We start from the raw sequence: 288358 nt of genomic DNA, 5'->3' as shown, positions 1-288358 counted from the left end.
CCAATCCCCTTCCCTCTACCCACCTCCCTCCTCCCTCCCCTCCCTTTCCCCCTTCCCCCTATTCTTAGGTTGTAACTGGGTTATAGCTTTCATGTGAAAACCCTAAATTAGTTTCATAGTAGGGCTGAGTACATTGGATACTTTTTCTTCCATTCCTGAGATACTTTACTAAGAAGAATATGTTCCAGCTCCATCCATGTAAACATGAAAGAAGTAAAGTCTCCATCTTTCTTTAAGGCTGCATAATATTCCATGGTGTACATATACCACAATTTATTAATCCATTCATGGATCCATGGGTACTTGGGCTTTTCCCATGACTTAGCAATTAAGTATTGGGCTGCAATAAACATTCTGGTACAAATATCTTTATTATGATGTGATTTTTGGTCTTCTGGGTATATGCCCAGTAGAGGGATTACAGGATTGAATGGCAGATCTATTTTGGTTGGTAGAATTATATCTGATTTTAGAGAAGTGGTCATTGAATGAAGTGCTGAGACTTTTTCTAAGTCACTGAAGTTCCTACAACTTGGAAGAAGCAGGTCTCACTGGCTTTACAGATAAACATATTTTTGGGTTAATTCTGATACCTACAGAGTGTCTACACTATTTTTGCAACCAATTATGGAATATACGTGACAAGAAAAACTGTGGTCCTTTGTGAAACCTCTCGGTGTAATGCGTAAATACGTACATGTGGTCATGTGTATTAATCATTTACATGAGTATATCAGGCTCAGGGAAAGCGACATCATTTGTTATTGAAAGAAAAACAAAAACCTTTAAATTAAGCCAAACTGGCTGATATTATTTGCGACTTGGGAGATTTCACTAATTCTTTCTTTGTTGTTTTCTTTTTAGCCTGGAATTGTCAGTTTTCATATGGGTTACCTCTCTGTGTGTTGCTGCTTCAATAAACATGAAAAAATTAATAGTTTTCAACTATTTTATAAGTGAACTACATTGGAAAAATGAGTCACATACCTAACGTGTAGAGAGAGTTTTCTGATTTAAACATTTGTGCTTATTGTCAGTGCCAATTTTAAAGCCCCCTCCATCTAATGTTGGTTGCCGTAGTAAAGTTGGTTTTTCACACGTGTGTGTGTAAAATATATATACTGCCCTCTTGTGTTACAGTTCGTAAATTCAACGGCCCTTGAGAAAAATTGGAATAAACCAGATTTCTAGCCCTCGAGTTTGGCTAAGTAGGGAAGGCTCTTAGCCTCAGATAAATGCCTTCTTTTCTTTTTCAAAGGAGAAAGATTATATGTACTGTATGCAGGAAATTCACCTGTGGAATCCTTCAAGATTCAAGGAAGCGTTTGAATGAGCATCCTCTTCATACAGAAGAATCATTGCTCAAGTCTGACAAAGCAAACATGTTTGTACTTTGCTGTCACTGCATCAGAATATTATTTGGTTATGCCAGCAATTTTGGAATTATTATTTAAAAGTTTTTAATGTCATGAACGACTAGTTCATTTAGATTGAAAAAGCGGCCGTTTAAATGCTTTTAGGCTACAAGAGATAGATGTATGTGGCCTTGCAAGGGGAAAGGTTTCTCTCTGCCCAACTGTCTGTACCCACTATGGTCAAGGCGTGGATGTGAACCGTCTGAGAGTCCACTTATCAGGAGTGGGGCAGCCCTGCACCAGGCTGGTCTCCACACATTTCTGCTTGGCTGCTCTCTAACGGGATCCTGTCAACCTACGTAGAATTCTAGCACATTTCAGTCACATCTGCAATTGTATTTTCTAATTTCAACTCGATGGAAAGGATGGAATTTCCCGGGATATTATAAATATAAAAACACTTAGAAACATAACTGCAACGTCACACTTTTAAACATGTACCATGTAATCTAATAGCCATAGCAATTTGATACCTGTTATAATTAATTAAAATCACCAGAAAAACTCTTCCTGAACAGGGGAGAATTTTGCCTCATTTGTTTTCTCCTTGAGTTTTAATTTCCCTTCCACTATCCTCAACAATTGTATGTTAAAGTAATACTAAGTGATATTTGAAAATCTTTTATCGATAATGTATTTACTTACCTAAAACAAAACTGCATATTATTTTAAATATTTGCTTTATACTGGCCAGGCGTTGTGGCGGGCGCCTGTAGTCCCAGCTACTTGGGAGGCCGAGGCAAGAGAATTGCTTAAGCCCAAGAGTTTGAGGTTGCTGTGAGCTGTGACACCACGGCACTCTACCCAGGGCAACATAGTGAGACTCTGTCTCAAAAATAAATAAATAAATAAATAAATAAATATTTGCTTCAAAAAGTTTTCTTGTAATCCTGAGACTCTAAGAGCTTAAAACTTTCCTGTAGCTTTTGTTATCTTTAGTTTATTATTATTACATAGTTAATCAAAACAACATAAAGATACATCATTTAAAACATAATTGCATAGAATTAAAACCTCAACATTGACAGTTATTAAATAAAATTTATTGAAATGAATGTTTGCATGAGATTATTTCCTTTTCCTCCTGCTTGAATTTATTTGTATATTCTCCTATAAGGGAGGCCCTATTGGCACTGGGGGCTGGATAATCTCTTGCAGGGACGGGAGAACGTTCACCAGCATTCCCGGCCTCTGCCCACTAGATGTCAGTAGCGTATCCCTGGTGGTGACAGCCAGACCTGCATACTTTGCCAAATCTTTCCTGGGGACCCATCTATTCCTCTGTGAGAACTATGACTTGCTATTGCTTCAACTCTGTGAACAAAATAACTTGGAAACACCAAAACTGGGGAAGACCCATCACTCTAGTCACTTCATTTCCCCAAATTCTCAGGATTAAAGCTGTAGTCATTATAATAAGACTTACATATTTTACATGTTTTTTTCCTATGGAAACGTTCTTTTAATCGTATAACCACGTGGTTGAGAACACTGTAAATACATACTGTTGAATTACAATAGACCTGTACTACATCTTTTGACATAAGATCAAAAAACGGATACTAATTATTTCTGATAAAAATTTGCACTATGTATGTTTTTGTCAAAACCTTGGATCTATGCATAAGGCTTTCTTGGTATGTAGGAAATGTCAAATCAGTCCTCTTTTCTTTGCTTTCTTTCTTTTTTTTTTTTTTTTGAGACAGAGTCTCACTATGTTGCCCTGGGTAGAGTGCCATGGTATCACAGCTCACAACAACCTCAAACTCTTGGGCTTAAGTGATTCTCCTGCTTCAGCCTCCCAAGTAGCTGAGACTACAGGTGCCCGCCACAACACCTGGCTATTTTTTTGGTTGGTGTTATCATTGTTGTTTAGCAGGCACCAGCCGGGCTCGAACCTACCAACTTCATTGTATGCAGCTGGTGCCCCACTCACTGAGCTATGAGCTATGAGCCAGTCATCTTTTCAACTAGCACACTAGTCCTTTTTCAACGCACTCAACCATGTCAAACTTTCTTTTTTGTCAAAACACCCAGGCTAAAATAGTTCAACTCAAATAAATGAGTTAGTATGTATTTCAAAGGACATCATAAAATCATAGGAAAAAACAAATCACCATAGACATTTTGATCAATTACCAAAAGCAGTCAAGGGCTAACATAATGAATCTATCCATTTTCATTATAACTTATATAAACAGGAATAAATCCATATGTTGTTACTCATTATTTAATTTGCAGTAATGCAATGTGATCTGTTGAATAAAATCACAAGTCCTTATTAAGCCAGGAATATGATAAATGGCATAATATTCATTTGGTAAATATGTGTGCTAGTGTTAGGCTTTTGGGGATAATTAATTAAGAACCATCTGTAAAAATTTAGACATAACGCCATTAATTCTGTTAGACATCAAGATTTCATTTTTCCTGTTTACTAAATGAAAAAGAAAGAATACAAAACTAAACGTTAATCAGCCCTATGGCCGGTATGTAATTTTATTGCTATTCATGGAAGATAGAATATTAAATATTTTATAACTTGACATGAGGTGCGATTGAGTACAATTTAAGTAAATATTTGATTTGGTAAAATTGGTTTCCATTGTTTTGGAATAACACATCAGATCCAAAAGAAATACCATAGACTATTTGTATATTACAGATTTTGATCAACAGTCTTGAAGATTCAGTAGACTCAAAACCTTTCGGCAGCACTTAATAAAATCAGGATTATTAACCTGTACTGATTCTGGTTTGTTCTTTTTTTAATTATATGTCTAAGGGTGTTTTTCTTTCCTAAAGTGATACCATCGGACTCTACGTTATGACTCTCCAAAAAAAATTATTTATATTTCCATGTGTGGGAAAAATGAGTTTTCTCATTCAACATTTCTTTGCTTTTTTAAAAATTAAATCATAGCTGTGTACATTAATGCAATCAGGGGCACCCTACACTCATTTTATATACAATTTGAAATGTTTTCATCAAACTGGTTAACATCGCCTTCACGGCCTTTTCTTAGGATCCCTGCCCATATTCTACAGCTGACCTGGATTCCAAGACTCTCAGCCAGGGCACCAATCCTGGCTTCCGACTGAACCCTCTCTTAAAACGGGACAGAGCCTGCGAGCAGAGCCCCGATGTTCATTTTATTTGATTTCCAAATCAGTTAACTCAGTCACATCCACTGGGCAGTTTCCAAACCGTGTTGAATTTTCCTCTGGTCCTGCCTCCTGTATTTAATCTGTGTTTACACATTAGCTCATTGATTTGATGTCATTGTCACGAGCTTTGACAAGGAGATGGGATCCTGTCCGTGTGCCTGACCTACCACAGCATCACACGGCTTTACTTTTTGACACTCAAAATTTGGATCTTATTTGACCCAAAGCCTGTTGATTTCATTCATAAGTTAAATGCCTCTTAAACGGACTTACTGTGGAGAGTGTGAATTTTTATAATCTCACTCACCAACTAAGTCTTCCCAACTTTCTGGATATTCTAATACCTAGAGTAGATTGACAGCATTTAATCATTATTGCAATTGTTTTTTCCTTTGATTAGAGATAGGGCATCAATAAAACTAAGGAGGTACCTGTAAAATGCTTTTTAGTAAGGGTTTACAAATTTGAGCCTGTGAGCCAAATCTGGGCTCCCTCCTGTTTTTGTAAATGAAGGTTTATTGGGACGTTGCCGCACACATTTTATTCTAGGGGTCTATGTCTGTGGCTACTTTTCAGTTACAATGGCTTGAGTTGGGTAGATGTGACAGGAAGTGTGTAGGCTACAAAGCTGAAAGTATTTCCCTTTTTTGTCTTTTTTTGCTGTTTTTGGCCGAGGCTGGGTTTGAACCCGCCACTCCCGGCATATGGGGCTGGCACCCTATTCCTTTGAGCCACAGGTGCCGTCCCCCATTTTTGTCTTTTTACAGAAGATGTTTGCTGAGCACTGTCTTTTTTTCACATATTATATGTAACTCCAATTGCTGGTGTTGGGTTACTTTATACCAACATGGATTAATTATTTGAGGGAGATTTCAGATGCTACAATTATGGCTTCAGAGGGTGCATCTGAGTCTGACATAATTCCCATGCTTTATTCTAACCATACACATTCCCTTGTGTCTGGCATCTGTGAACAAGTCTTTTATTTTGCAGCTGATCAAAGCTTTGCTTTGATCAAGGAGATTTTCCACCCAAGTCTTCCTTGACTGGCAATGAATAGTGTTATTGACTTGTATCCTATTTGTATTTCCTTCTATTATTCATGAATGGAAAGAAATATTATTCATTCTAATCAATCTAACGCTCGCTCTTTTATGGATCTGTACAATTTTCAGGTATGGTTGACGTTCCCAGATTTAGCATATAAAGATACAGAAGGACAGGGCTGAATTTCAGAAAAACAGCAGAGAATTTTTAAGCAGAATTACGTCCCATGGGGAGAAAAATCAGATTTAGCAACATACTTTCTGTTTCATCTGCTGAGTCTATTTAAGATTTAAATTCGTAGTATGTACATTTTTCTAGGATAGCAGAGCTTTAGGAACGTTCACCGAAGAGGACAAGCAAACTTGAAATAAAGAATTGAAAGCTCCACTTTGCCGTGTGTATGCCACTGGGTTTACTGATGGACGCCAACCTTCAAAGCAACAAAGTTTGTGCAGATAGGAGTTGGTCCTTTATTGGGTAAGAAATAGGCTATGACCTAGATGGATTAAATATTACTCAAACTTAGGTAAAAGAAGGAAAGAACCCACGCTTAGAAGGCAGGAGATTAACAAAACTTGGCCTCCACTCGTTGCCTGCTTTGGGCCTAGTTCTATGGCTTTACTTCTGGGTTCTCTACACTGTCTGATTGGCCGGCGTCTCTACCTCGTACCAGCACTGGGCTGTTTTGGTTACTGCAGCCTCGTAGGACAATCTGAAGTCAGCTAAGGTTGACTTCACATTGGTTCTTCTTGCTTAAGATTACTTTGGCTGTTTTTTGGTTCCAAATGAAGCTTAAGATTATTTTTTCTAGATCTGTTAAATATGAGGTTGATATTTTGATGAGGATGCCATTGAATTGGAAATAATTTCTTTTCAACGCAGGTGTCACTCTGTCACCCAGGCTAGATACAGGCGCACAATCGTTGCACACTGCGGCTTTGAACTCCTGGGCTCAAGCCATCCTCCTGTTGCTATCTCCCCAAAAGCTGGGACTGCAAGTGCCCCACCCTTGGCTAATATTTTTAAAAGATTTTTTCTTTCTTTTTTTTTTTTTTGCAGTTTCTGGCTGGAGCTGGGTTTGAACCCGCTACCTCCGGCATATGGGGCTGGCACCCTATTCCTTTGAGCCATAGGCGCCGCCCAAAAGACTTTTATAGAGACAGAGACTCGTTATGTTGCTCAGGCTGATCTCAAGCACCTGGCTTCAAGTGTCCCTCCCACGTCAGCCTCCCACAGTTTTGGGGATAACAGGTGTGAGTGACCTCACCCCCCCTAGCATTTAACACCCAAGGCATTTCACCTGCAACCCTTTCATTTGGAGTAGCATTAGCACACAACCCAGGGACCCTCTGCGTAAGCATGTCCAGGCATCTTTAAAAATACTTTGGAAGTTTTTAGGTCGTCTGCTAAGGGGTTAGGTTGTCTGGGCTCCCCAAATCTGCCAGCAGTGAGGACTTGGTGGAACAGTAACCTGAAATCATCGATAGGGTCCTGTGTGAAAAATTGGATTCCTAGATGCACGTTGTCCCCTTTGTAACCCTGCTCAGGATGAATAGTTACCTTCAGAATGCTAATACATATTTAAACAAATGGGATATTTAAAGGCCTGTAAGGAGATTAACTGAGTGAATATTCTGACATAATGTCTACGGTTTCTCAGTATGGAGTAGAGCAGGTGACCAGACTCTGCACATGGACAGTCCGGTTTCAATGGACTCCTTCACCCAAGGCCAGGTCAGTCCTGCCAGGTCCTGGTACCTCCACTACCCTGTCTGTAATATGGAAAGAACAGTGGTACCTGCTTCACAGGTTTGCTGCGAGGATTTAACGAGCTCGTTTATAAAGCGCCTGGATCAGGTCTGTGTGTGGCACTGGTGCTCGGTAAATTTTTATTCAATAACTAAAAAGAAAAAATTTTTAAAAATGCTTCTGTTAACTACATTTTGACTATAATTTCATGGTAATTTGTATTCTTGTTCATCCATTTCTGAATTTTAAAAATGAAGGGAAGAAAAGAGCAATGATGTTACAGATGAATCAGGTTAAATTCCTTCCCCAGGCCCTGACTTCTTAGATGCGGGAGGAGGCAGAAGAAAGGACGTGTAAGTTAGCTTATTCAAACCGTGACTTATAAATAAGCAACTCTGGGCTCCCATTGATTTCCTGTCCCCTGATATGTCCCCTTGTGATGTACCAAATTGCCGTGTCAGGTATAAGTATGCCTGACTCTGTGCATGTTTGCCAGTGTCTGTTTTTTTGGAGAGGCACCTACAGCTTTCATGAGATTCTCGTGCGTTCTACAGACTCAACAGTTGACGACCCCCATCTTAGAGAAACAACACCCCGTTCTCTACTCCAAGGCCAGCTCCTTCATTCTCTCATTTAGAGCCTTTCTCCTATGTACCCAAATGCCTTCAGCCTAAGCTAGGCCCAATTCCAAGTCCCCTTCGTCTGTGAAATATCTTCCTTTCAGCAACCACCTTACCTTTCAACGTCCTGCCTCTACCTCCTCAAACTCTAAGTACTTTTCTGCAAATTATGGTAGGACCACTGTAAGGTGACCACCCCAGGGACTGTAACAAACTGGTCAACAGGCAGAGGTGGTCACCATAAGGAACCAGGCCAACTGTCCTGATACGTACCTGTGGTGCATGTCCGGTTTATGAAAATTAGGTCAATGGTCAAGGTGAGGAGGTGGTCAATGCAGGGAGCTGGTCAGTGGCTTCTGCTCCTTCCACTTCAACCACGTTCCTCATGATGCAAGTATGCAATCCAGCGGGCATGGTCTAATTTCAGTATGACTCTGGGACTGTGTGCACGTGTGTGTGTATTCATGACCTGAGGTTGTCGTTAGCAATTTATGGTAGAAGCGTCCTCTTGTCTGACTCTCTGGGTTTTGTTAATAATTGAGAACTACAACTCCTGTTGGAAGCTCACTCCTCCTTTGCTCTCAGTGACGCCACCCCTGGCTTTTGCCACCCCATCTCTGCTTCGTCTTTCTCAACCTGTCCTGCAGGTTTCTCCCATTTGCTCTGCAATGTGCTTAGTGAACGTTACCAGGGCAAAGCATGGCTGAGGACTGGTTTGGCACAGCTGCGTTCCAAGCTGAGCTTTGCCTCCGACTGGCTGTCTTCCTCTGAGAACCTTCCTGGGCCTCCTTGAGTTCAGTCTCCTCACCAATATCCAGGGGGGCTTAAGTGAAGCAATAATCCATTGAGGGCCCAGCACGGAGGGGTGCTAAAGAACTTAGCCGATCGTTCTCCCTGCAGCAAATATTGTTTCTCTTACTCTCTTACTTACTGACCATCAGATGTGGCTCTTCCTACATCTCTGTTTGGGGTTTCTTCACGACAGCAGGCTCATTCATTGTCCATCTGCTCACCAGGCACCCACATCTGGATGTTCCGTGGGGACCTTAACGTTGGCAGGTGCAGGGAGCCCCGGCCTGCCCTCTGAGCCTCTTTCTCTTCCACTCTCAGCCTCCGCAGCTGCCGGCTTTTCCGAACCAGCCTCTTCACAGGCATTCTCTCAGTCATCGACTTCTTGGCTAAACCCTTCTCACATTTCAGTGGCAGAAGACACCTTTGATTTGGCCTTTCACTGTCGTATCATGGACATGGCTGCAGGGCAGACCTCCACTGCTTCTGTGTCAGACTGAAAATGGATCTATTTGCTCTCCCAGGCTCAAGTGGCATCCTGTTTTTAGAGGATGATACCCCTGCTGCAGAAACACTCTCCCTCGGAAGAACCTTTGACGCCTCTGCCACATAGGAATCCCTTCCATTATTTTCCTTCATGACAGTGTGGTCCCTGGACTGTTGATGTTTGGGGCAGAGATCTTGCTGTGGGCCCTATCCTGTGCACTGTAACACATTTAGCACCGTCTCTGGTCTCCACCCACCAGATGCTAGTACAATCCCCATGCCCCAGTTATTACCACAAAAAATATCTCTAGAGCTTGTCAGATATCCCCGGGGAAGGGGGCAAAGTTGCTGACTGAGAGCCACTGTGCTGCAAAGGAAGGGCTTATATTGTGTCTTGCAATGAAATATCCTTGAAGATTTTTCCCCAGCCATCTTTAACGTTATCTTCTGAACCCGTCACTCACTCAGACTTTGAAGTCTTGTGCTACAAAATATTTACTTTTCATAAGCACTGCATGCCTTTCATGAACCCCACACCGAAGTACAGCATTTTTCTGCTTTCTGTCCCTATTTTTTTTTTTTTTTACTGGATTACCTCTTTGTCCTTATCCTTCCAGACTAATTGCAAATACTTTCTCCTCCTCCACTATGTTATGTATAATTTATCTTTCTTTCTTATGGGCCCTTCACTATTTACCATCTATTATAGTACTTCTCATTGCAATTTCTTCTTTTTATTAATTTTTTTACCCTGCCCTCTACTACCATAGAGCTAGCTTCCTGTTGAGTTCAGAAAATAGATTTTATATTATCCTTAGCTTATAACAGAGAGTAGTTATATGTGTTAACTCTCCTACTGATTTAAAGACTATTTAATGAATCAATAAGGAATTGAATGAATAGATGAGGCAACAACCTTCTCTCCCAGGGACGGACATCGATGCCTGTTCTATGTGAAGAGTAAGCTGTTGGCTTCATGTCAAGGGAGAATCCTGCCCTAAAAAGATCCGAACTGCTGTTTGTAGGTGCTGAGGGACAGGTGCACCTGTAGGACAGGTGCTGTGTCCTGCCTGTGTTACCTGAAATCTCACCTGTCCCTGGGACTTGCTAAACCAACACTTTGACTTTCAATTTGATGCTAGAGAAAACTTTAAAGAGTACGCATATTTTATTTTTCATTCGTTCATGGTCCCATTGCTGTCCCAGTCATAAAAATAATCTTACATTCAGTAAATCTCACTCTGAAATATTTTGCATGGGGCTCCACTTAGCATCTTGATATGAAGTTTATATCTAAGTCTATGTATTTTGGCAAACATAATTACATTTGTAAGAATAAAGGCAATAAGAGCGTCTTTGCCCAAGCCTTGGTCACCCGTTTTTAACTGACATTCCTTGAAAGCAAACTTGGACTGTTTAAAGACTGATCAGAGACATTGATGGTCTTCAGGTGACTTGGGAGAGGACCAGGTGGTCATCAGTCAGCTTGCAAGAAATGTTTCTTTTTCAGAAGTAGAAAGAAACACCATAGTTTGTGTATTCACCCTTCCAGTTTAGAAAACTATAGGCTTGTGTCTTGTAATATTATCTACAGAGTCAAAGGAAATGATGAGGGATATTTACGATTCCAGTGATACAGAGAAGTACCTCAGACCTGGAGGGTGGGGCTGGTTTCCTGGAGGCTTTGCTCTATTTATATTGGAATAATTTCATGCACACAACAACAAATCACCCAGGATGCTCCAGAGCATGATTTTAGGGAACTTACGCCAAAAGCTCTCACGAGGATTTGCACACATTTTTAATAATATTCAGCTAAACACATCATCAGATGTTTCTCATCTATTTTCAAAAGCCCCATATGGTTAGAGATGCCTGCCAGATTTCTCTGTTTTGATAAACAGAATGACATTTATTTAGACAGTCCTGAAAAATATCTTCTTTCTCTACTTTGTACACGGGAGGGTTAGTGCTGTCCCTGTTTTAGGCGATGACACCTTGCCTGTCCCCATCCCTCCGACGACTCCTGTTTTCTCCCTCTGACGTGCTCCCGGAAGCCCTCACATCTGCCAGACTTTTCAAGGATTCAAGAGCATCATCCAAGGGAAGAGAGAGCAGGTGTTCTGTGTTCTGAGTGGACTGGTGGGTATTGATTTTTTTTTAAAGTGATTTGTTACTTGTTGTTTGTGAAAGTTGGTATGGTCTAAATGGGTTGTTTGTTTTATTATATGACATTCCACATCTTTACCATGAGTTCCAATTAGTAGGAATTCAACCGGAATGTCTGAGACAGATTGAATACTACAATTACTAACCTCTTTAGACCTGATTACATGACGCTGAAATATCTTCTACTCTAGCGTAATGGATCATTGATTGGATCTATTTAGCTAGCAAGGAAATTTAATTGGACTAAAAATCCCAGTCCTTGAGACATGGACTGTTGATGCTTTGTTTGTTTTTTAACCTGTCAGCTGTCCTCATCTTTGAGGCTTGCTCTGACAGCTCTGAAGTTTGGGGGTATATACAACAATAGATACAGAGTAAGGAAATCATGAGGTTGCACGATCTATTTCCATCCCGAAAACCACGGCTTTGAAGATCTTCCCCTTGTCTTCTCTGTCCCTGCTCATTTGACAGTCCCCAGGAGCTGTGGGCAGAGTGACAGGGCATTGGCACTGACAGCTCTGCGTCTTCTCCGAGCCCCCATTAGGAATTCGTGTGGCACAGATGAAGTATACATCAACAACGGTTATCATTTCCAATGATGCCCATTCGTCAGGGCTTTTGATTTCAAATGAAGCCCTGAATAATTGGGGTAACGATGGGCTGTTGCTTACTCTTAAAAAGTCTCTACATCCGTGTGCCCTCTCTTTAAGAAACATAGAGAAGAAATATTCTGACATCAGGATAGCTGGGATTTGGAATACAGGCATTCATCATACAGGCCAAGGAAAATGCAGAGAACGAGCTGTGATTCAGACTCAAGTGTGCATGGATACCTCCTGGATACAGGGGTGTGCCAGGAGCGTTGGGGCTGAGGGGCCGCCTGAGAAGAATTTACTCTGAAGTCAGAACATAACCTTGGCATGGTGGTTTCGATTCAGTTCAAAAGCCCGGGTTGAGAGGGAGCTGAATTCTAGGCCTGCAGTGTTCAAGTTTACTGTGCGTGCAATAATTCCTGTTAAGAATAAATGGGACAAACATCTGTACATTTTAGGAAGAGAGAGAACTCAGAATGGAAGCTGAATCAGCTGCTCACGGAGTGTGCATTAACAGGTGAGCTCAGCAGGCCTGTGTTGTCCAAACCCTGCACTTTGCAATGAAAGGTCCAGTTCTTTGGCAGGTTCCCAGGAGATAACCTCTAAGCTATTGGACTGTCCCACCTAATAAGATGTCTTTGTTTTCCTGGAGCCTTGGACCATGCCAGCTAGTTCATGCTAACAAGGTGATTTATGAGGGGGCCTCAGGCTGCCTGTATCAGTCTTGACCACCTGAGATATTGGAGACTCAGTTGCCCGTGCAGACACTGTGCCGTGCTAACAGGGCTGAACCCCACATACCTTGGTGTGAGGCATGGGGGCGCTCCCTAAGTGGCAGCGCTCTGTGTATGTGGCTACACATCATTGCTGGGAGAATTAACCATCGTTTGGTCCTCAGCTGCTGAAAAATTATCACGTCACTGGGGAGAAATGAATTAATGGAGCTTAAATCGAAAGGAAGAATTTTGGTTATCTACCTTTTGTAGAACTCAAAAAAAAAATTATTGAGTAATATCGTAAGAAGGGTTGACCAAATAGGTAGAAAATAGAGTCTTTATTATGAAAACACGAGTCTCTATGTGTTTTCCCCGTCTATGTGGGGGGAAATAGCAATGTAAAATAAAAGAAAGAAAAAAGAAAGAATTCATACAATTACCACATAAGAACACTTACGTGTTTTATAATAAAACATCTGACTACATTGCTGAACTTAAAATACAGTATCTAAATATGGTGCACAGAAAAACGTCTTGAAATGCTAATGAAAATTACTAACCATGTACAATTTTCTGCTTATAGTCATTTCGACTTATCTTCATAGTAATTTTTGTTTGTTTTGTAATGTAAAAATTAGATGCATTATTCATCTTGTCAAAAATATTCATGAGCAGAACAGCATTCCAAAGCAAGAAAAACCGCAAATGAGAAATAAATAAAAGCATGTGAATGTTTTATTACCTTTCAAAGTGCCTTTCTTGAAAGACCATCACTTCATGGCCAATAACTCTGCCTGGTCCTGAAATCACCATGAGTTGGATGTCTCTGCGATCCTCAGCGAGCTGGCCTCAGGGCAGCCAGAAGGAAGACCTTTGGACAACCTACCCCAAGGATTTCTGTTGCCAACCTGAGTGGGGGTGCATCAGCAAGAAACCAACTGACTTTCAGTTTTGAAGAAAGAAATGATCAATCTCCCAACGGGGACCTTTCAATCATTGTTGCTTTGGGAAGCAACTGCAGGTCATACAATTGTATGTAAGGAAATAAATCTAGAGTGTAGTTTGAATGAGAGCTGGGCATTTAGCAAGTGTCAGTGGCCATCCCTGTAACTTGTAAAGGCAGGGCAGCCCAGGAGTATTTTGTATTTTGATGAAATCTGTTTGAGTAACACACACAAGGCAGAAGTGGGCCGATGAATGGGTGGCTCTATTTTCTGCAAATATATCAATAGTTTTGTGACAGCCTCCGAGGTATACCTCCTCAGGGTCCGCCAGCTTATTGGAGCCTTTGAACCATCAGAGTACATCCACTCAGCCACTATTACCCCTGACCATAGTTAGTCTTAAAGGATGAAGATGAGTCTAACTCTTTCTTCTGAATTAAAAATAATAAGCATGTTAAATAAATTAATGTGATTCTTTTGCATGTGATCTTCTCCCATAATAGCCCTTCACAGAAGAAGAACTCGGGAAGAACGATAATTCAGTCTCTTTGCAGCTAAAAGGATTTTAGTGGTATTTCTCGACATTTTGTTGGCTTACACGTGAAGCATGCCATGAAATGCCATGCACACAGGGATATTTGTTTGTCATAGCATCTTCGACAAGTCAAATTCCCCCACTAGATTATAAATAAAAACAGCTGTGCAATCTCAGACAAGTTACGTAAACCAAAGATGGGTCAAATTTAAAATTGAAACAGTTATTGTGGGGTTTAAGCTCCTCTTGCTTTTCAATATCATTACAGACAACTTCATCATACATTTTAGAATAACTGTGGTTTTTCAGAAATGAAGTCAGGGGCTTCCCACTTCAATCTGGAAAATTGTTTTGTTGTGGCACCACTGCTACTATTGTTATTGAAGGAGCTCAGGAAATTTCTCCCCAAAATAAGACTCCATGATATAAAGAACATTTTCAATTAAAGGCACTCAGAGATCAACAGGCTTTGCAAGGGGCTTCCCCTCTTTCTTTATATAAAACCAGACCCATCAAAAAGAACAATCAACTTCCCTTGACCTCCTGGTTATTTCAACATATGGCAGGAATGAAGATCAAGAGGATAACCAGACCTGGCCCAAATCATTTAAAATATAAACCTGTCTCTCAGGTTAATTTAATTTCTAGAGAGGCTCATGTACCTTCAATCTGTCGCCCCCATCCATTTATTCTCCCCAGTATCTGCTCATCCTCCCTAGTAACCCTTTGTTGCCCCTGAACAGAATTTCCTATATTCCTCATGTCTCCCTCTCTCTAAAATGAGGTTTTCTAAATTTCCGGGCCCCACTGGGAAATTGGGTAATCCCTCTGTGATTCTCCCCGTGCCCACGGTAAATAAATCTCTTATTAATCTACCTTATTGTGAGCTGATCTTTCGGCAAACCTTTTGGGGTAAAGGGGAAGTTTTCCCTCACCCCCACATTTCTTTCTCATTTTGCTTCCCTGGACCTCTGGGATAAAGAGGTAGCAAGTTTTCTCTTTATCCCAGAGAAGGAAAAAAAAGATGATCCAGTCGGAGCTAGCTGAATGTCCCTGCTCATTTAGCTCCATAATTATCCGTTCGTCCCTGGACTCCCTTCTCCACATGTCAAGGGTGCCCTCCTCCCAGGTTGGGGGCCCCTCCCCAGGATCCTGTCCTAGTCTCTTACCTCCATTTATCCTCTATTCAGGGGTCCTCAAACTATGGCCTGCGGGCCACACGAGGTGGTGTGATTGTTCCTGTTTTGTTTTTTTACTTCAAAATAAGATATGTGCAGTGTGCATAGGAATTTGTTCATAGTTTTGTTTTTTTTTAAACTATAGTCTGGCCCTCCAGCAGTCTGAAGGACAGTGGCCTTTTAAACTGGACCCCTGTTTAAAAAGTTTGAGGACCCCTGCGTCTGGCTCATCTAAGAGCAATTGTTCTGACCCGAGAAGATGGTGAGGAAACCTTTTTTAATAGAAGCCTCCTACAACAAGGGGAGAGAGCATAAAGTCAACTCCACGAATAAATAGCACGGTGGGCCGGGCTGTGCAGCCAGAGAGCCCAGGGAAGGGGCCCCCCGAAGCTATTGGGTTGAGCAGCCAGGGTGGGGGTGTTCTTGCTAAACAAGACACCTATTAAGAGCAGGTCAAGTACACAGACACCAGGTGGGGTGGTGAGGAACTCCACCAGATTTCCGAGTGGCTGATTCTCTAGGATGATTTAGCAGGATTCTTTGCTGAACTGGGCTCGGGATAGGGCCAAGCTGGGGAGCCTAGAGCTGAGTGGATGAGGGACTCTGCTCCTCACCTTCACCTCATAGCAACTTGTAAAAATGCTCACTTGCCTTCATTCTAGAAAAAGAAATAAAAATAAAAAGCCTTTCTATAACCTCCCATCTCTCTCTACCTATTTCCTCACCCTTTCTTTTCATCATGTTTATTGTACATAGGAAAATAGAAATAACATAAAATTCACCACTTGAACCATTTTAAAATGGCATCGAACCGTTATGAAGTATACAATTCAGCTGCAGTTAGCATTTTCACAGTGTCGTGCAACCATCACCACCACCATGATCCAGAATATTCCCAATACTCAGAAAACAAAACAAAAAACAAATGAACAAAAATGTCTGTGACCATTAGTTGTCCACCCCCAGTCAAGCCCTGACAACCACTGCCCTTCTTTCTGTGTTTAGCGACTTGCCAATTTTAGATATTTCATGTAAATTCATAGCCTTATATCTTGCAAAGATTGTAAAATTCAAACATGGTGGCCACATCAGTAATCCTTGCAGGTTGGGAGGATCACTTGAGCCCAGGAGTTTGAGACCAGCCAGGACAACATAGCAAGACTCCCATCTCTAAAAAAATAATAAATTTACCATCTGGGTGGCGTGCACCTGTGGTCCCAGCTACTCAGAAGGCTTAGGCAGGGGAATGGCTTGAGCCCAGGAGTTCCCAGGTTCCGTTTAGGAATGATTGCACCATTGCACTTCAGCCTGGGTGACAGGTCCCACACAGCTCCCAGAAGACAGTCTGATGTGCCCATCAGGGGGACCCTCTTCAAGTCTTCCCCTCTCACCATCTCTAAAACATCTGAAAAGGATCGGGAGTGTTTATTTGGGGCTTTGGCTAAGATCTGTGTTTCTTTTTCTCAGCCAGGAATAAAAGACACCAATACCCCTGGGGTTCTCTCATCACTCAGAATGCCATGTCCAGGGGTGGGAGATGGAGATGTATTGTGTCCTAAGCACAGACGTGTTCCCAGAGTCCACACTCGCAGGTTTATCTGCTGCACCCTGCAAAAGACCATATTGGGTTCATTCGCATTTTAGGTTTTTATTATGAATCTTGGTTTTGAGTGTTAAGGCAAAGTACATTTTGTCTCATGAGTTTATTCTTTCTTTCTTATTATTAAATCACAGCTGTGTACATTAATGCGATCATGAGGCACTATACACTGGTTTTATAGACCATTTGACACATTTTCATCACACTGGTTAACATAGCCTTCCTGGCATTTTCTTAGTTATTGTGTTAAGACATTCACATTCTACATTTACTAAGTTTCACATGTACCCTTGTAAGATGCACCACAGGTGTAATCCTACCAATCACCCTCCCTCTGCCCATCCTCCCCCCTCCCTCCCCTCCCTCTCCCCCTTCCCCCTATTCTTAGGTTATAACTGGGTTATAGCTTTCATATGAAAGCCATAAATTAGTTTCATAGTAGGGCTGAGTACATTGGGTACTTTTTCTTCCATTCTTGAGATACTTTACTAAGAAGAATATGTTCCAGCTCCATCCATGTAAACATGAAAGAGGTGAAGTCTCCATCTTTCTTTAAGGCTGCATAATATTCCATGGTGTACATATACCACAATTTATTAATCCATTTGTGGATCGATGGGCACTTGGGCTTTTTCCATGACTTAGCAATTATGAATTGGGCTGCAATAAACATTCTGGTACAAGTATCTTTGTTATGATGTGATTTTTGGTCTTCTGCATATATACCTAGTAGAGGAATTATAGGATTGAATGGCAGAACTATTTTTAGATCTCTAAGTGTTCTCCAAACATCTTTCCAAAAGGAATGTATTAATTTGCATTCCCACCAGCAGTGTAGAAGTGTTCCCTTTTCTCCACATCTATGCCAACATCTCTGGTCTTTGGATTTTGTGATATGGGCTAATCTTACTGGAGTTAGATGATATCTCAAAGTAGTTTTGATTTGCATTTCTCTGATGATTAAAGATGATGAGCATTTTTTCATATGTCTGTAGGTCGTGTGCCTGTCTTCTTCAGAGAAGTTTCTCTTCAAGTCCCTTGCCAGCCTGCAATGGGATCACTTGCTTATATGTTTGAGTTCTCTGTCGATTCTGGTTGTTAAACCTTTGTCGGAGATATAATCTGCAAATATCTTCTCCCATTCTGAGGGTTGTTTGCTTGCTTTACTTACAGTGTTCTTGGCTGTGCAGAAGCTTTTTAGTTTGTTCAGGTCCCAGTAGTGTATTTTTGAAGCTACTTCAATTGCCCGGGGGGGGGGGGGTCCTCATCATAAAATACTCACCCAGACTGATTTCTTCAAGGGTTTTCCCTGCACTATCTTCTAGTATTTTTAGTTTCGGGTCTTAATTTTAAATCTTTAATCCAGTGAGAGTCTATCTTAGTAAATGGTGAAAGGTGTGGGTCAAGTTTCAGACTTCTACAGGTTGCCAGCCAGTTCACCCAGCACCATTTGTTAAATAGGGAATCTTTTCCCTACTGAATGTTTTTAATTGGCTTGTCAAAGATCAAATAACGGTAAGTAACTGGGTTCATCTCTTGGTTCTCTATTCTGTTCCAGACATCTACTTCTCTGTTTTCGTGCCAGTACCATGCTGTTTTGATCACTATCGATTTATAGTATACTCTGAGGTCTGGTAGCATGATTCCTCCTGCTTGGTTTTTATTTCTGAGAAAATTCGAGGTTTTTTCTGATTCCATATAAAATGAAGTATTATTTTTTCAAAATCTTTAAAGTATGACTGTGGAGCTTTAATAGGGATTGCATTAAAATTGTATATTGCTTTGGGTAGTATGGACATTTTAACAATGTTGATTCTTCCCAGCCATGAGCATGGTATGTTTTTCATTTGTTAACATTTTCAGCTATTTCTTTTTTTAGAGTTTCATAGTTCTCTTTATAGAGATCTTTCATGTCCTTTGTTAGATAACTCCCAAATATTTCATCTTCTTTGACACTACTGTGAATGGAATAGAGTCCTTAACTGTTTTTTCATCTTGACTATTATTGGTATATATAAAGGCTACCGATTTATGAAGGTTGATTTTGTAACCGCAGATGCTGCTGTATTCCTTGATCACTTCTAAGAGTTTTGTAGTAGAATCCCTGGTGTTTTTCATATACACAGTCTTATTATCTGCGAAGAGCGAAAGTTTGATCTCTTCTGACCCTATATGGATACCCCTGATTGCCATTTCTTCCCTAATTGCAATGGCTAAAACATCCCTTACAACCTTAAAGAACAGTGGAGACAATGGGCAGGCTTGTCTGGTTCCTGATGTGAGTGGAAAAGATTTCAATTTAACTCCATTCAATACGATATTGGCTGTGGGTTTGCCAGAGATGCCCTCTATCAGTTTAAGAAATGTCCCTTCTAGACCAATTTTCTTAAGTGTTCTGATCATGAAGGGATGCTGGATATTATCAAAAGCTTTTTCTGCATCAATTGAGAGAATCATATGGTCTTTGTTTTTTAATTTGCTTATGTGCTGAATTATATTTATAGATTTATGTATATTGAACTAGCCTTGAGACCCTGGGATAAACCCAACTTGGTCATGATGTATAATTTGTTTGATGTGTTGCTGGATTCTGTTTCTTAGGATCTTGGAAAGATTTTTGCCTCTATATTCATTAGTGATATTGGTCTATAATTTTCTTTTCTTGTTGGGTCTTTTCCTGGTTTGGGGATCAGGGTGATGTTTGCTTCATAGAACGTGTTGGGCAGTCTTCCTTCTTTTTCTACATTTTGGAACGGGTTGAGTAATATAGGTACTAGTTCCTCCTTAAAGGTTTGGTAGAATTCTGATATGAAGCCATCTGGTCATGGGCTTTTCTTTTTAGGGAGATTGTGTATGGTTGATATTGTTTCAGATCTTGATATTGGCCTGTTTAAAATTTCCACTTGATTCTGGCTAAGTCTTGGAGGGTGATGTGCTTCCAAGTATTGGTCAATTTCCTTCAGATTTTCATATTTCTGAGAATAAAGTTTCTTGTAATATTCACTAAGGATTTTTTTAATGTCTGAGGAGTCTGTTGTTATTTCGTCTTTGTCGTTTCTGATTGATGATATTAGAGATTTTACTCTTTTTTTCCTGGTTAGTTTAGCCAAATGTTTATCTATTTTATTGACCTTTTTAAAAAACCAACTTTTTGATCTATTGATCTGTTGTATAATTCTTTTGTTTTCAATTTCATTTAATTCTGCTCTAATTTTGGTTATTTCTTTTCTTCTACTGGGTTTGGGGTTGGAATGTTCTTCCTTTTCCAGTTGCTTGAGATGTCCCATTAAGTTGTTAACTTCCTCTCTTTCTGTTCTCTTGAGGAAGGCTTGCAGTGCTATAAATTTCCCTCTTAGGACTGTCTTTGCGGTATCCCAGAGGTTCTGATCATTCGTGTCTTCATTGTCATTTTGTTCCAAAATTTTGGCAATTTCCTCCTTAATCTCATCTCTGACCCAGCTATCATTCAGCATAAGGTTATTTAGCTTCCATGTTTTTGTATGAGTATGCACATTCATGTTGTTACTGAGTTCAATTTTTATTCCATGGTGGTCCGAGAGGATGCCAGGAATAATTTCTATTCCTTTAAATTTACTGAGGTTAGATTTGTGACCTAAGATGTGATTGATTTTGGAGTATGTTCCGTGGGCTGATGAGAAATATGTGTATTCAGTTTTGTTGGGATGAAGTGTTCTGTAGATGTCTGCTAAATCCAAATGTTGGATAGTTAGGTTTAAATCTAAAATTTTCTCACTGAGCCACAGGCACCACCCATATACCAAGGGTGGCGGGTTCAAACCCAGCCCCTGCTGAACTACAACCAAAAAGTAGCCAGGCATTGTGGCGGACGCCTGTAGTCCCAGGTGCTTGGGAGGCTGAGGCAGGAGAATTATGAAAGCCCAAGAGCTGGAGGTTGCTGTGAGTCCTGTGACATCATGGCACTCTACCGGGGGTGGTAAAGTGAGACTCTGTCTCTACAAAAAAAAAAAAAAAATTTTTTTTTTGCTCAGCTTCTTTTTTTTTTTTTTTGTGGTTTTTGGCCGGGACTGGGTTTGAACCCGCCACCTCTGGCATATGGGACCAGCGCCCTACTCCTTGAGCCACAGGTGCCACCCTTTGCTCAACTTCTTATTGGAGGATCTATCCAACACTGCCAAAGGAGTGTTGAAATCTCCGATTATTATGGAGCTAGTGGAAATCAAGTTGCTCATGTCTGTTAGAGTTTCTCTTATAAATTGAGGCGCATTCTGGTTGGGTGCATAAATATTAATAATGGAAATCTTATCATATTGAGTATTACCCTTAACAAATATGAAGTTATCATTCTTATCCTTCCTTACTTTTGTTGGTTTGAAGCCTATCGTGTCTGCAAATAGAATTGCAACACCTACTTTTTTTCTGATTACCATTTGCCTGAAATATGGATGACCATCCTTTCACCCTGAGTCTATATTTATCTTTTAGGGTAAGATGTGATTCTTGTATGTAGCAAATATCTGGCCTGAGTTTTGGTATCCAGTCAGCTAACCTGTGCCTCTTTAGGGGACAGTTTAAGCTGTTCACATTAATGGAGAATATTGATAGGTCTGGTAAAATTTTGGGTATCAAGTTTTTCAAAAGTCCCGTGGACATTTTTAATCCTTTCGCCCCTGTGGAAGTTGGAGTTTAATCAAAAGTTTCTGAGTGAGTTTACTTTTGTGGTAGAGAATGGGGCTGGTCAATATGGAGGATAGGTCTGAGAATAAGTTGAAGAGCTGGTTTGGTTACGGCAAATTTCTTCAACATATGAATGTCATTAAAGTATTTAATTTCTCCATCATAAATGAAACTCCGTTTAACTGGATACAGGATCTGGGGTTGAAAGTTATTTTGCTTTAGGAGATTAAAAGTCGATGACTACCCTCTTTTGGCTTGAATAGTTTCAGCAGAGAGATCAGCAGTCATTCTAATATTCTTCCCTTTATAGGTAATGGATTTCTTCCGTTTGGCTGCTTTCAGAGTTTTCTCCTTCATATTAACTTTAGTGAAGTTAATTATGATATGCCTGGGGCATGTCTTATTCAGATTGAGTTGTGCTGGGGTTCTGAAACTGTCTGCTGTCTGAATTTCAGAATCTCTTGGCATGTCTGGAAAATTCTCTTTCACAAATTCATGGAGAAGGGCCTCTGTGCCTTGAGAAGCCACTTCATCACTTTCAGGGATTCCAATGAGTCAGATATTAGCCTTCTTTGAATTATCCCAGAGCTCTCTGAGAGAATGATCTGTTTTTGCTCTCCATTTCTCTTCCTGTTTCAGAGTTTGGGAGCTTCAAAAGCTTTGTCTTCAATGTCAGAAATCCTTTCTTCTGCTTGCTCCACTCTGTTACTGAGAGATTCTACTGTATTTTTCAGATCTTTGCGGGCTGCAAATTCTTGCTTCAGTGCGTCAAAATCTTTGGTGGTTTTTGTCTTTAAATTCATTAAATTCTTGAGACAACTTTTGAATTTCTCCTCGAATTTCTAATTCCAACTTTTGAATTGCTCCTCAAATTTCTAATTCCAAATGTTTCTCCATTCTATTAATCTTGTTTGCAACGCAAATTCTGAATTTGATTTCTGACATCTCAGCCAGCTGTTTATGAATGGGATCTTCAGTTACATCTGCCATATCTTTCCTTGGGGGGGGGTTGATCTATTCTGGTTATTCATGTTGCCAGAGATTTTCTGCTGATTCCACCCCTGATTATTTTACACCGTTTGACTTTTCCCCTGGAACTTTGTCAAGAACCCATACAGTGCTACGGCCTGAGAAACTTGGGACCTGTTTGGTGTGGTGGGGCTAAGTGGCTCTGTCTTGTTTTCAGCTGGTCTCTCTCCAATCCTAGTGAAACAGTTACTCTGGGTTGAAGTCTCAGCTGTGGAGAAATACCAGCAATTAAGTCACCCTGCCCCCCATAGGCAACAATTGGAAAGGGAAAATCAAACCTTCCTACAACCACACACCCAGGGCACCATTTGAATAGTCCTCGGGTGATTGGCTCAGTTCAAAAGCTCCAAATCAATTGTCTCAGTCAGCACCTGTCTCAGGTGGGAGAGTTTAAAAGGTCTCTGGCAACTAGATCGCAGGGGTCTGGTGACAACTCAAATATGACTTGTTACAGTGCTCCGTGAAGTCAGGAGGACCCACCCAGCAAATAGATTTGTCTGGGAATGTTGATGCCTCCTTCCCCACCTTGCACCTCTGTCTTACCCAGTCACTGATAGCTCCGCAGGGCTGTGACACAGTTGCCTCCAGTGAGCAGATACTCCAGGGGTTTGCACCTGTCCTAATCACAAGGAAATGTATATCTGGTCAGCCAGGCCGCTGCTCTCTGCCTCTATCCAGCAGGGGGAGGTGAGGCCTGACAGCCTTGGGTGCTTAATGGAGGCTGGGGGGATGTTCACTCAGTTCCAGCTTGCCCCTGATTGATATTACTGACAGAACAGAATAACTTTGCAGGAATTTCTTTCTGTCCCTGCTAAATTCCCTGCAGAAGAGAAGCTGTTTTGACTTGCGCCTCAGGCCCTGTCTTTTCTCCTGCAGGTTTGTATTTGCAGCATGGTTAGGTGTCAGTTCTAGCCTCCTGCCTTCCTTGGTCTATAGGCTGACGATCCCCTGAGGGCCAGGTGAGTCGTAGGCTCAGTAAAGCAGTCCTCTGGGTCAGCCCTGCCCTGAGAATTTTCTGGCTCTGCGCATGTGTTTTCTAGTCCCCACTCTCTACCCAGGCCAGTACCACCTCAGGCAAACCCTTTACTCACGGGGCCTGCATTTCAGTCCCAGATCTGTTCCACGGTGATTGTCACCTGAGAAGATCCCCAAACTCTTCTGATTCTCCAGGGAGACAGGGGGGTGTGGCTTCGTAATATTGGGTGGTGAGCCCTATTATTGCCAAAAACAGCTGTTGCTCTGCGCCTCTGGATACCACTGCTCCAGCGTGGTTCCCTCTCAGCCAACCGTCCTCTCATCACTCCTGTGCCACAGAATCAGCACTGACCAGCTGCAGTCCAGGCCCTGCCCTTACCCCTCAAGAAATCACCCAAGAATCTGGACTCCTGGGGGACAGGCCTCCAGACCTCAGAGTGAGAGTGGAGGGGAGTGCTGGGAGCTCAGAATTGCAGGTAGAGAATATACACAGTTTTATATAGTTTCATGCCTGGCAGGAGAATGCCATGGCACCCTAGTATGGGAGGTAGGTCCAGCTTTTAGAGGGTCTCTCCCGTGGAGTGTAGTGGGAGGACCTTGGAACTCTGGTCATTTGTTTGTGTGGCACTCCGAGATGTTCTCATGGGGGAGGGGACTCCCATCCGCTTGGTGATAGATTTTGTACCTTTTGTTTGTATTCTTGGGGTTGCATGCAGCTCACCTCAGTGGGGTTGATGTGTGTTCTTCAACCCTCTCTCTTGGTGCAGCTCTAATCCACTAGGTTATTTGCTAAATTTCTGTCCTTTAACTCCCCTTCTGGACGGGAGCCTCTGTGGAAAGCTGGCTTCAGTCAGCCATCTTGTCTCCGCCCCCTGAGTTCATATTTTCTATGTACATAAATGTTTTTTGAAGGTTCATGTCTAAGCACATTTAAATTAGCCTAGACTCTGTTTTTATTAGGAATCATGAGTTCTCATAAGGTTTGGAAAAAATGACTCTATAAGACATAGGTCTTCAGATGATTTAGAGTTATTTAAACATGTATCTTTAAAAAATGTAATTTGACATGCATTCTGTCTTTATAGAGAAAGGGTTTATTGGGCTACTACCTGTTTACATAAATGAGACAATGTCTAAAATTAATTTCAAAAGAAAAACCCTAACATGTGGGTGATATGGACATAGGAACAGGGGTAGTGGGCTTGTTTTTTGGAGTTGTTATTTATTCTTTCTAAAATGGAAAAAGTTGTCACTGTGGGGCTGAAGTCTTGCACAGAAAATAACTCAGGTGCATCCAGGAACATCTTCTTTCTTGCTAGAAATTGACATTTACAGATTTCCAGAAGGTCGTCTTTTCCCTCTGGGGAGAAGACAAGGCAACATCAATTTTCCTACTTAATTAAATCAATTCCAAAGAAGCAAGTGATCCAGGGCAGGTACTGCTGCCTAAAACGTATTACCCAGTTTGGGAAAGTTACTGCAGTAAACAAGAGAACATTATTTTTTAATGTCAATGAAGTAATAACATTGCAATTTTCTTCCATCCCGTGAAGTCATTATTTAATAACAATCTGAGTTTTGGTTTTCCAGCACCAACAAAGGACTCTTATACTGATGTCAATAGAAGCATTTCTTACATTTAATATAGTGGCTGCTGAAGTTGAAACTTTATTAGCAGTATTTTTGAAAACACTCTTTCTATGTGAAAAAAAATTCATATTAAAAAGTCTGGAGGCTTTATGGAGTAAATACTTTGATTGTTCATGGACCTTGGAGCATTGCTGCAGTTTATAAAGCTCATTTTGTCATCAATGAATGCTTTCCCCTCTTTTATTTAAATGGTGTTTTAGGCCACTGATTAATTCAGATTTGCTTTGTGCTATCCATGCATCTGTGGAAAAATCAGATTAAGTAGTGTTTGGCAATCCCTTCTAGACATGCAAGTTTTTAGGCATTTCCTTAGTCCCTCATAGACCAAAGGGATCAGAATTTGTTTGTTCCTTTGGGACATGTGTGTGGCTGTGCATGTGACCACATCATTCATTTGTGATGACGTTTGTAACATGTTTGCCAGAGGTGCTCATGACAGAATCAGAGTCCAGGGATTCATTTTGGAGCTGGTATCGTGGGCATCTGCTACCCGGCGTGTACCAAAATTTCAGACTCCCAGAAGGAAATCAGGTATTCAGAATAAACTGCATCATTTGTGCAGACAGCTTGGGCCAAGAGATAGAGGCATTGTTATCAAGGAACAGTGGTAACCTTTGTGAACTCGAGTCCTTGATACTAGTCAAGAGCCAACCTGTATATGAGAGCCATCTCAGGCCTGAGGCGTTAACTCCCTTCTGCGTCCCAGAACGCCTCCTGTGTCTCTCTCTGCTCATAGACAACGGCGTGCCATCTGCCTGTCTGTTGTTCGTGGAACTTCAGGCTCCATCTGCAGACCCACAGAAACCACTTGTGTTCCCTGAGAGCACTGAATTCCTTCAAACCTACCCACTTTCTCTTTCTCCTCCTTTTGCCCGTGATGCTGTGTGTGTGATGAATTATGCCTCGGTCAGCCAGTCCAGCCCACTACGCCATCCATCATGGTAAGGCAGGCAGACACGGGCTGACTGAATTAATAAGAGACCAATGTCGGTGACAGCAGTCACATCTACATTGAACTAGATTTTAATTCCAGTAAAACTGAGTTTGTGGGATCAGGTTTGCATTTTGTTTTGCAAACTTGTGGGTGGATTTTACAATCACTCCATTTCATAGACCATCCCAATAACATTTCTTTCTGAAACTTGTTCTAAACTGCATTGCATTTTCTTCTAATCATTCTATTAAAAAGATAAATTGATAACATAATTATGTATAAATCAATTAATGTTAATGAATATTAATTTTATAGTTTCATTCTGGCTAAATAAGGACATTTATACTTTCCGAACTGTTGCAATCCTTAGTTTTTTTCCTCCTTATAATACGAAATTTAAACTTAAAATTTTTGTCATAGTACCTCCACTCTTTATAGAATATTAGCCATATATCATCAGTGGTAAATGTAGAAGCATAACAGAGTAACAGGTGCTGGTGATGACATAAAGAAATTAAACTCTACTGTTGGTAGGAATGGAAAATGGTACAGTCACTTGGAAAACACTTGGCAATTCCTCCAAAAGTTAAATGTAGAGCTACCATGGGACTTGATCATTCAGTTGTATATTCCAGACAACTGAAAAACGTATTTTCACAAAAAAACTTGTATATGAATGTTTGTGTCATAGTCAAAAAGTGGAAACAAACTAGGTGGCCATCAACTGATAAGTGGATGAACAAACTATGATCTGATCATATGGTGGAATATTATGTAGCCATAAAAAGGAAAGACTGATTCATTTTGTAACATGAATGAACCTTGAAAATATTATGCTAAGTGAAAGGAGCCATTTATATAACATGTGCAGAGTAGGCAAGTCCATTGCAACAGATGGTAGATTTGTGATTGTTAAGGAGCTGGTGCAGCAGAAAATAGGGGTGACTGCTAATTGGTATGGGATTTCTTTTTAAAGTGATGAAAATATTCTGGAATTAGATAATAGTAATAGTTAAAGAATCTGGTGGATATACTAAAATTGCTGAATTAAAATGGCAATTTTTAAGGTTTGTGGATTGTATCTCAATAAAAAAAGAGAAAATTTCAAACCATAAATTTTCCCATTGAAGATAAGAAAAAATGTTTTAAGCTTCTTTGTGAAAGACTTTGTAGCAGCCCGTATAGCCTATGGCTAGGAGGAGTGAGAGTTATAAGAAATACCTGTACAGCTCAATAATGGAACACCTTGGTGGAAAGGGCACGGAGAGGGATTCAGCTCTCCTAACAAGCATGAGAGCTCGTGAGATGAGAGCAGTGGTGAATTGGCAGTCTCTACACCTGTGGTGTTGAGAGGCACAAATCAGCCTTATATTAGGCTGGAGGAGAAGGCAGTCAGGAGCATGTACATTCTATCATGGACCCGCTTACTCTGACTCTGTCTCCTGGCTGCAGAACGCCAGCACAGTGTCTCTCTACTGAAGATTACCAAGCTCTGCTAAAGACTAAGATCTATCTATTCTAAGAAGACTGCTTTACTCTCTCAAAGACTCTCTCTCTCTCTCTCTCTCCCATCAGCTAACACAAAGCCCTCAGGCACCTAAGAGAAATTGTTCCTGAGCAAGATAGCTTAGTGGTCTGTGTCCAGAACCTGGTTAAGCTGGCCCGAGAACTGGCCAGTCCCAGGCCCTGACAAGTGGTGACAATGGTGGGCTGTGACAAGACTTAAAATAATTTACCATAGAGGATCTAATGGAAATGTTAAAGAGAAATGAGAAAGGGGAGCTAGTGTGAACCCCATGTAACTCAACCGTCACGTGTGTGTGTGAAGAGGCATTGGAGAGAACGATTAACATTTGCACTCTCTGCGCGCTCCGTCACAGCTGATAGTGCAGGATGACACTTAGCTAGTGATTGTGACAAGGCACATGGCCTTGTTTGTGTTAAGTCTTCCCCTGTTCCTGGTGTTTTGAAATATTGCAGATTTTTGCACAGATGCATGAATAGCACAAAGCAAAGGCATGCGGAGGGCATTTGGAGATTCCCACTTTCTCCTGTCAGTCCATCCCTCGTGAAAGGAACACACATGGTTGATGATGGGATAAAGCTCATGGCCTTCTCTCTGCCCCTCTGCCATTGAAATGTTGGTGTGTTTCTCACTCCGTAGCTCCTTAGCTTTAGAAGCTTGTGTTGGATTAAAAACAACTTGTGAAGAAGAGGAATTGCTTTGACCAATGTCCTGCTCAAAAGCACTTTTCCAGTCCCTGTTTCTTCAAGTCCCACGATGACGCTAGACCACAAGTCTGGTTTCTTAGGGTTTGATGCTATTTCACATGATGTCATCTTGCTCTCATATTTTTTCAATATTTGTGCTAGTTTTATTGTATTCTTTCACTTTATTTACAATTTGCGTTTACAACATTTTACTTTTGTGCTGTGCCATTTGATAACGCAAAGTTGCAGTGAATTACTTTACCAACCACAGGGGAGAAGCTGAAATACCTTTAATCCATAAACAGGGCATAGGTAGAGTAAATTAACTGTCCAAAACTAATGGCAGTTTTTAAAGAACCCTTTTAGTTCGGGTTTATGTTTTTATTAACATATTATTGGTCATGCTCATTATGGAAAACCAGGAAAACAATATTGGCTTGCTTAAGGAGCCTTACTGAACACCTGCCATCCGTCAGAGTCCAGGAATAGGAGATGACTAAGACATTTGCTGTCCCACTCTCAGAGAGCTTCTCATTACAAGGCCATCACCAGCTCTCAAAGGGCTGGCACCTGGCTACTGGCTGCTTTCCTGTTGCTCAAAGTAGATCAGGGTCTTTCCATCACTTTCCTATTTACACTGCTCAAACATCCAACAGCTTCACTTGAGCCATGAGCAGGTGCCCACAGTAAAAAAAAAGCCCTTGTACCATCCACGTTTATTAAGTATACTCCCAGAAAAATCCTACGTCTGCAACCCACATATCAAAAAAATAGGAACTGCTTGGGAATTTGGATATACTTCAAAATCCATCTGAATCAAAGCAGGAATCAATATTTTAGGGATGGGATTTGATCACAGTCTGCCTCCCTCTAAACGCTTTTGACAATGTCAAAAACGATTTCCAAATGGGAGACATCTAGCAAAAGAAAAATTGGAGCTGTGAGACCCAGGATGTGCCAGGCGCTGCGGCACACACGCAGAAAGAACACAACTTTGCTTTCAGCTCTATGTGGCTTAAGAAATGACTCACGTGGTTGGGAGGGAGAGCTCAGGAGGCAAGTTCTATTTCTCCACCGTCTGTGATGGAGCGAAGCACAGCCACCAGGCTCATTGGAGTGAGCAGAGGGTCAGCTCGTGTGGGTCACTGATGGTATTTCATTTGATGCTTTCACTAGCCTGCAAATTAGGTCCCATTGTTACCTCTGTGTTACAGATGTGCAAACAGAGAAATGGACTGCTAAGTATCGGGTCCAGGAATAAATAACCAGTGAATGGTAAAGATGACCATAGCTGATACTTAATAACTGTAACTAGTTGCTCTTTGTATGGCAAGTGCCTACTTATTCTTACAAGACTTGTGTTGAAGACCGCCTGATTCTTCATCTTTTCTGTTTATTCTCACATGAAATGATCCTTCTCCACTCTGTAGTGGTTTCCTACCTCTCAAACCACCATTGCAGCTGTTCTTTACTTAACTGTTACCCTTGAGAGTAGAAATTTTATTCTTTCCATAGCTGCGTCCCTGGAAGCTGGCATATTCCCAGCCATGCGGGAGATTTGCGATGCCCAGACGCTCAATGAATGATCGGGCAGGTGAAATCATTGATGTCAAATAAATGGTGATTTTAATTCCCTGTATTTATGCAAATGAGAGGCTTAACTTTATTTGGCTAGTTCAAACGTCTTGAAATTCATTCAAACTTTCCATTTTCTATGAATTAACTGGGCTCCCTTGGTTGTTAGATTTTCACTAGTTAACCAGTTAAATCTGTTTTGCCTTGTATCATATTAAAATATCAGGTGGAAAGAAATTTGACAGGTTAGATACTTCACTTCTCTTGAACTTTCCATTTTCAGGGGTGAGATTGACCCCGACGTTTGCTGATGTGTCTTGATGCTTCCACAATACTTGCGTCGATGCGCATTAAATCAAATATCCTCACCTTGCTTTTCAGTGTGTGCTGTATTCAACAGGTCTCTTGGTTATTATTATCTCCCACCAGGAACAAGACAAAATATGTGGCAGAGAAAGAGGTCTTACAGAAACTCTTATGATGGACCAGTAGTTACACATAAACAAATAAATTACTGGAGCAAACGTTCCCACTTTTAGAAAGAGAAGATTTGTTATGGAGGTTGAGAGTGAAGAAATCAATTCTTGTTGAACTGATAAATGTCCCTTCGAGATAGTTTAGCTTGCCATTAGAGCATAAAGATGCCATTTTTCTTTGTCTGTCACCTACTTACTTCCTGTATGAACTATTCACGCTTTTAAAATCATATCTTTTGGTCACTTGCCAAGTGCTTGGGCTGTTGGGTACATATGGAATAAATTGTCCAATGAAAAATATCTCAAATCCTTTCAGCCATTTGATTAAGTGCACCTGTAAATGTTAAAATACCTATAGAGAAATGTCTAACCAGCACATTGCAGGCAAGACACAAAAGTCTCACATAGGACGGCAGGTACTGGAGATCGGGATGTTGACACAGCTTAGGAGATTTCAATAGTGAAGAGAAAAGAAAATGCTTAAACTGAGGCTTGAAATTCTACTAGGTGGCAGCCACTACTTATACACATCTTTATTTCCCTCCTCATAGTTGGAAAACTGATGGCTGTATATTCCCTTCTTAGAGTGGAAGGGGAAATTCTCTAATAATAGAGGGAAGATAAATGCAGGAAGAAAAGAACCACTCTTTCGAGGCACCTGTTGTCCCAACCATGAGGAAGGGCTTGCAGTTCAGAGTTGCACAAATCTGCTTTCATTGTTTTCCTGTATAGTACTGAGTGAGGCTGCCTGTTTTGTGATAGCTGTGTCCTCAGACCCAGCATAGAGGAAGGATAATAAATATTTATTGAGTGAATGTGTTTTGTGGTGACTTCATACTTTTGAACCTCCACTTATATCATTCTTCCCTTCATCCATCTCCCACGAAAAGCCCTATGGGAATCATCGTCATTTTTCAGGGAGGCAGCTTACTTTCTCTGGGTGCACCTGCTGAGCCTCCACTGGAACCGTGGGAGGAAACATTTCTTCATCTTTTCTGTGTTCTATCACTTGCATATTGGGAATCTTTACTGATACCCTTGTTATATTTCTTTGTTTTGTTTTATAGCGTGAATTTCTTTCGGTGGTATAACACATAACTATGCTCAGTAAACATCAAATAAAGGAATACATGTATGAATAAGTGAAAAACTGAATTTCGGATTTCTTTTACTGTCTTTTGTTATTGAAGTATGGGCTTGGTCGTTGTCTCTTCCAGAAAAGTGTGAGTTCATTGATGATAAGGTTGCCAAAGGCAGCAAAACTGAACGTAGATGTACCACACAATCTAGCTGTCCCAATTGAATTGGAAAATTTATTTCCACACAAATTTGTGTATGCAAATATTTAAGCAGCTTTGTTTACATTGCCAAACTTGAAAGTGACTACAATGTCCTCAACTGGGTGAGTGGATAAACAAATTGAGGCAAAGGCATACAACGGAATATTATGGAGCAATGATAAGGAATAAGCAAGCAAACCAGAATGCAATTACTGAGTCAATGCAACCAGTCTTCAAAGGCTGCACACCTCATAATTCCAGCTATATATATGACATTACAGAAAAGAAAATACAGGGAGGCAGTACAATGATCTTTCTTTACTAGCAGTTGTGGGGAGGGAAGGATGAATTGGTGGAGGACACATCCTCTCTTGTTGTCAGTAACTTCTGATTCTGAAAAGAGAAACTAGGGAATTAAAAGCTTATTTTCACTAAAACCCATAGGCATAGTCTGACCAGACACACTGTCCTTGTGTGCAATTATAATAAAGACACAGGTGGGTTCTTTTTCTGTCAGGGCCACTGGGCACCTCCCACACCTTTTTCCAGCATTTTTCTTTGGTGGAGGTTTGAAGGCTCAGCAAAACCATAGCCTAGCCCAAAACATTTATGGTCAGATATGTTTTACGAGAGGAGCACATTCAGGCTGTGGTGAAGACATCTGCTTTCTATTCGCAATGTATCACATCTGGGTTATACTTTGTGCAAAAGTGTAGAAATGTTATAATTAGCAATGAACTGGAGTTCTTACAGCATTCAAAACTAGTAAGGGACACAATTGAAAACATATGACAGAGTGGCAGTTCACTGAGAAAGCTGGGGCTTTTACTTACTTATTTTCAAGCTATGGCCACAAAAGGGTTTATCTGGCCAAAGCAAAATACTCCATAGCAGGACCCAAATACCTCCTGTAACCCTGTGAGGTTCTTAGGTCTGTGCAGAGGACTTTGTGAGTGTTTTGAGTCAAGTTAACATTCAGGAGAGGTGTCAGGTACGCCCTCTGTGATGATATAGAGCAGAGTATTGGACTGCAAACTTCATAAGCTCACTTTTTTTTCTTTGAGGACATATCTTTGTATTTAACATATTTAAGTACAATTTAGTAACTTCATAAACTTTGAACAGTGTAAGGATCTGATAAAATCCAGTGGTTTGCCTCAGACCTTCCTTGTGGGTGCTCTCTGAGAGTTCTGGGGCTGTGCAAGGCAGAACTCTCGGCTGCAGAAATGCGGGCGGACTTGACAAACCATTTAAAAACAGCCAATGGCCTGGGCTTCAAAGCATCAAATATCACGGTTTGGAGGCCAGCAGGGGCAGCGGGTTGGGTGAGGGTCAGTTAACTGGGGATTCAGAAGGAAGCAAAGATGAAACAAGCCATGTGGCCTCTGCTAGTTCCACTGGCCACTCTCCCAGGGAGTCTCCTGGGAAGGAGACCACCAGCCCAGGTGGATTCTGACAGTATGCTTCTTACATAGACAGCAAGAGCGAAGCCCACATGGCTTCAGCTCACCAAGGCTGCAGTCCCCCCACAATAACAGAGGACCAGAGAGGCGGGACCGCAGGTGCCATGAGCTGGGTGGCCCAGCTGCTGAGGATATACCCACAATCTACAGCCAAGCAGTTTATATATAGACACCCAGAAGCCTGGGCTGGACTCTACTGGGGAGGGCAGTGGAGGGGCCTGAACTGAAGCTAGAGAGAGAGAGAGATGGAGGAGAAACTGGCCAGAGTTTGTCTTCCCAAGCAGGTGCTGAACAAGGTCTGTCTCTTAGCATCTCCTCACCAAGTCACCTCTTCTGACTCCAGAAGAAATTGCAGGATGTCCCAATATGACAGGAGGCAGAGTGTGGTCTGCTTTGCCTGATGGCCCATCTGGTGTTGTCACAGTGCACTGGAGCCTTTTTCCTACAAATAATTGATCTGTGTGGCCCCCTTTGATCTGCAGGAGCTCTTGGGATGGTAGCTCAGGAAGAAACTTCTGAAGCCAGCATTGAATACGAGGTGCGTGAGCTTATTGGAGCTGCATGTTAACAAAATCACAGAGCGAAGTCCTTGTCGGGTCTTTGTGTCTCTCTCAGCTACTCATTCAGGTCTGTCTACAATGCCCTGGACAATAGGATCGAGGAGTCAAAGTTTGTCCTCTGTGCCCTCCACCTCCTGTTCTGTAGTTCTGTGTCCAATGTGGCACAATAGTTCAAGTTCATCTCTGTCTCCAGCCTCTGTTGTCCTGCCCCTATTTCACCATTTGTCCATTAATCACCACTGCCATGATGCATGCTTTGGGCCTCACAGGGATGACCTTCCCATTACTGGTCTGAGTTCTGAGTATTTCCTTCTTTCTCTTGAATGTCAGTCATTGTCACCTCTTCCAAGATGTCCAGACACTATGGAAAAGCCAATAACAAGAGATGTGGTCACCACAGGTCTGCCTGCCAGGGTGCCCTGAGATCCCACTGAAGAGCCCCCCCGCTCTGGTCTGTCTACCTGACATCTCTGTCCTCTATGTTTTTGTGTTGCAAACAAGGAGCGTTTCTTCATTCATAAGCTCACAGGACACTAGCATTTCATGCTACCTTACATGGTGTGAGGCATAGGCATAGCGTGCAAGATTTTTAATACTTTCAGTTCATTCATTTCATCATTAAATAGGCATTTATCAGGTTGCTGTTACATTCCAAGCAGTGAACTGAATGATAAGGACACAGAGATGAATTTATGTGTCTCTTCATATCATTAAAAGCTCATGATAAATTACTTTGCCATCTACGCCGGCCATTACCCTGCATGTCGGATCACAGCTCTTGTCCACACATGGTGATTTATGGCACGTCTCTCTTATGATAATGAAGAAAGCCTATAAAACTAGAGCTGTTCTGTGAGAGCTATTGAGCTGCAAAATTATTTGGTTTTATTACATGGTAGGACAAGAAGTTAATGTCCACTGCCTTGATTGCTTTCTCTAACCTGGGTTTCCCAACAATGGTTAAAAAACAGAAGAGATATAATTGTATAATTCAAGATCTGCCAGGAAAATTACTCTGAGGATGTTTAATTCAGGAAGGTGAAGAAAGAATTAAAAGCCAAGATGGGGATGGTAATTTAAGGCAAAGAGCAAACTCCCAAAGCCGCTGAGAGATTCTGAGAGGGCTGAGCCCACATGGGGAGCAGTGACTGTCAAACCTGGGGTGGCAGCACTAGAAGCTGAAGCCCCAACTGGCATCTCTAGAGGTTCTAGAAACATAAAGGACTCAGCCACCCGGGGACACCTGCCATTGCCTCCCATTGGCTTATCCCAGCTGGACAGCAGCTGGCAGGAGACCCTGCGCACACAGCTGTGGTCTTAGCCCCAGTAATGCTTACAGCAGATACATCACAAAAGTTTTTAGGTACACAAAAGTCAAGAAACATAAAATCCACGTGGATGGAAACAGATGAAGCCCTCTCAGCAAAGATGAGACACCGAGCGAGTTGGAACTTACATAGGTGAATGAGAAAGGATGCTGTCAGCTGTGTTTCTTGGAAGTGAAATAATGGGCCTTCGCACATTCTGTCTCAAAACTTTTGTAGTGACCCACCTACAAGGCAGATGGACACAGAGCTCTGCTTCCATGGAGCTCTCACTGTAGGGAGACATAACAACAATAAATAATTTGTGTTATTGATCTTGCTATTTTGCATTCGTACTATATTTTACATAACAATCCTTTTATTCTACATTTTTTTAATGACTCCCACGGTGGGGAAGAGGATTCACAGGACAGCTTCCAGGTGGAAAGGTGGAGGTCTGGGTGGGCTTGGCTGAGGCTTCGTTTGTGGAAGGATCTGATGGCAGTTGAGTGAAGCAAAATCTTCCCCGGTGTTTTCCAGGCACTTTTTCTAGGATGAGTTTCGGAACTGAATTGTCGGGCCATTCCAGAAGGAGTTCCGGAATTGCTCTGAAGCGTGGATGAGGCACTGGAGTCCGTGAATAGCTTCACAAGGGGAGGACCTCGAAGGTGATTGCAGTGATGATATTCAGCAAAGAGGGATGTAGCACTTTTTCTAGGATTCACAGACTTAATTTTCTGACCTGATATAGGGACAGAAATAAAAATGTACTTGTATATCATACCTTAAGTACTGAGAATTTAGAGAAAATTTTCCATTTCTTATTTAATCACAGCCATGGTGCACATTAATTAATACTCATAGCTGTGTGGGAATTTGTGGAAGAATTTTCCTTCCAGCAAAGAAGGAGATGGTGGTGTTAAGGCAGAGGCAGGGGACCTAGGGCAGGTCTGGTATCACTGTGTCTGTGTGTCCAGGGCAGGGAAAGGCATCTGTTGATTCGCCAGGAAAAGACAGGATTTAGTGTGTCAGAGACACTTGGGGGCTGGAGTGGTCGGAGCAATGGGAGAGAAAAGATGGAAGGAGAGGCAGGAGCCATCAGGATGGGAGATCAGGCCATGGAAAAGGAGGACGGACTTGATCTACTGGACTGGGAGTTCAGAAAATGCAGAGTGTGGGGCCTGCCGTTTCCTGCTTTGTGCTTTATAAGCTGCCTTTGGCCGATATTGGGGAACAGGAGGGCAGGCAATTATGGAACAGAAGCCTGCCTGGGATAGCCGCTAAACCAACAGACAGAACGGAGCAGAGTCACAGAAGGTGTGAGGGGTGATAAATTTTGGAGCAGATGTGCCAGGAATCCACATAAAACAATATTGTTTGGAAAACTAGGCTCTGCCCACACGAGGACAGCTGACTGCCCAACAACTGGTCTGCATGACACTGGGGTTTGGCAAATTTGTTTTATAAAGGACAATACATCTTTAGGCTTTGTGGCTTATATAGTTTCTGTTTCAACTACTTAACTTTGTCCTAGTGAGGTAAAGGCAGTCATAGGTAATATGGAAGTGAAGGGGTGTGTCTGGGTTCTAATAAAACTTTATTTACAAAAACAGATGGCAGGCAAGATCTGGGCCCTGGGCAGTAGTTTGGGGACCTTTGTTTTGGACTCAGGGACCACCTGTAGATCTCCTGATCTGTGATCCTTGCAGGATACTCCGGCCACATGCACTGCCCAGCCCATGTTTTCAGACATTCACGGCCAGTGGTCAATTCTCCCCTAGACGTTTGGCCTGTGTATCCTCACAATCTAGTGTCATCCTTGGGAGCAGTTTGCTGGAATGGTATGAGTATAATATTTTAGTGTTTACTTTTATTTATGTGCAAGATTTTAATGTTAATCTTAACTCCAAGTTTTTATAGATGAAGCAATCAGTAAATTTATTCTGCCTCCCAATTGTTTTCCTCTTCCCCTCAATCTCTGTGGTCATGGACTTCAAAATAGTTGTGCCTGGGCTTGGGTCACAGTTCCACACTTACCCACTGTGTGCATTGGGTGAATAACTTAATTCCCCTTAAGGACGAGAGACTTCATTTCCTCGTCTGTAGGACTCAGATGATGATATTTCCTCTGCAGACTTGTTAATGTTAAATGATAATTCTAAAGTGCCAAAGTTTTAAACAATGCAGCAGGTTATGATTTCTTCCTTAACAAGTATCAAGCCAAATGGAGAAGATTTTATACTAAGATTTATGTAATCCTGGATGAATAGTGTACTCCTATTCCAATATTTTCACAAAATTCCAGCGACCTTTTTATTTAACTGTTTATGAATATTAAACAAATAAACATGTAAAATATAAGTATATATTTACAAGAGGTAGTCAACTATTTGGTTATTCTCAGGAAACACAGTGTATAGAAAGAAAAAAACACATCTAACTGTTAAAGTGTCATACCAATTTATGAGGGTGGAAACGGTAAAGAGCCTTATAACAAAGAAGCTTTTTTTAAAATTTATTTTTTATTAAATCATAGCCACGTATATTAATGCAATCATGGGGTACCATGTGCTGGTTTTATATACAATTTGAAATATTTTCATCAAACTGGTTAACATAGCCTTTCTGGCTTTTTCTTAGTTATTGTGTTTAAACATTTATATTCTACATTTAGTAAGTTTCACATGTACCCTTGTAAGATGCACTGTGGGTGTGATCCCACCGATTACCCTCCGTCCACCCATCCTCCCCCCTCCCCTCCCCTCCCCTCCCTTTCCCCTTTCCCCATATTCTTAGGCTATAATTGGGTTATAGTTTTCGTATGAAAGCTATAAATTACGGGGAACTTCGTGAAACTCAGAATATTTTAAGCCATCTACTGACACTTCATAACAGCTATAAAGGCAGACCTTGCATTTGCAGTGATAAGCACACACATTATAATCATCTCGTAAAAGGTCCCCTGCACTTTATTTCATTCATTCCTAGTGAGTCATGGTGGGGGGGTGTGCTGGTCTTGGAAGCCTGGCTAACAATTGTCTACCAACATTTTCATGTCTCCGGTTTTATGACTTTTTTTGTGGACCCAAATTTTTCCAAATTGACTGAAATTTCATAGTCACTAGACTAGCCATGTAGCGTGAAGAAAAAAAATCAATACAGTCCATGTAACTGTAAAGTCTGAGACGATGGTTCTAGAACTGCTTCTAAAATATCTTTCAGAAATCTTGGCAGAATAGAAATCACTAACAGCTAGACATTTAGAGCAGACGGAGAATAATCTTGTCCAAGACGTCAATGGTGTTGACATCAGCAAACTACGGGTTTCCCACCATTTTTATTAAATATCAGAACTTTTCTCAAATATGCCATTTGAATTTAGGGAAAAATATTCTTTTGGTTGAATCTCAAATCTGAAGGCATTACAATCACCACATGTACTCTCTGTGTGATCTCCCTCACCCCAGTCAGTTAGCACTCTTATTCATCCTCAAATTTATGTGTCCTGGGGGAGTGGAGAGCTGAAAATGAGGTGCTCCCTCCTGATGGGCAGGCACAGTGGGGCCCACAGAAGACCAGATTCTCCACAGTGGACTCTGAAGGTGGGTCATTTAAACCATGGCACTCTCACATTCTCCCCATGACTCAATTTCCTCCCCTGGACACTTGCCTTCTAATTTTTTCTGACAGTGAAATATTATTTTACTGTGGACTACAGACAGCTCCACAAAGTCTAATGCTATTTCATCCTCAAGGTCAACACTTTTCAGTGACCCAAATACTGCCTTTTAGTTCTTTATTATTCCCAAGAATAACATTCGATCACTAAGCCATATTCTTCTCTGACTTTGAATCCAGAAAAAAAAAATACTGCTATCTGACTCATTCTTTCAACAAATAACACATTTAATGTTGTTGCAGAATCTTGGAACCCTACATTGCTTCTTAAACAAACATGTAAGATCTGACACTGTTATTTTGACTTCATTCTATTTTTAAGTTTCAGGAACAAAAAGTTAGATAAATCATAATTGCTGGTGCATGACAGTTTCACCTTCATTCCAGATATAGCTCATTGCACCTATTCAGTGAACTATTACTTAGTTATTATTGAAACTATAACGGATGTCAGCAAATACCTCAGCACTCATGAAACCTAAGTCTTTCACGAAAAACCCATCCTCCTGTTTTCTCTACCATGATTCTGCAATCTATGTCAAATGCTCTACTTTCTTTCCTTTTTAATATAGATTTATTGCATACATTACTTACATTTTTATTTTCATTATTTGTGTAAAGAGGATATCCTACCATATACAGTCTTTTGGCACTGTTTTTCACTTGCTGTTACGTTATTATGATTTTTCTTTCATATGTATTAATTAATTTTGACAGCTACACAATATTTCATCATGCGGGTACACCAGAGCTTACACCCGGGATCTCTCATGGATGGGTGGTCTATTCAGAGTCTAGCTAATGCGAGCTGTTCTGTTATCTGCTTGGCCAAGGCTTTGATGATACATGTACAAAAACCTCGGTTGGGTTGTACAAGAGATGGAAACAAGCTATGTAGGTGGCTGGTGTTTGGGAAGTAACATCTGACTCTTCTCCAGTCATTGCATTAACTGATGCCCCACCAGCAAAGTGTAAACTACTGAGGACCCACCTGCTGTCCAAGGAGTTAGCACTGCAAGATTTCTGAATCTGCAGGGTCAGACTTTTAAATTATAGCTGAGGATGCAAAAAAATGGTGGTGGTGGGTTATTTTAGGTATGTTTTTTTCTGATCACCAATGATTCTGGACAGGTCTTTGTATGCCTTTTATAGATAATATTTCCTCTTCTGTCTGTGCCTGTTCATAACTTTTGCCCATTTTTCTCATTGTCCATTTGTGCTCCTTTTACTGATTTTTGGGAATCAATTCCATATTCCTCATTCTAATCCTTTGTCAGTTGCATTTATTGTGAAGATATTTTCTTCCCCTTTATAACCAGCCTTTTCTTTCTTAAGATGTCTTTGATAAGCAATGCCTTAATTTTAATGTAACCAAATGCATCAAAAAATTTCTCTCTTTTTTTTTGTAGTTAATACATTCTATGCTTTCTTTAAAACGTATTTTTTCTAATGCTAGATTCATCTTTGATCTGGCCCCTGATTTGTTTAATCATCTCAGAAAATGGCTTAAGGATTTCCGTTCTCACTTTCTTGGGCATATTCAGGTTTTTCTGGAGGGTAAACCAATATTGTCACCTTAAGCTTTGTATTTGAAGATGTTTTGCCTACGACTCTGTTTTGCATCAGGCTCTGGTATCAACTTTGTGGCACGGGGGACAGGTTCCAGTGTATCCCCCCCACCCCCCAGAGCAGCTGGCAGGTGTAACCAGGGCCTCAGCATTAGGCCAACCAAATGCATTCTGGGAAGAGGGGTGTGGCCTGATGAAGGGTGTGGGCTTGGACGTCACAATTTCAGATAGCTCTTGTGCTATTAGTAAGCCACTGTACTTTGCTTTCAGGCATCTTGAGCAGAAGTTCTAAATGGAATATGACAATTTAGAAATTGTAAAGAAAAAAAATGAGGCCGCAGACTGCAGAAGGAGGACCTACACATGTGTTCCCAGTCCTGGCCAATAAATTGTCCACTCCAGGGCAGGTGGATAAAAGCTGTCAACTTTCTGTACTCATTTCCCCTGCTGGCAAAATTGTTCATATGTTCTCCGTTTCATGAAATCCTAACACACAAGCCATATACGAGCTGCAGAAAAGTTGTTCTGCATAGAAGCCTCCACAAATATAACTCATAGGCAGTCCATCTTTGTCTGTAATTCTTTTTTTCTGAGACTGAGTCTCACTATGTCACCCTCGGTAGACTTGCTAGAGTGCTGTGGCGTCACAGCTCATAGAAACTTCAAACTCTTAGGCTTAAGCGATTCTCTTGCCTCAGCCTCCCAAGTAGCTGGGACTACAGGTGCCTGCCCCAACACCTAGCTATTGTTTGGTTGTAGTTGTCATTATTGTTTGGCAGGCCCGGGTTGGTGTAGGTGGCTGGCACCTAGCCGCTGAGCTATAGGGGCCAAGCCTGTCATGTAATTCTACAGGAAATAATTTGAGAAGTATTGGAAAGTTCAAAATAATAATAATGATAAAACTTGTTTGAAGACTGTTAACATTGATTTCCCTAATTTAGGTCAGCGGCAGGGACATAGGAAACCCTTCCTATGTTTCAGTCTACACTGGGATTAATCCAGCTGTTGTAAGTGAGGATATGGCATGATCACCCCAGGCAGAGATACACCCTGGAGTGGACAATTCATTCCTAAAGTCAGATTTTCACAGATGCAGGGTTTTGTCCTTCCTTCACATTTTATGTATGTGGCCAGGGTGTGGCGCTGTCTCCTGTTAAAAGCTGCTTGTTCTACTTTTCAGAAGCTTTTCTCCAAATCTGTTGGTATTTACAGGGCTCCATGTGAATTTCCAAGGGCTTGAAAACAGCAGAGAAGAAAGACCTACTTAAGAATTTCAACAGAATACTGTTTCAGTAATTCTCAAGAGCATTTGTACGTTTCCTTTCATGTTTAGAAATGAAAGTCAGAAAAAAATGATTGTTTATTTGAAATTCAATGAAAATAGAGCTTAAAAAGTCTTATTTTAGAAAATTTTAAGTGACAATTTACTGAAAAGTATCTTATGCATTTCACATGAACAGAAGGCCATTCAGAATTCAGAAATATAAAAGTTATATCCTTTAAGATTTTGTTAAATTTATGTTTCTTTTAATTTGCCTAATGTTTTCCCAAATGCTTATTTGGGGGGCAAGCCAGTAATATTTTGGTCATATCAAGAACCAGAAATACACGAGTTACTTTTAATATTTTAAATAGCTTCCCACATTTGACTATTAGCTTTTTTCTAACCATGTATGTTTTTAATATCTACAGCTTACATATAAAATCTGACATAAGAGTCCTGATTCTTTGTGGTTGCTTGTGGTGTTGCCAACATTAGAATTAGGTTAAAATTAGTTAATTGCCTAGTCACTGGGGCAAGTGTTTAGTTTTGCTGGCATCAAACATCCTTTGTCAAAAAACCAGTGCCCTCCCTGGCCCAGCAGCTGTTGTGCTGAGGGAGACTCTGAAATAACAGAGGCCATCACGGACCCTAACAGACACATTCCCAGGGTGGGGTCCTGGGGCAGGAAGAGCAGCCAGGGTGGAACATCACCAGGGCCTTTGCTGCATGAAAATGCCCACTCTGATACACTCGATTCCTTAGGAATTATGTTAATTTTAGTAATGAATGTGGCAGAAATAAACCTTCACTGCTGGCTCACCCTAGAACACTTATGCAGAACAGGCAGCAAATTTAACACTGATTGATGGGGACCCTGGAGGAGGGGAGGCAAAGGGCAGTGGAGATACATTCTTTAGAAGTAGTAGGAGATTGAAATCATAGCATGTGACAATTCTTCATGTATTTTGCAGGAACCATTATAAATATCGTTAACATAGATTTCAGTGTGCAAAAGTAATTTCTGATGCTGTAAAGTCTTAGTAAACATCGAGGTGATTAATAAAAAGGATACCCTTAAACTGTACAGACTGCAACAAAATTTGTATAATCTCTTTGAAGGGGAAAACTGTATGGTATGCTGAAAGTATCCCCAAATATGGGGTCTAACTTGCGAGCTGATGAAAGAAAGGTGAATATTGTAAATGCAGGTGACATTGTTTTGTGAAAACTGGAGTACGTGGGATCTCAGACCCTAGGCAAAAAGCAGTAATTGTCCTGTGTAAAGTCACTGAATGGGCTGTCAGGGGCCAGATGGGGACATTGCCAGGGTGCTACACCACATTCTTGCCTGACGCCACGTTGCCAGAGATACAGATGTGACCTTTATCCATTCTGTTCTTAACTATATCCTGGGCTCCCCCTTTCACGATTTCCTTTTCCTTCTTAGGAGCGTTCTTATTATTACCTGGATCCTGCAATCGAAAGCTGAGCAGAAGGAATTAAGTCCCGAGGAGGAGGAAACCAGGTAAAGAAGAGACTTGGCAGAGTCCTGCTAGCTCATTCTGAGAATTTAGCCTGCCCACGTGGAAATATAGGTTTGGGCCAGCACTAATCAAGGGCGCATTTCCTGAGTTTTCCCACTTTTGAATTTTCCTGAAGTGAATTCCTGCAGCTTCTCAGACAAGATGCAAGCTATTGTATCATGAAAGGAGGCTCCAGACCCACCTGTAGCATTCCACTCACATCCTGGTCCTTGATAACCAATGGTCTGGGAGGGTGTCCTGCTTAGGACTCAAAAGTGCTGTCAAATTTAAATATTTATTCCTCCCTAATTTTAGCTAGAGTTGTCAACTTGCTTTTCCAAGAGGGGCATTTCAGAAAAAGATTACATTTATTCTTCCATGCCTTATCCTTAACCAAATCTGGAAAACCTTTTAAGACAGGTTGCTAGTTTGAAAAAACAATGAGCCAACAGAATCTTGGCTAACTATATTGGGAAAAATAGGTCCCAGTGATGGTTAAGAAACAGATGGGTCTGTGCAATCTGTATGAACACACACATACCTATAATAAAAAGTACTCTAAGTTAAGTCATACATGCTATTTAAATCAAAATTTCTGCTCCATTTTTAGTGGGATATATACTTTAGTGGGAGGGCATTTTCCTCCTGCCTTTGTTAAATGTACAGCTTGTCTATTTTTTTTTTTTTTTTGGCCGGGGCTGGGTTTGAACCCACCACCTCCAGCATATGGGACCGGCGCCCTACTCCTTGAGCCACAGGCGCCACCCACAGCTTGTCTATTTAAGTGAAACCGAAGTCAGCGTAAGGCTCATTTCTTCTCTAAACAAATTCAGTTACTGGTGGGGTTTAAGGAGAATTAGACAAAGACATACTAAGCATTTTCCTGAGAGCTGTACCTGGAGTTTTCTACTCATCTACTTATTTGCCCATCTTTCCTGCAATTTATCCTGAAGATTTTCCTCTGCTGTGGCTGGCTTTCCTGAACTTAAGGTGTGGCCTAACAGTTCCGGCAAAAGTTCCAGGTGTCAACTTGCAAGGTGAGCTTGCAATAAATGGGACACAAGTGGGCTGCATAGAAATTTGGATTATCGACTGTTTATTCTGACTTAACTAGAACTTTTTTTAAGGTTACTCTAAATTGCAGTAAAAATAAATAATATGAGAAAGGCCGGCATCATCATAGAGGATGTCTGTGGCAATTCTAAAGGAAGACAGCAGTGTAACTGCAAATGTTATTTTAACATAAGAAAGTGGACTATATGTTTAAGCCCGAGCTTTGTGTTCAACCAATTGCTTGTTCTCTTTTGTGGTTTATTATAAAATGCATTTATTCATGGAAATGAATATTCTGTGGATTGTGTAAGTGGCACATATATTGCTTTAAAAAGGAAAGTGATCCCTTTGAAGGTTCAAAAGGTGTTTTTGAAAGCTCAGCATGCATCTCCTTATGATTTCTTTTTCTAGAATATAAATTTCACGATGCAACATGCAAAATTATAGATCAAAGTTACCATAAGAAAATGGTGGGCATAGTATCCTCACCTTCACCAAGACCAAGTAATTTCCTTAATTTTAAAACTCAAAATAAACACACGGGAGGGATATCCTACAGCTTTGGAAACATTTTTAGTAATTCATCAATGAAACAGCCTTTAGAAGACAATCCCTGTGCTGAGAAGTCATCTTCCACTCTGACACATGGCATTATACACACTTGAGCTTGGGGACACTGTGGTTAGCCTCTTTACTCTCAGTCAATATTAATTATGTTTAACACACTTAAAAAGATTCCGATTAGCAATTCTGAGCATCTTGGAGCTCAGAAAAAATCATTGAGCTCATGGGAGCTGATTCACGTCTAGAGTTTTAGGTTTCCGGCCCAAAGACAGTCATCTCATGCCTAGAATCTATAGGCAAGGCTGGCTACATAATCTTCAAGGTCTCAGGGCAAAATGAAAATTCAAAAACTACAATGTGTTTTAAGATGGTGATGACAGGCTCGGTGCCTGTGGCTCAAGCAGCTAAGGCGCCAGCCACATACACCTGAGCTGGCAGGTTCGAATCCAGCCTGGGGCCCGCCAAACACCAATGACAGCTGCAACTAAAAAATAGCCTGGCATTGTGGCAGGCACTTGTAGTCCCAGCTACTTGGGAGGCAGAGGCAGGAGAATCGCTTGAGCCCAGGAGTTGGAGGTTGCTGTGACCTGTCTCCTCAATCTAGGGAGACAGCTTGAGGCTGTGTCTCAAAAAAATAAAAGATGGTGAGGACAGAACATTCAACCAAGTGTGGGTGCTTCTGAGAGTGGGACTCTGTACAGTGGTCTGGGTTGCATACCCACGATGCTCGCTCAACCTGTGGAATCTTTTGAACAAGACAGCTTGGTCCTCTAATTTGCTGTGAGGACAATTAATTCTATTGATTTTGCTGATTTAAGCTGTGTGAAGAAATACACACTTAAGACCATGTCATAGACAGGTTAGCTGTGTTGATGGTAGGTGGTTGTCACTGTAATTGTTGATGTGCTAAGATCTTAAAGTTGCAGAGAGATAAATGTGTAGAAGAGAAAGAGGAGAATTTGGAGAAAAGGCTCACATGGGCTCTATGCAAAGAGGAATCTTGGAGTGGGACTGGTGAGCGTGTCTGGACACACGAGCCGTGCTCAGCTGCGTGTTGATGGCCAGGCCACGTTCCAGAAGGAGTCAGTGCAATTCTGTATGAGGATGGGCAATGGCAGCACACAGGGGGATGGATGAGTCAGCACACAGGGGGATGGATGGGTCAGCACACAGGGGGATGGATGGGTCAGCACACAGGGGGATGGATGGGTCAGCACACAGGGGGATGGATGGGTCAGCACACAGGGGGATGGATGGGTCAGCACACAGGGGGATGGATGGGTCGGTTGTTCTCCACTCCCAGAGCAGTGGGCTTGAGTGACAGGTGCAGGGTTAGGCTGTGACAGGTGACAGAGAGGCAATTTCAAAGCTAAAATGGCCAAGTCAAGAGGTTTGGGGCAAATCCTGGGGAATAAAAGAGTTTACAAAGGAATCCTGTTTGGAATAACTCACTCACCCTGGGCGTGCAGTGCTTAGCAGAGAGGCAGACAGACACCCGAGGAAACAAGGTTGTGTGGCTGTAAATGTGGCTAGCGATTGGCTCAGATTCTTTGCCAGGTAATAATAAAAAGCGGAGGAAGGAGGGAGGGAGGGAGGGAGGAGGGCGAGGAGAGGAAGGGATGAAGGAGTGAAGGAAGGAATGGGGAGGGAGTTTGATGAGGGAAGAGGGAGGCAGGGAGAGGGAGGAGGGGAGGGAGGAGGAGGAGGGGAGGAGGGAGAGGGAGAAGGGGGAGAAGAAGGGAGAGGGGGAGGAGGGGGAGAGGGAGGAGGGGAGGAGGAGGGGGAGGGAAAGAGGGAGGCAGGGAGCAGGAGGAGGAGGAGGAGCGAAACGTCCTAGGCGCACCGTCCCGCGAATGCCCACTCCCCTCCCCCTTTCTTCTCCACCTAACGCCTATTTCAGTTTCCACTACTTGGGCAAAGGGACTCTGAAATGTGGGGAAAGCCCGGGCCCGGGGTAGAAAGTGGGGAGGAAGCAGACTACTTAGGGTCGCGGGGTCAGGCCTTCCTGAGGCCCCTGGGGGCCCCGAGCGCGCCTCTCCTCGCCGGTCTCGGCCTGCTTACACCTGACGCCCACCTGCACGGAGGGAGCGGGCGGGGAGCTGTGGACCGCGGGGGCGCACTCCTAGGGGTCCCGCCCGCGGGAGACCCGGGGATCGCTCGGCGTCGCGCTCCCCGGAGCGCCCGGGCGCGCGGCCGCTCAGACCTGCCCACTGGCCCTGCGCCCGGCCCCCCTGTCACTCACGCAGCTCCCAGCCAATGGCGCGGCCTCCTGTCACCCTCACCCCACCCCTCGGGGGAGCGCGGGGAGGGAGGTCGGCCCGGCCCTGCTGGCTGCGGCCGGAGTTGAATGATTGAACTTTCCGGCGGAGTTGCGGCGGCCGCGCGGTCCCCAGCAGTGCGGCCCCGGCGCGGAGCTGGGAGCCTCGGCCAGCGCCCGGCGCCCGCGCCCGCCACCCGGAGCCATGGTGCCCCGGGCGCCCGGCGCGGCCCTGACCCTCTGCTTCTGGCTGGCGGCCTCCGGAGGCTGCTTGGCCGCCGGCCCCGGCGCGGCTGCCGCGCGGCGGCTGGACGAGTCGCTGTCCACAGGGAGCGTCCAGCGCGCCCGCTGCGCCTCCAGGTGCCTGAGCCTGCAGATCACGCGCATCTCCGCCTTCTTCCAGCACTTCCAGGTACGCGGGGCGCCCGCGCGCCCGGTCCTCCCCCGGCCGCGGTGGCCGAACTTCTCGCCCGGCTCCGCGAGCTGCCCGCGGCTTTCTCTCGGCGTGGATTTTACAGCCGGGCGCTCCGACCCGCCTTCGCAGCCTCCCCCGGCTGGCGAACGACCAGGAGCCCGCAGCCTCTGCTCCCAGCTCCCTCCTTCCCTGAGGAAAGTCAAAGGCAAAGAGTCTGGGGAGGAAGAGCAGTTTTGTGGGAGACGAGGGTAGGGCAGTGGATTCGTGCGTTTCCCAGGACTGGAGCGCGCCAGACCGCCCGGGCGAGTCCCGCAAACTCTCGGGCGCTCCGGGACCCTCGCAGGCGCCGGCGCTGGGAGCCAGTCTGGGAGGCGGGCCAAGCTGCGCCCGGAGACCCGCGCGACGTGCCGGATTCCCGCAGGTGCCGGCGGATCGGCACTTTGTCTCGTCTGAGCTGTGGCTTGTTCACTCGGCTGGCCCGGAGCGCCACCTTCGCGCCCCCAGCCAGGCACTGGGCCGAGTCGTGTGTTCCAGCATTTGTGTGAGCGTGTGTTGGGGGGGGTGTGTGCTTGTGTGTGCGCGCCTCCACTCGGAGTCCCAAAGATCCAAGACTATTGCTGAGGCTAAGGAAAGAAAGGCAGGGGATGCAGGATTTAGCGGAGACGAGTCCCAGGTCTTCCCCAACCCAGCGGGTTCTCGCAGCTAGAGGGCAGAGGAGGGTGCGCGCAGGCAGGAGGCTCCGGGAGCCGCACGCCCGGCGCCTGGGCATTGCCGGGACCCTGCACGGTGGCGCGGGCCCCGCGGGACTTGCGCTGAGACCCTGGTGCCGGGGGGCGCGGGTCCAGCCGCTGCCTTCCGCAGCCTAGCGGAGAGCGCGAGCTCCGAGACCATCCTTCACGCGCCCATCTCTGTCCTCTGCCAGCCACCCGCCCTCTCCTTCTCGCCTCTATCCTTAGGTGCCCACCTGTTCCAAGCTCCCAGATTCTCGCCTCAGGGAAAACTGCGGAGGTGGAGAGGAGGCGCCGGGCTCCAGGGCCCCCAGGTCGGGCGGGGGCTGGAAGCCGAGCACTCTGCTCCGGAACGAACCGCGCGCCCCTCCCGCCGGGCGGGTACACCGGCCTCCAAGGGGTCCAGGGCATTGAGCTGTCCGCGCGGGCCATGTGAGTGCCGGTGGAGTTAGGGCGGATTCCCTGCAGCCCTAGGGATGTTCTTCGTGCTAGTAGCAGGAAAAGAGCTCAAGACTGGGACCTGCAGAGACGGAGCCGGCGGGTGCAGCTGGTGGGTGCGGACTTAGTAGTTCCGTTTGTTCTAAGGCAGAGAAGCGGCGTCTAGCAGGGGCAGGAGACCTGCGGCCTCAAGGCGCGGTGTGGCCTCCCTGGCCCCCAAGGGCAGCCCCACTCCGAATCCAATTTCTCTATTAAAAGAATTTGTTCTGTAGAAATGGAGTGCGGTCAAGAGTGTGCACTCAGAAAGTCACACGTGGCCCCAAGGCTACAGATTCCCTGTGGGTTTCCAAGAAAGGGAGTCTCTGGGGTGCTCTCCTGGGTCTTCAGGGAAGGAAAAACCAGTGCTCACCTCCTGCAGGGAAATACTGGGAAATTGTAGATAGAGACAGGAGTGGGCCAGTTCCCAGGCACCTGGTTTCGTAACACCCTCCCCGCCCCCAGCCCCCAGCCACTTTCCTGAGAAGACATTTTATGCACGGGAAACAAAACGAAACAGCACAGGCCATTCCCCAGGAAGAAGAGTATCATCTTTCCCTTTTCCCCCCTTTTCATTGAATTGTCAGTTGTTGTAATTTATTTGTTTTACAGTTTCAGTGGCTAAAGAAGCAGTTTGGATCGAGCCAACCTCCATGAAAGGCTTTCTGTGGTCTCTTTGGCGTGAATTCTCTTCTGAAGCAAACTGCCCACAGAGTGAACATTGCCAGACAATCCTGATTACATTTTAATTAGCTGGGGGTGAAATCAGCTGCAAATTACTCAGTTAGGACTTGGTAACTGCTGTGTTTGTCATCAATTGCAGAGCCATTCTGCCAGGATTCCCCTAACCTGATCATGCCCAGCCTAGTTATCTAAATCGCAGGGATGAAGATTTGAAAAGACAGAAACATACTCTGTTTATAAAACTCCAAGCATCCCTGTCCCCCACCTCCTGCTTTAAAAAAAAAAAAAAAAGAAATAATTAGGAGGATGGTGGAGGAATCGGTTTGCAGCCAGCTTGTGACACTATGTGTGGTATTTGTTTATTTATATGTGGAGGCTGGTCTATAGGAAATTGTAGGAAGAGCCCCTCTGTCAGGGTCACCCTACACGGGAGGCCTGCAGGTGAGGGCAGGCAGAAGGCTGCTTCTGGGTTGGGGCCTGTTCACTTGCACAGCCTAAGGCCTCTTTTTAAGGCTGGTCTCACCTGCAGCCTAGGTGCCAGGAAGGTGTGTCACAGTGCCATGTCGGCTGCTCCACCTGGGCTCAGAAGAACCTCACCTGTGCACTCAGGGTGTAAGCAGAGACTCAGAGTCCTCACTGCAGGCACCTGCTGGAGGGGCCCTGGGGAGCAGGCTGGCATGTCATGGTCTGCAGCCAGAGTCCCCCAGTCTCTTACACTGCCCCGCCCGGCAGCCCCTAGGCAGAAAGGCTGCAGGGCGATGCAGGTTCCTGGTGGCTCCAGGTCTGTGGGCTGCTTCTGCTCCACCTGCACATGGTGGCTGCCAGCCATGGCCCCAAACACCAGGGACTCAATACTGACTCCAAGGGTTGGGAAAGGGGCTGTGGGATACCTGAGTTGCCAGACAGTGCCCCTGACCTGGAGGAGCTTAGAATGTCAGACTGAATGGAAGTGAGTCCTGGACCCATCCAGTCACTATTGAGTGCCGCCCTTCGGTCATGGGAAGAGATGGTGCACGCCTGCACCTCCCCCGATATTGGTATGTGATGCTTTGTGCAGGGTGTTTGCACATAGTCATTTCAAGTTCATGGGTGTAATATACGTTTGTGTGTGGCTAAAATCCTGCCAAATGAGGTGGTTGGGAAGGATATCCTTTTTTTTTTTTTTCTATTAGCCAGCAGAATGAAGTGTTCTGAGTCATGAGAATGCACCTGGGAGGTGGGTGTGGAGCCAGGGTCTGTGGCTTGTGGGTGCAGAGCTTGGGCAGATCCCACCACCCTCCTGAGCGTCAGCCCCTCATGTGCTGAGCAGCAGATAAGTGCCCACCCTGCAAGGAGGGGTGGGGGAACAGGATAACACAGGTGGCGGTAATAAAGGTGGTCACACTGGCCAGGGGATTGGTAAGTGCCGGCTGGCCGGTCTTCTAGGGGTTTCACAAGTACTGGTCTCACTCAAGCCCCGAAATACCACAAGTGGCAGGAGCTAAAATAATTTTCTAATAACACATGATAGAAAAAGGTGCCAGGAAGGTCAGTTATCCGCACAGCTCCCCAGCACTGGGTTTGGCTTCCCAGTCATGGGGGGCTGCCCGATTCTGGATTCTATTCTTAGGATTTTACTGGTCAGTTGGTTAATTTACTTCGGGACTAACTACCTAATTTTCAGGCCTGGTGTGAAATAATAATGTGAAGCCTCTTATTCAAATAGTGCACAAAAGAGTGTTTGTTAAAGGAACTAAAATGTGCAACTTTTTCCTCTCTGCCATGGCTTCTTTTGACTTCTCATGGTGTTTTAAATCTGCTTTTCTTTCTTGTTCTCAAAGGAAAATGTAAATGTGAGATCATTAGAAGGCTGCTTACTCTTCATTTCTCTGTTGTTCAGGGCCAGTTTTATGTGCAAATATGAGAGCATTTGTCCCTGGAAGGAGCCTCAAGATGGCCAGAAGGGACCAGCAAACCAGACTTGGGAATGTTGGGAGGAGCAAGAGGAGGAGGAGGATCCCCCAGGCTTTGGAGCGTGTCTCCTGGGCTCTCCACAAGGGGATCTGGAAGGTGCCTGGAGCCTTGTCCCCACCAGCAGGACCAGGGAGGAGGAGGGCTGGGGTTTTGGCTGTGAATGTCCCCACAAATGTAAGGCATGAAGTCACTCTCCAGTTAAAGGAGATTCACCTAAAAAGAGACAAGGCTCATCTGCTGCTCTTGGTGACAAGGCCCCAGGTGCCTGTAAGGTCCCTTTGCTCAGTGCCCACTAGGCACACCTCAAAGCCTGGGTTGCCCCTTGCAGGGCCTGGTGCTGGGTGCAGGCAGGGTCCGGCGGGGCAGGTACACGGTGCAGAGTCCTGGCATGGTGGTGTCCTGTAGCACCAGGGTGTGTTTGGTGAGTGGCCAGTGAGAGTCAAAGACTGGGCAGGGCGGAGGCTGTGGCCCTGGAACACCCACCTTCTAGAAGGTTGCCATACACGTAGAATCCCATCAATTGCAGATGGGACCAGAGAGCCACAGGAAGGCCAGAGTCCAGCAGCGGGCAGAGGACGGGACTTGGTCATGACATGTCTCAGTAAGTGTGAGCAGCCCTGGGACCTGATCGTTCTCTGCCTGTGTGTCCTCAACGTGGGCTCAAGAGAATAACGTTTGAGAAAAAATAGTCGAGTGCAAGAGAGGAGGGCAGGCGTGTGTGTGTGTGTGTGTGTGTGTGTCTGTTTCTTTGCCAGATTTTGGGGAGCTGGGAAGAAAGTGGATGGACTCCTGTTGGAAGATAAATAGCAGGCATTGGCAGTCTTTGCCCTAGGGTTCTAGAACTTTATTAGTGTTAAGAGATGCCTCCTTAATGGGACATAATTCACCCCGTAAAGTACCACTGATAGGCTCTCTTAGGTAGCTGATTAGAAAGGAGGCTTTTCCATAGCAGTAATTGGAAGCTGTTTGTTTTGGCAAAAAGGAGAAAGAAGCTGGCAATTAGCTCACTCTAACTTGGAGGACTGGCCTCTCTCCCCCAAGGAAAAATAAACAAACAATTAGCACATCAAAAACCAAGTTGTTACAAATCAACCCCAGGCTCACAGATCTCAGAGGAGTGGTTTTGAGTGACTTTACCCAGCCCTGGTGATAAATCAGTTTAACCTGTACTGAGTTTTTAAGTTATTTGCCTGGATGGCCCAGCACATAGTCACCAGGAAAGAAAGGCTGTGATCCAATTTGGTTTTCCCATTTCCTGATGTGTGTCACTGCATTTGACTTAAAGGAAACATTACACTCTTCATTGCAAAGTTTAGGTTTTCTTTTCTTTTTTTTTTTTTAAATAGAGTTTCTCCTCAAACATGATTTGAAAGCCTATCTTACTGTGATTATAATAGAACAATTTAAAATTACAGAACTTTTTATTAACTTTTATTTATTTATTAACTTTTCATTTCTTCATGTACCATATAAAATACATATGTGTCTATATCTGCATATATAGGGTATTATATTTGCATGTGTGTGTGTTTGTATGCTTAAATTTAGAAGGTAATATCGTTGGTGCACACTTAAAACTTTTTTTAACAGATAAAAATGTCCCCACTTTTAAAAACTTAATCATAAATTCGGTGGTTACGATAGTTATCTGACATGAATTCACGTATTTCATTCTGTAGTCTACCTTATGTTTTAGTGAATGTATATACAATGTTAGGATTAAGGCAGAAAAACTTATGCAAGTGTTAGTGGGTGCTACTTGTATTAAGTCAGAGACCAAGAAGTATCTAGGCATAACTTGCTACTGCTTTTCAGAAATTTGACTGTCACACAATTTTGAGGGTGGGGGCTTGGAACAGCAATCGGTAAGGCGCAGGCATATTGTCAAAAGGCATTTTATTTATGAAATAGGACCAGAAAACACCAAGAGTGCCCCATTGCAAAGGCTGTGTAAGTGAGCGGATCACAGCTTTGGCCTCAGCTCACAGAACGTTAGGGGTCTGAAGTTGGCCACCTTCCAGCATTTCTGTGTAACTTACTCTGGGCTTTGTATTTTAAAAGCATGTTGTCTGTCAACATATGGCATGTATTAAGTATGACCTAGTTTCTCCTCTACACTAATCAAAGATAGCCATAACTCTTTCAAGCCTCCGATCTGCAGGAGGTCCGCCCACATGACCAGAGTTGATTGATCAAACTAATACTTGTGACGTTTTAGTTACCTTTGTACCATCATGTTAGGACAACCTATCATTTCTTCTGGCTTTTCTGAAATATTTGAAAATAGATCGAAGACACCAGTGCCTTCTCTAAGAGGTGCAGTCGGTGACCTCCTGCCTCTCACCCGCCCTCCCCCTGCGGCTACCGTATCAGCTGCTAATAGCTTACAGCTGCTCCCTTTCAGGGGCTGACCTCAGGGCCCATGGACACCGTCCTGCCAACAAGGTGATGCATCCTGCTGCCTTGATGTGGGTAAGCCCTGGCGACTGGTGCTCTACTAAGGGGATATAGGAGCTCAGCCCCCTGCTGGAATCAACTCTGCATTGCGTGTTCAAGCCCACCCAGGTCTTCAGCTGAGATCTCATCCCTTCTCGGGACCCCCACTTGCCCTCTCCTGCATGGCCCACTTTCCTTCTGCTGAGAGCTCCCTCCCACCCCCAACATATCACAAGTCCACGACACCCCATTCCGATCTCTGCTTGTAGTAAACCCAATCTAAGACGTCTGCCTTCAGAGACACGTGATCCCATTCAACACACTCGTATTTCCAGAACAGGCAACTTAGAGAAACAAATTGTTTAGGCACATAGTCGATAGAAGACGCGGGAATAGAACTCAGCCTCAAACTTCTACTGTCCTTCAAAAACAGATCCTGGGAGTGTATGCAGACTGTGAAAACCCACTTTAAATTAAGAAACACTTAGATTCAGAACATTTTCTGTTATTTTTGAATTTGGTTTCTATCTATCTCCTGATGATTTCAGCGAAAGATTTCAAGTCTTGGACCCAGTATATAAGTACATCATTATCCAGAGTTCAGTGAAATGTGAAACTCTTTACTCTCTAGGTAAGCCTGAAATAGTTGTGTGGTGCACAATTGATGAGGAGAAAAGAAATCCTTTAGCCACTGCCCTCCCCAGCAGGCCTTGGAAGAAGGCAGAGGTGACCAAATAGTTCAGGTCCACTGACATTACAGTTACTCAGAAGGAAACCCAGGAGCTCTTTCCCTGGGAGCTCTACAACCTGAAATTCCTTCTACACTCCTAAAGTTTCACACATTGTTTCTAAGGGGTGAGGAGAGACATTTTCCCTGATGGTAGAGAGAGGGGGATGAAGGGAGTGATCCCAGACGGCCAATAAATAAAGATCACCCAGAAACAATTAAGAAAGCTGTGTTTGTGGCTCATTTTATTTTATTTTTTATTTTTTGAGACGGAATCTCACTCTATCACCCTGCATAGAGTGCCATGGTGTCATAGCTCACAGTAGCCTCAAACTCCTAGGCTCAAGTGATCCTCCTGCCTCAGCCTCCCAAGTTGCTGGGACTGCAGGTGCCCACCACAATGCCTGGCCAGTTTTCCCATTTTTAGTAGAGACGGGGTGTTGATGTTGGTCAGGCTGGTCTTGAATGCCAGAGCTCAAGTAATCCACCTGCCTCAGCTTCTCAGAGTGCTAGGATTGCAGGGTGAGGCATCTTGCCTGGCTTATGGCTCATTTTAGTGTCAACCACAGAGTAAGTGCTGGATGTTTTCCTCATTTTGTTTTAAATCACTGATTTAAGCATTTTCATGTATTTCAGCTCATTTCAATGGATTGCTACAGTTTCAAGGTTGAGACAATAACCCTCCCCCCCCCACACACTCCCTGTCCATGGGACCTGTGAGTATAGTTGGGGCTCAGAGGTGCTTGTAAAGCACCGTCTTCAGTCCAAAAGTGAGTGCTGAGAGAGAGTATTTTGTATGAGAGCACAGAGGAGGGGCTCCCCCTTTTAGGGAAAGTGTCACAGGGGAGATGATACTCGAGCAAACATCAAAAACTGAGTTATTCCAGCCTGCAACGTGAGTAAACCCGCAGCACCTTGCACCCGTGTGCTCTGTGTGTTGGGGGCAGTGTCCTCAAGGGACTGATGCAGCCTCAGCTTCTCAGCCCATCCTGGCTGTGGGATCCTGTGAGTTAAGGGAACAGACAGCCTCAAAGCTCAACTCCAGTGCTGTCCAGGCCAGGTTAGGAGCGTGCCCAGGCCACCCTGCTTAGAGGTGTGTCTGTAGTTCTTGCTTCCTGCTAATCATGTTGAATCTCAGCTCTAAGACCCTCGGCCGCTCCCCTGAGAAAGAGCCCAGGTGGGCACGCTGGGGAGGCGTGAGCAGTGCTCACTCTTGACCTATAACCGCCCCCTAGTCCTGAACCAGTGGGGTGGAGCTGACCTTAGAAGCCCCTCTGGTGACTGAGCTGCATGAATAGATGTTTACCATTGCGTTTCGTCGTGTTTTGGAGTTGACAACATCATTTCACTATAAAATGTCTATTTGACCTTCATAACAGCGTAGCCAGGACAGGACTGTTGTGTTTCTGCTCCAGACGAGAAAAACGAAGCTCTGACAGTGACCTCACGTCAGAGACTCAAGCCCGGATTGTCACATTCCTACATATTTATACTAAATGACCCCCCTACATCTCAGTGTGTTAGCAGTGAGAGAAAAAGCGGAAATATCAACTGGAATGTGACTAGAGTCAGTGGCAAGGGAAGCAGGGCCATAGTCCTCACTCTGTCCTGGGCTCCTGGAGGCAGCTTGCCATGACAGGGTGGCAGAGGTGCAGAGTTCACTAGTGTCATACAAAAAGCCTTGAAAAATGTCAGTCCATCAACACCATCCCCTGTGGACACTGGTATCCACCCACATCCCTCCTCCAATCAGTAAGAATCCATCAAAGCCAATTACCTTCCAGGTCTCTCCATATGGAGGACCAGCCCACGGGCATGCACGTCCTGCCTGGAAGAGAATTCTTTTCTACTGGACCAAGGAAAGACATGTTAAGCAAATTGCTGCAACAAGTTGTTGGAGTGAGGGAAAAAAACTATTACAAGCACGAATCATCTTTTGTATCCTTTTATACAATCGGTTAACACATTGTCACCAGTATTGACATTGCTCAGGTGAAGAATTTTTTTTTTTTCCAAATGGTAGGTCTACTTCTAGCTCTGTGAGGGCTCTCCATACGGTCTTCATGGAGGTTGTACTGATTTGCAGTCACACCAAAAGTCTATAAATGTATCTTTTTCTCTGCATCCATGCCAGCATCTGTTGACTTTTGACTTTAATAATGGCCATTCTTTCAGGACTAAAGTGGTATTTTTATTATTATTATTTATTTATTTATTTCAGGTGAAGAATTTTGTTTTTCTGTTTACAAATCGCCTTTGTCCACCGAAATCTCCATGTGTTTAACGAAATAGCCAAGTTTATTATTATAATTTTTTTTATTTCAGAGGGTACAGATGATTAGGTTACCATGTTTGCATTTGTTTGTAGAGTCCCTGTTGCAGTTGTGTTCCACACCCAGGAGGTGTACCATGTACCTGACGTTGTGCCTGTTGGGTGGGAGCTCACCAACCCTCTTTCCTCTTCCCTCCTCTCCTCTCCAGTCTCCTCCCTCCCCATCTTGAATTGAATTGAGTTTTTCTCTTGTATGGGAGTTGCCCACTGGCTTCATATTAGGATTGAGTGTATCGGATGCTTGCTTTTCCATTCTTCTGATACTTTACTAAAGAGAATGTTCTCCAGTTAGCAAAGTTTGAGATCCTTTCAGAAATGGCCTCCCGAGAGCGGAACTCCTTGACACCCAGGTGGATGTCTGCCGTCTGTGAATAACAAGCATCTCAGTGCCCTCACTCGTGGCGGCCACGTGCGTGCGGTGAGCAGACGTGTTTGGAGAGTTCGTAAGTGGTAATTGTAGCTTACACGTCTGTGACGGCGCTTTCGTGTTCCCTCTCTTCCCCTTCGTTTGGGGTTTGGATGTGTGTGTGTTTATACTGTATGATTCTTTCCAGCATCTCTGTAAAATATGAAAGTTGGGCAATGAGAAATTCCAAGAAAAGAAGACAGAATGGTAAAGATGTGAGGAACTGGGGGTCTTGAATCCCCAAAGTGTTAAAACTTATCCTCAGGGGAATCTGAGAAACAGTAGCCCCAGAGAGGAGAAGATTAAATAAAGCTCTCAATTCTCATTCTGTTTACCCTTTAGTTTTAAATTGTTACTTTGTCATTCAGTAAACTGCTTTAAGTTATTAATGCCCTACCAAACTGAGAAACTAATATTTTGTGAGCGAAGTCAGGAATTTAGAACTGTCTTCCATCTTCTTTCTCTGATAGATAAGGCGGCACTTTGTTACCACATAATGTACGGCGCTCTGAATTTTTATTTTAGGCAAGTATGTTTTCTACTTTAAATGTACATAATCTCAAATCACCTTAGGAGAACAAAACTATTTTTTCCCTGCTTCTATATGGTATCCATTATCCCTGATTACATTTTAAATTTCATAGTGAATTTCTGGTTATAACCAGAGAAGTGATAATTCCCTAACTCTGAAAATGAAAACAGAACAAGGTCTATTTAATTAAAGGAAACACATTAATCTTGCAACATAATCCATCACCTTCCAAGAATGTGATCAATCCCCCTAGTGTTTGGGATGAGAGAACTGGTGGGAATTCATTTCCTTGTGACATTTAGAGATGTTTTTGTGCATTTTTGTTTCAAGTTGTGGTTAGATTCTGATGCATTAATAATTCATATGTTTGGAACACACCACATGTTTTTTGCTGTTCCTCCTTCTCTCTGATGTAAATGAGCTGCCTATCTAACGAGGAGCGATGCGGATTACATTCTTAATTGACCGATTCTCTGGAGCAAAGGCTGACAGAGCTGAGAAAGTCTCAGTGCAAAGACACGTAAACTTTCCCCATCAAAGCTGATTTCACCTACTCACTCTGTCCCTGCTGTGTTACTGTCAGTGGTTTATTCAATGAAAGTTTATTAACTCAAGTTTAACTCTCTGATAATGCCTAATTGCCAGAGACAGCCCTGTCGAGATGTATACAAACATGCCAGCCCCTGTCTTTAGATATTAACACTATTAGAAGGAAAAGGACTCCTTTGAAATCTACATTCTTTGTTGTCTTGTGTAGTAAAGCGGAAAGAAAACTGACAAAAACTGGCAAACTTAAAATTCCAAGAGCTATTTTTGAACAGGATATACGCGGTGTATTGATGTGTGTCGCACCACCCCTGGGACGGCTCCAAGTACTGTTCTTACAAACCACATGCACCGAGGAGCCTTGTATCTTAGGGACACGGGTGTACGGATGAACAGACTCCACGGAACACAAACACCAAGCCCATTACAGTCAAGAGCGAGCACCATTACTAATCATAATCCCCACATCGGGGACTGTGGAAATCTCCATGCAAACAATTTTGGGCATGTACTCAGATTCCCCCCTGGGATTCAGGGTCCACTATTTTTCCCTGCTTCTGCTTCTTATGTTTTATCCCTTGCTTAGTGGGGGTTTCCCCACATGAACCATGAAAACAAGGGGCTGAGGACCACCCTGCCGTGCAGAGCTGCCATGTCAACCAGCCACGTGGGTCCCCCACTCCTGTCCAGCAGTTCTGCCATGTGCATGAAGCCAGAGTGGCAGGTTACGTCATAGCCTTGGGGCCTGCCCTCTGCACTTGAAACTAGTAATTCCTCTGTTGACAACAAGAATGCCACGTGTTTGCAGAAGGGGCTGATTCCTTTCAGGAGGAGTGAGAAGGAAACAGGAGGCCAATTGCTGTGCAAATGTTTTGCCAAAGGAGTTTCTTTCATTTTGTCTGTGGCAGGGAAGAACAGAGAAGTCCCCCAGGGTGGTGGCCACCCTTAAAAATACTATTGTTTGAGTGGGCACTTTATTCCCATTTCCCCTTCTGTGTTTTGGGCTTTTAAAGCTGTTTGGAAAGAGAGCTTTGCCTTTGAAATGTGAAATGTGTACCCCGAAACCCACAGATCTTCTGGTTGCTCTTGGGATCCAGTAGGCCCTTCGCCGAGGGGTGGCGGACGTGCCCATGGTATCTTTGAGTAGAAAGACATTCTCTTTCTTTTCTTTCCATTTTTTCTTCCTTCCCTTTCTCTCCCCCTTTCCCTGTCCTTCCTTCTTCTCCCTCTCTTTTTCTTCTTCTTCTCTTTTTAATTTGACATTTGGCTGGGCCATTTTGAAAGCAACACAGCCAAACCTGGTCGATCGTTCCAGAGATGGCCTACATCTGGGAAGTTTCTTTTTTCTTTTTTTCCTCTTTTGGGCCAGAGTCTAAAAGAAAGCAGAGAACATCTTTTTATTGTTTTTGTTATTTCCACATTTTTATATCCAGACTTATGAGCTCATGTCCTCACAGCTGCAAGGAAATTAAAAAAAAAAATGTGGACAGAATATATTCATTGGGTAAGTGTCAAGATCGCCATAGAAAACCAAAGAGTTAGAGGTGAAACTGCATTCACGCAGACATCCGTCTGAGTTTCCATCTTTCTATCATCCAAGAGTCATGGCGTTGTGCAATTTTTTAAACCTATTTTAACAGGGCAGGATTTGGCAGGTTCTAGATCCATTTATTATATGATGCCACAATTTGAAAGAAGGAAGAGTTTCCTTTTGTAAAGAACCTCATGAAATTAGGGAAGGAGTTTCGTTTCCTTGTATTTGGCTGTGTCTGTGCACATCTAGCTCAGGGGTTCTCAGCGGTGGCACCGCTGACATTTTGAACCAGATTATTCTCATAGGGTGGGGGGCTGTCCTGTGCTTCTAGTAGTTGAGCCACAGAGCCCTTCGTGCTTACCCTCCCACCCCCAGCTCTACAAAACCATTGTCTCCAAACATTGCAGTCTGTATCCCAGGGAGGTGAGATTGCCTCTGTTGAAGGTGGTGTTCTAGTTCTAACTTTTTCCACTGCGTGTGTCTCTGGGTCTGTGTGAGGCGTCTCTACTTCAATATCTGTGTCTCTGTCTGTCTGGGTTTGTCTCTGTATTTTCTTTATTCTGTGGCAAATAGCTAGTAGTCACAGTGTTGGGGAGCTCCTTATTCTTAGGACACGCTGAGCGGCTGAGCTGCGTTAGCTCTTTCCAAGTACTGGCGTGGCAATGAAGACCAAGGCACACTCTTCTGCCCTGGAGGTCCTGGGTCTGGTGGCGAAGGATGGGTGCCCATAAAGAATGGTGGCACCAAGTGGCACAGGCTCGGGGGTGGCAAGCCACAGAGGGCCGTACTGCAGAGCCCGCAGTCTGAGGCCAGATAGCTGGAGCTGCAATCCAATTCTGTCCCTTTCCCACTCCTGGGTCTCTTCTGTGAGTGTGTCGGGAAGCCACACTGACACTGGGAGCCACAGGACATTGCTGTTTATAGCCAGAGGAGAAGGTTTGTGCCCTGACATAACCACACGAGGACAGGACACCCTGTGACATGTTCGTCTTCAAAATAAATACTCCATTAAGAAGCTCTCTCCCAAAGGAAAATAGCGTCATCTCTGTACTTAGCAGGGCTGATTCTGAAGACATGTGGAATTTCAGGATATTCACCTAAGGAATCTGGTGGCTTCCTGAATAGAAGAACAAACATTTGGTGATGCCCCGACTTTTCCTTCAAATATATAGCATGGGTATTTCTTTCGGTGGACTGGTCCTAAAGTCTCTTTTCCTTGGAACTTCTTTGCGAGGAAACTTCTTTTCCTTTCTGAAGACTTTTGCCTCTGACCTCTTTTTCAGACCATTTCCCTGCCCTGTGCCTTAGCTGTGATGTCAGTACCACTTTGTCAGGTTGTACTGTGATACCACACACAATTTCCTTAGAACAGAACCATAGTTGGCTCCACAGAAGTGCCAGCTGACTTGGGGACAGAGTCAGTGCAAGTGTGTGTCCCTTGGTTCCTTGGTGCTTCACAGTCTGGTCTGAGAGACCCCCTTCCCCACCACATCCTCCCAAAGGTAATTTAAAAATTTGTTTTTTTAATTTCAAAAACTTACCTTTTCAAATTTGTTTAAAAGTGCTCATTTCTATAGTTAGAGCATGAAATTCAGATCTCTTATGCATGCTTTTGCCCCTAAAAGATTTTCTATTCCCATATGATGCTTGGGAGTAGATTAAGTAGAATTTTAAATTGAAATTTGAAATCCTGGATAAATATTGTGTAAGGAGAAAAAGTCATTTAATTCCAGGTCATCTATGCAACCATGAAAACATAGCTGACTTCCCAGACACTGGGTGCTTATAATTCTGCAGTTTATACATTTTTCTTGGAATGAATGTATCTTTTCCTTTTTGCAAAGTAAGGTTTTTCTCCTTGGGGTTATTGCTCTTTCTCTCTTACGTCACATTTAATTAATCATGTTTCCTCAAGTGGTCGCTCATTAAAATATGCTATCTTTTGAAGTTTATATTAAAATAACCCAGAATCTTGATGAATGGGTTAGAATATCATATAAGTCAGGGCACACTGGACTACGAGGTGCTCTTTTTTAGTTTGATGAATTATTCTGCAGGCTTTAATAAATAACACATAAATTACCATAACAAAAAAGCTAATATATCATAAGGAAACAATGTGACAAAAATCCGACTCTTATTTATTAATTGTAAAGTCAATTACAACAGGGGCAACATGTATTTCTGGTAGTTTTTTCCTGCTCAGATTTCCCCTGCTGCAAATAGCACACAGCTAGACCAAGATTGCATCTCCCAAGTCCTTGTTGAGGGGGAGGGTTTGCTTTGCCATACAAATGGGTAACTATGGGGTTTACTGAACATATTCCAAAATGTGCCCCTACAATATTATGTAGGAAAACACATGAAAGTAATACTTTTCAGTAATAGGGCATTGTGTTTTTTAAATTAGATTTTGAAATGTTTATATTGATATTAGCTGTAGATCCTGGTACTCTCTTTGGCTACTCTTAATGCTTGTGAGGAATTAGCTTGGCAATGTAAAAGTAATCCCTAACCTCTGCTGGTGCACAGGGCAGATTCCAGGCAGTCATGTGCCTGGTGGGAATAGCTTATTATGCACAACAGATCTCACCTGGCAAGCCTGCAGCTGTCAAGTATCTGTTCTGAAAAACAATAGAGTGATTTAAGAGCCTGCTTCACTTTTTCTCCTTAATGTATCTCAGCAATAAATAGCATCTTTCTGCGGTTCCTTTTTGGGATGATGACCATAGTCTGAGGTGAGGATAGGACAGTGGAGGACAACTAGGTGTCCACAGCACTGGACATGGTTACCTGGAGTCTCTGTCTTGTAGAGGCAGAAACCGACATGTGCAAAGATTGATTAAGGACTTTACAAGGAAGAGCATTCTCTTTCAGTAACTAAAATCCTGTGGTACATGGGGAGGTGCCCGTGGCTCAAAGGAGGAGGGCGCCCGCCCCATATACGGGAGGTGGCATGTTCAAACCCAGCCCCGGCCAGAAAAAAAAAACAAACAAACCCACACACACAAAAAAAATCCTATGGTACACTTGTAAGATCTGCATGAAGGACTTGGTCATTTGCTTGGCAAATTTGCAGAGAGAAAAGAAAGACACACGTTTAGAATGTTTTCCATGAAAACATGGAAACATTTTCACACAAAGCAAAGGAAAATCAGTTCCTAGAGCAGTGGTTCTCAACTTTCCTAATGACGCAACCCTTTAATACAGTTCCTATGGGTCGCAACCCACAGGTTGAGAACTGCTGTCCTAAAGGGCGCTCTCAAGTTTTAGTGAGGATCAGACTCACCTGGCGGATTAGTAAAACAGCTCGCTGCTCCCCAACCCTGGAATTTCTGATTCTGCAGATCAGAGGTGACTCAAGAATTCAAGGGCTCCAGAGCTTCCAGGGGAGGCAGGTGTTCCTGGCTCCAGACTACGCTTTGAGAGCCAGGCCTTTAGGGTTATTCCTGGGGAAGCGCTGTCTCTGGTGCCTTCCTCCGCTTCCTAAGACGTGCCCCGTTCCAGCACAAAACTCTCCTTTCTCTGCCTGCCAGCTTGAATATTCTTCTTCGGGCTAGCCCCTTTTCTTTCAAGGTTACCTAAAATGTATTAAGTTTTCACCTTATGTATTAAGTAGAAGTCAGCTGCCCTGTCCTGACCAGCAGTGTCACTGCACACACATTGGGACTCTGCGCGCTCATCTGTCAAATGAGCAAGCTAGAATCACTCGTTGGCTGCCAAGTCTTCTGAGGCATGAATTTTGGTTCTAAAGTGAAGATGGATGAAGGGGCTGTGATCACTTTCTCGGAACACATGTGTTTAGGGAACGTGGATTTAGGATGAAGAGCCCTTAGCGGGAAGCTGGGAGGGAGAGAGTCCTTGGTAATCAAGGTGAAGTTTGAGCAAAGGCCTAGGCTTGGACAGGCCATCTCATCACAACTGTATGCATCTTCCATTCGCATTTAAGCAAGCTGTTTTCACCTCAAATGGACTAGTTGATCCTAAATAGTTTACATTATGTATAACTAACATCTGAGCCCCTTAGGGAGGGACAAGCCTTGTCAGTGACGTGGACAGGTGGGGGTGTCATCATGTCATCACACCATGATCTGACGTCTGCCGGAAGGTGGCAGGGAGGCCTCAGTTAAGAAATAAACACTGCTGGTGACTTTTTTTTTGTATTTATTTATTTATTATTATTAAATCATAGCTGTGTACATTAATGCGATCATGATGCACCATACACTGGTTTTATAGACCGTTTAACACATTTCATCACACTGGTTAACATAGCCTTCCTGGCATTTTCTTAGTTATTGTGTTAAGACATTCAAGAGAATCGCTTAAGCCCAGGAATTGGAGGTTGCTGTGAGCTGTGTGAGGCCACGGCACTCTACCAAGGGCCATAAAGTGAGACTCTGTCTCTACAAAAAAAAAAAAAAAAAAAAAAAAAAAAAAAAAAAAAAAAAAAAAAAAAAAAGACATTCACATTCTACATTTACTAAGTTTCACATGTACCCTTGTAAGATGCACCGCAGGTGTAATCCCACCAATCACCCTCCCTCTGCCCACCTCCCGCCTCCCTCCCCTCCCTCTCCCCTTTCCCCCTATTCTTAGGTTATAACTGGGTTATAGCTTTCAAGTGAAAGCCATAAATTAGTTTCATAGTATGGCTGAGTACATTGGATATTTTTTCTTCCATTCTTGAGATACTTTACTAAGAAGAATATGTTCCAGCTCCATCCATGTAAACATGAAAGAGGTAAAGGCTCCATCTTTCTTTAAGGCTGCATAATATTCCATGGTGTACATATACCACAATTTATTAATCCATTCGTGGATTGATGGGCACTTGGGCTTTTTCCATGACTTAGCAATTATGAATTGGGCTGCAATAAACATTCTGGTACAAATATCTTTGTTATGATGTGATTTTTGGTCTTCTGGGTATATACCTAGTAGAAGAATTATAGGATTGAATGACAGATCTATTTTTAGATCTCTAAATGTTCTCCAAACATCTTTCCAAAAGGAATGTATTAATTTGCATTCCCACCAGCAGTGTAGAAATGTTCCCTTTTCTCCATATCCACGCCAACATCTCTGGTCTTGGGATTTTGTGATATGGGCTAATCTTACTGGAGTTAGATGGTATCTCAAGGTAGTTTTGATTTGCATTTCTCTGATGATTAAAATCGATGAGCATTTTTTCATATGTCTGTTGGCCATGTGCCTGTCTTCTTCAGAGAAGTTTCTCTTCTTGGCAATTTCCTTCTTAATCTCATCTCTGACCCAGCTATCATTCAGCGTAAGGTTATTTAGCTTCCATGTTTTTGTATGAGTGTGTAGATTCCTGTTGTTATTGAGTTCAACTTTTATTCCATGGTGGTCCGAGAAGATGCAAGGAATAATTTCTATTCCTTTAAATTTACTGAGTTTAGACTTGTGACCTAAGATGTGATCAGTTTTGGAGTATGTTCCGTGGGCTGATGAGAAGTATGTGTATTCAGTTTGGTTGGGATGAAATGTTCTGTAGATGTCTGCTAAATCCAAATGTTGGATAGTTAGGTTTAAATCTAAAATTTCTTTGCTCAGCTTCTTCTTTTTTTCTTGTAGAGACAGAGTCTCACTGTACCTCCCTCAGGTAGAGTGCCATGATGTCACATGGCTCACAGCAACCTGTAACTCTTGGGCTTACGTGATTCTCTTGCCTTAGCCTCCTGAGAAGCTGGGACTACAGGTGCCTGCCACAACGCCTGGCCATTTTTTTGTTGCAGTTTGGCCGGGGCTGGGTTTGAACCCACCACCCTCGGCATATGGGGCTGGTGCCCTACTCACTGAGCCATAGGCGCCACCCTGCTCAGCTTCTTATTAGAGGATCTATCTAACACTGCCAAAGGAGTGTTGAAATCTCCGACTATTATGGAGCTGGAGGAAATAAAATTGCTCAGGTCTGTTAGAGTTGCTCTTATAAATTGAGGCGCATTCTGATTGGGTGCATAAATATTAATAATTGAAATCTCATCATATTGAATATTACCCTTAACAAATATGAAGTGACCATTCTTATCCTTCCTTCCTTTTATTGGTTTAAAGCCTATTGCGTCTGCAAATAGAATTGCAACACCTGCTTTTTTCTGATTACCTTTTGCCTGAAATATGGATGACCATCCTTTCACCCTGAGTCTATATTTATCTTTTAAGGTAAGATGTGACTCTTGTATGCAGCAATTATCTGGCCTGAGTTTTTGTATCCAGTCAGCTATTCTGTGCCTCTTTAGAGGACAGTTTAAGCCATTCACATTAATGGAGAATATTGATAAGTCTGGTAAAATTTTGGGTATAAAGTTTTTCGAAAGTCCAGTGGACATTTTTAATCCTTTCACCACTGTGGAAGTTGGAGTTTGATCAAAAGTTTCTGAGTGAGTTTACTTTTGTGGTAGAGGATTTGGCTGGTCAATATGGAGGATAGGTCTGAGAATATTCTGAAGAGCTGTTTTGGTTATGGCAAATTTCTTCAACATATGAATGTCATTAAAGTATTTAATTTCTCTATCATAAATGAAACTCAGTTTAGCTGGATACAGGATCCGGGGTTGAAAGTCATTTTGCTTTAGGAGATTAAAAGTCGATGACTACCCTCTTTTGGCTTGAATAGTTTCAGCAGAGAGATCTGCAGTCATTCTAATATTCTTCCCTTTGTAGGTAATAGATTTCTTCCGTTTGGCTGCTTTCAGAATTTTCTCCTTCATATTAACTTTAGTGAAGTTAATTATGATATGCCTGGGGGATGTCTTATTCGGATTGAGTTGTGCTGGGGTCTAAAACTGTCTGCTGTCTGAATTTCAGAATCTCTTGGCATGTCTGGAAAATTCTCTTTCATAATTTCATGGAGAAGGGCTCTGTGCCTTGCGAGGGCACGTCATCACTTTCAGGGATTCCAATGAGGCAGATATTAGCCTTCTTCGAATTTTCCCAGAGCTCTCTGTGAGAATGATCTGTTTTTGCTCTCCATTTCTCTTCCTCTTTGAGAGTTTGGGAGTGTTCAAAGGCTTTGTCTTCGATGTCAGAAATCCTTTCTTCTGCTTGCTCCACTCTGTTACTGAGGGATTCTACTGTATTTTTCAGATCTTTGAGGGCTGCAAATTCTTGGTTCGGTGCATCAAAATCTTTGGTGGTTTTATCTTTAAATTCATTAAATTCTTGAGACAGCTTTTGAATTTCTCCTCAAATTTCTAATTCTGACTTTTGAATTGCTCCTCGAATTTCTAATTCCAAATTTTCCTCCATTCTATTAATCTTGTTTGCAATCCAAATTCTGAATTTGATTTCTGACATCTCTGCCAGCTGTTTATGAATGGGATCTTCAGTTACATCTGCCATATGTTTCCTTTGGGGGTGGTGGTGGATCTATTCTGGTTATTCATGTTACCAGAGGTTTTTACGCTGATTCTGCCCCATGATTATTTAACACCATTTGACTTTTCCCCTGGAGCTTTGTCGTGTACCCATACAGCGCTATGGCCTGAGAAACTGGGGACCTGTTTGGTGTGGTGGGGCTAAGTGGTTCTGTCTTGTTTTCAGCTGGTCTCTGTTCGACCCTAGTGAAACAGTTACTCTGGGTTGAAGTCTCAGGGTGCCTGCATTTCCGTCCCAGATCTGTTCCTCAGTGGTTGCCACTTGAGAAGATGCCCGGCCTCCTCTGGTTGCCCAGGGATACAGGGGGTGTGGCTTCGGACTATCTGGTAGTGAGCCATATTGTTGCCAAAAACGGCTGCTGCTCTGCACCTCGGGGCACTGCCTCTCCTGTGTAGGTCCCTCTCAGCCGACTGTCCTCTCCTCAGTTCTGTGCCGCCGAATCAGCACTGACCAGCTGCAGTCTAGGGCCTGTCCACACCCCTCAAGAAATCACCCAAGAATCAGGACTCCTGGGGGACAGGCTTTCAGACCTCAGAGTGAGAGTGGAGGGGAGTACTGGGAGCTCAGAATTCCAGGTAGAGACTATATACAGTTATATACAGTTTTATGCGTGGCAGGAGAACCCTGTGGCACCCTATTAGGTGATGTAGGTCCAGTTTTTAGAGGGTTTCTCCTGTGGAGTATAGTGGGAGGACCTTTGAACTCTGCTTGTTTGTTTGTGGGGCATTCCAAGCTGTTCTCATGGGGGAAGGGACTCCTGTCTGCTTGGTGATGGATTTTGTACCTTTTGTTTGTATCCTTGGGGTCACAGCTCGCCTCAGCAGGGTTGATGTGCGTTCTTCAGTCTTCTGTCTTGGTGTAGCTCTAATCCACCAGGTTACTTGCTAAATTTCTGTCCTTTAACTCCCCTTCTGGACGGGAGCCTCCGTGGAAAGCTGGCTTCAGTCCGCCATCTTGTTGGGGCCTGGCACAACCAATGATGAGGCTCCTGAACACAGTTCCAGTTCTAACCCCAGGGCCAGTCCCACCAACTGTGGCAGCCTTGGCCCCAGTGAACTTGGCTGCTGTGTCAATGTCCCTTGAAATAGCACTGGTTTGGAAGCTGTGGCTAGGGACAAGTGAGGCCAGGGAACTTGAGGTTGCCAAGATGCTGAGGCTCTCATCTGTTCATGTCAGTGTCTCTGGTCATTTCAGCACCACCACAGACAGGGGTCGGCTCAGCAGCTGAGAGGTGCTCTTGATATGATCTGGGCAAAATCATATGGCAGCAAAGTACTCTGTAGAGTGTTATACTGCGTTATCACTAGCCAAGGAGGGGGTGGAGATGAACTTTGAGCAGGTGTACATTTTTGGGGGTATGAGGTCTGGCAGGAAACTGCTCCCAGTGCAGAGAAGACAGAGAGGGACAGGGCGGGAATCTGCTGGTGACTTTTGAAGCAAATTGTAAAGAAAAATATCCAAACATATATGTTAAGGTAAAAATTCTCAGCTGGGGTGCAGATTGAAGTATGGGCAAAGGAACACAGGGTTCTTGTTCCCTGGCTTTGATTTTTGTTAGTCACTCTTCATGGTTAAATGATGTCCCCTGCCACCCGTATGTTGATGTCCTAGGCGCCGGTGGCTCAGAAAGTGACCTTATTTGGAAGCAAGGTTATTGAAGATAGAACTAGTTAAGATGAGGTTGAACCCGAGTAAGGTTGGCCCCTAGTCCAGTGTGGCTGACGTCATGAGGAGAGGACAGCAGAACACAGCAGGCATAGACATGAGGACACAGGTGGGACACGAGGACACACATGCAAACTCTGGAATGCCGCCACAAACCAGGAACTGCCAGAAGCTAAAGGAAACTCAGGGAGCTGATTGTCCCTGAGCCTGTCATAGAGAGCACGGTCCTGCCCACACCTCCATCCCCACTCCCGGCCTCCAGCCTCCACTGTTCTCTCAGCCCCCACTTTGAGGTCTTTTGTCATGGCAAGCGAAGGAAGCTGATCCTTTTTTTTTTTTTGAGACAGAATCTCACTATGTCACCCTTGGTAGAGTGCTGTGGCATCACAGCTCACAGCAACCTCCAACTCTTGGAGTTAAGTGATTGTCTTGCCTCAGCCTCCCAAGTAGCTAGGACTACAGGCACCGGCCACAATGCCCAGGTATTTTTTGGTTGCAGTTGTCATTGTTTAGCACGCCCAGGCCGGGCTCTAACCCACCAGCCTTGGTGTATGTGGCTGGCGCCCTACTCACTGAGCTATGGGCACTGTGCCTACCTTTTCCTTTTGAATTATAAATAATGTTAAGAATGGTAAATGATGGTATGGGACTTTTAAGTCCCTTCATGTGGGGTTTAGATTCATAAACTTAGTTTAGTATAACCCTGCATTAAAATACTGTATGGAAGGGCGGCGCCTGTGGCTCAAGGAGTAGGGCGCCGGTCCCATATGCCGGAGGTGGCGGGTTCAAACCTAGCCCCGGCCAAAAGCCACAAAAAAAAAAAAATAAAATAAAATACTGTATGGATTATATATATGGATATTCTGCTTTGGAAGGACTAGAAGCAACCATATGATGTAGAAATTCATAAGACTGTTCTTATTTATAAGCAACTAAAAACCCTTTTTGAATTATTATATCAAAACTTCTTGAAGGCTCTTGGGATTCTGACTTCTCCACCGTGAGTGACATGATTAATATCCCTGAGGCAGGACTCCAGGTCTTTGACCCCATCTCCATTATTCCTCCTTGCGCCCTGAGTGTCGACTCAATGGCCTCTGCGTCCTGCCAGCAAGATTACAACTGTGATTTTTATAGATGGCCACAGCGGCCCTCGTAAACATCTCCTTGATGATCCCATATGAACATAATCCTTTTCATTTAAGAAGAGACGAGATTAATTTTCAGCCTGGATGGTGACTCCAAGTGAAATATGCCTTCTAAGAAAATATTCTTTTTGTTTGGATTAACCATATTTTGCATATTTTTAGCCTGCCTGAGTCCCAGCTTACTTACCATATACAAGAGAGAAGAGAGTTGAAATAGAATCTTTTTTTTTTTTTTTGAGACAGAGTCTCACTTGGTCCCCCTGGCTAGAGTGCTGTGGCATCACAGCTCACAGCAATTTCAAACTCTTGGGCTCAAGTGATTCTCTTGGCTCAGTCTCTTGAGTAGCTGGGGCTACAGGCACCTGCCACCACACAGGTCTAATTTTTATAGGAACGGGGTCTCACTCTTGCTCAGGCTGGTCTAGAACTCCTGACCTCAAGCAGTCCACCTGCCTCGGCTTCCCAGAGTGCTAGGATTACAGGTGTGAGCCTCTGTACCTGGCTAAACTAGAATCTTTATCACTCTGGTAGTTCTCATGGTCTGGAATGTTCCTGAGAATCTTGTGTGGCCACGGTTGCCAAGGACTTTCGCGTGTTACTCACACACGTGACTGTGGCTAACTCTGTGATCCTGGACAGTCTCCAGAGTGATTTAGCCCTATCAGTGGACACTGAGATTCTTGCCCCAACTTTGATCTTTATCCTTTTCTCCTCAGATATGAGCAATCATTTTTTTAGGAAAGTTCTCCATTTCATGTTCATTTGCAGGATCTGGGCTGTTTCGTTGTCTCGGCTCTGTCCTTGAATATTATGGAATTCATTCTCTGTGTGACCTTCCTTCTGACACCCAGACTGGACGGAGCTTGGGTTGTTTTTCCTCTTCTGGTTTTTCCCTTTTCCATTAGAGAATAAAATGTCAGCAGGCAGAAAAAGTTACTCACATGTCACTGCTCAGCCCTTGGCTCTGGGATGGCTTGGAGTGGTTTCCCTAGGAATTCAGGGATGGAAAAAAGTTCATGCAGCAGGGACCCTGAAACCTTTTCCCTTGGAAAGTTCCTTGTATTATGAGACAATGACATGTCATTAACAAGTTACATTTGTCTTGTTTTCAGCAAGAAGATGGATTAAATGACCCTCAAAGGTCTTCTCTCATTTGTAATTATACAGTATCATCTGCGTCAGAAGTCTAGTTTACAAACATTTCGAGTGGTATTTGGAATCACATCTTGGGTCCTATTCCTTGTATTTAGAGAAGAGACATAGCCATATTCAAATAGATCCTGTCCCGTAGCAGGCGGAAACTGACAGAAATGCCTCTTGATGTGAATGCTTTGCACAGAAAACTGTTAACAGTGGAAAAGGTTTGCTCACGCGATTAACCATGAGGTCGAAATTCCAAAAGCTCTCAATGCATTTCGATACAACAGTACAGAAGATGGTTTTCAACCCCTTAGGAACAAAAGCACTTACTGCACCCTGCCTTTCTGGACAGGGCAAGTTTGCATCTGGACGTAGCTAAGAGATCTCACAAGTTGTCATTTTAACAATGTAATTTACTTTGAGTTAAAAATCTCTCTGGATCAATTTTCCTGTGTTCATGCATAAAATATCCTACAATAAAAGACAACAATAGTTAAGGAAAGAAAGACCTAAGAAGACTCCAAAACAGGGCTAGTTGTATTTCACTTAAAGTGTACTTTACCCAGCTGCAAATTTGTATCACGTCATATTCTTTCCAGACAGTTATAGGAAAGAATGTCATTAAGGGTTGGGCAAAGTTATCTAAAAACATTTTTTCTCTGTGGTCTTGCAGTTTTTTTTTTAAAACATTTCTATTGTTCCCTTCAGTTGCTCACCACACAGCTTTGTATTAAAGTTGCTTTGTAAAAGCGCAGGTGAAAAATAACAGCCAGAAACAAGTTGAAACAACATGGCGTTCTTCTTAGTGAACATCCTCGGAGAACATAATTCTTTTAGTTTTGGGAAAAGCCTGTCAACCTGAAGTGAGGTTGTAATAGACTCTAAACTAGTTTGCTTGATTGAGGAAGGGTTTGGGACTTGCAATAAGGTGTGGTCTTGGGCTACCATGGTCAACGGGCTTCTGCCTCCATCTTTCAGCACAGGACCCGCCATTCTTCCCTGTGACTGTTCCACCCTGACCCCTGAGTTAAATCCTCGGACTCCCTCATCCTTGTCAAGCCCTATGCCTCCTAGCTTTGCCCCTTTCCCCGACCTTGGCTTTTCCCCAAATCCTTCCAATGGGAGACAGCCCATTCCTTCATGCTTGAAGCATATGGAAAAGTGACACTTATCACAAGTTGATTTACTCATGAAGTGTATTGCAAGATTTTGAGGGTTGAGCTCAGCATGCTACTGGTGGCACTCTTAGGATCAGCCCCTGTGGAAGGGTGAAGGAGCTGTCAGCTGCCACCAACTCCACGGCCACCTTGCAGATCCCATAGCACACCTGGAGCTGGGAATGCTCTGAACTGAAAGGCGGTGGCCCTTTTGATCTCCAACATCAACGGACCTGGACTTGAGCTTAATGAAGTGCCTAGTTTTGGGCTGGGCAGTTCTCTTCAACTCAAGTAGTTTTAGGGCGAACAAAGTGGGTTTCCTCTGTGAGCTGTAAGATCTCAACATGCTCTGTCATCTGGAGGATTTGCATTTCAGTTATGGGATTTAGGGACTGGGTCGTACCCCAGGACAGTATCCACCACAGACAATACCTCTTTTATTTTGCACATAACATTTCTGCTCTTTGGGGGTTGATGAACTTCCCAACACTGGCACTGATAGTCAGCGCTGGCTCGACCACCTTAGACTCTGTGAACTCCACATTTCTGCTCTGAGTTCAGACATCTGTTTGAACTCCCCATTTGGTCTTTCCATTCCCTCCAACACCTGCTCTGCACCACAGACCCTCCTTCCATGATCCCGCAGCATCTGACAATCCACTGGCCTTGCCTTTGCCAAGGGGGCCTCAGAGTAAGAACAATCTGGGGCATTTATTAGCATGGCCTGCCCTACTTGAAGAAACACTTTTCCCTGGGACAGTGTTTCATTAGGTGAAACACATTAACTGCCACGTGAGTTATAATTAACTCACGCTAGTTTTGAGCCTGAAACCTTGAGAAGCATGTATAACTCACATGTCTCTTGATGTAAGGAAACACCTTGGCATCAAGGAAGAATTTTTTTTCTGGTGTGGCAGTCAATGTGCAAGGAACGTGTGAGTTATATATGGTTCACAAGGCCCTGCCTTCGAAATAAGGGTAAGTTAACTCTCATGGCAGTTCATGTGTTAATGTATAGATGCCAGGGACAGATCTAGGCCCTCAGAGTCATTCGCTGAGACCCATGTCTTTAGGTCCCTTCTCTGCCCCTGGGAGTTTGCAAGCACACTGTTACATCAGCGACCTTCCTCTTTTAGTTTTTTCCTCCCCTCCCCTCCCCCCTTCTCTCTCTTCCCCTCTCCTATCCTCACCGACCCTCCCTTTCTCTCCCCTCCCCTTCACTTCCTTCCCCCTTCTTCCCTTCCCTTCCTTTCCTTTCCCGTCCTTCTCTTTCCCTCCCCTCCCCTCCCTTTCCCTCCCCTCCCCTCCCCTCCCCTCCCATCCGTTTCCCTCCCCTCCCCTCCCTTCCCTTCCCTCCCCTCCCCTCCCTTCCCTTCCCTCCCCTCCCCTCTCCTCCCCTCCCTTCCCTTCCCTCCCCTCCCCTCGCCTCACCTCCGTTTCCCTCCCCTCCCCTCCCCTCCCCTCCGTTTCCCTCCCCTCCCTTCCCTTCCCTTCCCTCCCCTCCCTCCCCTCCCCTCCCCTCCGTTTCCCTCCCCTCCCTTCCCTTCCCTCCCCTCCCCTCCCCTCCGTTTCCCTCCCCTCCCCTCCGTTCCCTTCCCTCCCCTCCGTTTCCCTCCCCTCCCCTCCCCTCCACTCCGTTTCCCTCCCCTCCCCTCCGTTCCCTTCCCTCCCCTCCCCTCCCCTCCCTCCCCTCCACTCCCCTCCGTTTCCCTCCCCTCCCCTCCCTTCCCTTCCCTCCCCTTCCCTCCCCTCCCCTCCCTTCCCTCCCCTCCCCTCCGTTTTCCTCCCCTCCCCTCCCTTCCCTTCCCTCCCCTCCCCTCCGTGTCCCTCCCCTCCCCTCCCCTCCCCTCCGTTTTCCTCCCCTCCCCTCCCCTCCCCTTCCTTCCCTTCCCTTCCCTCCCCTCCCCTCCCCTCCCCTCCCTTCCCTTCCCTTCCCTCCCCTCCCCTCCCCTCCCTTCCCTTCCCTCCCCTCTCCTCCCCTCCGTTTCTCTCCCCTCCCCTCCCTTCCCTCCGTTTCCCTCCCCTCCCCTCCCTTCCCCTCCCCTCCCTTCCCTTCCCTTCCCTCCCCTCTGTCCTCTTCCTTACCCTCCTTTCCCTCCCCTTCCCTTCCCCTCCTCTTCTCTCCTCTCTTCTTTTTTCTTTTTGTTTTGGCCAGTAGCTTCATTTTCTTGCCTTTTGGCCACTTAACCCCTAGCTGTGATAGGTGCCTCCCTGGACGTGCAATGCTAGGCACTGCTAAGGAGAATTACGCCACCCTAGGGAATGGTGAGTCTGCGCATCCATAGTTCTCAGCCTCTGGTGAATACACTACCACCAGTCCTCCCAAGGGACAGTGGTCCCTGCTGTCCACTGGGAATTGGTTCCAGGTCCCCTAGATACCCAAATCAAAAGATGCTCACAGCCCTGATATAAAATGGCATAGTATTTGCAAATAACCTACGCACATCCTCCCTTATACTTTGAATCATCTCTACATTTCTTATACCTAATGAGATGTAAATGCTATTGCGTCATTTAAAGAATAATGACAGGCTCAGTGTCTATAGCATAGTCGTTACAGTGCCAGCCACATACACCCAGGCTGGCGGGTTTGAACCTAGCCCAGGCCAGCTAAACAACAATGACAACTGCAACAAAAAATAGCCGGGAGTTGTGGTGGGCACCTGTAGTCCCAGCTACTTGGGAGGCTGAGGCAAGAGAATCGCTTAAGCCCAAGAGTTTGAGGTTGCTGTGAGCTGTGATGCCGTGACACTCTATCGAGGGCGATATAGTGAGACTGTCTCAAATAATAATAATAATAATAAAACATGTTCAGTACAGACACAACCATCTGTTTCTTCCCCTGATACTTTTGATCCTCTGTGGGTTGAGCCCTCTCTTATGGCCATTCACATGTCAGTGGGAGCCCAGGTCCCAGGTCAGACGCTGCTGGTGATCCCTATGAAGATGGGGGGCCCACAGTTACATCACTCAGCATTGCCTCTGGGTCTCAGGAACCTCCCTTCTGTTTTGAGAACCCCCAAAGAGGCTGCCTGCCGTGCTCCAGACAATGGCTTCCCATCTATTTGGGCTGTAATAGTCTCAAACAGTGCAGAAGATTTCCTTTCCCTTTTTCCATATCAAAAAGCAAAACGTGCTTTGATATCAGTCATTAAAGGAGCCTTGAATTCCACGATCATGTCCAGAAACCCCATACATGATTTGCCCCTTTCTTAGTCACTTCACTTCCTGTCTACTATTTCTTCCTTTTCTCTCTTCCCAGGTTAGCTTTCTCCACAATATGCAGCACAAACTTATTATGAATGCTGAAGTTGGGGAAACTTCACTGTGAAGGGTAGATGGGGGGAACCTGTGGCCTGAAGGTGACATGTGATCTTCTAGGTCCTTGGGTGCAAATGATTTTCCCTTAAAAACAAATGGTTTGGTTTGTAAAACTTCCACACAGTCAAAAGGATGCCCTTAAGGACCTAGAAAGCCACAGGTGGCCTTAAGGCAGCAGGTTCCACTCCCCTGCATTACCTGGGGCAGGTGTGAGCAGCTAAAACTCCCCACCAGGGAGACTGAGCACCTTCCATAGGCTGCAGCAGGTGGTCCTTCTGACACAGTGCACTCAGAGGGTGGTTACGCCACTGCCCCAGCATCCGCTGGCTTTCTAGACAAGCAGGTATGGTGACAGGTGAGGGCGTCCTTAGGAGAATTCACACACACGGGAATTAGAAACTGGGGAGTCGTAGGGGCATGCCGGCGTTTACAGCCTGCTCTCATCCACACTGCCCCTCATCCTTGCCATGGAGGAGGAGCTGTGAGGAGGGACCAGACATTTCTTTATTTGTTAGATTTCCCAGAACAAAGCTTTACTCGTTCACGTTCTCATAAGTAGTCTGCTGCTGCTGCAGCCCTGAGTTTGTGATGATGAATCTTTTACCAAATTTTGATTATTACATTTAATGCTTTCTCTAAACCTACTTAAAGTTAGAATTATTGTTAGCACAAGTCATTTATTTCATCCCCAAATCTTCCTAGGTTTCACATGATTTTGCGCAGAAGCCACGATTTACCAGAAAATCCAAAGTTTGTCCAAATCAAATACATGAGAGACTTCTGGGTATCTTCATAACAGAAGAAAAAAAACACTTGTAATAATAAATGAAATTATGTAATGCCTTAATTTCAAACTAATAGAAAAATATTGTGTATTAAAATGAATCATTAAATTTTAACCTGTTATTATTTACAAAAACCCTTCTCACTTAGCATGGATGTGAAATTGTGGATTTCTATTAGATGGTTTCAGTTTTAAGTGCTCCGTTCTATGGCTGGATACTAGTTTGGTGTGTATTTGTGAAGCTGCAAACTGATCAGTCCCCCAACACCTGCTTCTGTTAAAGAAAATGGGTGCGATCTCTCCGTAATTCTCTTTCCACATGGTTGCATCTAGCTAACTCGTTTTCATTTATCTTTATTCTTCCCCCTGTGGGTTTCTTTGAGTGAATGATGTGTTTTCTTTACTTAAAGCTTTTGAAGAACTGTTTTTCCTGAAGGAAAAATCAAAAGGCTAGAAATGGGAAGACTTTGAAATGTCATTGAAATAATGGCTGGGTGCCGTGGATAGAACTTATATAAACTCTTTGAAAGTTGGCTTGACTAGCATTCATGTTTCATCTGGCTAAACCAATAAAATACAGGATGTAATTGTTATATAATTACAAAAGTCCCGCTGTCTAATCCTCCCTGGAGGTTACAATACTGACTCTGGAGACAAACGTGTTTCTAGCCCCCATGTACTTTCCCTCTTTATCTTTGTTGGCATTAAGCCAGAACAAGACTTTATTGCAAATATGGTATTTTATTTTTGTTGTCGTGGCTCACCTGGGGAAGGCTATGGTAATCTAAGAACGGTGCCTGCGGCTGGCTGTTGAAGTGTACTAGAGTCTTGTATTTTTTCATTTTGCTCTCCTACTGTGAGGGCATTACAGGTGAGCAACACGGGAGGACCAGGACTGTGCAAGGCACAGGCACACCTGGCCGGAACAAAGTGGCGAGAGGAAATTGGGGCTTTACCCTGGTGCTGTGAGGCAGGCTTTTCAGAAGTTGTTTGTAGAGATAAGTGGCGAGGTACGTGCTGACTGATGAAGGCAGAGGCACAGAGCGGCTGCAAAACCTTGGCATGGGGGAAATTATTTCAAGAAAAACAGGAAACCCCAAATCCAGAAAGGAACTAAGTAAGCACTTCGAGGGAAGATACACTTGTGCACCCCCGGGTATGTGCCTAGAAGAGCTCTTTGTGGAAAAACTCCATGAATAAATTCAAATGACAAAGGACATATCGAAAAAGTTTTGCGACAGACAAATGATGATTACACCTCATTGGTATTAATAGCTGCGGACATGGATGAGAACATGGTCAACAACGCTCAGCAGACGTGGTAAGAGACAGTGCTCACTGGGTCACAAATACAAACGGTCAGGCCCAGGGAATGAAGGCGAAAATACTGTGCCGTCCCCCACCCATCATAGAGGCGAACGCTTTGAACAATTGCTACCACCCCGGGGGGGAAACAAAAAGGAGGGCAAGGCAGCCCCTTGTTCATTGCAAATACTGCGTTTTAGCATTTGCAGTGCTAAATGCTTCTGAGTCTGACTAATGAGATGGAATCACTTGAGAACAGGGCGATTTTAAACCCAGGATTACTGTCCCACTCCTAAGGCAATAATAATGGCAAATGACAATATAATCGCAGGCATGATAACAATAGATTTTTTACGATGTCTAACTCTGTGCCAAACATTTTACTACATACTTTACGTGGATTATCTTTCTAATCTTCCCAGGCACCCTCTGACCTGCTGTCTTCACTAATAAACAACAGCTCATTCTAGTCATGACAGTCTTTCATGATTTCTTCCTATGGCCCCACATATTTCTTTATGATGTCAGAGCTTTTCATTGAATGATTGAAAGTGGGAAATTTTGCTTGAAGTGCAAATGCCTTGATTGAGGTAAAGAAAATGTGAAGAGTCCAACAGACAGGCTCTGTGATCAATTGATGGATGTGTGTGAGCCGATAGGTTGGGGCAAGCTGAGTTTCAGGAAAGGAGGGACGTCCTTGAGGGGTAGGGCGGGGGTCTGAACCTGGCAAGCTGAGTCTGGGCAGTGGAGATGGTGCTGGCTGTGTTCTTTGGGTTTCTGTTCTTGAAATTTGGCCTTTCTACCTGTGGTCAACCAGAACAAGGGGAAGCTCATCAGGGGGTAAAAATCACAGGCTTGTCAGGACTCTAATCCTCTTCCTTTTTTTTTTTTTTTGAGACAGAGTCTCACTCTGTGGCTCTGGGTAGAGTGCTGTGGCATCATCACAGCTCACAGCAACCTCAAACTCTTAGGCTTGAGCAATCCTCTTGCCTCAGCCTCCTGAGTAACTGGGACTATAGGTGTGGGCTCCAACACTCTGTTGGTTTTTCTATTTTTACTAGAGAAGAGGTCTAACTCTTCCTCAGGCTGGTCTGGAAATCCTGAGCTCAAGTGATCCACCCATCTCAGCCTCTCAGAGTGCTAGGATTACAGGCATGAGCCATTAAGCCTGGTCTTCCTATTTTTTTTTTTATTAACCCTCTGACATTTATTAAATACAAAGTTCTCTTTCCAGAGATAAGTTAAAATCCCTTGAAATCTGCTTTCTACCAGTGTACCCTTTCCCGCTCCTGTTGTCTGCTGCAAACCACGTCTGATCGCTGCTTGCTGAACGGACGATGTTTAGGAATACCCAGGCCTATTTTTATTCTTTTCCCAAGATTATAAATCCAGAAATTATTTCAAAATTGAGCACCAGCTGGTCACAGTGGCTCACGTCTGTCTTGCTAGCCCTCTGTAACCCAAGCCGCCGTGTTGGGCAAATTGCTTGAGCTTAGGAGTTCAAGATCAGAGCAAAAGCGAGACCCTTAGAAAGAGACCAAAAATAGAAAAATTAGCTGGGCATTGTGGCAGATGCCTGTAGTCTCAGCTACTTGGGAAGCTGAAGCAAGAGGATGGCTTGTGCCCAAGAGTTAGAGGTTGCTGTGAGCTAAGCTGACCCCACGTCACTCAACCCTAAGATGAGAAAGCACTCTGGGAGGCTGAGGAGGATAGATTGCCTGAGCTCATGGGTTCAAGACCAGCCTGACCAAGAGCAGGACCCTGTCTCTAAAAATAGCCAGGCATTGTGAGCACCTGTAGTCCCAGCTACTGGGGAGGCTGAGGCAAGAGAATCTCTTGAGCCCAAGAGTTGGAGTTTGCTGTGAGCTATGATACCACGGCATTCTACTGAGGGCAACAAAATGCAACTCTGTCTCAAAATAAATAAATAAATAAATAATAAAGCAAACCCGAGCATCCATCCTACTCCTTTAACTGTTGTTTTACCTATTGTATTGGTTTCCATTGGGTTTAGTTCCTGGTTTCTTGACCTGCGATATTTTACTTGGTTTCTCTGACAACAGGGTTTTCAACTATAGAATGGACAGGTGACATTTATGTCATTACATGGGGTGATAATGTGGGGTGAATATGTAAAACACTAATGCTAGTGCCCATCGTGTAGATGTGGTCAGTAGATTAATAAAAATAGTAATAGTTGGAGGTATGTCAGTGTGTTAGTGATATTTTGTTACCCAACAATTTGGGGGCAGGCAACTGTTGCTACTTCTGCTTTTGAAGCCCCTGTCTTGCAGAGCCGGGGCGAATGCCATCTCTGACCCCACCAGGAGCTGCTCATGTTGCTAATGTGATATAGACAGGAAGGAGGAAACGTGAGGTCCCATCTCCAGGACCACACTCCCCTTGGGAAGCCAGGACGTAGAGAAAAGAAAATACACCCTATGACAGGAGAAAGTGCTCCAAATTCCCCAGAGGTGGCAGGATCCGGGGGCATTGAGGCCCTTGTGTCCTCCAGAGAAGAGGTCCTGCCCATCTGCCCAGGAAACAGAAGTATCTGGGACGGAAGGAGGAGGACAGTGCCCATGTTGAGATTTCCAGGCCAAGGAGCAGCACTTGCTGACCTGACTCGAGGAGGCTGCACATGTTCAAACCGTGACTATGGGGAGCAAAGCCGCCAGGAATTGGCCTTGACCCAGGGTGCAAGATCTGAGTTTGTCCACGTCACCCCTGGGTCTCTTTACAAGGCACCTCCCTCACTGGGAGATGCATGTGGCCCTCAAGCTGGGGCCAGGAGGCCCTCGGACACATGCGGTCCTCAGAAGTACAGGCAGGAGCCAACTTGGCCCTGGGTAGGCAGGGCGTGCCCTTCGCAGGGGATATGGAGAGAGCCCATCACGTGGGAAGTCCTCCACCGGTGGCCGGTCCCTGTGCCTGGCTTCCACATTCGGCACTTCCCATGTCTGACCCCTGATCCCATTCAGAGACATGCCTCAGTCTGCCTGACCTCACCACCCATCCATTGTCGCCAGGCCAATGACTCCTTTACACAGTGCTGGTTTTATAAAGTAGCAGACATTGTCCTTTATTTCCTGTACCTTTTCTGACACCGCGTTGTCTGGTACGCAAGCCATGCCTGTTATTTCTCCAGCTTTGGCCTCTGCCCAACCTGGTTATTTCTCTAACCAGCTAACCAGCTGCTCCTAACCAGCTGCTCCTGTAAGCCCCCAGCTTCAGTCCTCACTTGTCGGAGGGAGATGTGGGGTCCATGGAGCTCAGTAGGTGGTGGTGGGGGGGGGGGAGGCTGACACCAGATTGGCTAAAACCCCAGGGATGTGTAAGAATCACTTAGGAGTTTAGGCTGTCATGACAGTTAAGACTCTGTGCCCGGGGCTTCATAGCTAGTGTGGGACAGAGACATCTTAGGCTGAAGATCTTCTCATGGAAGGGGAAGATGTCTAATCCCACACAGCTGAGATGTATTTAATGGTTTTCAGGATCTTACTATAACTAAGGCATATAATTATTGAGAAAGGGACATATGAAGGTATATTACTGGGGGTGGGTGGGTGACATGTGGCATGTCCACACAATGGAATGAAAACGAATGAAGTTCTGATACATCCCACAGTACAGAAGAAGGAAAACGGCGGTAACATTTAGCCTCACGTCAGCATCCTGCTTAGTGGAAGAAGCCAGGTGTACCTAGTGTGATTCCATTTCTATGAACTGTCTAGAATGGGCAGAAACACAAAGACGGGTAGTTTAGTAGTCGGCAGGATGAGGCAACGAGGGGCAGGTGACGGTGGGAGTGGCTGTCAGGGCTACGGCTTCTTTATTGGTGACGGTCACATAGTCTTCTGAATATGCTCCCAACCATTGAATTGTACAGTTTCAATGAATTTTACAGGATGCAAATGATATCTCCATAAACTTTTCATAAAAATATATTTTTTAAAGATATAGTATTGGTTCCATTTTCTTTTCTCATATCTACCCATGCTGGGAGTCTTCAGATTAAACGTTGCTTAGAAGGGCAAACCCAGGAAGTGGAGGACTCGGTCTCATCTCGACCTTCGCACCGCAGAGACCGGGAGGTCACAGCATCCTAAGCATCCGTCCCCTCGTTTCTACCAGTTTGACCTATGACTCCAGCCCAGTGCAATGTGACTTAAAAAACTACAACCAAACTAAAGGCCGTGCCCAAAATTGTTGTGATGTGGGATGAGAGGTTCTCAGGCAGAAATTCTAAAGTTCGTGATAAGAAATCGTAGTCCAAACACTTGCTGTATCTTGTGTGTCTGTGCTGTTTCATGTCATTGACCCAGTGACCTGAGGCTTGACCTATTGCTTTCATGCTTGTTTTGAAGATGGGCAAACTGAGGCATGTGGCTCTTAAATCCTTGTCCATGGTGATGCATTTAGTGAAAGGCAAAGCAAAGGCATTCCAAGTCCAAACTCCCAAGCCCAAACTCTTACTATTGTAAATTGATTAAAATCAAAAGTGTGCACTACCTAATTTGTAAATGCATTAAAACTGCTACTATGGACCAGACACCTTGCGCCCACTCTCTTGCTGGCCTGAATTTCATCGCTCAGCACACTATGAAAGTTGTCTTACACTTTTCCCTTTCAGAAACCTTGGAATCTTCATTATTTTATGTCTTCATTTATATTGTGAAGTCGATGAAATAGGACTTCCATTAGAAATGTTAAGGGAGAGGGAAACTCCTATCTAAAGGAGAGGGAAATTCATGTTTGCAAGATTGGTCCCTTGCTAAAATACAACATTTAACAATTATACACGTGAATTATCATTTATAAAAATTCTAAGTGTTTGTGTGTGCAGTTTTCTATTAGAAGATTATTGAATGCATCACCAATATATATGTGTTTTCTTTTTATAGAACAATGGTTCCCTGGTTTGGTGTCAGAATCACAAGCAATGTTCTAAGGTAAGTTTCTTTCAACTGTATTAATGACGTTAAAAAAACCTTTAATTTTATAGTTACTGTAGAGAAGTTGCAAACACAGCACAGAGAAACAATATGTATCCAACCTGCACCCATGGTTACACTTTGAGTAATTGCTGAATAGTATCAAAAGCACGAAATTGACATTGGTGCAATATATGTGTATCATTTTATGACACTTTATCATGTGTAGAGTCAGTTTCTGTAGCTACCACTGCCACCAGGATACATGTGTGACCAGTTGTATGTCATCCTTTATTTTTCTCTTTGGTAATTTTGTGATTAAAAAATCAAACATAAAATGCCCAAGGATTTAACGCTTTCTAGCTACACTAAGTGACTTTGTGTGTATTTAGGTTTGCTTGTAGGAACTGCTGGTAAAATCATTTGATTCTTTATTTAAATGGTCTTCTTTTCACTTTTGAGTCTTCCTTGCTGCACACGAGCATAGTGTGAACTTTGTCACGATGTTCTTTCCTGTGTTTAGGGGACTGCATTTCTTACCTCAGTCCCCAAACATCAATCTTTTTCTTTTGTACACATGTAGATACGTGTCTATTTTGTACATGTGTATATACACTCTTACTCCAGTCCAAAAAGTAGGTTTTATAATCAGATTATACGAAGGAGTAAAGTTACAAAGTCTGCTAAAAATATTGGAGCAACTTTGGGATCACGATAGTATATTTGTTAAGGTTTATTTCATGAGCACTAAGTTCAGCTCTAAAATTGAAATACTCTTTTGTTTCATAATCACAATTGAACTTAAAGAATATATAATAATATTGAAAGAGTATACTTACGAAGAACATTATTATTTTGAAAGGTCTTTCAAACACATAAAATTAATGATTGTAGAATAACATTCCTGAACCAAAAGCCTTGTTACAGTAATGTGTTCTAACAACCGGGCACACAGTGTGTGCTTTAACACATGTGAATGCCGTTTAAAAGTAGAGCAGAATTCTTAGAGGGATGTGAAAGGATTGGGGGAAGATAAGCCTTTCTCACTCCCGACTCTCTAGACCTTGGGTGGAAATGAAGTGTCTGCTTACAGTCTGTGTCCTCTTTTTGTGTAATAGCCTAAGCATTTGCTCTGATAAGACATTTCCCAGTATCCATTATATTTATTGTTCTTCAACTGAAATTTGGGGTAACTTGTTTATGTCACCACTGCACACAGCGCTGAGTGCCATGGGTTGACTAATGTTCCTAAGTGTCGTTTCTTTCCAGTTTGGTTGGGTGTTACGTGAATGATCACTTGCTGTGTCACTATTACCTTTTATTGAAGTACCCCCTTTCTGTACATCCCACCAAGAAATAAGTTAGCTTTTATAGACTTAAAAGGAATTTGCATGGAAGAGATTCATTTGAACTATTTTTTAAATTATTGCAATGAAAGAAATGTGTACCACCAGGGACCACAGATGGCTAAACCATAGTCTGAGATTGAGCGATCAAGGCTGGCACAAGAGACTTTGAATTTTACAAATAAAGAAATCAGTCCCATTTGTCTGAGAGCAAGAATGAGTCAGTAAGTCCCAGCCGACCCCAGCAGAAACTCTGGAATGTATAACAAAGCGGACAGAAGTTTAAAGGTGGTCTCAGTAACTTCGGATTTCCGGGAAGGAACCTTACATACTAATCGGAGTTTATCTCCTTTGGGTGTCATCACGACCGGATAGCTGTGCAGAAAGTCACAGTCTGCATTTCTACGGGGATTCTTGCAGTATTGTGTAGATTTTCCTCTTAATCCTTAGGTTAATAAGGTTAACGATGAGCCAGAGTAACTCCATTTCACAGATGGGAATGTTCAGGCCTGAACATATTGGATAATGCCTCTGGAACCACTTTGCGGCTCAGCAGAGGTGCCCTTAGGCCCGCATCACTGTCCCCCAAATTGTGTTACCTACGGATCAACAACGTTAAAAACCATTTCAAACAGAGTGCTGGGACAGGGTGAGAAGGCGCAGAAGTAAGGCGCACAATTTTCTGATTATGTATCTTAAAAGATAAGATAATGTTGGCTGGAAAGCATACCCTGGTCGTTTCTGGTGACCATCGCAAAGCCTGTGGTCTCCACCTGCAGAATCCCTCCGGGCCACATCCTGTCTGGCTCCCCTTCCTGTCTCCTGTCTGCCGTCCTCTCCTGCTTAGATGAGTCCAAGAGCTTCCCGAGGGTCTCCTGGCTTCTACTCCAGCAGCAAAGAGTCAAATGTCCGCATGGTTGCTGGAATGATCCTTTACAAATATAAGCAGAATCCACTGTCCACATTAAACCCTAGGATACGTTATATTTCCAGCTTCTTCTGGCTAAAATCCCGAGTCTATCCTCAGTCTTCCTGGCGCCTAGTCTGCCTGTGGTCTCTTCCCAGCCTTGCCTCTGCCCACTCTGCCCTTTTTTGCTTTTCCCAGAGAGACCCCCAGCTCTTCCTCCGGCCTCATAGGCACCTCAGCACCACTGCCTTCCCGGACCACCCTCCACACACCTGGGCACCTCCTTGTTCACACCTGACGCAGCCTGACGTGTCATCACCGTGTCATCACCGTGTCCCTGTCATCTGCCAGGGTCTCCACCAGAAAAGAGGCTTCATGTAGACTCAGAGTCCGGCCTCTTTCCTCACTGGCACATAATCCACGGTCCAGACTGGTGTTTGGCGAATTGTAGCTGCTCAATAGATATTTATAATAAATGAATGTAACCCCTTTCTTACCTTTTTCTCCCTAAAATTACCTCTTGATTGCATTCTGTGTGTATGACTTAGCATGCTTATTTGCTATTTATTGAGAAAACCTGTGCTTTTTTTCTTTATGAAATTCGATCATATCAATTGAGTCATTTTCGTCACTCCCAACTAAAAGATGAGGGGCCAGTGGGAAGAAGCCTTCAGAGCACATGACGTTGCTCCAGAAATACAATTTTCTGCGAGCCTGGCTGCTGGAACCACCTACTGGAACCTGGAACCAGTTTTACCTTGTAGCTAGTCAAACCACCTGCTGTGATGCTAAGACTAGTTTCACCCAATCAGAGCTTGTCAGCGCCCTCAAATCTTACTAGTGCCAATGGACTTTCTTTCATTATAATACATAACATTTCTCTGCCACCTCTGGTATATGGGGCTGGCGCCCTACTCCTTGAGCCACAGGTGCCGCCCAACATTTCTCCTTCTTAATAAAACCTCTAACCTGTTCTTTATTCTTCAGACACTCTGAGGAATTCCAATTCTTCCTTCCCAAATAAAACACGTTCCATTTGGAGGTTCCTGTCTGTGTTTTATTTGACGTAAACAGCCTGCTGGGTTCAACGTGAGAGAATGAGCACTGTGAACTCGGGGGCCTTTAGTCCCTAAACAGGGCAGGAGAGTGATCTGCTGTCCAGCACAGGCCTGGGCCAGCGGTTCTCAACTGAAGGCGATTTTGCTACTACAGGAACACTTGGCAATGACTGGAGACATTTTTGGTTGTCATGAATGGGGGTGGGGAGTTACTGGCACTGGTGGGTGGAGGCCACTCATGCTGATAAACAGCCTGTCCTTCCTGGGACAGCACTTCCCAGGACAAAGTATTATCTATCTTCAAATGTCAACAGTGCCAAGATTAAAGAACCCTGGTCTGTGCATTTGGGGAATTATAGAAAGAAATTAAAATGCAGTCTCATTCTCATCAGGCGTACCTTATTACATGAAAGTAAATGGATGTGTAAGTTACTAAGGTCAAGGTCTGTGCCCAACCCTGCCTAAATGGCTTGCTCCATTTAGTAATTCTGGTTTTCATCATGACCTCTCTAGCATTGGTGAGATAGGAGAAGCTGCTCTTTGCCTCCTAATCCAGCCTCTCCACTTCTCTGCTAATCAAAACCAAATTCCTCACCTGAGCACATTGCCACCTAGAGCTGAAATCTATAGTTCCCCACTCTCCCTTGCTGCTAACTATGGCCACCTGACTAATTTTTGCCCATTAAATGCAAGTGGGATTATTGTCAATAACTCTGAAGATACATCTCTAAAGGGAACTGGTTTAGCTGTGAAATAGATTCCTTTGCTCTTCCTCCTTTCTCTCCTCTGCTTCTTAGAGTGCATGACAATGGCTGGAGCCTCAGCAGCTATCTTGCACCATGAGGTATTTTTGAGGTTGGAAGCCAGTCTGAGAATAACCAATAAAAAGTATAGGAGGAGCCTGGGTTTTTGATACCATGGAGCCCCCACACCAGCCTTGCACTAGTCACGTATGTACATGTGGGAAGGAAATAACTTTCTGTTCTGGGTTAGTTACTATCATTTTATATTTCCTTCATTATATGAAGATGAACTTGCACTTTGGTGAACCTTCTCTTGATCTAAACTTGGCATGAATATCTTAATTTAACTGATGCTCGGGAAAGTTGGGTGACTTTCTCACACAGTCACTAATATGTACAATGCCAAAGATGGGGTTTGAATGGCGTTCTGACTGAATCAGAAGCCAGTGATTTTCCCTTTGTCTATGCCACACCTATTAAGTGTTCTAGAGAGATAATAACGATTATGAACAATCTCCTGCCCAATTTAGTGGTCGATTCTCTTGGAGCTCAGGTTTTTTTCCTGAGTCACACTTACGGCTGTTGGGAATAGTTCCTGACAAAATGTGGCCTGATTATAGCGAATGAACTGTTTTCCCTTTTTTTTCACTTTTATGTCCTGATTGATTATCCAGTGGGAAGTCAAGAACACAGCAGATGCCTGGAGAGATGGATCCCTTAGAAATCCCCCCATTAGGTGATTTTTTTTTTTTCATGTTAAGAGGACAGTTAACTCATAAGAATGTGGTTTGCCGGTGTGTGTGGGGGGGTAGTCCAAAATAAACTGCCTGTAAAATTGACATCTAAGGTGAGTTTCAATCTACTGAAGGCCAAACCTGTTAAAACTATACCAAATATATCAACAAATCATGCTTCTAGAATAAAGTACTTTTAGTACTTCAATTTCAGTAGTAAATAATAACAATATCATTTATTTCTAATCGAAAAGTAAATATGCCTTGGCATAAAAAAGAATGCATTCCTCAGCTGGGTGGATGTCTCTCACACCTGTAATCTTAACACTCTGGGAGGCCACAGTGGGAGAATCTCTTGAGCTCAGGAGATTGAGACCAGCCTGAGCAAAGATGAGAAAATCTCACTGAAAACAGGAAAATCAGCTGGGCATCGTGGTGGCCACTGCAGGCCCAGCTTCTCAGGAGGCTGAGACAGGAGGATTGCTTGAGCCCAGAAGTTTGAGTTTGCTGTGAGCGAGGCTGACACAATGGCCCTCTAGCCTGGGTGACAGAGTGAGACGCTATCTCAAAAACAAACAAACAAACAAACAAAAAAAATGTATTTTTCTATTTTACCTAAATAATCTTTCTAATCAATTTTTATCTTAATTTTATATTTTAGCCCAAGCCTTCCTAAATACTTTTTGGGATGAAATATTACTATAATACTATAAAAGACTAATAAAATGTAATATACTTTCATTCCAATAATACTTTTTTTTTTTTTTTTTTTGTAGAGACAGAGTCTCACTGTACCGCCCTCGGGTAGAGTGCCGTGGTGTCACACGGCTCACAGCAACCTCTAACTCTTGGGCTTACGCGATTCTCTTGCCTCAGCTTCCCGAGCAGCTGGGACTACAGGCGCCCGCCACAACGCCTGGCTATTTATTTGTTGCAGTTTGGCCGGGGCTGGGCTTGAACCCGCCACCCTCGGCATATGGGGCCGGCACCCTACTCACTGAGCCACAGGCGCCGCCCCCAATAATACTTTTAAGTTTCAACAGTGTGCGATATCTTAAGGACCTATTGAACCTTTCTCTTTAATAGTAAATTACTCTATACCAAATATGCCCAGTTGAGTGTCTGTGCACCTTTGGTGTTTGTCTCTACTTTTCCCTTTGCGGACCCTCAGTTCTACCCCAGTTCTAAGTCTTTGTGGTCCTCCAGCAGTAGCTGGTGTGCGAGGGACTCATCTCTAGCAGGTTCTGCTCACTGTGTGTTTGGCGTTCAAGTTCATAACTTATATGGTTCTCACTTGGGTAGAATTATCTGACAAAGAGAGAAATGTTTGGCTCGGTCCCAGATGCATGGGTCTGAGGGCAACAGCGTGCGTTAGGTGGGTCACAGTACGGAAACTGGATGACTCGGGCAACTGGAGAGACGGATAATAAAGCTAAAGAGACTTTGGGAATGCTCCAGTGTAATTTTTCACTTATAATTCAGGACCCCAAAGCCTTAAGCAATGATCTGTTCATCCAGAGACAGCCTCCACTTCAGAGGAAGTGGTTTATTTTTAGATTCCTCTTTCCATTCATTGTACATAATTTCGTTAAAGACCAGCTTAGAAATTCTGGAGCATTGACTAGAGAGTTGAATGGATGGGAAAAATACCCTGGTATTTCATCACAGTGCGGAAGTCAATATATGTTAATGAGCTGGGTCAATGTGCCTCTTTCTTTATGTTTGTTTCTCATGGAGGAATAAAACTGTCCTCTCTACTTATCCTATGTCCACGGCTTAAGCTTCTATAACAACACATAAATTAGCAAGAGAAAGACATAAACACTTATTTAATAGGTGACAGGTGACACAGGACCCTTCATAAAGAAAGGGTTCCATCTGTGTGTGTTTATGCTGGTTTGATGGTGAGTGGTTACTCAAGATGAGCAGGGCCAAGGGCATGTGGCAGTGGCAGCGACATACTAAGCCAGGGAAACTGGGCCAGGCCTGCTTGTTCAGATTCTCCATCTTTGGAGATAAGCGCACCTCTCACCCAAGGGTCTTGTGACCTGCTTCAGGGGAGAAGTGTGAATGTGCGTGTTGGGGAAGCGGTCCAGGAGAATTTGCCGCTTCTGCTATTTTTAAACGTGCAAGGTGGCATAGTTTGGAGTAGTGTGTACTGAACCCCATCACCCTTTCCGATGTAACTCTGCATCAGTGCTCTAGACTGGTCTGCAAAAGATTCCTGTAAAGATCACATAGTGAATATTTTCATCTTTGACGCCCAGAAGGTCTTTCTTGCAACTGCTGAGCTCTGCTGCTGTAGCGATAGAAGATATCCGTTTGCGGACAAAAATGAGCGGCTCTGTCTCAACGGAACTTTGTTTATGGACCCTGAAATTTAAATTTCATGTAATTTTCACAGGATAAAATTTCATTTATTTCTTGCAACCCTTTGTAAACATGAGAACCTTTCTTAGCTCACTGAACAAAAACAAGTGACAAGCTAGATTTGGCCTGTCACTGTCATGTGTCAGTTTCTGCTCTAGGCCACTCCATGACCAAAACAAAGCAATAAAATTGCATTCCTTTATCAAGTCAAAGAAGTATCTTAAGGTATTCAAGCTCAGACAAAAGTGGACAATTTCCAGTGTGGTTTATAGCGCATGTGTGGTCATCTTATAGGGATTGGTTGAAAGAATGGATAGTAAACAACAGTTCAAAAAAACTTCAGATAAATAAATTACAATTAATTTTTGAAAACGCAATGTTAAAATGCAATTATCAGAGTTAGGAAAAACTGTGACAGACTTCAAAATGGGCAAAGGAAAAGATTAGTTTCCTTTCTGTTGCACTTTTTAAGGTCCTGGCCCCTATTCATTATCTGGGAAGTATTGCCTGCTCTGTGAATGGTACCAAGTTGATAATACTTCAGACAATTCTTACCCAGGCAAATGCACCTGAGTTGTGTCTAGTGCAATATACTTGATGCTTCCTTCACGAATAGACCATCTTTCATCTGCACAGGGTACAAAAAATGTCTATACACTTTAGCAAAGAAAAAAACTATATTAAATTTGTAATACTACACACTAATAACAAAAGATGAATGAGTACAAGTCATGTTGAATACCTCCTATAATTGCAGAAGTCCAATGTGGCTTCAGTATTACAAATTGAATACAGTTGTTTTCCTTTCTTAAAATATGCATACATTTTTGTGGCACCCTCCGTATTTCTAAATCTGTTCTAGCACTGGCAATCCTTATTGTCTCCATCTGTTTATCTATCAACTTCTCTATCAATCTATCTAGAGCAGTTTACTATGGTTCTATCAATCTCTCTGTGAATGTATCATCTGTCTACATCTATCTCTCCACTGAATTTTCCCTTTGAACAGAATGTCACATGTGACTATTTCATGAGCTAAATACAATCACGGACACTCTTACCTTTGCTGAATAAAATCGTGAACACCTTTCCATCTTCCATTTGGGTGAGCGTCATGTCTTCACTTTAGGAAAGATTTCTCCTTTGACATTAGGCTCAGAGTCACCTTTCCAAACCTTGCGTCTCCCAGTGGCATTCTTGGTGACACTCACCTCCCCAGGGGAGTCGCGGTGTTCATTCTCATCTGCTGGGTGCTATAACTCATTCCCTTGACTTGACTTCTCCATTTGGTTTTGAGGGTCAGTGTTGAAAAGTAGTAATTTAGGGCGGACTCTGGGTGTTTCGGCTGCTGCTTTCATCTCGGTGGGAGCTCCGTTGTTGAGCACTGCAACTCCTGTGATCTTCCTGGTGTGTTCAGGACCAAGTTTAGAGGTGAGGAAGATTGGTTTTGCTTCTGTGAAGATCTGGATGGCTCCTTTTGGCATCTGGGAAATTTATTGATTGGATGAGGGTCAGACCTCTGAAACACATCTGAATGTGACTGTTGAAATTTTTGTTTTGTGTTAGATGAGTCCTATGATTTATGGAGTAATGACTGTAAATCCATAAGGCCCAAAGGAAACATTTCTTGGGGGCAGCATGAAAGCTCAGTCATGCCTGGAAGTGCACTGTGTACCAAACTTGAACATTTTATTTCTTTGCAATTCTAATAAACAACAGATTATTTCAGATGTTTAATACCCTTTAGATCTATTGTAATAGCAACTGAGATTTGTATGCTGTCTCCTGACTTTATAGATGATACATTTCCATGACAAAGTTGCTGCACACCAAGCATCTCTTGTACAGCTTACTAATCTCTTTTTGGAGCAACCATGAGTTTCACAGCCAAAGTCACCCTTAACAATGACTATCAGCAGAAATATGGGCTTGTGGTACTCAAACTGTTCAAATGGGTTATAAATAATTCCCCTTTGTGATGATACCAATGTTACTATTTCCACAAGTAAAGATCATGTCTTTATTTCTTAGGTAAAAATAAATATGGTGTGATAAAAAGGGTATAAGAGATGAGAGAAATATTCTATTATTTCCTTAATAAAATTTGTATGAAATATCTGCAAAAAGAAATGGTGTGTGCGCAAAGTTTCAGCTCCTGTTCTTAAAAAAAAATCTGTACATAAATATTTTATTCATGTGATTAATAAAAATCGCTGAAGACAAATTTGTCTGATTGCTGTATAAGATCATGCGAAATAATGGCATAGTTCTCTGCATCCCAATGGCCCATGTGTTAGCCTCAGTCTCTTGTGCTTACTGAGAAAGGAAGTCTCTTTTAACGGAATTGGCAAGGTTGACAATCAAGTTAGGGCTGGCTGTGTGACATCATTGACAGGTGTCCTACGAAAATGGTGCTGTGCGAGAATATTGCAGCAGTGGACATCACCGCTGATGTACAGGCAGGAATGGAAAGGAAAAGTGGGAATACACAACAGACTAAAAAAAAAAAAAGTGGGAATATACAACAGACTAAAAAAAAAAAAAAAGAACTTACAAGTGGGGTGGCTAAATATATACCTAGCTTCAAAGCACCATTTTGTAAATGTTAAGGAAATAGTCCTGACATTTGTGAGGAACTGTGGAAGGCCTCCAGCAGGGTCCCTTCTAGGGATAATGCAGGTGGCCCGTGAGTTAATGATTTAAACAATTAGGGATCTGCCACCTTCCATCTGTCACTGCCTCCTGGAATGCAAACCAGTTCTAATTGGAGTGGCCAGCCTGGAAGTGAACCATGTCACTGATTTGCTTCTAGGACCACTGTCATTCTCATGGTAAGTGTTTTCTGCTCTCTTGCTGAGAACTTTTATCAAACACATTAGTGTGCATTCTGGTGATCATTAGCCTGCAGTTGCTGGAACATTCCAGCTTATTTTAGCCTAGAAACTAGCCCGTCTGCTTGAGTGAACATGCAAAACTTCCTGCTAGTCTGGTGTGCAACCAATATTTGAGGAAGAGAACAGGTTCTTGCTTAGATCTAAATCCAATATGTGACAAGTTAATAGCTCAATGTGTTTCTGATTTTCCACGTCAATTTTACGGGTGTGAAAGACTTTTCCACCTGCTATAAACTTCAAAGGAAAGACAAGTGGAAGAGAAAAAGCAGCTCCCTGTAAAGTCTTAATCTTCATGCTTTCCCAACAATAAAAAAAAGAAAAGAAAAGCACGAAAAAAAAAAAAGAAAAAAAAATCTTCATTCTTTCCTAATCTCTTATTATTAATTTCCCCTCCATCTGATGGAAGAAGAGGCAAGTGAAATCTCTTGTTTGGTTCACAATGGCAGACGGGTTTAGAAAGCTGGCTTTAGAAAGGGAATCTGTTCTGAGCATATGAAAACCATCTGAGTTAAGACGCATTACATGGCGATTACAGTCTGACGGGCGTTTTGACGTTGTAATGTGTTCATCAGAATTCACCCTGGCCGAGTAGCAATTTTTTAAAGATGTTGGGGTTTGAACTGGCAAAGAGCACCAGTGCTGAGCTGATTGAAGTTTGGGGACTGTGAATGTTCGATCACATGACAGATGCGATCGCTGGTAGATGGGAATGTGTGGGCATTGGACACAAGATTGTGCTGTGTCTCCTGACCTTTCCCACTAGAGTCACTGTCAAAATATTCGCTACCAGGGTGAAAACTCTCCTTTGAATTTGGAGGGTCAACATTTGCTTTTCTGTGTTCATAATTTTGACTCCACACTGTAAGTACTTCTTGGGATGAGGTTAAAGTCTTGTCGTCTACTTTTTGCTGTGAACTCTGTTTTTACCAGCTGGATGAACATGTACACTCTTTGCTGTCTAACTTGCCTAAAAGAAGGAACAGAGGGGCGGCGCCTGTGGCTCAGTGAGTAGGGCGCCGGACCCATATACCGAGGGTGGCGGGTTCAAACCCAGCCCCGGCCAAACTGCAACAAAAAAATAGCCGGGCGTTGTGGCGGGCGCCTGTGGTCCCAGCTACTCGGGAGGCTGAGGCAGGAGAATCGCCTGGGCCCTGGAGTTGGAGGTTGCTGTGAGCTGTGTGACGCCATGGCACTCTACCAAGGGCGATAAGGTGAGACTCTGTCTCTACAAAAAAAAAAAAAAAAAAAAAAAGAAGGAACAGAGACTGGGTGGTGCCTGTGGCTCAAAGGAGTAGGGCGCCAGCCCCCTATGCCAGAGGTGGCAGGTTCAAACCCAGCCCCGGCCAAAAACTGCAAAAAAAAAAAGAAGGGACAGAGACTAATTATCACATACTAAAATAATTTGCCTTTCTCAAGAATTCTTTCCTTTCATTTATTCACTGCGGGAGTCACCCCATGAATAATGACATTCGATTATTTTGTTATATTCTGCACGAGTTCAGGTAACAGAGCTTCCTTGTAAGAGTCATTGCACAAAGCATGATGTTCTGGGGATAATATCCGGTTGAGGATAATGTGTGTGTTTATGTGCAAGTGCGTGTGTTTAATGGATAAGCTGGGGGCTCTTTTTTTTTCTGCCTAAAGTCATTGTAGCTATGCATATAACTTCTGTTTTCTTCTTCTGAGTGAGTAGAAAGAGAAAAATCACTTTTTCTGAGGAGCATTTTTGTCAGAAACTTCCTTCACTGTCTTTGACACACGTTTATGACTTTTTATTTAGACGCATGTCCTTGGTAGAACTGTTAATTTCTCCGTGACTGTCAGAGTTAACAAAAGTTCTGCTGGCTATGAAGTAACAAGGACAAATCAGCAAAACCACCACACACCTGCCACTTGCTGGGGGTACAATGTCAAATCCTTGTATCCTTGTGGCACCAAAGGCCACTGCGGAGAAACAGTGTTTATACCTGCTTGATGAATGTATTGTGCCCAGATGCTCTACAGTCCGTGCCTTGATTACAAAACTAAACAACACAGCCTTGCTGTTTCTAAGCCTTCCCTTAACAAGCGGCTGTTCCCAAATTATGCATCCCTGCAAAGTGATACCTGCAACATCCGCAGAAATTATCTTACAAACCCAATCATAGGAGCGACTCTGAGGAAGTCACTGACGACATCGGTCTGTTGTTTTTTGACATTTTTAGGAGGAAACACGAAGGGATGTTCCTTCTGATCACATAATTGGTATTCATGGTGCCTCCCTGAGAAAGGGATAGATGTTTTGTAGCCTCTGGGTGCTGTGGACGTTGTAACTGTCTCCATCCTGGAATCGGCTAAAGGGTGCAGCCCATAGCCTGGCGTTAACAGCTGTACTGAAATCGGTCAGTCACATGTGTTTGGGAAACTTGCTTTAATCCCTGATTCCATGTATTTCTTTTTTCCCAGTTTTTCTTTCCTTTTATAACAGTTTTCTCACCTACTTAAGATTTGTTTTCTGGTCGTGTCGTGCGGAGCTTTGCAAGCTGTCTTGAATTCTTTAAGAGTGAGAAAGGCCACGGAGAAATGTACGAATTCGTAAAATAACAAGTCCGTAGTGGACGTCATATGGCAGCTGAATGTTGCCCCATGAGTTGTTAGTTCCTGGCACCATTTTATCCAGAATTTCATGGTCAAACACGATGAAGTGACTAGACATCTAAATTCATGTGAAAGGTCTTCCAGCTGGAAAATGATGACTATGGGATTGTAACTTCACTGGGACACACAGCACGGGCAGCCTCCTGTATTAGGTAATTGCTGTAAGCAGTCAAGGGAAATAAGAGAATGCAACTTAAATTAGGAAAACAGGGAGTGCAGGAGAAACGTGTTCTGATGGGGAAATGAGGTACCGGGAGCAAAGGTGACAGGCTTTTGTTTCATGCAGCCCTTGGAGCCAAAGGGGTTTGGCCCTGTCTTCACAGATCTCAAATGGTAAATAGCAGAGGTCAAAGAATAGTCTTTAAAACTACACAATAAAGAAAGGACTTCTCTCAACTGGCTCTTTTCAGAGCAGAGCGACCAATGTGGGTAAGTTCATTTTCTATTTGTGTGTGGGGAAAAATGACTTAAAGTGCGCACTTTGCAAAGCTTCGTTTTTTCCTTTTCTTTTCTTCTTTCCTTTTTGCTTTTCTTTCTTTTCTTTTTCTCTTTTTCTTTCTCTTTCTTTTTTTCTTCCTTCTTTCATCTCTTTCTCTATTATTATTGGTAGTAAAGGTTTATGCCAATCTCTATGAAGGACTCTTTCTCAGACTGCCGTAGGTTATGGGAGAGATAGATGTCTACCAACTGTTCTCAATTTCTGCAACTACAGTGGAAATACCACTCCAATGGGGCAGCGATGCTGTTTTCATTACCGCCATAGCTCCTTCTGAGTCAACGTGCATATTTACGTGTGAAGGCAACTTGGGGAGAATGCTGGGTTTAAACAGGAGAAATGTGCTGGTAGTTAGGAAAACAAGCTCCCGTGAGATTGACCTCCTAAACCATGCACATTTTTATCCCCTGCAAGTGACTCGCTCAGTGTCAGAGTCTACCTCTGATTACAAGAACCGTAAGAGCCACTGGGCCAGGCTGAGCGCTGGCCTGTGCAAGCAAAGGTCCCTCTAAGAGCTGGGTGGTATGCAGATGTGCCCCAGTCCAGCCTCGCGCAGACTTTTCTCATGTGCCTCTCTGTGAGTGTTGTCAGGAGCAAAAGACGGGCTGCTGAGATGTTCCTTGCTCTCTTGGTTCCCCTTGCAGAGGAAGGTGGGGCTTCCAGGGCTGTGTCTGTGGTTCTCACCACTGAAGGCTTGAACTTGGTCAGTGGACGATGAATGGGCTGCATTTCCCAAGAGAAAGTTCACAGTGGCCTCAGGACTGTTAAGCTGTGAAGATTCATGCTTTCGTGCTGGGGAGCGTGTGTGTAGAAATTTTTCCTTGGGGGAGGAGGGGGGAGGCGTGTGAGGTTTGGCTTTTTACATCCAACTGTATGCACATTTTTCCTTTTTGTATGAGGAAATAATGGCTGCACTGAGGATAACCCTCCCCTCCTCCTAAATCCTTCCACAAAAAGATACTTATTAAGGCCGGCATTCTGAAGGACTAAATGCTCCTTTAACTTGGCTTTATCTGCTTGGCTGAGCACAGTGTCCGAGGCTGGGGAATTCACATTACGGCCCGAGAGCGGCCTTCTCTGTTCTCTGGGGCTCTTTGGGCGCAGAAATAATCCCTTCCTAGAATCTTTTGAAAAGGCAGCTGAACTATGCAGCCTAATCAACTGTAAATCGAACCAGCATCGGAGGGTCCTCAGAACCACAGGAAGCTGAGGGGCTTGGGCTGTTGAGAGGCACACAGCAGTTCCAAGCCCCAAGGCAAACTGAGGCCTTGAGGTTTCCGAGTGTTGCCCAGCTTCAGCTCCATCCTCTGCCGCAGTCCTGGGCATGGTGTCTCCCCTGTTGTTTCTCTGTGATTTGGAGGCAGAGGGGTAGTGAACATTTTTAGGACTTTAGTTTTCCAGTTGGTGAGCTCTGATGGAAGGGTGAGTCCACAGCACGTTTTCCTGTGTTACTTCTCACTCAGTGTCTGCTGTGTCTCAGCAGAGCATTTGGGAGGAAAAAGTAATGTGGACCAGGAGGGTAACTTCCTGTGCCTTTGTGTGGCACTGTGCTGAGACCCTCGGTGCGGACGCATTAGCTGTCACTAGGGGACAAAGGCAGCCCCAGTTTGTCCTCCGACTTGCAGGGTTCTGTCAGCCACACATCGTACCAGAGTAAATCAAACCTTATGATCCTTTAAAGAAGAGAATTCCCAATCCCTATAATCTAAGGAAGTAGGACAGCTGTGCTGCCCTGGGGCAGGGGGAATGGGAACCCTGGTTTTTGGCCAGTGAAATGCATCTTGTTCATTTGGCCTTGCTCATCCCAACGTCCCTCTGTGTGTCACACAGAAACCGTGGCAGAGTACTGCTGTCCCGATTTACTGGCCCTTCCCGATGGAAGATCCCATCTGAACTGCGCACCCATTGTGTCCTGATAAGAACTTACCCATTCTGCTGTCTGAAGGAGGGAGGGGTGAGGTAGAACTTGGGCTTTGGGCTCCAGCTCTGAGGGTGCGACAAGTGTCCCAGGGCCATGGCCTACGCCAAGCTGCTCGCTAGCCCTCCCCAAACCTGTCCCTGTCTCTGGGTTCTCAGTGTTACTTACAGACGTGAATATTCTCTCAGTCACCCAAGCTGAGCACATGGGAAGCCCCCTTCGTACCTCCGTCTCCTTTACCTTTATATCCAGCTGTCTGCCAAGCCCTGCAGCTTCACCTCTGACCCTATTTCCTCATCCTCTCTGATGTCATTCCTGTGTCCACTGTCCTTAAAATGTACCTGGCCCAGAGCTCCTATTTCCCCCCCCTACTTTTGGCTTTTTATGGCAGACAAGGTCTTGGAGGCTTTGCTTTTCAAACTATCGCCTGCTTAAGAAGCTGCCAGGACATTTGCTCAAATGCAGAGTCCCTGGCCCTGCCCTCAGAGGTTCTCAGGTATGCCTGGGCTGGGGCCTGGAATCTGAACTTCCTGGGGATTCCAGCTGGGCAGGATAGCCGTGAGCTACAAGGTCCAATCTGCTCCTTGGGGCATCCTTCACATTGAGTGGCCGCCTGACTTTCTGGGCAAGTCTGCTCATCTTTCTAGTTTACTTCTCTTTCCATGTATTTTTTTCTGTGTTCATTTTTCGTCCCCGTTAGAGGACGTCCCCAGACCCTTCAGCATGCCACATTCTTCCATACGTCTTCGCTTTTGCCTGTGCCATTTCCAGAGGTGCACAGCAATGGTGGCAGAGAAGGGCCAAGCCTGCGATTAGTAAATAGTTCATGAATTAATCCGTGACTGGCCGCTCTACTTAAGGTGAGGTGTGAGCTCGGCAAGAGGCTCTGCGTTCCCATTCCATGGCTCTGTTCTTTATCAGAGAGTGAAGTGGACGTGATAACAATAGTGACTATGTGACGTTTGTTTGTGACACTAAAAGGCTTAATGTGACCTGTGAGTCCAGAATAGCCCCTGGCTCACGCCCTCTGCTGGCTCTCTCTGTGGTTCTTGTTAACATTTACTACTTTACCTATTGTTCTGTTCATATATATATATATATTTTTTTTTTTTTTCTTTTGCTATGAAATTCTCCTTTTCCTCAAAAGGCCAGATCCTGTTTATTTCTTTCTGGGCAGCTTTCCCTGACTTTTATGCAACTTTAGTGCTAAGGTTAGTTACTGAGTCCTTCCCACCTGCTAGCAAAATGCTGTGTGGACGCTCCCTCTCAATGTCTTGTGTTTTTGTTGATGTGTCCAAGATTCTTGAGTCTTGGAAACTCATCCTGCTTGGTTCACTTTCATTCATTAGTTTTAAATATATGTGTGAAGCCCAATGGGGTGGGGTGCAGGGAGCGAGTTTGATATAAATTTAGTCGTCTGATCAGAAACCTTACGTTCTGTGCTCTCAGAAGTCCCTTCTCATCAAATGGAATCCTTTCATTTCCTTACCTTACATTACTGGCAATTTGATGTTTTTAGTACTTCTGGATTTGTCCCCAAATGTGTTGATAGTAACTTTGGCTTGATCTTAACTCATGATCTAAGTATCTTGCATTTGGTGAGGATTTACAGTTTGCAAAGACTTTCCCCATAAATTAATACCATTTGCTTTTAAAGCATCCTTCAGAGACGGGAATGGCAATTGTTAACTTTCTTTGACTGTTGTGTGAGAGATGACACAAAGTCCCCTGGCCAATAACATGTGGGGATAGGAGAATGGACCCCAGTGTCACTGCTGACTTTGAAAGAAGTCTTGGAAAAGCCTGGAAGATAGGAATCAGACTGGATATTAGCTGAGGAAGACAAGGGAGAATTGGGTTGAAGTTTTCCCCTTCTTTTGGTTGTGTTGCCATAAAGAAGAGAGGATGACAGGGGACTCAGTTCATGGACAGGCTGAGTAATCACTTACAGGGGCGAGGGGAAACTTGCCCTTTGCCCTGAAAGTTTGCTGAAAGATCAACTCACAATGAAGGCAGAATAATAAGAGAAAGATTTATTTACTGTGCACAGGGAGAAATCACATAGGCATAATCCAGTTTTCCAATGGAGTTCAGACATTTTTATAGATGCTTTTTTGGGGGGAATTGGGAAATATAGGTCCAAAAATGGTTTCTATGGAGGACAAATGGATGGGGGCAATAGAGTAACTTGTATATTACCCCGAGAGACAGGTAGTTATGGTTTAAATGATTTGGGCCAGGTCAGCTGACACTCTTGACCTTCATTCCTGCAGTATATCGAGGGGGCAGGAACGGGGGAAAGTTGTGCTTTTTGATCTTTTTCTCAACCTGGTCTGGTTCATGCAGACGGAGGGAAAACCCCTTCTAGTCTTTTTTGGGTTTGAATGGCCTTCAATTAAAAATATTTTTTATACCAAGGAGCCATATTTGGGGTGAAATTTCCTCAGTTTCTTTACTGTCTAATAATAGATTTAGCTACATACTCTTGGATACAAATAAATAGACATTCATCTTCACATTTTACTATTTTTTTTTTTTTTTTTTTTTTGCCTTATGTATAATGGCTAGGTGACTACATTGATGCAGGGGAGGAAAAACATTTCCTCTGCTCTCTTGGGTTCTGTTATTAGGGTCTATAAATTAAACTTAGAATAGACGTATTAATGAGAGGAAAGTCATATGAATTTTACTTGATGATAACATTTGTACATGCACAGAAGCTTCATAGAAAAGGAATGAATGTAAAGGAGTGGTTAGACTTGGAAGCTTATATACTATTTTAACAATGGGCAATAAATTGCAGAGAATTGACAAGATAAAAGAAAAGGGCAGTTTGGGCTTGTAAAGACAATAAATTATGGGATAGTAACTAGGAAATGTATGGAAGATAAGTGTTGTTTAGTCAGTTCTGCATTTTCTGGTGTGGGAGAGGAGAATTTTTTAGAAATGGACATTTATGTCACCTTTACAAAAGGGGCAGGTATGTCCTGCTTTTGGGCAGAAAGGCAGAAAGTGGAGAGTCCTTCACGCACCTGCTGCTTCTCAGTTGCCTTCAGCTCAAAATGATCCTTATGCCAAAGTGGCGTATTATGGGGTGACATATTCTGATGCTCTTCACTAGGGAATGTGGATCATCAATAACTCAACTGCATGGTACGAGATCCGATCAGTACTTGGTGGCGTGGTGGTGGGAGATAGAAGTATAGGCAGGGGAATATGGAACATGAGCTGGGGGTAGTGATCCCAGCAAGGACAGTGACATGAGGAAATACCTCAGTGCAGAATAAGTTATTTAAAATAGGTGCAGTGACCACAGTGGTTTAGATTGGTGTCTGTCTTCCTGAGATATCATGTAATCAGCAGTTGTAAAACTTCTCCTCACCAAGAACATCAGACTCCCAGGCAACCTGGTTAGAGTTTTGATTATTGTAGCAGTCTGTGGAAACATAATTTGAAGAAATGTCACTGAAGCGTGTTGGAGAAACTCAGTGTTTCATGAGTACTGATCCTTCGTAATGAAGAGCTTATTTTATTCTTTCTATCTTCTTTTCTTAGAGAAGTAGTCTTTTTTTTTATTTTTAATTGTAGTAAAGAGTGCATGTAACACAAAATTCACCATCAGAGCCACGTTTAAGCATGTAGTTTAGCCGTGGTAAGTATATCCACCTTCTTGTACAACGGATCTTCACAACTTTTTTATCTTGCAAACTAAAACTCCATACTCATTAAATGACTTCCCGTTTTCCCCTCCCTCAGCCCCTGGCAACCGTTCCACTTCTTGTCAATATGAATTTCACCATAGAATTAACGTTTTTGAAGGATAAGACATGTTTATGCAAATAATACAGGTTCTAAAGAAGGAGCTAATGCATATAAAATATGAATTTGTTTAATGTTGTGAGAAAAAAGTCTCCCACTGTTAGCAGTGGGCTCAACTATCATAAAAACCCCTCTGACCCAGCCACAGGAGAAAGGAGTGTTTTTTACCCCGGGAGTTGGGCACAAGACCTCAGAGGGAGTGTCTGTAAGAAGAAACAGCAAGGGATGTGCTGGCCCTTCTTTAATTTCCTTTCCTTTGAGCTAATTCTGTAGCTAAACAGAAGGAGACACGCATGCTACCCCAAAAAGGCACATTTGGGGGGCTGTTTGTTTCCCTTTCTGCCCTGAACCCTCTCAGCAAGGTTGACTTGTGTGTGAGTGTGCGTATGCTCATGCAAACTTATGTGCTTCATGGCCAGGAGCGCAGTGTAAACATGCTGGGGATCTTTTTTTTTTTATTGATGAGGGCAAGTGTGTATAGCATTAAAAATGACCATTTTGATCGCTTCTACGTGTGTGGTTCTGTGGGACTAAGTGCATCTGCGTTGCTGTGTAACCACCATCAGTCTGCATGACTATTTCAGCTTCCCAAACTCAAGCTGTCACCATCACACTCTTCCTCTCCAATCTCTGTCAGCCACCCTCTACCTTCCACCTCACGGAAGTGGAATCTCAAGGTAGTTTTCTTGTTTTGTTTTGCTTTTTTTGTATTTCAGTTAGCATGCACTATATCTTTTCAAGCCAAGTTTTCATTTAATTACTATTCTTATTTTTACTCTGATGTGTAGAAGTGAAGGGTGGCAGGCCAATGTCATCATTTAGTCTCTAGTTCTCTTGAGTTGAATACAAGGAAATGAATGAAGTCAGAAGCATTTATCCACCAGAAAGGCCCCGGTCCTAACAGATACCTGGTGGTTTCTGTTCTGTAATTAGAGCTGTTTATTTCTCTCTCTTTCCTTGGCTGCTCACTGGGGTGGGGGTGGGGCGTTTTCTGTCCAGATTATATGGTCCGTGGAGTTGTGAGTGCTCCTCCAGGAAGATTTCTTTCATCTGCTCTGTTTGGGTGTTTGGGTAACTTATTTATATGTCTGTCTCCGCAGATCAATTGGTGTCTCTTTGGGAAGAAAGACTGTGGATCACTAACCTTGGGGCTCGTGTGAGCTCCTTGAAAGGCAGAGCGATTTTTCATCTATTCCTGTGTCTTTGAGCGTGGCTGTTGGCCCTGGGAGGAAATGAGCTTTAGAGAGGTGAAATGGGCGGTGCTGCCTGATGGTCTGGGAGCACCTTAGCCTTCGCCCAATAGCCTGAGTGCATGTCTGTTACTTTCCTCACTTAACCATTTAAAAATATGGGGGTTCACGTGGACTAATGTCCAAGGTTCCCCAAATTTGCCAGTTGGTGTCTACACTGCAGGACCTTTTGTCTCGAAAGCACGTGTTATATCTTTATCCACTAAATGACTGTTCCTGGCATCAGAAATGGAATAGATTCACCCTGCATGTATTTGGGGATGAAACAGAACTTTTTACGCTTTTCACCCTCCTGAATATTATTTCTCTCGGACGCTATCCTTACATTCCTAAAATGCAGAAAGAGCAGCACTTCAATCTCTTTTTAAGTGCAAAAGGAGATAGACCACTTGTGTGTGAACTTGGACTCCCTGTGGGACTTTTAGTAACATGTAGGGTCTTTAGCTTAAAGCAGGTGTCCCATTGTGCTGGAAATTATGTTCAGTGCTCAAATGAAGTAATAGTCACTGAACTTGTCATGTATCTGGTGAACCCTGGTAACCACTGCAGACGTTCCAGTGTGCTGAGAAACCACCAGAGCAGGTCTGCAGAGAGCGCCGGGCTCAGGTCGGTCCTACTGCCTGGGAACAATCCAGATTGGCACCTGGGTGGGGACAGAGAGAATCCCCTGCCCAGAGGGAACACTGCAGGGGTTGTGGCCCTTAAGCCTTTTCTTTACTCCTGGACCCTACTACCATTAGGTGTCTGTTCATCTCATTGTTCCCTCCCTGGGTGGGAGGGATGGATGCAACCCCTGTGGTGCCCCCCATCCCATGTATTATTACTTTTCTACATTTGAATGCATTGCTAGGTTTTGATCTCCGCCTTTACTGCTGTGAGTTACAGAGAACAAACACATATCCACTCTATGCAAATCAAACAAAAGCTTACATTGTTTAACCAATTTTTAGCCCTTTCATGAAAAAAAAGTATATATATATATATACACACACATACACCATATTCTGAACTTACCAGCATATTTTTTAACTATCATGTGTGACATAATAATAGTCTTGGCAAATTTTAAGGCAATGTGTCCGATGTGGGAGACCCCCAGCCATGTTTGCTACTTCAGTTTAAATTCATTTAAGTTGAATGCAATTAAAAATTCAAATCTTCCATCACACTAGCCTAGTGGTTTTTTCACTAGAGGTGATTTTGTCCCTCCAGGACATAGGATAATGTCCAGGGACACTGGGGAAAGGGCATTACTGGCATCTGATGGGTGAGGGTGAGGGACAGACACAGCTCAGTACCACACGGTGGACAGGATGCCCCACCACAAGGAAGCCACTGGCCCCCAAGGTCAACAGTGCCGAAGGAGAGAAACAGCGCTGGCCTCCTTCGAGTGCGCAGTGTGTGTGTGTGTTAGAGGCTGCGATATTTTCTGGATGGCACAGACATGCAGGGTGCCCCTCCCATAGGAATGGGACAGGGAAGACTGTCTTACAAGGAGTAGAAGCAAGAGAACGGGGAAGTGATATTCTTACGAAAATAAAGTTCTTTGAATGGGGTGCGACAGGTTCTAGATTTCTTTCCCATAGACAAGTCTGTCTTTGGCTTTGGAAAGTGTGACTGTCACTGGAGTCACACTATTAGTAGCGTTGATAGTGCTTGCTGTTTGTGTGGCACTCTTCGACTGACTTTACCATAAATTGTCTAATTTAATTTTTGCGAGACTCTACAGAGAAGATCTCCTTTTTATGGATTATGAAAATGAAAGTGGAAGCAATTTTTCTGGCTGTCGTAAATAAATGAATGTACTGAGGGTGCAAAAAATGTAGAAACATTTTAAGAAAGTGAATCATGTATTAAAATGCTGATACTCATTTTAATAACGAAAGATGAATACAAGTCACATTTGACTCCTGCAATTACAAGAGGTGCTCAAAATGGTGACCACGGGTGGCCAAACACTTCTGATTACAGCAAACAAAAGTAGTAACATAGATAACAGCTCTTAAAATGGGTATACATTTTTTTTTGGCACCCATGGTATTTTTTAATTTTTTTGCAGTGTTCGACTGGGTCTGGGTTTGAACCTGCCACCTCTGGCATATAGGGCCGGCGCCCTACTCCTTTGAGCCACAGGCGCCACCCAACACCATGGTATTTTTAAAAAGAAAACTGGCTAGATCATGTCCATGTAAAGGGGGTGAGGAGCCCCAGTCTCTGACTTGTGAGTTTTCATCTTTCCCACAGTCATCACTGTCGCTTCTTTGGTAAAGTTTCCAAGGATAAAAGAGGTGAATGAGCAACATTAGAAATAGATCAACTCTCAAAACCTCAAATGTTTTTTACATCCCAATTTCCCACGGTTACTCTTGAAAGGGGGTGAAACAAATTTATAAAGGAAATGTGATTCTTTGTCCCTCACTGAGCATGAATGTGCCAGGTATGGATCTTCACGAATTCCCAGATCACAATTCTACTTCAAGTTCTCATTAAAGAAGAGAAGGACGCCGTTCCCTCCCACACTTCCGCAGAGCTGGGCACTCATATTGCAGCCTTTTGTGGACAGGATCGGAATTTTACTTTTCATCTTTGGGAAGAACATTTTGTTTGGATTAGTTTATGCAAATAAAGATAATGCATGTATCTTGGTTTTCTTCCAGCTTCCATTTTACAAAGAAAAGCTGGAGATGTGTTTAAGCAGGCTTGCAGTAGTTAGGCTACCTTAGCCTGATGAGTTTCTTTGGAGAGGAAATCAAAGTATATCATATTGAACTGGATATATACCCTGTTTTCCCGAAAATAAGACATCCTCTGAAAATAAGACCTACTTACAGGAAAGATAAGACGTCCCCTGAAAATAAGACCTAGCGCATCTTTGGGAGCACACCTTAAAATAAGACACTGTCTTATTTTCGGGGAAACAGGGTAGGAACTCCATGCTCTCATTCAGTAATCTGAAGGCCTGCTAGTGTAAAGGCAAACAAGCTGGCTATTTGGGTTAAATAAAAGTACAAATCAGTCAAAATAGCTTTTGTTTACACGAGTAAGGAATATAAATTAGAACACCCCAGGAGAGACTACTTTTAACTGTTTCCACGCTGTATTGATGAGACGGAAACATGAAATTTTAGAGGCCAGTTAAATGGGTTTCTTATGTTAAATTTCTTGATGGTCCCATTCTAGCAGTGTTATTTTCAGCTCCACTTTCAGACAGAGACTGTTGTTATTATTTTCCAAAGTTTATTATGGACTGGGTGTGGACTATCTTTGAACAGGACCACAGAGAAAATGGTTTCTGATGAAGTGAACACCCGGCCTTTCTCAGAGTAAAGAAGTGAGGAGGCCTGAGGAGATGCTGCTTCTCTGTGCTGGGAGGTGCAGGCCACGTATTAGCTATTTATGTATTTCCATGTGTTCTGCCTGTGAAAATTGGTAATACATTATGTTGCTAAATACTTAGGAGTTTCTCTCTCTCTCTCAAAGTTTGAAAGGAACTTTATGCCAGTTGAGGGGTGCCAAATTCATAGCTTTGGGGTTTTGAGACCTTCATTTCTTACATAGGCCGTACAGTTAGCCAAAGTGCACTAACCTCAATTCTAGACCTTCTCCACTGACTCTCGTAATGCATTTCAGATCCGATTTGGGAAGAATGACTATACTCTGAGAGGGGCTGCACTAATGCTGATTTCCTATAATATTAGGTGCAGGTGATTCTCTGGAAGGAAGACAGGATTGAAGGCAGAACACCTAGGAGAGAGGTTAAAAAAAGCATATACATATATCTCTACACTATGGTTTGCCAGAGAACATCCATTTGGAGTTTCTCTGTGGTTCATGGGCTCTCACCCATTCCTGGGGTGAGTTGGGATTTCTGTGTATGAATTACCAATTGTCTATGAATGGGCCATGTGTGTTTTATTATGAAGCACACTCTTCCCTGCATAGCTTTGGATCTTCTGCCCTTTAGACTGTAAAGAGCAGATAAAGCAATACCACCCCTCAGTTGGGGCCATGTGTTGTTTTAAGAGTGGATTTTCCTTCTATTTGTGAAACTTGCTGATTTCATAAGTCTGCTTTCCCTGGATCGCAGAAATGCTCATGTAAACAGCAAAGCAGACCAAATAGGCATTTTCTCCCCATGTCTTAAAAAAAACATTTAATTGGGGCGGCGCCTGTGGCTCAGTTGGTAAGGCGCCGGCCCCATATACCGAGGGTGGCGGGTTCAAACCTGGCCCCGGCCAAAACTGCAACCAAAAATAGCCGGGCATTGTGGCGGGCGCCTGTAGTCCCAGCTACTCGGGAGGCTGAGGCAAGAGAATCGCTTAAGCCCAGGAGTTGGAGGTTGCTGTGAGCTGTGTGAGGCCACGGCACTCTACCGAGGGCCATAAAGTGAGACTCTGTCTCTACAAAAAAAAAAACAACATTTGTTTTCTAAAAGATAGTCTGTACATTGGGGAGGTGTTTTCTGCACTCTTACCAGAGGTTTGCATGTTAATTCTGCTTCTTGTTTCTCTATCGTGTAAAAACTAAGGGGCCTCTTCCTTTCAGAGATTATATATATATGTATATAAAGTCCAGATGATGAGTTTTTATCATGAAGAAAGAACCTGGGTGACAGAGTGAGACTTTATCCCAGTAAACACACAAACAGGAAATCAGCATTCAGAAAATTAATTTGTCACTGCAGTCCTCAGTGAACAGAAATGCGGTTTGCACCTTTCCACAAATATCCTCATGTCCGACTTTTACTTGCCTTGACCCACTTTTCTAGAAAAATATATTTGAATGCTAAATATTGCTAACAGGAAGCAATTCTGATTCATGAAGATAGAATTACCTTTCCTTAAACCATGTGACCTTTCATAACTACCTCACAAGGTGACAAGTGACGGTATTGGTGACCCTCTAGTATTTCACGTCTCTTTTTTTGGCGGGGGTGGGGTGAGGTTTTCTCAGAGGTCCCAGGTGCCTTGACATCCCCTTTTGAACATCCCCTTTTGGTAAATGCTTACCTATTATGGGAAGGACATTTTCCCTTCCTGCAACTTCAGGGAGGTGGTGTAAATATTCAGTGAAGTCATAAATTCTGCTGCTAACGTATTTCTTCTGTTCAAAATAATCAACTAAACCATTTATTCATTCATTTGTTTTATAATTTTACTTTTTGACCTACTGTGTGCCAGACCTTTTTTTATGCAAGGTACTACCTATTCAGAGACCCTGTCTTCACGTAGCGAATTGATACAATAAACACAGAAGGACCCAAGCAAGTGTGGAAGACAGACATTTCTAGGAGGAAACCATGTTTTATTTACACGTGCATGAGCTATGATAAGAAAGACAGGACATGTGACAACAAAGTCCTCCAAGGATGTGACATTTTGAAGGGCAGGAATTTCTAGGCAAAGGGAACAGTGTGTGCAAAGGCCCCGAGGTGGGGGAAGAACTTTAGAGAATGGTAGAAGCTGTGTGGTGACAAAAGACGTGGCCAGAAGGGCCTTAGAGGATCACAGGTTTTATACTCCGTGCGAGGGTGAGGTGTGCAAAGTGCAGGAGGAGAGGATCCATGAACAGTGGGGAGATGGGGAGAGACAACAGAGCCAAGCGTGGACGTCGCAGAGATGAAGACCGTACAGCATGGACGTGGGAGAGAGGAAGAGGGCCGAGCGTGGACATCGGAGAGACCAAGAGGGCTGAGGGTGAAAATCTGAAAGATGAAGAGGACCGAGTGTGGACGTTGGTGAGAGACCATGAGGGCCGAGCGTGAAAGTCGGAGAGATGAAAAGGGCCGAGCATTAACATCAGGGGCGAGACGAGGGCCGAATGTGAAAGTCGGAGAGACGAAGACGGAGCGTGAAAGTCGGAGAGACGAAGAAGACCAAGTGTGGACGTAGGAACGACCAAGAGGGCCGAGCCTGGGCGTCATGAAGAGTAGAAGAGGGCCGAGGGTGGACGTCGGAGAGACGAAGAGGGCCGAGCGTGGACGCCGGAGAGACGAAGAGGGCCGAGCGTGGACGCCGGAGAGACGAAGAGGGCCGAGCGTGGACGCCGGAGAGACGAAGAGGGCCGAGCGTGGACGCCGGAGAGACGAAGAGGGCCGAGGGTGGACGCCGGAGAGACGAAGAGGGCCGAGGGTGGACGCCGGAGAGACGAAGAGGGCCGAGCGGGGACGCCGGAGAGACGAAGAGGGCCGAGCGGGGACGCCGGAGAGACGAAGAGGGCCGAGGGTGGACGTCGGAGAGACGAAGAGGGCCGAGGGTGGACGCCGGAGAGACGAAGAGGGCCGAGCGTGGACGCCGGAGAGACGAAGAGGGCCGAGGGTGGACGCCGGAGAGACGAAGAGGGCCGAGCGTGGACGCCGGATAGACGAAGAGGGCCGAGGGTGGACGCCGGAGAGACGAAGAGGGCCGAGTGTGGACGCCGGAGAGACCAAGAGGGCCGAGGGTGGACGTCGGAGAGACGAAGAGGGCCGAGCGTGGACGCCGGAGACACGAAGAGTGCCGAACGTGGACGCCGGAGAGACGAAGAGGGCCGAGCGGGGACGCCGGAGAGACGAAGAGGGCCGAGCGGGGACGCCGGAGAGACGAAGAGGGCCGAGCGTGGACGCCGGAGAGACGAAGAGGGCCGAGCGTGGACGCCGGAGAGACGAAGAGGGCCGAGCGGGGACGCCGGAGAGACGAAGAGGGCCGAGCGTGGACGCCGGAGAGACGAAGAGGGCCGAGCGTGGACGCCGGAGAGACGAAGAGGGCCGAGGGTGGACGCCGGAGAGACGAAGAGGGCCGAGCGTGGACGCCGGAGAGACGAAGAGGGCCGAGCGTGGACGCCGGAGAGACGAAGAGGGCCGAGCGTGGACGCCGGAGAGACGAAGAGGGCCGAGCGTAGACGCCGGAGAGACGAAGAGGGCCGAGGGTGGACGTCGGAGAGACGAAGAGGGCCGAGCGTGGACGCCGGAGAGACGAAGAGGGCCGAGCGTGGACGCCGGAGAGACGAAGAGGGCCGAGCGTGGACGCCGGAGAGACGAAGAGGGCCGAGGGTGGACGTCGGAGAGACGAAGAGGGCTGAGCATGGACGCCGGAGAGACGAAGAGGGCTGAGCGTGGACGCCGGAGACACGAAGAGGGCTGAGCACAGACGTTGGGAGAACCACAGAGGGCCTGGATCACTGACATGCTAACATAAACAACAAAGCAGACCTAATAGGCATTTCTTCCCATTTCTTTAAAAAAAAAAAAATGTATAAGAATACTGTTTTCTAAAAGATAAATTGCTTTAGACGTTGGGAAATGTTCTGTGCACCCTTACCAGAGTTTTGCACGTGAATTCTGCGTCTCGTTTCTCTATCGGGTAAAAACGAAGGGGCCTCTTTCTTTGAGATTCCTTCTATGTCTAAATAAATAAATAAAAACTCCAGAAGATGAGTTTTCGTTATGAAGAAAGAAGCCAAAAGGTTCTTACCCTTGGTAGATGAGGCCCTCGTGGCTTGTGAAGCTTCCTTTACTGTGGGCGTGTGGACCGGGGTGACACACTGACACCTGAAGGAATGGAAGAAGTCGAGAACGCGGGATGAAGAGTTAGTGTGGGTGGGAAACGGCTTCTTGCTGGGGCTGCTGCCTGCAGAGGCGTGGAGCTCAGGACGACCTCCAGGGCTCGCTCTGCCCGAGGCTGCGGTCCCCACTCGGCGCGCATCGGCACACCCGGTCCAGCTGAAACAGTAACCGCGAAGCAGCCTGCAAAGTGGATTAGGCTTTGTCTCTGTTCTGGTTTGGGGATACTCACCTACCGCCATCATTTCAAAACGCGAGGTCATGTCACGTCACGTCATGTCACGTCACACACGTCACGTCACGTCACACGCGTCACATCACGTCACGCCACACACGTCACATTATGTCACGTTACGTCACGTCACACACGTCATGTCACGTTACGTCATTGTACACGTCACGGCATACCAGCCCCTCACTCTCCGTTTCTTCAAACTCTCACCATCCAGAACCCGGAAGACAGAGCGGATGAGGAGCTGACCTGTGTTCAGGGGTGCTCCTCTTCCACATCCCTCACACCTCTGCCGGCCACGTGCTGAGTCTCCAAGCCTGGCTCATCATCGCGCCCTTCTGATCTTTCCGTGCCCAAACCAGGCTATATTTTTTGACAATAGCACTTGGAAAATCTCTTTAGCCCTGCGTGAGAGCGGCTTCCCCCTTTCCATGAAGGTTGTAGTTGCAGTGAACGGAAACTGGTCAAGCTGCCAGCTTCCATGTTTCTGAAGCAACATCGTGTTGTGTAAGATTTCTTGTCAGCCGTGAAAAGGAACAACAAAGGCATCGTTGCTGACGACATCGGTAAGTCCAGAAAATAGACAGGTTTTAGGTCAACTTGCCAAATTTAAACGTGTGTTAGCTGTTAACCAGGAACCAAGCATTGGATCTTGTTTTTAAATTAATGCCAAAAGGTGAGTGGACGGCAGCACCATAAAATGCGTTAAATGTGGGTTTTATCTGAAATCATATTTCATAACCATCATAATTTTAATGTTAAGAACATGCAAAGTGACCCATGATTTCCATGTAAAAAATAGTTACCTTTTGTTTTAATTCTTTCTTCTGCATGTGTGACCATACAGTGGAATACTACGTTGATGCTTGATGTTAGCTGACGTCGTATTTGGTTACATGCTTCTTGGACAAAGTTTTCATTTCTTGTCTGGTTCTATTATTTTCCTAGATTTTATTTCCCTATAGCAGTTAAGAAGATGCCCTTTTACTGTTGTCTGGTGCTTCCGGAAAGAATGTGTGCAGCAGTTTATGGCCCCTGGCCTGTGAGTTCACACGCCCTCTAACTGATGAGTTTCCCTGTTAGAAGCAGGATGTGTCCGGTGGTGTTTGCGTTGAACACCTCGGTTGACACATTAACAGATTCATGACTCTCTTCCTTGGTTGTTGAGGCATAGCGTGGAGAGGGGGTCTCCATCTCAATACTCCAGCCAGGGGATGGGAGATAATCCCCCCGCACCCCTGTTGGGCTCCCTGATGCAGCTTGTAAGCAATGAATGAAAGCCTTATGCAGGCCGGGAGCAAGTGCAGCCTGGCAGAGATAGTAAACCATGACCTCTGGACACCAGACAAGGGAACGCTCTTGCGTGGGTCGACTTCCCACTGCTTCAAGCCAGACCTCACTAGCCTCTTCATGGGGAATTGGATGGAGAGATGAGGGATTTCTGGGCAGAGCTGTGTGCTCTAGCAGTGGGCTGTTTGCAGTGGGAGGCCTGGGGGGAGGCAGTTAACAGGCCTGTAGCAGCCAGCATTGAGAGATGTGTGTGTATGTGTGTGCACACCATGTATACATACCTCTGTGTGTGTGTGTGTGTGTGTGTGTGTGTGATGCCTAGAGAAGTCTGCCTCTCTGAGGGTTTTCTTGGGTAGGGAAGAGATTTTTTTTTTAACGTAATTTAGCCAATTGGTAGGGAGGCACTTCATGGTCTTTGTCAAAGGGCACAAAATTTCAGTTAGGGGGAGGCATGAATTCCAGAGGCCCATGTGCAACATGGCGACCATAGTTAATAACAATGTATTGTTCTTTTTTTTTTTTTTGTAGAGACAGAGTCTCACTTTATGGCCCTCGGTAGAGTGCCGTGGCGTCACACGGCTCACAGCAACCTCCAGCTCTTGGGCTTATGTGATTCTCTTGCCTCAGCCTCCCGAGGAGCTGGGACTACAGGTGCCCGCCACAACGCTCGGCTATTTTTTTTTGTTGTTGTTGTTGCAGTTTGCCCAGGGCTGGGTTTGAACCCGCCACCCTTGGCATATGGGGCCGGCGCCCTACTCACTGAGCCACAGGCGCTGCCTGTATAACAACGTATTGTTTTCTTAAAAATTGCCAGAAGAGTAGATTTTAGTGTTCTCACCACACATAAAAGGTATGTGATGGAACATATGTTACTTAGCTTGATTTACCAGCTCCTCAATGAACACACGTTCTAAAAAAGCATGTTGTGTGCTATAAAGAAGCAGCTCTTATCAGTTAATTAAAAAATTAACTGTCTTATCGACAGGTCTTATCAGTTAATTAAAAAATAATACATTTTTCAGAAGTTATAGAAAGAAATAAAATTCCTGTCAGTGGATTTTTTCATGGTTTTGTAAATATGCAGGGTGTATGTGTGCATTCATATAATATGTAGTGCCATGAAGGGAGTTATGTATAAACGTTGATTTATCTGACAAACTGGATTTATAAACAAACAGAAATGTTTTCTAAGACGTAAGAACACATGTAACTCCTGATGGATATAGGCATTTGCTCAACTTTATATCCCTACCTAACATCAAGGCTTCAGAATAATGTTCATTTTTTTTTTTTACCCTTTTAAATGAACATGGACTGCCATGTGGTGGCTCACGGCTGTAATCCCAGCAATTTAGGAGGCTGAGGCAGGAGGATGGCTTGAGGCCAGGAGTGGGAGGCTGCACTGAAGCCTGGGTGACAGAGGAAGACCTTATTTCAGTATATACACAAACAGGAAATCAGTATTCAGAAAGTTAATTTGTCACTGCAGTCCTCAGTGAACAGAAATGCAGTTTTCACCTTTCTACAAATATCCTCGTGTCTGACTTTTACTTGCCTTGACCCACTTTTCTAGAAAAATATATTTGAATGCTAAATATTTAACAGGAAGCAATTTTGATTCATGGAGATGAAATTATCTTTCCTTAAACAATGTGACCTTTCATAACTGCCTCACAAGGTGACAAGTGACGGTATTGGTGACCCTCTAGTATTTCACTCTCTTTTTTTGGCGGGGGTGGGGTGAGGTTTTCTCAGAGGTCCCAAGTGCCTTGACATCCCCTTTTGAACTACAAATGCTTCCATATTATGGGAAGGACATTTTCCCTTCCTGCAACATTGGGGGGTGGTGTAAATATTCAGTGAAGGCATTAATTCTCCTGCTAACATATTTCTTCTGTTGAAAATAATCAACTAAACCATTTATTCATTCATTTGTTTTATAATTTTATTTTTTTTTAACCTGTTACGTGCCAGACTCTTTTTTATGCAGGGTGCTACTTGTTCAGACAAAGACCCTTTCTTCATGGAGCGAATCGATATAATAAATGCAGAAGGACATAAGAAAGTGAGCAGTACAGTCATTTCAAAGATGAATGCATTTTTTATTTATACGTGCATGGGCTATGATAAGAAAGACAGGACATGTGACAATGAAGTCCTTTAAGGATGTGACAGGGCAGATCCTTTGAAGGGCAGGATTTTCTAGGCAAAGAGAACAGCGTGTGCAAAGGCCCTGAGGTGGGGAGGAACTTAGAGAATGGTAGAAGCTATGTGGTGACAAGAGATGTGGCCAGAAGGGTCTTAGAGGGTCACAGGTTATACTCCATGTGAAGGCAGAGGTGTGCAAAGTACAGAAGGACATGATCCCTGAAGACTGGGGAGAGTTAAAGAGGGACGTGGGGGAGAGACCAAGAGAGCCGAGCACGGATGTCCCGGAAGAGCTGGAGAGGGCCGAGCCGGGACGTTGTAGAGATGAAGAGGGCCGAGCGTGGATGTTGGGGAGAGGCTGAGAAGACCGAGTGTGAACGTAAGAGAGATGAAGAGGCCTGAGTGTGGACGTCAGAGAGACAAAGAGGGCTGAGCGTGGACATCTAGGAGAGACAAAGAGGGCCTGGTGGGTATGTTGGGAGGCTGTCTGGAGCACACACACTAATGCAAGGGAGGACGATGGCAGCTCAGCCTGGCCAGGGTTCGGTGAAGCGGAGTACGTGGATGGATTTGGGGCAAATCTGCAGGTGAAATTGGCCAGGGGCAGTGAGCGGTAGGAGCAGCCATTCTGAGGTCTGGCTCCTTGGAACAGGAGAGAAAGGCCAGTTGCTCAGGTGAAGACACGAGGAGAAGCTCAGCTTTTCCTGGAGGGGAGGAACAGAGCCGTGAGGAAATGCATCCTGCTCACCATACTGTGTGAACCTGAGTTGTCCACGATCGCATGCTGCTGACGGCAGCTGGGAAACCCTCCAGTACGTGTGAATTTCTACACATTGCTGGGATTCTTCTAGAGTTGGACCCTAGAAAGTATTTGTAATTGCTTCTCTCAATGGTAGTTCACCAAGCACAGTTGGAATGAGAAGGGCTGGTGTTTTCTGGAATCTTGGCCTTGCTAACAAGGTACCCTGGCAGACACCGGGGGCAGAGGCTGAGACCTGGGTCAACGTGGAATCCAGTCCTGACTCGCCACACCCACTGCTGTCACCTCCCCGCCTTTCTCTTCTCCAGAATGAGGATTATAAGAATGTGGCTTTACTCCCGGTGATGCAGAATGTAGGGGCTTGATGAACCCGTTACGTCAAGTATAAACCTTTCCAGTGTGTCAACTTTAGTGTTCCCCAGCCCTAAAAGTCCCCCACACCCTGCGCATTCCTGTTTCCCTTCTTCCAAACCCCTGGCAACCACCAAACTTTCTATCAGTCCTCAGTCCTCAGGAAAGGATTGGGCTTTCTACTTTCTCCTTTTTCTTTTTTCTTTCTTTCTTTCTTTTTTTTTTTTTTTTGCAGTTTTTGGCCGGGGCTGGGTTTGAACCCACCACCTCTGGCATATGGGGCTGGTGCCCTACCCCTTTGAGCCACAGGCGCCGCCCTACTTTCTCCTTTTTCATTCAGTTGGTTTCTCTGCCTAGCCACACTGAAGGGACTTGCCTTGACACCTCTGAGAAAGGAAGATTCCACTGAGGGCTCCCACTCCACTTTCTACACATGAATTTGGACATGTCCAATTACTGAAAAAAGAAACAAAAATAAAAGAAAATGAATCAAGACTCCCACAAGGCATCAGGAGACTTGATCTCTTTGATAAGGTGACTCCTGGGCCTTGTCCCAAAGCTTTTGCCTCAGAGTTGATGAGTCATGCAATCGGTTTGTGGATAGGACAGTGGAAGGTGCTGGTTCCCCTGGTTGATTTTCCTGTCGTGGGTCTAGGTCTTCTGGAAGCTGGCACCCTGCACCTTCGTTTATGATCTCAGGTCCCCACAATGAACTTAGAGGTCTACACTGCTGCTGTTTTGATGGGATAGATGTCTGCGGTCATGCACTTGTAAGCATTTTGCCAGTGTTGACTTACTCCGACCTTGTGGCAATATTATGCAGTAGTGACTCTGGCAGAATCTGGGAGCAACAGGGCTGGAATCCAGACCCCCTGCCCTGCAGTCCTTGCTCTGAGCTAATCCCTTGCTCTGTGCTAATCCCCTTCCCTAATCTTTTCCCACTTTATTCTTGCCCTCTGACCCAGGTAGGATTTGGGAGAATGCCTTCAGAAAAGAGACTGGTCCTTTCTGGTCTTTGGCAACTAAATCCTTGGATGCACTCTCTGTCCTACAGCCCTCTCACAGACCCCACCTTGTCACCGAAGATTTTTTATATCCAGTGGACCTCACAGGGTCTGAAGTGGATGAAGAATGGGTGACCTATGTCACGATCAGCACTTGTTCTCCTGTCTGCTGTGCAAGCCCAATTCCAGGGTCATGTTCATCCTCTGGAACTCAGCCTATTTGAAATGTGAACTGACTTGATGAAATGGTTTCCTGGGGTTTTGTCTAGGAGTAATGATGACACTCTCAAACTGAAATGAAGCCTGGTGCGATGGCTCACCACACCTGTGGTCCCAGCTACTCAGGAGGCCAGAGTGGGAGGATCTGTTGAGTCCAGGAGTTCAAGACCAGCCTGGGCAATATACTGAGACCCATCACCCCACCCGACCCCCCAAAAAGAAAAATCAAATTTGCATGAAATTAGAGAACTGTTTTGTTCATACACTACAAGAAGGTTTGAATCTCTGTTCATGTCAAGCCAATGTAAACCCATCTTGTTCTTTATTTCAAACTTGACTTTTATTATATATATTTGCTTGGATTTTAAGGGAAAATTTCAGGAACTCTGAGCACCCCACAGGTCAGGGGTGGGTGAAAGTGTAAGGTAAGCAGAGTTTATATTGTCAGCTGTCTACAGAGTTCTGCACTCTTCAGCCTAAGGCCATGGGTAGTGGTTGGCATTTCTACTTTTTTTAATAGCTGTTCTCATTGTTGACACTTGGTGTGTTTGTTTAGGGCAGGGCAAGAGGGTTGTTTGCTGGCATGGGGTGATGCTGTCTGCCGTCTGGGCTCCCCTGTGCACGAGGAGAGGTGAGCCGTGGGAGAGTCGAGCATTCCAGTTATGAAGAGGACTGGAGACTGGGAGGAAATAGAATGTTGAATGGCACTTATCGCTGCTGATGGAAATCTCCACATTTTGGATGGAGGCCACAGTTTCATTTCGTACAAAACCAGTTTGTTCATTTTTGCCTCTTGAACATTTGGAGAATGTTGATCATTTTTCCTCTTAAGGTTATCACTATGTCTGGAACACCAGATACCTTTCTGGGATGTATAAATTCCACCTTCCAGAAAGTCCATTGTAACCAACTACATTGATGTGTGAGGCCATGTTAAAAGTTGAAACTTGAAAACGTGGTTCAGAATTTTGCATATTTTATGAGTGTGTGTGTGTAAATTTTCTCTGAGGTCCCAGTTTCATTATTTCATTTTCTATTTTAACATTTATGATGTAGGAAAAATTATCTAATACTGGTTTGGGAATCATGGAGTTGCTAATAGTGAAAAAGCAAACCTTCTTACCCTTTTTCTATTTCCTTTATTTTCCCTACACCTGTGTTATTCTTTAAAATTTGTTAAATGCAACCAAGTAAGTAAATATGTGTTGATAACTGTGTTGATAAATATGTATGTCATAGATTATAAAATAAGGTTAAATTATGGAATCTTTTTTCTTCTTTTTTTGTGGGGCACAGAGGAGTTGGGATGAAGAAATGTCAGTGTTTTAATTTTTAAAGAACATTGTCTACACTAAGTAATTCACACGTAATAATGAGCATGGTGGATATTGTCACTATTACGTGCCTGAAGCTGTTCAAAGTTAAATTAAACGATTAATTTCCCAGTACTAGTAACTTACATAGAAAGAGAATTTCCGCAATGTTTAAACAAACTGGGTCCCTAACATTTCAGCACCTGAAATACCCACATCCCTATTTTGTGGTCTTTTCAGGAAGAACTTGATGTCCCTACTTATTTTTGTGTGGTCACTATGGATCCCATGGTTTGGTTGTGTCTAATCAGTTGTGATCTGTCCCTGCTGTTGTTAGTTTTAATTCCCAGTTTGTGGCCAGCGTGTGGGCAGTGATGGGCTGAGACTCAACACGCAGCCAATTCTGAGGGTTTAGAGGTTGATGCCAGAAGTAGGGACAAGGGCAGGCCCTGTCCTTGAGTTGAGACCAAATTCCTTCCCGCACAGGCTCCCTCAGTGAGTCTGGGGACAGCTGAGGCCTGAGCTCAGTGGTGGGAACATGCAGCTGTCTGTGGGTAAATGGCGGAACCTATGAGTGGGTAGTTAGACGGGGGCAGGGTCAGGTCACTCAAGGCTCTGTGAGCTGTGTTAAGAGCGTGAGCTCTGCGGTGGGCAGGGGTCCTTCTCGTGAGTCAAGGCACTGGCTTTGGGGAAGAACAGATTCAAAGAGAGTTAGGAGGCTGGGGGTGGGTATAAGACATGAACAATGACCTTAGCAACCTGGACGAGGATGAGCATGGGGCCGGGGATACAAAGAGTTGGAAAGATTGATGTCTGTTCCCAAGAATGAGGGCCAGGAAGCTACGGACTCATGTTGTGACAGTAACTGGGAAGGGCTGTTGCCTAAGTATCATTGAGCTGAACCCGGGGGTATGTCTCCATTCCCACTGTGATAGCGAGAAAACCAAGGCAGACACAGGCCACACTACCAGGCCTCAGCCCACATGTGTAACCACCGTTTTGGATCTGGGTATAGAGGTGGTGGGTTTAGCCAGCTGTGACCTAAGGAGGAATTTTCTTCTAATTGGAGGCATTTGTGGAACTAACACCAAGTGCTGTGACGAGGTGCTGGAGACCTGAAGGCAGGGCCTGGACAGATGCAAGTGTAAAACATGAGGGCTCTATGGATTCTCTGTCCCTTTTGCTGTGCCCTCCACCCCAGCTGGTATTGCTGGGGGCTGCCCCGGCCAGGGCTGGTGCCAGCACGTGACAACGGTGTTGGGTCTCAGTCCTAGGATTGCAGGAATCAAAGGGACCGATCATTTCACAGTCCTGCTTACTCACCAGTGTTGGCAGATTGGACTGGATAACATCCCCTCTGATAAAACCACATTCTCTGGTAACTTTCTGGAAGAGATAAACTTGCTTTGGAACCACCAGAGTCCTGTTTTGATCCCTGCTTGAACAGTGCTTTATGAGATAAAAGAAATTGTCAGATCTCAGACTATTTCCAAAGGTTAGAGTCTTGCTGACAATTTCAGTGCATTTTTTTTTTTTTTTTTTTTTGTAGAGACAGAGTCTCACTTTATGGCCCTCGGTAGAGTGCCGTGGCCTCACACAGCTCACAGCAACCTCCAACTCCTGGGCCCAAGCCATTCTCTTGCCTCAGCCTCCCAAGCAGCTGGGACTACAGGCACCCGCCACAACGCCCGGCTATTTTTTTTATTTTGCAGTTTGGCTGGGGCTGGGTTTGAACCCACCACCCTCGGCATATGGGGTCGGCGCCCTACTCACTGAGCCACAGGCGCCGCCCAATTTCAGTGCATTTTTAATGAACACTTGGTAACTGTCTGCTCTAGGAGGGCCCTGCTGTACTGTGGGGGGAGGGGGTGCATCGGAACAGGCACGGAAATTCTTTCTCTAGAGAGCCAGGTAACAAGCGTTTGGGGCTCTGTGGGGCAGAGCAGTCCCGATCGCAGCTGCTCAGCACTGCCCACGCAGCATGAAACAGCCGGAGACAGTACCCAAGTGAACAGGTGTGGCTGTATCCCAGTTAAACTCTGTTTGGGGCTATTGATGTTTGATTTTCATAATGATTATATGGTGCTGCAAGATAGTGCTTTTCAACCACTTGAAAATTAAAAGTCATGGTTAGGTTGAGGTTGTCCAAGAACAGGTGCAGGGCTGGATTTGGTTTCCAGGGGATTTACCTGGCTGAACTTTGGATGAGACCCATAACCCCTGATTTTAAGGAGCTATGGCTTATTCTAGAATAGAATAGCTTGGAGTGGAGAGTCAGGACAGAGAACGGGCTGAGGTTTAAGCTAAAGTTCACAGCCATGAATTCCATCCCACTCGGGGTCAGTGCCAAGGGCTTTAGTTGGAAAATTCCCTGAGGGCTACAGCTGTGTGTGTTTTGGTCACGATGAACCCCAACATGTGGCATCATGCTTGCTACACAATCCGACTTCTCTGGGAGACAGAGTTGTCACCTTCACATCTCCGGCCCTGAATTACGTCATCTCATTCTTCACACGTGCACTGGACATTTACTGAGTACCTGCTCCGCTCTGTAGGGTGAAGGCAGAGGGGCAGACGGGACGTGCAATGAATCGAATCCAAGACAGTGGTTGGTAAGAAGTGCAAGGGAAAAAAATTGAGCCAGATAAAGAGGAGAGAGAGTTTGGGGAGGGGGCTTATTTTCTGAAAGGTAACTGCAAAAGGTCTTATATATTTGCACAGGTGAGCTTGCAAACTTGCAAAAGCGAGGGAGACAGTAATATGGGCTTTGGGGAGTATTTGGAAGGTGAAACTGACAGGGTATGCTGACGAAGTGAATCAGGGGAAGAGAGGAAGCCAGATATCCCCTGTGACTCTAGGGATGGAGTGGGCACTTCACCTGCCTATAGACAATACAAATTTTAACACTAGCTGCTGCTTTGCAACCCGCGAGAGCATCGAGCAAGATGACTATGGGTTTGGGCAGACCTGTTCGCATAGCTATGAGCTGAGTTCTATTTATTCTTTCTTTCACTCCCAAATCACCCAACCTAAAATGATTACAAGGAGATGAGCAGATGATAAATGGCAGAATGACGGAAACAAAACTTCTTGCGAAGGTTCTGACTTGTACTCCGCGTTCCAAACAGATGTGAAGACGAGCTTAGTCCTGTGGGGCAGAGGACTGGGGTGCAAAATTTGTTGGACCCTGTAGAATTGAAGATCCTGGCTTTGCTTTGGTGAGATGCTCCCCTTTCATGAAGCCTGCCAGGAGAAAGGGCTCCGTGAAACTCCTCAGTGTTGCTGCTAGGAAGGTCTTGGGTACCTTCTGTTGTGAATATATGGTATTTCTGAGCCTCAGAAGAAAATCAGTTGTAGATTTTGTATTGAGAATAACTGTGCCTAAACTTATGAATACTTGGGTTGTAGGGACTGATAAAGTTCTCTTCCTGTTGGGAAGCAGAAGGCTGAAACCAAAGTCCGTGGCCTTGTTCAATGGGTCGAGGACTCTGTACAGTGTAATTAGGGGTCACACCCTTCATGGGTTCGTTTCACATCCTTATTTCCTCTTAATTTCTCTTCATTGACTTCCAATTAGGTCATTTTGCTGTCTCTTATAAATATTTGTCACTTAAATCATTCCTAAAAACAACAAAAAATCCAAAAACTAAATGTACACCAGGCTAGTGCTAATGGCTTATTTTCTTTATCTGCTGTCTGAAATGTACGTCTCCTGGGGAGACGTCACCCGTAGGAGAGACAGGACCTCTGATCCCTCTGATTACTAATTGAGGCTGAAACGTTGGAAAGTCAGTGAAACATCGGCCACACTGCTGGAGCGATAGGCATTTATTTCCCATAGGTAAGAAGGCGTCTATGGGTCACTTCCCACTCGTAAGTGTTTTATTACATGTGACCTTGTGGGAGCCAGTGGAGAAATCTCAGTTAAGGAAGTTGTTCTCAATTTCACATAACTTTAAGTTTTAAATGAGGTCCATCCCTCCTATAAACTACTATTGTGAATGTGATACAAATGATGGATTTGGTAACACGTGGTTACCTATCTGATGAGAACGCTGAGCTGTACAAGGATTGCTTGTCAGTTTTCTCCAAATAATCTTTTTTTCCTTCCCCATCAATGAGTTGACAGCTGTGCTACTCTGCCAATCTCTAGTTAATCTTACTTAACATTTCCTCCCCAAGTCTGCAAGACCTTAACATATTCAGTTCTCCTTTCAATGCACATGGGAGTATTGAACAGTTCCGGGAGGCTATTTGCATTGGTTTTAAGGCAGAGGGCATGGGAAGGCCACCTGCTTTTGATGAGGGTGTGTGTTTTGTGGCTTGAGAGGTAAGGGGCCCCTGCAGACCCATCTCCCAGCTCCTAGAGAGGGCGAGGCTGGAGCCCTGCGTCCTGCTCCTTGGCCAGACTGCAGCACTGGAGTTCCCAGGGTTTTGGGGTAGGCGATGGCACAGGGGTCTGGGTACCCACACTCGCCATGGCCTCCCAGTCATCTCTTGGGTCTGGGACACTGTGTGCTTTCTTTCAGGTGTCAGTGCAGATCAAAGGCATCCAAAGGACATTTGCATGAGAATCCATGGAATGATTAATTAGCAATGGGCATTGGTAATTTTCCTTTCAAGGCATTGAAACGTCTTTCATTGATAAACTAGTTCTGTTGAGCCCGACTCCTTTTCAGAATCTTTTCCTCCCAGTCTTCCCTCTGTGACTACAAATTGGATTTTCCCCTCTCTGTCCGCACCTCTCCTTGGACTTTGATTCAGCAGGGTGGTCAAAAGGACAGCCTCCCACGGGCGATAATTCATTTGCATCAGCCTGGGTGCCTTTTTCGGAGGGCATTTTCCAGTGTGACATCCATGACCTTCCCTCTTGCCGTCCCCTTGTAATTCCCTGCGGTTGTTCTGTTTAACCTGTCTTCCAGCTCGCTTTGATTTCTGACCATACTGTTCTCATTTGCAAATAGAATATGGTTTGGTCCATTCTGGTCCTCACAGGGCTCCTTCTCATTTTCCAAGCAGTGTCCTCAGAAAGGGGAAGTGGGACGTGCACCCACCCACGTGTTTCTGAGACGTGTTTCTGCAGCTGTCAGGTAACAGCAGACAGAGGAGCCGGGGCCTCTGGAAAAAGTCTCGGTCTCAACAAGGGGCCTGTGGTGGCCACCACCAGGGAGCTGTCACGCGCGGCAGATGCAAAGAACACTGGTCTTTGCCAAATATCCAGCGTATCACTACCGCAGGGTTGAGGTGTGTGGAATGAAAGCTTATGCAGTTAAGAAAAATGAACGAAACCATGTTAATTTTGCGTCACATGTGACCCTCTCCCAGGGCTTTGGAGGGGGCTTGTACAGCAGGAGCCACCATGAGCACGGTCAAATACCTGGGGTGTCCAAGGAAGCTGGGCGGAGAGGGCCTGCCTGGGAGGATCTCAGAGGTAGGTGGGACTTGTTGGAGCAGCACTTTGTACAGGCAGAATTTGGGATGATCATTCCTTGTGGTGAGAAATTGCAAATTTCTTAACTCGGTCACATGGAGACTGATGTTGATGGCATTTTACTGCGGTAGCCACTCACCGAGTACCTCTGCTTAGGCAAAGTATCCCTGGGGATACTGGTGTGAACAGGGACAGCAATCTTGTCCTCATGAATCTAAGAAACAGCGTAGTAAGACTATGGGAGAAAACAAGGCCGGGGAGATGGCAAGGTCATGGTCAGTCCACGCTCTACGGACCGTGGAGATTCCCTGGTGCATCCCTGAATCGCTGGCGGCACTGGCTGGCGGGCAATGGTGACATCCATCTCCAAGGTCTATTTCTGTCATGATCAAAACTCTACAGCCTGGAGTTATTACCTCTGTCAACCCCCTGGTTCAAAAAGTCCTCAGCAGAAAAGTGGGACTGTGCTGGCTCCTGCTTGGGGTTTATAAACGCTGACATTCTGTCATCTTTATCCTGCTTGAATCTCCCGGATTCCACCCGTATCTGCCGCTCACCATCAGAGATGCACACAGCAGATTTGCATTTGCATTGCCTGATGCAGCTGGAATCAGGGCTGGGCCCTTTGCAAGTACTCCAGGTACTGAAGGAACTTAGGTCTGTCTTTCCTGCAGCAAAAGTAGACTGGAGTCAGAAAGAGTGTGTCTAGAGCAGTGGTTCTCAACCTTCCTAATGCCACGGCCCTTTAATACGGTTCCTGGGGGGCACGACCCACAGGTTGAGAACCGCTGGTCTAGTGGGTCTTCACTTCTTTAAACTTTTCTGGGTCGGAATTGTGTTTATGGAGGTGCTGGCCATAAAAAAGACAATGACTTAGGGAATTAAACATTTCTTGGTTCATTACAATAAACAAACAATATCTAAGTGAATATTCACTCCTGGAGTCAATTTTTATTTACTAAACACCTGTTGTGCACCTGATTCTGGCTTTTGTCCGTTAATATCCCCAAGGAGTAATCTTTACATTTATTAGCAAAAAGTACATGAAATTAAAAAAATACGTAAAAAATGACTTTCATAACAAATCCAAACCATTTGGAGATTCACAAAAGTATTGTTAAAATAATATTATTAATCGATAGAAGTAGAGTGACAAATTGCTGTGAGTTTCTAATTTTATGAAGTTATATAGTGAACATAAAAGGAATTAAAATCAACATGTATTAAACAATTTTCACTCCTTAGCTTAATTTATAGGTATAGCAAAATTATAAAAAATTTCCCCATTTTAAAATTATTTTGGTTCTTTGAGACTCTAAAGTTATGGGAAATAGTTGGAACATTTATTGGATTGGTTTTTAAGCCCTTACTTGATCCTGTTAAATTTGTTTCCTTTATTACATACTCATCCTTATGTAATTATTCTATTTTAATATATCCTTGTGGTCCACTTTAGAAGCATATAAATTATTTTCCAATACTAAGGTTAACCTGGGAGGCTTTATTTTAATCGACTCATCTATCAATTTATAATATTTATACAATGTACTGATTATAGCATTTATTAATTTATAACATACAGTTTAGTCAATGTCACCAAATTTCAAACGCTTTGAGGAACTGGGCGGTTTTGCTGATGTTATTTGCCCTTCAGTAAATGAGTGAGTTGAGCAGGGCGTGCCAGGGAGTTGACCTGGGATGTAACTAAAACAGTATGTGTTTATGTGCTTGTGTGGCTCAGAGGAATAGAATGAGGGAACTTGGGTAATGTAACAATGCATGTTTTCCTCTGTCGCGCATCTTAGTGGAAGGCTCAGGCATTTTCTGAAGGAGGTTGGACATGATGACTGTGTCTGCTTATTTCTTGCAGCTAAGCAGAGAATATTTCTCAGATGGCTTCTAGCTGGAAATATATGCCACTCAACTAAAAAGTTAGCAGATCTTACTCCTACACAAATCTTCCAAATATATGAAGAAAACACTCTTCAAAGCAGCCTTGGTTTGTGGAAATTCTTTGTAAACTCTCAAGTGATTTTCAGGGGTTAGTAATACTTGCGATATGTTTTACTTCCCCCCTCCATCCTTCACATTGCTGTGGTAGTGAAACTATTTCTCTTCTAAACCTAGTTGTAATTTTAGCCTCTCCTCAGAATTTCAATTGCGTTACTGGGAGATAGATATTGTGGAGACTCAGAACCTGTAGGTTTCCTGAATTTTTTTATTTGGCATTTACCTGAAAAGCTCTGAATGCTTCTCACCATGGTGCTCCTGGTTTTGTGCCTGTTTATCTGCAAGCTCTCACGCTGTGCTGTTGGCGCTCAACTGGGGGGCATTAGTCAATGTTTTGAGGCATTTTGGATTGTCACCCCTGGGGATGGGTGTGCTCCTGGCCTCCCGTGGGTAGAGGGCGAGGGAGTGGCTAACGTCCTGTCAGGCTGCGGTGCCCAGCCGTGGGCTGCAGGGCAGGACTGGCCCACGGCCTGTTAGAAACCAGGCCCAACAGCAGGTGAGTGGTGGCTTAGCAAGCCAAACTTCATCTGCCTTCACAGCCCCTCCCATCACTGGCATCAGTGCAGAGTTCCACCTCCTGTCACATCAGAGGCAGCATTAGATTTAACCCTGCTGTATACAAGGGATCTAGGCTGCACGCTCCTCACGAGATTCTTGGGGCCCACTGCCCCAAGGCATAAGACAACCACCCACTACCAATATTTACCAGCCCCAGCTGCTGATAGTGCTGTGGCTGAGAAACCTACCCTATTCTAGCACATTCCTGGCCTTTGGGGGTAGAACAGACTTTTGTATGCACACAACAAATAGTATCATGTGGGGATCAACCCTCATCCTTAATCCCATGAGTAGCATGCAAATGTCTAAAGAAATAATCTAGTAAGGTTTGATTTTTACTGTCAATCTTTCTTTCTTTGGGGTGGCAGCCTTTACATAACAGCACTACAGATAGAGAACTTTCCATCTCAGACAAGTAAAGGTGAAAAATGGGGGCCAGTCTTCTCGTTTATTTTCATGCTGAGAAATACAACATCATTTCAATGTAGGAGTTCTCAACTTGCTTAATAAAATCCTAGCAGTGGTGTCCCAAAACACGAGGCCCACAAAATTCTAAACTATCTGCCTAAAGATGTCTTCCTTGAGTGTCCCCTATTCATTGCCCCATCACTGAACTCACCATCTTTTCCTCTGCTCTTTGTTATTAACCTTTATTAAGAATAAAGCCACTCCCCACCCCTCCCTTTCCGTCTTCTTCCCTTCACTTCCCTCCCCTTCCTTCCCCATCCCTTCTTTGCAGACAGAGTCTCACTCTGTCTCCCTGGGTAGAGTGCTGGGCCATCACAGCTCACAGCAACCTTCAACTCGTGAGCTGAAGCGATTCTCTTGCCTCAGCCTCCTGAGTAGCTGAGACTATGGGTGCCCGCCACTACACCTGGCTAGTTTTTTATTTTTAGTAGAGGCGGGGGTCTCACTCTTGCTCAGGCTGGTCTCCAACTCCTGAGGTCAAGCCATCCACTTGCCTCAGCCTCCCAAAGTGCTGGGATGACAGGTGTGAACCACTGCATCCTGCTTGAGGCTGGATTTCTACTAGGGAGATTACCCGCTGGGATCTTGTACCCATCTCCTGAGATGATTTTGCCCTGACAGATCCAGTGGCATTTTTGCTATGGATGTTTTGTCTCTTAGATGAGTTATTACTGAGGAATTCACCTGTATATAAGTACTCCCCAGCCCCCAAAATCTTCCTGTCTCAGAAGAAAGGCTTATAAATGCTGTGTTGGGCTGACCCACCTTTCTGGATTCAGATAGGGTTTGAGCTCCTGCTGCTTCTCTTAGAATTGAAAGATAAGATGGATTTCAAAATAAATAGAAACAACAGCAACAACAACAGAACTTAAAGGTAACACATTCTAAAGAGCAGACAAACATAAAGAGGATAAAACACCAAATCTAAACAGGTGTATCGACCACTGTGCTGGGCAAGGTTATTTACTGAAAAGTCCACCTGTCTGAGGGCGAGGGTCTACCCAGAAGTATTGCTTCAGAAAGGCCACGCAGAAAATCTTAGCTAGCTCACGTGCTGCTGAGATCTGCTGCAATCCCTTTGTTTCCCCTTTCTGAGTAACACATGCGCCCTTTCCCCCCTGCTGGACAACGGGGGGCCTGACTCCTTCCTACCCAGGTCCTAGCTTCTCCGCTGCCTCATGTGCTTCTCCCAGGAGGAGCTGCAAGTTGCCTGAGGGGCAGGCATTCCAAGTTGAGTCTTTCTAGGGTGACTGCGTTTATTTCAGAAGGACACATGGGAGTCCCATCTAATGCGATGTCGCCGTTGAATGGCACTCTGCATAAGGGTACTCTCTCCAATCTAAATCTTAGAAGCAGAGCTTAGAGATCGTAGGATGTAGAATGGAGTGGCCCAATTCATTAGTGCAAAGGCGAGTTATGCTGAAAATTTTAGTCACCAGTATCTTGGGATGATATGTCATTTTGACTAATTAATTGACTAATTAAAAAAGGGTACAGGATTTCTAGTTGCAAGCAAACAGATCTATATTTTTTTCAATATAGAGGCTTCTGTATGCACTGTTAGCAATCCACTGGATGTCAGCCCTTGTTTTGGCATGTCTATAATCTGTTTTTCAAGAGGTCATTTTTCTTAGGCCATCAATACATTAAAAAATGTTTTAATTGCCTTACAAAGTTTAAGATGATGTAATATGTTTTCTAACATATTCTAGATTTATTGCTTTGGGGTGGTTGAGTATGTTGCATGAAAAATAATTACTCCAAAATTGACACAGAACAGGGGGCACTTAACGGTATTTATAAGGATTCCCATTTTTATGTGGCTGGTATCTCTTTCCAGTCTCCGTGTAAGGTGAAGTGTTACTGTCATTGGGATCATGGCTCAAGTTCGGCCTGTGTTAGGATCACCCGGGGTGCCCACGGTACACTTCTTGCTGGCTGCAAACTCAAATCTCCTTATCTACTTAATCCTCATCTTGGTGGAGTGGGGGTAGGAAAGGACAAACCCCCTACTTTGAGACCTTGATCTACATGCTTAGTGATTATTCAGAATGGAAGAGTGGGAGATCACTAAATTTTAAACTTTCAATGCAAAGATTTACCATGAAAAAAATCAGATAATTTTTAACCATTGTTCAGTACAGATTATATACCAGTGAATTTAGAAATGTACGTTTTACATATCATGATTGAGATGTAATTCCCAGGCCACACAATTTATCTATTGGAACAGTTTAATGATTTTTTTGTTTTAATCCAAGAGTGGTGTAGTTATCAGCACCATTGTTGAATACAGTAGAACCTCTGTAAGTTGACCACTCAAGAGACTGTCCCAAACTGGTCACCAAACGGAGGCGGTCGCCATAGTAGGAGCTGGGCCTGTCGTACATGTGGTGCCTGTCCTGTCCATGAGAATTAGGTCATCTTGAGGAGGTGGTCAGTGTAGGGAGGTGGGCAGCTATGGAAGTTCTACTATATTCTCATCACTACTCCCAGAAAAACACCACAGCCTTTAGCAATCACCTTCCTTCCCCTTCACTTCTTTAAGTCCTTCTTAACCATGCGTCTATTTTCTGTACCTGTGTTACTGAGTCAATCTAGACCAGTGTTTTTCAAACTCTTTTTTTTTTTTGGCTGGGGCCATGTTTGAACCCACTACCTCCGGTGTATGGGGCCGGTGCCCTACTCCTTTGAGCCACAGGCGCCACCCCAACCTTTTTTTTTATCTCATTGAACACTTGAACCTATTGTTAAACTTTCACCCCACACTTCAATTTTGTTGATCAAAAAAAAGGAGTAGAAAAAGAAGAATATACTTATTGTGCTTTGAACTTCTTTTGAAAATAATTTCATTAATGATCTTTAAAAATGTTCAGGACACACCTAAGATCCTCTAACACACACCTGTGTGCCTTGGCACACCGGTTGAAAATCACTGTCTAGACGTTTTTTATGAATGGAATCATATAGCACATGGTCTTCTGTATCTGGGTCTGTTTACTTAGCATAAGGTTTTTAATGTCCATTTATGCTGCGGCATGTATTTGTATTCTATTCCTTTCGTTGCCAAATAATATCTCATTGTAGATTTTCATTTTATTTATTCACACATCAGTTGATGTGTGTTAGGGTGGTTTTGCTTTCTGCCGCTCTGACGACGGCAGCCCTTCCTTGCTCTTTCCATACACTGACCACCTCCTCAAGATGACCTAATTCTCATGGACAGGACAGGCGCCACATGTACGACAGGCCCAGCTCCTACTATGGCGACCGCCTCCGTTTGGTGACCAGTTTGGGACAGTCCCTTGAGTGGTCAACTTACAGAGGTTCTACTGTATTCAACAATGGTGCTGATAACTACACCACTCTTGGATTAAAACAAAAAAATCATTAAACTGTTCCAATAGATAAATTGTGTGGCCTGGGAATTACATCCTCCTTTACTGAGGATGAACTAAGTTGTTGAGTTTCTTCTTGTGCCCATCTGTATCTGATTTTTGCAATGACTCTTCAGAGTCACAAAATTTTTTATTTTGCATTGATTTCTCCTGAATGAAATTCCTTCTTCCTTTGGGTTTTCCACATGACTGACGTACTTATTTCAAATCATTTTCTCATCGTTTTACAAATCTTATTCTTCTGCATATAGGGTGACCTGTCAAAGTAAGCAGCTGATCTCCGAGAGCAATGTCCTACAGGGTAGTATAACCCCGTGACAGTGAGGAAACGTCACTATGTAGGTGGCAGTTATACCTGAAAACCAACTCTGTTTTCGAACTACTGACTTTGGTCATATTCAATGGGTTGAGATTTTAGAGGATAATCTATTGGTTTCTCTGTGGAGTAGAGATTGCATCTATACCTTAAAGGAATAATTGATGTTAGCTATGTCCTGTAAAGCTTTTCTGCATGGAGCCTTTCTTTAAATAGAAGAAACTTTCATTAGCCTTGAATAGCAAAAAATCATAGCAACAGGTTTCTTATATGGAGGAGAATTAATTTCAAAATTCTGATTCTATTGTAAGAGGGAAAACCCTAGAAATGCAACCTGTCCAGCATGATTGTTAATTCTGTACAGATTCTTTTTGCTTACAAAAAGTCTGAACAGAAGGCTTTGCTTTTTTTTTCCTCCTTAGTGCAACAAGTACTGATTCAGTGTATAAGGATGGAAAAGCTCCCTCTCTCAGGGTTGAATCAAACTGATTGGGTCAGACCGTCAGTGTGGTAGGTGGCTGATTCACCCTGGCCAGCGGCACTATGGACTGTGTTGGCCCTGGCAAAGATGGTTTCTGCAACTGGTTCCTCTTGGGGTTTCCTGACTCTCCCGCCTTCTTGCTGGGAGATCATGGCATGAAGGCAAACAGATGCCTGCTGCCACAATACCATGCTTACCCTGACCCGCAACCAGGCCCACAAAGGAGGGCTTTCAGAGCCCCAGTCAGGCAGCCCTGCGTTTTATCCCGCTGTGAAATTCGTAGTGAAAGCCCCTTGCCTCTGCTGTTCAGCCATGCAGGGCCTGGAGGTGGGGGGGCATGGGAGGGGAGAGGGGAGCCAGAGGGAGAAAGCACAAAGTAACAGCAGGGACAAAGGCGCCCTCCCCAGCCCCCTCCTGTGATTGTTAGGTGGTCTATCAACTCCGGGAGGAATCACCCCATGCACAAGAGCATTTTGTTGTCAGCGGCTCATTTAGTCCCCTGGGTGGGGATGTGCTGGAGGCGGTGACTGGGGAGTCTTTCTGAGCTCTGGGGTCACTGGTTTTGCTCGTTCACAAACAGCGACAGAAACTACATTTGCAGAGAGAGAGAGGGGGGTTCCAGGGAGGGGGGAGAGAGACAGAAAGAAAACGAGAAAGAGAGGGCAAGACCTAAGTTTATTTCTCCATGGGAAGAACTTGCTTCCTTATCTGGCAAATGTGGTAGCTCTAATAATACCTAGTAGACGCTGTTTTCTACACAAAATGCCATTCTTTGTTATTAAAAAAATTGTTTGTAGCCAGTCAAATTAGCAGTGGGTGGTTGGACAGTACTGTTAACAAGCTCTGATAACCCACCGCCATCCGACCAGCTGGAAGATGCTGCTCTCAAGTTTCATTTCTGCCTTTGAACTCTCTGTGTTACATGAGCTCTGCTTATTGGTCCATCACACTTCCTATTAAGATTCCATACATTGGGATGAGTTTCTGGACTTTATATAGACCTGCAGAAGGCTGTTGTATTAAATAAATTCAATATACAATATTAAAGAAATTCAATATAATAAAATTTGTATAATTTTATGTAATAAAATTTATATAATAAAATTTTATATAATAACAGTGCACTAAATGCCATTAGGAATAGCACAGGTCTGCTTCCTTGAGTAAAGAGGGGCTCCATTATCAGATAGCAGCATCTTGGCTCTAATTTTGGGGAGCCTTTGGGGGTACTCAGATGACTTTCATGAATTGATACATATATACAAAGCTAAATGAGTTGGGGAGAAAGCATAAAACGTGGGAGGAAAGGTCTTTACGTTCTGTATGTGTGCTCCTCACCATTTATGATATTAGATACAGAGGCACCTGTACGGCCATATATTGGTCAGCCTGTTCAGGTTTGCAGGGTGCGTATACTTTGCCTAAAATTTCCAGAATCAGTTCCTGTTTGGCTGAGACTCTTTTTAAGCTTCCCTCACGTGGAAGAAAGCAGTCAATAATGGCACCAGCTGCACCACAAATATCAAGTGCGTGTTGCAATAAGGGGCTGCCAAGAGCGGGTGAGTTTCAGGTGCGTGGAATTTTACTAAGGCAATTTTCCCATTTGAGAAAGCAGACCTGTGAATGCTGTCTGTGGGAGGCAACCCAATAACTGGATTTACCAGGGGCATTTGAAATTGGGGGAAAACAGAAGCTAGGTCATTTGTCTTTGTTAAAAGGATATACATTTCTTCAATAACACAGTTATTTCCCTCCCTCTGTTCTGTACGGCTCCATCGGTCTGCTATGCTTCTAGAAACACACCAGCAATCATCCTAACGGTTGCTGAGATCCAGGCTTCTACTTGCCGAAAAGCTAAGGTTGACTCCGAGCAGCCAGTGAGTGACTCAGAGACTATCTGCGTCTTACCTTTCAGAATCCAGCGGCGACCTACAGAGTGAATCTCCAGTGCTGAAACCCTCAGCTTTATTTTTATGCTTAAAACGATGAGATCTCCCTGCAACATAATCTCCTATCCTCCCACCTGTGTTTGCCTGGTTAATCCCCACTTAGTATTTTGTTTTCTAGCCTTATATATCCCTTCATCAGGGAGTTTTGCATACCCATCGCTAAGGTTAGGTTTTCCCCATCAGAGCTTCTGTCCACCCCTTTCCCATAGCCACTATCTCGTTGTCCTGTTATGCCTTGATTAGTTTTGTCTTTCGTTACACTCTGAGGTCATATAGCATGCAGTCTATTTTATGTGCCCGTGTAGTCTAGTGCTCCTCAGATTGCTGGACACAGATGTGGCTTAGTAAATATGTGTGCAGGGGAGGGAGGGCAGGAGCGAAAGGGCTTACAAAGTAAAGGAGAAGCGTGCAGGGGAGCAAGGGGACACGGTGACACAGTACACACCTGGAGAAGCTGTGGCTACATGCTTTGCATTTTTGATGGCCCAGGGGTTAAATCTGAACACAATTATCATCATAGTTGCTTACATCAGGGAGTGTCAGTGAAGAAAACAAAGTACTCTAGGTACATAAATTGGGAAGGATTTAATACAGGGGATTAAGTGCTTCTGAAATGATTGGGATTGTTGAAGGAGTGGACTGTAAGCTAAGCCTCCAGAAATGACGGCAGGAGAAATAGAGAGCTGACTCTTCTGCTTATGCTGAGGGCCCTCTGGAGTTATGAAAGTGTCCCCTGGTGAAGGCTCTCCAGACCCCTAGGGACGCTGACTTACACCCCTCAGCACAAAGCCTTGCCACTTCTGCTGTGGCTCCAAACTGCAGTAATAGTGAGCAGGGCACAGTCAAGAAAAGCCCTGCTGCTTCACTTCTCCCTTCAAGAGCTGCGTCAATGTCTGGATGAGCATAACCTAATTGAACTGAGAATTTCAGGGGCCTGCTCTTCTGGGAACGTTTGCACTTCCTCTCCCGTTAGACAGTGGTGTAGTTGCTGTTACCTTCCTTTTAACACTCTCAATTTGTTGTGTGCCACTAGCCACATATGGCTTTACACGTTTAAATTAATTAAGATAAAGTAAAATGAAGTATTTCATTGCTCAATCTCATTGACCACATTTCCAGGGCTCAATGGCCTCTTGTTGTCGATGGCTACCACATCAGACATGGTAGCGATGGAACATTCCCCTCCTCACGTTTTGCTGTAACCACTGTTTTAGATAACGCGAGCTGCAATTTTTTTCTTATTTTTGGGTCCAGCAGAGAAACCATGAACAAGTGGGTAAAGGCATCAAGAGAGTAAGCTGAGAGTTACAAAAGGCAAAATGACAAGAAAGGGCATCTCCAGTTGAGTTCTTAAATGTTTGCTTCAGGTCAAAAGAACAGTAACAGAAAACAAATGCAACAACAGGGGTCTGCCCTGCCCAGTGTCCTGTGTCCATGCCTCAATGACCATAAACTAATGGAATACAGAATTCTAGCAGAACCTCCCCCAAAGACCCGGATAAGTAAACAAACCTTCATTCTGACCCAAACTTACCGAGCGTGTGGTTGGTGAGTTGGTTCTGGCTGGGTTCCAAAACAGCTTTAATTTCTACTTTATTATACTGGAATTCATCAGTCAAGACAACGTCAACATTGCCTATCTTGGGGCGGCTGAATGGAGAATAAAATTAAATGTCCGAGTGAGATGGTGTAAGTTTTGAGTTTGGGTTAAAAGCTGGGTAAGTCCTATTATAAACAGGGTTTCCCACCCCGAACTCACATACATGCTCTGCCCTGGTCCTTCTGTTTCAGCGTCTCGACGTTATGGATATGAGGCTGGGCTCGTGTGTTGGGTGAGGGCCCACTGCAGAATGCCAGGTTGAATATGGGCTTGGTCAGGGCTGCGCAGACATCTCAGAGGGGCTTTCATGCTGACAAAGCCGGGGTGATTGCAAGTGGCAAGGGCGACAGGAAACATGAGTGTCCCATGGGATTTGGCCCTCTGGTTCTTTCGAGAGCACACCAGGCCTTCCCCGAGTAGGGCACGTCAGCAGCCAAACCACAGAGGCAGATAGTAAGCTGTCAGTGTTACAAGCTGCTGCTCTCTGAGAAGGATTAGTGTCAACTCCATTGCGGATTCCTCAGACGGCAAGGTCCGGCTACATTTTAGGTTCTGTCTTAGAGCCTACTATGATCACTCCCCCCTCTCAAATAGGTTTCATTTCTTGGAAATAATAAGCCAACAACACATCTCTCCCCACGGCATTCTTACGATACGCTGCTGATGGGAACAAGCTTATTAGGCAAGAAGAAGATATTATATATGACACAAGCTCGTAAGTAGCCCTATGAGATTTTGCATAGGGACAAAGTACAAGATCCAATCCCTCCGGTGATGAATGCCACATTTTACCGAGTCGCTGGCACAGGAAGTTGCAGGCCACCCAGCCTGGGACAAAAGTGACATGGTTCTCCAGAACTGCTGATGTGATGTTTTCTTAGTAATGATGTGCTGTCAAGAAAAAGCAGACAGAGATAGGGACCCGAGCTAGATGTGCAGAAGCTTTTTAATTTAGCATGAAGGGCAGGGACTCCTAATCTCCATTCAACTTGTCACAGGGGAAGTTTTTAACCTAGGGGCTCAGTCCTGTCAGACTCATGCTGTGCAGATTAAATCCTGACTTTTGTGGAGTGGGGGAGGCCTGGATGTTCAAGCCCCCGGAAGGCTGTGGCTGCGGGTTGCAGCTGAGTTATACAAAATCAGATATAATGAATGCTTGGGATCCCGGGTGCCCAAAGTAGTTCTCTTTAATTGGGCCTATAAAAACTGACTAGTGGCCCTGCCAGGACTCATGAATTGTTTTGATTGTCTGGGCGTCAATATTGGAAAAAGCTGAGTGGTTGACCTGAGAGCCTGGCAAAGGACACAGATGCTTATACTCAAACTAGAATTAAAAAACGCGGTGCTTGTGTGTGATGCTTTCTGGGTTTGAAATGGTGTGTAGCTGTCTTCTAACTATATTGATGTTTAGAGGTCTTTGATTGGGCTGTCTGTTTCTGCAGTGCGTTTCCACTGAGGGTCAGTTCTTTCCTAGTCTTTAGGACAAGGTTCTTGTTAGGATGTGACTGTCCTCATCTGGGGAAACAGCACCCAGCCCTCGTGTCTGTGCCTGGTCCCAGCCCTAACACCAGTTGCCATCACTGGACTTCTGGTAAACATGGGCCGATTCTGCTGATTTTAGGACTCGCGTCTGAACTTGGACAGGGCGTGTACCAAGTACTGAGAGCGAGTACTTACTCGGCGCATGCTCTGGGCTAGTTTTCAATGGATTTTCATTTCCTACTTTTATGGTGAGGAACATTTTGCTTTGACGTCATCAAAAGGGTTTATTTAGTGTAAAGGAGGTGTCTGCAGTGCGGGGTACACTTGTTCCCTGCATTTTGAAATTAGAAGCCGAGACAGCAGGACAGTTGGGACCCCTGCACTACCACTCCCGAGTTGACCTGGCACTTCTGAGGTGCCCGAGGCAGCTCTGGCTCCTGTAGGTCCACAGTCCTGAGGTGTTTGTACACCCTGTCAGATCCGACTTTACAGGGCCTGAAAGATTCTGGGCTTTGTCTCTTTTTTCTTAACCCGTTTTGTGGGAGACATGCCATCTGGTTAGCCTGAGGCTTCGGTTCTTTTGCATCCTTCTCAAAATGTTTCCTTCTATGAGCACTTTAATTTTTAAATAATCTTTGCCCATAGGTTTATATCCATAATAGCTTTTTAATGACACTTAATAAAGAAATTTGTGATTTTGAGACTTTAAGTAACTTTAAGATTATTTTATAAATTTTAACTTTATTTTTAAAAAACAAAACTTAACAAAGTTATCAGAATAGTGCAAAGAACTTTTGTATACTTTTCATCTAAATAAGGGTATAGCAAACTTTCTGTCCAAGATTTATAAATATTTTGAGCTTGCTGGGCCATCTGTTGCAACTACTCAACTCTGTTGTTGTAGCACAAAGGTAGCCACAAATCATGCCTAAATGGGCATTGCTGTGTTCCAATAAAACTTTATTTACAAAAACAGGAGGTGGGGCCCAATCTGGCCAGATTTGCTTTGTGGTTTCTAGTTTCTTAACTCAATCTAGAGTTAACAATTGTTAACCTTTTTTTCATATTTTCTTTATCACCATGCTCTCTCTCTGTATGGATAGATAGATAAATATGGGTGAATGTGTGTACATTTGTGATTTTTTTAATCCCACTCCTAAGCATCTACCCAGAAGAAGGAAAATCATTTTATCACAAGGAGATTTGCACTCAAATGTTTATAGCAACTCAATTCACAATCGCAAAGATGTAGAAGTAACCCAAGTACCCATCAATTCACGGATGGATCAACAAAATAAACCACAGCACATTTATACTAGGGAATACTATTCAGCCATAAAAAGATGGACCCTTTACATCTTTTGTTTTTACTTGGCTGGAGCTGAAGAACATTCTCCTTAGTAAAGTATCACAAGAGTGGAAAAGCAGGTACCCCACATACTCAATATTAATTTGAAACTAGCAGATGAAGAGCTACAGGCCACAGGAGAGGAAAAACACAGTTAAATTTCAGTAGCAGCGAGGTGGGAAGAGGGAGGGGGTTTGGTAAGCTCCCCCTAAGGGCACAACGTAGGGGTGGGCGTCACACCTCCTGAGTAAAAGACTCACTTACAACTTGGATGTTACTAACAAATGCAGGCAACGAAACCTAATTGTATACACCCTTATGTTAATCTGAAAAAAAAGTAAATTGTAGACATCGTAACTCTTTACCTCCAAATAATTGATCAAGCACTTTTTAAGAACAAGTGCGTCTTGCCTAACTCCTGTGGAATGATCAAATCCAGGCAATTTAAGAGTGGTGTAATAGTGGTATCTCATGTATGGTCCATCTTTACATTTCTCTGATTGCCCCACAGCGTCTTTTATGGCCTTGTCTGATTCGGGACCCAATCCATCATCACGCTTGGTGTTTACTTGTCATATAACGTTATTCTCCTCAGGTCTGGAATTGCTCCTTTCTTTGTCTTTCAGGAGATTGAGACTGTTGAAGACTAGAGACGTTGCTTTGTAGCAGCACCTCGATCTGGCTGTGTTTGGTGTCTCCTCACGTTAGACTCAGTTCCACACATTGGGCAGGGATCCTGCCTCCGAGGTGTGTTGCTTTCCCAGCGCAGCCTTTCCGGAGGCACCTGCGGGATTTTGTTTGTTGGTATTTTCCTGCATTCTTGGAAGTTGTTACCCTTGATCATGAGTCAAGGTGCTCTCTGCCTGGTTTTTACCCTGCAAAGTTATCACTTTCGCTTCATAATCAGTATCTTTTTAATTTGAGAAATAACTGTGAGAAGATGCTTTGAAGCTTGAGTGCTATGCTAAAATGCCACAGCAGAAGCAAGGGTTTGAAAACTGGATGCTAAGAAGGTGTGTTGGCCTTCGGTGCCACAGAATTCCAGGACATTCCTGTTCTGGGTGACACAAGGCTGTTAATAATGGTACGCTTTACATGAGAAATGATTATGATTTGAGGATGCTTTTCTGGTAATAATTACTTTGATTCATTACTTTTCCTCTTATTTATTTATTTGGGTAGTTTCTAAGTACTTTCCCTGAAACTGAAAAAGCCCTTAATGTCTGGACTCCTGTTACTGTGAAAAATATCTGTGATAAAGTGAGGCCCGTGTTTCCTGATAAGCCTGGTGGTGGGAGAGTAATTATCCTTTGAATGTCTCCAAGCCGGCTGACGTGCCATGTGAGGCATCTCCGGCGTGTGCTCTTGTGCTGGGCTGGCACGCTAATCCCCTGGTGATTATTCAACTGTACTTCTGAGGGCTGTCTGCCAACAGATTTCATTATTTTGGCAAGACACAGTGCACTTTCGACACACAGGATTGTAACAATTTCTATACAGTACCAATTTAGAACTGCAGAGAGTCCACAAAGACTTCTAAAGGCAGTAGGGTGCACATGTTTTAGGAAATATTTTGGGAATAATAATAATAATTAAAAAAAAACTTCCATCTAAAAAACAGATTTACAGTTTCCCAGAGAAACTTGTTGCCAGTGATTCAGAAAACAAATGGCCTTTCCAAACTTGTGTGGATAGCATTATTACATGCTATGAAGGTATACCTGTGCAAAATTTAAAAAGTGGATTTTTTGTTTGTAGAATGCAAGCTTCATTCTTTCAATCCAAGCGATAATCCTGACAGAAATTAAATTTAAACCATTACTTGATTGTTTTTTATTATTCAACAGAAAGTACTTGTGTGAAGGCATACCATATGTCCTCCACACGGCCCTCCCTCATCTTGGAATCTCCCTTTTCATTCCACTTTCTGGCCACACTCAAGAATATTACCACCCCACCCAGCTGTAGACCTCGGAATTGTTGGCAAGAAATCCAGCATTTTAAAAGCAATTGTTAGAACGTGCTTACACGCTTGAGAGACCAGAATTCAAGGAAATCTTAACTTCCTCAATTTAAAGGAAAAAATAAAAAATAAAAGCTATATATTTGAGTAAATACGATAGAACTAAAATAAATTCCCCTTATTGGTCCCCTGGAAACAGGAAGGAGCCAGATTAACTGAGATTTACCATGGGCAGGTGCTTTAAAAGGTGGTCTTTATACCTTTTATTCCAAAAGAGTCCTCTTGAGCAAATATTCTTCTATCATTTGTATGTCAGAAACCTATAGTCCAGAAGGGTTAAAAAAAGGCCAGAGTGGAGACAAAAATTTTTGGCATATGGAGGATGAGAGATTCTCCTCTGGGTCGATTCAACCCTGAGGCTCTATGCTCTTTTTCCTGCCTTCAGACTTACTTGCCTAGAGGCCTCATTTGCTAAGTCCTTCACCTGGAACGTGGTCTGCATTCTCTGTTCATTGAAGACCACTCAGCCTGGATGTCAGGATTGCACCTGTGAGAGCACAGTTATCTCGCCACCGGCACTGTCCCACCCATGTGTGCCACTCAGGGCCACACTGCCTTGATCTCCCTGCAAACTCTTCCATCCTGTCAGCTGAGGCATGAAAGTGAACATCCCGTGTCCTGGTGGAACCACGCACCTAACCCCTGACGCCTCGCCATTGTCTCTGTGAAGACCTTTTAGGTCTCAAAGCTGGGAGATGGAGGCTTGAATTCCCTGACTGCTGAGTTCCCTTGCCTCTCTAAAATTCTGTGTCTTCATGTCATAACCTCTACAACATTCTCTGGGATTTTAATCAATTGATTATTTCCTCTTTTTCCTACATCTTCATACAGTTTCTATCCCATCCTTCCTTTCTGCCTACCGACATGTCCCAGTGACCTCATTTTGAAGCACAAACACAAAAAGTAGAGAATAAAACAGATTAAAGGGAAAACTTGGATGAACTGTGACAGCCTCTCAAGGCTGTCAAAGTCTTAATTTTCGCACAGCCCACCTCCTGAACTTTTGAGACTCCAAGTTCACTTTTCTGGGCACCTGTCTTTTGACAGGTATCTTGAACTTCTGCTTATAAATGAACATGCTGTTTTCACCTTTTCAGACCGTATGGTTCTTTGAAGGCCGATCCCTCTGTGGTTCACAGACTTAGGGGACCCTTCAGTTAGCATGGCATTGTGGTTACAGCTACAACTCAGGAAATGGTTGTGGAAAGAACTAATGTGGAGAGAGAAAGACCAAAGAAGGCTGTCAACGCTCACCCTTGCCCTGATCTCCATGTCCACGATTCCAGGAGCTTGGTGGATGGGCACGCCTCCCTGTCCACCCCTGGACACCTCAGCATCAGCTTAATAAGCACTCAGGTCTTCGTCCTAGACTTCCTTGTTTTCCTTCGCCTCCGTCTTGGTGACACCATCACTTCTTTTCAGATCTAGGTTAGACATTTGGGTGCCTTTCCTCATTTTCATTTCTCTCTTATTCCCGTGTTTCTGAGCAAATCAGTAACTATGTTCATGAACTTGCACACCCATGTTGCTTTTTATCGTTCTCCCAATGTTCTTGGCCACCCAAATGGTGTATGGACCCTAGAAATCGTGGACAGAGGATTTGGAAGACATGGTACAGATTTTTGCTCTGCTTTCATCCCCTGTAATATCTCACCCCTCTAACTCTGTCTTGTATGCCAGCGCTCAAGTCACCTTAAATGAGCAAGCAACTCTCCATTCTGAGAGTGTCAGTGGCGACCCCAGAGGCTCTCCGTCCCAGCCTGTGTTGTACAGTGGGCACTCTTCTCTCAGAAACACGCATCACACTCCCTCCTCCCTGTTCTTGCAGTGATATCTGGGCCACAGTCTTACTGGTGTTTGTGTCAACTCATGAGTCCCCAGTGCTACAAAATCCTCTGCAATGACCTCAGATGGAACCCCTCTCCCTCCCCTTCCCTTCTGTAAGACTGGGGCCCAGATATCAGTGCAAGTGGTACAGACTCACTTATCTACCTGCTTTTCTCCCAGAAGAGACCGAATGCTGTCTCAGGGCCTAACAATTTCTGCCACATTTTCCTCTGCCTCAGTGACTAGACAGACATTTTGCACATAGGAAATATTAATCTGTATTTGTGGGTTTAGTACCTTGATGTGAATTTGAACAGGTTGGACTGTATGGCGTGCTAGTGGCTTTGTTTTAGCTTGGATTCTGTTTCTTTAGCATCCCCTAATTACATTTTCTACTTCCTTGATTACTGGGCTTATATGAACATTTAAATTTTTTTTTTTTTTTTTAATAGAGACAGAGTCTCACTTTACCGCCTTCAGTAGAGTGCCATGATGTCATAGGACTCACAGCAACCTCTAGCTCTTGGGCTTCTGCGATTCTCCTGCCTCAGCCTCCCAAGAAGCTGGGATTACAAGCGCCTGCCACAACGCCCGGCTATTTTTTGGTTGCAGTTCAGCCGGGGCTGGGTTTGAACCCACCACCCTCGGTATATGGGGCCGGCGCCCTACTCACTGAGCCACCGGCACCACCCGTGAACATTTAAATTTTATGTGAACTTTTTTTTTTTTTTTGCATCAGGATTTATTATACTTGCCATTTTGGTAATAAAATTTCCTCTGCTGTGCTTTTATGTATGTGTTTGGTTAAATGCAAGTATGGAATTTTCTGCTTTAACTGGCCAGATGGTAGTTCATCAGGGTAGTATCAAACCATTTCCTTGTTTGCTGGCCCTTTGGATCAGGAGCTGGATGTCTTGCTCTGTGACACGCAGTAGTTGATCTTGTTAGTTGTGATTACATACAAGCAGGAGGATATCTAGCACCCAGGGAATTCTGGAATGCAATCCTCTCTGAGACCATAACAATTTAGCAAAGTAAAAATAGATTGGCAAAGTACTTTTCACTTTGGAAATCTCTTTTCTATACATGAACTCATGAGGCCCTTGCAGCAAGTGGCATAAATAGGTTGGTGCTTTCATTAGCACAGAACTCACCCTCGTCTGAGTTGCCGAAGCAGAGGTTCCCATCCCAATTCCCTGGTTGCTCTCATGGGTCACTAGGGTTAGTTCCTCCTCCTCTACACTGAGTGTCTCCTCTCTAAAACATGAGAATAATGGTGCCTACTTAGACCTATTTCTGCATTCGTCACGATGAGTCTCCATTGAACAAATAGTTCCAAAAGCTCTTCCATTATCCGTACAGGTTCTAGGTGGCAGGATGGGTAAAAAAAAAAAAATCACTGCTGTCTTCATGGCAGACAATGGCTTGTTTGATCAGCTCTCGCAACCTTGTTTTTTCTCTGAAATTTAAAGTTTTCTTCATCAGGCTTGAAGGCGTAGCCTAGTAAGAGATGAGTTCAGTCTATCACCCCAACCCTTCAAAGTCTAAACACTTGCTAATACTACTAACTTCGGTTACTGTTTTGGGTGCTGTTACGCAATATGCCATCACAGCACTTGAGTTGTGATAGGTAATGAATTCCAGAGCCATATCTGCCAGTGGTATCATTTTTATAAAATTCACTTCTCTCATGGAAGAGAGATGTGGGGCTGTTGTCTTTTGACATACATTTTGTGTTGCTTAGAGAATCAGGGAATGTTTTCTTCTATATGAAGTACAAAAGAAATGTCTGTCATTCTCCCCCCCCCCTTTTTCTTTTTATGTTTTGATGAAATCCTTTTTTACTAGCTGGCATGCTGTAAAGAAATAGGGCTTTGGCAAATTCATTCTGCAAAGATTTACTGAGACGCATCTAGGCTATTCTTGTTAGGTAGATTTTGTAGAGGATTATTGAAAGAAAATGTTGGCTGTCACTAATAACGTTTTGAGATGTATCTTTAGACACTGTTGATCACTGGTAATTGGAAATAAAGCAAGCATGCAATTAAAATAGAAGTTGCAGTGAATTGCGCTGGCCTTGGCAGACAGAGATGCCGGGTTAACAGGATGACTGGGGTGTTATGTCTTGTTTCTATTAATACTTCAGCAATATGCCCATTTTTTGTAAGTGATATTTGTTTTATGCAAAGTATTTGACCATTCCACAAGCTGTCAGGACATGGTTGTGTGGGATTATGGAGATCTCAGAGCTGTGAGACTTTTTGTGCACTGGTGTTTATAGTTGTGAAAAAATGAGGGAGTGCACACACGTAGCATTGTGTGTTCACAACTTCCATCTTAGTAATGACAGAAAGCAAGAATTGCATAATGATTTTGAGGCAATGTTAGCCACATAGTATTTAAAAATTTATTTATGGAATAAATGCTTGTTGGGTGTTTCTTGAGTGAGCTGACAAAGGCTTACCTTACAAGTGGCCGAATCTGTGTCCATGAATAGTCCCTAGACCTTGCGCATTGGTCCTGCTACTTGATGGGACACGGATTGCACTGAACAAAATCTCAAGGTATTTTGAAGACTGCTATTTATTAACTTCAAATGGTCTTTAGGGAGAATTAAGTCGAAGCATATATATTAAATAACCCGACTAAACGGTTTTGCTTAAGACGGAACATCTGGGCAAAAAAGAGAGAGCGCTCTGGGGATAAAGCAATAATATAGCTTTTGGGAACCAAACTAACTCTTTAAGCAATGCATCAAATGTAAAGTAGAAAAGTTTTTAAACAATGTTTTGTGAATATTAGAAAAATGACATTCTTTTAAAATTGCTATATTGGTCAAAAATTGTGCGGTTGTTTTTGAACAGGGTTTGGGAAGAGAAAACACTAACACTTGGGACAAGCTGGTGCCAGTCTTGGGAAAGAATTATTAAGGGGCTCAAATATTTTTTTAATAAAATGATTAAAAATGAATTGCTTATGGACAACGTGACTGACAGAGTATCTACAACATTCTCATAGGAAATATTTGTTCCTAGTGAAATTTATATAAAGCAGGAAAGAGACACGACAGATTCAAGATTTGAGAGCACTTCTTTTTTTTTTTTTTTTTTATTGTTGGAGATTCATTGAGGGTACAATAAGCACTTCTTTTTAAAGTTTAGCAAGCATCACAATTTCTAGTAGGACTTGTTAAAAGAGAGCCTCAGGGCCTGCTCCGGGAGATTCTGACTCTGCAGTTTGAAAGAGAGGCTCTCGAGAGGCCTGCGAGTCCGCTTTCCTAATAACCTCCGCGTGGTGCCGTGTTATCTGTCATTGGTCATACTTCATGCCCGTGTTTTCTGTCATTGGTCATACCTCGTGCCCGTGTTTTCTGTCATTGGTCATACCTCGTGCCCGTGTTTTCTGTCATTGGTCATACCTCGTGCCCGTGTTATCTGTCATTGGTCATACCTCGTGCCCGTGTTATCTGTCATTGGTCATACCTCGTGCCTGTGTTATCTGTCAGTGGTCATACCTCGTGCCCGTGTTATCTGTCAGTGGTCATACCTCGTGCACGTGTTATCTGTCAGTGGTCATACCTCGTGCCCGTGTTATCTGTCATTGGTCACTCTTCAAGCAGTATTGCTGGGAAGGACTGGCAGTGGGCACCTGGGCAGTTTTCACATATATCCTTGATTGACAAATGGCAATGAATATTTGAAAATTTAGTCCCATCCGAGAGTCTTGAAGTGTATCTTTCAACTGTATCTTATTTTAAAATAAGGAGAAAGTTACTGGAAAATAAAGTGAAAAAAATAGTATCTGTATACCATATATCCTGAATTCCATATTATGCATGTTTGAAATTTAACTGAGAATTTCTATGCTAAATGGAAAATTTATTAGCAGTGAAATAGAAATATTACAGATGAAATCATCATGAGGTTATGAGGGCCAGGGCTGTGCTTATATTTAAATGACTTACATTTGACGATGGCATGACTATTAATTTTTGCTAATTAAAACTTGAATTAAAATAAAGTTTTGAGACTCAAATATCCATGCATGTGAATGTACCATTTTTTTCAATCATGAGGAATGGCTATTACACACACACACACACACACACACACCATATAATTGCATACTACATGTGCTTTATATATAGTACATATGGTAATAAACTACATATTTATATGTATATATTTGTTTATTCAAAAAAGTTATTATAGGGAGGGGGGAGGTGGATAGAGGGAAGGGGATTGGGATTACACCAGCAGTGCATCTTACAAGGGTATATGTGAAACTTGGTAAATGGTCTGTGAAGCTAGCGAATGATGCCCCATGATTATATCTATGTACACAGCTATGATTTAATAAAAAAAAAGTTATTATTACAGCTATTACTGAACAGTGGAGACTGGCTAGTGTGTTTTATTTATCAGAATGTATACAGTAGGAAGGGTGTGTGTTTCAGTGACCCTTATTTTCTCATATGAAAGTCTCATGTCAGAATCCAGCATTTAGATGTATTCAATATATTTTAAAGGACTGATTAAATTGGATGAATGCTAATGCTGTTGCACTCATTGAGATAAAACATAATTAACAACGATCTGTGCATTTAATACAATGCTTTTTCACTTAATCACTTGTAGAAAAGTGTACAAAACCCAGCCCTGTGCTGCCAGTGAAAAACAAGTTAATATTAAATTTTTATTTTTATTTTTTGCAGTTTTTGGCCGGGGTTGGGTTTGAACCCGCCACCTCTGGCATACGGGGCTGGCACCCTACTCCTTTGAGCCACAGGTGCCGCCCGTTAATATTAAATTTTGTGAGAAAAAGAATTTCATCCAAATAAGCAACTCTTAAAAATTATTCCTTATTGAGTGAAAAATAATTTCGTCCCTAAATACTTTGGCTTTATAATTAAATAATTTATATTGTATCTAATTACAATGACCAGCTGCTCAGCTGGATTTTCTAAGCTAATTAGGAGCAGCAGGCATGGCAAGGCTGCAGCCGTGGCTGGTTCTGTTCACTGTCCTGGCCCTGTCTCTCGCCTGTGTCTTACTTACCCGTATTGTCCCTCTCTGCCAGTGCTTGGAGCCGTGCAAGGAGTCGGGGGACCTGAGGAAACACCAGTGTCAGAGCTTCTGTGAGGTAAGGACGTCGGCGACTTGCGTCTGGCTGTGCTAAGTGGGGCCACTCTTATGAAGGGCGTTCTTATTCTTCTGCAACATGGGGACACCAGTGAACTTCAGGCCTGTGTGTGTGTGACAAAAAGAAAAAAAAAGTTCTTGAGCTTTCTTAAAAGCCAGCTGCCCACTACTTTCACCATCAGTTTGCCAGACAGAAAGAAAATTATTCTGCATAGAGACAAGGCTAGAAGCTTTTAAAGGTCCACACTGTCACCACCCTCCCGCCATACGCCATGGCTGTTCTCTGAGTAGCTCTGGACGTGTGATTGAAAGCCGTATTAATGCTGTCAGGGTTTCTCAAACATTTTCCTCTTACTGTTTTCCCTCGGAGCAGAATGCTTGCCTGAAGTAATTTGATGCTTGTTATATGAGGTCCCATTTAAAAGATGGACTCAATTTTTATTAGAAGAAGTCTGGGTAGTCGAGGTGGAGGTGGTCAGAGATGGTGGACTTATGTTCAGAACGTGGAGCTAACAGAGTTTGGGGATGGGTTAGACAAAGCAATAGCAGAAAGAGGGGAGTCCAGGAGGGTGCCAGGGCTAGTCCCTGACAACCACGGGGAGGAAGCTGGGATGTTGGGTATGTGATGAAAGCTTTTCCAGGAAAGGTGGGAGAGACGGGGGATGGGGTGGGGTAGGTGGAGGGGGTGGCTTTGACCAACATTGTCCGTAATGGTGTCCAGATTCCGCTTTTCTTGCTTTGTGATGTGTGCGTGTCTTATGCTCCCCCTGAGCTTCTGTTCCCCATTTGTGGCGTGGAAATAATGATGGTTGTGCAGACAGGAAAGGAGTTTAAATAAGAGGAAGAAATACAGCATGTGGTATAGAAGGACAGACGTGGAAGACATAAGCATCTACTGGAGGTTAACTGCCACGACAGCAATGATGATGATGATGGAGATGGTGCTGGTGCAGAGAACGACGGAACACTCAATGCAGAGATCGTGTGCCAGGTTACCCTTCTAATAGTGTCCAAGCTTGCATTCCTGACTGCATGTGAAGCTGCGTCCCTGACTGCATGCAAGGCAGCCTTCCTGACTGTATGCTAGGCAGCCTTCCTGACTGTATGCTAGGCAGCCTTCCTGACTGCATGCTAGGCAGCCTTCCTGACTGCATGCGAGGCAGCCTTCCTGACTGTATGTTAGGCAGCCTTCCTGACTGCATGTGAGGCTGCGTCCCTGACTGTATGCGAGGCTGCATCCCTGACTGCATGCGAGGCAGCCTTCCTGACTGCATGCGAGGCAGCCTTCCTGACTGCATGCGAGGCTGCGTCCCTGACTGCATGCGAGGCAGCCTTCCTGACTGCATGCGAGGCTGCGTCCCTGACTGCATGCCAGGCAGCCTTCCTGACTGCATGCGAGGCAGCCTTCCTGACTGCATGCGAGGCTGCGTCCCTGACTGTATGCGAGGCAGCCTTCCTGACTGCATGCGAGGCTGCGTCCCTGACTGTATGCGAGGCAGCCTTCCTGACTGCATGCCAGGCTGCGTCCCTGACTGTATGCGAGGCAGCCTTCCTGACTGCATGCGAGGCTGCGTCCCTGACTGTATGCGAGGCAGCCTTCCTGACTGCATGCGAGGCTGCGCCCCTGACTGTATGCGAGGCAACCTTCTTGACTGCATGTGAGGCTGCGTCCCTGACTGCATTCGAGGCAACCTTCCTGACTGTACACGAGGCAGCCTTCCTGACTGCATGTGAGGCTGTGTCCCTGACTGTATGCGAGGCTGCGTCCCTGACTGCATGCGAGGCAGCCTTCCTGACTGTATGCGAGGCAACCTTCCTGACTGCATGTGAGACTGCGTCTCTGACTGTATGCGAGGCAGCCTTCCTGACTACTTTCCTGATCATTGGCTGACAGCAGGAACAGAAGCCACCTGTGCCTTGGCTCTTTGCAAAGCATTTTTTGTTCCTGTCAAATTGTCATATTGTACCATTCTATTGAATTGAACCAAATGCCAAATCCAGTGTTCTCTCCATAGCCTAAGCCTCAGAGTTATATGATTTTAAACATTTTAAGTCACTTTCTGAATTGGAGTCTTTCTCTTCATCCTCCATGTTTACTGCACACTTATTTCAGGTGTACAGCATCTTGCATGTTATACTAATCTTAAACAAAGACAATTGTTTCTTTTTAAACAATCGTTTAAGAAATGTCACCGACTATTTTTAGCATTCATTATTATTTTTAGCCACTTTCCACAAGTAGGTAAAAAAATATGTTTTATTTGCTTTTTCTTAACAGAGCTTAGAGTATTGTCTAGCCAAGGCACTAAAATCACATTTAGTTTTTAGCTCTTGGGAAGTGTAGAAGGGCTTTATGAGAATTAATTGATTTTGCATATTTAATATTTACAATATGATAAATATAGTGTTTAAAATATGAAAGGATTTTTACTTAATCCAATATTGGGACTGCACTAAGCTATTTTTCTTTACCTTTTTGCTTTATGTACCCTAAATTGGATGTATAATAGCATCATTTAGATACTAACTACTCTAACAAAATGCATAATCTTCAAAGATGATTTTTTTTTGTAGTTTTTGGGACAGCAAGGGTAGAAAATTGAGCAAAAAATGAATGAACACAGTAACCATATTTTTTTCCAAATTTTAAATTGGAGCCAATGACCTGGCAAAAGATTGACATTTATGTGATTCATGGAATTATTCATATGCATGATTTTATCAGGGAAATTATAGTTGCATTAATTTTACAATCAATAATTTGGCTTCATTGCCTGGAAATATTTGTGTAGACAAGAAAAAGAACATTGAGCACATATATTTGTGTTGTCACAAGTGTCTTTAGTTGACATGAAATTTATGGGCACTAAACCGATTTGAATAATTTCTTCCCTGATATTTTCACACTCCTCCTAACAAGTGTCTGAGTAATTAACTGGTAATATCACAAGTGATTTTACACGATTAATGGTTGGACACTGCTTTCCTAACAACCAGCTGATCTCTGTCTACAGAATTTCCTACCAACCACTGAAGAACCAATTTACACATTTTATTTATGTCTAGAGTTTTAATATTCACACATTATTTTCTCTGACTGGCACACATTTTTCTCCATTTTTCATTCAACCAATAAATTCTGATGAAGGTCTGATTAAAGACGTGGATAGGGACTTTGTTTATACATACCATATGTTTTCCCATTTATATTCACACCATTAATATTTTTTCAGTCTAATTCAAGTGAATTATGGAGGAAAGTTGATAGAGACTATCAACATTTGCCTTTGATAAATACAATAAAGAGTCGAATAGAGCTCCTCTGTAAGATTGTTGTATTAAATCTATGTTATTAAAAGATGAACTTCATTAAGTACAAAAACGCTACTGAGTTCTTAGAGGGTACAATTCCCTAGATGCAGGCAGACCCTGGTAGTAGCAGGTTGGAATCTGGTGGCCAGTGACACTGTAGAAAAAGGCAGATTTACTTTTCGGTTTGGGATCTTCTAAAATTTTTGTCAGAAGAATTTTTAAATGTTGAACAGCAAACTTGTAGCAGTAGGAAAAGAAAAATGAGACAAATTGCTTACCCCTTTTTGAATATGTATTGCAGGCCAACTATACACAGTAGTGCTTAATTCTTTCTGTGTATTATAACATGTAATATTCCTAATGTTACTTACAATATTTCAAGGTTACACACCCATTCAGAAGCCACAAGTGCAAAGGTGAACACATTTATTTCCATAATCCTCAGAATAATCCCAGAGATCATTTCTTTTTCTTTTTTTTTTTTTTTTTTTTTTGTAGAGACAGAGTCTCACTTTATGGCCCTCGGTAGAGTGCTGTGGCCTCACACAGCTCACAGCAACCTCCAACTCCTGGGCTTAGGCGATTCTCTTGCCTCAGCCTCCCGACTAGCTGGGACTACAGGCGCCCGCCACAACGCCCGGCTATTTTTTGGTTGCAGTTCGGCCGGGGCCGGGTTTGAACCCGCCACCCTCGGTATATGGGGCCAGCGCCTTACCGACTGAGCCACATGCGCCGCCCCAGAGATCATTTTTTAATTTTTGTCAAAAGGGAAAACATTGAATATTGAATATCCATACAGGACAGCTCTCAGATTAGCTGGAAGATGTGAATTACTGGGGTGATTATGAGATTCTCCTTTTGTGGTCACAGGGTACACATGCTTCCTGTCTGTCTGTCCTAGGTCACTGGCCTTGCACACTTGTTCTGCCCTGTTAGCTCAGTCATTAACGAGGAAATGAGGACCAGGGGACCTGTCACTCTTCTGTGCTTGCAGCTCCAGGGCGGGGCAGTTAGCACATGGATACTTAAGATAACACATGAATAGAGAACCCAAACTTATTTGATTGGTGACTCATACTCTGATTCATATGTGGAAAGTATCAACCAAGTTGATTTTGTTATATCATGGGGTAAAGCTAAGTCACCAACACTTGCCAGATTTAATAACATTATTTCTACTTGGAAATGTCAACCCATGTGGTGGGATGGATGATTTTGGGAACTAAGTATTTTTTCCCAATGCAGGCAACGTATATATTTTGTTGCAAGAGGAAAACTGGCAAAAACTAAATGATTGTTTCAGATGTGTTAGCATACTCCTTTCATTACTAACTTAGGTTTAAACCTAAATTTAGAACTTCAAAAGCCAACGAAGTAAAACATACCTAGCAGCTAGCAGAAAAATGACCTGTGAAATGGGTAAGAGAGAAAAGCCTTGAGAGTTGATGATGCTTTAAAAGTTTAAAAAGGTTTTTTTTAATTAACTAGCTACAGATTTTTAAAAGTTAAAAATTTTTTTTTTTTTTTTTTTTTTTAAATTAGCTAGCTACAGATTTGTGCTAATTCACTACTGGCCATGCGGCCTTTCTTCTATGTTTTAAGTGTAAAGTTGTTAAATTGAGAAACAATTTGTTTCCTCAGTTCACGTTGTTTTCAAATTTTATGATTTGAAAGAATCATATGATTATAAAGAAACCAGTTTATATGGCTTCTACAATTCCAATTTGAACCTTGAAATTATACTTTTTTACCCAGTATTTCTACTTTTTTCCTTTTGTTAATATAAGAAAAGAGCATACCTTTAATTGTTTGATTGTAATAGAGTATTGATACTTTGACATCCATTCAATTTACAATATCAGAAAGATTATCATGGCTCTAAAACTGTAATACTATTTGATACTGCATCCGTCCTCACAGTATATAAAAATTTCCAGGTCTTTCATAGGTTTTTAAAATGCACCCAACAACCGTTTCCATCCTAACTCTTACACATATGTGGTATTTTAAACTCAACTTAGTTTGTAGAAATGAGGCTAATATTGTAGTCACCCCAGGATTACGGGGATCTTCCCTTAGTGAAGTTATGTTTTGAGTTTTTGATGGTATTTCCAGTTATTAACATGAGAAATAATAGGGTAAAATTAATGAATTGTCTTTTTAGAAAAGAGTTTGAGATGTTCCCCAAACGCCTACCTCCTAGCTCAGAGTTTGAGAACAGTGAATTTTTTTAAATTAACATACTTATACCGTTGTGCGAAAGACTCCCTGGTGAACAGCCGGAATCCTTCACTGACCTGTCTCCAGCCAGGTGACCTTGGGGCTACCAGGCACCTGGGTGAGGCGTGGTGCTCACTTATCAGTGTGGAGCTGCGGGCTGCATGCTGGCAGGGTGGGTGGGCGGCATCGCCTCATGGTGACAGCTGTGGCTGAAAACGTGCAGTGGTTGCTAAGAAGCAATAGCAACTCATGGGTGGGTCCTATCAGGCGTTTTCCTGGTGCTGCCCCGGCATTGCAGGCAGCGAAGGGTGTGGCCTGGCAGCACTGGGTGTGGCCAGGCAGTGGTGGATGTGGTCAGGCAGTGGTGGGTGTGGTCAGGCAGCAGTGGGTGTGGCCAGGCAGCAGAGGGTGTGGCCTGGCAGCACTGGGTGTGGCCAGGCAGTGGTGGATGTGGTCAGGCAGTGGTGGGTGTGGTCAGGCAGCAGAGGGTGTGGCCTGGCAGCACTGGGTGTGGCCAGGCAGTGGTGGATGTGGTCAGGCAGTGGTGGGTGTGGTCAGGCAGCAGAGGGTGTGGCCTGGCAGCACTGGGTGTGGCCAGGCAGTGGTGGATGTGGTCAGGCAGTGGTGGGTGTGGTCAGGCAGCAGTGGGTGTGGCCAGGCAGCAGAGGGTGTGGCCTGGCAGCACTGGGTGTGGCCAGGCAGTGGTGGATGTGGTCAGGCAGCAGTGGGTGTGGCCAGGCAGTGGTGGGTGTGGTCAGGTAGTGGTGGATGTGGTTAGGCAGTGGTGGGTGTGGGCAGGCAGTGGCAGGTGTGGCCTGGCAGTGGTGGATGTGGTCAGGCAGGGTGGGTGTGGCCAGGCAGTGGTGGGTGTGGGGTGGCCAGGAAGTTATAGGAGTGGCCAGGCAGCGATGGGGGTGGCCAGGCAGGGTGGGTATGGCCAGACGTTCCCCAAGGGTCACCAGATGGCAGAGACGGTCAGTCCTGGGTGAGGAAGAGCAGGCGTTATGAGGAGGAGCCGGAGTTAGTCCTCCGTGCACAGTAGCCACCTCCTGGTCGTGTTATCCCTGGTCTGTGTTCACCATCACGGCTTCATTTATTTTCCTATCCCTTCCTCCCTTGTGACCAAACAGGAAGTGCCTTCCTTGTCTGTCTCCTGTTTGTCACATCCTGAGACCATGGTGGCCCTTTGCCCGAGGTGGCCGTTCCACGTGGTCAGGCAGCGCCCCACTTCCCTTCCTTTCTTGCGGCCCTGCCATTCCCCACGGAGGTGGCATCACCCACACCAGCTAGTAAGGGAGAGTGGGGGGTGCCAGCCCCACGCCTTACAAGCCTGGGTGCACAAGGGCACAAAACTCTTTTGATTCCACTCACGATGACATGACCATCCCTCGGGGGAAAGGAAGGGAGGAAAATTTAACCTGGAAAGTGTATTTCAGGTAAAAGTGGATTTAGGGTTAGGGTAGCTTTCCTGGAAACCCTCTACCCTAAATGTCAAGGTCAGGCTATGGGGGCTGCGGTCTTTCCAGCTGCCTTCCACGAGGCAGGGAGAGGGTGGCCAGCAGGGTTTGGGCTGGACCTCAGGCCCACTGTGGCTGTCTAGGCTGTTGTCCTTCCTGAGGGAACAGAGGGCCAAGCTCAAACAGCAACTTCCAGTTTCTTGCCCTGGGAGGGGCAGCTTTTCCAAGCCCCGGCACCTTCTCTTTGCAGTGGCAGAAAAGAGCCATGGTGTTCTGACTGTAGCGCACGTCTTAGAGGCGACCCAGTGCCATCCTGAACCATTTTTCCCGGGGAAATAGATGCGTTTGAGAGGTCCTTTCACATTACTGTGCTTCCTCAGCAATATGGTCCTCTTATCAGACAAGCACTCCCCTTCTCTGGAAGGTTGACGGATTCTGGGCTCCGCAAAAGTGCCCTGGGCAAGGTGCTATTCAGAGCCTGTTCCGCAGATCACACGTGGGTCTGTGGACTTTTAAAGAAGATTCACATTGTCTTACTGTGTGATTCACTGGCAATGCCATATTAAATCTAAAAACTGGATGGTACAGAACTATGTTCAATCAGCAAGCTTAGCCAAGTTTGTGGGGGACTCTCAATAAGAGTTACCACTGTAAGGACTGTCAAGTTTTACTCAGTTTCTGTTAAACTATTTTGATTTGTTTTTATGTTATTTGAAAAAAATTAAAAAGAATGATTTCTTAGTAAATGGAAATATATGTAATGTGTACAGTCCGAAAGGGGCCCTCAAGTTGTACTTAATGTGTTTTGTGAATATTTGTTTTATTTCATTTTTTAAAATTAAATCATAGCTGTGTACATCAATGTATGATCAGTTTTTTGACAACTGGTTTTGCACTGTGGTAGAACAGAATGTTGTGTGAATGTGCTTTGTGTAGTGGTGTGTGTCTGTCTCACACAATAAAAAAATTATCCCTCCTAGGTCATATTCTTGTGGAACTTCAGCATGAAATGTCACTTTGGTGGGGGAAAAGAAAGCAAATATATCTGTTAAACATTGAAGGGAAATTTTGATGGTATAAAAACATTGAACTTCTTTTCTGATGTCTTGGACATCAGACTTCACGTGTCATTAATGGAGTAATTTTTTCTGATTCTTCTCTCTCTTAGCCGCTCTTCCCCAAGAAGAACTATGAGTGCTTGACCAGCTGTGAGTTCCTTAAGTATGTCCTCCTGGTGAAGCAGGGGGACTGCCCGGCTCCTGAGAAAGCCAGTGGGTTTGCAGCCGCCTGCGTGGAAAGCTGCGAAGTTGACAATGAGTGTTCTGGGGTGAAGAAGTGTTGTTCCAATGGGTGTGGGCACACCTGCCAAGTTCCCAAGACTCTGTACAAAGGTAAGGGCAGCAGCCAAGCCTGTGATGATAGCTGCATCTCAGCGGGAGTCTCTGTGTCCAGAGAAGGCCTGTGAAAAGCCCCAGCAAAGGCAGAACCTAAAGAAAATTTCCTTGATGCCATATGCAAACATCTCAAAATATTCAGTGACCACAGAGATCAGCCAAAATAAACTCGAATGAGGGCAGAATAAGTCATTCACTTTCATTATTTTTGATTTAATATATGGAGGACAGCAGTGATTCAGGAATTTTTTTGTATTTTTTTCCAGTAAAAATAAATCCATTAAATTCTACTGGGGACATTGGAATAAATAGATGTAAATCCTTGGAAAATAGGCTGGGGTGGGGTACACTTGAGAAGTGCATAATATGCCCTAATGTGTTTTTTACTGTTGGCATAATCCAAGAACAGAAGTGTCATTGTATAGACTTTAAATATTTTGATTCGTATCCTGGGATTGTACACAGAGGATTTGCACCCTTCCAAAAGAAGGGGATTCAACTTACCAAACCGTTCAGCAGATGTAATGGTTTACATTTGAAAGTGATTTCTAGAGCACTTCACTCCTTGATACTAAGTGCTACTTGCTTTTTTCCTTTAATGTGACTAAGTTCTCTTACAACCTGATAAACATGTGGAGTGTGAGATCCCATCTGAGTAAACTGTGATACACAGCATTGAGTTAATTTTCGGGAGTCTGGAAAGTAAAGTACAAACTATCAGTTGGCAGAGTAGCTGTCTTCCCTTCCCGTTCTCTTTTTCTCTCTTTCTCTCACACACATACACACATACACGTGTGCGCAAAGTATATATTATTTCTTGATACTGATTTTTTATTTTTTTGTTCACTATGTAGAAAGCAGAATTTACCACCAACACCAGTTTTGAATTCTCTACTGGCTATTTTCAGTTCATCTTTTCTCCTGTCTGTGTAACAATTCACATCTCCCAGAAGTTAGGTGACTGCCTTTTTTTTTTTTTTTTTTTTTAGAGACAGAGTCTCACTCTGTCATCCTCCGTAGAGTTCTGTGGCGTCACAGCTCACGGCAACCTCCAGCTCTTGGGCTTAGGCGATTCTCTTGCCTCAGCCTACCCGGTAGCTGGGACTACAGGCGCCCACTACAACGCCTGGCTGCTTTTCATTGCAGTTTGGCCGGGTGGAACCACCACCCTCAGTGTATGGGGCCGGTGCCCTACTCAGAGCCACAGGAGCTGCCCAATTGCTTTTTTTTTTTTTTTTTGCTTTAGCTCCTCCTGAAAAATAGTCTGAAATCTCTGTAATCCATCCAGTTTTCTGTTTTTACTGGATTCTTAGAAACATAACCTGCGTACCCTGTCTCAGATTCCAAATAATTGTAGTTTTCCCCTTTGTACCGAGTGACGTTTTCTTAATAGAATTAATGTTTTATTATTTTTTTGAGTTTAATGGATGAGCAAAAACTTTTTCTTTCTTTTCTTTCTTTCCTCCTCCCTCCTTTTATTGCCCTTGGTAGAGTGCCGTGGCATCACAGCTCACAGCAACCTCCAACTCCTGGGGTTAGGCGATTCTCTTGCCTCAGCCTCCCCAATAGCTGGAACTATAGGTGCCCACCCCAACTCCCGGCTATTTTCCTTTGCAGTTTAGCTGGGGCCAGGTTCGAACCCATCACTGTTGGTATATGGGGCTGGTGCCCTACCCACTGAGCCACAGGTGCTGCCCACGCAAAAAACTTTTCTTTTATTTCAGATTAATATTAGGGTATAAACTAATATTAGGCTACATTATTTGAATGTTTTATTACTTTCATACCCCTTATTATAAACCACACCAAATAACTTTTGCAAAGCTTAAAACCTTCTAATTTCTAAAGCATCTGTCATCATGAAACCTTATTTATTATCGCAGATCATATGCTGTTTATTACTAGCAGTCACATAAAAATAGGATGCTTTTGGAATGATTGTTTTAAATGCATTGGTAAAACCTACAGTATTTTAAAAGTGGGACATTTTTAAAAGATAACATAAATTGGAATATGCCTATTTTATAAAAATATTGAATAGTGTGTATGAAATTCAAATATTCCCATTTCACCGAGTACAAGGGGGGATGTCATAGGGAGGGTCAGAATAAATGATTAATTATGAAAAGAGCCCTGCATTGTGAACCCAGGGCTCACTATATATGAAAGTTGAGTTGCTCCTTCTCTCACAAAGTAGCTCTTGAACTTTGGAGGAGTCTCCACTCATTTGGGGGATTAATGGAGAACTAACTAGAAATGGAATAGACAGACCCTGTTAACCTGAGAATGACTTTTGTATGATGACCACAGTAAGATTGTTATTTTGAAAAAGATATGTATAGAGGATGCCAAAAAAATTGTGTACACATTTTCAGAAAGGAAATAACTGCATTGAATTTATAATACTGAAGTCACAATTGACTTTGGCAATTACGAGAGGTGCTCAAGGTGACTGGTATTCATCTCTTGTGATCGGCATGTGTTATTACAATTTTAATACAGTTTCATCCTTTCTTAAACTGTGTGTGCGTTTTTTTTGTCCCCTGCCCCTTTGTATGCACAGGTAGGTGTTTTTCTTTTGCTGTCTTCAGCAGCCCCTGGGGGAAGGCCGGTTTCCACGGCCTGGAAATGTTTGGCAGTACCAATAGGAATAAGTAAGTGTGTGTTAAAAGAAGGGTCAGAGGCTGTTGCAAGCCTTTCAAGACATCGTAGCTGGTTCTCTGTGTGGAGACCCTATTGTCCCAGCCAGAAGCCCTTGCTTGCTCAGAAGAGGAGAGAGGTCCCCAGGAGAACCGTCTCTCCTGACACACAAACCAACCTCGGCAGTCTTGCTCACTGGCTTTCCCACCCTCAAGCTTCCTGCTAACTGCTCAGCACAAGGCAGTGTGAAGCGAGCTTGCTTCCCTCTCTGCACTCTGCTGTGTCTGTGCGGCCCTCTTCCTTAGGTTGGGTTCTGGCCACGGCCAGCTGGGATTCTTCATTTCTGTTCTCGGTTCAGCGCTGCGGAAACTGAGGTTTCAGGCCGTTGTCTTAACACCTGCTCCCTCCTGGCCCAGCTCTCCTGCCATTTTTATTTTGACTGTGTAGGACTCCAGCCAAAAAACTCACTGGGCATCACTGTGTTATATGATGCGCCAAATAAAAGACATGTCAAAACAGAATACCTTTAATCTGATAAAATGACTGGTTTTCCAGCCGTTTTAGGCTAATGATTTACGTGGGATTGTTCTTCATTGAACTTAATTCAGTGACATTGCAGACTGAAGTATTTAAGTTAGATGCAGCATGCATGTTTTGGAGAACCAAATTCTATCAGAAACTGTCAGTCCCTCACGAGCTTGTCGTTCATGGCCGTTTACTAAGTGTTCCTGCCCAGGCAGTTGCTGGTTGAAAATTCTAAAAAGCATTTTCTTAATGTTTTCCCCAGTTTAATTTTAAAAGGAGCTGATGTCACTTGGATGGAAAAGTACTGATCTGTTTCAGTTGAATGAACATTTATGGAGTGCCTAGTGTTTGCTATGACCCAAATGAGGCATTAGAGTGTGAAGGTCAACCTGACAACCACCACCCCAAGGTCCGGGAGCTCATTACCGAGGTTACCCTGAACACAGTGCTCCCTTAAGTGGGCAAATCATTTTCTTAACTTTTAAAATAAGTTGATATGTGCCAACCCCTGCACTTTTTTCACTTAACTTACTGGGTTCATTTAAAACATAGACGCACGTACATCCTTTCTATGTGGAAGGGAAGGGAAGAGGGAGGTACTAATATTATTTCAGAAGCTTTACATACTGGAACCTTGAGTTTTTTAGAACAATAGGTGTGCTGAAATGTAATCAACAAAATCCGCTTTTTATATTTGAGCATGGAATCTGGGTTATGCTGTTAGAACCGTCCTTAGCAGATGCTTGGGAGTTAACTTTAGGGGACTAGTGCTATCCTTTAAAACAAATGACATACATCTCTTCTTTTACTTTTTAAATAAAATTATGAACAGCACAGTAGAAGTAATGAAAATGTAAAGATGAGTGGGGCTGGCTGCTGGTGCCAGTTGTATGAAATGCAAGCCGTAATGTAGCTGGGGAAAGTTTGAGAAGCTTCTCTTATCCAGGTAGAACACAAATCGTTGCATTTTTGAGGCTCTTCCTTCTCTTTCCTGTATTAATTCTATTTTATGGCTTTGGAGAGCAGTCTTTTCTCCAGAAGGTGACGTGTTTTACTATTTTACTGACAGTCTCTCTGCTTCCCTTGGCTTCTGACAGTTGGCAATTGGTTTGAGGAGTGAAGGTGAACACATGGAAAGTTTTACAAAGCTAAAGATTCAGACTAAAGATTCTGGCCCTCAGGTTTCTATAGTTTCCCTCTGTCATGGCTAACCCAAGAATTAATTGTGTGTCAATTTGTCTCTCTTCCAAAATATGTGCTAATGGAGTTGATTTAATGTTGCCACAATTGATACATAAAGTACAGGGAAGCCGCACAGTTCATGTGCAATTTAAAATAGTATGCAATTTGGCACATCTTCAAGAGCACTGCAGTGTTTTTCATAATAAACTTGTGAACTAAGAACTGAGAAAAATCAAATTTTAATGCTATCAGTGGGCAAGACCGGTGCTGTTTATTTAAAAAGTTAAATCAATGGATTAAATTTTAGAATCTGTAGACTACTAGGTAAAGAAAAATAAAAATCAAGGCCACTACATAAAAATAAATAAATAAATAAATACAATAGTATGCAATTGAAAATTGCACATGAACTTTGTGGCCTCCCGGTATTTAAACTTCAGGCCTCTGGAGATGGACTGATAGGACTTATCACAAACTTCCAGTGGACCAATGCCTTAATGTGATGTAAATACAGATTCCTAGATTATCTGATTATCTTTCTGGGTGATATTAAGTAGTGGTTAATTATTGAACCGCTGAGACAGTGTATCTTGCTATGTTTTTATATCATTTGGACTCATGAGGGAAAAAAACTTTACACTAATAATAAAATCTCACAATAAGTATGCAACTGCTGATTGCTTATCCTCCTTCGTTTTTCTTTTTTTTTTTTTTTTATTGTTGGGGATTCATTGAGGGTACAATAAGCCAGGTTACACTGATTGCAATTGTTAGGTAAAGTCCCTCTTGCAATCATGTCTTGCCCCCATAAAGTGTGACACACACCAAGGCCCCACCCTCCTCCCTCCGTCCCTCTTTCTGCTTCCCCCCCATAACCTTAATTGTCATTAATTGTCCTCATATCAAAATGGAGTACATAGGATTCATGCTTCTCCATTCTTGTGATGCTTTACTAAGAATAATGTCTTCCACTTCCATCCAGGTTAATACGAAGGATATAAAGTCTCCATTTTTTTTAATAGCTGAATAGTATTCCATGGTGTACATATACCACAGCTTGGTAATCCATTCCTGGGTTGGTGGGCATTTAGGCTGTTTCCACATTTTGGTGATTGTAAATTGAGCTGTAATAAACAGTCTAGTACAAGTGTCCTTATGATAAAAGGATTTTTTTCCTTCTGGGTAGATGCCCAGTAATGGGATTGCAGGATCAAATGGGAGGTCTAGCTTGAGTGCTTTGAGGTTTCTCCATACTTCCTTCCAGAAAGGTTGTACTAGTTTGCAGTCCCACCAGCAGTGTAAAAGTGTTCCCTTCTCTCCACATCCACGCCAGCATCTGCAGTTTTGAGATTTTGTGATGTGGGCCATTCTCACTGGGGTAAGATGATATCTCAGGGTTGTTTTGATTTGCATTTCTTTAATATATAGAGATGATGAACATTTTTTCATGTTTGTTGGCCATTCATCTGTCATCTTTAGAGACGGTTCTATTCATGTCTCTTGCCCATTGATATATGGGATTGTTGACTTTTTTCATGTGAATTAATTTGAGTTCTCTATACTCATTTGTTTTTCTATTGGTAATATTTAACATTATTGAAAGCACTGTGTTTCTGTTCTTTTGATTTCACCAGAATACTTTTGTGCATTAAAAAAAAGTAAAATAAAATGGACCTCCATTGTCACATATTGTAGGGTGCCTTAGGACAACATTTTAAAATTTGCAACAGACTCGTTTAGGTTTCAGATGACTCATTCGTTCAGAACTAATTTGAAAAGAGAAAAACCAAATCATTCACATCATTGAAGACACATTGAGAAGAGGTCCGGCTTGCACAGCTGGTTGTGCAGTGGGGATGCCTGTGAGCACCGAGGGCCGTGTGCACAGGCAGCGCGGGCAGAGGTGAGGATGGCTAAGCTCACCTGCGCACGATTACAGAGGAGGCCCGCGTTCCTGCCAATCAAGGGAGGCAGCTGACCCTAATGCAAAGCAGATGGGCCCTTTCTCAAGATGCAAATTTCAGGATCATGGTACATCATAATTGAAGAGATTTTTAAATGAAGAAAAACTGACGGCACCCCCCTGTTCATTCTGTCCCATCAAGGCTGCTGGTACTTGGATGACCCTCCACATGAAAACCTCATAATAAGAGGACTCGCCTGCTTGGATTTGCTCCCGGGAGTCCAGGTTGCCTCAGCGCCACAGTGTCTACCCTGCAGGACCTCGATGGGGAGGCCCAGGAGAAGGGCGGCTTTGGAAGTTTGGGGGATTGTGCTGTGTGAGTGTGAAGAGCGGTCGTCTCCTTACCGTGTGCGAAAAAATCAAGTGAACGGTGACGTGCCCCTCAGAGACTGCTCTCTCTTCCTGAATCCTCCTGACCTCTCCGCAGAGCTGCTTACTGGTCTAGCCCCTGCCTGGGCACCTTCAGTGCAGGAACAGTGCAAAGAGATCGTTTGGTCGAGAGACTGGTTTTTCATCCCTCTGGAAAAATTTTGTTGTCTTTTTTCTTGAACAAAGAAGCAAAGAGTGACTTCTGTATTAAAACCAATCATCCATTCACTTTAGGGTTTCCATCCTATCAGAAAATGGTCCTTGCCCAGAAAAGTTCTGGGCTCAGTGCTATAAAAGTGTTCTTTCTGGGGAAAAAATTAATATCGTTTTATTTTGAGTAGTTACCTTTTTAAAGGTAGTATGAGTAAATGTGGACATGAGAGAAAACAGGAGTCTGAGTTTCTTGAAAGCATATCTGATTAAGAAGGCGGCGTGCAATACCTGTCAGGTTTTCTTTCCTCCCTAAGTGACTTTCAAGCAGAGAGGTTTATGGTTGCCTCAAAGTTTGCATAAAAGTTCCTGTGTTTTCTTATTGGCCCAGATGCTTTCTTGGGTGCGGAATAAGAAGGTGGGTTAGGTTACTCTTTCCGCAAATATAGATTGAACATTTGCTATTACAGAACATTCTCTTCCGGGACATCGTGAGTGTGGCAGCGGAGACGTGGGTTTAGACCTCTGGGAGCTGGGGGTTAGTGGGAAGGCGGACATCATTAAATGAGGTCAGAGGCAGTTAAAGGCATGTCTTGATAGTTACAGGTGCAACACTGAAGAGGGCAGAAGAATAAAGGCTTTGTTTCCAACTGGGAAATTTAGGGAAAGTGTCACGAGGGCTGCTGTTTGCTCTGAGCCTGGAAGTATCCAAGCTTCTGAGGTCAGGAAGGAGGAGGCAAGACATTTCGGAGGGAAAAAAGAACAAGCCAGCATCAGGCGGTGTAGCATGAAGTGCCTGGGCAGGGTGTTTCCAGGAAAGCCGGTGCTGTCACAGCCTCTGTGACGACAGTGTGTGGTGCGCCAGGAGAGAAACTGAAAGATAAACGGTAGCCTGTGCGGAGACAGACACCTTGAAGGGGACACCCACGTTCCCCTTCATCCTGTAGAGAGGGGAATGCAATTAATGACTTTGAGGAGCTGAAAGAGAGAATCTTGCTTCTACTTTAGAAAAATACCCACCCAGTGCAAAGACGAGAGAATTTGAAAAGGAGGCAGAGGTGTAGGGCGGTGGGTCAGGAGGGAAGGAACACAGGTGGTCACCCTGCAGAGAATGCAGTAATTCCTAAAAATGTACTGTGCCATAAATGACCAGATGTTGGTAGGTGCAAGAACAAACCAGAAAAGGTTCTAAGATTGCTTGGAGATCCTAAAGAATGGAGTTGTCATGAGGATAGATAGCACGGGAGTAGGAGAGGCATTTGAGATGGGATTTGTGCAGAGATATTCAGCAGGGAGGAGAAAGGGTGGCCTGCAGCTTAGGCAGGGATTGGGAACAGATTGCAAAATCGTTTCTCAGCAGAAATATTCTAGCTGTCCAAGTAAACATACCCCCATTGTGTAAGGTTACAGAGAAGAAAATTTATGATACAAGCGTGAAAGAGATTCATGTCATGGCAAAGCACGAGCTAATGACTGAGTCAGCCAAGTTCTAAGTTAGTCAGGAAAGTTGACATTAGGAGAGGAACGTCCAAGGGTTTTTTTGCACATGCATCTGAAAGCACCTCTTTTCTCTGCCATTCAAAACGGCTTTTCCTAATTTAAAATGTAGAAAGAGGCAGAGAATTCAGAGAGAAAGCAGAAGTCAGCTCACAGCTTTGGCAACTTACTCAATCTTCCTTAGACTCACTTGAACATGTAGATGACTGACCCTTCACCCACTTCACAAAGTCCCAGTAAGAATTAGGTGAGATAAATTTAGGGTAAACTAAAGGGTAAGATACAGCCACAACTCCCCAGCAAATCAAAATGCAGACTGCACAACCCACCAGCCAATCAAAATGCAGAATGCACAACTCACCAGCCAATCAAAATGCAGAATGCACAACTCACCAGCCAATCAAAATGCAGAATGCAGTAGGTATGGTAAATGGACTGCCTAGAAAATGCTTTCTTAAAATATCAATGACTTTTGACCACATATAAATTATTTTTGAATTATCCACCCCCATCCACTTAAATGAGAACTTAAAAATTTTCCTAAATAAGACTTAGCATGAATTCAGGTCAAAATGAAATGAAAGTCACCTGAATCACTAATGTGCATGAAATCTTATTTACATTTTGTGTCTGTAGATTTTTTCAGTTTCTCTGTTTAAACCTAAGAAATGGAAAAAGAAAGGGAGCATTCTGGACTGGCCTTTCAAATGACTTGACAATGCTCTAAGCCAGTGGTTCTCAACCTTCCTAATGCCACGACCCTTTAATGCAATTCCTCATGATGTGGTGACTCCCAGCCATAAAATTATTTTCGTTGCTACTTCATAACTGTAATTTTGCTACTGTTATGAATTGTAATGTAAATATCTGATATGCAGGATGTAGTTAGGTGACCCCTGCAAAAGGGTTGTTCGACCCCCAAAGGGGTTGCGACCCACAGGTTGAGAACCACTGCTCTTTGAGATTCCATTTTTAAACAAGCTTCTGTGGTAGGAAAAATTACAGTTATGAAGTAGCAACAAAAATAATTTTATGGTTGGGGGTCACCACAACGTGAGGAACTGTATTAAAGGGTCATGGCATTAGGAAGGTTGAGAACTTCTGCTCTAGGCAAATGCCCATTCTCCACAGAAATTGATATTAATGGTGATGCATTCTTTGTATTGATGATGTTCAATATTACAGCCTCATAGATTGTACTTAGTTAGTTTTACATATCTTATTAGTATTATAAATCTGTTTTAAAATCTCCTTTCTATAATGGCTACTCCTTTGAATTGTGGTTCTTAAATCCTTCCATCACCAGACAACTTATGAGAAATCAGAATGATTCACTACTTTAAAATGAGACACCTGGGAGGAACTTTTGAAACAACTCACTTGTGCCAAAGCCAAACATGACGAATTCATCATTTTTCCATTTTCAACCCTGAAATGTATACGGCAGCACCCAAGCAATGCACAGGAGAACCTGAGAGACTTATGCTTTGGAAATGGCTCTTGTGAGGTTTCACCACATGACAAGATTTAGCTTTGCAATTTCTTCCCTAAATGGAAAACTCACTGTGGTAGAAAGAACGTCACCCTAGAAGCCACGTTGTAATGACCTTAGAATATGCCACAGTAGCAGAGCGCGTTCAAAACGGGGAAAGGACCTGAAATCCTGTATAACTATCAGCTAGTGTGAATTCCATGTTGACCTCAAGTGGAGCGGCCTGGTAACATGGTTAATTCAGAACCATGGCCATGAAAGAGAGATTACGACGGAGAAGACCACTCCTTCAGAATTAGGTATCAATTATAGACCTTCTTTCCAAAAAACCCAAAAAAATAGGTGAGCCTAAAAGCAAAGGGGCTAATAGCTGAACTCTCAGTGTCAGAAGCCTTCAGACGTGAAACGCCACACAGGGAGGCCACTTTTATGGAAGGAAAAAGGATGTGAGTTGTCAGCAGATGGGAGTCGCCTCTACAGATTTTGTTCCCCGATTTTACTTCAATCCTGGGCACAGACAGGTGGTTTTCATCACCATGGTTTTGTTTCAGGTGTCCCCCTGAAGCCCAGAAAAGAGTTACGGTTCACAGAACTGCAGTCTGGACAGCTGGAGATTAAGTGGTCCTCCAAGTTCAATATTTCCATCGAGCCCGTGATCTACGTGGTGCAGAGAAGATGGAATTACGGAATCCATCCCAGCGAGGACGACGCCACCCCCTGGCAGACAGTGGCCCAGGTGAGCACTTCCAAGATTCCCTTTCCCCTCTTGAGGCAGCATCTACACACCTAGAATTCACTTGCTGTGCCTCAAAATAGCTTGACCACAGCAGAATTTAATCACAGAATTTAAGGAGTTAGTATCTTGCTTGCCTGCTTGAAGAGAATGAGGACTGTAGATAGAAAGCAACACACCTAGAAACCTGATTGTTGCCTTAATTTCCTCAAAAAAAAAAAAAAACATGGAAAAGTAGTAATTTTGTAATCTGATTGTTCACATTTGTTTTCTCCCAAACCCACCTTGCCCTCAGCCCCAGGTATTGGTAAACTCCATAACCTGACACAGTAAGGGAAACTCAGCAGCGCTGGGACTGGTTAATTTGATATTTAATAATCTAAATGAGGTCTCTTCTGTTTCTCCTGCACCCAAGGACTTTAGTAGCATGGAGGAAGAGTCTTATCTCAGAACTACTTGGTGGGAAGCAGCCAACAGCCCATAAATCTTTGCTAAGTGCTTTCCCCTTCGTCCCCGTCAACTGAAGAACGATACCCCACCTGGATGGTAGTTCTCCCGACTTTATCTCAACACCACTTCCTCCTCCTCTGTCTTGCTGATGAGAAAAGCAAAATATTTTCTTTCTTTTTTAAGAGCTGTTAAGTGGACTACCAGCTGCAGAGAGAGAGAGAAAGGGAGAACCTCCAAAACACATGGAAATAAAAACCAATACATTCTCAGTGTGAAATAGCCTCATGCTTTTCAACAACTAAAAAAACCTTCTCCACATTCATGTCTATAGGGGAAAATTCTCACCCTGGATTGATCAGATCATTTTCTCCAAGGGTTACATTCTCATTTTTTTTTTCAGCAAATATAAAATAAATTTTAGTATTTAGGTGTTTTGGAAGAACAAGCAATAGTGGTGTCTCAAAGGGAATAAACACTAAAATCAAACAAAGACTCCCCAAATAAATAAGAAATTTAATGCAAAAGAAACATGTTAAATTAGAAAAAGATAATTGGTCAAATAAAGTCAGCAGTTGTATTAATATTTTATACCTATTTTATAAAAGAGAATTTGCTTCAATGAAATAAAGTTACTCAGGAAACAGCCAAAAATTGCATTTGATTTCCATTGCACGCTCTCATAAGTAATGGTGCTGCAGATTCCTTTGTAAGTTTTCCAAATTATTTAAAGATTTATGAAAGTGACTGACAGTGAGGTCATCACTCTTGTCCCTTCTGGTTTGGAAGGAGGAAAGCCCCTGAATTATCGTAATTGTAGTTATTATTTTTGCCAGTTAGTGCCACACAGATTACTTTGCCCCTTGGTCTGCTAAATGGCATGGATGTCATACTGACCTTAAGCTTTTTAAATTTCCAGCTAAAACTCTAAATAGTGAAGCCAGTTGAAAGTGTTGTCTCAAATTCTGCCAAGTCTGATAGAGAGCCAAGTTCACAAGTTCATAGTCCTTTCATCTCAGAAATGCTTAGCTCTGTTTGGACATGACTTTAAATGTGACAGCCCTTTTCTGTCAGTTGCAGAAGGGAGACGTTTGGAAGGGTTTGAATTCAGTCCTGTTTCCCCAGTCTCCTCCACACAGCCTAGCTGAGTTTGGCACCAGGTGTAGATGAAGCCATGGGCTGTAGGCGTTCATTCCCTGGAATTGAAGACAAAGGTTTTCAGATGTGCCGCTGGGAACAAAACCTAAAACATTGTGGAGAGCAGAGTATGAGCGTGTAAAAGGCACTTGGTACCTTGGGATGGTGGCCGCAGAGGCAGCTAAATCTGCCTACTGTCCAGGCATCCTTTTTCTTTGGGCATTTTATTGGGCAAAGATATACTAACTCATCTCCCTCTATAAAATCAGGACTGGTTCCTCACGGATGTCATGTGATTTACTCAATTTTGTTTAAAGGGCCTTGGGATTACGATTTACCTCCAGGACTCGTTAGTGTTCTTTAAGTGTGTGCGCTGTTCTCCATAACTTTCAGAATTCTATTTGATGTGCAACTTACAGGGGCCTTTTCTGTCTGTAATCTCAAGGTGATGCCATCTTCTTGTCTGTAATGTGATGATTACTACACATATATATTCTTTATTGGTTAAATCCCTCGAAAGCTGTATCTAGCCACCAGATTTTAAAATAGCCCAAGAATTTGTCATAAGACTTTTTGTTTTGTTTTCTTGAGAAGAAGTGTCTCATTCTTTCACCTTGGCTAGAAAGCTTTAGCATCATCACAGCTCCTTGCCATCTCAAACTTCTGGGCCCAAGCCGTCGTCCTACCTCAGTCTCCCGAGTATCTGGTATTACAGGTGCCTTCCCCCACGCCCAGATATATGTTTTTTATATTGCATAGAGACAGGGTCTTGCTGTTGCTCACACTGGTCTCAAACTCATGGCCTCAGCTTCACAAAGGCTGGGATTATAGGCATGAGCCACCATGGCCAGCTGTCACAAGATTTTGACTTCCACAGATGTTTAATTATTTGGGGTGAAATATTAGGGTGCCTTGATCCCTAACTACCCTCTTCATAACCAGGCATGACAAGCCTTCTGTCCAGAGGAAACACAGGGTGACTTGCATTGGCTGGTAAGTTAGCCTATTTTTAAAAACAGATCCAAGCAACATGTCAGAATAAAATAGCTCTGTGACTTTCCCCTCAGACCACAGATGAACGGGTTCAGCTGACGGACATACGGCCCAGCAGGTGGTACCAGTTCCGAGTGGCCGCTGTGAACGTGCACGGGACCCGCGGCTTCACGGCCCCCAGCAAACACTTCCGCTCTTCCAAAGGTCAGTCTTCCTTCCCTGGACACAGGACACAGGTACTTTGCTCCCAGGCACACATGGAATGCTGATTCCTTGTGACCATGTTCACATGAGTGGCCAGCAGGCAGGTGGCTTCTCTGTCTAGAGAGTGGGATCAGGAGTGTTTGAAAGGACCTTGTAAATCAATGGTGATGGGCATCACTGGGCTTTTACCTTCAACATGTCACTAAAGACAATATAAGCTTTTTTTCTTTTTAACTTTGAATTAGGGAGTTCCTTATTATCTTCCTTGAGTTTTTAAGGGAACTCTGCACCACGCACCATTCAATTAATTTTCAAAGGAAAAGACTGAATTGTAGCTACTCTGCATGGCATAGTCTTTCCTAAAATGATTTTTTAAGTGAGTTGAAATTTATCTCTGACTTTGTTTCATAACATCCAGAATTTAAACCCCTCCTGAGTCATTTGATAAGAATTGAATGCCATCATTTTTTTCAGTTCCTTTTCACGGCTATGTAAAAAACTCTGTGGAATCAGATGAATTCTATACCATATTTGTGGTTAGTTTAGTCTGTGACAGTTGAAGGACATACTCTGAGCAGATATTAATAATGTTTTAGGATTATTTCTCCAATCGCGTCCATATGGCTGTGCACCTTCCCAGTTAATTATGTATCTGCTTGGCTAACTGTCAAGATCTGATCACATAAATACAGATTAATCGCGTTGCCCACTTACTAATCAGGACTCGTCTTCTTACCTGGAAGCTCATCTAAATTTATTTTAAAGAAGACGCATTGTGATGTCAATGAGTATCACAAGAGTGATAACACCAGTCACGTGTCTTCCTATGAGAAGGTTTAAATCGGCTGCTACCGATCGCCATTTCTGTCCCGTGGTTGCAGTGCATGTTTTGGATCTTCTAGCCATCACTCACTGCTACCTCTTCCTCGGTATAATCGTGTCAAGTGGAAAACTTGCAAGCAAAATAATTTCATATTTGGATTTTTTAATACGGAATGTTGTAGATTTTAAACTTTCTTTTAAAAAGTCATTTCTTTAAAAAAGGAAAAGTTGCTTTCTTTCTTTTTTTAGGGAGGCAAATACCCTCACGGAGGAAGCTTTGAAGTGAAATTATAAATCAAGGCATCTAACCTTGTCTTAAGAGTCTGTGTCCAGCTGGTCTGACACTTAAGAGAGGCAAGTGAAATCAATAATTAATAGTGGGCTGGAGGTGGAGATCAGGGAAGGCCTTGAGAACTCTTCACCTCGAGTTGAATGGTTCAAATGCGATGCAGGCATGAGGTGGTCACACACCTTACCATCCTTCTGTTGGGATGCCTGCAGGTCCCGAGCTAGTGCTCTCTGAACAGGAGTGCCAATTTGGACAGCAGACAGAAGTGATTCCCAGGCCCTAGAGACGGATGTTGAATTAATTACCTGTAAGGGCTGCAGCTTGTCCTGCCTGGCAGAGGTAGGGGAGGTGGCTTGGCTCCCCTGATTCCTTCCAGAGCGCTGCTATCTTGAGATGTTTAGGGTCTGTGTGGAGGTCCCTTGACAGTCCCCAGGGCGGGTCATGAAGGTGCTGAGAACAGGAAGGCTGTGCTGCGTGGACACTTTCTAGCATGTCTGAGCAACTTCACAATTTAGAATGACAAATGTACCCCCTGAATTTAAACGGACTTTTATTGAATAAAAAATGCACCACTGTTTGAAACATTGCAGCCATCATTAAAATATTATTCTATCTCATGCTTTTATCAATAGTCCCAAAATTCCTACTTCCAGACACGTCGTTTTGAGGGGCTCCCAAGCATCGGTTCCTGCAGTCTCACAGCAAAGACATCTGCACAGAACTTGTAGCAGGTTGTACGATGTTGATAGTGAAGGGACAGCACAGCGTGATGGGAGTGGGTCAGCTACTCAGTGGAGACTGCTCCAGGATATGGCTAATGGGGAGTCAACCCCTAACAAGGTGTCCACATCTTTCCCCAGTGTGTTTAACAACTTTACTGAAATAGAATTTCGATAACGTATAATCTCTCATCTTCACTGTACAGCCTAATCATTTTTAGTATTTACTGAGTTGTGCAGCCATCACCAGGTTTGAGAGCAAGTCCCTCACACCAGTAACATCCTTCCTGCCCCCCTGAGAAAGTTTAAAGGCAGAAATGGAGTGAATTTTGCGTCTTTAGCTTCTTTTATTACTCGTGATTCTCAACTGTAGCTCAGTCAGAAGAATAAGCCTCCTTCAGCTGAGTACATGCGTCTACCCCTTAGCAAAGCCTTATAGTAAGCACGGCGGTCAGTGATTTAGAAATGATTAGACCCTTTCTAGAAATAGGAGCATCTGCAAGGAAAGACAGCATCCTTGCTTGCATGCCGTCCCCTGCAGCGTACCCTCGACACGGCCGTCAGAGTCATCCTCCCAAGATCCAAGCCACTGCCTTCCAGCTTTTTCCTCACTGCACCCCAAAAGCTCCCTCCGAGTACAAGCCTGTTCTTCACACTGCACTGAAGGCCTGGAGACCTCCCTTCTCCTCCCTCCTGCTCCCTGTCAGGCTGGCTGGGCTGCTGCCTGCTCTGCCTTCCTGCTCCAGCCCCGGCTGCCCGGCTACTCCCTGAACACTGAACTGTCTCTCGTCTTAGACACTTCACTTACCACTTCCTAGACTGGGATGTTCCTCCTTCCTGTTGTGGCAAGGCTGCCTCCTTCACCCACTCTGCACAAACATGTCTTTCTCAGCAAAACCTTCCTTGGCCCCCTACCTAAGATAGTAAACAAGCAGATGGGCAAACAGTTACCCACACCATCTATGCCCCATGCTTTATCGTTCTTACTGCGAGTCGTCAGGACCTACCCTGCCATCCTAGGGAGCTACTTATTAACCTTGCTTGCTTTCCCCCCCTTGCATCCAAGGAGGGTGGTGATAACGGCAGTGAGGATGATGGTGATGAGGTGTGTGCATTTTCTACGAGAGCAGATAGTTTCTCCTTTTTGTAACTTACTATCCTTAGTGCCTAGAACAGTGCCAGCCCACAGTGGCCACTCAACAAATCTCTGCTGTATGAAGGAAGAGTAATGAAAAGAGAAGCTAAGGCTGAAAAATATACTGAATATTTATTTATTGATTGATTGATTGCAGTTTTTGGCCAGGGCCGGGTCTGAACCCGTCACCTCCGGTATATGGGGCCAGCGCCCTACTCCTTTCAGCCATAGGTGCCGCCCCATCTAAAAACTTAAATCTTCCCTATAAGTCATAAAGGATCTTACTGGGGTGATAGACTCCTAAAAACAGATAACGGTGACAGTTACACAGCTCAGTAAATAGCAAAAGTCACTGGTGAGTACAGGTAAGAGGAGTGAATTTCATGGTATGAAAATTCTACGTCAATCAAGTTGTTAAACACAGTTTTCCCAGCGAGGCTCTTTTCTACGTTTGGTGAAGTGGAGAGATGGGGGAGGGGGAGCTAAGTGGGGGAAGACGGGCCCATCTTATTAGTGGCAGAGCCTCCTTTAGGCAAACCTTGGAGGAGCGGGGACAATGTTCCTTCTCCCTTAAAAAAGAATTCCCTCTGCAGCGCGTGGACACACCAGAACTTTTTGCAAAGCTGCTGGAGCTACAAGGTTCATTGTAATAGCATTTAAGCCTTTTTTTTTGCTTTCTGGACTTAGCAGCGGGGACAATGTTCCTTCTCCCTTGAAAAAGAATTCCCTCTGCAGGGCGTGGACGCACCAGAACTTTTTGCAAAGTGGCTGAAGCTACAAGTGCAGGCAAATTTCCAGCTATTGGACAGTTTCAGGACATGCATACAACTAAACCTTGTCCATTGGCAATGGCACAGCCCAAACGGCTGTGGACCAGAGGAGAAAGTCACGGGTTCCCGGGGGCCACAGGGAACTTTATTACCACCAGGGATATCTGTTCTAGTCTTACTGGCACTCTGTGACGTATGTGTGCAATGATACCCAGTGCAAAGGATGTCATTGCTCAGACTTACTAAAGGGGCACAAATTACATATATTGCATGCTTGGTATTGGAAATGCATTGCTAATCAGTATCAAAAGATAGTAGTTAGAAGTTTGCTGAGTTTGGGAAATGAAGTGTGTGCTTCTGCCTATGGAAACCACATCTGTGGTTCAATGTGGGTGGTTGACAGTGAAGAGCTCTGATTTTGTGGATCATATAAGGCACCATCCAAATCCATTCTTTTGTGTGTTGTCATAACCTGGGAAACATCTGTCATCTGAAATTAGTCAACATCATTTTGACATTGCAAAATAACATACTTTAATGGGATTGTAATGAAGAAAAAAATTTAAAATCCAATTTGACCTAAAATGTAATATTTTAGTACCTGTATTCACTTCCCTTCAAACGTAAAGCTTTTCATCCACCTTTTCCTCCTTATTCCTTTGTGCGGGTTGCGTACGTTACAAAGGAAGCAGACCACACAAGCATCTCACTGGGTATCATTGCACACATACGTCACAGAGTGCCACTAAGACTAGAACAGATATCCCTGGTGGTAATGAAGTTCCCCGTGGCCCCCGGGGACCCGGGACTTTCTCCTCTGGTCCACAGCCGTTTGGGCTGTGCCATTGCCAATGGGCAAGGCTTAGTTGTGTGCACGTCCTAAAACTGTCCAATACCTGGAAATTTGCCTGCACTTGTAGCTTCAGCCACTTTGCAAAAAGTTCTGGTGCGTCCACGCCCTGCAGAGGGAATTCTTTTTTAAGGGAGAAGGAACATTGTCCCCTCTGTTAAGTCCAAAAAGCAAAATAAGGCTTAAATGCTATTACAACAAACCTTCTACTTAGTTGGAGAGCTCATAACGTACTTGCATCATTTCTCTTACAATGTAATAGCGCTTGATAGCAGTTACCTACCTACCTTAGAAGTAGTCCTGGGATACACTGCAATGGAAAGTCGGAGCTACGGAGGTTTTTATTTTCATCAGGGGTAAAGTCAAGGGCGGTGCCTATGCCTCAAAGGAGTGGGGCACCGGCCCCATGTGCTGGAGGTGGCGGGTTCAAACCCAGCCCTGCCCAGAAACTGCAAAAAAGAAAACAAAAAAAAAACAACATAAAGTCAGGGTTCCTTTTCTTGAAATATGCCTTGTCCCTCTGTGTGTACGTGTGAGTGTGTATGATTATTTATAATGGTTGCTGTCTTTATGGCCCTTGCATGCGAGTTATTTGTTCTTTTAACATGCAGGGATGGGCTTCTGTTTCTAACACATGGCGTTGTCTGGAAACCTACAGCAGCCAGCCTCACACCAAGTGCTGCACTTTCTCCCGGGACAGGCTGACGCGGCCCTTTCCCATGAGATTTCATGTCAGTGCGATAAAAGGCCGCATTTCTCCATGGGTGAAAAGTGATTTGACTTGTCACCGTATCCAGGGTAGGCTCCAAGTCACTCCATTGTAGAGGACCTCTGTGCCTCTTACTTTGCCATCCATGGCACCAAGCACAGAGGTTAAGTGATGAGACCTGAAATCTGTCTTTCTGAAAGCCCCATGTTCCTCTTGCTCTGCTGGAAGCTCCTCATACAGCCATCAACAAAGGGGCTGTTTTTCTCTAAGGCTGCAGTTGCATTTACGTCCTAAATACTACACGTGCTTTGCCATGGAAGCCCCACAGGTTGTGTGTGAGTGGACGGAGCCAGTGCAGCCTTCCTATTCCAGTCATGTCCAGAGTGTGCCCCCACTCACAGCTGTGTTATCGAGAAGATCCTGAGGACGTGGCTGAATAAAGCAGAGAAAAGTGAGGTTAGGGGGAGATGCTCTGCTTTAAGACTCAGGGTGAGGAAAGGTCTTGTGATTGGATTTCTGCCCTCTCCTCCTATGCTCTCAAAATAGTGAATTCAACTCTCTGGTCATCCATTTCCTCACCTTTAACCTGAGAACAGTAATGCCAACACTTAGTCAACACAATATAACTGTGTGTTTATAAAACTAAAGCAAACAGTTCTCATGTCAAGTGCCCTAAAGCTAATGTTTCACAGTTTTGGAAATTCTCCCAATCAGGGGTGTTGAATCTTTGGCCCACTGCAAATAAAGTTTTATTGGGACACAGCCACATGCAAGTGTTTACAGATTGTCTGTTGCTTTCCAGCTACAAGGGCAGGGTGCAGTGGTTGTAACAGAGACCACACAGGTCGCAAAACCTGAAACCTTACTGCCTGGACATTTTTAGAAAAAGTGTATCAACACTTGCTCTAGACTACTGTTTCTCAACCTTTTTATCTCCTGGCACACTTGAACCTATAGTTAAACTTCCATTCATGGCATGCTTAAATCATGTTGATAAAAAAAAAAAAAAGAGGAAAAAATACACTTATTGTGGTTTGAACTTCTTTTGAAAATAATTAATGGTCTTTAAAAAGTTTCACAGCACACCGGTTGAAAATCACTGCTGGACCGTTACGACAGGTACTTTCTTTATTCAAAGACGTTGTGTTTTTACTTTCCACAGGGCAGCTGGCCTCCTTATGATGACAGACTGCAACATACATACACCCTAGCACTTCTTGTGTGCATTGTTAGAGCCTCCACTTTTTCTCCTCATTTTTGTTCCCACTCTGTTTTCTAGTGCCAATTACATGAATGACCCTGGGCATGTTACTTCACCTCCCTGGCCCCTAAGATTCTCACTAATAAAAAAGAAGAAAAAAGTGAAATAACTCGTAGAATCTCTTAAGGCTTTATCATGATATATAACTGCCTATCTTTCTCTTTCTGCCTATATATGTCTTTCTCTGTGTGTGTGCGCGCGTGTGTGTGTGTGTGTGTGTGTGTGTTAGATATAATTCACATGCAGGCATCCAACTACATTTGAAAATTCTAATACAATTAAAACATCATGTAAGTTGAAAGAAAATAATGTTGTATAATTCAGCCGAGTGCATATGCCTTATTTCACGGCGTAGGGAATCATTTCTTAAGGCAGAGGATGGCTTCGGCATGGAGAAGTGTTAGGACTGCATGAAGTGCTTCTGATTAGAGAAAGCAAACTGATCTCTCTCAGCTGAGCCTACGGTGACAAGAGGATGAATGACGCTGGTTTACAGAGGAGAATGGGGCAAGAAACAGGTGCTCCACAATTCCTTTGGGTTTTTAAATTTAATATTGAATTTTTTTGGGGGGGGGGGTAAAGAGGTTAGGAGTGTCTTGGGTTTTTTTTCTCTAGACAGAGTCTTACTCTGTCACCCAGGTTAGGGTGCTGTGGTATCAGCATCACTCACAGCAACCTCAGATTCTTGGGCTCAAGCCATCCTTCTGCCTCAGCCTCTCCAGTAGCTGGGACTACAGACACCTGGCACCATGCCTGGCTAGTTTTTCTATTTTACGTAGAGACGGAGTCTCACTCTTATTCAGGCTGATCTTGAACCCCTGGCCTCAAGCAATCCCCTGGCCTCAGGTTCCAAGAGTGCTGGGATTATCGTGGGGTGGGGTGCCCTGTGCCAGGCCTGAGAAGATCTCGTCTTAATAGTGGAAGTACACCATCTCGCTATTGTAGAGACCTAAAATGGGCCTTAGTTTGAGAAAATATAAAGCAAATATTATTAACTCCTATTTCCAAGAGCATTATTTCCTCAATGTTGTTTTCATAGTTTATGTTGTTTCATGTTTTATAACGTCTCATGAGTAGATGATATTCTGGAATACTATGCTCACATCTAAGATGTAAGGAAGATATTCCAGGGGGATAAATAATGGTGTCGTGAATGAAATTAAGGAAAATCCTGAGACGCCTTGTACTGGTTGGTCTTCTTAAATGTTGGAATTTTTTTTTTTTTAAAAGAGCAGATGATTTTGAGCTTTTCCTTTTGAGCCTAGAACACCTGAAAAATTCATGTGACTACTTGTTCGCAGCATCTGGGCACTGGGTTGCATTTTAACTTCTCCTTTTCCTCGAAGCCATGGCTCCTGTGCCGACACAGTTCCTCTCAGTAAGCTTCCTTCTGTAGGTCAAGGATGGACTCTGACGCCAGAAGAAGGGAGGATACTTTCATTCTTATTCCAAAATGGGAACAGCACTCCTTTGATTTTGTAATTCATCAGGTTAGCAATTCCAGTTGACAAGGGTTTAAACCTGAAACCAAAATATCAGCTTACAAATCAAAGCCAGCACTTAGGAGGAGCCTGTCATTCATTCATTCAGCAAATGTTTACTGGGCACCGATTGTGTGCAAGCTGCTATTTGAGACTGGGGCTTGCGATCTCTGAACAAACAGGCTGGGCGGAGCTTTCATGATTGTCTCTGGAGGCAGACAGCAAACAGAGTTGGTGACAGGGACTTTGGAGGATAACTGAGTTGGAGAAAATCACAGCGAAATGGTTTTTAGTTAGTGGAGGGACAAGCCTGTGGCTTCTGGAAGCAGGACAGTGAGAGACCTGCAGTAGGAACAGGGCCCACAGTGGGGCTCCCTAGGGGCTGCACCAGCAAAGCCAGAGGAAAGCCCTCAGGAGCATCGTGGTCTCACTCCGCAAGGATCAGCTTGGGAGCAGGTGTGCCTGGGGCTGAGGAGCGGCTAGGACTCAGGCCTGGGGCGCTGGGAGGTCAGTGTGCAGCAGGAACCACAGGCTCTGCAGAGGCTGCACCCGTCCCCTCAGTGAAGTGCTTCTGAGCAGGACTACGTGGTCTGGCTCCTGCAGGGAGGAGTCACCGGCTGCTGTCTGGAGGGGAGCGGGGCAGTCTGCGTGAGACCAGGGCACACTGTTGGCAGCTTCAGCAGGGATAGGGGCAGGTGCTGGTGGCTTGGCTCAGACTCTCAGAAGAGGGGAAATGCCGTTAAATCCCACATATATTTTGAAGGTGGTCCTAACTCAGTGTGCTGAAAGGACACAAGTGGGAAATACACATGTGACTTCTGAGTTTGGGGCTGGAGCCCCTGGGAGGAGGAATTTCCATGTGCCGAGCTGGGGCTGTGCGTGGGGCCTGTGAGTGGGGGGCTGTGCATGTGGTGGGCACAGGGGTCAGGGCTTTGGTTTGAGGCATTTAGATTTGGAGTTGCCTCTGAGGCTACACGTGGAGCTGGCTGGAAGAGTCTTGCAGAGTTGGACCTGAAATCTGGGGTGAGGGCTGTGTGAAGGCATCAGTTTAAGAGTCAAGGGTGCAAAGACACTTTGAAAGCTGTGACACGGGATGAGGTCCCTGCAGTGTAAGTGTCCCGGAGGAGAGGAGAAGCCCTAGGTCAGACGCAGCCGCTCTCCTGAGTTGAGACGATGGGATTTATAGGAACTGGAGGGTGTGGGGCTGGGAAGTGGCCTCTGGTAAGACCAAGGAGAATCTTACAGACAGGTGTCCTGAAGGCATGTGAAGGCTCTGTGTATTAAAGAGATGCATGAAATGACCAGTGGTATTGATAATGTTGTGTAACTGATATTGGTGGGCAGAGTAGGACTCCACAATGGGGCTGCGGAGCCTCCATAGCAAGGAAGTCTGTGTCCCCATCCCACAGAGAGGGGCAGGTGTGTCCTCACACTCAGCTCAGGGGTGTTGTATTGCCACTTCCTCTCATATGTCACCTTATGACCTGACAGTCATCTCCTTCAGAATCATTTGTGCATTTGACATAATATGGACACATTTCTGGACTCCAGCTGCATTCATAGAACCAGCATCGCCCGTGTAAGTCTCAGCCAGTGCCAAACAGTTGTGATGTTGACTTGTGGAGAACCACCCAGGCGACAGGGTCACCTACTGTGAAGTGTGCTTCCCCTCAGCCCCTCACCTAAAAATGCTACACAAAGCCTTTGTATTTTAGAAAATGAAGGAACCAACCTAAGACCCCAGGCATTATAGATCATAGAAAAAAATACCCAAATTAAAAAAAAAAGAGCATGTTTCCATCATTCCAAAACCACGAATGACCATGATGGAAACCACGACGTTTCCATCATTCCAAAACCACACTGATAATAAAAGCACAATTTTTTTTTCCTCCAGTCTCCATTTGTATCAGGTAAGATGTAACCTCCAGTGCACATGGTGTTGTAACTGGAATTTTTGACAGCATTTGCCTGTGAAGGAAACTCAAAATTGAAACCACCTGCAAGTCATTAGTGGCGAGCGACATCTCCATCTGCTCAGGCTGTGGTGGGAACGAACACCCCCTAGCTTTGCTCAACTGGTCTTCGTGGGTATGTTTTAAATGGAGATTTGTGGGGTGGTAATTCTACCACCCCACAAATCTAATTCCTCTCTTGACAGCTGAGAAGGTTTTGGCTTATGAGACAAACCAGAAACATTAAAATTACAAAGACCGGTATTACCCATAAGTCATCCGATTTGTAATGTGGATAAAATATGGTACAGATTTTTTCCTTTCCCCATCTCTATTTGTTGCTCTTAGCTGATACAAGCATGGATAGTGACGGGGCGCTAAGCTGAAAAGAATTACTCATGAAAGTCCATTTGTAGCTTCTCCTTTCCAGAGTTTTCAAGGGCAACTGTGCTTGTTGATTTAATGCCAATCCACCTGCATTGAATTCTAATCTGTTTTGCATAAATGAATCGATTTCAATACAGTAAAAGCCTGGCTGGGTTGCCCTGGTGTGGAAATGCTGAGAGGATCCTTCTGGATTACAAGTTTGGACCAAACTAATTTATCCGACTGTCTTGTAGACTGCATTTTAATTTGAGGCATAACCAAGGGACCTTACTTGGCAATTCTTTTCCACATTTCCACATATAGAAACAAAGTCTTGCTGAGTGAGCCTGTGGTGTTTCCATGCACAGAGATGTGGTTTTGTCCTCGGTAGTAAGGTCACATGGTCTGTCTGTCTTCTGGGTTTCAGACCCATCTGCCCCACCTGCGCCCACTAACCTGCGGCTCGCAAACTCCACCATCAACAGTGACGGGAGTGTGACAGTTACTATCGTTTGGGATGTCCCCGAGGAGCCGGACATCCCTGTTCATCACTACAAAGTGTTCTGGAGCTGGACGGTCAGCAGTAAGTCTCTGGTTCCAACCAAGAAGAAGAGGAGAAAGACGGCGGACGGGGTAAGTGGGCAAGGGAAGGCAGGGGCCGCCCCTCCCTTCCTGCAGGGCTTTCGAGCTCCAGGCTCTGCTGAGTTGACAGAAGGAACGCGCGTGCGCACACGCATGCACGGACCTTGTTCCTTCTCACCGAGAAGTTGGCAGGAACAAGCCAACTGTTTTGCCTTTTACATTTGAGGCAAAAATAATTGGTTGTGATCTCTCAACCTCCTTTTATCTAAATGGCAGCCACAACTCCAGAAATCAAAAGAACACTTTAAATTGTTCCCATCCTACCTGTGGAGCCCTAGAAAATAATATGTATAAAGTTTACGCGCAATTTATAGTAGTTTAACATAGTCAATTGCACACGAACTTTATGGACACCCCGTATAATGCAAAATGTGCTTTGCATTTACTTCTCGTTTTATTTGGCAAGATCCTTGTAAATGGAAGAGCCAATGTTCATGGCTTTTCTGTTGAAAGGTGTTTCCATGTGTAATCTAATCAGCAGGCAGTAAACAATTTGGAAACAGCGTGTTTCACAGTATGGTGATTACAAGAATCTGGAGTGGTTTATTTTTCAGATGCCAAGAAATAAAATCTTCCTTGAACCATTTTCTACAATTAGATTTCCGTGATGACAAATATGCTGCATCATTTGAAATGTTTGGTGCATGAAGAGGAGTTATTATTCGCTTTCTTTTGTATACATTCCTTTATTTTGTCATAATTTACTTACACACATTTCACCTTAATCTATAAAATATAATCCCATAAACAGATACATGTTTAAAAGATGGCAAGGCTTTTTTTTTTTTTTTTTTTTTCCTTTTGCCTTAAGGATTCCAATATCGGTGCCATTTTCTCTATATATTACATAGTGAGTTAGAAAACATTTCCAAAAGTCCATCACTGCTATGGAGCTATTGCACTATTTTCATTTTATTTTTAAAAACCCTTCTATCAGTCCCATCTTTTATGTTGAAGGATTTTGCTGTAAGTCATAACAAGAGTGCATGCTTACCTCATGAGCTAAAAGAGCTGAGGCGGGGGAGTCTCAGGGCTCAAAGGGACATGATGAAATGCTGACAGCTTTCTGGCCTGGACCTCTACTCAAGACATGGTGGCAGGAATATTGAGGCTCTTTGCCAGGCTGATTTTCCTATGGCTTTGGTGGCAATATGCTCATACCCGATTTAGACTAGATATGAAAGAAAGGCAATCCGTGCTGATTCACAGTTTTCCTAGCCATGCGGCATCATAAATGTCTGTTAATTTATTATGGAGAGCTCTCTTTGCTCTGCAAGGTGGCATGTCACAGTGGGCAGTGCAGTTCATTGCCACGCTCTCTGCCACGATCCAGGAATTGGATTAGGAGCATTATTTTGAAAACTGATGTGGCCTTTGCACAAAGATTATTTTAGCCCCTAGTAGTGCTGGCTGCTCAGATCTTAAAGATGTAGAAAAGTGACAGATCTTAGAAAATTAAAGATGTACATAAGCTGGAGGTTGGCACGCTGTGTAGGGACAGATGAGGTGAGTGATGAAGAAAGGTATGGAAGGTTGGTGACGGATTTGGGTGTATTCTCTTCCTTTGTAGTTTCAGAACTCTGTGATCCTGGAGAAACTTCAGCCTGACTGTGACTACATCGTGGAGCTTCAGGCCATCGCGTACTGGGGCCAGATGCGCCTCAAGAGTGCCAAGGTGTCCCTTCATTTCACATCCACACGTGCGGCGGGCAACAGTAAGTGATATCCCTGTTCCCCAGGCTGACTGTAGGGCTCACTGGGCACTGTGCAGGGAGAGCGAGGTTTTGATTCTGAATTATTTACATGGTTAATCTCTTACTCCTACAAGCATGTAACAATACTATTAGAACTATGATGTACAAGGTAGTTTGACCTTTTGCCTTCTTTCCTGTGATTTTTATTTTTTGTAGGTAGCCTATCCTGGCTTTGTAATGGAAATTCAACAAGAAAACTTATCATATCTCATTCCAACAGATCTGCTATTTTTATATTTATGTTATTTTCACATACACATCCGCACCCGCATGGTTTTGAGGAACTGGGGCAGGTCAAAAGAGAGTATCAGGGAGAAAGGCCCATCTCCAGGGCTCCGGGAGCGTTGATTCCTGGGCTTACAGAGCCCGTCAGTGTGTCTGCCTCGGATCAGGGCAGTCAGCCTCATTCAGGAGGGAAAGGGGAATGTGTTAAAACTGTGTTTGAATTCAGGGAAGGCAGTGCTTCTCTGCAGAGTTAGAGGCAGTGATCGCTCCTCATTATCTCCCACCCCCTGGAAGAAAAGTAGGATCCAAATGAGCAACTTTGTTTCAAGTGATGTTTTGAAAAAAGTCTAGAAATAGCAGTTCCTGTTTGAGAAAAAGAATCTCTGTAGATGAAGTGGATTTAAAATGGGCTATTTTTATGGGAGTCTGGGTACAATATAACTTTACCTGAAAATTCTCTTGGAAATATTTCTATGTATTTATTAACTTCATTTTTTAAACAGTCATCCGTCTATTCAACGCAATGAAGTTGTGTGCCTGTGAATGACGGCAGCACCCTTCTCCATGCTGAGAATACGGTGCCTATGTCCTATAAGTCTCTATGAAATATAAGTATTGTGTGCACGTGTGTACCCACACATACAAGTACACATGAACACATGTGTACACGTAGGCCAGACGGTTAAGTTGACAAACTCATCTTAGAAAAAGTGCTCCATGCCTCATTGCTGAATATCTCTGCAGGCACCTTCCAGCTGCTCCCCTTGCCATCTGGTGACTGTACCGATATTCCGAGATGAGTTGCGTAGCCTTTTCTCTGGGATGATTTCATGGACTTAACTGTCCAACCTCAGACATATACATGTGTACACACAATTATACACACATACACATTATTCCCAGCCCTACGTGTATTTCTATCTTTGCCTTACAAGTGCCTAACTTTGAATTTGGGAGACAAATATGTACAGGAATGGTGCAAAGATCCACGGTTTGTACATGGAATCCCAGACAGCAGTGGAGGCAGAAAGAGCTGACATAGAGAGGCATGTTGCTGCCCATGAGGTCCTGGGGCATGTGGGCTGTGGGCTCACAACACAAGGTATCAGCCACATGCAGAGCTGTACGTGTGCTCCCTTGAAAGGGCTTTGCATATGCAGAGAAGTCGGCCCGGGGGAGGGAAAGTTGGGAGGCCAGTCTCTCCCATGAGCTGTCACCAGGTTGCAGGCATTTAATGACCATCTGTGTGCTAGCGACTGCCACCCGACCACTCCCTGCACTCCAGGGTTCTACTCAGCACCCCCACTTGGGTGGCTGGCAGGCGTTTCAAAGGTGTCACGTCCAGACACAGCTCTGGACGTCCCCTCACACCTGTTGTTCTCCCAGCCTCTTCTGTCTCAGTAAATGGCTCCAACATTCTCCCTTTTGCTCAAGCCAAACTCCAGAATTCATTCTCCATTCTTCTCTCTTTTCCTTCTCTCCAGAAATCCAATTCTTCAGAAAGTCCCTTAGTCTCTAATTTTAGATTCTCTGTGGGATCTGCCCAACTCTGTCGTTCAGGCCACTATCACCTCTTCCCTATTAAAATCGTCTCCTAAGTGCTGTTAGTGTTTCTGCTCTTTCTTTAATAACTATCCTTTGAAGAGCAGGCCAAGTGCTCTTTATAAACTACCCACCTGATTATGGATTTCTCTCTGTTTTGAGTTTCATTGTCAAGAGAACAAACTATCTTCTCTTTTCGCTTCTCCCCAGACTTCCTCCTTTCCTCCTTTCTCCTCCTCAGCCTCCTTCTCAGACCAAAATCCTTTCAACTTAAGCTTCCTCCAGGACCTTTTTCCTCTGGTGGTTGGTTTTCACCCACTGTGTAAAATACGTGTGTTTCTTTAGTTTCCTGCTTCTTCCAAAAGACAGCATTCTTTCCCCATTAGAAATTGCTATGGGATAGTAAACTCCCACAAGATAATATGTGTTTATTTCAACAACCAAGAGCAAGCACAGGAAAAGCCCAACTTCAACATGTCCTTGGTTGAGATTACCTTCCCTGGAGCCTCAGTGTGGGCCAGATGGCAGACAGGACTTTGTGGAACTCAGGTCTCCCTAGCTTGCCTGCTGCATCCACGCATGGCCTTGTTAGCTAGGGGAGATCTTCTATAGTCAGTCCTGCCTCCACTCTCTCAAGTACGATTTTCAACAACCTCTCTCCTTTAAGCTGCATTGCAAAGTCGGGTGTAAATCCCTTCGTCGTAAGCCATGCAGTCCCGTGAATGTAACCACACCTGTCCGTGACCCCAGGCTTATCTTCCCTTGCCCACGTGTCATGAAGTGGCATTGTCCTTCCCTCTGCATGGCAGACCCGCCCCCTTCCCAAGTCTCACACCCACCAATGAAGTGAAATCTCACTGAGCTCAGAGACTCCAGGTCTGCCTGTGCCCACGGCACCCACAGCGGCCCCTGGCGTGTCCCGCATGGCACCGTGATCGTCTGTGAGAGCCAGAGGACAGTCATCCGCCCTCCTCCTGCACTGTTCCAGTGTCTGGACGTGCAGCCAGGGGACAGTCATCCCCCCTCCTCCTGCACTGCCATCTCCACTGTCTGGACGTGCTCTCTCGGCTTCCAGACCTGAAACGACTCTCTCCGAGAGTCTGGTTTCCTCCCGCCACCCTCTTTTCTTTCTCCTTCCCATGTTTCTCAGGCACTTGCAATCTAATTTTTTTATCTTACTTTTTGCCACATTTTTTATTATGGATTAATGTGAGGGTACACACAATTAGGCAACATTATTTGCATTTGTTAGGAAAAGTTCACATTGCATTTGAGTCCTTCAGACAGGGGTGTGCTTTCTACCCCACACTACCTGTTAGGCAGGAGCTTACTGAGCCTCCCCCAACCCCCACCACCCCTGTGAATTTCAGTTTTTCTCACACATGGTCCTGCTGTTGCCATCTAGTTTTCAAGCCCACTTTTGCACTGGATCTGCTCCTGCTATTTCTCCGTCTGACGGACGTTTTCTCTTCCTGCCTTTATTACCCTTTCTGATCCATTTGGCCTCACTTGTCCCCTGGCTCCGCCTCGAGCCCTATGTCTCCGCCCTGGATGTCCTGACCCTCATCCTCTTGCTCCTCTGCCCAGTTTCACCTGCGGGGTCTCCCTCCCCACCTGGTTCTTGTACACTGGCGCGCTCTGCAGTTCCCTGTTACCTGCCCTGGCAGTGGTGGGCCTACCTAGCCCTGGGCCATTCCCACTGACCCAGCTCTAGCCTTGCTTTCTCTGCTAATGCCAGTTTTCCCTAGGTTGTCACTGTCTTCAGGTGGGCGTCACACAGGCCTCTCAAACTCAATGTGCCCCACCTTGGACATGCACCCTCCACAGGCGTTCCTCATCCCCAGTGGGGCTACAGTGGCTGGGGACCTGGGAGTCTCCATTTGCTACTTCCTGTCCCCTTCATTTCACTGCTAAGTCCTCCAACTTTTGGCAAGGCCTGCAGCTTTCTTGAGTCTTTCGGGAGCGAGTAAGGATTCAATCAATGCAGCTCAGCTGAATACAGCTCTCCGTCCAGCCCCCTCAACACCAAATAACACATGGAACAGATCTTAAAGGTTCCAGTGATTAATCTGATACAGTCCTGAGTACAAGGCAAGTGTCAATGAAGTGACTGTCAGTCTCAATCCCCAACAACCAGGGTTGATCATCTCCTACAAGCTGCTTGCATATTTTAACTACATCCTCTGAGGATTTGTGTTCTCACCTGGTAGAGGTGAGATCGTCCCCCTTGACTATTCCAGGGGAATTCTCTTTCCTAGTGGGAGTTTCTAGGCAGGTGTGAAGAATTGTGTCTGTTAAATGAAAGAAACAAGCCACTATTTATCCGATGGGTCGTCTTAGTACTAAGATTGTTTACTAGCCATAACTCAAAATTAAATAATGTCTTGCCTAACCAATGAATAGATATGACAGTTAACCTGTCAAAGGGCACTTGATTCTTAGGAATGATCCCTATCACACAGAAAAGCTAATAAAAGGAAAACCAAAAGGAAAACAAAATGAAGTCATGTACGAAGTACCCTGCAGTAACACATACTGTGTGGGTCTCAGGTTACTCTACAGAAAAAAATGGGTTTACGACAGATTATGTCAGATAGAGCCGAATGTTTGTCAGGATTTTATGTCCCAATGTTGATATATAATCTCATAAACACTAGCGTATGACTTTTATAAGAACACTATATATTTCATCATGAACCAACCAGAAGTAAAGGATAATTACAACTTTATAGTATAAGCAAGGGAAATTATATTTTATAGGAAGGAGAGCAGTAAATGTCAGTGTATAAATTACTTTTTGAATTATATTTTTCCAGCTCTGCAGGCTACTAGGTGTTTTAACGATAAATATTTTTATGCAAGCGAAGGCCGAATGTTCATGCGGTTTTATGAAAAAGCCCCTTGAAGGGAGCAAGATGCAGAGCTGTCTTTAAAGGAAGTATGGCCTGATTTTTGGAGGTAGGAGGAATATTTTCAAGGTTAGCAGTTTTTAAGCATTTTTTATTTGCCTCTTGGAACTGGAATATTTTTCTAGGTCTCCTAAATAAGAATGAGGTGGAGATAAAATACTCTGAATCTCTTGATCTCTAAAATTAAGCAAAATTTGGATGTTTGAACAAATAGCATACATATTTGATTCTCTTAACTTTTATGACTATCAGATACTATATAAATCAGTCTTCAGACCTTTGCAGAATATGGTGGATGTGATTTTATTCCATTTCTGTTCACTACCGACGGTGGCAGAGACTGTCTTACAGAGTCGTAGCACTGAAGTGTGCTCTTCTCTCTCATTTACCCAAGGCACGTGTCAGCAATACTGTTGTTGGCATCCTGCTCGTGAACCATTTCAGTAAAGCAACAAGGCTTCATTCTTGAGCTATATAAAAATACGTTGATACATCCATAATTAGAGATGATCATTTGCATAGGATAAAAAATCAAGTAGGAAGACAAGATTCCCATTAAGTTTAAACATAACGTCTAAATTTCTATCTTGGTTATCCAGCGGAGTGTTCTCAGTATCACTGATTTATGAAAGAAATGGGAAACATAAATGGGCTTGTGGAGATTTTAGATCCCTAATTAGTTATGTAATGAAGACTCTGGGTGAAACTGGGAGGAATTTTCAACTCCATGACGGTGCCAACAAGGTGCTGGGTTGGGCCCTGTCAGATTCCACATCTAGGTCCTGCCGGTGCCCTGGACTTGGGGCTCCCTGTGCTGCTGGTGATGCTGGCTCCCTAAATGTTTCCCAGTTATGCAGACCTTCATTTGAACTCCTTAAACTAAGATATACCCAACATGAGTCTGACTAGTGTAAGTTTCTATCCCGTTTTCTTAGATCCACTAGACAGATAATTCACTAGGGGCACCAGAGTAGAAGAAAGGAGAACGTCACAGTCCCCACAGACTTCCTCTGGTCCTCCGGCCTCTCTAGACCCAGCCTCCTTTGACTGATCCCACCTTTCCCCAGCTCAGCAGTGTTTCCCCATCTCATCTTTCTGTCCTCCTCTCACTTGCCCAAGAATATGAACTTTACTGCTTTATTAAAAGAAATATTGATGACTTATCAGCACATAATCAATGCAGCCTATGCTGTTATCTCTGAGTTGCATGAAACGATGGAATTTCTACGTATGCAACTTCTAAATTCATGGGGGGGCAAAGAAGAGATTTGAGGCCAGGGGAATTTTTTTGATCCCCTAACTATTAAACCATATAAGTCAGCTCCCAGTACACAGTGATGGAAGCCTTGGGCTGCCATGGGGTGGCCCAGGGAATTCAGTGTTTGAATTGTGAAAGAGGGCAGGATTCTTAGTAGTTTGGTGCTGCTTTATTTTGTCTTGAGTGTGTGCTAATGCCTCTTTCTCAGGTGCCTGCAAACTATGAGCCACAAGCCAAATTTAGCCCCTCCCTGATTAGGTAATTAAGATTTGGTTGGCTCACGACCACACTTATTTACATATCATTTTCATATTATGTCTAGCTGCTTTCAAACTACAACAGCAACTAAGTTGTTGGCAGAGAGACTGGCCCATGAAACCAAATGTGTTGACTGGCCCTTTATGAAAAGTTTTCTGAGTTAATTTCATAGGATACCTGTATGAATACAAATTAAATAGTATCAAATCTCAGCAACCAAACCAAAGCCCACTGGAACCACGCCCTGAGTCAGAAAGTTAGCTTTTTCACCCTTCCTTACACAACAAAGGAGAATGTACCCTGTGTTTGAATCCTGTGTCAAAGGATTACTGTGCGGACTTAAGAAAAACACCCTGCACAACCACAGATAAATAAACATTTGCTCGACAGAGTTGCAAACTCAGACTCCCTCATTTCCCTTCATTGGTGCATGTTAAAGCAACCACCGTGTTGCTTCTGAGAGGGGCAGGGGCGTCCAGTAAAGACTGGGATAATATTCTCTTCCTAGAGGAGTTGTAAGTGGAGTCTGAGAAAGAAATTAAAGGAAAAAAATATGCAAAACTAGAGAAAATACAGGCTCACTAAAAAGCGGGTAGTTTCCATTTCCTTTGGGAAAGCTTGGGCAGGGAGAGGCTATGGGAAGTTTTGAAGGACAGAAGAGAAACTAGTTGCATGGTGTGTTCCGGCTAAAGGCGTCAGAAATGCAGGGCTGAAAGCGAGTGAACAGAAGAAAGCAGGAGGGCATGCCTCTTAACTGATCTTTCAGCCCAAAGCAGCCCCCTCCCACCTGTGAAAAAAGTAGTATTAGGGCCATGTTGTGCGGGAGCTGGCAGTCACCTTTCTTGGACTGGTGTGCAGGCCCTTTGAGCACTTTCTTTGCTCAGTGACTGTAGGCTGGAGCCTTTAAGCCAGTATGTCCCTCTGTGCTGAGCAACCAGGATACAGCCGTGATGAGTCCAAGCATCCCTGCCCTTAAACACAAAAAGAACATGAGCACAGACCCCTTTGTATTCTGAAAGAAATAAGGAGGGAGAAATTGATGGCGAATGGTCACAGGAGGTCATATGGAGGTGAGACCTGGACCAGGAAAAGATGACCTTGTGGAAGGCTGAGTGTGGTGGCTCACTCCTTTAATCCTAGCACTCTGGACAGTGAGGCGGTGAATTGCCTGAGCTCACAGATTCGAGAGCAGCCTGAGCAAGTGCAAGATCCTGCCTGTAAGATTTTAGCCGGGCGTCGTGGCGAGCACCCATCGTCCCAGCTACTTGGGAGACTGAGGCAGGAGGATCACTTGAACCCAAGAGTTTGAGGTTGCTGTGAGCTGTGATGCCACAGCACTCTACCGAGGGCGACAAAAATGACACTGTCCCAAAAAAAAAAATGACCTTGTGGAGAGACAGAAGAGCATTCTGTGGGCAGAGATTGTAAAAGGAAAGGCCTTGTATTGAGTGAGAGCCTTCCTGTAAGTTAGAGTGTTTAGAGCACCTTAAACGTGGAGCCTTCCTGTAAGTTAGCGGTTAGAGCACCTTGAACATGGAGGAGAGAGCAAAGGTCCGAACTTCATTTTCCTAATCTATAAAGTGATGCTAATACTGGCTAGAGAATGATGGTTGTGAAGATTAAAACAGAAAGTAAATTAGTACATAATGATGAATGCACAATTACTCAGTGCTGGGTCCCTCTGTCCAGCCCCCTGGAAGACTTCCTGCTCTTCTCACCCAACATTAATGCTCTGATCATGATTTTTATTTATAAAATTCTTATTATATTAGGTTTATTTCAAAATGGAGTGAAAGATGGAGTTAGCTGACTCAGATAAAGAGTAGGAATCAAAATAGCATATGTTTTACTTTAGATGTAACCCACACGAAGATAGTCAAATAACAGATTATTACTCTATCGCTTAATTAACAGGCGTTGGACGAGGTGTACAATCCAACTTTTACTTTCAGTGGGTCCCTGGGGCAAGAGTGAGCTATTGTGACCTGCTCCAAATATTTGGCAGAAAAAAATAAGTGTGCACTGGAAGTTAAACTAGTAAATAAATTGACTAAACTAAATGACATTAAAGAAAAGAAATATAAAGGAAATGCAGGGCGAAGGAGCCCACTGGATTTTAGGGATCCGGAATGGCATAAGAGAGAAAGAATACAGCTAAACTGAAACAGAAAAATAAAAAGCAAACCAAACCTAGAGCCAGATCATGACCCTAAACAGCAGCCCAACAAGAAATGACCTGGCCTAAGAATACTAGTTTGAACCTCCTGATTCAAAGAAGTATTTCATGGTGCTGGTTTTATAGCAGCTTCTCTCTGCCTCCCAATCGGGGGTGGGGAATTGGGGCTTGGGATTCTTCTTATTCACTTTTAGATTATCCTATTTTGCAATGAGTTATGTGTCCAATAAATCTTCTAAATGGACAGTAGGAAAGAACAGTTTCTGTTAAAACAAAAACCCCAATAATGAACATGGGAACATGTCCCAATCTCCTCTTCCCTAGAGTGTCCTGGTTGATTCACAAAATATCATCTCACATTGCGATAATCATGTTTCTAGGCCTCATTTCATCAGGAAGGTTTTGGCCACTTTTTCAAAGAACAGACACAGTGACATGTCAGGCTAACACACTTGCACTTGGCAGGCCCCTTCCGTGGGGGCCTCTCACCGAGCTGTGATTATGGTGCTGATGCTCTCTGCTGTTTCCATCCAGAGCCCTTCCTGCACAAGCTTTCTACCTCCAGCTTGTAGCTGTGGCTCTCGGCTCTTGGGCAGCACTCAAGAGAGAACTTCCAGAAAGAAGTAATAAATGAATGTGTCTTATATTCCGTCGCCCAGTCCAACATATTGTTTCCATTGCATTTCATGTCCTTTGCTGGGTATTTTGAGATTTCACTTCAAGATCTGCCAGAGTTTGAATGTCTGTCACTAATCTGCTCCAGGAGGGCTGTGCCATACTGAGACTGGTCCGCGTTATCAGCTGGGTCAGGGCCATCTGTGCTCTTTACGACCTGTGTGACAAACTGGAAGCGTCTTTCTGTTTAGCGCCTTGCTCTAACGGCTGATGTCTACTAGCCATGCTTCTGTGAAAAGCCAGCTATTGTTTTCATGAAATGTTATTTTAGCATCATTTTGTTAATTTCCCTTGTAACTGTAAAAAAAAAAAAATCTCTCTATAATGAGAGATTGTATACACTTATCACATAAGGTGCAGCACCTTAAGAAATAGGTATACTTATTCACATAGACTTTCAAGCCTGGTGAATATATGTTGATTACCAACTTACATTCTAGGGATTATATGAAATATATTTTTAATATTCCAACTCATTGTGAAGGGAGGACCATTAACTTGAGTATGAAAGAATCTGCCATCACATCACCATTTACTTTAAAAAACAGGCACTGATGTGAATAACGAACAGGATGAGGAATTAAAGTACACTGGGCCTGACATCAGGCTATACAGTGATGTGTGACGAGTGCATTAGAATGTGGTCCTTTGTTGCAGAAGAACAGCTTGGGAAAACCAGAAAAGGCGGGATTCCCATGCAGCCCCCTCTTCAAAGACGACGGCCCACTCGCCCCCTGGAAGTCGGAGCCCCGTTCTTTGAAGACAACCGACTGCAAGTGAAGATCTACTGGAAGAAGACGGAAGGTAGGCGTTCACTTTGGGCTTTTTTAGCATTTGCCAGAAACACACAGTGATGTAAAGATACTTTTGAAAAAGTCCTGTTAAGCCACAATATTGATAGTCAGGTCAACAGGCACTGCGCAAAGACTTCAAAACCATTTTTTTTTTAAATGCCTTGTTAATGTTGAAGTCTGAATGGGTTGATGTTGGTCCCCAGTCTCGAAATCAGCAATAGACTATCGCTTAAATTTTTTCTTTTCAGGAATATTGACCCTTCTTCGTTTCTTTCCCAGAAAGCTGCCCTTGCATCCAATTTTTATTCTATAGTGTTTACTATTAAAAATATTTATAATGCAAATAATCTGGGAAATAGAAAGTCATCTCTCATCTCAGTATCATATCCTGGAATTGGCATTTTGATGAATTTCCTCTTAGAAGTCGTTGTGGTGTGTGTGTGTGTGTGTGTAAAATAGACATATTTCTGTATAGTATATAAGAGCTGCTGTGTTGTCATGAATTTTTCATAGCGTTTTTCCATTTCTGCCTTGTATGGGTAAACCCTAATGTCATAATACATGTCGTTTTTCCAGTATCATGCAATATTTACCTTTCTTTAAAACTTCCATCTGTAATTAAGGCTATAATCAACATTTATCCTTAGGATAGATTCTTTCCTTTCACTTGAACATTTATCTTTAAAATAATTTTTTGTTCATTTTCTTTAGTCTTAAACAATTTGTTTTTGCAGCAATTGAAATAGTATTTTTAGAATTAACATACGGTTGTTATCTTCATCACTCATGTATTTAAAAAATACAAGTAAAGCTGATTGTTTCAAGAGTTCTGTTTTTTAAATTTTTTAAAAATCATTATACATTAATGCATTTATAGGGTACAATATACTGATTTTATGTGCAATTTGGAATGCTTACATCAAACTGGTTAACATAACCTTCACCTCACTTAGTTGTTGTGTTAAGACATTATACTCTACTCTTAATAGTTTTGACATGTACCCTTGCATTCTGCACATTAGCTGAGGTCCCACCAAATACCCTCCCTCTTCTCGGCCTCCCTCCTCCGCTCCCCTCTCCCACCTCTTCCCTTCTACATTCTGGACTATAGTTATGTTTTACCATTCATATGAAAGTGTGGGTGATTATATATTGGTTTTATAGTAGTATTGAGTACATCAGATACTTTTTCTTCCATTCTCAAGATACTTTACTAAGAATATGTTCCAGCTCCATCCAGGTAGACATAAAAGATGTGAAGTCTCCATCTTTTTTATGGCTGTATCGTATTCCACGGTGTACATATACTACAATTTGTTAAGCCATTCATGGGTCGATGGGCAGTTGGGCTGTTTCCATGTCTTGGCAATAAGAGTTCAGTTTAAAAAATTCTTCTCATTCTCCTGAAGTTCTGTTTCACTCAGGGTATTAATAATCAATGCGTCATAAAAAATATTGGTATCAGAGTAGCTCTTCTTCCAGTATTTTCTTTCAAGCTGCTAAAACCTATTCTGCAACTAACATTACCATTAACATTAATATATTTTATTCCTGTAATGTGTTAACTAAAGTTAAAGTTCTTTCATTTAATATTTATTAAATTAAGATTATATGTATTATAATTAATTCTATACTAAGTATTAAATAATAAAATTATTTGATCCACTGAATATCAATTTAAATTAAAATTATCTGTCAGTACAGTAACAAAGTATACCATTTAACTAATCACATTAAAAATTTAATCATATAATGTAATGAAATGAAAATGTAAACATCTACTATGAATAATGTAAGTGTGTAAAGCATACAAGTTAGCCATCGCCGGGTTGGTTTCTGAAACTGGAGATTTGTTTTTCCTTCCTTGGATAGCAGTCAGAGTGGAATCCTCCAGTTTGCAAGGCATTTGGCTTCTTGCAGTGAGCATCTTCTGCGACAGGCTAATCCACGCTGTGGCAGGAAGCAGTAACTCACAGATGGATGTGGCTTCCTACCACCCTGCTGTGCTGCTCCTGTGCACTCCTTCAGCTGCTGATGGGAGGTAGTTAGTTTCGATGTTGGGCTGTTGCAAGCCGCAAGGCAAGGCGAGGAAGACCCTCTGCGTGCATGTTTGTAATGCACTGTTTGTGGTACACGGGTGTATACATATTCTCCCATGGAGGTGACCTTCTTAGGTCACAGGGTCTGCCAAGCTTTCTAATTCATTACCAGTTTTCCAAAGTGCTTGTGCCAATTTGCATTCCCATCAGCAGGGTAGAGTATTTCCAGGTGCCCTGCGTTTTCTCTGCCATGTGGTATTTTCCATCTTTTTAGATTTGTGTGTAACGATACCTCTTTGTTCTTTGAGTTGGTGTCTTTCTGGTCTCCAAGGAGCCGAGCCCCTTTATAAGCTTGCTGTAGCTCCTGCTTTACACGTGCTCTTTTGACTCCTTGGCCAGTCTGCACTGCAAGAGTTCTTTGCATGTATATATGTGTTTAAAAGTGACTATTTCCCCAAAGCTCAAAGGCCCACCTTTCCCCTAACTCAATTTCACACGTGCAGGTTCATGGGACTTCGATGGCATCATTTGGCACAGCTTCCCAACTTTGTGACCATGCCCTATTGCCTTAACCACTATAAATTTGGAAAAATTTTTATGATAGTCCTCAGCTTTTACTTCTTTTTCATATGGCCTTGACTCTTCTTGGCCCTTTGCATTTTTATATAAATATTTGAATTAGCTTTTCAATTTCCATGAAAACCTTCTGAGATCTGTATTGATACTGTGTTTCATCTCTATGTAAAAATATTGAGTCTTCTAATCCATAAACATAGCCTATTGCTTTATTCAAGTTGTAAAATTTTCTCTCAACAGTGTGTTATGATATGTTGGAGATGGGCTATACCACCTTTTAATATAATTATTCCAAGGTATTGGCATTTATTTTGATCCCATCATACTATAGAAGGCATATTTTTTGCTCAACTTCATTTTCTAAGTTTTGACTGGTGTTGACTGTAAGTCCAACAGTATTGTTATATTACCTTGTTAATTATAACATTTCATCTGATGATCCTTTCACATTTTCCTGTAAAAACCATCATGCAGTCTGCAAATTATGAGAATTTTATATTTTCCTATTCATACTTTTGACATATTATCTTTTCCCTGCACCTTAATGGCTAAGACTTTGTACAGTGGTCTCTAGGCATGACGATTACTTGTTAGGCTTTTGCAGACCCCACTGCAGATTACTGAAATCCTCTCCTGTTCTTATTTGCAAAGTTTTTGTCACAAACACATACTGATTTTTATTAAATTTTCCTTTTGCATCTACTGATATGATCAATGAAATTTTCTCCTTTGTTTTATTCATACAATGAACCAAAGAAAAATTATAGATGACCTATAGTTGAGCACTAAGTGCTATTATTCTCACAGATTGCTTGGAACAGCATCTGGCAGACATGAAACACCCCAGGTGTTTAAATGTGTGTTCTTGCGGCTTTGCTTGTAGGCAGAGCCATAGCGAGTGGCTGAGGTGCGGAGAGAAGAGAGGGCGTCCCGGCAGAGGTGAAGAGCCTCTGAGCTTAACTTCATTAGGCGTCCTGGTACTTTAGGACTGACTGCTCATGTTTTCTCCTTTGCAGATGACAAAGAGCAGTGCTTTAAAAACGATTTCCTTGTCAGATGTGTAGTACAAATACAACTTACATATCTTATTAAATTTGACAGAAGAACATGGATTAAGCTCATCACGCTATATCAGCCATCGTACAATCGATTCTCTCCCACAGTAGTGATCTTAGTGTATGACAGATAAAGAATGATGTTTGCCTTTATAGTCTCAAATCATTGTTGTATAAGAATATCGATCATATTACTGGTTGTTGACATAGATGTGTAGACTCACGCACACAGACACACACACACACCCACACACGCACACACGTTACTTTAAATAATCCAATTTAGAAAGGAATGTGAAGAATATCAACTCTTTTCTCAAATATAGATATTTTTAAAGAAAGTACAGAGAGATCTGTGTGCACATTTACTCAATTTCAGGATACATGGCATCATGCAATTTACTTTGCAACGTGTAAAATTATGGAGCTGACAATAAAGAGAACAGACCCAAAGGCAAGAACGTGGCCTTGATTTGGGCCCAGAAATGGCTGCTGACTTGATTTGTGTTTAGTGGCCTGGGCACCAGCGAGCGGCTGAGAGTACAGGGCCAATGCAGTGGAGGCCCGCCAGCACCTGTTTATCAGGGACCCCAGGCCTTCTTAACTGAAATACCACCCCGTCCGTTAGTGGCCCTCCTGTTTCAATCACATCGATTTCCATTCTCTGAGCTGTGCTAACCTCCAGGAATGCTCTGCAGCGTGGGCCAACATTAAACCATTGTTTAGTCAGCATACATGCATGCTAGCCTGAGACCACTCTTGGGGGTTGGGCAAACTTTGATCTCAAACATATAATTGATGTGAACTGTATTTGTAAAAGAGAATGTTCTGTGTAGCAGTGGTTGACACTGAAGCTTCTCATCAAAAAAAACGTCGGATTCTAATGTTACTGCTTCTTCAAGAGGTGGAGATTTGTTCTATGTCTTTATTGCTAGGTCAGGGTTGTCTTTGCAGATTTTTTTGTAGGCTCTGCGACTGCTCCCTGCCCTTTCAGCCTGTGTCCTCTCTTAAATGTCCACATTAGACATTTCTTTGAAGTGACAAGAAGTACTTGAAATGCTCTGTGTGGGTTCACTTCAGAAGGATGGCAAACGTATGGAACCTGGCATTTTGCTTTTACTTTATTTAGAGAGATCCTCCCAAAGGGTTTGGAATGTAAAAGAAATATCATGTGAAACTATCTAGATGGAATACTCAGGACTCTACCGAGTACTCTAAGCTCTTTACCAAAATGATCGAGTATAAAAAAAAAAAAATAGAGGGCGGCGCCTGTGGCTCAAAGGGGTAGGGCGCCGGCCCCATATGCCGGAGGTGGCGGGTACAAACCCAGCCCTGGCCAAAAACTGAAAAAAAAAAAAGAGAGAGAGAGAGATTGATTTTCATGTATAAATCTTGCCTCTGAAAGCTGGTGACAGAATCTTTTAATTTTTGATTAAGGTGACAAAATAAATATAGAAGAAAAGAAAGGAAAGTCTCATTTTCCATTTAGGTTAATCCTTTAGACAAAAAAATAAGCATTACAAATATTAATAAAGGTCTTTAGAAAAGTAGCTTAGTATCTTTGAAAATGATTGGCCCAACTTTCATTTGAAAATTAGAATTAACATAGATGTCAATCAATGCATTTCCGTTTAGTTGGCTTATTTTACAAATATCCATGGGTTGCTTCCTTTACCACAGTCACTGTGGCAAGTGACGGGGACACAGAAAGGGTCACATGAGTTTCCTACCTGAAGCAGCCTGCAGTTCTGAGGCTCAAGCAAATAGGTAGTCGTCACGTAATAAGACTTCCTAAGACTTAACGCTTCGTAAAGGTCTGGCTGCAGAGTGCTTGACAGGAGAGAGCCTTGGATTTTGTGTGCCAAGATATTCTCACAGAGGAGGTAAAGTGTCAGGTGAATTTTAAGGCTAGGTTCTTTATTTTTGGCCAGGGAAGAAGAGTGTTTCTGGCCTAGGTCATGAACAGCAGCACAGATGAGAGAAAGCTCGGAGGAGTCCAGTATTGGTGAGGTGGGAGAAGGGGCAGGGCGAGGCTAGGGTTCCACAGGATGGGGAATGTTCTGTGCTACGCACACTAGGGCGTGTGCATTTCGTTCTTCCCACTAGGAGAGGGAAGGGACACGGAGGTGAGGTCTGGGTGGGAGCTGGGGTATTATCAGGTGGGTAAGGAGAACTGGTTGGGACTGCTCAGGGTGGGCGTAGGGTTTCATGAGGCCGTCACTTTTAGTAGCTTGGACAAGAAATAATCAGAGCATGAAATAAAGGCAGCAGTGGTGGGAGGAAGGGGAAGGACTGCAGAGTGGCCCTGCAGTTTATTGTCTGAGCTGGGATTCATCGAGAAGGCAAGGGGCCTTCTTCAGTGTTACTCCTGCCCGACAGACAAGGACTGCAAGTTTCCCGGGGAAACCAGGATGTGCGGTCACCTGGATACTGGATGGGGAGGCCTGGCTGAAGGGACGGGGTGCATCCAAGTGGAGCCTCTACCTTCTGGCTGGAATGACCACTTAGCAGTACTTTGATTAAGAAACACCGGAAACATGAAATTGCAATGTCTTTCCTGGGGAGGACGGAAACTTGGGTTTTGTGTGTTGAATCCGAGATAACTGTGTGACACGCAGGAAAGGCTGGTGGGCAGCTAAGCATACTCAGCGCTCGGAGACAGCTGTGAAGTGGAGCCTGGCTCTGGCTGTGGCCACGGTGCTCACTGACCACTGGCAGCGACCTGCAGACATGGGCTGCTTTCCACTGGATCACATGGTTACTTACTAGGAACTGAGGACAAGCCGTGCTCTAAATAGAGCTTCATTGTTTTCCAAAAAGTCACTTTGCTTAAATTGTACCTGTGCCCGTTTCCCATTTTATTTGAAAGTCAAGCTTCCATATAAATTGCAGTTGAACTCATTCTCTGAAAGCACATGGGAGAAGGGAAGGAGGGTGTTGAAAGCTCAAAAAGTCCAGAGTAAGGCAAAGTGGAGAGTCTGTATTCCAAACACATTCTGCATTTTTACCCCTTCCAGAAACCCTTTATGTATTCACCATATGATGTACAGAATTCCAAACCAGAGTTTTCCCAGATATTTATAAAGCATGTTGATATTTATAATTATCACAGATGCAGGAAAAGAGAGCTTCTAACCTGGCTGACAGTCCTACTAGTATATAAGAGCCCACTTATAACTGAGAAAATAAAAGTGAATTTGAATGGGCATGCGTTCATCCATTCAGGGCTCCATGCTCCCTTTTATTTATCCAACAGTGACCCTACACAAACAGAATTTATGTTCATGGTGCTCTAACGGGTTGACAGGGATTAATCAAATGATAACAGGAACAAACAAAGTATTGAGAATAGGGGTAGATTCTGCGTGGGGTGAGTACGCACAGGCAGCCAAGGGTCGGGTCCACGTGACAGCCGGAAGGCCGTGGGAAGGACCATTCTCTCCATTCCGAGAACAGAGAAAATCTGTTCAGTGACTCAAACCCAACCTGAAGTACGGGGGAATTATCCTTCGCTGTCTGGGTGGGGACTAAGACAGTTACAAGAGTCCTTCCGAGTGGAAGAGGGCAGGAGAATTAGAGAACCGGAGAGAAGGACTCAGCCCACCAGACTCTGAAGACGGTGGAAGGGCGCCTGTCATGCCAGAAGCCTCTAGAACAGGCAAGGAAATATATTCTCCCCTAGGGTCTCCAGAAATGAACAAAGCCCTACCAATGCCTTGATTTTAGCCCAGTGAGACCCATTTCAGATGTTTGGAACAGATTAAGTTTGTGTTGCTTTAAGCGACATTTGTGGTCCCCATCACAGCCTCCCTAGAAAACTAGCACGCCACACGATTTAAGACTCCTGCAAACCCACTACTTTGGCCGTATCAGTGTCCTTATTTTCAGATAAAGGGATCGGGTGCAGTGAGGTTCTAGCACTTACTTGCTGAAGCCCACTTCCCTTGAAGATTGTGCGTGAGGCCACCATTCTACCTTCTGCACTCAGAATGAAAGGGGCGATTTCGGGGGCAGAAACCCAGAGTGTAGCTTTAGAAATGTTGAGTTTGAAAAGACTCTCCATGTTACAGGAAGAAGGGAACACCAGTTCCGCAAGGGAATGGCTCACATAGAAGTAAAAATTAGGGTCTGTCGGCAGGAAAATGATGATCAAGCCACAGGAATGAAAGATAGTGTTCCCGGAGGTGACACTTAGACGTTAAGAGGGAGTGAACTCACCCAGGGCAGCGTTTAGGGCTGAGGATGGGATGGAGTGTCCTGTGAGTCATTCATGGAGCCTCCTGTTAAGAAAATGCATACAGGCTTGGCGCCTGTAGCTCAGCAGTGAGGGCGCCAGCCACACACACCAGAGCTGGCAGGTTCAGGCCCAGGGCCTGCTAAACAACAATCACAACTACAACAACAACAACCAAAAAAAATAGCCAGGAGTTGTGATGGGCACCTATTGTCCCAGCTACTTGGGAGGCTGAGGCAAGAGAATCGCTTAAGTCCAAGAGTTTGAGGTTGCTGTGAGCTGTGATGCCACAGCACTCTACCAAGGGTGACATAAGTGAGATTCTGTCTAAAAAAAAAGCATATAATTTTATCATAAAATCCTCAGGTTATAAAGTACCTTCTGGGGTAGCCAAGCCTTGTCCTATGCTCATAATAGGGCAATCCAAAGTCCCCTCACTGTTCTGGACCAAAGAATCTCAGTCACGCTGTGTTCCCATCTCAGGATTTGACACTTGCTCTGTATCACTGTGGGTGGAGCTGAGCTGTCCAATATTGTAGCCACTAGCCACTTACAGCTGCACTTAAATTGATTACAATGAAATATTTAGTAGAATTGAGGATTTAATTCCTCAGTTGCACAGGTGACCTTTCAAGTGCCTCATAGGCACAGATGACCAGAAGTTACCCCCATACAGAATATTTTCCTCGTAACAGGCAATGCCATCAGCCCAAGCTCGTCTCTGTACTGCCAACATTCATGGCCAGCTTCTGTGAGGTCGGTACTCAGACAGGAGCTCCTCAGGGAGACAGGGTAGACGCCTTATTTACCAGTGCAGTTTTTAAAATTGTAACTCCCTTCATTTCTGCATTTATCTGTAGATGTATTACAGATACAAATAGAGTTCTAAATTGTAACTGGCTCACTTTCTGTGTTGTCTGCAGACGTGTTCCCCTCACTCCTGTGTGGACGTCATCCCTGCCTCTGTCCCTGCTCCGTGTCCCCCGTTAGCGTGGGAAGTCAGGAGGGCAGAGCTGCTGGGTGGCTCCTCCACTACTGCACAGTGACAGTACGGGATCACTTCCTCCGTTGACTTCATCCTTACGTATAACATACGATTCTTACAGTATGGGATCACTCCCTCTGTCGACTTCATCCTTACGTATAACATATGATTCTTTTTTTTTTTTTCTGAAGAAAATCAAACCCTTGATGTCGGCTGTGTGAAAATTAAACCCCCCAGTACACGAGTTCCCTTTAAACTAAACGCCCTGGGTTCTCACTTTATATCCGTTTCCTTTCCCTGATTAAAGGTTCTTCTTTTCTGGTTCCAAAGTGCTCAGAGCAAGTTCCCATTAGATCAGTTCAATTTCATCAAAGAGTTTTCCCCTCTGAAAACCCCCATCAAACGCTTGGCGTGGACGTTTGGGACAAGATGTGAATGGCCAGAGAGGCAGTGCAGTTTCACACCCTGGACTCACTGGCTGATTAATAAGCCTGAGACTGTCAGGAGCTCCTTTCCCACACTCAATGAGTTGCTTGTCCTCAGTTTTTTTTTTTTTTTTCTTCCCTCCCACATTATTTTCCAAAGTAAAGAAATGCCCAGAATGTGCTGCTCCACCTGGGAATGAAACCGTTTCAGAGGTCCATGTTCCTGCCTGCCTCTGAGGGCAGCAAGTCATGTTTCAGTAGGGCTCAGATGGCAGGCCTGGAGGGGGGACGGGAAGCCGAGGGTCCTGATCCTTCTGACAAAGGAGATTCCTAATGGCAACACTGCAGGAAATAAAGATGGATTGACGATTTAGGGCAGCACTTAAGAGAGCCATGCTGGGTACGACGCCTTCTTAGAGGGTTTTGCTCACCCTAAAAACCGTGGATAGGTTAATCTCGAGGCACCTTCAGAAGGATTTCACTATAACTTTACTAATTTTATTTTCTTCTCATCAGTACTTGAATTTCCACGCAGGTTTTCCTTTGGCAGTGTGTTACTTTTTCCCCTTGCTTTACCCTTAACCACTCAATCATCAGGATTGTACCAGATTTTGGAGGTACCTGTAGAATTTCATTTTCTCTCCTCCTGTTCTCTCAAGTTTAAAAGCAGAGGACTACATGGAATGTGATGTCCAGGCTGTTATTTTTGTTGGTGTGTTTTGTGTTGTAGACCCCAGCGTCAGCCGGCACCATGTGCAGTGGTTTCCAGAAGTGTGTGCTCACAACAGAACAGCCGGATCCAAGGCAGCCTCTGGTGTGACCCATGTAAGTGGCGCTTTCTAGCCTGACCTGATCTGTGGATACGGTTGGACAGACAGAGGTTAAAGCAGATGTGCAAACCAGATTTGTCGAACCAATAACTTCCTCTCACAAATTAGCTGTGGAGGAATGACTCAACAAAAATGAAAAAACCTACTGGTCCTTACATCGACCCATTATTCTATCCAGTCATACCATCATGTGGAGAACTTCGTCTGTTGGCGAAGTTAAATTTAAGTGATCTTACAATTTCAATTTGCCATGATGCTGTCACTAGTACCTGTCTTTGCCATGTCCTTAACTGCCACCAACTCCGCCAGTTAATGTGTGACGTTACCCGCCCTGCACACCAAGTGTCTACATTTCAGTGTCTACCTTTAAGAGAACGTTAAATTCATTAGAGATAGCAACTTGACCAGGACTACTCAGACTATCATTCCAAATAATTTGGGATTAACACACGAGTTATCTGCAGTAGATTAAGGTCAGCACAGCAACATAAAATGTTTAAGAGGCCATCGCATCATACAGGGTGTTGATGACAGCAATTTGTATGCCACAAATCAGGACAGTTTAAAACATTCCAAAACACGCCCCAAGTGTACCCTACTATGGCTTGGTATTTGTAACTAGAATGTTTTTTTTCTTTTGGCCATTTTCTAATCTAAGGCAACAGTACACTATTGAAGGGATCACATATGATCACATGACTTTAAGACAGGAAAACAAGTCCCTGGATTTATAGACATTCACAGCTTCTCTCTCTCTCTCTCTTTTTTTTTTTTTGCTGTATTTGACTTGTCTCAACCAGGCCACCAAAGTTCCTCCTGAACTAATTCCTTTATCTTGAAATGAGTCCCAAAGTTTATGACCTGCAGTTGAATTTGAACAGACATTCTAAATAAGGAAATCTATTTGGAATGCAGAAAAAGAAAGAAAGAGAAGCCAGATTTATTAAAATTTTTGTGGGCAGGGGGTGAGGCTCTCCCTTGTTTTAGTGAGATGTGCCTTGTAACCCTGTGGAATCTGGCTAATGTCCCTGTGCCTTATCCAGCCCCGGGCTTACCATCTTTAGGGACTCTGAACGTGACAGTAGCCGTTCACTGAGCACAAATACCGTGTCTGGTAGAAGTAAGAATCAACATATCTGAAAAGCAGGTTGCTGAAGGCCTAGAAGTTATCTGTTTTCATTTTTAATTGACCTTTAGGCCGAATTACTTTGCTTTCGTGGTAGCACAGAGCATCATTTAACTTGCTCACAGTGGCTGACGGCCGACGTCTGCCTTCTGGGCCACATGAAAGCATTCCCAGAATACCTGCAAAGCAGGACCCTTGATGGCCGACCTGCATTCCAGTGGAGTGCACATGATGTCCAGACTTACTGCTGAAGAAAAGCCACTCAGACTCTCAAAGAGACGCAGGAGGCTGGGCTGTCTGCACTGACGGCCACACCTTGGCATTCTGCCCTGTCAGCCCCTCCCCAGCAGCAGCTCTGCCTCTGACTCAGGTACCCAGGAAGTATGTGAACTGCTGTCCATTTTTATTATAATTCATTTTTTTTTTAATTGAGACAGTCTCACCTTGTTACCTAAGGCTAGAGTGCCTGGTGTTAGCCTCGCTCACAGCAGCCTCAGACTCTTGAGTTCAAGTGATCCTCCTGTCTCAGCCTCCCTGAGTACTAGGATCACAGATGTGCTCCATGATTCCTGGCTACTTTTTCTATTTTTAGTACAGACAAAGTCTCACTCTTGCTCAGGCTGGTCTTGAACTCCTGAGCTCAATCAATCCACAGGCCCAGTCTCCCAGAGCACTGGGATTACAGGAATGAGCTGCCATGCCAGGCCTTTTAAATTTAATTTAATTTTATTTGTTTATCTTTTGGAGACAGAGTCTCAAGCTGTTGCCCTGGGTAGAGGGCTGTGGCATCATAGGAACCTCCAACTTGGGCTCAAGTGATCCTCTTGCCTCAGTTTTTTCTATTTTTAGTAGAGACAGCGTCTTGATTTTTTGCTCAGGCTGCTCTTGAACTCCTGAGCTCAAGCAATCCACCTGCCTCCGTCTCCCATAGTACTGGGATTACAGGCATGAGCCACCGTGCCTGGCCCAGGCTTTTATTTTAATTCTTGCCTGATGTTTTCTCCTGCAGCCCTGCTGCTGTCTGGCAGGAATGCCCAGAAGCCACGGGACAGAGATTCTGCATCTGTGCCTCTTATACACACCTGCTGGGATGTCCTAAATACACAGAGAACAGATGCGTGGAACTCTGCCAAATTTAAAAGGGACAGAGTCTCAAACTTGCCATCGCGAACATGTCAAATCTCCATGTTAAAGTATATTCTAAACCTGGACTGCTTAGCCATTTAACCTGCTTCTTTTACCTATGTTTAATCACATTATGCCGGAAAGCAAGGATAGCATTCCCCCAAAATGAAAAGATACATTGGTAAAAAATAACCTTCTTTCAAACAGGAAAACTAAGTTATTTCTGAATCTCAGATAAGCCTGAATTGAGGTTCTTTGTTTCTTAAAAAAAAAATTTTAACTAAAAATAGTAAATGAGATTTGTGTTTACAGCCTCCCATGTCCCACCTGCACTGCTGCTGACTCAGACGTGCGGGCTGGAAACCGTAGCAGTCGGCTGCTTTGATGTGGAATTGCCCCAGCACGGTTTAATTCTAGAGGGTCTGTCCACAGCCACGTTTAACAATTGTCATTAATCAAAGCGCAGACAGTTGTCTCCTTTGTACTTCTCATAAAAGCCATGTTGCACATACCCCATAGATAGGAAAAGGTCCTTGTTGGAATATGATTTCAAGTCCTGCCAACTTTTTTCTAATCCCTGATGAGATTTATTGCTGGCATGTTCTCTTTCCTTATCTAGGAGAATTATATAATCCTTCAAGATCTGTCATTTTCCTGCAAATATAAGGTGACTGTCCAACCCATACGGCCAAAGGGTCACTCGAAGGCAGAATCCGTTTTCTTCACCACTCCGCCGTGCTCTGCCCTGAAGGGGAAAAGCCACACACATATCAGTTGCCCTGGAGAAGCAGGTGCGTCTCTTCCTGCTGGACTCCACGTCCAGGTCCAGGCTGCCAGCACCACTTTGAAAACATTCCCAAGACACATTTCAGAAGACCTTGAAAACTGACAATGCCCCCCTTTGAGAGTGGTAACTTGCTGGTCCAGTTTGGAGGGAACAGAAGTAGGAGTGTTTGTAATTATCTTGTAATCCTGACAGCGTTGGAAAGAAACCCTTTGTGGACAATGTCAGCTCTTTAGAAATGAAGGCCAGCCTTTAGATGCTACTTGTGTTTTAGCACACCTTGACATACATTATTTCATTTTTATCCTACCCCTTTGATGTGCCTGGGTCACTACAAAATTTTTAAGACAGATGTGTCATGGTCCGTTATTTCACTTGCAAGAAACACAGCTGACAGCGTCCTTTCTGAGTCATCCATGCAAAGTTCAACTTGCTTGGCTTATCCGTGTTGCTGGGAGGGCTTCACTCGTTTCCATCCATGCAGGTTTTACATTCCTTGATTTTTGCATCTCAAGACTTCTGTGATGACCCAGTGTTATCGCCATGTACTTCCTACATTGACCTTCCAAACCTCAGGCCTCTATCTTCCATCACCTTCTCTTTGCCAAAGCCCCTTTCTTACAGTAAGAACAGCTGCCCAGGGCTTTTTAAATGCCTAGGACTTAATAACTTTTCTAGTAGCACCAAATTATAGAGACGAGGTTCCTAGTCTACCCACTGCGAGCTATCAGAGGGGTGATGGTGTGAGCCAGGCTCAGTGGACAGGGTCAGGTGGCTGCCTCCTTCCCACAGAATGAAGGACCCCCTGAGATTCCTGCAGTGACTGTGAAATCCACCCCACATTCATGGTTTCTCCCGTAGGCTACTAACTGAGGTCTTCATTTCTGCAATGTTCCAGGTCACGTTCTTTCCAAAGTGCTAGCCAAGCCGGAGAACCTTTCTGCTTCATTCATCGTCCAGGACTTTAACATCACAGGCTACTTTTCTTGGAAGATGGCTAAGGCAAATCTCTACCAGCCCATGACAGGATTCCAAGTGACTTGGGCCGAGGTCACCACAGAGAGCAGGCAGAACAGTCTACCCAACAGCATCATCTCACAGTCACAAATTCTGCCCTCAGTAGGTGCCGCCGGGGTGGGGTGGTGGTGGGGAGGGGTGGGGAGGGTGGTGGTGGTGAGGGGTGGGCCCTGTGGTATTGCTGTCCATTGCCTGCCTCCAGGTCCCCTCAGACAGGGCTCTGTCGTGCTGCGGGCTGTGCCGTTGACCACGCAGACTGCTTTCCATCCAGGTCCCCTCAGACAGGGCCCTGTCGTGCTGCGGGCTGTGCCGTTGACCACGCAGACTGCTTTCCATCCAGGTCCCCTCAGACAGGGCTCTGTCGTGCTGCGGGCTGTGCCGTTGACCACGCAGACTGCTTTCCATCCAGGTCCCCTCAGACAGGGCCCTGTCGTGCCGCGGGCTGTGCCGTTGACCACGCAGACTGCTTTCCATCCAGGTCCCCTCAGACAGGGCCCTGTCGTGCCGCGGGCTGTGCCGTTGACCACGCAGACTGCTTTCCATCCAGGTCCCCTCAGACAGGGCCCTGTCGTGCCGCGGGCTGTGCCGTTGACCACGCAGACTGCTTTCCATCCAGGTCCCCTCAGACAGGGCCCTGTCGTGCCGCGGGCTGTGCCGTTGACCACGCAGACTGCTTTCCATCCAGGTCCCCTCAGACAGGGCCCTGTCGTGCCGCGGGCTGTGCCGTTGACCACGCAGACTGCTTTCCATCCAGGTCCCCTCAGACAGGGCCCTGTCGTGCCGCGGGCTGTGCCGTTGACCACGCAGACTGCTTTCCATCCAGGTCCCCTCAGACAGGGCTCTGTCGTGCCGCGGGCTGTGCCGTTGACCACGCAGACTGCTTTCCATCCAGGTCCCCTCAGACAGGGCCCTGTCGTGCCGCGGGCTGTGCCGTTGACCACGCAGACTGCTTTCCATCCAGGTCCCCTCAGACAGGGCCCTGTCGTGCCGCGGGCTGTGCCGTTGACCACGCAGACTGCTTTCCATCCAGGTCCCCTCAGACAGGGCCCTGTCGTGCCGCGGGCTGTGCCGTTGACCACGCAGACTGCTTTCCATCCAGGTCCCCTCAGACAGGGCCCTGTCGTGCCGCGGGCTGTGCCGTTGACCACGCAGACTGCTTTCCATCCAGGTCCCCTCAGACAGGGCCCTGTCGTGCCGCGGGCTGTGCCGTTGACCACGCAGACTGCTTTCCATCCAGGTCCCCTCAGACAGGGCCCTGTCGTGCCGCGGGCTGTGCCGTTGACCACGCAGACTGCTTTCCATCCAGGTCCCCTCAGACAGGGCCCTGTCGTGCCGCGGGCTGTGCCGTTGACCACGCAGACTGCTTTCCATCCAGGTCCCCTCAGACAGGGCCCTGTCGTGCCGCGGGCTGTGCCGTTGACCACGCAGACTGCTTTCCATCCAGGTCCCCTCAGACAGGGCCCTGTCGTGCCGCGGGCTGTGCCGTTGACCACGCAGACTGCTTTCCATCCAGGTCCCCTCAGACAGGGCCCTGTCGTGCCGCGGGCTGTGCCGTTGACCACGCAGACTGCTTTCCATCCAGGTCCCCTCAGGCAGGGCCCTGTCGTGCCGCGGGCTGTGCCGTTGACCACGCAGACTGCTTTCCATCCAGGTCCCCGTCGTGCCGCGGGCTGTGCCATTGACCACGCAGACTGCTTTCCATCCAGGTCCCCTCAGACAGGGCTCTGTTGTGCTGCGGGCTGTGCCGTTGACCACGCAGACTGCTTTCCACATGCTTTTCTTCCGAGAGCATCTTTTATAAGCATTAACATGTCACAGTATTGTGAATAGTTAAGAAGCGACATGAGCCATCATATCTGCATACGTTTTGATGACTGGAGCTGGCTCTGGAATGGTCTTACCCTGTCCGTATCAACTACATGCAAGTGAAAGAGTCATTGTCTTCAACTTTTGTTAACTCTGTGTCACCCTGGTCCATCCAAATGGATGTGCCCTGGTAGAAGTGTTGAACCGGGGGAAATAGCTCAAAAGAAGCTCGTTATTTGTCTTTCTTTTCCCTCTTTAAATTTGGCTGGAGCCTGTAATGAGTTGGCCTGTCTTCCAGGCCACTTAATTTCTTGGCTTAAAACAAAAAATAAAGTGTAGATTTTTATTCTCTCTGCAAATGCCCTTGGAATAGCCAAGCCTTGCTACCAAATCCAACAAGGAAAAAAATGTGTGTGCATGTATGTATATATGCATATTACTTAAATCCCAGAAGGAAAAATTCCATGGAATTAGCAGTTATTCCATGAATGTACTAGATTTTATTGAGTTTTGAGAAGAACGTGTTGGCATAAAAATAAACATTTTCATTTATGGGCAGTGACAGATATTGTGTTTTAAGAAAAGAAGTTGGCTCATTCACTGAAATTTGGACTATCAAGAATTCACATCACAAGATGTGCAGCTGAAAACTTTAAACCCTGGGAAAGTCTTATGTTAAGGACTGAAAAATAAATAAAATCCCAGGAGTGAGCCCTGAGAACTGGCCCCTTGGCACATATTAGCTCTGCCAAGCGTCTTGGGCTGCCAAGAATTGAGCGAGGTGCTAAGAAACCACGGGGCAGAGAACACCCGCAAATGAGGGGAAATATTCTGCGAGGTAGAGGGTGGCTTTAAAGAACAACCCCACTGGCCTGTTTGCAGCTTTCTGGAACGGGGGAAGAAGTCACCATCACTATGTGTAAGTTGTTGTGTTATCTCTGAGAGGTCACTGACACACACCATGTTTTATGTCACGCCTTAGGATCATCATGTTCTAACAGTGCCCAACCTGAGACCGTCCACCCTCTATCGCCTGGAAGTCCAAGTGCTGACCACAGGAGGGGAAGGGCCGGCCACCATCAAGACGTTCCGGACACCTGCCCTCCCACCCTCAGCAGTACCCCGTAAGTGGGGGTGAAGGTGGCTGGCAGGTCTTGAGGAAAGAGAGAAAAGTCTTACTCATAAATGAAAACAAATAAATGCATTACTACAGGCTTCTAAGAAACAGGCACTTTCCTCCTGTCACCTGCTCCCTCACCTGTGGGTTTACTCATTGGATTTCGTTCCAGCTACCTTTAGTGTGAAAGGCACTGCTGAGGCTCGGTCTCACGCTCTCTGTCCCCTCTCTCTCTTCCCTCCATGTCTCCCCTCGCCTCCCCCTCCCTCTCCCCTCCCTCTCCCACCCTCCACCACCCTCCTTTCCTTCCTCCCTCCCTGTGTTTCCTTCCTCTCTCTCTCTCCTCCCTCTCTCTCTCCTCCCTCTACCCTTCCTTCCTTCCTCCCACTCTCCTCCCTCCCTCTCTCTCTCCTCCCTCCCTTTCTCCCTCCCTCTCTCTCTCCCTCCCCTTCCGCCCTCCTTCTCTCCTTCCCTCCTTTCTCCCTCCCTCTCTCTATCCATCCCTCTCTCTCTCCCTCCCTCTCTCTCTCCCTCCCTCTCTCCTTCCTCCCTCTCCTTCCTCCCTCTCTCCTTCCTCCCTCCCTCTCTCTCTTCTCCCACCCTCTCTCTGTCCGTCCTCCCTCCCTCCCCTCCCTCTCTCCCCTCCCTCCCCTCTCTCCTCCCTCCCTCTCTCTGTCCTTCTTCCCTCTCTCTCGTCCCTCCCTCTCTCCCCCTCCCGTCCCTCCCTCCCCTCTCTCCCCTTCCTCCCTCCCTCCCTCCCCTCCCTCTCTCCTCCCTCCCTCTCTCTTGTCCCTCCCTCCTTCCTCCCTCTCTCCCCCTCCCGTCCCTCCCTCCCCTCTCTCCCCTTCCTCCCTCCCTCTCTCCCCTCCCTCCCTCTCTCTGTCCTTCCTCCCTCCCCTCTCTCCCCTTCCCTCCCTCCTCCCTCCCTCTCTCCTCCCTCCCTCCTTCTCTCTCCTCCCTCCCTCCCTTTCTCCCTCCCTCCTTCCTCCCTCCCCTCTCCTTCCTCCCTCCCTCTCTCCTTCCTCCCTTCCTTTCTCTTCTCATTTCCTTCCTTGTATCTTTCCTTGTCTTTTGATAGATAAATACATGTGAATAAACATTTAGTCTCGTAGCAATCTGAAATGTTTTTAAATTAAGAGTTTCTATTACAATATAGGAAATAATGTTTGCTAAGGAACTTATTTTCTTGTGACATAGATTTTACTGTAATGTAGGGCATAAATTTTATTCATGAGATGACTCAAATCCATCTCCTTCGTTTTTTGCTAAATCAAGTAAAATTAGAAAAAGAAAATGGTCACCTAGTCTTTAAAAAAAATGTGGTCTTGGGCGGCGCCTGTGGCTCAAGGAGTAGGGCGCTGGTCCCATATGCCGGAGGTGGCGGGTTCAAACCCAGCCCCGGCCAAAAACCACACACACACACAAAAAAAATAAAAATAAAAAAAAAATAAAAAATAAAAAAATAAAAAAATGTGGTCTCTTGATGATTTTTAAATTATAATTTTTTTTGCTTATTTCTAGCTTAAATTTGAAAAGTGAGGTCTAAAGATTTCGGTGGTATAATAAGAAAACTGAGATTTTATCATAGTTGTAACTTAGATTTTTTTTAAATAAAGGATCAAATTGCCCCCCAAACTTGGTATGGTTATAATTTGAAGGAAAACAAAAAGTGTCACAATGGGAAAACTTGGTACCTTTTAAGGTGGGATAAAATGCTTTTCTTGTACTTCATGGAAATTGTGCGTAATAAAAATACTTGTTATTTATTTATTTATTTTTTTTTGAGACAGAGTCTCACTTTGACTCTGTGGAATCAAAGAGAGAGATGTGGAATCATAGCTCACAGTACCCTCAAGCTCTTGGGCTCAAGAGATCCTCTTGCCTCAGTTTTTCTATTTATAGTAGAGATGGTTTCTCGCTCTTGCTCAGGCTGGTCTCGAACTCCTGAGCTCAAGCTGTCCACCTGCTTCAGCCTTCCAGAGTGCTAGGATTACAGGTCTGAGCTACTGAGCCCAGCTTTTGTTAATTTTTAAAACTTTTTTTAGAAATAAGAAAGGATCATGGTTTGCTTAAATAATTACAAGCTTCCGAGAAGGAGCTTGTCTCCTTTATCTTGTTATTTTATGGTTCAGGGCAGGGATTGAGGCTGGAAGAAGAGAAACAGTGGGCAAGGAGAGGAAGAGGCTGAAGGAATGGGTGTGTGTGTGCACGCTCGGGTCCAGAAGCAGAGAGACGTGGTCCGAGGAGGGGACGTGCCTGCATCTGAGGCTTTCAGTGCAAACACACATGTCTCTACCCTTCATTCAAGGTGTATACAGCTATGTCACTAATACATTGTGTCACTTTTTAGGACCCCACCTGAAGCATCGCCATCCACATCATTACAAGCCTTCTCCAGAAAGATACTGAACCGGTCAAGAAGATTTTGAAACTGTTGCTCGGGGTGAGTTTGCTGAGCTCCGGCCACCAGGCGTGGCACTCCCAGAAGCAGCAGGGACCCCGCAGAGGCCCCACTGGCCCCCGACCCTTTAGTGCAGTAAGTTCTTCTATCAATCACAGACGCATCTGGAAACAAGTGACAGATAATCACCAGTGAATACGGACACCAATCCCCAAGAGAATGAAGGAAATGCAGATTAGGCCTATTTAACTTTAAAGTTTGTTTCCATGTACGGCTTTGCTCATCTCTGTTGAGTTATTGTGGAGCTGAAACTTCCCTGATTTTGGAGCAGCTAATTCTAAAGAAAGAAAGTAGTATAAGAAATAGCGATTCATGCATGCACTACGCATAAATTCGCACAATAAAATATATTTTGGATTTGACTATTTATTTGGTTTGAAAGACCAGCTAAGAGTATACAGCGCTATGTATCCAAATATTTTATAAGGTCTTTTTTTTTTTTTATCATGGGTGATTTTTTTAACTGAAAAATTCTAACCTAAAATATACCAATGAATTTAAATCTGAAAATGCTCCCATTTTAAGCATACTGTGCTACTTTTTATAAAACATAAGGTAAATAAAAGTTTTTTCTATAAATTGTGATTTACAAAAGATAGTCAAGCCAAGAGAAGGTGATGAATGAGGCTGCTAACCAGTTTGCCTTGGAGAAGTGAAGATCTTTTTCTGGCGACACTTTTTAATATTTCATCCTATAATATGAAAGATTTTCCTGATATGTTACCTTATTTATATTTTCCCTTATTTTCTTCAATGCAGAATAGCACCTTCTGGTGCAAATTTTTTTTTAACCACCTGAAATTCACAAAACCTCTTGCTTCAAGTGGAAGAACCCCAACTACTGAGCATTTTTCACATCTTTATGGAGATTTGCTTTTCTTAATCAAAGTAAGCTAACTGTATGCTAAAATATTTTCAGTCATGCATACAAAAGGCCTTTGATTGATAAAGACGGGCAACTGTTTGCCTTTAACCTGTACTCTTTTGGCTCTATTAAATCTTCTTGTTTGGAAGACAATGCTGCCTCTCGTAGCACAAACTTCAATCAAATATGTTATCGATAGAGAGCGTTGCCCTGTACGTTGGAGCAATGATAGCACAGAGATGTTGTTTTAGTCTTTTTCCTTGAAGGAATATTCACATACATGGTTTGAAATATACATAGACGTGTGTCTTTATACTTATAAATGTGCGTATATATACAAATATGTATACGAGTGCGCACACACAGACATGCATATATGTGAAAGTTCCGTGAGTATGAATTACTAAAGAAATCGTTTTCATAGCTCACCAATGGTGGATAAACATACAGTTCTTGTAAAGGTCCATTCAGATAATATATTTTCCCCATCCATGCTGCTTCTATGAGAAAAGAGTAATTTATCAAAATTATACACTATCAAAGAAAGCCTTCCTAGCTAATTTCATTAGCGACCTAGTTACAGTGCAAAGAAAAGCAGTTCTAAGACGTTCTTCTTAGACTTTGGTGGTGGGACTTGTTTCCTCATCTGGATGTGCACAGACACCTGAGCATTCCTGGCCAGAGTGGGAAACTCAGAACTCATTGACCCCCAGAGACTTGATGGCAGTTTCTAGAGGCAGATGCAGAATGAAGCCTGGGGAAGTTGTTTTTATTATGATGATGTGTATCTTCGGGCAACATCAGCTATTAAACAGAGACACCTGATCATAGATTTTAGAACCCGTTTCCTATGTGTTAACAGATTTTAAAAGCAAATAATGCAAGGCTGTTGCTTTGTATAATTGACATAAGTTAGAAGTGTCAGAATGAAAGTTCTTGTTGGTTCTGGGTGTTTCTGCAGCCCCTGTCCCAGGCTGGAATGCACATTATGTTGGGGAGTCACCTGGTTCTGAGAATTTGGAACGGAGAGAACAGGAAACAGCCTTTATTTACAAACACTGCTGAGCTTCAGCAAACTGGTGCCACAGACCTCTTCCCTGCACCACACTTCCCTCTAACGCCAGTACCAGCATCTGAATCTCAAGTTCTTAAAATTTCTTAAAATTACGACTTTTCATTATTGGCTACACTGGTTCTCTCTCCTGTTAGCTTTTCATGAACAAATCTAAATAAGACTAGCCACTGTTCATACAGTTGTATAGTTACAAATGTGGGAGTCTATACCTAGATACAAAATATTGTTAAATTATTGTATACATTTAATTTTATAAAATTGAATTATGTTTTTCTTTCTAGGTAATAGACATTGAGAACATAAATATATTTTTAGTTCAGATGGTAGTTCTGAAGCTTACATCTTCCTTACAAAATCTGAAGCAGTTCCTCTGAGCTTCTAATTTTGCTACAACACACGTTTAATAATTTTAAATTTTATTAGTTATTGGAAGAAAAATGCTATTAATGATGCACTAAAAACACGAGTTTCTTTGAGTTTTAATGATCTCCATAATATTCAAATGATCAAAAATATAGTTGACAATTTTGTGAATTTAAAATGTTGAGTGCCCTAATAAAGTGATAAAAATCTATAATTTTTTTAAGAGCATTTGGGTGACTAATTCTACAATGTATTTTATTAATTCTACAATGTATTTTATTGAACTTGATGCATTTCTCTACTATGAGAAATATATATCCAGTATTGACTATTGAAGAAATTAAGTTCAGCAAAAATCGTCATCCAATCCAAGCTGTTTGCTCCGTGCACCCTGGGGTTACACATGTGGTCTTTAAACCTTCCTTCCTGCCTCATCGAGTTCTCTGTGCTACTCTGTTTTTCTAACTGGAACTCTATAAAACCATGTTTGTCAACCAGTGTGTGCCCTTTTCCAGTCATTAACTGTTTTCATATGACATGTTAGAGAAGATAAAGTTGATAACAGTTAATTTTTTGAAATGTTTGTTAAACAAAATTCAAAGATTAAAAATATGCCTATGTCCTAGGAACCTCAGAACATGTGACTAAGTCTATGAAGCAGGTTATATCAGCCTCGGAACTACTGCCCTTTGGGGGCTGGGCAGTTCTCTACTGGGGTGGGTGGCTGTCCTACACACCCCAGGGGACTTGGCAGTGTCCCTCCCTGCCGCTCACCTGGTGCCTGGGGCCCCCTCCCCTGAGCTGAAACAACCAACCATGTCTCCAGATATTGCCAACTGCTCCTTGGGGCATCCAAGTAACTGCCAGAGAGTGATTCATACTGAATAGATAAGAATTGTCACTTTATATGGAACCCCATAATTGAAGATCACGCCCCAAGAACTATGTGACAGCCAAGACGTTATCGCATTTGACTTCAAAAACCTATATTGTAGCTTTTATGTGTCCACTAAAAAAAACCTGACTAAACGACGGAATTTTGACTTGTGTCTGTCTCATACAAGTACAAATACTAATTTTGCCCTCTGTATCCGTGAAAGCCATTTGTGGTATTGACTTGTTTATTTAATGCCCTTCCGTCCTCCAGTGGTTCTTCAACTTGCTCACTTCCATGGCTGCAGATAACTCTAAAAAGCATCACAGCCAGAACACATGGCTAAATATGTGTTGCATGTATTATAAAGTTCCTTATAGAATACACATGAGTCCATACTCGGAAGATCATAATAGAATATACATCCCTCCATAAAGGTGTTGATTCTTCTCTGCAGCTTTGCACGGCCAGACGCGCTGTCTGGCACAGAATGGATTCTCATGACTGTCTTACCTCTACTGAATATCTTAGCAAGTGATACAATTTACAGAGTGATTAACAGAGGTATCTATAAAGTTACTGGGTTTTTTTTCCTTTACTTAATTACAGTGTAGTGTGCAGATAACAGAACCGTTACCTTCTCATGCACAAGATCTACAGAGTTTCATGTCCCTTATGGTGGCCATTTAAAGTCAATATTTATTTATGTATGTAATAAAAAATGTTGATTTTTGTGTATGTCTGTCATGTTATTTAGAGAGAAGTAATCTTGTAAAAATGTTTTATAAAAAACAAAAAAGTATTGTAAATAGTCTGATATTCTGTGACTCGTTATTTTCATGTTAGAGTTTGTACAAAGTGGTTCAGTAATAAACTAGCCTTAAACCTGCCCCACGAGGCGACTCGTTTATTTCTTATAGAAACACATTTCTTTCATTTAAGAAGAAAAATTAGTAGTTTCTGCTGCCAGGGAGGTTCACAAAGCTTAACTTCCTGCGTCAGTATGAATGGAATTTGAGTCTGCTGAATGTTAACAACATGGCTGGTCACCCTCAGGAAGGTGCTGTAGATTTTACAATCAACACTTCTGTCACCACATTCACAACTGCAACTCCTGAAGGTTTGGGCGGCATTTTTAAGCAATGATTTCAACTTTAAACTGTCACGATTTCCCCACAAAATTCTAGGTATACACTGTGCTGATAAGCACTCGTCCATCTAGCTGTTTCAGTATTACCTCCTGCCCAAGGACTTTAAATTCCCCCTATCTAAGAAGAGCGTTGAGAGGCTTGGATATCCCCACTTGACTGATACCATAGCTGCTGATGAATTAAAAGAGTACTTACAAAACAAAGAAAGGCCTAAGAAATAACGCAAAGTTAGGTAGGGGCAACTTTGGTCATTTTTATGCATAAAACTATTGATTTAAGTCAGTGGCTCTCAACTAATGCCACAGTGTATTTTCATTGTTAAAAAGGGGTTGCGCCCACAGGTTGAGAACTGCTGATTTAAGTGGTTATCCATTTTTTTTTCAATAAATAGTACCTTATTTCCTGCTAGGTGCCCATCTACTTCAAGACCTGGGGCATTGATTAAGAAAGACAAGCTCCCTGTTTTCAAGGATTCTTCATTCTAGTAGGAAAAGACAGATCGTGAACCTGAGAACAGCCATGGGGTGGTCAGCAATTTGGTTATCATTTATCTGGGGTCAATCAGGCAAGGATGGGAGAAGCCAACTCTGTGAAGAACGGAGGGGCCTCCACACCCAGGGCTGGGGCAGCACCCAAGTCAGAACGGTCTGGAGTCATGTTACATGTTGAACATTTAAACCCTCACTCTGGCTGTTCTATTGCAGAGATGTAGGGGCCAAAGCTCCCAGGACCATAAAGTTTCTCTGAGGACAGGAGGCAGATTAATTAACAGGAGAAAAGACATACAAATTAATTTTATTTAATGTACGTACACAGTACCCTTCAGAATGAAGACCCCCCCAAGATATGGGGGATATTGTTTATTTTTAATGCTCAAGCTCAAGAAAGTATGGGCGGCCACATAGCAATATGATCAGACGCAAAGGCTATGATCTTATGCTAACAGACTAATAGGGAACCCAGCGAAGCCCGTCTGTCTAGATTCTTCTCTGCCTCTCTGAGCAGTGCCCTTTCTTCTGGGTGTGGGGCAGGACTCTCTCTGGAATGAGGGTCCATGTCCTACAGTCAAACAACGTAGGTCAGACAATTTCTTTATGGCCAGGTTGACATAGAATAATTCTGAGTTTTATGTATGGCTTTCAGGAAAAGGGACTGGCTTTTACAACCCACTTTGGGGAGGAGGGATGCTTGCCTCTGTGTCCAGATTCCAGGGAGAATAGGACTGAGACTCTGGATGGCAGGAGAAGGTCACAGGGAAAGTTTTCCTTCTGACGGTGCTAAGGCCTTCGTTTTCAGGAACGGCCTCCTAGCCCCACCAAAAGCCTGGAAGGACAAATGTGGAGGCAGATCAGTAGGAGGGCCTGATGTCATTCCAGGTAAACACTGGACAGCAAATAGAATTACATGGTCAAGGTCACGTGTCTGTGGAAGATTTTGAATGGACAGGCCTGATATGTACAGGGAGCAAAAGACAGGGGAAAAAATACTTCCCACACTTGAGGCTGGGGTTGTTGAGTCTTTTCTGGGACCTCTTACCTCTGCTTTCTTGTTTTGGGGGCCAGTACCTCTCCAATAGTCAGTCCTTAAAAGTTGCAAATCTCCTCAAGAATGGAAGAAAAAGTATCCAATGTACTCATCCCTGCCATGAAACTAATTTATGGCTTTCACATGAAAGCTATAACCCAATTATAACCTAAGAATAGGGGGAAGGGGGAAAGGGAGGGGAGGGAGGGGGGAGGATGGGCAGAGGGAGGGAGATTGGTGGGATTACACCTGCAGTGCATCTTACAAGGGCATATGTGAAACTTAGTAAATGTAGAATGTAAATGTCTTAACACAATAACTAAGAAAATGCCAGAAAGGCTATGTTAACCAGTGTGATGAAAATGTGTCAAACGGTCTATAAAACCAGTGCATGTTGCCCCATGATTGCATTAATGTGCACAGCTATGATTTAGTAATTAAACAATAATAATAATAAATCATTTTTTTAAAAAGTTGCAAATCTTTCCTCCTGCCAAAAATCACTTGAAAGTTTGTTTTGTGTTGGTAGATAAGCAGGAGCCAAGGCACCTTGAGAAAACGTTCTGATCGGTGCTCAGAAGCTTTCAAGCTGTGGCAATGCAAGCTTTTAAAATAATTTTAGAAATGCCACCTAAACATCCAGACAAAGAAGGTCGCATGTCATGTGACTGAGCTTACATGAAATTTCCAGAATAGGAAAAACGACAGAAGCAGAAAGTTGATTGGTTCAACAGCCGTCTGGTGCTGTCAGGACGGGTGAATGGACACTGTGTCGTGGGGACGGGATTTACTTTTGGGGTGGAGAAGAGTGTTTTGGAATAGACAGAGGTGGTGTCTGCACCACGTTATAAATACACCACACGCCCCGGACCTGCAAATCTTACCAGAGTTCATTTTATGGGATGTGAAACTTGGCGCAGTAAAAAGAAAATATTAAGAATACCACTTAATTTCCAAAAACAGACATAGATGTCAGGTTCAATTTTAATGTAAATAGAGTTTAATGATTCTTACTTCTTAGGGATCTCAGTGGCTAGAGAGTCTGTCCTTGTTTGCAGTGTAAATTATGTCTGATTTTTCAAGTGAAAAGTCAGCCAACGCCATGCCACAGACAGCATTTCCCTGGTGCAGATCTTAAATAGGAAGTGTCAGACAAGGGAGCTTTCATTCTCAGCAACTCTCGAACACGGCATATTATGTTACTGATGATGCCATGTATAAAAACGTCCCATTTGTCCAGGAAAGTTTCACTAAAAATCACCTAGCACAAGGCAGATCAAGAGGACCCAATTCACTTGTGTGTGCGGGAGTCTTAACCAATGGAGCCACACTATGCCCTCCGCCAGTTCTTAGGTGGGGGGAAGTCCTGGCAGCAACCTGAACGCAAGCACTATGTTTACTATTGTTTCCTTGGGGGAGATATTGTCACACGGATGAGTCCCAAGAATACAGCTCTGTTGTAAACTGGACGCTTTTACATATACCAGCCAGGGACGGAATATTTTTTTTATTTTTGTAGAGACAGAGTCTCACTGTACCGCCCTCGGTAGAGTGCTGTGGCGTCACACGGCTCACAGCAACCTCTAACTCTTGGGCTTACGCGATTCTCCTGCCTCAGCCTCCCGAGCAGCTGGGACTACAGGCGCCCGCCACAACGCCCGGCTATTTTTTTGTTGTAGTTTGGCCGGGGCTGGGTTTGAACCCGCCACCCTCGGCATATGGGGCCTGTGCCCTACTCACTGAGCCACAGGTGCCGCCCAGGGACGGAATATTTCACTGAGAAAGGCAGCCATGGGTGACAGAGAAAAACTTTTTAAAAAGAATAAGAATTGGGCCCTCTGTTGTGCTGTGACATGTGGCCCGTGCCCATCCTTCTCTGCCTCAATTTTCCTGTCCAAGGAGAGAATTGTGCCACCAACTGCATGCTTACCGTGAACACAGGCATGAGGAGGCGCTTTGAAAACACTGGGTGTGCACGCGCGGTTAAAGACGCCCAACGACCAAGGTCGAGGACGGAGGGTTTGCAATCCTGAAAACGCTTGAGTGGAACCAAGAGAAAAGGGAGCATGTTCGTTACATCAGACACTACTTGATAATGCCCGGGGGGACGGCAGGTGTTTGAGAACAAGCTGAGGACGGCAGTGGTTCACATAGGTGCTTCCTAACAAGAGAGTCCTTCCAATCTGCAGAGGACGCAGCAGGAGGAAGTTAGAAAAGACCAAGAAGGGAGAAAACAATGAGAAAGCAGAAAACAGAACAAAGACAGAATAGGACAAAGGGGAGTGGGCAAGGAGGGGACAAGATCTTAGGACTGCCACATAACAAGTAAGGGCCATAGGTGTGAGGTGACTTGGAAGCCACGTCAAGTTTTAAAGCGTGAACTAAACAAATGCGGGCAATGTACTGTATCACGTGTGTGCAAGCCATTCTGTCTGCACCAGATCAGCGTCTAAGAGACACACAACTACTTAAATAGATTTTAAGTAAGTATCGTATGTTTTGCCTATTTCACTAAGGCTGAATGCAATTTACTGGGACTGATTTTAACTTTAATGCTATAGAAATGATCAACTTAACATGTATTTGATGTCGCCTTAGATTTTAGTCGATGGATGTTTTTCATAAAGCATTCAAGCACCCCTAACAATTTTGTCTAGAAAAATCTATCTTGCCAAAGGACACTAAATTTACGTGTCAGTAAAACCTATAGATTTGAGAAATCATTTTACGGACTGACAGCCACCCTGGGGCATTTTTAGTGTCTAGCAACAGATCTGAGGAAATAAAAAGAGCATTGAATTTTATACGCTTTAGAAAGCTAACGCGTGAGCAGAGAAGGAAAGAGAATTGAATTTCAGAATAAGGTAATCCTTGAAGATTGTGTTTTGAACAATTGGCTCTGGTTATTAACATGACCCTGACCCTGGGTCAGAGGCTTTCAAAACCAGCTGCTTATTAGAATTCCCAGGGGAGCTTTTAAGGAGACCAGCGTGCTCTGGGACCTTCAGATCAATGGAGAAGCATGGACATCAGTGCTCTTTTAAAGGTCCCTAGGTGATTCTGATATGTGCCCAGGCCTCCTCCAGATGTTGAAGAGCTTTTGAATGGTAAATGTCCTAGACCCTCTCCCTCTTGCAAAGCTGAAGAAGGAAAAAGTCCTGTTGAATCATCACATTTGATTGCACCAGAGATAGCTGAAGGTTTTCCACCCACTTTTTTTTTTTTTGTTGCAGTTTGGCTGGGGGCGGGTTCAAACCCACCTCCCTCAGTATATGGAGCTGGCACCCTACCCACTGAGCCATGGTGCCACCCTTACGCCCACTTTTTCTTGACTGAATCACAGATAAAGATGTAGCCACAGGAAGGAGTGCATGCAAATCCATACATGTGCTGATGAATATACGTGTAGATTTAGTGAACCTTGTTCTGCCAGTCCTCTCTGAGGTGTCATTGGGAATTTATCCTGAGAAATATTGATACAAATATAGGGCTAGTCAAATATAGTTTTGGACACAGTCGAGTGTTGTTGGCAGAAATAACTTCTTTTCTGGGGCTCGTGAAGCACTTTTCCAGGGGCAGCTGGTACTGATTTAAGGGCAGTCCAAGACAGCCAATTAGAGTTGATCCATCATTACACTTACAGCACCAGACAGAATACCCTGCAACCCAGAGCTGGTGCCGCCGTGACCTCTCATGCCCGACCTCCCCTTCCTCATCCCAACAGCACCCAATCAAGGGCAATTGGCTTCGTTATGAAGAATGGAGGTCATTCTGCGTTCCTCTGTGCAGTGGCCCCACTCAGCACCGCACACGGTTGATTGCAAGGTCATGCTTCCCGTTTGTTATAGTTCACTTGAGAGATTACTAACGGAATTAACCTCGGGAGCTGAACCTTACCAAGGACTGACCCATTCTAAGGTACTCACTGTATTCCTTGCTTTCTGCCATTAATTTCTACAACTATCCTATGAGCTGGCAATATTTCAAAGCTGAACACAGTGAGGCAAAGAGCCCTCAAGTCAATTGCCCAAGGTCAGGTGGAGCCTGAAGACACACCCAGCAATTGAATTCTGCTGACCTCCCAGTCAGCCTCTAACCCATCCTGCCTGCAAGACTGGCCACTCACAAGATCAACTTACAACACATATTATGTAGGCTGCCACAAGTAAGCTCATAGTTTTACAAATGTGTGTAAGAGATGCATGGGTAAATAAGTCTCCGAAATACTCTACATGCATCGAATACTAAGTATATATGTATGAAATATTACATAGACACCAAAGAACCTCTGTAAGTTGACCATCCAAGGGACGGTAACAAACCTGCCAATGTACAGATGCAACCAACATAAGGAAGCTTTCACTGAATGCACATGGTTCGTGTCCTCTATGAAAATTAGGCCAACTTAAGGATGTGGTCAGTGTAGGGAGACGGTCAGCTACGCGGGTTCTACTGCATATATAATAGAATCCTTTACATGCATATACAGAATATTTGTATATAAGTATAAAATGCCATGTACATAGGGAATACTATGTGTGTAAGTATGAAATTTAATGTATATGTGAAACATGTATTATACCAAGTGCGTATGATACTAAATGTATTACCTATGCATGGATGGTGAGCAAGTTAAATACCAGTATGACTTCACGTGTTGAAGATGCTTTTTGTTTCTTCTGGGTTTGTTTTGGGGTGACACCTTACTGAATCCACCGGAATCTTGACAGTGAAAGATTTTGGAACATTCTGAATTGACTGTAACACGCAGTCAGAGGGAGAACCTCTGCCATGCTGGGATGTCCAAAGGATCTGTGTAGAGCTGAAGACTTTAGCAGTTTTCCCCCACCCAGCTTTCCTGCGGTGCTCCCTGGGTTTGCTTGTGGCCTGTACACCAACACAGGTGGGTAACCACATGGGGCCTTTCACACAGCTTTTTCTTTTTCTACGTTCTCTCCCTTGTCTATTTAACAGGGAAGAACTTGTCATTCTTTCGATTTTACATGGAAAACGGACCTATTTTTGTAGTTTCTATTTTTTAGGAAACTTTGGGAGACATACTTTTCGGGACTTAGTACATGGCTTGACAGCAATTATTACACTTCTACAGTCATCAGTGTTATCTGCAGTGAGTCACCCTGTGGGGTTTGCAAATATCTGCACTTATCCTCCCTTGTTGATCACTCCTATCTGCAGCCAAGAGAATGGTGAATTTTAATGCTAGAGGTTTTAACGTGAGAATTAAAAAGAAACCCAAGTGTAGAAAGACAAATCTCGCATGTTCTCACTCATGTGCGGGGGCTAAATATTAAAAACAATTGAGGCCATGCAGACGGAGAGTAGAAAGACAGAGTAGAGTGACGTGGGAAGGGTAGTGAGTGGGGAGGGGGGACAGGGTGGGGACGGATAGAGGGTGTCAAAGATAGTTGGATAGAATGAACAATACTTGATAGCACCACAAAGTCACTATCATCAACAGTAAATTAGGGTGTGCTTTAAAATAACCAAAAGATTGGATTTGGAGTCTTCCTGATACAAAGAAATGATAAATGCCTGAGGCGATGGATACTGCAATTATCCCCATGTGACTGTAGGTCTGTATCAATAAAACATCGCATGTACTCTATAAAAATATATAACGATTATATACACATAATTAAAATTTTTTAAAAACAAAAGAACTCCCTTTTGTAGGTTTGCTATGACTGAATATCCTAGTCTGGCGAGGTGAGCCCCTCTGTTCAATCCTGTGAGTCTGAGCACAGAACGTCTGTAGTTGAATCAGACGATGAACTGAACACACATTATGTGGGTATTCTCCATGAGCAAATGTTTCCCAATTTTTTTAACTACATCTGTATAGAGATAAGTGATTATTGAAAAAACTGTAACAAATGTTAACTAAAAATATCATTCAGCAAATATTTTCCTTACCACAAGAGAGGTCTACAGACAGATAACTGGCTTGCAGACACAACGTCATTGTTTCTTCGCATGAGGGTAGCTGTACTTTCTTCAAGATAAATTGTGTGCAGCTTTTAAGTTTTAATAATTAAAGCATTTACTAGTTCTGTGCTCCCAAACTTAGTGACATGGGAGGTAACTCAGTAGTCCCATGACCAGTGATGTGAAGCATTGCAATGCCTTATTATGAAATTCGCTAACCACAGCTCCCTCACCCCAAATGCCAGGGTATATGACTCTAGTTCCAAGCTTAAGAGAAGATACGAAAGAGTTGTCCCACTCTATCCTGGAGTCAGCCATCAGGCTTTCTTTGGGCACCCCCTCAGAGCCCCCAGAAGTGTTAGCAAACCAAAGCCACGCTCTGTGCAGCTGCCAGTAAGGCCCATGGTGGCCCTGAGGGTGTCAGCATAGTACAAGATGACTGGGCCACTACAGGAAGGTGGGGCCACTGCAGGAAGGAAGGCAGGGCCACTGCAGGAAGATGGGGCCATTGCAGGAAGGTGAGGCCACCGCCGTCTGGACCAGGGCAGCTTTGCACCTTCCATTCCCGCCCCTTTATAGATGCTATATCCTCATTACTTGGGCCGTTGCTAGCTTTCTCGAAAAGGCCCAAAGCCATCAGCATCAGCACCCCTCCGGATGCTGACAATCCCAGCTCCTCTGAAAAGCAGAACTCGGCACTGGAGTCACTTAGGCACACCCCCAGTCCTACAGTGACCCCAGCAGCACCAGGAGGCCACAGCAGCCCCTCCACTGACATGACATCAGCCTAAATCCACTCATGGGTTCTGGCCCTAAAAACCCAGTGGAGAACTTGGAAGGCGAGCTTTATGGAGATGGTGACATGTCTGTGAAACCTCTGTGAAGTCCTCACCAAGGAGAGGTGTCCTTCGCTGGATATTTTGCTGCCTTCAGAAATCTGGTGGCACCACCACTGTCTCTGTGACCCCAGCCCCCACCCTGAACATCTGGGAACCGGCTCCAGGGACTCTTGTTGGTGTCTGCCCAGGGTCATGTAGGCCTAGGGGCCTCAGTCACAGGAAGCCTAGGCTGAGCTTTGGGGCTGACAGGGGCCTTCCCATCAGCTTTGGAGTAAAAAAAAAAAAGAGTTCAAAGACACAGCTTTGCCCCCAGAGCACATTCGGGGGTGGCAGCTACACTTGCAGACTGGTGGTTAATCTGTGGGATGAGCACCAGGAGGGCAGGAATTCAGGCCCAGGGTCTTGCCTACTGGGGGTGCCTATGGCATTGGAGGCCACCTGGGGCCCCTCTGCAGATGGAGCCTGGTGTCGAATCCTGAAATTATCCCCAAAGGACACTTCCCATGTGTCACCACCAGCATCCAGACCTTATCAGTCCACTAGTGATTTGTATGCACTCCCAAGTAACTGTCCAAAAACTGGTGTTCTCAACAATGTATGTTCTTCCAGGGTTCCCTGTACAGCAAATGGCATGGTACAGAACCCTGGAGTTACTTTTCTCTCTGTTTCTTAAAATGTCGGTTTTTTAGCTGTAGCAAAACATTTGGTACTTGCGGTGCTAGAAACTATTTGAAGACAGCCAATGTTCTCGATTGAATAAAATCTGAAAGCTTGAGAGATTTGAGGTCAATGCTGGGGAACACAGGTCCGTGAGATTGTTCTAGGATTGGAGTGGGACCTGAGCAGATTCCCTCAGGCCATTCTGGCCAAATACATGTTGGTCATTGGAAACTTCTCTTCATTTTGTTCACTAATAGAGTTATCCAGGATTGGGCAACTGCAGAAAAGGCTGTGGGTAGCAGAGAAGCTACTGTTGGAATAATAAAATGGTGGGGTTGCCGGTGGAATATAAATGCAGGAGGGGAAAGGAAGCTGCCAGCAAAAGGAGAGAGAACACAGAGTTTTTATAAAAGGAGAGAAGAAAGTGTGCGCACACTCGACAGTTGTAATAAACAGTTGATGGAGTGAGGGACTTTGGGACAAGACACAGTCCCGGCATTCCAAGATTGGGTATGGGGCTCCAGCAGTGAGACAGACCAAGACAGTTGTGACAATCCCAGGACAAGGAACTACTGTCCAGCAAGTCAGAGCTTCATGCGGGGATTCCAAGGTGGGCCAGGTCACTTCCATCTCCCACACCACATCCAGAGGTGCGCAGCCGTCCTGCAGAGAGCCTGGCTTTAATGACATCATTAGTACCAGCATTGAGTTCGCTCTCACAAACCCCCCCAGACTTTGAGGGTGAAGACAGCACCGTTGCGTGATACCACATTCCTGGACACAGTCAGACACAGGTCACTCTGGGCTAACGTCAGCATCTTGGCAGGGCTGCCTTGCTCTCGGGGGCACCCGGGGAGATTCCATTTCCTCGCCTTTTCCAGCGTCTGAGGGCCACCTGCCATCCTCAGCTCAAGGCCCTCTCTTCCTTCTGAGCCAGCCAGTGCGGGCTGAGCCCGTCTCACAGGACTTCCTTCTGATGTCCCTTCATCTCGTCCCCCGCGTGTCAGGATCCATGTGGCTGCACTGGGCCCGCATGAATGATAAGGATGCCTCTCTTCTTCCAGTCTGCTTCTCAGCAGCCCTCCTTCCATCCATAAACTTAATTTCCCTTGCCTTGTAACTCACAGGTTCCTGAGATTAGGATATATAGAGACATGGGCAGGGGTGTAATTAGCCTACCACAATATCTGAATATTTCCTTGGGTTAAAATACTCACATGGTCCACATACATAAATTAAATACGAAAATGTTCCATTTCCTACCCCTTACTCTTTGCTAATGTTGACATACCAGCATTTTTCTAGCTGGAACATCTTAGATTACAACACAATCAATGACACGATTGTTTTCTATAGGTGGAGCATGCGGGGTTTCAGCCTACGTGATTACGTTGTTCACATATACAGGTCTGTGTGTGTGTGCAGACGTCACCCCCAGGTGCTTCTGTGTCTCCCCCCTCCGTTAACCACGCTAGCTATCCTCACATACCCTGGCCCATACGACTGTGCAGAGATGTGTGGAATTGACTCTTCGATCATATTCTGGGCTATGTGCGATTTATCTTCAGAAATTAGTACAGTTCCATCGTACTTTCTGTGGAATCAGTCCAGTTCAATTGTAATTTTGTCATGGGCACACGTCCTTTTCCACACCGTCCATTGCACATTTTGAACATTAGGCAATCTGCTTAAGAAGCGCTATCTTACGTTGTTCTCATCTGCATTGGCCAATGCTCAGGAGCCCCCCATCAGTTTCCGTCAGGCTCCTTGGCCAGCCTCAATCTGCTAATTACCTGGCCGTGTCACTGCCAACTCTCACTTTCCTTTAAACTCATTTGTATATAGAAACAGAGGAAGTGTTTATGATCCTGAACGTTGACTGTCCAAGTGGAACACCGTTGGTTCCCTTCTGTTGCTTCCCTCGAAACCCTGTTTATAATGTGCTGGGACTTCACAGTCGTAACCGAGTTGAGCCAGCTAATAATGTCCTTTGCTACTTCTGAGTTTGCAACAAGCTCAGTGGCAACGCCACTTCAAAAATATACAAATAGACCCTTTTCAAACACTTGTCGATTCTTATATAGTTTTTAATACCTTTATCTTTTTAACCCTTCTCACGAGAGACATGGGAAGGACTGTCTTTCTTTGCTGTTATTCTCAGTGCCTTCCTCTCACTGCAGTGAGGGTCACCAGTATCATCACGCAAGTCTCCCCCCGGGACACTGGTCTCATTCTAGTTAACAGCCACTTTTCTTTAACTCACAGTGACAGTTCCTGCAGAGAAAAAAATACCGGGTGCAGAATGAGTCGGGATTGTGTGTGTATCAGACGTCCTCTGAGGTATTTTACAGGAGAACAGTATTAATCAGATCAATATTGACCCAAACAATAATTATTATTCTGTGTGGCTTCTTGTGTGCCAGAGACGGTGCTGGAGAGACGGCTTTCACTACTTCGCCATTAATCCTCCCGGCTGGGTAAGGTGCTGGGTCTCGTGACTGCCATTTTACAGGTAGAAGAGACACGTGGGGAGGGTGAACACTTGCCTCCAGCCAGCAAGGGACAAATGTGTGTGTTGACTTTGGGCTGTGCTCCTTGCCACGAAGCCAAGTTGCCCCCAGGTATAAATATCAAAGTTGGCAGCTGTCCATCTGCCACACGGGTGTCCTCCAGGAGAGGAACAGGCTCTTCACTGGAACACACGACACGTTGTAGGCGATCTTCCAGACCTACTTTTCCACTTCATTTATCAAAATTGCTCTTCTTGTGTTTTGCAGAAAATATGGTCGCACTCCACAGACACCCCAACACTGCTGGGGCTCAGCCTCCTCCTCAGTAGGAAACTTCTAACGTGCAATTTCAAAAGGCAGGGATAGCAAAAGCAGTTTTTTAAAATCAAATCATGAAAACAACTTGCAGAGTTTTACGTCTTTCCCGTCTTATGCATATTTTTGTAAAGGGTAAACCATGGTGTTAGCTACAAGATCATACCAGCATGGACCACATTTGGACATATGGCCAAGTGGGGAGAATGATGGCAATTTTCATTGAAGCATCTCATGAAAATTCTTTGGCACACCTCCCACAAAAAGGTGCAATCAAATTCCTCCCCCTGGAGATGGACTGGCTTTAGTAGCTTACTTCTTATAAGTACACGGGGCAAGGTGATTATGTGACTTTCAGAGCTGGGTTATAACAGGTGGTAGTTTCTTTTTGTCCCCCTCTCTTTCCCTGCTCCTAGGACCCAGTGACCTTGCTGAAGGAGGAAGCCGCGGCCACCCTGGGAGGCCAAGCACTGTCATTTTAACGTCTTCAATGGTAGCCTGCCAGCCCCAGCCACCACTCAGTGCATGAGTTAAATTCCCTGAAGCCTCCAGTCTCAGCCACTGTGAAAGCTGTAACCACAAAAGAGACTCTGAGCAGGTTATCTGCCCGAGCGCAGTCAGCCCTCAGAGGAAAAGAGATAACAACAACAACAATAATAAAGGACTGCTATATTTTTACACCACAAGTGCTAAGTCTTGGGACATTAGCTACAAGTCATCACTGATGCACCCTTGGAAATCAGCTTCCTGGAGGTGGTGTCTGGCCGATTCCAGGAATTGATTGGTTGCCTTTTGTGGTACTTTGGTGACATCAGATGTTGCCAGGTGAGCTTTTCTGTTCTCCAGTTCTCTTTAACCCAAACATGCTCCCCAGGATTTTCTTTCAGTGGGTCCTTGGATACCTCCTGTCCACCCTGAGCACGCAGTGTGCACTCCTGTGTGACCCCCATCTGGTCCACGGGGACGTGCACAACTTGTCCCATGCTTTGGCAGGCCCTCCTGGCTGCCCCGCGAACATAGTTAGCCAGCCCTTCTCTCGGGCCAGAGGATGATTTTGATCAAAATAGGATGAAAATGGAGAGGGAAAAATACTGGTTCAGGGAAAGCACACTGTTTCTCTATTAATGGCGCGTTATTTAAGTGTTGTCTGTATATTCCAGTTAAGTCGTTTACATCCATTGTCCAACACCAATGATGATAAACAATCTCGATTCCTTGTTTAATTGAAGAACTCAACATTTTTCTTTTATCCTTGGTAAACCTACGATGGAGTTCTAACTTCTTTGGACATGGCTATTCACAGGTAAAAAAATTTTATTAACTAAAAATGAAATTTAGTTAGTTTTTTGTTTTTGAAAGGGGAACCCATACATTTGGGTAAGAACTTCCCGACAAAACACAAAGATTAGAATTGTGTGTATAGTGAATTTCAGCATGAAAATACCCTCCACGCCTCCCCCATGCCCAAACTCTTCACTAGCGTTTGTAGAAGTAGATGGCTGCATCTTTCCTCTTTTCTCCAGAAGTTTCCTGTAGTTTTCCTGTCCGTACCATGACACAGAATCCGCGTTCATCTCACCTGTCATTTCCTGGGAGCTTGGCTGTGACACCCTGTACAGAGCTTTACAGGACCAGCTTTAGCTAGCACAGTGACCTACTTAAGCTCCATCAAAGGCTGTTTGCAACACCAAAACATCGGGACGACTGCCCAGCTGCTCTGTGGATGCAAGGCCCTTTAGGTTTGTTGTGTTGCCTTTGGTGACGTTAGTACATTTCATCTTATCTTGAAATCCTTGATCGACCTCATATCACTGATCAATCAACTAAATGAATGAAATAGAATTTGTAAAAGACAAACTCTGGCCACATGTAACTGGCAACGTGAGATGTTGTCCTTCTGGGTCTTTCTAATTCTGACTTTGTCAGGCATAACCGGTAGGACACATTTTCATCTTCAGAATATAAATCTTAGTAACATACAAACTCTGAGGTGACAAAAAGCCTCACAAAGTACCCTGATGTTGTTTAGCAAGTTGACATAAACACAGGTGAGGTGTCAGCTGGAACTCCCTGGTGTCAGGGAAGCATTCTTAGACTCTAAGAACATGTCTGATATGTGGTTCTTGGAATTTCCACCCACGATGGAAGCATGAAACAGTAATTAATCAAGTGAAAATCTCTAGAACATCTGCTGTGTGCAAAGTACAGACGTCTTTTCTAAGTGTGGTTATATTTATTTATTATTATTATTATTTTTTTTTTTGAGACAGTCTCACTATGTCACCCTTGGTAGAGTGCCGTGGCATCACAGCTCATAGCAACCTCAAACTCTTGGGCTTAAGTGAATCCCTTGCCTCAGCCTCCCAAGTAGCTGGGACCACAGGCGCCCACCACTACGTCCAGCTATTTTTTGCTATAGTTGTTATTGTTGTTTAGCTGGCCTGGGCCAGGCTTGAACCCGCCAGCCTCGGTTGCATGTAGCTGGCTCTGTAACCACTGTGCTACAGGTGCCGAGTCTATTTTTATTTTTTAAGAAATAGAATTATAAATATGATTCTTTGTGCAAATATATAAATTGTTTATCTGAAATCACATGCATATCTATGTTTTTATACAAAACAAGGACATTTTGGAGTTTTTATATTAGGGAGTTTTTAACCCACACTCGTAGTCATTTTTGTTTCAAACCGTGCTGATCGTTTACATCAAAGCAAATGATAAAAGTCATAAAATGCACATGAAATTCTGTATAGATTTTCTAGAAAACGAGTCGTAAAAAGATGTCTAAAATTGCAAAGATGTTTTAATTTGCAGCTAGGGAGAGTGAAGTGAGAATCTCTCCACTTCCCTTGCTAACCAAGGAGACAGTGGAATGTTAATAAAACTGTTACTCATTTTTCAGTAGATGCCTCTTGAAATTGGTCAGAGAACAAGTATTGGCTTGTAGTGTTTCTTGTAGTCTTTCTGGCTTCCTGCCTTTAAAATGTTGTATTTAAAAACAATATTTTCAGCAAGTGCCTCCTGTGTGTCTTTTTTTTTGGCCAGGACCAGGTTTGAACCCGCCACCTCCAGTATGTGGGGCTGGCGCCCTACTCCTTGAGCCACAGATGCTGCCCCACCTCCATGTGTCTTTAAAAGTCTGGCATAGACTCATTTATTATTACAATTCTAATTTCGCATGAATCAAGCAAACATTGGGAAGAACTCTCCAGCTGTGGAGAGGGCAGCATTCCTAACTGGGCTTCCAAGGCTTACATCATGTCTAGGGAATATTTCAGGAAGACGGAATTATTGTTCTACTAGTCAAAGGTAGTGATTAAAAAAAAAAAATTGTATACATTCATTTCCCATTGGTTCTAGCTAGAGTTATCAAATAATGGATGAGAATGCTGCATGTTTGTGTTTTTTTTTTTTTTTATATGTGCAGGTGCACCAGCGACATCTGGCTTTGCTGACACATAAAATCAAAGATGATGAAATCTTAAGAAAGCCCGTTGTCATGCAAAAAAGTTTAACAAATAAGGGATTTTGTTTAAAGTTATTTTCAGTAAAAGAGGAGTATTTTTCACCTCCTTGGGAGGGCATGATCATGCTAAAGACCGAGAGAGAAAAACTGTGGTTCAGAATGGGGAGGCGTTTCATAGACTTTACAATTCCAGATGGAAATATTTATCACCAATCATGCCATCTCCTAGTCAATGCCAAATGATTAGCAGATGCAATACATCTTCCCTTTTAGAAGAATAATCATGGCAAATATGAATGTAAACAAAACATAAATTACATTAAAATTTCCAAATTGTCACCAAGTTAAAAAAAAAATGCCAGTTTTCATCAGGATTAAGGAAAGACGGTGGAAAAAGCCCACTAACCTCACAACAGCCCCGTGGAATGATGTCTCGAGTTTCAAGAGCAGACCCCACCAGCAGTTGTGGGTATAACTGTCTGCTTTTCTGTACCACCTGGGAAAGAAAATCAGAAATCTGCCTGCCCAGTGATGTTGCCGCTGTAATCACGGCACGGGTGACAGCAGTCGCAACAGTGAGAACGTCCTCACTACCCTCTGTGGGGCTTGTGAGGTTCCCCTCCTGGGATGACAGGGCTTTGGTTTTCCCAGCATTTCATGCTTATGTATTAATGTCCCAGGAGTATTGTAAACAGAAGTGTTTGAGTCTTGGTGAGCTAACGAGGGGGAAGGAGACAGTCTGGTGTCTCAGTGCAATGCCTCCTTCTTGTCTCTCTGCCTGGGTCTCATGGTGCTTTAGTTGTGGGAACAAAAAAAAGAGGACATTCCAGTCCCCTCGACAGGCAGATGTGCTGAGCAGCAGCACCTTCAGCTTTATTTCATTCACGGTGGCCTGGGAGGCGGGAGAGTGAACATGCATGCTGCTGTCTCTGGGACCTTTCTATTCTCTGCTAACTACAGGATGCTGCTTGCAAATATGTACACCATGGAATAGTATGCAGCCTTAAAGAAGGATGGAGACTTTACCTCTTTCATGTTTACATGGATGGAGCTGGAACATACTCTTCTTAGTAAAGTATCTCAAGAATGGAAGAAAAAGTATCCAATGTTCTCAGCCCTACTATGAAACTAATTTATGGCTTTCATATGAAAGCTATAACCCAGTTACAACCTAAGAATATGGGGAAGAGGGAGAGGGAGAGGAGGGAGGGGGTGGGAGAGGGGAGAATGGGTGGAGGGAGGGTGATTGATGGGATTACACCTGCGGTGCATCTTACAAGGGTACATGTGAAACTTAGTAAATATACAATATAGATTTCTTAACACAATAACTAAGAAAATGCCAGGAAGGCTATGTTAACCAGTGTAATGAAAATGTGTCAAACGGTCTATAAAACCAGTGTATGGTGTCCCATGATTGCATTAATGTACACAGCTATGATTCAATAATTAAAAAAAAAGAAAATTGGGAAATATATGAGTAACTGTCATAAATTCAACAACTTAGACAAAATGACTAACTCTTCAAAACTCTTCAAAAACCATATACTACCAAAACTCAGTCATGATGAAACAGACAATTGAAATAATCGGATAACTATTAAAGAAATTAAATTTTAATTAAAAATTTCCAGAAAAAGAAAACAAACAAACAAACAAAAAAACACTGACTTTGAAGCACCATTTTTTTTTGTCAATCCATCCAGCCAAGAATATTATATATTTCTCCATTTATTGAGGACATGGTTTTGTCCCTGGATATAAACGTGGACCTGCTGGAGACATATATTCAGAGAGACAGAGAGAAAGAGGCGGGATATGAAGAAGAAAAGATAAAAAATGTGTGCGTATGATATATGTAATTAAAATCTATTTTTAGTAATCATTCTGTACTTTTGGTTGCTATTATAAATAAAACATATAATCTTTTCAATTTTCAAAAATATCCTACTGTATATTGCTAATACAGCAAGAAAATTTTGACACATATGGCCTGTATCATTTATTTTAATGAATTTCTCTCAATAATTCCTAATTCTTAATTACTTTTCATTGTTTCTTCTTTCTCTGGATATATGCTATTAGTATCCCCATACTAAATATTTCTGGAACTTTAAAAATATATATATATATAACTTTTAAGAATGTACCTTTCTGCTTTGGCAAGAATTTTCAAAGCAATGTTTCTTTTTGGGGTTTTGGCTGGGGCTGGGCTTGAACCCACTACCCCTGGTATATGGGGCCGGTGCCCTGTTTCTTGAGCCACAGGCACCGCCCACAAAGCAATGTTGACTAGGAGTGGTAAGGTGTTCATCCTGGTTTTTTCTTGATATGAATAGAGATGTATCCTTGCTTTTTTCTCTACTGTGTTACTTGCTATCAAGTATTTCATCATCTTCTTCAAGTCATACCCCACGTAGATTTTTCTTAGAAATAGCTGCAGAATTTAACAAATCCTTTCTATCATCACCTTTTATGAATATAAACAGACGTTTTTCTCCTGTAATTTGTTAAAAGAATAAATGATCTTAAACCGTTTTCTCATGCTTTTTGCCAGTATTAAGTATATTGTTCACTCTCTTGAATACCTTTAAATTCTATAGACTAATAATTTATTTAGAATGTTTACACAGAGCTTTCAAAATAACCAGGTAGAATTATTCTATAATTTTGTCAATCATTTTGTAATCACTTTAGCAAGTTGTGGAGTCATGGTCATGTTAACATCATGAAATTGGGCAATTTTCCAGCTTTTTCTTTAGCTTAGAAAAGTTTATGTTACCTTGAAATGATTTGTACTTTAAAGCTCAAATAGAACTCAGCTGTAGAACCAACTGGGGCTAATGTATATTATTTTTTAAGCTGGCATCTCTTTAATTACCCTTTCAACACCTTCCTTGATTATTTGTAGATTCAGTGTTCTGCCTCTTTGAGAAGCAAGTTTAAATATTTTTGCAGGATATCAACCATTTTCTTCAAAATTTTCATGTTGCTGCCATAAAAGGACACAGAATATGCTGCTATCAGTCTTTTAATACTCTTAAGTCTCTGGTCGTATCACCATTTTTAATCATAATTGCATTCATTTTTCGTGTCTCTTATTATTGTGTAATTTATAATATGCTAGTAGTTAGTTTTATAGTTAATTTCAAAGAAATAATGCAAATAATGTTCTAATATATTTTTGATTGCTACTATTTATACTATTTTAGTAATTTCCTCTTTTACCTTTGTTCTCTTTTATTTTGCAGTTTACATTTTTTCTCTCTTTTTTTTTTTTTTGTCAGAGTTGCAAGCTGTCACCCTGGGTAGATTGCCATGTCATCACAGCTCACAGCAATCTCAAAATCTTGGGCTTAATCTCTTGCCTCAGTCTCCCAAGTAGCTGGGACTACAGGCACCCACCACAACGCCCGGCTATTTTTTGGTTGTAGTTGTCATTGTTGTTTGGCGGGCCTGGGCTGGATTTGAACACTCCAGCTCCGGTGTATGTGGCTAGCACCTTAGCCGCTGAGCTATAGGCACCAAGCCATACATTTTTTTCTAGTCTCTTATCCTGAATACAGATTTCTTTTTTTTTTTGTTGTTGTTCAGCAGTCCCGGGCCGGGCTTGAATCCACCACCTCTGGTGCACAGGGCCGGTTCTCTAACCATTCAGCTACAGGCTCCCACGTATCTTTCTTTTATATTCAGTTTTTTCTTTCTAATAGTGAAAGCACAAGTGTATGTGGATAGGCTTGTTGTCGTTTGGGGATACAGAAGTTACCTTTTCATTACTTGCTAGATAAATTACTTATGACTTTTCCTTTTATCTAGATGTTGTTTAATACAATGTTTTCCTTCTATTTACAAAAGAATCAACCAATTTACAAATCATTAGTTTTTTGAAGTCATTCTGTACTGTTGTTATCTAGCTTCCTTTGTTTATGAAAGTGTTTTATAAGATCTGAGCATTTTTGTTTTGTTTTTATGAATTGTGCTGCAATAAACATTCAAGTGCATTTTTTTTTTTTTGACAAAACAACTTCTTTTCCTCTGTGTGTATCTCCAGTCGCGGAATTCTGGGTCAAATGGTAGGTCTATATTTGTTTCTCTGAGGAGTCTCCATACTGTTTTCAATAGAGGGTGTTCTAATCCGCAGTCCCACCACCAGTGTCTAAGTGCTCCTTTCTCTCTGCACACACACCAGCATCTGTTGTTTTTTTGGCTTTTTAATAGTAGCCACTCTTACAGGGGTAAGGTGCTATGTCACCGTGGTTTTAATTTGCATGTTGCTGATGATTAGTGATATTGAACAGTTTTTCAAATTTGTTGAGGAAAGATTCTATGACAAAGACTTCAGCAGCCATTGCAACAACAACAAAAAGAAACACACGGGACTTAGCTAAGCTGCACAGCTAAGGCCACAATAAGTAAAGCAAAAAGACAGCCTTCAGAACGGTAGAAGATATTTTCAGGGCATGAATCTGACAAAGGGTTGATAACTAGAATCTATAGAGAACTCAAATTAATCAGCAAAGAAAGAGCAAACAATCCCATCTACCACTGGGCAAGAGATAGAACAGAACTTTCTCTGATGAAGACAGAGGAATGGCTAACAAACATTTGAAAAAATGCTCACTGTCTCTGATTGTCAGAGAAATACAAATCAAAACCACCCTGAGATATCACCCGACCCTGGTGAGAGTAGTCTGCATCCAAGTCTCAAATTTGTTTGGGCCAAGTCACAATCATCTGTGTATAAACAGATGTATGCACATGTATTTACAGACGCAAAGGCAGATATACGCATACAGTTATAGATACAGACAGAACTATGGTGCCCGTGTGTCCTTGGGGCTCGCAGTTTTCAGGAGCACTGGTCTGGTGTGTGTCCCAGCCTTCCAAGTCCCAGGACCTGTGCCTTTCTGCCTCAGCCTCTTTCCTGGCCCCCAGAGCCTGCTCTGGCAAGGACACAGCATGCTGGGAAGGCCAGGAAGTGCAGGCCTCCTGCCCTGGCTGACGGCTGATGGCTAACCTCGCCAGCCCCTCTCCTGCTGGGAGTAAGAACTCGGTGGTGTGTGCTGGGCTGTGCCTCCCAGAGATCCCCGCTGGAATGAAGGGCCACCTGCCCCCCACGGAGCTAACTTGCTGGGTAACACGCCCGCTGTTAGCTCCTGCCTGTACCTTCCCTGACTTTTCTTCCATGGATGTTTCCTAGGATCACGTCTGCCTCCACATCAAAATCTTGATCTCAACATTTGCTCTTGAGATACACAAACACCGCCCCCCCCACCTCTGTCTGTCTCTCTCTCTCTCATATTGCAAAATAAAGCACAGTTTTCTTTCTTGCTATCCTAAGTTCTAGAGCAGCGATTTTCAGCCAGTAGACCATGACAGGATTGAAGGCATGCCACGCAAATTTTTAAATATCCTTAATTATCTTCTAAAGAAGCTCAAAACACAGTAAGTATATTCTTTTTTTTTTTTACTTTTTTGATCAACATAATTTAAGTGCGCTGTGGAAGTTTAACTATAGGTTCAAGTGTGCCATGAATTTAAAAAGGTTAAAAACCACCACTCTCTATGCAGGCAATTCTATTACTTAATTTGGCCAGAATAGAAAGATCTAGACAGGCGTCCTCAAACTTTTTAAACAGGGGGTCAGTTCACTGTCCCTCAGACCATTGGAGGGCCAGACTATAGTAAAAAAAAAAAAAAAAAACAACTATGAACAAATTCCTATGCACACTGCACATATTTTGAAGTAAAAAACAAAATGTGAACAAATAGAATCACACCGCCTCATATGGCTCGCGGGCTGTAGTTTGAGGACCCCTGATTCTCAGAACAGTCTTTGCTGCCCCAATTTATCATTTATTTCCGTACGTGAATGTTACATGTATTACGGAACTGACCATACGTATTCTGATTCAGATTGCAACCCGTTATCTTGACTACAGTTGCAGGCATGCAATCCAGCATGCTGTGAGCAAAAAGGCATCGTCCTGTCTGTTAAGTGTGCAGCCCAACCGGGTCACCTAAGCCCCTGTTTTTGTCTGATAAACCTTCTCAAAGCACTAGACCACAGGAGGTAGGGATCCTCCATCCGGTGGGTCTTATTTAGAACCAGCCAGAACCCGACATTATCCCAGGTCATTATCTTCTTCAACAACAGTAACCACAATCCAGACCGAGACAATTATTTTCCAAAAAACTTTTTCAAATTTTTAAAAAAATGTTCTGGTTTGGAAAATAAATTAACCAAACCAAAGCAAGTAAATATAACATGAGCTGATGAATTACGCCCTGTACTTGGTTCAGACTGGATGCCGGGAGGTGGGAAAGCATCAACGTCTCACATCGTTGTAGCACTGAAAAGGATGGCAAGTGGGTGATCCTACAGGGTAATCCTTCCTAACGTTCGTAAGTAAGGGCTCCGGGCCCCTGCTGTAATACACCCGAGGCAGTTTAAGACAGGATGGGCGGGTCATCCCTCTCCCCTCTCACCCAGATCGCAAGCCCTGTAACGCATGAATTGCTATCAGAGATTAAATGCTTAGAAAGGAAATAGAGATAAATTAAGATGAAACCCACCTTGGGCTGTCTGCTTTTTCTCAAATGGTATTTAGAAAGAAAAACAAGAGCATTTCTATTTTAAATTACGGAAGCCTCTTTCTGGCTTATCTAGTCATCTGGCGTATATATGAGGTTTTTCGGGAGTTCTTAATCAAGAATGATTTCAGAGATTACGAATCCACACGCGTGTTAAAGTGTGTACTGAGACAAATTGACCTCCCTGATGCCATGAAAAAACAGTTATAATAATAAGCCTTACTCTCTGGGATCACGTGGACATGATGTTTAAATATTTAAAGTATGTAAGGCATCCTGTTGCCCAGCTCCCGTCCCATCCGTGGTACAGACAATCTTAGCAAAGTCAGCTCTCTCGGTGTGTAGGTCTCTGGGGCATCTGGATGCTGTTACAGTTTTTGTTATCAACAGGACTGTGCACACACACCCCGGAAGCCTGTCTATGAAAGCCATTATTATAATTACTTTTATCTTCCCTGTAACAAACGATTCCCTCTTCAGTGTCCAAGAACATTTTGATTTTTCCTACTTGTAATTTTGTTTAAATCAAACTTCTTTTCTCTTTCTCCCCTTTTGTCTCCCTTTCTCCCTCTCCCCTCCCTCCCTCCCCTCTCCCCTGTCCCTCTCTGTCTCTCTCTTCTTTTGCTCTGGGAAGAACACAACAATTTTGCTATACAGTTGGGAAGAGTAAAATGGCAGACAAAGTATCTCAGAACTTCTAGAAGCTTACGGACATCCCAGCTGTAGCCGTGAGGCTGAATCCCTCCCTGCTCTCACCTCTTCCCGCCTTCCTGCTCTAGGAACCCGGCGCCTCTGAGCAATGATGGCCTTGCCGTGCACAGGTCTGCAGCGGGGGCTGTGCTTGCTTCCTGCCACATTGCCCCTGGCCGTGGTGGGGGGACTTGGATGGCCCATTGGAACTGAGCAGTATGACGGAGGTTCCAGCTCAGGGCCAAAGTCCCAAGAAGTCTCTTGGCTCACACCCATCCCTGCAATCCTGTGACCTGCCATCCAGACCGCATGTCCCACATAACTGTCACCACAGCCAGACAGGGGCTGCACGCACGCGGACCCTGAGGGGACACCACCCTTAGCTTGAAGCACAGTGGTGGTGGAAATGGAAGGGAGAGGAAGGAGGACGGAGGAGTGTGAACATTAGCAACGTGCTGAGGCCAGGACAGCAGCAGCGTTGAGGTCGATCAGACTTGTCTTTCAGCCTTCTCTGTCTCTGGGGTCCTGGCTGTCCTGGGGCCCTGTCCTTGAGTGAGTTCAGTGGGACACCTCTTCAGCAAGGTGGCGTTCTGAGGGAGACATCCCAGGCGTCGGGGACGTCATGTGCACCCTCACTGTGGGAGGGGAATGGAGTAGATGTTCTGGCTTGTCCAGAAAAGGCTGCGTTACATTCTCTGTCAAGCCCCGGTGCCTCTCCCTCTATTGATGCTAATACTAGAAAACAGAGACCTTGCGGCTTCAGAGCACCGCTCCAGCTGCTCTCGAGGTCTAGGGCACTGCATGTGCTGTTACCTTCATGGCTGGTGACGGTCTCATGAAGCTTGAATGTCTGCTTGATGCCAGACATCACGTCGTGTGCTGGGACACAAAACATGCCGAGTCTCTTCCCCCAGGAGTCCCAGGGGGAAGCAGAGACAGGTGCAAAGGAGTTTCAATGCCATGAATTAAATGTCAGCGTATTTGGGGGGTCGTGGAGCTACAAGGGAGGGCACAGAACCTGCCTCCTGGAATTCACGTGCCTGTTAAGTAATTGACTGGAAATGTCTCTTTGTGGATTAAAGAAAAAGGGAGAGTGCCCCAGTCCACCATTGATGTATTTGCTCCCCATAGCACATTATGCCTGCTTTCTCAGACTGAACAGCCAGGCAACGTAAATACACAGAAGGTCAAAGACACTCCTCCTTAGATAGGCCCATCTTTCAAGTTCAGAGCTAATAAGGACCAGAGCATAGAGAGAGGTTAGCGAGCCGGAAAGATCAGAAGGCTGGAGAAAAACCCTGCCTGGCTTGAGTCCCATCCTCACAGCTCCGTTTCAGACTTGCGTTTTCACTGTCATGACTTCCTCACATGTCAGGGATGAATATTAAACACCTCCCCCCCCAACACACTCAGGTGAGATGCAGATTCATTGCATATTAAACACACCCCGCTCCCTGACACATTCAGGTGAGACGCAGATTTGTTTTCAACATCTTCCTTTCAGGACAACCCATGCCGCTAGCATCTGCTTTCCAAACAGAGCAGAAATAAAATTCAGGATGAATCCAATTGACCTTGAGAAGTCTCCCTCTTAGAAAGTTGAAAGACAACATTAGTATTAATAGCATTTAAACTATCAAGTTAAATACTAAAATTTTCTACTTAAATCTAATGTTTTAGACGAGGAGAGCAGACGTCAGTCTTTCAGAAGTATAAAGCTGAAAGATGATGAGGTCCTTGTGTTTGTAACAAGGGGAACTAAACAGTCAGAATATGCTAAAGTAGAATGTTCCAAAGTTCTACAGCCTCTGATCGCATCATCCTTAGCGTGTGGTGTCTAGGCTCATCTGACAGACAACCCCACAGGAATATATCCCGTTGTAAAGATGTCCATCACCAGAAGAATTTCCCCATGGAATAGTGTTATTCAACTAAAGCAACTTCTTCATTATGAAGTTTGAATTGTATGATGCTGTTGAAAAATAAAACCAGACTCTTTCATATTATGCTCTGTAAATAGACATGGCACTCTTTTTTCCTCACTTGTATTTGACGTTTTTGGAGCTGAAGGTTAGAATATGGGTCAAGTCTGCCAGACTTGTGACATCTCCATAGTAGCAGCCAACAAAACAAACAGTGCTCACTTCACTTCCACAGCGTCCAGGGCTCTGAAGAGGTCAGAGTGAAGCTTGAAAGCCTCTGCAAGGGATTTGCTCAGTGACACTCGAAAGTCCCATAGAAATCTTAGAAGGCAACTTCGTATGTTGCCAACTTGGGCATCAGCTGGAATTACACTCTCGGAAAAAGATGTCACTTGCCACTTTCATCTATGGTGAATGGTAATTGTCCTGTTCTAGATACCCGGTCCCAAGCCTGCTTCCTTCACTCGTTGTGAAATGATTCCCGTCTGAAGAGCAGAGCGCTGCCAGGTGTTAGGACAGCCCTGCTGCAATGCGGTGCAGAGATCCTCCTTTGCCGGCTCCTTTTCTTTCTGCTTCTCCTCGCCGTTTGTTGTAAAGATGTCCATCACCAGTGGCCCTGTGCACAGGCCCCTACGACAAAGACCTGGACAACAGCTGATGGGTTGCTGAGTCCTGCCAAGAGGCAGGGGATGAGCTCGGGAAAGGACCAGTCTGGGGTGGTCATGACTGGGGTGGATTCAGTGTGCGATGGGAACATGGGCCAAGGAGCAGCCAAGGACATTATCGGTCTGCCTCGTCCAGGAGGAAAATGAAAGGGGAAGGAGAAGGCAGTCCTGAGGGTTCCCCTAACAAGTCTCCAGGAGCTGGTTTTGACGGCCAGGCCAGCCTATTAATCACTCATCAATATTTCCAAGTCAAGGTGGAAGGAAGAGCATGTGCAGGCTTGGTGTGTAATTCAAGAACAAACCATGTAGAGAACTCAGTGTTTAGAAAGGTGCACACACACACACACACACACTCTCTCTCTCTCTCTTATGCTCTAATGAACAGCTGGCTACACTCCACTGGAAGGGGCACAGGCTCTGAGGATAAACGCCAGTTCCACATGGCAGAGAGGAAGGTGCATTAAACATCTCTTTGGTGTGACTTTCAGGAAACGAGAATTTAGATAACCCATAAATATCTCATAGAAATGTCTTATTGCAATCTGCTTTACTGTTTAATTCCTGCTGTTTGAGTTCGGTGTGCACCCCCGCCCTGGGTAGTTTGAGTTCGGTGTGCGCCCCCCGCCCTGGGTAGTTTGAGTTCGGTGTGCGCCCCCCGCCCTGGGTAGTTTGAGTTCGGTGTGCGCCCCCCGCCCTGGGTAGTTTGAGTTCGGTGTGCGCCCCCCGCCCTGGGTAGTTTGAGTTCGGTGTGCGCCCCCCGCCCTGGGTAGTTTGAGTTCGGTGTGCGCCCCCCGCCCTGGGTAGTTTGAGTTCAGTGTGTGCCCCAACCCTGGGTAGTTTGAGTTGCTTATCTTCTGGTGCGCTCTCTCCCCTCTCCACCCCAGACACACACAGACGCATATGTCGTGTGTGTGCACACGTACGCACATACATTTCTCACCCATCCATTGCCACTATACAGTGGGAAAAATCACCTTGGTGTTTCTTGTTTACTCTTTTGGCTGCTACTTACTGCAATGTCATAAATAAATTCTGTGCTACCTCAGTGGATAAAGTAGAATCAAACATGTCTCCTAAATCACTCTTTTGGAGCCAGTAGATTTTGCAAGGGAATAGCTGAACCTCAGGCTCTTTGCGGAGTCTTCTGGTGAAAAATGGGCTTCAGCAACCACCTCCTTAGGCGTAAAGCAGGATTATAAGACTGTTTTGTGATTCCTTAGTAGGCCGAAACACCAAAAGTGGCCTAAAGTCGTAAAACTTCCTTCTTTCTGTTGTTCCTCTGCTTTTATCACATGAATGAACTTCCCTGTGCAAAGGTGATTTACTGTGACAAGTGTCAGAAATGCACACAGCTGCGGGGACAGATAGTCACTGTAGGGCTCGCCTCCGTGCTGAAGGAGGGCCACCGACAGCAAAGCTTACTTCTTTTGGGATAGAATTCATTTTTCTGCTGGTTTATGAAAGAGAATGAACACACTTAGCCACACTCTTTAGGAGATTTTCAGATAAAGGGACATATATGCATTTTTTTTTTTTTTTTTTTTTGTAGAGACAGAGTCTCGCTTTATGGCCCTCGGTAGAGTGCCGTGGCCTCACACGGCTCACAGCAACCTCCAACTCCTGTGCTTAAGCGATTCTCCTGCCTCAGCCTCCTGAGTAGCTGGGACTACAGGCGCCCGCCACAACGCCCGGCTATTTTTTTGTTGCAGGTTGGCTGGGGCTGGGGCTGGGTTTGAACCCGCCACCCTTGGTATATGGGGCCGGTGCCCTGCTCACTGAGCCACAGGCGCCGCCCCATATGTGCATTTTTTTTTAACTACCAACAGTAGCTTTAATTAAACATCAAGTAGTGATCAACTGTCAAAAATATTTATTTCCCAGTATAAACATGTCAACTTTAGAAAGACAGTATTCTTGGGGCTATGACTATAGATTTCTCCCGAGTGAATGTTTTGTGGAACCTAAATGGCTTAATGTGTTGAAATAAACTGTGTTGACAGATGAAGACCAAAGCAGTTCTTTTCTCCTTGACCACATCCACCTCTCTTTTACAGGTTGCCCAAACTTATCCCTTTTTAGAAGTTGTCATTTCAGATTACACAACTGCTATGGATATTACTTATTATACTCTGTGAACAACTTTAAAAGGCTTTCTAACATCTGTCACACCTTTATTTAATCAAACAATAAGCCCCCGGCTGGGCACAGTGGCTGAGGCCTATAATCTCACCACTTTGGGAGGCTGAGGTGGGAGGACTGCTTGCAGCAGGAGTTCCAGGCCAGCCTGGACAACACAGTAAGACCTCATCTCTACAAAAAATAAAAAATTAACCATGTGTGGTGGTATGTACCTGTAATCCTAGCTCCTACAGAAGCTGAGGCAGGAGAATTTAAACAAGTTTAAGCCCAGGAGTTTGAGGTTGCAGTGAGCTATGATAACACCACTGCACTGAAGCCTCTGTGACAGAGTGAGAATTTGTCCCCCCCAAAAAAAAAAAGCCCCTGAAAGATCTTTTTTATTAGGTTATTTATAATGTTATGGTTTACTATTTCTTTTCTAAAAATTGCCTTTATTCACAATATAGGATTGGGAATGAAAAATAAACTTGAATATATTGTAGGATAGCAAAACTTTGTGACAAACTCTTGGTGTTGTATAATTGTTTCATGCTTTTAGCTAGGTAAGCATTTTTTAAGAATTAAAGACTTAACAGGATAATTAGCCTTAAAGACTAAGCAGGATAATTTTGCCAAAGCTAAATGGCAAGATGGAATTTATTTAGTATCATCTCATTATATTTATTCTCAATTCATCCAATTAAGAGACTTCCCAAGCCTTCTAGCCACAGTAAGATTGTATAATAAACCATGACCTCAAAAACATGTTATAGGAAAAGCAAAAATCCTGACATTTTAGTAGACTACAAAATTTGTCCTAAGCCAGCAATGTGGGTAAATTCCATCTTTTAGAGATTGGCATATTAGAAGAATAATTTCATTTCACATACCATGTCCTGTACGTGCTGCCCTGGTCAGACCACATCTCAGTGTGATATAAACACTATTGTCTTCATTCCCAACACAGGATGTCCAGTGTCCAGTGGACATCGCTCTCTCCTGCAATATCCCAACAGTCGAAAGTGGTGGGTGCACCTTTCTCAAAGAGTGTGCACATGGGTGCTGTTGGGACTGTGAAAAAAAGTACAGAGAATCCTCAGAGAACTAAAAGTGGACCTTCCATGTGATCCCACAATCCCATTACTAGGTATCTACCCAGAAGGAAAAGAATAATTGTACTACAAGGACACTTGCACTAGAATGTTTATTGCAGCTCAATGTGGTATACATATATCGTGGAGGACTATTCAGCCACTAGAAAAGATGGAGACTTTACATCTTTTGTCTTTACCTGGATGGAGCTGAAACACATTCTTTTTTTTTTTTTTTTTTATTGTTAAATCATAGCTGTATACATTAGTGCAATCGAGGGGTACATGTGCGGGTTTCATATACAATCTGAAATATTCTCATCAAACTGTTCAACGTAGCCTTCATGGCATTTTTTTAGTTACTGTAGGTTGACATTTGTATTCTGCCTTTAGTAAGTTTTGCCTGTACCCATTCTAAGATGCACCATAGGTGTGGCCCCACCCATTACCCTCCCTCCACCCTAACCTCCCGCCTCCCTTCCCCTTCCTTGGCTCTTTCCCCATAGTCTTGTGCTATAGTTGGGTTATAGCCTTCATGTGAAAGCTATAAGTTAGCTTCATAGCAGAGCTGAGTAGAAACACATTCTTCTTAGTGAAGTATCTCAAGAATTGAAAAAGAAGCATCCAGTGTACTCAATACTAATATGAAACCAATATGTAAACAACTACATGCCCACACAAAAGGTAAAACACAAATACTGTCTAGCCACAGGGAGGAGAAAAGAGGTAGTGAGGGAGAAGGGTGATTGATTGGCAGGTTCTAACCTAATGTGGGCAACGGGAGGGTTTTCAGCATGTCCCCTGGATGAAGGGCTCAACTACAACTTTAACTTTACCTTAGAAATGAAAACAATGTAACCTAAACATTTGGACCCTCCTATAATCCGAAATTTAAGAAAAAAAAGAGTGTGCACATGGTCTCTTAGTTCCCCCTCAGTTATGGTAGTCCAGATTGCTCTCCTAATTACTCAGCATTGGCACCTTTGGTGACAGAGACTCAACAGCGTCAAGAGGAGAGAAAATCATTATTGAAACCATCTTTGAAAAAGGAATTAAAAACTGACAGAATTTATCCAAGAATGACAAGTTCCACTGAAGTGTGAGTGCTCTTCAGACATTTAAAGGGTGGAGTCTGGAAGAAGAAGCAGATTCACTATTTACTACAGGTCTTGAAATCAGAACAACGAACAAAGCAGGGCATTTCAGGAACAATGCTACCTCCTAATAAACTAGAAATGACAATTAGCAAATAAGCGCTCTTAAAGTGTAATGGGTAGTTTCAGCCACTGCAAGTACCAGTCAGTGGCCAAAGCATTCAGGTTCAGGAAGCGTTTGGTATCAGTGAACTAGCTGGCCACCAAATCAACACCCAGAGGCAAGATTACAATGTTAAAACTCGTGGATTTCCATGAAAATAATTATTTTGCCACCATGCACACCCGATTACATCTTCTTTTTTGTGTGTGTGTGTGGTTTTTGGCCGGGGCTGGGTTTGAACCCGCCACCTCCGGCATATGGGACCGACCGGTGCCCTACTCCTTGAGCCACAGGCGCCACCCCCGATTACATCTTCTTAAATTAGAATAGTTTAGCGTAGCATCATTACTGAGTGTGATTTCCAGACGTGATTTGTATGTTCAAAAGTGAACTCTGGATACTCTTATGCTTAAAGTTCCTTGGCTAAAAACAAAAATGGCCTTAGACTCAATGTACTCTATGAAGTTATCTGCATCAATTTTGGATACCCCCAACAATTAGAAGTACTGACCAGAGACAGACGTATTTATGCCGTATTTCAGTATGCATGTATCTATTCAGCATCAATGCATTCTCTTAATTCATTCATGCATTTAATACATTCATTAATGTCATTCTGGTTTCATGTTAATCTTCCACTTGACATTTAAGAATCTATCATAATATGATGTCCAAAAGTACTTATGAAATGCTGGGAACAAGCTAAATACACAGGTGCCATTTTTAAAGGTTAACTTCAAAAAAGTTAATTTGTGTTGTTCCTGAATCCATACCGAGGGTGAATAAAACAATAAAAGAGAAACGATAAACCTTCCTCACGGATAGCCAACTAAGAAATGTAGAAGGAATGATGGAGTTAAAAAAAAACAATCTTCATTTTTAAAACAGCATTTTGGTTAGAATGCCAAGTAGACGCCAAAACTAGTTTAATGTACTTAGATATTTTGTGTGCTTAAAAATATATAAGATAAAAATTTATAAAAGTAAAAACAAATAGAAATGAAAATTAGAATAAAGGAAAATGAAAATAAATGTGGACCAGGATGCCTCTCTGGGTAACCCTCAGTTATTTTTGAGTCCATTCTGACTAAGTTTCCGGCAGAATCGAATTTAGAGTGCATCTTGCTTTCCGGAAGGTTTGTGCCTTCCTACCAGGCCACCTGTCACACAAAACGCAGGTTCTGGAAGAGCAGAAATGAAGGACAATAACTTATGGTAAACATTCAACAAGAATGTAACATACTTTGTAGCCTGATGTTCAAGGAAACTTACCTTAACCAGAACCATACCCAATAATATTTAGATTCCTTAAGCTGTTTGGGATTATACCCCTGGGCCTGCGTAATGTCTAGGATGCCTGAACTTCTTAACAGTAATTGCTAAATTTCTGCAAAGCCCAATGCCAAATGTAAAAGCTGGAAACTATCATGCTTTTATCAACTCAGACTCCAATAATACACATTTTACAATGTGCTTATTTATACATGGTAATAAAATGTGGTGCAAGCTTCACTCTGTGGTTCTTCCAATTTTTTCATAAAACGTTCACGGAAGTGGCATTATCAAATAAATTAAATATAAAAACATAATTAGTTCAATCTTGACTTCTGGCAACAGAATCCAAGTTGAATTGTATGTACATGAGTTGTTCAAATTGTTCATTCACCAAGTTCGATGTCATTATCGATTTTTCAGAAATAGTGTTGGCATGACTTGGGTTTTGAGGCATTTGGGGCAGAAATCCTGAGTGCTGTTCATCTTTGTCTATATGAGAAAATGCATCCTTTAGTCTCCCCATCTGAAGGAACCTCAGAGGCCAGGAATTGCCTAAATGGCAGAAAATAGGTTTGACTCACACACATAGCCATTGAGTTTCTTATTCGTATTTTCAAATGGGCTTTCATAACATTGTAAGTTGTTTTATCTACTCAATGAAAAGAATAGATATCAAAATACTCAGGGGACAATGAGCATAAGATCGGCTACTGAGTCTCAAGTGGTTTCTCCTTCTTCTGTCCCAGAAAGCAGCACAGGTTCTGGTCTACACTAAGCCATAGTCACGCACTCCAGCACTCAGAGGGGCAGGCATAGGGAGCCTTTAGCCAAGAGGACTCAAACTGAAGCATATGGCCATACTCTTCCTCGGCTTTTGAAATCCTACAGTTATGGAGCCTCTTTAGGACTGCAAAGCACATCGTGGAAGAGCTCAGGGTGATGGCAGCTCTCCTGTCACAGCTGGGGGACCACATCTTGGCAGGTCGCTGCATCTCAGTTTGGGGGGCTGAGGTAGAGCAGATGGTATCCCCTCAGCTGGCAAGTGGCTGCTGGCCTCTCGAATCTGAAGGTTAAAACTAAAGCCTTGTTCCTAGAAAATGGGCACACGTCACCCAGGAAAGCGTGTGGTCTCACTGTAATGGCGCAAACGGCTGCTCCCCTGGGGAGCTGATCACTGTCGGCCCTGCTCCCTCACTGACTGCCCACATGTCAACTTTGTGTAAAATGCAACACAAACCAGCTTCAAGACGAAGTCAGTCAGTTCCTCCTGGCGTAAGCTTCCAGATCATCACCCCAAACTCCTGCTCTGTTCTGTGAACAAAGCCAATTTTTTTTTTTTTTTTTGGAGACAGAGTCTCATTCTGTCATCCTGGGTTGAGTGCCATGGCATCATCATAGCTCACATCAACCTCAAAACCTTGGGCTCCAGTGATGCTCCTGCCTTACCCTCCCTCACAGCTGGGACTACAGGGACCCACCACAATAGCCAGTTAGTTTTTTTCTATTTTTAGTAAGGTGCAGTCTTGTTTTTGCTCAGGCTGGTCTCAAACTCCTGAGCTCAAGCAATCTACCCACCTTGGCCTCCCCGAGGTCTAGGATTGTAGATGTGAGCCACTGTGCCCAGCATAAAGCCAAATTTTTAAATCAATTCATCATGAAATATTTTTTTTTTTTTAGATGTGAACCTTAATTGCCCATGAAGGCCTTACCTCATTCATGCTGTCTCCTCTCAAAATAAATTCACTATCCTCAAAATCTAAGCCATTTAAAATGAACATGAACATGAGAGGTACCTTTGACGTAGATGCTGAACCCCCACTTGAATTTCTTTGCTGTAAGATCCATTACCGACGCTACGAGCCTACTTTGCATTATGTTCATGAAAACTTCAGATCGTATCCATGACATTGCATGCGTTTCACCTATCTCTAAATTGCTGTGCATTTCTCTACCTGAAATATGAATGATCTGAAGATGGAGAAATGAAGAGCTACAGATTTAAGTCCATGTCATTGTACAGATTTTGGTAAGACAGCCGAGCTGAGAAAGCTTAATTCCTAAAGTGGTAACCCAATAGGTGGATGTGTGTCATTGCTGACACACACCTATCTCACAGTGAACTATGATAGATGACAACGTAAGTTTCCTGAGGTGGAAAAGAACTGAATTTAACAATTCCAAGTGGAGATATTATGTTCCTGAGCCTGCAAGTTTTATCTGTTGTCTCCTTTTCCTTGTGCGCGCTAGTTGGAAACAACCCCAGAGACAGCTGAGCGTGAAGGCGGCTAAGCGATTTCCCAAACTTCCCCACTTGCAAGGGTGAGCATTTAAAACTCAGGTCCTTGCACCCTCCGGGCCTGCACGCGCTGCTGAGATGGAGCACTTGGTATTGTCTTACATCAGTAACTGCACTCCTAAGGTTTGCGTGCTGGTGCTTGGCGTCTTGAGCCATAAATCTTGTGCACATTAAAAATGCTGACATGGAGATTTTCTAAGAGGCCAGCCTTCTTCTGGGCTGCTCCCTCCATCAGACGTCCAGATGTGGTAGCTCACAGAGGTTTTCCGGAGCGTTACGAGTCACACAATACTACTTTCTTGCCATGACCATTCAGTATGACAGAATCACTCCTGTCTGCTCTAGCCTTCTGTTAAACATTCTACAAACCCTTCATCACAAACCCACGTATATGCATGGTTCACCTTTCCATTCTAGCAAAATGTCTCTGTTGTGTTATTATAATATCACAATTATAATAATATACGATGAAGTCAAAAGTCTGTCAAAAATAGCGCACAGGACAGAGAGGACTGCTGTGCCTGGCTAATATCACACATGGAGTCCTTCTGTTATTAGAAGGTGTTAAAGATATATTATAAATGCTAGAATAGCAACTATATTTTATTTATTTATTTATTTTTTATTTATTTTTTTTTTAAAGGAAGTCTTTTTTTTTTTTTTTTGTAGAGACAGAGTCTCACTGTACCGCCCTCGGGTAGAGTGCCGTGGCGTCACACGGCTCACAGCAACCTCCAACTCCTGGGCTTAAGCGATTCTCTTGCCTCAGCCTCCGGAGTAGCTGGGACTACAGGCGCCCGCCACAACGCCCGGCTATTTTTTGGTTGCAGTTTGGCCGGGGCTGAGGTTTGAACCCGCCACCCTCGGCATATGGGGCCGGCGCCCTACTCACTGAGCCACAGGCGCCACCCAACAACTATATTTTTTTAATTAAAAGGAAGCATATCTCATAATTCTATGGTGGAGAAAATGGGATTCTACAAAATTAACTTTTTTTTGAGATAAGGTCTTGCTCTGTCACCTAGGCTGGAGTGCAGTGGCATCAACATAGCTCACAGCAACCTCTAACTCAAGGACCCAAGTGATCCTCCTGCCTCAGCCTCCTGAGTAGCTGCGACTCCAGGTGTGCACCACCACACCTGGCTCATTTTTCTGTTTTTTATAGAAGTGGTGTCTTGCTGTTTCCCTGGCTGGTCTCTAATCCTTAGGCCTCAAAAGATCCTCCCACCTTGGCCTCCCCAAATGCTGGGATTATAGATGTGGCCACTGCATCCAGCCAACAAAATTTTTATTTTATACATATACATAAGAACTTTTACCTTTATTTCTACTGTCTACTAATTCTAACACAAATTTGGATGGTTAGTTTTATATTGTGTGAACTTGACTGGGCTTAAGGATGCCCAGAGGGCTCAGCATCTGAGTCAGCAGACTGAGGAAAGATCTGCTTTCACCACGTAGGCAGGGAGTGTCCAGTCTGTGCCAGCCCCAAATGGCACAGAACTGAGGCTGACTGAAGGTGAATTGCCTCTCATATCTCAAGGTCATGTGCCAGTCTTCTCTTGCTGATTCTGAGGCCTTCAGATGCCAGGATTTACACCAGCATTGCCCGGCCCATCTCTGGCCTTGGCCTCTGACTAGGAGGTGTGTCACTCACACCCACATCCCCAGGTGTTCAGACTCATGTGAAATCAGACCACCAGCTTCCCTAGTTTTCCAGCTCCTAGATGTAAGATCATGGGACTTCTTAGCCACCATACTCCCTTTAAAAGACAAATCCTTTTAAAATTTTTCCTATTATTAATATATATTTACAATAAGCAGCCCAAGTCAGACAAATGAGCAAAATCTTCCTAAGATTTCTATGGAGATTAGAAGTGCATAATGACATCTTTGAAGACTAAAATTTGCTAATGGGCTTCTTAGAAATTCCATAGGTAGCATTATGGATTACGTCCTAAGTAGCCGTATCGTGTGGTCAGCATTAATTTATTTCCTCTCATGTCTCCCAAATACACTGTCACTCCTCACCCCACCCATTACCTCATCACCCCCAGATGGAGGGGTGGGTACTGATTTGCATACATCCATGGCAACCACCAATGATGTGAATGCTGCGCTTCCCTAGCAACCGACTGAGATTTCTCCCACCAAAGGAAGCCAAGGGCACCATGCCCCTTACCAAGAGTTGGTTCAGAGCTCTAGACATCAACACCAACACCAACACCAGTGCATCTGCTAGACATTCTGGGACATTGAATTGAAGTGGTGTGGTAGCCAGTGGGTAGAGAAGAATGCCAGACTGAAGGGTTAAATGTCAGGAAAAAAAGCGAGAGATTGCAGAAAACAAGATCTGGGGGCCTAATAATCACTAAGACTTTTTATCTGACCTGAGCCAATGATTTAATATTTCAAAGCAAAGAAAGTGGATTTTCTGTACCCTCAGGCATTCAGTCTGCAACATTAACATTCAGAACACTTTTAATAACATTTTTGGAATTTATTTCCCTCAGGAACTAAATCATCCCAAGACAAAGTTAATGAATCAAAAGTCAATAGTGAAATATTGTTCTTAAACTGTGTCTAAATCTTTGGGCCTGGTGAGATGGGAATTCAAAGGAAAGGAAAAAAGCACGCTTCCTGCTGTTAATTAATTCAAAAACAAACTAGTGGAAGATATACAAATTACTAATTATTATGCATGAAAAGCACAGTAACCATCTAGGGATATATATAAGCTTAGTTTGCTCCTGTCTACTCCAATTTATAACAAAATTAATGAGATCGCAATGCTCAAAGTGTGAGTTTGGAAATTTTCTTGGAGGAAATGTGTGTCCAGTTAAGAAGGGGGTTTAGGGTGGTAAGAGTCAATGGTAAGTGAGGAAAACAGAGAATGTGTGGTAAGGGTATAGAGGTCAGCGTGCACAGGGCGTATTTCAAAGAGAGGGGAGGTGATCAGCTTGGGTAAACATATTTGAATGACTTTACTGCTTTAATCTCAGATTTTAAAAAAACGAGTGGATCTTTCCCCCCATTCCTTCATCTGTTTTCACCTCTGCATTGTGGTGTCATAAGGCTCTCCTCATTTACCTGATGGATTTCAAATAAACATAGTCATAAAATGAAATATTTTCACAAGTGAGAAAATCTCCTTGAAAAATCATCCATGGCTAATTGTAAATTTTGTCAATAAGAAATAGTTCATAGAAATCTACCCTCAAAGAGACATAGAGGTCAAGACTCTGTGGTCTCCACGCTTTTAAAGCCCATTGTCTGCCTATCCTGATTATAGCAGGAGGCAGAATACAGTAGCAGCAGTAACATAGCAAATTTAGAGAAATAGTGAGCACTTCCTGCTGTGGGGACTGTGACAAGCAGTCACGTGGTGGGTGAATTCTGAAAGTCGGATAGAGTTGCTGCAGCGAGGTTGGTCAGACAGGCAGGGACATGCACCCATCTTCCTTTCCTCAGCTTGTTTGCTATTGAGTCTTTTTTAGAGTATTGGGTGGGTCAAAAGTTACAAGGACCATGGCAAAATTAGCAAAATTACCTCCAGGTGAAAGGCCTACATTACTTGCAGATAAGCCACCTCACCAGGCCCAAGCAGGTGTAGGCAAGTGGGGCAGGAGGAGAGAGAGGCCCATGTCACTATGGTCTGGGCCATGGGCAGGACAAGAGGCCCGTGTCCCTGTGGTCTGGGCCATGGGCAGGACAAGAGGCCCACGTCCCTGTGGTCTGGGCCATGGGGCAGGAGGAGAGAGAGGCCCGTGTCCCTGTGGTCTGGGCCATGGGGCAGGAGAAGAGAGAGGCCCATGTCACTATGGTCTGGGCCATGGGCAGGACAAGAGGCCCGTGTCCCTGTGGTCTGGGCCATGGGCAGGACAAGAGGCCCGTGTCCCTGTGGTCTGGGCCATGGGGCAGGAGAAGAGAGAGGCCCATGTCACTATGGTCTGGGCCATGGGCAGGACAAGAGGCCCGTGTCCCTGTGGTCTGGGCCATGGGCAGGACAAGAGGCCCGTGTCCCTGTGGTCTGGGCCATGGGGCAGGAGGAGAGAGAGGCCCACGTCACTATGGTCTGGGCCATGGGCAGGACAAGAGGCCCGTGTCCCTGTGGTCTGGGCCATGGGGCAGGAGGAGAGAGAGGCCCGTGTCCCTGTGGTCTGGGCCATGGGCAGGACAAGAGGCCCGTGTCCCTGTGGGCCGGGTCATGGTCAGGAGAAGAGAGAGGCCTGTGTCCCTGTGGTCTGGGCCATGGGGCAGGAGGAGAGAGAGGCCCGTGTCACTATGGTCTGGGCCATGGGCAGGACAAGAGGCCCGTGTCCCTGTGGTCTGGGCCATGGGGCAGGACAAAAGGCCCGTGTCCCTGTGGTCTGGGCCATGGGGCAGGAGGAGAGAGAGGCCCGTGTCCCTGTGGTCTGGGCCATGGGCAGGACAAGAGGCCCGTGTCCCTGTGGTCTGGGCCATGGGGCAGGAGGAGAGAGAGGCCCGTGTCCCTGTGGGCCGGGTCATGGTCAGGAGAAGAGAGAGGCCTGTGTCCCTGTGGTCTGGGCCATGGGGCAGGAGGAGAGAGAGGCCCGTGTCCCTGTGGTCTGGGCCATGGGCAGGACAAGAGGCCCATGTCCCTGTGGTCTGGGCCATGGGGCAGGAGGAGAGAGAGGCCCATGTCCCTGTGGTCTGGGCCATGGGCAGGACAAGAGGCCCGTGTCCCTGTGGTCTGGGCCATGGGGCAGGAGGAGAGAGAGGCCCGTGTCCCTGTGGTCTGGGCCATGGGCAGGACAAGAGGCCCGTGTCCCTGTGGTCTGGGCCATGGGGCAGGAGGAGAGAGAGGCCCGTGTCCCTGTGGTCTGGGCCATGGGGCAGGAAGAGAGAGGGGCCTGTGTCCCTGTGGTCTGGGTCATGGTCAGGAGGAGAGAGAGGCCCGTTTCCCTGTGGTCTGGGCCATGGGGCAGGAGGAGATAGAGGCCTGTGTCCCTGTGGTCTGCCCCATGGGCAGGAGAAGAGAGAGGCCCATGTCCCTGTGGTCTGGCCCATGAGCAGGAGAAGAGAGAGGCCCGTGTCCCTGTGGTCTGCCCCATAAGCAGGAGAAGAGAGAGGTCCATGTCCCCGTGGTCTGCCCCATGGACAGGAGAAGAGAGAGGTCTGTGTTCCTGTGATCTGGGCCATGGGCAGGACAAGAGGCCCGTGCTCTGGGCCATGGGCAGGAGAAGAGAGAGGCCCATGTCCCTGTGGTCTGGTCCATGGGCAGGAGAAGAGAGAGGCCCGTGACCCTGTGGTCTGGCCCATGGGCAGGACAAGAGAGAGACCCATGTCCCTGTGGTCTGTCCTGGGTGCAGTTTTTTCTTCAGCTGCCACAAAACCTACTGTTGGAGTGATTGGTGATTGCTCCCAATTTTCGTGCCCCTTAATTGAGACCACTGATGGAATCCTGTTCTGTAAATTGTCAGAAGAGCTCTTTTGGGAACTGTGTCTGTAAATCTTGAAGGCTTAGAAGAGGGCAAGTTAGAGAAAACATGGAAAAAAAAAAAAAGAGAAGGGGAAAAAATAAGGGAAAGGATTCAAGAGTGAAAACCAAAGAATCTGATGCCCTTTTAAGCCACTTACACTGCCCTGGGCTGTCCCCACAGACTCGGTTCCTGGTTTAGTTATTTCCCACTGACGGTCTCAGGAGACAGGCCTGCGCTCAGACACAGGGAAGGCTGATTTTCTGAGCATGCCTTATGAAGTGAGAAAAACGGTATCATTTTGCAAAGGAACTTGAGGTTTTTCAGGTTTTTCTCCTTTTGTGCTTGCAGTCGACCTTTGTTTTGAGGATGTTTTCGGCCCCCTTGGTGATAACTCTGAAGGTCTTCAGAGACGCACAGACGTGCAGGTTAGAGATGTTCTCCCCAGACCTTTGCTCTTTGATGTGGCTGTCAATCAGCGGTTCTCAACCTGTGGGTCGCAACCCCTTTTTAACAATGAAAAAACACTGTAGCATTAGGGAGGTTGAGAACCACGACTCTAAATGGATAATTAGAATAAGAGAGATTTCCTCTGGGCAGTCAAAGGAATGAGAAGCACTGGTGGGCACAGAAAGTTCTTTTTCCTCCATTTGCCAAATGCTAGAGTTTTAGTTCTGGCCAGAATAACAGCTCCTTCTCCCACTAACAGGCACAGCGTGACACCAACCTCACGGCATTCTGTTACTTGTAGTGGGATGATACCCCCAGCCCTTGTCTTCCGTCTTTCGCCCCAAGCACCATGTTTTCTGCTAATGAGACCTAAATTACTCCCCATTCCTAAGGCAGTGCCCCGGTCTGCATTTACGTCGCTTGAATGTTGTCTTACCTGTCCCTGTGCCATATCTGACAGGGGCAGTTGACATACATTCGGTAACATTAGATTTGAAGAGAAAACACATCCCCTGAATAGTTCAAGGTCTTAAGCTAAGCCCTTGAGTCAGCAGATGCCTAGTGCTGCCAAAAGCGTACGCAGAGGGGGCAGCGCCTGCGGCTCAGTGAGTAGGGCGCCGGCCTCATATACCGAGGGTGGCGGGTTCTGCCCTGGCCAAACTGCAACAAAAAATAGCCAGGCATTGTGGAGGGCACCTGTCATCCCAGCTACTCAGGAGGCTGAGGCAAGAGAATCGCCTAAGCTCAAGAGCTGGAGGTTGCTGTGCGCTGTGACGCCACAGCACACTAGGCCCTCTACCAAGGGAGATAAAGTGAGATTCTGTCTCTAAAAAAAAATAAGCATACACAGAGGGTGAGAGCAATGCAGATGGTACTGTGTCCAGGAAAGCAGAGACAGCCAGGGAAACCCCAGGGAGAGGGGACTGGGGGTTTGAACCTTCCCTCAGAGGTTCAACCCTGGGAGATGTCAGCTCCACACTACGGATGAACTGGGACTTTTGGGTGCACGAGGCGGGCTAGGGCCTTCGCAAGCCTCTGTATTCCTCGGAGATACCTAGTAAGGAGAAACACTGATTCCTGCATCCTGCACGGGAGGCAGCAGGACATCACGTAAACCCGGCCCTCGGCAAGTCTCCAGGCTGCTGTGATCTGTTGTGTGAGGTGGGGCAGTTAGGAAACGGGGACCAGCAACAGCACCAGCCTTCTTGGGAGCCTGGGAGAGAAAACGTGGTGCCACACAGGAATACCGAGCCCTCAGCTGCTTAGAGGAGCTCAACATGCTAATTATTATTATTTTATAGAAAAGGACCTGGAGGCTTAAACGTCTCATATTTTGTTCAATTTCATGTAACTAAGAAGATTCCTGACTCTTGGCTGTAAGCAACTAACCACAACCTGAAGAACTCACGGCGGGCAAACCCTTTCCCATTCACCTCTGCACACCCAGCACACCCAGCACACAGTAGGAACTGAAAGAGCTAAGGAAAGACTACACCACAGGGCTCCCCCACGATGCCTCTTCTTTCTATGACTATTTACATCTGAGGCTCAGCCGTGCTTGTGTGACAGCTTCTTGAGAGATGCTGTTTGGCCCGTGTATGAGGTCTTAAAACTATGTTCGCAAACTCATCCTAGAAAAAGTGCTACATCCCTTGTTGCTGAAAATCACTATGGTCACTTTCAAATCCTTCCCCGCCTCACCAGGAAGCTATGCCCCAATGCCAGCACCTACTCTCCCTTAAGCACTTTTCCTAGGATGAGTTCAAGAACTTAATTGTCAGACCTTTTACAACAATAGCTCTGATGGCCATTCCAGAAAAAGACTTCCAAAATTGCTTTGACAACCTCACGTGGACATAGAATACACTAATTCTAAAGGAAATATGAATGAATTAAGCTTTTCAAAACAGCCTATTCATCAAAACATACCTTTAAGAAAATAAGAAATGATACCCAAATAGGAGGCTATCATCACAGTCTGAACCAAGCCCTGTCCTTAGAATTATAGTATATAAAAAATTTCCATACTTAAAAAAAAAAGAAACAAGGAAAGAGTTGACACAGACATTTCACAGAGAAAGATGTTATAAGAGAATGTACTTACCATCATTAAACAAGTACGAATTTAAATCTAGAGAAATGTCGGCTGACACACATGATGATGATGAAAATTAAGGAGACTGAGATAATCAGATTTTGGCATGACCTCCATGGGTCAATACTTTGCAAATCATTTTGCATTCTTTTATAAAGTTAAACATACACCATGATGGAGGACTTCCATTCCTAAGTATTAACTGGAGAGAAATGAAAATATGTATCTACCACAAACTTGTTCTTGTGACTCTCATTCACGATAGCTAAAGATGGGTAGACGTCTAATGTCCATCCCAGGTAGATGTCTAATGTCCATCCATGGGGGATGCATAAACAAAGGGCTGTGTGTTTGTGCAGTGACTGCTCCTCAGAGATGGGAAGGAATTGACTGTGGACGCACACCACAGCATGGGTGGGTTTCAAGAACCCTGAGTTTGAGTGAAAGTCGCCAAGCACAAAAGAAAACAGGCTGTACGATGATGTTTCCTTGCTCTTCAAGAAGAGCCAAAACTAATCTATGGTGAAAGAATTGCTATCAGTGGCTCACCCTGGGGTAAGTAAGGGGTGAACTGAACCCAATAAGGCAGCTGCACAAAGGAACTTTGTGAGGTGATGAAATCTTTTGTGTGTGGATAAAACTGTCACTATCACAGGTATATGCATTTGCCAGAGTTCTCCAAACTGTTATTCAGGTAAATAACTTACAAAAAAAAAAAAAAAAAAAAACCTCATAGAAACACTGAAATATTTTTTTTTTTTTTTTGAGACACAGTCTCACTTTGTTGCCCTCAGTATAGTACTGTGGCATCACAGCTCACAGCAACATCCACCTCTTGGGCTCAAGAGAGTCTCTTGCCTCAGCCTCCTGAGTAGCTGGAAATATAGACACCCACCACAACACCTCATTATTTTTAGAGATGGGGTCTCACTCTTGCTCAGGATGGCCTCAACTTCTGATCTCAAGCAATCCACCCAACATGACCTCCCAGAGTGCTAGGATTACAGGTGTAAGCCACCGTACCTGACCTGAAACTTTGAAAATTTGACAATAGTTCCTTTAATTTTGCATAATTTTCATTGAGGCAGAAGTCAAGACACAGTAGAGAAGATCACATATGCAATTTCAACTTAATGACACAGATAGTTTCTGGAGATATATATTTATATCTCCAACAAGTTAGTAATTTAAAAATTCTCAAGATATTTAAAATGGGAAAACTATGTGGAATAAAATTACTGAGGACATAACTCAAATGGACAATGACCAGGAAAGAGCTTGGCTTCATTGAGAGTCAAAGAGTTCCAAAACATCACAAAGGAATGTACTTCCACTTCCAGAGAGTTGTGATCCAACAAATTGATTGGAAGAGATATAACTGGTATAATTTGTTTGGTGGGCAATTAGTCACATTGGGCAAGATCAAAGTTGCATGCATCTCTACTGCCTGGACGCCCTGGAGACGCCATCATCATGCCAATATCTCAGAGTGTAAGCACCTCAGTCTCCCTGCAAGTTAGAATCATTGCTTGGGAGTAAGCCCTGGTGTGGCATAACCCACACTCGTGTGCATTACTGCTCGGAAGTAAGCGCTGGTCTGGGCTAACACACACGTGCATACTGCTCGCCCTTCCACAGGAGGGGCTTCCCTCAATCCCAGGCCCCCATTACAATCTCCTCACATGTCCTTATGAAAAAGCAGTAGATGTCTGTCACCCCCTAAATCTGATTAAGACGATGTTGGAGAAATCTAAGGGAGTGGCCCTGTCTGCCCTTTAAGTTTTCCTGGGCAACTCTCAAAAATCTTGGCATCCAGGTTACAATCCAGAATCTCTGGATTTGAGCCCCAGAGCTTTGTGTGAACAAAATTACAGCATCATGTGTTATAGCAAAAAAGTACATGTCACCCAGATGTTTATCAACGGGAGAAAGCATCAGTGCATTGTAGTATATGCCTGCGATGAAATCTATCCTGCACTTAATATCAACAAATTGTAACTGCATCTGCTCAGGTCAGCCTGGCTGGAACTCAAACGCATGATTCTGTGAAGATAAAAAATCAATCAGAAGAACGTAGACAAGAGGAGACCATCGACATGACTTAGGCATACTGGGTGCACTGCACACGGTAATAAAAATGGGGATAATACAAGCCACACCTGGTTAGCGCTTACATCTGGGAAGGGAAGGAGAAAATGGGCACAGGGAACCATAAATTGATGGTCAAGGCTTTTGTCTGTGATTTTTAAAAACCTGTCAAAAGGGCGGCGCCTGTGGCTCAGTGAGTAGGGCGCCAGCCCCATATGCTGAGGGTGGCGGGTTCGGACCCAGCCCCGGCCAAACTGCAACAGAAAAATAGCCGGGTGTTGTGGCGGGCGCCTGTAGTCCCAGCTGCTCGGGAGGCTGAGGCAAGAGAATCGCGTAAGCCCAAGAGTTAGAGGTTGCTGTGAGCCGTGTGACGCCACGGCACTCTACCCGAGGGCGGTACCGTGAGACTCTGTCTCTACAAAAAAAAAAAAAAAAAAGCCTGTCAAAAGCACTGGGTAAGACAGTGAACCCAGGGGTAGGGAGGGGTTCACTGCAATTTTCTATATACTTTTCTATATGTTTTACAAATATTTTATGTTGGGAAAGCATTTATAATGAATAATGAAATCTAACAGAAATCTAACCAAAAGAAGGTGGTAAAACTAAGATACACATTGAGGTCTAACGCTCACACTGTTACATCACTATTATTATTATTATTTTAAAATTTTGCTTTCCATTCGTGGGTCAATGGGCACTTGGGCTTCTTCCATGACTTAGCAATTATGCATTGGGCTGCAATAAACATTCTGGTACAGATGTCTTCGTTATATTGTGACTTTTGGTCTTCTGGGTATAAACCTAGTAAAGGAATTATAGATCTAATGGCAGGTCTATTTTTAGGTCTCTAAGTATTCTCCAAACATCCTTCCAGAAGGAACGTATTAGTGTACATTCCCACCAGCAGTGCAGAAGTGTGCCCTAGCAAATTGTGGTACATGTATACAATGGAATATTATGCAGCCTTAAAGAAAGATGGAGACTTTACCTCTTTCATGTTTACATGGATGGAGCTGGAACATATTCTTCTTAGCAAAGTATCTCAGGAATGGAACAAAAAGTACCTAATGTACTCAGCCCTACTATGAAGCTAAATTATAGCTTTCACATGAAGACTATAACCCAACTATAGCACAAGACTATGGGGAAAGGGCCAAGGAAGGGGAAGGGGGGGGGTATGGTGGAGGGAGGGTAATGGGTGGGGCCACATCTACGGTGTATCTTAATGTACACATCTATGATTTAACAATAAAAATAAATTAAAAAAAAACAGAAAGTTTCATATAAAGAATTATTAGATATAAAGAATTTTGGAGACCAAGATGGGAGAATTGCTTGAACCTAGAAAAAAAAAATTAACAAATAAAATTTTGCTTTCGATTGCCTTTCAATCATCTTAGTTTGAAGTTCTTTTTTTAAATTTTCTATTTATTTAGACACAGTCTCACTTTGTGGCCCTTGGTTAGAGTGTCGTGGCATCGCAGCTCATGGTAACCTCCAGCTCTTGGGTTTAAGCGATTCTCTCACCTCAGCCTCCCAAGTAGCTGGGACTACAGGCGGCTGCCATAACCCCCGTCTTTTTTTGGTAGATGTGGGGTCTCATTCTGGCTCAGGCTGGTCTCAAACCTCTGAGTTGAGGGCGCTAGGATTTCAGGCCTGAGCCACAATTTCCTCCTTTTCCAGGAATGCTATTATATACTGACCATATTTCTTAAACAATGTCTTTCTACTGTTTTCCTTCCTATGATTCCTTCCTTTTCCACTTTTCTTATTTAGTCATACAAGAAGGTTAATAATACCAAGGATGACGTGCACACACACACACAAACACACATGCACACACATACATGCACACTTTAACAGCTTTGTATTTTCAATATGGTTAACTTATCTTCAGAGAAAAAGGCATATAACAGGATCCGATTTTTCTGGGAAAACACAACCCTTGAGATCCAAGGTGGGGTGAGGTTGATTTGTCACTGATTCCAGACCTCGCTCCAAGCACGGAGGACTGTGAACTAAGGATGCCTTTTCAGGAGTTTTAAGAGCTCTGCTCTTGGGGCATTTCCACAGAAACCTCTCACACAGCAGATTCTCAACTTAACCAACAGACTGGGAAAGCATGAGTCTCCACCATGGAACGGAATCTCCCCCTTTGAACTTAACGCACTATGAGAGTAATTTATAAAAACCTTGACTTGTTCTCTTTCCTTCTTTGGAAATGTCACTGGGCAGCTGTCAGGTGTCCTCCTACGTCACGACTGAGAAATCCGGGGTGGCGGGGAAGGCTTCTGGCTCTGAAAGTGTATTCACCCCACGGGTGAAGAAGAGTGGTTGTTGTAGACCGGAACATTGAGTTAGGATTACGGTGGACACCAGGTTCTGTGCGAAGGAACATGTTTGCATGGTCTGTGTCCCCGTGGACGTGAACTCTGTCAGTGGGCGCCTCAGTGCAATGAGAGATGAGATGAATCGCCCTATCATGAGTCGCCATCAGCTTCCTTCTGCAGGGACGGGTGCTTGGTGTGGGTAGCGGCCTACACAGCCACATTTTCTCCCTGCAACGCTACAACTCCTACAGAAAAAGATTCAGGGTTGCAAATATTCCTGTTGCACCCGAGAAGCCTGTGAAAGGAAAAGAAACATTTACATGCAAGCTTCACACTAGCCATGAGACTCACAGATGCCACGGATTATTTTATTTATTTGCCACGTGGTTGAAATAAGCATTTCAAGCCCCTTTTCACATATGAGGAATGTGAAGTTAGAGTGGCTGATTCTCTCACGTTGCCAAGGCTTGTGTGTGTGTGTAACCATGTACTCACACAGCCAGGGTCTCTCCCGGTCACGCCTGTCCCCTGTAGCGCTGTTCTGCGCCACAGGCTCCTAATTCTCCCCTTCTCAGATGCTCCTTCACTGTACAGTTTATGCTTCTCCAAGAGGCCCAGTTGCCCCTTCCACTCTCCCATCACTCCTCCCTGCCCTCACGTTCTACTCCTAATGTGGAAACTTGCCGGAAGCTTTCCTGGTCCTACAGAAACTCTCTTTGCTATCCCGCGTCTGACATTTTTGCGCCCAATGTGCACTGGGTGGGAGGATCTTGTGAGTGGAAATGAGCAGGATTTTCACTGGGATGGAGAGGAAATTGAATTCAAGTCTGTTAAATGCAGCTGTGTGATACTGGACGAGTGACTCAGTGTTGCGGAGGGTAAGATCCTTCATCTGCAGTTATGAGCACGTCTCCTGCTGTGAGAGCAGGAGCGGGTAACAGCCACACCTGGCGTGGCTTCCCCCGCTCTCCTGGGAGCACTTGTCTCCGTTCACTGAACTGTACCCGGAGGCTTCCAACCACGACCACATCTTCTTCTGGGCCTTGCTCTGCATTTGCGAAGGAAATTCAGAATTAGATACTTAATAGTTTCCAAGTCAACGCCTTTTGAGTTTAAAAAATTTTACATTTCCAATCTCTTTTAGGGATTATGTTTCCTTTACATAAACTTTTCATTCTTGAACAATTTTAGATACACAGAAAAGTTGGAAGACAGTACAGAGAAATCCCACAGGTCCCTCGGCTCATCCATATTCTCCTAACCTTCGCATCTTACGTAAGCCTGGTACACTGGTCGGAAAGGAGGAGTGACCACTGGTACGTCACCTTAGCCAACTCCACACTTTCCTGGGACTCTGGTGCTTCCAGGAGCCGCTTTGCTCTGTTCCAGGGCTTCATTCAGGATCGGATGTTGGGGATCAGGTCATCTGGTCTCAGTAGCCTCCTACCACATGTCTGAATTTGTCTTTCCTTGTGTTCATGGCCTTGGCAATTGTTAGTGATTTAGCAGAATGCTCAGTAGTTAGCAGAACACCGCCTGATCTGCGTTTATCTCCTGCTTTTGTGAGCACTGGGTCTCTGGGTCAGGGCCAGACTGCCGTGGAGTGGAAGGCTCTTCCCTCCCTGTGCCAGGGGTCCAGGACGATGGTGTGAGCTCTTTTGGGAGTCTGATGCAGGAATCTGCTAATAGTGAGTGCCTTCTTCTTTGCAAAGGGTCAGTGAAGCTTCTGTAAACAGCTGCCTCCTGCTCAACTTTGTCTTATCACATATTACACCTCTGGGCCACCTCTGCCTCATGAATGTCATACTCTTCCAACAAGACACAGCAGCAGAGGAGGAACTTGTAAGAACTGAGCAGTTAGGCAGATGAGCAAACAAACAAAAACACAGGTGGGAGGCTGCGACTGTGGAAAATGCCGTCTTGTTCTGGTGGCTGTTGTTGGGATGCTGTGCTTGTAACACCTGTTAAAAGCAGCTGTGCCTCCTGCCAACAGTGCCACCCTTGCACACAAAGACAAAATTTTCCTGGGCATTAGCGGCTCTGTGTGTGGCCCTGGAGGCGGCAGCTCAGCTTGGGATTTGGGCCTGCAAAAACAGCATCATTCTCTCCTCTCACGGAGGGAATTAGTCCTTGTGAAACTTGAGTTTCGTTGAAAGGACACACACACAATGCCCAGATTTCCTGTCTACAAAATTCATCCCCCAGATACCACCCGGCCGTGTTTTTAAGTGTGCTCAGGCTGGTGGCTGGATGTGGTGACTTTTACAAAGTAGAAATGGACATGGCTCTCCTTCCTTCCCTTGCTCACTTCCCCCTCTTCTCTCCCTCACAAACTGCAGCTGAACTCACGGTCAAGCGTCTCAGGCAGTTAATTGCAGCCCCATGGGGATCCCCAGCAATGTCTGGAGATATTCTGGGTTGTCACAGCCAGAGAGGGGATTGCTCCGGCCTCTCCTGGGCAGAGGTCAGGGCTGCTGCTAAGCACAGCACAGAGGGTCACCAGCCCCAGTGTCCACAGTGTGGAGGGTGAGGAGGCTGGCCCTGTCCCACCAGCTGTCACTGTGGCCGTGACTCTGCTAAGCACAGCACAGAGGGTCACCAGCCCCAGTGTCCACAGTGTGGAGGGTGGGGAGGCTGGCCCTGTCCCACCAGCTGTCACTGTGGTTGTGACTCTGCTAAGCACAGCACAGAGGGTCACCAGCCCCAGTGTCCACAGTGTGGAGGGTGAGGAGGCTGGCCCTGTCCCACCAGCTGTCACTGTGGCCGTGACTCTGCTAAGCACAGCACAGAGGGTCACCAGCCCCAGTGTCCACAGTGTGGAGGGTGAGGAGGCTGGCCCTGTCCCACCAGCTGTCACTGTGGCCGTGACTCTGCTAAGCACAGCACAGAGGGTCACCAGCCCCAGTGTCCACAGTGTGGAGGGTGAGGAGGCTGGCCCTGTCCCACCAGCTGTCACTGTGGCCGTGACTCTGCTAAGCACAGCACAGAGGGTCACCAGCCCCAGTGTCCACAGCATGGAAGGTGGGGAGTCTGGCTCTGTCCCACCAGCTGTCACTGTGGCCGTGACTCTGCAGAGCTCCGCCATTCCTTTCTGACCCTCTTCTCCTGCCTCACCAAGATTGTCCTCAGCACTTTCTTCCCAAACCCCTTCACTTTCCTGCTCTAGTCCCTGGTCTTTCTCTCTGCCTATGAGTCCTGCTGAGGGCGCCAGTGGGTGTCTCTCCTGAGAGGTCTGACCTGTGTCTCTCTTGAGAGGTCTGACTTGTGGTGTCTCTCCAGGCATTTTCCCTGGGCTACCCTGTCTTGTTTCATTGAATCTCACATTCCTTTAAAATTACTTATCAAGGTGGGGGGGGGTAGTGGCTCCTGCCTATAATCCCAGCACACTGGGAGGCAGAGGTAGGTGGATCATCTGAGCTCAGCAGTTTGAGACCAGCCTGAGCAAAGTGAGACCCCGTCTCAACTAAAAATAGAAAGACTAGCCAGGCAAAGTGGTGGGCACCTGTAGACCCAGCCACTCGGGAGGCTGAGGCAGGAGGATTGCTTAAGCCAAGAGTTTGAGGTTGCTGTGAGCTGTGATGCCACAGCACTCTACCCAGGGAAACAGTGAGACTCTGTCTCAAAAAATAAAATAAAAAATAAAGAAGCACTTATCAAGTCACTAGTCGCCCCTGAGTGTATACTTGCTATCCTTTCTCTAAGTAAGTATGTCCCAAAGTGAATTCTTCCTCCTCCTGCCCCAGTTTTCCTGGGAACGATTTCATTTCTGTAAGTGACCCTGTGACTCCCCCGGCAGTCAGGCTCCAACCTTCTCTGACTCCCTAGGGTGTCAGCAGTCAACCAGGCCCCGTGCAAATCCTTCCGGTTCTTTTTCCAGAACTCCTTCTGGACACTCCCAGCTGCCTTGCCCCTTCAGCTTTGGACACCATGCCTCTTGGTCATGACATCTTGGCCTCCTGTGAGCACTGTCCTAACCAGGCTCATGCCCTGTGATGGGTCCTCTCCTTGCTGTAACCAGCAAGTGCCCGACTCCCACCACTCATCTCCCCACCCTGCCCCTGCCCCAACTATTCCCTCCACTTTAAAACAATCTTTTTATTTTGAACAGTTTTAGGTTTACAAACAAGTTGTAAAAGATAGTCTACATGCCAGTCACCCAGCTACCCCTGTGTTAAAGGTTTTCTATCATCTTGTTACAACTAAGACACCAGTGCTGCTGCCTTAGTGCTAACTAAACGTGAGACTTTATTTGGGCTTTCTTAGCTTTCCCACTAGTGTTCTTTTCCTCTTCCGGGATTCCAATCCTGGAAGCTTCATTGCATTTAGCCTTGTCTCCTTAGCCTGGTGTGGACGGGAAAAATTTCTCAGACTCTCGTCGTTTTGCTGACCTGACAGATGGGAGGAGCCCTGCTCAGGTGTGTTGGAGATGCCTTTCTTTTGGGTTTCCATGATGTTTTTCTCGTGATTAGAGTGGCAGACTGAGGTCATTAGATTCCTATGGAGAAGGACAACACAGAGGTAAGGTGCCTTTTTCATGACATCAACTCAGAGGTGCGTGCTGCCAACGTGAAGTCACGAGCTAAGATAACACGTGCCTGGTTTCTCCGCCGGGACATTGCCATCTTCTCCTTCCCGGATGCTGTTTTTGGGGGGCTATTCATTAAGTCTACCCTCACTCAAAGGTGACAGAGGGACGATATTCCTTAAACTTACACAAGTTGGCTTCCAATTCTTTTTTTTTTTACATTTGTGTTTTCAATCGTCAGTTGACAATTACAGTTGTACATACTTAGGAGGCACCAAGTGATACATGCATTATCAATAGCAGGTCGCTATGAAAGTTTTGAGACCAACTGTGTTACGGTCTATTCTTTCACTTCCAGCAAACACAGTGGACAATGTCCTTTCTGACTCACCCATGCATGTTGCCACTTGCTTGGCGTATCAGTACTGCTGCGAGGACTTTATTTGTTTCTGTCCAGGATTTTATTTCTGGATTTTTATGTGTCTCAAAACTTTTGAACCCACATACGGCATGGAATAATCAAACTGAGCTCATTTGCGTACCCGTCACTTCAAATACTTCTAATTTTTCTGTGGTAGGAACATTTGAGAGGTGCTCTCTTAACAATTTTGAAATGCTTCCAATTCATGTTTTTTATTCCACTCAGAGTACAACATTTATTCTTTCTGCAATTCAAATTCTACCTGAACGGCTGAAAAGCTACTTTGTCCCTGGGGCATTCTTTGATTTTCCCTTTTGATAGGATTCTCTTATGATTTATCAAACGCCCAGAAGTTAAATTATACCTGTGCCAAGAGTATTTTAAGGATGGATGTTTGCTTTCACCCACCCCAGACCACATTTCTACATCACTAATGCTTTTTTATTTCTCTTTGAATTTTACATAAGAGTTTCGTGTTACTCCGATCACGTCTCGTGAGCCTCTGGACTGGCTCTGTCTAGTCCAAAACTGTGTCAAACAACCTCAAGCGATACTTGCTGAGGGAATGAATGGGCCATTCATTGACAGCTTATGTTTCATCCTTACTCAGAATATCACATTCCTTGCACCAAAGCAAGAATAATGTGGGCTTAATTAAGACAATGTTGAAATACTCCTGGTTGAAAACTTGGAAGGCTGCAAGGGTTCTCAAACGCAGCACCGTTTGGAAAGCTTGGCGGATCCACAGGCTATAGGCACGTGTTCTCTTTTGAAAAATTCATTCTGGGAAAATGGATGTATTAGGAAAGCCGGGAAGAGCAGTCAACACGTACGGGTAGGATTTAGTAGACAGGGGAGGTGGGGGGCAGCGTGGCAAGAACTCAACACATTCATCGTGCAGAGCCAGGTACAGCGGAAGCTTCCAGAAAATCTCACTGCTGTAGCTGAGAGTGGATCTCTTTTTTCAGTGAAACTTACAGAAATCTGTGCTTGTGTTCCTATTGACTGCAACCGCATTGACTTCCACTGTTATTTCACACTGCACACCGTATGGTGTGTGTTTTTGTTGTCACCTATAAAGGGCATGCCTCAGGGTGATGGCACCGTTCACTCGTGCTCCCGTCCTGGGGTCTGTGTGAATCAATAGGAGAAGATTATCAGTATATTCCATAAGAACTTAGGTCCACACATCTTCAGGCTGCTTGGATCAGCCCAACATGCTTGCATATAGAAATAGCAGCAGCTGGGCAGCACCTGTGGCTCCAAGGAGTAGGACGCCAGCCCCATATGCTGGAGGTGGTGGGTTCAAATCCACCCCTGGCCAGAAAAAAGGAAAATCAGTCAATCAATTAATAAAAAGAAATAGCTGCAGCTGCCCTTCTTTTAGGGCAGGAGACCCAGGAAACACACGGTAACCTTTGATTAAACAAAGTAAGCCACTTTTTCGAAGTAAAACCCACACAGAGTCCTTCATAGATAAAATATTTCTTCTCCTAAGACATGTTAGCCTGGTTGCAAAACACAACTTCTCTAAAATAACTGTGGGATATGGTCTTCATTCTCAGTCTGCCTCTCAGTACAGATTTGATGATGGATTAACCAATTTCTCCTTGATGTCTGCGTTCCCGGGGGGTACCCTGTGGAAAACATCCCACGCTGCCTTGGGACTTGCCGAGAGAAACAGCAACATTGAACAGAAACCTGCCTCTGTGAGCTTCTGTCCTTCCCATCTTTCCACGGACGCATTTCTATCAATAGCTCCATTAATTATTAAAATGCCCAGAAACGTTTCCAGTCCTGTTTCTCATGCTCCAACAGGGAAAATACACAAACAGCATTTTGAGCTTTTTCAAGGTCTGTTTTCTCCGTGCCTGCACTAAATACTGGGGTCTTTAAGAAGCAGAAGTCAATTGAATGTTTGTTCTAAAAATAATCACCCATGCTCAGCACTTTTCTTATTTAAGGGAGTATGCATATTAGGTCTATTTTGAGTCTTTTCCTGACTTCATGTGCTATAAACTCTCCATTTATGTGTCATTTTGACGTGTCTAAAATAAGATAGACATATGTGTTGTAATTGACATAAGACAGACATGTCTAAAATAAGATAGCAGCTAAATTCATGTTTGAAATTCATTGAAATCTGTTTGCTCTGGAAGCAGAATTCCGTCACTCAGAAGATATAAAGATATCTGACTTTAGAAGCAGTGACAGGGCTTCCTGGCAAAAGAACACATCCCTCTTTTTAATTGTCTCTTGGTTCCGAGCTGAGCCAGTGTAGTGGCCCATGTGTGGACGCCTTGTCCAAAAGCATCCATCAGCCTCAGGGCAAAGGGCTCTGGTTTAAAATGTTGTTAAAATTTGTGTGTTTCTCGTATTCGGTTGTCTACGAATGATAATGTGGAGAATCAAGACAAATATTCAGTTAATTTTTTTAAATCCTAATTTTATCACAGTTATTTCAGTCACTAAAGTGAAAGTCTTAACAAAAAAGAGATTTTAGCCTTTTAAATGGTCAGAGATGACTTAGACTACTCAAGTACAATTAATTTCCGTGTATTTCAAATGTTAATATTGAATTTTAATTACACGAAATGCAACAAAACCAAGATGTGATGTAAAGATAGTGAACATACTTGTATTTGAGGCATTGTACCTTAAATTAAAGATAGTAAACATTATATATATGTTTTATATACTTGTACATATAAATCAGAAAGCCACAATTTTATTGTGTAATTAAAATTTACACGCACAAAAAATATTTTTTTGGTAACTTAAGTGATCAAAACCAACTACTGAATTTTCTGAAATGTATTTTTTTCAGGGATGTTTTCTATTTTGTTAATCTAAGTACATTACTAATCCTCTAAGCCACTGACAAATGACCTTATAAATATTGTTCCCTATTTAAATTGAGTAGAATCTAACATTTGAAAACTATACCAAATCAGAATCCACCAGGAAATGAGTAGCTCATGTTCTGTAGGGAAGAAAACTTCCCTCGCTTTGGGATACATGCCTTGCGTATCTCCAGCAAAGAACTGAGGCAGTCAAAGGTGTTTACTGGGGACTTGCTTGCCTAATAGTGCTCCGCAACAGGACTCCGAGGCTCCCTAATGAGTTATCTCTTTGGCAAATGAGTAAATGTTTCCATAATCCATGGCAAAGCCACACGGCGTGAAAGCTAGAGAGGCATGAAGGTGTCCGGTTGATTTTCCCATATTTGATGTGCTCTTGGAATTCCTGAATAGCAGCATGTCTCTGCCATATCAAAGACAAGGCATGGGTAGTAAAATGCTTCACATTTTTTCAAACGGAACACATTGTGTTTATACTCTCTCTACCAAACTAGGAGACCTGAAATGCAGCTTGTTCAAAACAGGAAGGCATGCCACTTTAGTGCCCTGAGATTTGCTGTGTCCATAAATTCCACTCACGATTAAGTCTTTACAATTCTTATATCGCACCAAGGAAGAGTGTGGGAGGCTGAGCTCCCATCCCCACTACACAAACAACACGTGGGCTCGTGGCATTCCCAGACTTCTGTCCTCCTCTTGGGCTGTTCATAAGTGTCCTTAAAATTCCACAGCCGGTGATGAGTGTGAATTCTGCCGAGGCACCCTGTCACACTCTGGGCAAGCCTGGTTTACAGAAATAAGTCCCTCAGCTTCCTGGTGAGGTTTTTCGTTTTGTTGTTGCTCTCTACTAAGACAATCTTTTTTTTTTTTTTAATGCACAAAAAGATTTATTTTCTACTCATACAGAGACAATTACATGTTCAGATGACATTCCAAGGCATTTAAAAAACAAAGGTTTGTTTACCTCTATATCAACTGGAGATTGCTGTTGCATTGAGAGAGAGCCTTGTACAGGCTCCCAATAGCAATTAATGGCTTCCATCTTTAAGTGATATTTATTCTACCTGCGTAAATTTATTTAGCTGAAGTCAATCCTAAAGCCATGCCTAAACTCAAGAGAGTGAAAAAGTTCAATATGGACCCTCATGAGCTCAGGACTAGAACCAGAAATAATGGTAAATAGCACTCAATCTTTCACAGCTTTAAGGTTCAAGATCCTTAAGTTTCTATGCACTGCATAAGATCATATCATCTGCAAACAAAGAACAATATGACTTCCTCCTTTCTAATTAGAATATCTTTTCTTTCTTTCTCATGCCTAATCACTCTGGCTATGACTTCCAGTTCTGTGTTCAATAGAGAGTAAAAGTGAAAGTAGACATCCTTGTCTTATTCCTAATCTTTTTTTTTTTATTGTTGGGGATTCATTGAGGGTACAATAAGCCAGGTTACACTGATTGCAATTGTTAGGTAAAGTCCCTTTTGCTAATCTTAAAGGAAACAATTTTAGCTTTTTCCTTTTCTTTTCTTTCTTTCTTTCTTTCTTTTTTTTTGTGTGTGTTAGGGGAAACAAACACCATACTGAGAAAGTTTTTCTTTCTTTCTTTTTTTTTGCGTGGTTTTTGGCCAGGGCTGGGTTTGAACCTGCCACCTCTGGCATATGGGGCCTCACCCTACTCCTTTGAACCACAGGCGCCACCCAAGACAGTCTTTCTTAAGGAACACCCTTACTTTAACCGTTTCTTTGCTGTCTAGATATAGAAAAAGGTCCTGGTGATCACATTCACCCTCTTTGCGGGTCACAGTACATGCTTTTCGTGATTTGGAAATTTGTAAAGATCTCAAAGTTTGTCCCTTGCAAAAATCAAGGCTCTATTCTAATAATACACATTTGCATGGCTCTGTTGGTTTATAAGGTATCTCCACTTAAAATGTCCTTTTTAGCTATCATGAACAATTTCCTTTTTGTGGTATGTTTTAGGGCTTTATTTCTCTTCAACTTGGATACATCATACTTTCCAGATTGAGTATTAATTTATGTGTGAGTATACACATTGTGAAAAGACATTTAATTTTAAAATAGGAAATTCACATTTTGAGATGTATTTGAGAAGTAACAATTATGATTACTCTGACCCTTCAAAAAGTAGCAGAGCCTATGAGTCCATTTAGGAAGACAGCAATTACTGAACATCAGAAGCGATGTTCAAATGATTTCAGGTTAATTAAAAGAGGGCTTGGCTGTACCGCCCTCCCGACCCCAGCTGGCTGGTGTGACCTGGGTCAGAAATTCCCCAAAGTGGCCACCTTATTAATAAATAAGTCACGAGTGCTGAGATCATTATCTCCAAGACTGAAGCAGGAGATAGGCCTTCTGGGCTTTGGAAATCAATGTCAAATTAACGAGTTCAGAGTTAAAGCAAAAGGCCTACATCTTCATCCTCTGAGCCAAATCACATCACTGAAGCCCAGCCAAATACTGAGTAATATCTCCATTTCAAGAGAGCTCTCTTTCAGGCCAGGTCCTTGTACTTCAGAAGCTCACTTTGAGAGAGAGAATGTAAAAATGAGATTAAATTATCTGTCCTTTGAAGAAATATTCAATATGCATTTCTGGGTGACTCTTGAAAAGCTGTTCCTGTGGATGGGTGCACAGCCATTTTCATTTCTTATCATGTGCTAGGTAAGTACTGATACAGACAGTAAGCCATATCATATGGTGCTCAATTTATAAAGCAAGACCAGATAGAATTCCGGTTTTTCGCATGTACAGCATGTAAAACGCATACAGAAAGTGAGTTCGTCAAGTGAAATCCAGTGAAGAAAAAAGTAACTGATTATTAATATTTTTAACTAAATTCATCTCCTTCTCCTCCAAAGGAGGAGCTTGATGCATGCAAATTGTAAAGTGCTGCTGGATATAACTGCTGCCGTGTGAGAGTGTGAATGTTGCCCACGGATAGAAAGTGTCCTGTCATTTGGTAGGTAGGTGCACATTCCATAAGAAGGAATGAGAGAATGGGTGAATTTGATCCAAAAAAGAATTTAAGTGTGTGACTTTATAAAGGAATGGTGAGGAGGGTTGGTTTATTTGTTAACAGTTATCTGATAGCACACCATCATCTTAGCGTTTTCAACTTCAAGCCTGATGTTATTATTATGTTTGATATTGATAAGATTCTTAAAACAAATTGTGTATCTTCTCAACAAATAGAGCCAAGGTCCTTCCCCAGCTGAACATATTTAACAGGCCAAAAGTGTATAGAGCAGCAATCAGATGTGAGTGTTTTTCCAAATGGGTTTTACAGGGACTTCGGGCAGGAAAGGGAGAAAACTTTGGTTCCTGTTGTATGTGCCAGTATTTCAGTGATCTCAGGAGAGGCATTATCCGATCAGATGCTGAGGTTTCTTCATTTCTGAAATGAGCTAATCAATGGATTTCCAAAGCATTTCCACTTATACACAGCCACGAACACTGTCTCCATGGAGGAACGGACGTGGACCCTGCAGTATTTCCAGAGGCCTTTGTGGCCGAATTCACCTTCCACCATGTGAACTCCGTTAGTGTAAATGAAGTGCAAGGGAAATGTATTCAGCTGGGGTTCTGCAGATGGTTTAAACAGGTGCACTGTTTGGGGGTTGGGGGTGTCGTCTTGCTATGGGTTGCGTGGGGGTCAGAGGTTATACTTCAATACCAAGGTCTTAAAGGCCTGGCAAATCTTGGCAGCCCTTCATGTGGGGAAGAGAACAAAAATATGTGTTCTTTATGAAATTTATGGGCTGCAAAAGACAATGGCCCTTGCATCTGGCTTCTCTTACTGAAAGCACGTGAAAGCTGTTGCCAGGAAGAAAGCCTGACACTCTAGTTTCTGAAAGTGACCTGTTCAGGAACTCCAAGAGATCTGGGAAGTATCAGATGTGCTCAAGTAATCAGTTAATTGCAGCAAATCTGCCTTTGGGACCAAGACTAGCCATACGCTTCCTGGGTATCCTGAGCTTTTGACCATGACATTCTAAGAGAACAAAGATGTTCAAATTTGAGTGGGAGCTATTATACTTAATACACAGGACACCCACAGAAAGGGTTCCAAATGTTTCAGGGTGCATATAAGTTCAGAAATTCCTCTCTTCATTTATTTGGTCAAAGGGGATTTTCCTAACTGGAGGTTAATGATGTTGAGTAGAAGTGGTTTATACAGCACAGTTCCTCCACAGCACAAGACTTTGTTGGGATTTAAAATTAGTCCTGACGTTTCAAAACACTCCAGCTATTTTTGCATATTTCAACATGGTACCCACCTACCCTGGTTTCTACTTTTGATGAAGAATAGCGGTGATGCAACTCATCCCAGTAGTTCATGAACCATCTGGGAGACTCTGAAGCAGGTTTTCAAACACAGTTTTGAGAACTTTGGGCACTTGGCCCAGCACTTGAAACTCAAAGATCTATAAAATATATCATGGCTAGGGTGTCTAAGTTGAAGTTCATTATTGTCTGTATTCATTTCTTCACTGTCGTTTCCCATGGCCGTTTATTCCTATAGGGTATATTGTTGCCAAATTACCCATTTTCTCCACGTTTTTGTGAAAGACAGAATTGAGAGACTGGAGAGGTTAGTTCTACTACAGAACTGTGATGTAATAGTTCAAGCCTTGTAAAGGGCATTTCAACACTTTGGGCTACAGTCTCTTCATCTAAAATGAGAAACTGAAGCCAAAGGTGTTTTTTATGGTTCTCTTCAAATTGAACTTTCGAGGATTCTGTGGTGGCCTCTGAATACTCAAGCATTAGTTGGGAGGTCAGCAACACTGACTAGGTAAAACCTAGATTTCACAACCAATGCTTGTTCATGATGAGATGTACAAATAGCCCAGTTTCTTGATATTGAAAACTTAAGTTTGCTGGGTGATATTTCTTACTCTTTTCCCCTAATGGAATAGTCTCCAGATAACTTATGGGAAAATTCCAAACCCATCTTTGTAAGATCCATTTAAAGGTGTTTATAGAAAGAAATGTGTCTTAATTCTTGAAGAAAATTCTAAGGCAAGATTCCAAAGACATTTTGGATTACCAGAGCATCACTGAAATAGCTGCATAACCAAAACTTAGCACACTGCCACCCACTGCCCAATCCAGTTAGTTGTCAATTTTCTTGAATTTACAATGTATTTTATTATGTTTATTTTAGCCTGGCATTTATTACATTCAAGTCTAATAATATGCTACTGTCTGAATTGATGCCCTTTCTTATTCTTAATAGTATTTAGGAAAATGTCTAGCATGGAGAAGAAAATACATTAAGTTTATCTTTAAAGAGACAACTCAGAAGAAAATAACTGGTTATGATAATATTTGTTAAAATAAATCTTTCACACAACATAAGAAGCAGTTATGGTTAAAAAATGTATGGGAAAGTATTTAACCTAACAAAAGAAACATAGAGAAATAAGTACTAAGCTTTGAATTTGTGAAATTGGTACAACATTTAAGAAGATTAGCTACTGTTTGCTGAAGTGTGTGCAGTAGACTTGAGTTGTGATTTGTTAAGCTTTTTGGCAATATGGATCGATTACCCCACATATGTGGATACTCTTTTTGTGTGTGTTTTTTTTTTGGCCAGGGCTGGGTTTGAACCCGCCACCTCTGGCATATGGGACTGGCGCCCTACTCCTTGAGCCATAGGCGCCGCCCGATACTCTTTATTTGGCGATTTCACATCTTGAAATTAACCAAAGAATATTAAACATAAAGTGCTCTCAAAATATCAAGTATATTTGGGATATCAAATATCAAAGCATATTTGTTTAATTCTTAGTCAAAGTAGGAAATACTAGCCCAATTTAGAAACATGTCCAGATGAAAAATATGTAAGTAAAAAAGACAATATAGTGTGCAGTTGTTAAAATGTTTGACACAGCTATGGTAACATCAAATGATATGCGGATTTATAGCTCTTAATAAACACAGAATAAATGTAAAGCAGTACAATTACTAAACATGAACTAATGAGAGATAACAAAATTATTTTCTTTAAAAGCAGCCATTACCAAACCATGTTTGTTTTTCCAACATTTACATTTTTATCATGGCTAAAAATTTGTTCTCAAACCTTCTCTCAAAGGTAACGCATAATACAAGCTAATGTATACCCAAGCACTGCGCCAAACTCTAGCTCTTTACCAAATTTATTCTTTTCAGTTATTTTTTTAAGTAGATAAGAATTCTGCTTCATAAGCCAGCATGAGAATGTGAAAGCCACCCAGAAGATATGTTTAAAAATAATGTAAGCGGACATAGTCTTGGCAAGTCACTTTAAAACCACCCATGAGCAAGGGGGAGTTAGTTCATGCCACCCAATGGATTGATCAATCATATCAATTTGCAAAAGGGTCTTGTTTGTGGAGTGGAGTGAAAGCAGAGACACTTGTGAATTACTGCCTGTGCTTTTGGTAATAGAACTGTGGTTGCTGGGAGGAGGCGGAGCAAGATGGCGGCTGAGTAACAGCTTCCTTGCATCTGGGCACCATGAGTCTGGGGAGACAGGACTCCAGGCATCTCTGGCTGGTGGGATCTGCCTATCATCACCCCTGAGAGGATACAGGGAGTCAGTGAGAGACTTCTGGACCCCAAGAGGAGTACTAAAACAGTGGAAAACCTGCAAGTGGTCGCATGTGTTTAATCTGTCTAAACCCGCCCACAACTGTAAGTTCAGTAGCAGCGAGACTGCAAACCAGAAAGGCCTTACCTGTGAACTGTTTTGGTGTCTTTGGACTTGGCACTCAGCTGAACCGCCTTGGGGAGAGCCTGAGCGGGAGTGCGGAGAACTTTGGCCTTTGTCTAGGGCTCCAGTCTGAGCCGCTGAGCCAGACGGAGCTAATAGTGTTTGGCTCTGGGACACAGGCAGCCATTGTGAGTGATTCTGCCCCGGCAAGCTCCGCCCTCAGGGTCGCAGAGCTAGAATTGGGTGGGAGCTGGTAACCCAGCGACCAAGTGGCCTAAGGGCAGGGTCTGAGCCGCCTTGCAGCCCTAACCCTCGGGGGCAGAGGGAGACCAGTTTTGGCACACAGGGTAAGTGGATAGCCACTTCAGCAGTGATTCCAGCGACAAGCACTTCCCTGGGAAAGCTTCTGCTCAGCAAGGGAACAAGTTCAAAGTGCCTTTTAAGTGGGCTGAAGAGAGATTTAGGGTGTCTACCTGCTGGGGTTTGAGAAACTAGCAGCCTCCAGTCGTATCAGAACTGTGATTAACATCTCTTACCCCAGAAGACCACGTGTTACCCAGACAATATTCAATAACATATACATACTGCTTTGTTTTTTTTTTTTTTTTGGTTTGTTTTCTTTTGTTTATTTTGATGTTGTTGATTGCTGTTTTGTTTTTTAAGTTCAACCTTTTCCATACAGATCCTTTTTCTTTCTCAATTTTTCTAGTTTAATTATAATTTCCCATTGCTGCCTATTTCAATAATTAGAACTTCATTTTTGTTAGTGTTTCTACCGCTATTATTTGGTTTTCCACCCAATTTTATCCCGTAAAGTTTTCTGTTTGCTTGTTTTGGTTTGATTTATAGCATTTTTGTCTTTCCTCTCTACTTGGTGGAGGTGGGGTACTGTGTCTGATCAGGTTAGCAAAGAGCTGCTGACCTCAAGGAAACCACCCAACTGGGCACCCCCAGAAGGTGGTTTTTTTTAAGGTTGTATCAAAGTACCCTACTGTACACCTATATTGCTCCGTCTCCCTCTTTCTGTGCCTCTCTTCCTTCTGCCAATATTCCTTTTACCCACCGCCTCTACTTTCTCTATTTTTCTTTTTTTTTCTTATCACTCGGTCCTCCTTTCTTTCATCCCTTTTTTGCTCTTCAACCTTCTCACCCTTCTGGTCCTGTAACCCTTAGTCCACAGGCATGAGAACTTAAAGAGCAAGAGGAAGTGAAAGGAAAATTAGGGCAAGGAAACAGAGAAAAGAAATCACTCATGAGGAAGAATCAGCAGAAAACTCCAGGCAACATGAAGAACAAGTCTAGAACAACCCCACCAAGGGACCATGAGGTAGCTACTGCAGAGGATTCCACCTATAAAGAAGTGTTAGGAATGACAGAAAGGGAATTTAGAATACACATGTTGAAAACAATGAAAGAAATGATGGAAACAATGAAGGAAACTGCTAATAAAGTGGAAAATAACCAAAAGGAAATTCAAAAACAGAATCAAATAAGAGATGAACGATATGAAGAATATAAAAAGGATATAGCAGAGCTGAAGGAACTGAAATAGTCAATGAGGGAACTTAAAGATGCAATGGAAAGTATCTGCAACAGGTTAGACCATGCAGAAGAAAGAATTTCAGAGGTAGAAGACAAAGTTTTTGAGATAACTCAGATAGTGAAAGAGGCAGAAAAGGAGAGAGAGAAAGCAGAACGTTCACTGTCAGAATTATGGGACTTTATGAAGCGTTCCAACATATGAGTTATAAGAATTCCAGAAGGGGAAGAAGAATGCCCCAGAGGAATGGAAGCCATACTAGAGAATATTATAAAAGAAAATTTCCCAAATATCACCAAAGATTCTGACACACTGCTTTCAGAGGGCTATCGGACCCCAGGTCGCCTCAACTCTAACCAAGCTTCTCCAAGACACACTGTGATGAACCTGTCCAAAGTCAAGACAAAAGAAAAGATTCTGCAAGCTGCCAGGAGTAAGCGCCAGTTGACCTACAGGGGCAAATCCATCAGAGTGACCGCAGACTTCTCTAATGAAACTTTCCAAGCAAGAAGACAATGGTCATCTACCTTTAATCTACTTAAACAGAACAATTTGCAGCCCAGAATTCTGTACCCTGCTAAGCTAAGCTTAAAAATTGACGGAGAAATCAAATCATTTACGGATATACAAACATTGAGGAAATTCGCCACAACAAGACCAGCTCTACAGGAAATACTTCAACCTGTTCTGCACACTGACCACCACAATGGACCAGCAGCAAAGTAAGAACTCAGAAATTAAAGGACAGAACCTAACCTCCACACTGATGCAAAAGACAAAACTAAGCAATGGACTCTCACAAAATAAGATGAATAGAATACTACCACAATTATCAATTATCTCAATAAATGTTAATGGCTTGAATTCCCCACTGAAGAGACATAGATTGGTTGACTGGATTAAAAAACACAAGCCATCCATTTGCTGTCTGCAAGAAACACACCTGGCTTCAAAAGACAAATTAAAGCTCCGAGTCAAGGGTTGGAAGACAATTTTTCAGGCAAATGGAATTCAGAAGAAAAGAAGAGTTGCAATCTTATTTTCAGATACATGTGGATTTAAAGCAACTAAAGTCAAAAAAGACAAAAATGGTCACTTTATATTGGTCAAGGGAAAAATACAACAAAAGACATTTCAATTCGAAATATTTATGCACTCAATTTAAATGCTCCCACATTCTTGAAACAGACCTTACTCAGTCTGAGCAATATGATATCTGATAATACCATAATAACAGGGGACCTTAACACTCCTCTCACAGAGCTGGACAGATCCTCTAAACAGAAATTAAACAAGGATATAAGATATTTAAATGAGACCCTAGAACAGCTGTGCTTGATAGACGCATATAGAACACTCCATCCCAAAGATAAAGAATATACATTCTTCTCATCACCCCATGGAACATTCTCCAAAATTGATCATATCCTGGGACACAAAACAAATATCAACAGAATCAACAGAATTGAAATTTTACCTTGTATCTTCTCAGACCATAGGACACTAAAGGTGGAACTCAACTCTAACAAAAATGCTTGACCCCACCCAAAGGCATGGAAATTAAACAATCTTCTGTTGAATAACAGATGGGTGCAGGAAGCAATAAAACAGGAAATCATTAACTTCCTTGAGCATAACAACAAGGAAGACACAAGCTAACAAAACCTGTGGGATACTGCAAAAGCAGTTTTGAGAGGAAAATTCATCGCTTTAGATGCCTACATTCAAAAAACAGAAAGAGAGCACATCAACAATCTCACAAGAGATCTTATGGAATTGGAAAAAGAAGAACAATCTAAGCCTAAACTCAGTAGAAGAAAAGAAATATCCAAAATCAAATCAGAGATCAATGAAATTGAAAACAAAAGAATCATTCAGAAAATTAATGAAACAAGGAGTTGGTTTTTTGAAAAAATAAATAAAATAGATAAACCATTGGCCAGAGTAATGAAGAATAGAAAAGTAAAATCTCTAGTAACCTCAATCAGAAATGATAAAGGGGAAATAACAACTGATCCCACAGAGATACAAGAGACCATCTCTGAATACTACCAGAAACTCTATGCCCAGAAATTTCACAATGGGAAAGAAATGGTTCAATATTTGGAATCACACCCTTTCCCTAGACTCAGCCAGGAAGAAATAGAGCTCCTGAACAGACCAATTTCAAGCACTGAGATCAAAGAAACAATAAAAAATCTTCCAACCAAAAAATGTCCTGGTCCAGATGGCTTCACTCCAGAATTCTATCAAACCTTCAAGGAAGAGCTTATTCCTGTACTGCAGAAATTATTCCAAAAAAAATAAGGAAGAAGGAATCTTCCCCAACACATTCTATGAAGCAAACATCACCCTGATACCAAAACCAGGAAAAGACCCAAACAAAAAGGAGAATTTCAGACCAATCTCACTCATGAATATAGATGGAAAAATTCTCAACAAAATCCTAGCCAATAGATTACAGCTTATCATCAAAAAAGTCATTCATCATGATCAAGTAGGCTTCATCCCAGGGTTGCAAGGCTGGTTTAACATACGCAAGTCTATAAACGTTATCCACCATATTAACAGAGGCAAAAATAAAGATCACATGATCCTCTCAATAGATGCAGAAAAAGCATTTGATAAAATCCAGCATCCTTTTCTAATTAGAACACTGAAGAGTATAGGCATAGGTGGCACATTTCTAAAACTGATTGAAGCTATCTATGACAAACCCACAGCCAATATTTTACTGAATGGAGTAAAACTGAAAGCTTTTCCTCTTAGAACTGGAACCAGACAAGGTTGTCCTCTGTCACCTTTACTATTCAACATAGTGCTGGAAGTTCTAGCCAATACAATTAGGCAAGACAAGGAAATAAAGGGAATCCAAATGGGAGCAGAGGAGGTCAAACTCTCCCTCTTTGCTGATGACATGAGTCATCAAAAAATACAGTAATGTTTCAGGATATAAAATCAATGTCCACAAGTCAGTAGCCTTTGTGTACACCAATAACAGTCAAGATGAGAAGCTAATTAAGGACACAACTCCCTTCACCATAGTTTCAAAGAAAATGAAATACCTAGGGATATACCTAACGAAGGAGGTGAAGGACCTGTATAAAGAAAACTATGAAATCCTCAGAAAGGAAATAGCAGAGGATATTAACAAATGGAAGAACATACCATGCTCATGGATGGGAAGAATCAACATTGTTAAAATGTCTATACTTCCCAAAGCAATCTACCTATTCAATGCCATTCCTATCAAAATACCAACATTGTACTTTCAAGATTTGGAAAAAATGATTCTGCGTTTTGTATGGAACCGGAAAAAACCCTGTATAGCTAAGGCAGTTCTCTGTAACAAAAATAAAGCTGGGGGCATCAGCATACCAGATTTTAGTCTGTACTACAAAGCCATAGTGCTCAAGACAGCATGGTACTGGCACAAAAACAGAGACATAGACACTTGGAATCGAATTGAAAACCAAGAAATGAAACTAACATCTTACAACCACCTAATCTTTGATAAACCAAACAAGAACATACCTTGGGGGAAAGACTCCCTATTCAATAAATGGTGTTGGGAGAACTGGATATCCACATGAAAAAGACTGAAACTGGACCCACACCTTTCCCCACTCACAAAAATTGATTCAAGATGGATAAAGGACTTAAATTTAAGGCATGAAACAATAAAAATCCTCCAAGAAAGCATAGGAAAAACACTGGAAGATATTGGCCTGGGGAAAGACTTCATGAAGAAGACTGCCATGGCAATTGCAACAACAACAAAAATAAACAAATGGGACTTCATTAAACTGAAAAGCTTCTGTACAGCTAAGGAGACAATAACCAAAGCAAAGAGACAACCTACACAATGGGAAAGGATATTTGCATATTTTCAATCAGACAAAAGCTTGATAACTAGGATCTATAGAGAACTCAAATTAATCCACATGAAAAAAGCCAACAATCCCTTATATCAATGGGCAAGAGACATGAATAGAACTTTCTCTAAAGATGACAGACGAATGGCTAACAAACACATGAAAAAATGTTCATCATCTCTATATATTAGAGCAATGCAAATCAAAACAACCCTGAGATACCATCTAACCCCAGTGAGTATGGCCCACATCACAAAATCTCAAAACTGCAGATGCTGGCGTGGATGTGGAGAGAAGGGAACACTTTTACACTGCTGGTGGGACTGCAAACTAGTACAACCTTTCTGGAAGGAAGTATGGAGAAACCTCAAAGCACTCAAGCTAGACCTCCCATTTGATCCTGCAATCCCATTACTGGGCATCTACCCAGAAGGAAAAAAATCCTTTTATCATAAGGACACTTGTACTAGACTGTTTATTGCAGCTCACTTTACAATCGCCAAAATGTGGAAACAGCCTAAATGCCCACCAACCCAGGAATGGATTAACAAGCTGTGGTATATGTATACCATGGAATACTATTCAGCCATTAAAAAAAATGGAGACTTTACATCCTTTGTATTAACCTGGATGGATGTGGAAGACATTATTCTTAGTAAAGCATCACAAGAATGGAGAAGCATGAATCCTATGTAGTCAATTTTGATATGAGGACAATTAATGACAATTATGGTTATGGGGGGGGACAGAAAGAGGGAAGGAGGGAGGGGGGTGGGGCCTTGGTGTGTGACACACCTTTTGGGGGCAAGACATGATTGCAAGAGGGACTTTACCTAACAATTGCAATCAGTGTAACCTGGCTTATTGTACCCTCAATGAATCCCCAACAATAAAAAAAAAAAAAAAGAATATTACTGAGAAAAAAAAAAAAAAGAATTGTGGTTGCTGGGTTGTGTGCTACACTTGAGCAAGACAGTCTCTAATTATGGTCTATGCACATGAGTGATATCCCACCGAGGAGGCTGCTTAAAACCGAGTCATCAGACCACAAAGAGGGAAATGCTGTTGGGATTTTTCCTGTAGCAAAGGAACGGAAGGAAAACTGAGGAAACAGTGTTTCACTGTTGACTGGCACTTGCTGACCAGGCAGTCCTCTGCTAACCAAACAGCCGTCTTCCTGAGTAATTTGTTTGTGGTCTTCAACATTGTGGCCCTAAATGTTTCTGTGAAATATTTTGAGAGGCAACAATATCAATTTTTATGTAATCAACCACGTTTGAAGCTTGTTTGCATTCTCATAAGGGGACTGTGACGAGAATTAGTACTTAAATGGTGTAGAGTAGTTTTCACATGACATCCCAGAATTTAAAAAATCATTCCCCAATTATGTTGTCTTTCCCAATAACATAGGGGTGTGGACTGCATTTCTCATATTTTCCCAGATGAGAGGGGAGCTGGAGAGTTAAATAAAAGGTTTGTACAATTTTGTGTTCTTTATAAAACATTGAAAACAACACTTGCTTAGATTTTCTTTATCTATAACAATTTCAATGAACAAGAATTATAGAGAAGAAAGGAAAAATAGCTATTTCTATCTCTCTTTTCCCGTCCGTCTCCTCTCCTGATGGTAACCAGTGAGTCTAGCCCCACGCGCGTTATTTCTGGGGCCATGTAGACACACATGTCAAAGTACATACAGCAACTCCCCTTTATCTGGAACTCAAGCAACACAACAGGCCAGAAACCCAACCAGAGTTTAAAGCTGATGTGGGGTGTGGTGCCATGTGGGGTGTGGAGCCAGCTCCCAAGGCTCCTCTGGGTTCTCCGTAATAGTTGTGAGAGTCAACGTGTGCCACTTGAAGTTAAAAAGTGTGTCACCTGCCATTTAACTGACACTGGACACTGCATTTATGACTGTTTTTTTTTTTTTTTTTGTAGAGACAGAGTCTCACTGTACCGCCCTTGGTGGAGTGGCGTGGCGTCACACGGCTCACAGCAACCTCCAACTCTTGGGCTTATGCGATTCTCTTGCCTCAGCCTCCCGAGTAGCTGGGACTGCAGGCGCCCGCCACAACGCCCGGCTATTTTTTTGTTGCAGTTTGGCCGGGGCTGGGTTTGAACCCGCCACCCTCGGCATATGGGGCCTGCGCCCTGCTCACTGAGCCACAGGCGCCGCCCATGACTCTGTTTTATGAGACCGTAAATCTGTGCTAGTCAGTGAAGTTTGACTTAATTTGCTTTTAACTGGTATATTTCAATATTAATATCAAGTCAATACAGGGTTTATGATATGATACGATACAGTGTGAGGTATACAATTGGGTAGGCCTATTTTGAATAGTAACTCTCGAGCCCTCTGAAACCACATTTATCCGGAATCTGTCAATCCCTATGGGTGCCAGGTAACAGGGAGATTACTGTATGATTACAGGAAGTGCGCACATTTTCTGTACTGTTTACTTTTTTTTCTTTTAGAATCACATAATAAATGATTTTCTAAAGCAACGGATGTATATCCCTTCTTAGAACTTTTTCTTGGCCCTTTTTAATGCTCGCAAGTGATTTATTTAACTAGTGCTATACCATTGGTTATCTAGGAAGTTTACAGATTATACTTTAACAAAACACTGCTGCAAAGAAATATATTGCATGTTTATCTTCTGAAAAACAGTAATGGAATTATTTGCTTTCAGGTACACAAATTTCAACCTCATGTTTCCTCAAATTGCACTTTGCATTCTCATAGTTTACAAAAATACCACTTTCCTCACACTATTTCCATTACTGTATATTTCCTTTGCTGATTTTTTTCTAGTCTGATCGATTAAATTATTTATTAGTTCAGGTATTCATTCTCTAAACGTCCTATATGTGAGTTATAATTCTGAGAATTGTCTGCTATGTGCATTGTTTTTGCTGCTGGGTTTGCTTTTTGCCTGTAGACCTGGAAATCTTCCATGTCACTATGTAGGTCGGAATGAAAATCTACATTTTACGTTTAATTGTATTAACCACTTTGTATGTCTGTGACGGCCCTGCCATTGTAAGGGGTGGGGGAAGTGCTGACCTTGTACATACTTATACCTGAATACAGTAATTCAAATTTACAAAATGATGGGCAGCAATTTCAAAGACTCCCTTTAAAATATGGTTCTCACACCACACATGGAGGCCCTCCACATAAAGTTGGGGAGGACCTGCCCTGTAACCTATGTGACCGAGCGACAGGGATCCTATTTTTAAGAGGAACAAAAATGCTGCTGATCACCTTTCCCCACTTTCTGGTGGTATTTACAAGAATAAAGTCAAGGATAATTTTTTAAAAATAAAGCTGACTAAGCAAAGTATAAATAACAAAATTAATGCTTCCAATGGCTGCCTGTGTTAGTAAAACCTAGTCTTTGCAGATCACAGTTTCCAGAAGTATTAAAATACTTTAATACTTGTTTAATTTGCATGACAGGTGACAAATCTGACTGGCTGCCATCCTCTACTATCTTCCAAGAGGACGTGTCTTTTATGCCCCCAAATGTTTTCATATCACCCGTCATCCCTGTGTGCTCTCCCTCAGTTCATCTGCCATTAGAAAGCGACTTATAAGTGTCATTTTCATGGAATGGGAAGAAAATATATTTTTGCTGTGATTTTAGAAGTCACTGCTCATAACCTTGCCTTTCATGTTCCCTGCACAGTGTCTGGTTCATATTTCTGGACACGTGTCTGAACGCCGCGTGGAGGCATCTAGGCATGCCCAGAAGTTACAGACTTATAAGAGTAGCCAGCGCAGTTTCACGGCCTGATCTGATGGCTCCAAATTAACATGAGTTAAACAGGGACTAAACAAAACACTCCCTCCACCCCTCCCCCAAAAAACAAAGAAACCAGAAAAGCTTTCCATTTTTCCAGTTTCTGTTAATTATACAACAGAAAACTCCAAACAGTTGGTGATTGAACGCGTTTGCAGTAACCCCATGCTTTGCCACACACCATCACGCAGAAAATCATAAAACAGGTCAACCTGGAGCCCTGGAGGTTGACTTTCAATCATTTGCTTGTTCTGAATGTATTGCAGAATTTCCTTGAATAACAGATTTGAGTGGAATCAGTCCTTCCCTGAAAAATACTCTCATCTTTTTTTTTTTTTTTTTTTTTTGTAGAGACAGAGTCTCACTGTACTGCCCTCATAGAGTGCCGTGGCGTCACACGGCTCACAGCAACCTCTAACTCTTGGGCTTATGCAATTCTCTTGCCTCAGCCTCCCAAGTGATTGGGACTACAGGCGCCTGCCACAACGCCTAGCTATTTTTTTGTTGCAGTTTGGCCGGGGCTGGGTTTGAACCTGCCACCCTCTGCATATGGGGCCGGCACCCTACTCATTGAGCCACAGGCGCCGCCCGAAAAATACTCTCAATGATTGGAAACCACAAGCTAGATTAAATGTGTTGTTTAGACACCAACAGTAGAACCTATGCCCTCAGGATGCCCAGCATCAACCACTGGCAACCTGCTTGCAATGTTTTATTGGTTTTCACAGTGCCTGGAACGCTTAATACATAATAAAGTGACCCAGGGCCACGTGAATTGTTTCATTTTTCGCCTAGGTCATTCAGGGAGGTCCATAACCCACCAGTCCTAGGATGGGGATGTGTCTGCCTTGCTGTAAACATGTGAAAATAAATGGTGAGAATGCTTCTGATTGCAAAGAGTGGAAACCATGTCAATGTAGCTCTCACACATAAAAGGTATTTAATGGCATAAAGGTATTTAAGGGTATAAAGAAATTTCATAAGAATCCAGGAAAAACCGAGCAACCCGTATTGAGAAAACACAGACACCTAATGAAAAGTGCGCTCGCTTCCCTGGCTCCAAGTTCAGACGTCACAGACTGTTTCTTCCCGCCTGGCAGCTTTCAGAAAGTCAACCTGCAAAGGCAAAGTCCCCGAGAAAACCTAACTCTCTCTCACCAGGGACCAACCTTCAAGTCAGGGGCATGGTCATGGCTTTTCAGCATGATAGAAAAATTGTGACAATTGTTAAGAGACTTTCCCCAATGGCAAGAATATCAACATAAAACAACATTTATTCAGAAAAAAAATGTGAGTCTTCTGTCCCTTCCGGTAATTAGATGAGCCTTAATTGTGTGACCCTTCCCTCTTTTAGAATTGAACTGGAAGAGTTCTGGCCCCAAAGGAGGGCTTACCGCTGTTTTTTGCAGACACAGAATGGCACGCTTCTGAACATGTTGGGAGTGATGGAGGGAAAGAGTCTAGTAAACAGAGCGTGATTCTCCCTCTGTGCAGGAGCCATTCCCCGTGTGAACTACACAAGTCACGTAAAGTGCTTGAAATTTCAACTTGAAACATTCTAAGTATTCATTGTCCATGTTGCTTGGAAATAGCTTGCCTCCCAAATCATACTTCTCAGATACATGGGTTTTTTTCTTTTTGTTGTTGTTGTTGTTGTTATTGTCACTTTGGCTTGAACTGTGCACATTTCTTTTTTTTTTTTCAAATAATAGATGTGCATATAAAGATATATTTTTAGAATTCTAAACTGAATGAGCACTCAATTCTTCCTCACAGTGGGAGCCCAGGCTGCACGGGACGTCTGTATCTGCTCACAGTGGCTCTTCCGATGCATTTACTAACTACGTACTCTGACCATTTTCTGCACATTTTCCGCTCCCAGGGCCGTATTCAAAGTGCAGAGCTTTGAATTGGCTGAACGTAGGATAAGTTGTGGTATCATTTTCTGTTGATGAACAATTATGTTTTCGTTTTTTGCTATATGAAAATAAACACATGGATTTGCATTCTCATTTATATCTACTTCTGTTTTCTAGATAGATATATCAGCCAATATTTCCATCACATTAGCAACATGTGTACACTCCTTTGTTGAATTACACAGTGAACATGTCTATTGTGAAAATGTGGGTTGAATATGTGTTTCCATTTCATCTCTTTTAAACAAACATGAATTACTGCTTTGTCAAGTATATGCCAAAATAGTAGAAAAATAAAAACCTCACAGTATTGTGTGTGTGTGTGAGATAGTAGTGAGGTGGAAACATTTTTATGTGTGTACTGATTATTTTTCTCTTTTCTGGAAATTGCCTGCTTATGCCTTTACCCACTATTGTTTTGTTCATTATAAAGGACATTTGGGGGCTAAAAAACACACATTAGCTTCTTGCTTTTTGCCATTGTCCGAGTGTTTCTTTTCCAAGTCATAGAGTCATTTTGTCATGCACAGATTTCTCTTCACCCTTTCATTTCTTATTGCTATTCGTAATAATGCCTTTCACCGCAACACAGCGCAATATTATTGATTTTGGTACTGCTACGGTTTTGTTTAGCACGCATACATCGTGCATGTATCTGGAATGCAGTCTGTCGTGCGGCACCAGGGAAGACTCCCACTTTCCTTGGGACAACTTGTCTGTGCATGGCGGTATGGCGTGCGGCTGTACCAGCTATCACAGGCATCCGTCTGGTGACACATGCTGTCTACTCCAGACCCTGTCTACTCTGCTTCTCACCACAGCTTTATGGCCCTATGGGTGCGCATGTCCCCTAGGCTCATAATTTCTCTTTTCATCGTTTTTTATGGCTATTCTTCCACTCCATTTTAAAACTCAGGAAAGGGAATTTGGTTGGGGTTGCTTTGCCCTGTTGCAAATGAAGGTAGGTAGGTGTCCGCAGGTCTGTGACACTCAGTTATCTCACTTAGTGACAATCCACGCTTCCATTCCCTGAAGTGCTTTTACTTTCTGGAGCCTTATAGTTCCCTGCACATTTTTTCATTCTCAGTACTTGCTACATTTGCTCCTGGAAATGTAATTATTTTGTTCGCCACTATCAATGCAGTTATTCAGCTGTAATATTTTCTGAGTGTCATTAGGATATAGCAACTTTTTCATAGACATATCTTTCTGAATTCTAGTGTTTCCTTTAACCCCTTTCAAATGGTTTTATGAGGTTTTCTAGTGATTAGAACTTCTATGAGATTGTTTAAATATTTTGATGACAGTGGAAAATTTCCCTGAGGATAATGGGAGTTTTATAAAATAGAAAGTAGCTTGAGCTAATTATATATATGTGTGTGTATGTGTGTGTGTATATATATATATATACATTACGTACATATTTAATATATAATATGTATACACATATGTATACATATATAATACATATAATATATATTAAATATGTACATATGTGTGTATATATATACACAATGTACATATTTAATATCGTACCCGCATATTAATTTGAATAGTTAAAATAAAAATAAAATACAAAGTTGATCAAATATGTGTTACATTTAACATAATATAAATATTTATATAGGAATTCTATTAAATATGTACATATATGTGTGTATATAACCAATGTACATATTTAATATAATTTTATATTATATTATAATTATATAATTTTATATTTATATTGTATAATTTTATATATTTATATTATAGAATTTTATATATATTTATATTATATAATTTTTTATATTATATTATAATTATATTATAATTTTATAATATATAATACATTTAATATATTTATATAGGAATTCTATTAAATATGTACATATATGTGTGTGTATATAACCAATGTACATATTTAATAGAATTCCTATATAAATATTTATATTAAATGTAACACATTTGATCAACTTTGTATTTTATTTTAATTTTAACTTTATTCAAATTAATATGAGGGTACGATATTGAGGTGACATTGTTCTCACTTCCAGGGTAAAGTTCCATTTGTAGAAGAGCCCCTCGCCCAGGGAGCCTGTTACACACCCTCACATTGTGCACAGTAGGTGAGATCCCACAGGAGGGAGGGCAAGAGGTGGGATCAACTTTGTATTTTAGATCAGTTTTTGGTTCATGGCAAAATTGAGTGGCAGGCGCAGAGAGCTCCCAAGCATCCCTGCCCGTCACGTGCACAGCCTTCCTCAGTGTCAACATCCCCAGCAGAGTGGGACACTTCTGACAGCTGCTGACCTTGCACTGTCACCCAGAGAGCACGGGTTACGTTCGGGCTCACTCTTGCTGGACAGTGCACTCTCTGGGCCCTGACCCAGATAACGACGCGGATCCACTATCACAATATTCCACAGAGTGGTCTCACGGCCCTAAACAGCCTCTGTGCTCTGCCTCTTTACTCCTTCACCTCCCTTCAATTAGTCTTTTAGTAAAGGTCCTTGGGGCTCATGGCCAGGCGGGTCATTATACAGAAGGAAATTTGGAAGAAGGGAAATGAGATTCTATGAGCCCAGGTTTTGTTTCCGTCCTTGCATTATAGTCAAGAAAGGAGAGTTGTCCAGTTTTTGTAAGATTTGGCACTTAGAAAGTCTTTCTGAAGTTGAAATGTTAAATGTTTCCTCCCAAACAAGGCTATGTTCTTGTAAGATGCTTGACAACAGAATGTCCAAGAGAACTCTTGTAAATATTTTTCATCACTCAGCTGTCAGCAAACTACCTAGGCACTGGTTACTGGTTATATAACTGCTGAGACGTAGGAAAGCCAAGGACAGGCAGCACATGTCATCCAGACAGCAGGTGCTCCTCGGGGGCTGCTGTGTTCTCAGAACCACAGTGCAGAGTTGCAGCCAGGCTCCACGGTTCCTGCCTGAACAAAGCTGATGCAACATAACTATTTTCTCCATGAGACACACTGCACCATTTTTGTGCCTAGCAGCTTTAGACAACCCTTCAGCACGATGCTTAGGCATGATTTGAAACAGCAAAATCACCAAGAAAAAGCACAAAAATGTGAACAACTTAGATGTCCGTCCACTGAAAGTTGTCACCACTCTGCGCCTGTCTGCAGATGACTATGAAAGCACGAGATTACCAATCAAGTTTAGCCAGTAGGCAGACTGATAGATATGGAGTCTACAA

The 288358-nt window shown here is 43.7% G+C and overlaps 1 protein-coding gene and 1 long non-coding RNA gene across 3 annotated transcripts; one reads left to right on the top strand and one right to left on the bottom strand.

The window, feature by feature from the left end:
* The first annotated feature begins 47131 nt into the window (after positions 1-47131).
* Positions 47132-212154, top strand: ANOS1 (anosmin 1). Of its 2 annotated transcripts, none has more exons than XM_053579480.1 (14): positions 47132-47441; positions 82622-82669; positions 145651-145713; positions 153870-154092; positions 164465-164649; positions 167298-167427; positions 178212-178417; positions 179997-180141; positions 189881-190027; positions 200062-200156; positions 203032-203203; positions 204095-204315; positions 207002-207143; positions 209487-212154. In XM_053579480.1, the coding sequence occupies exons 1-14, from the start codon at positions 47235-47237 to the stop codon at positions 209543-209545; spliced, it is 2043 nt and encodes a 680-aa protein (XP_053435455.1). In that variant the 5' UTR covers positions 47132-47234; the 3' UTR covers positions 209546-212154. The 2 variants fall into 2 exon arrangements, with proteins under 2 accessions (XP_053435455.1, XP_053435456.1); XM_053579481.1 differs by having other exon boundaries at positions 47139-47441; positions 189884-190027.
* On the bottom strand, positions 145660-242234 carry LOC128577307 (uncharacterized). The gene is made up of 3 exons (XR_008377555.1): positions 242065-242234; positions 172300-172461; positions 145660-145816 (listed from the first exon to the last, which is right to left on the bottom strand). It is a non-coding gene; the product is annotated as an uncharacterized LOC128577307 (long non-coding RNA).
* Positions 242235-288358: the final 46124 nt, after the last annotated feature.

The sequence above is a fragment of the Nycticebus coucang genome, chromosome X, assembly GCF_027406575.1.
Source record: "Nycticebus coucang isolate mNycCou1 chromosome X, mNycCou1.pri, whole genome shotgun sequence".
NCBI classification, from domain to species: domain Eukaryota; kingdom Metazoa; phylum Chordata; class Mammalia; order Primates; family Lorisidae; genus Nycticebus; species Nycticebus coucang.
This window is presented reverse-complemented; position numbering and strand designations above follow the sequence as displayed.

Bases quoted from the DNA above. Each gene is read 5' to 3' on its own strand.
- ANOS1 (XM_053579480.1), top strand. From the start codon at position 47,235: ATGGTGCCCCGGGCGCCCGGCGCGGCCCTGACCCTCTGCTTCTGGCTG. The intron at 167,428-178,211 runs GTCAGTCTTCCT...TCTGGGTTTCAG, and splicing joins ACACTTCCGCTCTTCCAAAG to ACCCATCTGCCCCACCTGCG. The intron at 204,316-207,001 runs GTAGGTGCCGCC...GTCACGCCTTAG, and splicing joins AGTCACAAATTCTGCCCTCA to GATCATCATGTTCTAACAGT.